Below are 288,358 nucleotides of genomic sequence, written 5' to 3'. Positions count from 1 at the left end.
GTACGGTACATGGCCCCATCCATTCTCCCATTGATGCGGTGAAGTAGTCCTGTGCCCTTAGCAGAGAAACACCCCCAAAACATAACATTTCCACCTCCATGCTTGACAGTGGGGACGGTGTTCTTTGGGTCATAGGCAGCATTTCTCTTCCTCCAAACACGGCGAGTTGAGTTCATGCCAAAGAGCTCAATTTTTGTCTCATCTGACCACAGCACCTTCTCCCAATCACTCTCGGCATCATCCAGGTGTTCACTGGCAAACTTCAGACGGGCCGTCACATGTGCCTTCCGGAGCAGGGGGACCTTGCGGGCACTGCAGGATTGCAATCCGTTATGTCGTAATGTGTTACCAATGGTTTTCGTGGTGACAGTGGTCCCAGCTGCCTTGAGATCATTGACAAGTTCCCCCCTTGTAGTTGTAGGCTGATTTCTAACCTTCCTCATGATCAAGGATACCCCACGAGGTGAGATTTTGCGTGGAGCCCCAGATCTTTGTCGATTGACAGTCATTTTGTACTTCTTCCATTTTCTTACTATGGCACCAACAGTTGTCTCCTTCTCGCCCAGCGTCTTACTGATGGTTTTGTAGCCCATTCCAGCCTTGTGCAGGTGTATGATCTTGTCCCTGACATCCTTAGACAGCTCCTTGCTCTTGGCCATTTTGTAGAGGTTAGAGTCTGACTGATTCACTGAGTCTGTGGACAGGTGTCTTTCATACAGGTGACCATTGCCGACAGCTGTCTGTCATGCAGGTAACGAGTTGATTTGGAGCATCTACCTGGTCTGTAGGGGCCAGATCTCTTACTGGTTGGTGGGGGATCAAATACTTATTTCCCTCTGCAGAATGCAAATAAATTCATATACTTTCCACAATGTGATTTTCCGGATTTAATTTGTGATGTGCTATCTCTCACTGTTACCAATAACCTACCCTTCAATTATGGGCTGCTCATGTCTTTGTCAGTGGGCAAACTTACAAAATCAGCAAGGGATCAAATACTTATTTCCCCCACTGTACATATGGGAAGTTTTCAAATAAATTAAAAAACTGTCCAATAAGTAAAAAAAAAAAAAAAAAAACCTTTGACCTCCACCTTTTAATGCACTGCCTATCCAATTGAAACAGCTTTAGACTTGTAACAGATGGGCCAACAATAAAAAAAAAAGCCAACAATGTGGATGCAGCAGCTCATAGGTTTGCTCGCTTTGTTTTGAATAAACTGGGATGACAGCTGCGCTGGGAAGGGGAAAGTCAAACTGTCCTAATTGCCTTCATTGCTTACATTGGACCAGATAGGCTCACTTCCACTCCTGTTTATTAAACCTCCTTGGGAAGGACACCACCAGCAGGCTGCAGCTAGCTTCCATATGATGCAGGAACTTCTCTCTCATGAGGCCTGCCTCCCTTCAGAGGTAACCTTCTTCCTCTGCAAGGGTGGGTCGCAGCAGAGGGAAGTTAAGTTCCAGCGTCAGTTGGACCTCAGGTGACATTACCTCTCCACACCAGGCGCCAAGCAGGCTTCGTTGACGACGGAGTCGGCAGTGTGTTCGGGTTTCATCCTCTACTAGCCTTGAAACCTTCTAAGAAGTAAACTAAGCACCCGCCACCTTGTGGAAAATTAAGGCAAGCCACCCCCCCCTTAAAGAAAGCTCAGCCCGCCCCAGAGCTTCTATTAAAAGCAGCAGCAGTGGTGATGCTCTTTCTGTGTGAGTTGGCTGCACTTGCAAAGTTGCAAGTTACACAGCTCCTGACCTGAGGCTGCTTCCTATCCTTGGACTTTTAAAAAACAATTTTCTTTTTTTTTTTTTTTTATTGGCAGGTAGTGGTACCAGAGAGCTGCAGCCTAACACAGCAATTTCTCTTAAACTAAAAAGGGGAATCTTGATGATTTTGTTTCATTCTGCTAAGCTGAATGTAACAAAATCATCAAGATTCTCCTTAGTTTAGCAGAAATTGCTGTGTTAGGCTGCAGTGCCCCCCCCCCCCCCCCACCAATAAAAAAAAAGAAATTTGTTTCAAAAAGTCCAGGAAATGGAATTATGATATTAGTATTTGTTCAGGCTCAGCTCAGTCAGCTTGCCTGGCACCTATTCTAAAACATAGGGTGTTTCCTCAGGGAAGGGAATCCTTTATTATTCTAAGGGAGGAGGGGGTGCGGGACGTTGTTTAAATAAGAGAAAAGAGAGTTCACTCACTGGGTTCATTAATTTAATAAAAACTAGGGGAACTGGCTTGCTTTTACTTGCATAAAATGGTACAGTAAAATGAGTGAGATTATTAATATGAGAACACCTTACAATTAGAATTCAACTGGAGCTAGCAGATACAGTAACTAAGTAAATAATGCAGGCCATACTGTGCGTGTACATTTCCAGTGCTGCCTTTTCCTAGGAAGGTCCTTGTTGCTGTTATGGAAGGGTAGATTTGTGTCATACAGGTCCCGAGTGACTTTTGTAGGGTTTTGTATAAGTTCATAATATGCCTGCTGCTGGAAAGAGGTTATGTTGTTGTGTTCCTTAGATTAATGTTTGGTTTTCTCTTTTTCTCCTCCTGATCCAACAAGGTGGGAGGGAGGCAGCACAACGGGGATGGGGCACTGGTGGTGGCGGCAGCAGCAGCAGCATGGCGAGGGGGCAGCAGAATGGTGTGGAGGGGGCACCAGCAGCATGGCGGGGGGGGGCCCAAAGTACTCTCAATGCCCGGGGGCCCAGAGTACTCTGTCCGCACCTGTGACATGGTCACATTAGTGAAGTAACATCTGGAGACTAGACCGCATCTTTGGTGTCAATGATCTGCTCAGGGTTAATATCTCCAACAAGTTCACTTTCAAAGTTCAGTAAACATAAAGCTGTCAGTCTTTCCTCCTGACCCATTGTGGATCTCAGCCAGTTTCATACAGATCTCATATGAAGGCAAAATACTGAACCAGAAAGTTACCTCAATAAGTCAGACTCAGCGTGCAGCAGTACTAGAAAAATTAAAACGCAAAATATCACAGATGTTAAATAATGCCGATTGCATATTCACTTTATGTGGTGATATATTGGAAAATTTAAATAAATAAATAAATAAAATATCACAGATGCACATTTCCAAAAGCTGGCATATTCCAATTAATAAATTCTAAATAAAATACTTTTTTCTACCTTTGTTGTCTGAGCATTTAGTTTTTCTATTCGCTTTGGTCCCAGTGTCTTCTGTTTTATGCAATGTCTTCTTTCCATTTGATATTTTTTCTTCTTATTATTATTATTTATTGCATTTGTATCCCACTCTTTGCAGGCTCAATGTGGCTTACAATACATCAATGAATAGTGGAAATAAGAAGAGGAAAGACATTTGGTATTACAGAAGGATTTGGGGTTACATGACAGTGAAAGAAACATGATTGTAATATAACAGAAAAACATTATAAGACAGTTCAGGATACATGTGGGGAATTCACATGTGTTGATCTTTGTGATATGTCTTGTTAAAGAGATGGGTCTTCAGTAGTTTGCAGAAGTTGGTTAGTTCATAGATCATTTTTAGGTTGCGCAGCAGCGCGTTCCATAGTTGTGTGCTCATATAGGAAAAGGTTGATGCATGCGTTAATTTGTATTTTAGACCTTTACAGTTGGGGAAATGAAGGTTAAGGAATGTGTGAGATGATTTCTTGGCATTCCTGGGTGGTAAGTTTATCAGGTCTGACATGTAGGCTCTCACCATGTCCACCATCCTCCTGTGTCCTTATGCATCCTGTCTACCATCTGTAGCCCTGTCCCTATCCTTCAGTGTTCCGATCCAGCTCTTAAATTCAGCAGTTTTCCCTCCATCCATATCTAGCATTTCTCCTCACTCCCCTCCATCCATGTGCATCTACTTCCTTCTCCTCCATCCATGTTCACCATTTCTCCTCTCTTCCCTGCCCTCCACTCCATCCATGTCTAGATTTTTCCTCTCTTCCCTCCCCTCCATCCATGTGCATCTCCTTCCAGTCTTCCCTCCCCTCCATCCATCCATGTCCAGCAACTCTCCTCTCTCCCCTGCCCTCTTCTCCATCCATATCTAGCAAATCTCCTCTCTCCCCTGCCCCCTCCAGCCATCCATATCCAGCAATTCTGCTCTCACCTGCCCTCCCCTCTATGTCCAGCGATTTCTCTTCTCTCCCCCCTGTCCTCCCCTCCATGTCCAGTGATTTCTCTTCTGTCCCTGTCCTCCCCTCCATGTCCAGTGATTTCTCCTCTCTCCCCTGCACTCCCATCCCATCCATGTCCGATTCTCCTTTGCCCCCTGTTGTCCTCCCCTCCCATCCATGTCCAGTGACTTGCCCCAGCCCCGAGTTTGAGGTGCTACCCAGCCCCACCTGCCTGCCCTCAGCTCCCCGACAGCCCTCCTCTCTGTAAGACTCTCTGGCCACAATGTCTTCAAACAGCTCCCCACCAGTGACCAGGTCAAAGATGAGGTAGTGGAAACCTTCCTCAGAAATACTGTCATGAAGGTGCACAATGTTTAGGTGTTTCAAAAGTCGTCAAATCCGGGCTTCACATTCCAATTTCTGATAGTCTCTGGTGGACAGCTTTTTGGTATTGATAATTTTTGCAGCATATTCCTGGGATGTGCTTTTCTTCACACATCTGCGCACTACAGAGAAGACCCCCTTGCCGAGCTCCTCATAGAGCTGGCAGTCGTCGGTAAAGCGGGTGCACGTTGCGGTGGTGGCCATGTTAGGACTGTGAGATCTGCTCAGGCATGGGGCAGGGAGGAGGAGGAGGAGGCTGTGGCGGTTCTGCTCTGGGCAGGGTGGCTGCTGCTGTTCCTGCTCTTCCCTCCCTCTCTCAGCTCTCTCTCTCTCATCTCTGTGTACTGCAGTCACCGCGAGCCAGGGTGAGGAGGGACTAAACCTTTTTATTTTAAGTTGCAGCGACGGCTCACTTCTAGCCTTTCCCTTCTCACTCAGAATATGGTAAAATAAGCTAGAATATGGTATATTTAAAACAAATAGGAGACGTTTTTCTTTACTCAGCGTGTAGTTGGACTCTGGAACTCGTTGCCAGAGAATGTAGTGACAGCAGCTGGCCATAGGGAATTTAAGGGGGGGTTGGACAGATTCCTGAAGGAAAAGTCCATTGAACATTATTAAATATATATATATTTTTTTTTATTTTTGAGGGGGGAGGGGTTGCCGGGTTCTTGAAGCCTGGATTGGCCGCTGTCGGAAACAGGATGCTGGGCTTGATGGACCCTTGGTCTTTTCCCAGTATGGCGGTGCTTATGTGCTTATGCCCCGCCCTCGTGGAAACAGGAAATACCTCATCAGAGGAAAGCAGGATATTGAGCGGGAAGGGAAAGGCTGGAGGTGAGCCATTGCTGCAACTTAAAATAAAGAGGTGTAAATGCTGGGCGGCCACGGCAGAAATGGAAAGGAGGGCTGTCAGGGAGCTGAGGGCGGGCTCAGCGGGGGGTGGGCAGCGATGACAGAAGATACAATTTTGTTTTGGCATATTGGGACTACATTTGGAGGAAGAGGCAGGCGGGGAAGGTCACTGCTGAGCTGGGGAGGCTTAGCCTCCCCAATCCTCTTATATGGGGCACCTATGTGTACATATTTACAGCTCCTCCAGTTTATACCCATCCCTTTTGGGTGTAATAACCTAAGGCTGTGCCTGCAACACTTGTGCAACAAGTAGATCTTCCACTGGACAAGATATCTCTGTCCGTCCACACTCCTCTCCTCCAAAGGAGTACCTCTCTAGGCTACCTCCTTTGGTTCTATAAAGCTCTTCACTGTTCTTGCTCCCAGGCTGGGATCCTCTACTTCACACCTGGAACACTCCTCATTTTCATGGTTAATGTTTTACTGGGAGAAACCTTCCTAGTTTCTTGAACCCATCCAGGACACCCCCCCCCCCCTCTCCTCAAGGGTCCCGGATGGGGTAGACGCAAGCAAGGATCTTGTGCAAATCCCAACACTAACATTTATTAACTCCTAACTCCTCCCCTAATGTCATTCAGCAACCAAAAATATTTGTCTCTGCAACTTACCCAGGAACCTACCTACCCCCTTGGGCTGGATCCTTTACCCACAACCTCAGAAGCCTCTCCTCAGTAACGCTGGAGAGTTTTCTCATGTTCTTCAGTAATCCCCATTATAATGGGGGATTACATAAATAAAATTAATTTATTTATTTATTTTTGTTACATTTGTACCCCGCGCTTTCCCACTCATGGCAGGCTCAATGCGGCAGGCGATGGAGGGTTAAGTGACTTGCCCAGAGTCACAAGGAGCTATAAATAGAAGTGGCAGCAATTAAGGAGTGAAGCACTAAAAGATGATTTTTTAATGATAAAATAAACTCCCAGAGGTGAAGCACAATTACCTCCTTTATCACTTGTTTCAAGCCATGGCCAAAATGAGCACTTTGATGAAATCTATGTGACATGGAGCTGGTGCAAAAGCCAGCAGGAAAATTTATTTAAATATGTTTATTTCCATTGTAAAATGATAATTGCAGGTATATATTTTTGGATGATCTAAACCATGCCCATTTGAAATTTCTAAATCCCGAGGATCTACTGCACATGTGCAAGCAGTGGCTTTTTGAAGTTGACATTTACACATATATTATGTAATTTATGTGAATAAAAACTGATAATTCAATATGTAGATGTTTCTAAATGAGCTCCTTATTTTAGATTATTTAAATTGTAACAATCCATTTACCAGCAATGATTGAAAAAGAATATGTGATAGCTGTTTTTTTGTTTGTTTATTTATTTATTTATTGCATTTCTTTTTTTTGGTCATGCTCCACAAGATATAAATTTGTAGAATAAATACTACAGGGTACCAATATACAAACTATCATATCCTCATGGATCTTCAGTAAATAGACACCATAAATTCTGACAGTAGAAACACTTAGAAAAGCAAGTCTATATTTTGTTTCCATTAAATCATATTCACTTTCTGAAAGGAAAGATTGATAGCTCTGTTAAATCAACGAGAATGTTTTATATGTTTTCCTTCCTAGCTAATATTCACTTAAATCATGCCAGGCCTTCAATTCTGACTAAGGCAAAAATGACAATTACATGGTCCCAAACCTTTATACTGCAGTGAGGAATACATATATTCTTTCCTGAGATCTTTTCTGATTGCATTAGCTTCCTGTTTTAAGACTTCCTTTAGCCACACTTATGATGTGTTTCATAACAATTGTGGATGGAGATACACTCAACAACTGATACTAATCTATTTGGGGCTTTTATTCAATAAATTCTGCTCAACATCTGGAAGAAAATAGCAAGAAATAATTAGGTTTTAACAAATAATAACTTTCATATGAAGAATATTCATGAGACATTGGTAAACAAAGTAAATGTGTGTCTTTGCTAGAAGAAGATGATTGCAATATCCAGGACATGGAGATATCATATTTGCTGCATTTGTGAGCTTTTTAAATTTAGCTGAGAAATATGCCCACAAAAACTGTGTCACTAAAATCTATATGAATCTCCCATTTGCCTTCAGGAGCACTCAGACCCAAATATTTCTCCTGCAACTCCAGATGACAGCACATTGCAACCACGCAGCTCCAATTACTTTCTATGGGGGTCCTTTTACTAAGGTGCGCCAAAAAATGGCCTGCGCTGGTATAGATGCGTGTATTGCGCAAATCCATTTTTCAGCACGCCTGTAAAAAAGGCATTTTTAAAATTTTTGCCGAAAATGGACGTGCGGCAAAATAAAAATTGGTGCGTGTCCATTTTGGATCTGAGACCTTACTGCCACCCATTGACTTAGCAGTAAGGTCTCACACGGTAACCATGCGGTAATCGTCTATGCGCATTGAATGACAATTACCACCTGGTTTCTGCCACACACAGGAAAATAAAAATTGTTTTCCTGTGCGCATAGCGGACGCACGTAAAAAATGAAATTACCACCCAGGCCACTCAGTAGCCGGGCGCTAACTCCAAATTGATGTGCGTAGGATGTGTGTACTTGCCTTAGTAAAAGGGCCCCTAAGAATGCAAATTTGACACATGGGGAGAACAATTTTCAGAGATAGTTAGGCCCCTGTTTACTAAATGGTGTTAAGATTTGACAGGTAGTATGTTAACTGTAAAGATTAACCTGAGATAGCTGCAAAAATCTCCGTAGTAATTGTTGGGGGCATTCCCAGCACTTCGATAAATGTAAAGGCAATGGTTGCTTCTGTATGTTAACAGCATGGACACTCATTAAAAATGCAGTTATCTACACCTCTGGAAGGTGTCAATTGTTATTATGCATTATCTGGTGCATTAGAAGTTAATGTGATGTAATGACACCTGTGCTAACTGCCAGATACACTCCCTGCCCAATCTCCACCCATCCCTCATCTCCTAATAAGACTTTCCATGTGCAGTATTCCACATAACACTAGGAGGAATTCTTTTACAAGGCACCTATGCTTAGGCACTAGGATCACTGTTCCTTCTAAGCTGAGTGGGAGTCCTCCATGTACAGTCCTGCCAGTGGGAGCTGGCAGGACTGTTATGCCATTACCCCCGAGACCTACAGACTAAAGTTCTGGACTTTGCAAAAGGGGGTGGATGATACTCACCGCAAGTTTGTGATACAGCTAAGATACCAGCATCAGTGGTGGCTCAGTGGAGCTGAAGTTAAAACCCTGGAGGACTGCCAAAACCTGATGGTCCTGGAGCAGTTTCTTCAGCGTTGTCGTTCAGAAGTGAGGGAACATGTTCAAGACCACCAGCCCCATACTCCAGAGAAAGCGACTGAGTTGGCTAACATCTTTATGTCTAACCATCCCTGGCTGGCAAAGAGAAGCCATCCTTATCCACAGCAGCCAGGATCTAAGGGCTACCAGGGCCCTAAGCCAAATATCCCTGCAACCTCAGAGACTGTCAGCAAACCCTCAAGTGGTCCCCAAAAACCTAAAGACTTTAGGCATGAACATCCTTGTTTCCAGTGTGGACATACAGGATATTTCAAAGCGGATTGCCCAGATAATCCCAAGCCTGCACTAAAGAGCATTCCAGTTCCTCCACCTAAGCTGGCGGCTTTCGTGGGTGGCTCCAGTACCACAGAGACCTACACAGTTGCTGCAGCACAAAACGTTACTGGCCATTCATCAAGCAAGGAATCAGATGTATTTCCACAGCATTACAGTAGTCCAGTAACTGTGAGTCAGACCCAGGTGGCTGAGCTTGTGGACATTGGCTCTAGCATGACTTTATTATGACCAGAGCTAGTGCTGGAAGAAGCTATTCGTCCAGAATCTGTGGGCACACTGTGGAGTGAAATCTGTACATACCACACCATATCACCCTGGTTGGTGGAGAGATTTAATGGGACATTGAAGCATATGTTAAAGACTTTCATAGAAACAGGAGACCATTACTGAGAAAAATACTTACCCTACCTACTGTTTGCATACAGAGAAGTACCTCAGGGTTCTCTCCATTTGAGTTGCTTTATGGCTGAAGGGTAAGAGGGCCCCTTGACCTAATAAGAGAACATTGGGAGGGGAAAGTTGATACCTCTGACACCCTTGTAATTGAATATGTAGTTAATAAGTGGCAGAAATTAGAAGAACTTATCAGACTTTGTCAGAGATAACTTGCAGGCAGCCCAGACTAAGCAAAAGATCTGGTATGATTGTAAGGCCCGTAATAGAGAGTTTTAGGATTGGATTCGGGAACAACATCGATTGGATGATTTGTGTTTCTTGGTTGTAGTACAAGAGAAGACCAAGTGGGAAGAAGATATTCCAAGGAAGTTATTTTTCAAAGAGCAAAAGTTTAAATTTTCATGGAATATAGTAATACTTAGTGGTCTCAACAAAGAAGTTGATTGGAGTCTTGTCATCTTGGGCTAACCAATAAGAGTGGTTCACGCAGTTTGAGAATATTATTTAGAGCAGAGTAGTTAAAGCGCTTTGTGCATGTCTAGGCGTCTTTTGATCTGGGAAACCTGGAGTCTCATCTGGATATAGCGGTCGGTATATTTTTTGTGAGTGAAAATTTATATTATAGATAATACAGTTTTTAAGGAACTAGTACTATCATGCTTTTCACACTTTGGTCTCCTAAGAGCACTAGTGATGCAGTACTGGACTAAGCAGCAAGTTGAATAGCGCAATAAAGCATTTGGACTATTTTAAAGGAGTTGGAACGGACAATTCTTGCTGGGGAATGTCAGTGGAGAAGGATTGATTTTTGTATTTTTAGGGTACTTGTTTTTCTGTTTTTCTATTTTTTGTGGACTTGAAAGACTGAGATTTATTAGTTGAAATTTTGAAATACCTTCAGGATACAAGCCAGCTCATGTGGAGTTTGGAGTTTTTCCCTGGACAAGTATCGAGTCAGCACAGACAGCATACATAGCAATTGAATTACCATCATTCTTTAAGATAAGTGATTTTTTATTTTTATTTTACCTGACAATACATAGTAGCTGTAGCTGGTAGTGTGATTTTCATCTATTTACCATCATGTTCCAGAGCTGAAATAATGAGGATGCACTGAGCACTAATTACACACATTTTAGAATGAGGTATTAGTTTACGTGGAGGGGCATAATGGAACGGAAACGCCTATCTCCATGGGCGTTTATCTCCGAGAATGGGTCCGTGAAGGGGCGGGCCGAACCGTATTTTTGAAAAAATGGACGTTTTTGAGCTGGGCGTTTTTAGTTTCCATTATCGCTAAAAACGTCCTAATCCGAGCCATTTGGTCGTGGGAGGGGCCACAATTCGTAGTACACTCACCCCCCTGACATGCCAGGACACCAACTGGGCACCCTAGAGGTCAGTGCGGTGGACTTCAGACAACGCTTCCACATGCATAGCTCCCTTACCACGGATGTTGAGCTCCCAACCCCAACCCCCTCCCCCAAAACCCACTACCCACAAATGTACAACACTACCATAGCTCTTAGGGGTGAAGGGGGCACCTACATGTGGGTACAGTGGGTTTTGGAGGCCTCCCATTTACCAGCACAAGTGTTACAGGTGGGGGGGATGGGCCTGGGGCCACCTGGCTGAAGTGCACTGCGGTACCCACTAAAAGTGCTCCAGGGACCTGCATACATGCAGGCCTATAGGACTGGTTGCTGCTATATAACATTGGCACACCAGTTGACACCTGAAGACTAATCTCTCCGAAAACGTCCTTTATTGGAATAACCGCCTTACTCACAGTTAACTGCAGATCAGAGGTTGTGCCCCACTGGCAACGAGTCTCCCTGGTACTTAGATGAGCAGTAGGTCAGAGCTGGCAGAATGCTGTACAATGCCCTCTTTCAGCCACATTCAAGGGAAGAACTAAGTTGTCTAACGTGGCTAACACAGGAAAGAGAACTAAAACTGGCTTACAAAAATGGCCACTACCGCATGGACTACAACAGGAAACACAACAGGGCACACTCTGACCCAGTAGGCAGGGGGAAAAGCACCATGGGAGAAGAGCCTACCAACATCGTGAGACTGTAACACAAGCTAATGAAATCACGGAGCCCAATACCCTACACCCACCACAATGCAATGCGGATGTGACACTGTAGTGCACCTGAGAGCCACATCTGACCCAGGGAAAGGCTGTGACAGGATCGAACACATTCTGCTGTCATGGAGGTGGGTACGGCATTTGAGGCTGGCATACAAGCTGGAAAAAAAGTTTTTAAAGTGGGGGTTTTTTGGTGGGAGGGGGTTAGTGACCACTGGGGGAGTCCGGGGAGGTCATCCCCGATTCCCTCCAGTGGTCATCTGGGCAGTTGGAGCACTTTTTTGGGACTTGTTCGTGAAAAAAAAGGGTCCAAAAAATGTGACCCAAAATCGCAGTAAAAATGCCTTTTTTTTTTTCGATTATCAGCTAAAGACGCCCATCTCTCCTCAGCTGATAACCACGCCCCAGTTCCGCCTCCACCATGCCTCCGACATGCCCCCATCAACTTTATTCATTTCCGCAATGGAGTGCAGTTGGAAACACCCAAAATCGGCTTTCGATTATACCGATTTGGGTGCCTTTGCGAAACAAACGTCTATCTCCCGATTTAAGTCGCACTATAGGCGTTTTTCTCTTTCGAAAATAAGCTGGATAGTAGTACTAACGTTAAAAGCAATATTATTTATATAATTAACAAGGTATTTGAGATTGTAAGGCTTCATGAAAGAAAGAAAGCGCCACCAGAAGTGGTATGAATACCCCAAAGCACCAGAAGAAGAAAAAGAAGATTTCTGATGTTGGGATGAACCCCAATATCCTCCCCAGTAAAGACTGGAAAAATTAAATTGTTTAGTATTTCTGCTACTACCTGAACACTTCTTTTATGCTGAATCTCTATTATCATCATTTGTGGACACTATTAGAGACAGGTTTCATTTTTTCCTTGTGAGCTTAGATATTTCAGCAGCATTCGATACTATCAATCATAAAATTTTGTTGAATTGATTGCAATCTCTGGAACTACTTTAAAATGGCTTACTTTTTTTTTAACAGACAAAAGGTTCTGTGTGAATGTAGGCCAATGTCAATCTGAGTTCCTTGAATGTAGTATTGGGGTACCTCAGGGTTCTACACTGTCAGCAGTATTGTTTAATATTTTCTTATTACCATTGTGTAAGTTGTTGAGAAGCTTAGACGTCTCTTTTAGAATTTACACCGACAATATTCAATTCTTACTAAGATTAGAGAATCCTGTGAGTAGGACATTTAAAAATTTGTGCTTATCTTTGAGTATGATTAATCATGGGTTAAAAGGAAATCATTTGAAGCTTAACATGCAAAAAAAAAACAGATTTAATTACTGTCTAATTATGTTAGTACAGATATTTCTTCTTTTTTTTGTGATTGATGAGATGAAAATTGAGAGTTCACAAGATGCACAATTTAGGGGTCATTTTGGATACCAAATTAACAATGAAACTTCAAGTAGCTAAATTGATTAACCTGATTTTTTCCAAATTGAGTCTTGTAAGACAACTAAGATCTTTTATACTGTATTCTTTTAATTTCAGAATGATAATGCAGACCCTGTTATTTCATTGCTTTGACTATTGTAATAGTCTTTTATTAGGATTTCCAAAAATCTCTCTGAAAGCATTGCAATCAGCACAGAATGCTACTGCTAGAATTTTGGCGGGTGTACCTAGGTAAACCCAAATTACTCCTATCCTTAAATATTTCATTGTTTACCTATAGAGCAACGAATAAAGTTTAAGATTGTTTGCTTAGTTTACAAAGCACTTCATCAAATGATTTCTCTTAGTCTTGCCTCATGTTTACAACTCTATCAACCTTTTAGAACTCTTCATTCTTATAGCCGGGACCTACATGAGGTCCCTTCCTTTCATCTTATCAGGCTCAAGGCCAATAGGAAACCTATATTTAGAGTTATGGGCCCTAAACTCTGGAATGAACTTCCTCTATCTTTTCATACTAATCTCTTTTGCTCAGTTTAAGAAGGAACTCAACACATGGTTATTTCAAGAGGCATATGGTAATGTGATTCATTAATCAGTATATCAATTGTGATTAGTATGCTATTTTAAAATCTATGTTCGTCTTATTATGCTGTCATTGTGTGTAATGTTACTTCTAACTATTGTGTATGTTCCTTTTGTAACCCACCCAGAACTATGGATGGAGCAGGATATAAATCTGCTAAGTAAATAAAATGCCTTGATTCTCTAGCAATCTAACCAACTCCCCCATGGGCTTTTTGCTTCACTGTGAAGGGGTAAGCTGATGAGGCAGGCTTTAGACACCCTTAAACTTCTGTGCCTAAAGCTAGTACCACACTGGCTCACCCTTGTTAGCCCTATATTGAAGACTTAAGGAAAGCATAATTCCTTTGAGGTAGTCCTTCTTTCCAGAGGTTATGCAGCACTGAATTAACACTGTTTCAATATAGTAACACTATACAGCTCTTTCAATTGGTTAGTGGTTTCCTCCCTCCCCCCCCCCCCCCCCCCCCCCGAGTGCTAGGCAAACCTATGTCTCTTCAACTGAGTTTTACAAAGGCTTTTTCCTTCTACTATCAGATCCTCTTTAATACACACTCTCTCCACAAGAGAATTTCCCATGGAATACCTTTTCGCCTTTACTTAAGCTCTGATTTGGTGCTTTCTCCCACTTTTATTCCTCTAATATTTATACTCCAAGCTGTTGAATTCAATCACTGTTTTTTAGTCAGGCTAAAGGGAGGACAAAACTCTGATTTCTTACATGCACTTCATGAAGGACAATAACTTAAAACCTAAGGGAGGCTTCTTCACAAGGCATAAATTAGAGGTCTAAAACAAAACATAAAAGAAATGTACTACTTCTCTCACCAGTTAAAAAAGAAATCTACCCTGCCAACTAGGAGTCTATGGTTTACATGATTTAAATAGAACTACTGCAGCTATGCCAGAAGAAGACTTTATAGCAAAATAGTACTCACTAGCCCAGTATGCACCTGGCAACATGATCTTCATCCTTCTCCTTTATAAGCTCAAATTTATGGAATTCTTTACGAAAAAAAACTATAAAAATCATCCACAACCATCTGAGTTTCAGGAAATCTCTTAAGACTATATTATTCAGAAAAGCCTAATCCAAGGACTCAACATATGTCTCCACTGCCTGTTACACTTCAATCTACTGACAACTTTGTACATACCATCCCTCCCCCTTCTCCCCTGGTTCCCCTGTTCTTTTCATTCCTTCCCCTTCCTCCCTATTATTTCAATTGTAGATTTATTATTGTATTAGATTAATTTACTGCATTGGCGTTCGCCTCTGCGGTGTGATGTAAGCCACATTGAGCCTGATACAGTTGGGAAAATGTGGAGTATAAATAAGATAATAAATAAATAAATCTTACCACCTTGGTTTAGTGAGGAGGTATAGAGTACACCAAATTGATCCTTACAAACATATCCATGAAAAAAAATATAATGAAAGTAGAGTTTATCCTTGAAAAAATTTCAACATCCCTCCCCAAACCAGGCATTCCTTATTACAAGATAGTTAAGTAGTTATAGGAAAATTATAATTTGAGAAACAAAGACAAAGGAGCTGTACAAACTATGGTCTGTCTACAAATTCCAGACATATGGTATAGTGTCATGTGTTTAACAGTATGTCATATAATAGTTGAAAGGAAGAATTAAATATAACTTTTTTAAAGCATCGTATTTTAAGATGTTTTGTTACTCTTTGTATGCCTATGAAGTCACACCCATATATGACAAGATGCCAAACTCCAGGATTTTATAAATTATAGGCTCAAAATGTCATGCTATAATTAAGAATAGTTCTGGCATAAAAGAACATAATATTCCATATAGTTATGCTTTCACTCCTATAAACAAAAGAGAATGTATTTTAGTTTTCCAGCTTTTCATTTTACTGTATGGCCTTAGTTTTAATATCATCAAACTGACAGTGCATCTTTAAAATGAGAGCAGCTCTGCAACTTAAAAGGTAGAGTCACACACTCATGCTCAGAAAAATGTATATTTGACTTCTGGTGATACCATCACTCAAGATGGAGGATTAAATCCAGAGCTCCACTGGCACCCTGATAAAAGTGCTTACCTCACAGGTGTGTGCACTTGATCTCAATCCCCTAAAGACTGAACAACAGGTAGAACCTGTGGTAGACCAATGGCAGTGTGGAATAAAGTCAAGCATCAGAGACTTTGTATGCCCAATGGTGGGATGCACATTCCAGAGCAAAGTTTAAAATGGTGGCAACAGAAACCAGCAAGCCTGGAACATTGGATCCAGCATGCAAGCAGACATCGGAGCATGACTTGGAAGCAGAGCCATATCCAAGCAAGTAGGAATTGAAATGCTGGTTTGGTGAGCTGAATGCAGAAATGGCCACTATGTGAGGGGATCTACACGTGGTCCTGGAGGAATTGCCTACTGATGTGAATTGCTTGGAAAACCAGTGGAGGCAGAATAATTTGATATTCCGTGTTCAGTTCCAGAAGCAGTAGATGGTCAGTCTTGCATGGATAAAGTAAAAGCTATTTGCATGGATGCAATAGAGGCAGGGGGAGTAATTGAAGAACTAGAACCCCTAGAACTGGAAAGGGTGCAACACTGTTTGGACCCTAAGGAGGCTAACAGGCCTCAAGACATTATTGCCTGCCTTACGAGGTACCTGAATAAGGAACAAGTCCTATGAGAAAGAGGCACACAATAAGATAGAAATCTTTGTGGACATATTTACTTCAATTTTAGCAAATGGCTCCTTAATGCAGAAACTATTCAGGGTGTGCCTAGCATGTCCTTTGCAGGTCCCGCATTAAAATGTCCATTAGCACGCAGTACCCTGGTTGCAATTAGCTCAAATTTACTTAGTGCCTATTGAAATAATGCAAAATCACTTACCACACTTGTCAAAAGGTCCCCAAAACTTTTATCATAAATTTATAGAGAACAACTAATTATCAAAAGAAAACTGAACACTCACAAGTGACATCAACACAACAATATTACAATTAAAACCTCCTGTCTTAAAACTCAACCAAGGCTTAAAAAGCCAAGTTATACAGTTTAAAACCACCCATTCATAGAACTCAATCAAAGACTTTATTGAAAAACCATACTTTATACATTTTATGAAAATTCAGATAAAAATCTAACATATGTCTTTAAAAATTAGATTCCACAATTAAGGAACAGCAATAGCAAAGGCCCTTTTTTATCTATATGCATTTGACCATCTTTGCAAATGGAGTGCATAAAAGGGCACCCTGACTCGAACACTGCATATGATCCCTTAAGTGACCTGCCACATGCAACTACCGTATCTTAAAAACTACAGACATTAACTTAAATGCCGCTGACATCCAATGTAATGACTTCAAGACTGGTGTAGTTTGGTCCCAGTTCTTCACTCCCTACAGCAAACAAGCTGCTATATTCTGGATTATTTGCAGACGAATTATATCTTGGCCAATTCAATATACAATATTACAGTAATCTAACATTACCACAGTTAACAAATTTTCCCTAGCCAGGTAAGAGTGTATGTTATGTAAAATTCACAGTTGGAAAAAGTAGATTGTATGGCATTAGAAACCTTATTTAAATGAAATTAGAAACCTTGCTTTGCACATTAAGTTCATTATGAAATATTATCCCTAAAATACACATTTCAGGGCTAATCTAACATTAACTCTGCAGATTTATCATCTTAGGTCACTCTTGGGGTATCCCTATTGCATGGCAATCCTGGATTCTCTACAGGGGGAACTTTCAAATAATATAAGTTCAATAAAACTAAAGGCATAAACACCTTGATACCTTCATGGGTAACCTAAGGTACAGGAGAATATAGTAATCCAATCTGGTAGTCACTACTAAATAAACAACAGCTACAAAGCTAGATTCTGAAAATAAAGGTTAAATACAATATGTGCACAAAAGAAAATAAAGCATTATAAAACTGATACTATTCATAGTTTGCTTAGTCAGGATTATTTTGAATTGCTAGATAGAGAAGAGGGTTGTGGAACTTGGCAGAATGACATGTTTACCCATGATTGTGATATTAAAGATTGTTGCTGGTCAGTACTGAGGTTCATTAAAGCTACTTTGGAGGTCCATAATTCTCTTTGACTACCAAACAGCTCTTCACATTTATTTTAAAATAAATTTTATTCCTTAAATAAAGATTGTTACTGTGGTTGATGACTCACTGTCGAAGCAGGGAATCATTACCTAACCCAAAATGTCCTTAAGCAACATACCAATATGGCAATCTCCTAATAAGTGGGCACATTGGTTAATATATTTCATAGACTTCAGGACTCAGGGGTAATATATTTCATATAAAATATTGTTAAAATTTAAATTAAGTCAAGCTATTAGGCAACTAGGTGACATTTAACAAATTAGATGTTGCAAGTGAATTAAATATTAATAAACTATTCATATTTTGTTAATTAATATTTAACAACCTTCTTGTTTAACTAACCTGCAGTAGTTCAAATTTAAAGTTTTAATAAGTACTTAATTGACATTTCAGATGGTAACTATTGAAAGTTAAATACCAGGAGACTGTTAATTGTAGTTTCTAATAGATTAAGTCTCTTGATATTTAATTGCCTCCTACCAGTTTGTTAAATGCCAATTAAATTGCTTACCACAAGCCCTTAAGTTTAAATATCAAGATAGCTGAAACAATATGTACATAAAAATTACTCACATTTGACCTTTGAAAAGACCACTTAAAGCACAAAGCAGTCGTATGCTGTAACTCAGAAGTGTCCCTGTGAGAGTTGAGTTCAGATCTTTACATTGATACATACAAAGTTTCATGAATTTATTTAATTTTCTAAATACTTCTATAATGGGAATTCCCTATTTTTTTAATTAGGTGCACAGTGCTACCAACTGGTTGTCATATACCATGGGGCTCATTTTCAAAAGAGACAAACATCCAAAAAGTGGCATAAATCTGCATTTGTAAGTTTTTTTCACAGAAAAGTCCAAATTGGTATTTTTGAAAGCAATTTTTAGATAGCATTCAAATCATAAGGGTGTGTGTCAGGGGCATGTTAAGGATGGGGATCTGGGTGTTCCTAACATTTTTCTGCCATAATGGAACAAAACAAAAACACCCAGGGCTATAAGTTGGATGTTTTGGTCTAGACCTGTTTTATTAATGAATAAGCCACAAAAAAGTGCCCTAAATGACCAGATGACCACTAGATGGCCTCTCCTTACTCTTCCAGTGGTCACTGTCCCCCTTCCACCCTCCAAAAATGTGAATAAAAATAGTACTCACCAGCCTGTATGCCAGCCTCAGATGTTATACTCAGGTCCATTAAAGCAGCATGCAGGGCCCTGGAGTAGTCTAATGGTGGGTGCCATGCACTGCAGACAGGTGGACCCAGGCACATGCCCCCCCCCCCTACCTGTTACACTTGTGGTGAAAACTGAGACCTCCAAAACTCACCAGAAACCCACTATACCCACATATAGGTGCACCTTCACCCATAAGGGCTAGTATAGTGGTGTACATTTGGGGGTACTGGGTTTTGGAGGGGTTGGGGGGGTTGGGGGCCTCAGCAGACAAGATAAGGTAGCAATGATGAGATGTGTACCTGGGAGTATTTATTGAAGCCCACTTCAGTGCCCTCTAGGGTGCCCCATTGCTCTCCTGGGATGTCTGTGTGGCCTGCCTACTAAGAATGCAGGCTCCTCTTATTTCCCAATGGCTTGATTTTGTGCATTTTTCACTTGGACTTTTTTTTCCAAAAAGATAAACACATAGAACACAAAAACATCTAGGAAATAGCCATTTTGGGGGAAAAAAAGGTAGACCTCTTCTGTTTTGAAAATGGCTATATTCCCCACTTGAATTTTGGACGTTTTTAGCAAAACGTCCAAAGTTGGACTAGACATCATAGCAAAAATGTCCCTCCGTTGTCAGCTCTATCATAGTAAGGGTTTTTCTTTGTAACAGTGATTACATACAAATTTGACCACAGTATTTATTCTAACATATATTTCAGAGATTCTAATGAAGAATACATTTTATATGGATCAGAAACTTAGGAAAGAATTGATGGTATCAGGTCCTGATGGCAAATCACTTTTTATGGACCTTAGATGTATGCTTATATACACACACACACACACACACACATTTAAATCATAATTCAAGAGTATACACACTTGGTCAAGAAAAGTGTTATAAAAATCAAATTAATAAAAAGTAATAATATATTAAAGCATATATAATAACACTCAAGTCCCCGTTATAGTTGGAATCCAAGATCGCTAAATTAGGAGGATTTAAGGGAAACAATTTAAAGAAAAAAAATACCACCTAGTAAAGAACAGAGAATTTAAACAAATAAACTCCTTCAACTCTTTTAGAGGCCACGAATGTTAAATGGGAAGGTTCCGTAAACACATATTTTACCATATTGTATCGTACTATACATTTGCAAGGAAATCTAAGATAGAATGAGCCTCCTAGCTGCAAAACGGCAGGTTTCAATAATAAAAATTGCTTGCGCCTTCTCTGTGTGTCTCTCGAGACGTCTGGGAACAAGAGTATTTTAAAGCCCAAAAATAATTTGTCTTTGTTCTGAAAAAACATTCGAAAAAGCCATTGCTTGTCGGGCAGTAAAGCCACTGTGGCTACCAAAGTTGCAGCCGTGGCCAATTCAGCTTCAGATGTTTCCAGGAGAGCTGTAACATCTAGGGGATTCTGTTGCTCTTGTTGTCCCTGTTCTCTTTGAGGTATATAATATACCTGAGTAAAAGGAGGTAAAGTTGTTTCTAGAATTTGTAATATTTCTTGAAGATATGTTTTTAACATATCCAATGGCTTCACCATTTTTATCTTTGGGAAATTTATAAATCTAAGATTACAATTTCACACGTGATTCTCATACATTTCTGTTTTATTTTTCAGGATTGAGATATCTTTTAACATTGCTGTTTGTAAGTTTCCCATATTTGAAATATTTTTCCACTATCTCAAATCGTTCAAAAGAAGACTTTATATCATTTTTATTTTTTTTCACTCTTTGTTCAACCGCAGCAACATGTTGCAACACTAAACTAGTCTGCTGTGAGAAAGTTTATGCCAATTGAGAAATTAAGTTCCACAGGGAATCCAAAGTTACCTCTGCCGTTTTTTTTCAGTATCCCAGGAGGCATATTCTCCAATGGTTCTGGAATCTTCCCATGTTCATTTCCTCGTTGACCCGCTCCTGTTGTAACTGGGCTGCTCACCCCGGGGGATTCCATCTCTCCATCCATTCCCCTCACAAGATAGTTTGCCTGAGCTTCACTCAGTTCAGGGTCTGCTCCACTCAAAGGTGGGAGCCCCGTCGATCCCTTGAAGGGAGAGCTAGTCAGCTGTGGTTGTGGGGGTGGAGTTCTCAGGTCGGGGCTCATTGTAACATCATGCCCTGAAAATGCCAATACTTCCTCCAAATCGCCGGTGTTTCCTAAGGGACCGCTCCAGATCTCACTGCCCTGTTCTGGAGTCCTCACAAAACGGTCCATTGGACCGACAAGTAATGTGGTAGGCAGCAGGGAAGCCCGGGCTGCTGCCTTACCTCTTCTTTTTCAGCATTTTAGATATCGAAGGAAATGAGGTCCGCAGCGTACTAGATGTGTGCGGCCATCTTGGATCCTTCTGAGTGATCAGATGTATGCTTTTTAAAGGATTAATCTGACATTTTATTAATTTCAACACATGCAAGTTGGCTAGCTATAACAGATCAACTAGTCATACAAACAAGTGGGTCATATGACTGTTGCTTTCACCAAAAAGAATGTCTTCCAGAACTTGTTGGGATTAAATGGGTTAAAAGTGTCATCGTACATTAGATTAGATTATTATATTAGGCCATTTTTTTTTTTTACTTAAGTAAAATTTTAAATGTGTTCTTCACTATACTTGTACTTTTACTTAAGTTCTAAAATATACATTTATTTTTACTTTTTCGTAAATGCTTTGACCTAGTACTTTGAACAATACTGCCAAAAAAGTACAGGAGTGTGGATACTCCAAACTTATCTCCATAGGTTGCCATGTTTAATTGCTATTATGAAGTGACTTAGTGAAGTGAATTACATGTCACAGCCTTGGAAATCTGTTTGAAGGAGATAGACCTTAAATTAGATACTATGATCATCATGGTTCTAACCAAGGGGGTTCTCAACACAGACCTCAGGACACACCTAGCCAGTCAGGTTTTCAGGATACCCACAATGAATATGCATGAGATAAATTTGCATACCATGGAAGTAGGGCATGTAATGTGGGTATCCTGAAATCCTGATTGGCTAGGTGTGTCCCGAGGACCAAGTTAAGAACCCATGCTCGAACCATATGAACTTTGACATACTGTTTTAAGATCAAACTTGCCAGGGCACAAAAAAAAAATTGGAGATGCACCCTGCTACCCATTTAGAAATGGTGGATTTTGTCAATGCATACCCTGGCGTTTTAGTGTCAAAAGAAACAAAAAGTTTGAACTTAGTCCAAGCTAAATAGAAGACAACAGTTTTTTTTGGGGGGGGGGGGGTTTAATCCAGTAAGAACCAATTGACCCTTGTGGGCATATCATCTAGGGACTCGGTTGGTAGGATTGACTAATTATGACAGAAATCTGATACTACAATAGCAGGAAAAGCACTGTGGATCATCTGTAACAGATGTTTTCTATGGAAGGCAGGATTGATAGCACAAAGGTGGGTGGTGTTATCAACCATCACTGGGACAGAACAGCTCTCCTAGATCTAACAACTGTGTGTAAAGTTCTGAAAATGTATACCTCTTCCCATGCAAGCAGCAGTTTCCTTAGTTCCTCAGGTTCAAAGCTCAAAAATTAGGGTAGGTAGCGCTCAGGGAAGTGGGAAGTATATTTTTCTTGATCAATTCTATCTACATAAAACAGCTTTTACAGATGAGCAACAATGCTTTTTTCTGTTGAGAAGCAGGACAGAGTCAAGATCACAAGTAAGTAACTCCCAAGCTCAAGGCTACTCACATTTTTATTTATTCTCTCATGTTTAGGAGCAGCCCACACTGAAAAACAATGAGAATTGCCATAACCCAGAGAGAGAATGGCCAGCACAGCTTTACAAAAGTCACTGCCCTTTATTGTGGCTTGGTCCAAATAGTACTGCGATGCATGGTTTATTTTATTTAATCTCCTACCAACCTTCTTACCCTCCATGCTCTTCACATCTTCTCTTTAATCGCTCCACCGCCTTACCTATCCCTATCCTTTTTCTCAAACCTCTTCAATCCCATTTACTCCTTGTTCATTTGTCCTATCACATACCCCCTTTGTTGATTCTGTTACTATTGACTGTATTCTCTTGTTACTATGTAAGCTGCATTGAGCCTGCGATGAGCAGGAAAGCGCAGGGTATAAACGTAATTAATTAATTAATTAATATACTGCCTTTCCTAATAATAGAACAAGGCATGAAGCAAACACCAATTCACTGCTTTACAAATTGTATCTAATGAAGCATGTTTTAGGATAGCCACTAGTTCAGTGGCTCTGATTCAATGAGACTTTGCTTTAGTGTTTACATAGAAACACAGGAACATAGAAAATTACATCAGAAAGACCTTATGGCCTATTTAGTATGTCGAGCTAAATGAACTACTAAGCTCTACATCTTTCCTCTCCCCCAGATCTCTTCTGTACTCTATGGCTGGTGTAAATGCTCATGCCTAACCACATATTCACCTATATGTATACCTGGTTATGCTAGTATTCTATAAAGGTGAGTAGGCACCTACTTTCCTTTATAGAATAGGGTACATAGGTGCCCTTTTATAGAATTGCCCTCCACAAGGGCTAGAGGAGAATATGCATTACAGTATGAGGGGAAGAGGAGCTGCGAAAGGAAACATGGGCTATGAGATGGAAAAAGTAGCTCAGAGAGGGATATAAGCTGGGATAGAGTTTTATAAAACTAAGAAAGAGAACAAGGCCTGTGATAAAAGGAAGAATTAATGTGAGGGAATGAGCAAAGGAGATTTAAGAGGGAGCAAGCAGAGCTGAAATAGGTAAAAGAAGAGCGGGAAAGGAGCTGTGTGAGACAGAAGAGGGGGGTTGATAACAGTGGCGTATCTACAGGTGGGCCTGGGTGGGCACAGGCCCACCCATTCTTGGCTCAGGCCCACCCAGTGGCAGCGCCATACTGCTCTCTTCCCCCCTCTCCTCCATGGTGTCCCAGCATCTGTGTTCCATTCTCTGAACCTCTTCCCTCCCTGGTGTCGGTACAGGCGTCCCCGGTGCCTGTAGTGATTCATTCTCACTGCATGCACTGGCCACACAGACTTCCATCAGCTGTGTTCCGTCAGACTGGAAACAGACAATGATGTCAGCGAGGATGGGATGCAGCAGATGGAAGCCTGCGGGGCCGGCACAAGCAGTGAGAATGACTCGCTGCAGGCACTGAGGATGTCTGTACCCACACCGGGGAGAGACGGGGTTCAGAGACAGGGGCACAGATCCCAGGATGCTGCGGAGGAGAGGGAGGAGATGTGGGGTAGGTGAAAAAAATCTGTGTTCTTGAAAAATATCTCTGGGAAGATATTTGTGGTGTGGGGTGAGGTGGCATGTGTGCGTAGAAGAGCCCATCCAGTTTACCTCTGGGCCCATCCAAAATACCAAGTCTGGCTATGCCTCTGGTTGATAAGAGAAATAAGATTAGCAGAGAAGTAGTCTAATGGTTAGAACAGCTGGCTAAGAACTGGGGAAGCCAGTTTTCAAATCCCACTGCTACTCCTTGTGATCTTGGGCAAGTGGCTTAACTCTCCTTTGCCTCAGGTACAAACTTAGAGGTCCTTTTACTAAGGCACGCTAACAGATTTAGCATTCACTAATGATTAGAGCATGCTAAATGATAAGATGCCCATAGGAATATAATGGGCATCTTATCATTTAGCAGACGCTAAATCAGTTAGGGTGTGCCTTAGAAATAGGACCCCTTCAACTATAAGTCCTCCAGGGACAGGAAAATACCTACTGCACCTGAATGTAACTCATCTTGAGCTAAATTGAAATAAGATGGAAAAAAAGGTTCTAGAAAGACAGAGTTGAAGGAGGACGACAGGGAAAGAAGTAACAGGAAGGATGAGAGAAAACAAATCATGGAAAAACAGCTTGCATATAGAAAGAGATACACAATTGGAAGAAAAATAAAAGACATGCTAAATAAAAACAGGAAAATAAGTTTTAAAGGAGAAGGAATGAGGAGCAAGATTGGAAACAAACAGCAAGCAGAGTAACAAGGTAGATTCCAATTACAGATACCAAGATCCAAAAATTGTTTAAGCTTGGTCAGTATTTCTGTACTAATTGAGCTTGATCATTTGTGGAAGCAACTGGTATCTGTTTTTTAGCCCTGTAGTCAGTCAATTAAATACAGCATTGTAAGGATCCTTGTTCAGGACTATATCAAGTTACAATAGAGAGGAGGTGTATACCATCTGGTTACAGCATCCCTCTTCTGGGATGGCTGCAGTGCTACTGCCTGTCCTATATAGGTCAAAGACCCTAGAGCAGTGATGGCAAACCTTTCAGAGACCGAGTGCCCAAACAGCAACCCAAAATCTAATTACTTATCACAGGTGCCGGTACTCATTATGGGTGGGGTCACCACATATGACTCCACCCCTATGATAGCCACACCCCTTATACCAGCCATGGCGCATATAAACAGACATCATTGAAACTATTATACTAGTATAGGAGAAAAAATAACATGATTTTTTTCATTATAAATCATTTCTGTAAGCTGTTACAGCTCCAGTATACCCAGTACAAAATAAGACAACAGATGTAAATTCTCAAATTGGACATATTCCAAACACTAAAATGAAAGTAAAATGATTTTTTTTCTACCTTTGTTGTCTGGTGATTTTGTTTTTCTATCCATATTGGTCCTAGTCTCTGATTCTGCTGCTCTCTATCTGTTCTCTTAACTCCGTTTCCAGGTCTTCCTTTCCATTTATTTCTTTACTTTCCTCCTTTCTTCTTCATTTCTTGCCCTCCATCCATGTCCAGCAACCCTCCTCTCCCCTCCAGCCACCCATGTCCAGCCACCTTCCTGTCCCCTCCAGCCACCCATGTCCAGCCACCTCCTTTCCCCCTGCCCTCCCCTCCAGCCACCCTCCTCTCCCCCCTGCCCTCTCAGCACCAGGCCTCCCGCCCACCCAGCACCAAGCACCAGGCCTCCCTCTCACCCAGCACCAGGCCTCCCTCCCACCCACCCAGCACCCAGCATCAGGCAGGCCTCCCTCCCTCTCTCCCTCCCACCCAGCATCCAGCACCGGGCAGGCCTCCCTCCCACCCAGCACCCAGCACCAGGCAGGCCTCCCTCCCTCCTTCCGAGCACCAGGGCGCCCCTCCTCTGAAATTTAAAAGGCATACCTGGTCGGGGTTAAGGCGGTGTCATCAGCGAAAACTGCATTGTTTGCTCGGTGCACCTTCGGCCTTCCCTTCTGTCTCTCAAGCTCTGGTCCTGCCCTTGCAAGGGCGGGACCAGAGCTTGAGAGACAGAAGGGAAGGCCGAAGGCGCGCCAAGCAAACAACATACTTTTTGCTGCCGCTGCCGACACCGCCTTAACCCTGACCAGGTATGTCTTTTAAATTTCGGAGAAGGGGGGGCCCTGATGCTCGGAGGGACGGTGGGCGGACGGCCTGGTGCTTGGTGGGAGGGCGGGTGGACAGATGGATGTGCAGGACGTCAGAAACAGAACGAAGCCTTCGCGGGAAGAAGAGGACCTCCTCGGCTGGCTGGGATTGGGGTCCCCCACCAGCAAAGGTAGGTGACGGCGATGGCGGGGGAGGGTTGGCGGCGGGAGGGGGGGTCGAGAGGGTCACCGTCAGGGGTCATCAAAGTTGGTTGGCGGCGGGGGGGGGGTCGATATTGGCTGGGGGGGTTGCGGAGCCGAGGGGGGCTAAAATGTGCCCCCTCAGCTCGGGCTCTGGACCCCCCTCCTGCTGAAGTCTGGCTACGCCCCTGCTGTTAATAGATTTTAGCAAATATAAGACACAGGCCTGGACACTAGCCTCATTCATAGCCACAAACTAGTAACAAAATGCATTCTGCATCTGTGTTATGGAAAACCATTAACACACACACAGCAGTTTGCTTGTTTCAATTATCTCTGGGTTTTGGAATTTTACCAAAAGGGCAAAATTCTGCACATGCAGTCTAATATTCTATTCATCATATTCAAACTCACTTGTTATGTCTAGTCTGATTTAAGGCCACTGAAATTTCTTCCATATTTAAGAAAAAAAATATATGTGTATGGTGCCAGTATTCTAGCACAGGAAGATGTCAGGGTTAGAGTCCTCCTTTAGGTCACAGAAGCTGCTATTTAAAGGATAGAAAATAAGAGGTGGAAGAAAAGAGAAGGAGAGAAAGAGAGAGAACAAAATTCCGCCTGATCAGCAAGGTTTTCGAAACAATCGCTCGCTGGCTGATGTGGGCGCAGTATCTATAAGTCATTTTGTTTTATAGGCCATTAGGATCTCCCAAGAAAGGCAGCGTGGAGAGCGCTGCTTTTTTGTTGAAATTAAAATGTCAGAGAAAAAGAAATAGAACAAAACAGGGGATCTGCAATTAATTACAAGGCCATAAAAATTCAATAATCAAGAGGCAAAGCTGCTGTAGGCACAGCGGTATCTGATCCAGGCTAACAGGAATGGAATACATTAATCTTTTCAAATTAGTTTTTTAATCTGACAGGGATATATTGTGACGTGTTCTTTTTACTGGCTGAGCAGAACTGCTGTCTAATGTATAATGCTAAGTGTCTGGAATTAGGACATCTACAGAGCCATTCTGTGACTCTAACATTTTAGCTGCATTTATTAAATGCTGCCTGTGCACCTCTACTACAGCAAATTGTGCTTTGAACTTGCAATGTGGGGATGCTACATGCAGAGAATAAAGAGAAAGCAGGTTTAACATAAAACCCCACAGCTGCTCCCCATATCAGTCTTTAAAAATGGAATCTTTATACTTCACTTTGTCCACTTTCGCTAGGGGTATTGGTGTAAGCTCAGCCCGCCCAGCATTTCTGATGACACTCACTGCACGTTTATTGCTCTTCATCTTCAGGTTGATTTTAAGAGCATTATTCTTGCAGGCCCACTGGTGGTAGCTAGCCTGGATTTCGCCTTTGTGACCACTGAATTTTTTTTTTTTGTTACATTTGTACCCTGCGCTTTCCCACTCATGGCAGGCTCAATGTGGCTTAAATATTATATGCAGGTACTTATTTGTACCTGGGGCAATGGAGGGTTAAGTGACTTGCCCAGAGCTGCCTGTGCCTGAAGTGGGAATCAAACTCAGTTCCTCAGGACCAGAGTCCACCACCCTAACCACTAGGCCACTCGTGGAAGAAACAAATACTTATCTCATCATCACGCCCTCTGTGTGTGTATGGGGTTGGGGGGGGGTTGAAATTGATTGAATTACAGGACCAGGTAGTCTCTTATGTCTGGATATAAAACAGAAAGCTTCATGACATGATGTCTTTTTTATGGAGCGATGTCAAGAGTGGTAGGCATGCAAAATCAGATCATAGCATCAAAGATTAACACTAGACATTGCAATAGATATCATTTTAGAAAGTGTAGGCCATAGGCTGGTATTATAGCACAATGGGTAAGACAGAAAGCTGTGACTCTAACCACCCCCATTTTGTTTCCCTGCTCACTACTCAGTTTTGACCTTGAGCAAGTCTCTTTGAGGTCTGTCTACTAGACCACATTAGCACTAGCATGAATGTTAACACACGTTAAACACCTGTATTAGCAAACAAGCAATTAAACAGGTGCTTTGCATTAAATCAGAATTAATGTGCTTACTTTACCTCAATGCTAATGTGCATGATCAAGAGGTAATGAGATGCAAACTATGCACATCAGCACATTATACATTAGCACAGAAATTCATATTGGCCCTTATTTATAAATGCTTATGTACTGCCCATCCAACTTAAGTCTCTCCTCAGTGGACAGAGCAACATACACAGATCAAAACACATAACATTACATAAATAAAATACAAATTAATAAACCTTACTCACAAAAAAACAGACAAAGCTTGCTAACTAGTGAGCCCTATCAGTATCCCACTTCTAATATCTAAATCACCTCTTATTCCTTCTTTCAAACCTTTGATAAACATATAAGTTTTAAGTGCCTTGCAAAATGACAACAGATTCTAGTCCTCATGCAGATATGGCTTCAACACATTCCACAGTACAGGCACAGTAACTGAAATCACTAGCTCCATCAAATGGACCATTTTAGCAGGTTGAATTGACAACAACAGTTGGTCTAATAATGTGTTAAAGTTTTGCAGTTACTGCACAGTAATTGCCAAATTAATATATTATAACAGCAAACACCTTTACATTAACTGTTAGGCATTCCAAAATGTTTCCCAGTCAGTTAAGACAGATAATAGAAAAATTGTGGCAGATAAAGGCTATCCAGCCAATATTCAGCTAGCAAGAGTCAGCCCCCTTGCTCGGGCCCACCACAAGGGACAGGAGCAACAGGGCTTCGCTCCTGCACCCAATGACCCCACAGACCACCAGGGAATTCAGGTAGGCCAAGGAGGGCCTACCTAGATCTCAAGAGTGTTGGGGTGGGGGGCCTCATTCTTGGGGGAGGAGAGGAGGGGCTCTAGGTATGTGGGCTCGGTGGGGTAAGAGGGAGGGGAGGCTCTTTAGGAGGCAGGGAAAGGGATCAGGTAAGCTTTCAGGCCCAACAATAGTTAGGCAGGTCCCGGCCAATATTCAGTGCCAGGACTCCATAGCTAAGCAGGTTAGTTTAGGACAGTTTTTGAGCATATGGCATATCCAGTCTGCCCATCTGCACCAATTACTAAGTTCTACAATCCCTTCCTCTCCCTCTGAGATTCACTATCTACCCTTTTTCACACTCATGACCCCTTATTCCACAGCGTCCTTTCAACTGAAGGAGGCCCACCTCTTGTGCATTTGTATCATGAAAATATTTAAAATTTCCTACCATATCTCCCCTCTCTCCCCTTTCTTCCTTAGTATGCATATTTAGAACTTTAAGGCTCTCCATTAGAACATAAGAGTAGCCATACTGGGTCAGACCAGTGGTCCATCAAGCCCAGTATCCAACAGTGGCCAAGCCAGGTCACAAGTACCTGGCAGAAACCCAAACTGTTGCAACATTCCAGGCTACAAATCCCAGGGCAAGCAGTTGCTTCCCCACGTCTGTCTCAATAGCAGACTATGGACTTTTCCTCCAGGAACTTGTCCAAACCTTTTTTAAACCCAGATACGCTAACCGCTGTTACCACCTCCTCCAGCAGTGAATTCCAGAGCTTAACTATTCGTTGAGTGAATAAAAATTTCCTCCAATCTGTTTTAAAAATATTTCCATGTAACTTCATTGAGTGTCCCCCAGTCTTTGTATTTGGAACGAGTAAAAAATCGATTTACTTCTACTCGTTCTACACCCCTCAGTATTTTGTAGACCTCAATCACATCTCCTCTCATCCACCTCTTTTCCAAGCTGAAGAGCCCTAACCTCTTTCGCCTTTCCTCATACAAGAGGAGTTCCATCCCCTTTATCATTTTGGTCAATGTTCTTTGAACCTTTTCTAATTCCACTATATCTTTTCTGAGATACGGCGACCAGAAATGAAAAAAATGCTCAAGGTGCGATCGCACCATGGAGCGATACAGCATCATATGCTTTATGATAGGGACCAAGGATCATTTTAGTAGCTGCCCTCTGAACCTACTCTGTTCTGTTTAGATACTTTTCAAGGTGCAGCCTCCAGAACTGCACACAATACTCCAAATGATGTCTTACCAGTGATCCATACAGAGTCTCTTTACCTTTTTTTTTTCCTGCTGGCCTTTTCTCTCCTGTTGCACACAATCATCCTTCTGGCTTTGCTATCTAGAGTACTCATTTGGCTTCTTTAATATCATCATCTGATCATCCCCCAGTCCCACTTTTTTTTTTATCTGACTGCATGAAATAGGAATTACAGAAACAATATATGAATGGTTCTCTTTGTACCTTAAAAATTGGACCAATACAGTCATATGGCAAGATTCACAGTCCCAGACATACACTCTTCCATGTGGGGTACCACGGGGCACCATACTTGCCCCTACACTTTTCAACATATGTATGTCAGCCCTACTTACTCTTGCACAATCAGTAGATTTGACCTCTTATGTATACATGGACGACATATAGATTCTTAGCTCACCCCAAGAAATTTCTGCAATAGATACTAAATTAGATCTCATTTTTCATTGATTAATGTCCTATAAGTTAAAACTAAACCCTGATAAAGCCCAAGGTGTCCTGTTTTCATGGAAGAGTGACCCTAAACCTATCATCCCTATCTGTATAACCAGATCTGCTATGGTACTTCAGCCCACTGTCAAAGTTTTTCGTGTTACTTTAGATCAATACCTCACTTTCAGGCCACAAATTTCTGCTATCATACACTCCTGTTTTTGTAAGCTATGTATGTTATACTTTGTCAGACATCTAGTCTCACAAGGAGCTCTTTGGGTGCTAATGCATGCCTTTGTCATTAGTAAGCTTGATTATTGCAACACTCTCGCTGATCTGATATTTTACGTCTACAAATTGTACAAAACTTGGAAGCTAAACTCCTCACTAATTCCTGGAAATATGATCATGTAAGCCCAATATTATGCCAGGAACACTGGCTTCCAGTTCCCTACTGAGTAACGTATAAAATTCTGGTTCTCACTCATAAAATTCATCACTTTGAGCAAACAATGTACCTCTCCTGCCTTCTTGTGTCCCCCCCCCCCCCCCCCCCCCCGATCTCTCCAGTAGTCAGAACAACATCACTTTGTAATTCCTTCTTTCTGGTTCATTAGACCAGACACTATTTGCACTCGAATCTTTAGTGTGACAGCTCCCATCCTATGGAACTCATTGCCACTGCACCTAAGGTTAGAACCATCACACCCACCTTCAAATCAGAATTTAAAACTTTTTTATTTTGAGATGCTTTCTCTTCTGATTAAACTGGTTTACCAAATGTACTCACTTGCCTTGGGCTCCCTCCTTCCACCCTCCTGAAAGTGGGGCATCAACCACCAGTAGTCTGCTTTTATTGAATTTATGTCTCTATTTGTATTGTCTATTCTCTGTCACTTTACTATCTACATTTGTAGTTCTTTTCATTTTTCTTAACATTATATTGTTGCTGTGAACTGCAGTATATCAAGACTATATAAAATTTGAAACTTAATTGAACACCTACTCTGTACCACTCAGTAATACAAAAACATAGTAAATGACATCAGATAAAGACCTGCACAGTCCATCCAATCTGCCCAATAATGCAGCCACAGCCACACCAGTCAAGTTATAGTCATTCATGCTTAAGCACTGGTTGGCAATTTGCCATCATACCAACTACATATAGAAAGTTAAATATGATGCAGTCATGGGACAATATGGGGCTCATTTGCGAAAGAGAAAAATGTCCAAAAAGTGTCATGAAGCCCCATTTGGACGGATTTCTTCTCAAAATGTCCAAATCGGTATTTTTGAAACCTATTTTGCAGAGTTTACCTATGCATTTCATCTGCAGTGCATCCAAATCACAAGGGGACGTGTCGGGGGCATTGTGGAGGCGGGATTAGGGTAGGCTTAGGCAGTGCCTAACAGCTGTACGTTTTACAGCCATAATGGAACAAAACAAAAACATTTAGGGTAAAAACTTCAATGTTTTTAGAATGAATGAGGCACAAAAAGGTGCCCTAAATGACCAGATAACCACTGGAGGGAATCAGAGATGACACCCCTTATTCCTCAGTAGTCACTGGCCCCCTCCCACCCCCAAAGAAATATGACAGCCTCAGATGTTATAGGCAGGTCCATTTGAGCAGCATGCAGCTCCCTGGAGTAGTCTAGTGGTCAGTGCAGTGCACTGTAGACATGTGGACCCAGGCCCATACCTCCCCCTAACTGTTACACTTGTAGTAGAAACTGAGCCCTCCAAAACTCACCAGAAACCCACTGTACCCACATATAGGCGTCCCCTTCACCTATAAGGGCTATTGTAGTAGTGTACATTTGGGGGTAGTAGGTTTTAGGTGAGTTTTGGAGGGCTCAGCAGACAAGATAAGGGAGCAATGGTGAGACGTGTAGCTGGGAGAATTTATAAGTCAATAGCTGTGCCCTCAAGGATGCCTCATTGCTCTCCTGGGATGTCTGGGGGACCAGTCTGGCCCCTCCTATATCCCAATGGTTTGATTTTCTCCATTTTTCATTGTACTTTTCTTTTTTCCGAAAATGGCCTGAAAAAATAAATGCATAGAGCACAAAACCTTTTCGATTTCGAAAATGGCCATATTCCTATTTGGATTTTAGACTTATAGCACAAAATGTCCAAAGTCCGACTTAGATGTCATATCAAAAATGCCCCTCCACATTCATAACCAAAGTATTGCTAACAGTATTTAACTTGCTATTTAAGATGCCTTCCCCTTTCCCTTTGGTTGTATAGCACCCTCACTCGCAGCATATGATAATAAAGTGATATATAATACTGGAGTTTCCAAATCTTCACTTATAGAACAGCACTTTGATTCTGGGGCTTCATATTCAAATGTTGATCAAGCATTACCAAGAAACATGCCATTTTACATATTGATATCATATCTGCTACTGTTATATCCTTGGGCAGCACAGTGAACAAATCCTTAGTTACAAGAGTCTCTGGCTTCTCCAAATTAAATGCCTACCTGTTCCTATCTGAGATAAATCATTCAGCATACCCTTATCCACCGTAATGGCAAGACTCAATGTCATCAGCTATTGAGAAATTAGCATATCATGCACATACATTCTATATTTCTCAACTAGTCAAAACATTACATAATAGATGTTAATAAAGATCAAATATAAAAGATGATAGGGCTGAGCACTGTGAACATCAGAGGGTGTATTAAACCATGTGGACTTGTTAAAAAAGAAGAAAGATAACCACATATATGGGAATCAAACCCAACAGATGACAAATGTGCAGTCAGAATCTGATGATCTACTATATCAAATACCTAAGAGATGTCCAGGAAAAGTATCAAATAATTATTCCCTTTTGTAGCTTGATCAACCAATATTTCATTAATTATGGAAAGTAAAAACATTTTAGTATTATAACTCTTGCAAAAGCTATATTGATGGTGATCCGTGTTGAAAAGAATTGGGCTAAGGCCAGTCCCTATGGCATATCACTAGTAATATCCCTATCCTCAGAGTGAACTCCATTGATCACTACATTTTGTCACCTCACACTCAACCAGTTTCTGACCCAGTCAGTTATTTTAGGGCCCATACCAAAGGTGCTCAATTTTTTAAATAAGAAACCTAGGCCCTATCTACTAAGCCATGCTAGAGGTGCATTGATGTTTTTAGCATACACTAAGCATTAGCACATGCTAACCATGTAGACGTCCATAATATTCCTATGAGCGTCAACACAGCTAACATGCACTGAAAACGTGAGCGCACCTAAACACGACCCTTATTGTGAAACCATGTCAAAGGCCTTGCTGAAATTTAATTACACCACATTAGCATACCTAACCTCTATTCTATAATTATGTGATAAAATGGTTTCACATGTAATTGTTAGGGGGGGTCTTCACAGGGAAGGAGCATGGGTGAAACTGACATTTACATGTGTAACATAAAACATTATAAGTTATATGTGTAACTGACGCATTTAGGCATGCCTATTAATGCCAACTACACTGTACTCCAAGTTTAATTTAATACAAACTCAGCTTTACTGAACTTTCTGCAATGGCAGCCAAACAGTTTCTCTTTGGTCCATTTGGGACGCTATATCATAATTTCCAACCACACTTTTCTCAACTGGATCCTTTGAGTAAACTTCCTTAGTATCTACACATTTACAAGAGCTCTTGTCCTTTACCCATCCTAGGGGCTGGTAATAAAACAATGCTGTTATCAACTCTCCTGATTCCAATCTGCTTCCCTCAGGCACACAGACCCTTTAGGTTGTCCTCCTTCCAGCGCACGTCTGGCCTTGAACAGGCTTCTTCTACTCTAATCCTGCTCTTGGGCTGGGTTCCCCTTACCCACCCAGAGTTTCTCACACAATCCCAGCTGCCATTTGTATGGGCAGCAACTGCTCTTCAATTCAACCTGAGTTTATTTAGCCACTTTGGGATCCCCCTCTCCACCAAGGGTCCCAGCAGGGGTAAAGGCAACCAAAGACCACTTCTCCCCCTAAAACAGAAGCCTTTATCACCTTCAGTTCCACCTCCCCTATCAGTCAACCCATAAACCCACTTTCTTTCTGCAACTTATTTCAACACCACTCCCCTTTGGGCTGAGCCTTCATCCTACCCAGGGGCATCCCAGCTCTCCTCCCAGTAATATCCAGAGAGCTGACACCACTCAGTAATGGGGGATTACACTAACAAACATGATAAGGAATAAGAATAAATAACATCTCATATTAATATAAAAATTAATATGTCTTATAGCCCACGTCAAGGACAACACCCTACAAAATAGTCAGAGTAATATTCAAACAATAAAAAAAATCATAGCTAATAGCAAGCACTAAATACATTTAGAACTTATATTACCCTAATCAAATTCCACCAGCCTACACATATTAAGAAAAATGGGTCCTTTAGAAGATAACATGTGCTAATCTTTAGTAAAACACCCCCTAAGTGTTTCTCTGTCCCCTCAGTCTCAATATCTAAGGGCTTTTTTTATCAAGCCATGCTAGCGGTTCTGGGTGTGATAATGTTAACAAAGCCCATTCACTTTGAATGGGCTCCTTCGGCATTGCCGCATGGGAACCACTAGTATGGCTTGATAAAAGAGGCCCTAAGTTTGTATCTGAGGCAATGGAGGACTGGGCAACTTGCCCAGAATTACGAGGAACATCAATCAGATTTGAACCCTGACGTCCCTGGTTCTCAGGCTGCTGTTCTATTAGGCTACTCCTCCACTCAGAAGTGTACCCAAAGATATAAAACATTTTGAAAATGGTTCTCTAGCTAATCTTGAGTATCTCATGTTCTTTCAATAGACCTAGTTGATAAGAAAATCTGGTGCTGGTAGAATACATTTCTGAAATACTTATAGACTATAGCTATGGAATCTTCCATACCCCTGTTTTATACATTGGAAAATTAAACTCATATTAACTTGGGTAATACCAAGTGCTACAAAGCCCATATGTAAATTCATGAAAAGAATATTCAAAAATTAAAAACAAATCATTTTATTATTTTGTTTTCACATCTTAAGAAAAAATGATTTCAAAATACATAAATGTTATTTTAATAACAGAACACAGAAACTGAATTGAAAGAATTATAGTTTATGCATTTCTATTTGGCGTATTAATGTATTTCTCAATGTGTGAAAATGAATAGTGGAAACATGTATCAGATCTGTTTTACGTTCATTCACTACATATCCTCTTTAGAAATTCTTATGTATCTACAATGTATGTTGTTAAAAAGATGTATTTATTGAAATATAAATAAATCTCATATTGTTATTTAACTGGAAGCAAAACAATATAACTTTAAAAATGCTTGAGCATGGATTTTTTGCAGTTTATCATTTTAGTCCATTATTTTCTACTCCCTGGAAACAACAAAGTTATGAATGAGAATTTTATGCTGTGCAATAGTAGGTCTTGGGATTCTATCATTATTATGGAAAGCCAGCAATCCTGAGAAATGTAGCAGGGTTTGTGTTCAATCCCTCATGAAATGTGAGAACTCTCTAACATCATTTATTTTATTCTATTAAAAGTTAATAGAAAATGTACGGCAAGTCATGGCAAAGGCTCAGGATGTACTAGACACTGTGTTCACTGATGTTAAATAAAGGCATTAAACTATCAATAATACACTGAAATAACAGATGGCATTTGAAGTAGAAACCAAACAATATAAACGCTATTTACCTTTGTTTACAGTGCTGAATTTCTAGAAGTAACGATGTTCTTGAAATCATTTATAAAAATTCACTATGACCAATATCACAGTACTCTCAGCAAACCATCAATATGTTGCTTAGCTGTATTTCACTACCTTAATCTTCTTTCCATTTTTATCCACACAAATTTTACATAGCTTCACAATTTTTATATACAAAACTCAGTGTATTGCATGTATGTATTCTATATATACATGCAATCATTTTGCATGTATGTATAGAATGCATACATACAAAATGATTGATTTTACTTGTTTTAGCATACAAAGCTTCTATTGAACATTTCTTTTTGAAATATATTTTATATCTAGTTTATGACTCAGCAGTTTTTTTTCCTGTGTCACCGGATGTTCAGCTCAATCAGAACCAGGCTCCAGGTTGAGTTACAGCACCATGATCCTTGAAGTACGAATAACTAGGAGGTCCTTTTACAAAGCCACGATAAAAAGCGGCCTACAGTAGTATGGGTGCAATCTTTGGGGTGCGTGCTGGGCCACTTTTTCCATGGCTGAGAAAAAGGCCATTTTTAATGGGCCGGGAAATGGGCGTGTGCAATAATTAAAACTAGCGTGCACCTATTTATAGCCTGTGCCCTTACCCTCAGCTATTGACATAGCGGTAAGGGCTCATGCACTACCATGAAGCATGCGCCAACGTAGCCGCACTGCCAATTACTGCTGGGAATGCCCCTGAAGTAGAAAATAGAAAAATATTTTCTACCATGGAATTCGGCACGCACCAAACTCTGAATTACTGCCGGATGCACATGCTACCCTGGAGCTAGTGCCAATTTGGCGTGAGCTACCCACACATTAGCCCTCCCGCAGCTTTGTAAAAAGGCCCCTATGACTTTTGCCTCCATTTTGTATACTCTCCCACTTTCTACAGTTCAACCATTATAGGGACAATCTTGGTTGGTGACCATATACTGCATCTCTCTCCATAGCAAGTAATTGTGGACCATCAAACAATCTGAAGCTGGCACTGAAGAGTAGAGTCCTGACCCAGTAATCAAGTGCAAGTCCTCTGGCAGTGAGAGGGAAAGGATGACCATGTTTTTCCAAATCCATCAATAAAAGGTTACCCTGTTATAGATCAACCTTACCATTTATTGCTTACATACTGCACATGCCTTTTACAGCTCAGGGTGGAATCACAATAAGAACATCCAGACACACATGGGAATTACATTCTCCCATAATTGTTACACAAATTTAAAACTAAAAAGTACATATTTTAAAGCCTAAGAAGTACATATTTCTTGAATAAATACTGTTTGATCAATTTCGAAAAATCTTATAATTATGAAGAGATCAAGCCCCCCTCCCCCGTTTACTAAGTTGTGCTAGCAGCTGTCGTGCGTTAGTGTCGACACAGCCCATTCACTTCGAATGGGCTGTGTCGGCATTGCCACACGGCTTAGTAAACAAGAGAGCTAATTTCTCCCAAAAATATATTCCACATTTTGGCAGCTTGATACACAAAAGTTTCAGACAGCATTAATTTATATTTCACCACTTTTGGTTCGGAAAATAAAACCTTTTACTAAGGTACACTAGCGTTTTTAGCTCATGCTAAAAATCAGCTGGCACTAAATGCTGAGGCACCCCTAGGAATATAATGGGCATCTCAGTGTTTAGTGCCAGCTAAAAATGCTTTAGCACCTTAGTAAAAGACACCCATAATTTGTTGTGTCAGCAATGATGTATGATACACAGTTGGGAGATCAACATGATCAAACAAATATAATGAACCTTGGCCATGTAATATAGCAAAAGCATTGTACATAATTAGAAAAAAAAACTGTGACCTCTACCGTTTGTCAATGTGATTTAATAAAATAGGGCATAATCCTATCTAATTTATGAACTGAATACATCAAAGCATTGCTGTATTCTAAAGAGTCTGCAGTTTTCTATGTACATTTTCTTGACAGTCAATTTATATAACATTGCAATAATCAAATTCAGATAATATTTGGACTACCAATCTAAACTGATCATATTCAAGAAATGTTTTGATTTGTCTAAATTTACACAATAACCAAAAGATCATCCTAGATACAGAGGGGTCCTTTTACTAAGCAGCTTAGGCGACTATGCACGGCCAACGTGCGTCAATTCAGAGTTACCGTCCAGCTACCGCGTGGCCCAGGCATAATTTCAATTTTTATGTGCATCTGCTATACACGCTGGAGAACAATTTTTATTTTATGGAGTGCAGCGGAAACCAGACAGTAATTGTCATTCTACACGCGTAGACCATTATTGCCCGGTTAATGCTGAGACCTTACCTCTAAGTGAATAGGTGTTGGTAAGATCTCAGGCCCAAAATGGACAAAGCCAATTTTTATTTTGCCGCACGGCCATTTTCGGCCAAAAAAAGAGGCCTTTTTTGCAGGTGCACTGAAAATTGAACCTGCATGCGTCCACTACGTGTGTACGCCAGTGCAGGTCATTTTTCAGTTCAGCTTAGTACAAGGACCCCAGAGTGTACCTAAGCCTCTAATGACAATATACTACCCACAATTACTCTTAAAACCTTTAGGGGCCCTTTTACTAAGCTGCAGTAAAAGGGGCCCTGTGGTGTTCTTGTCATGTGGATTTGCCGCACGCCGAGGCCCTTTTTACTGCAGCAGGGTTTTTGTGACAAAAAAGAAATGGCTGTGTGGTAAGTATATACTTGCAGTGCGACCGTTCCTGAGGAAGCCCTTACTGCCTCCTATTTAGGAAGCGGTAGGGGCTTCTGTGCTAACCAAGCATCATGCAGCGCTGCCCAATTACTGCCAGGTAAGCCCCCAGCAGAAAAAATTAAAAATAATTTCCAGCACACCAGAAATGGCATGTAGTGGGGGCAGCACTACCGCCGGCTCCCATGGTGAGCCGGCAAGTAGTGCTAAATTGGGGCAATACAAAGCAAAGGTAGCTCTACTTCCACTTTGTAAAAGGTCCCTTTAAGGAGGGGTACAACTTAAACAAAGTGCTTCTGATTCTCAGGGGTCCTTTTACAATGGCACACTGAAAAATGTCTTGCGGTAGGTAGTGTAGGTGTGGGTTTTGGGCACGCGTTGATCCATTTTTTAGCGCAACTGTAAAAAAGGCCTTTTTAAAAATTTTTGCCGAAAATGGACGTGCAACAAAATGAAAATTGCTGCGCATCCATTTTGGGTCTAAGACCTTATCACCAGTCATTGACCTAGCGGTAAAGAGTCATGCAGTAACCGGGCGGTAATGACTAAGATTTAGGTGCTCGCACTTATATCAGCCATAGAGCTGGTGTAAGTGTAAGGGCCTAAGGGGTCCTTTTACCCACTGTGGTAAAAAGGGCCCTGGCGCTTAGCAAAAATAGCCCCCACCGCTACCGCAGGGCCCTTTTTACCACAGCTTGGTAAAAGGACCCCTTAGGCCCTTACACTTACACCAGCTCTATGGCTGATATAAGTGCGAGCACCTAAATCTTAGGCATGTTTAAATCAGGTTATGTTAGTATTGTTTAAAGGAAAGCAGTTCCCTACTTTCCTTTATGGTAGTTATCATAAAGATTTTGGCAGAGCTCACAGGTTCCATCCTTTGATTATAATGGTGATATGCTAGTAATGGGAAAACAAGCCCAGAATAGAACAGTAAGAATGAAATTCAAAAAGGATGCTATCAAGAATACCACACATTGATCCAGTGTTTCCTTCTGGTAAACATTTGAAGGCAACTATTTATTCCTTTTAGCACTTTTCATTCATACATATGACTTGCACCAGAAAACATATGTTGTTGAAAGATATGAAGAGACTTACAAGTATCCATGTGGTGGCAGCAATGCCTTAAGATATAGTAAAATAGGGAGCAAAAAAAAACTTTACTTGTTATATAAAGATCAAGGTTTTATTAAACTCTTCAAGTTTTGCAACATACAAGCTGCTGAATGTTGCCATTTAGGAGCATATGCATTACAGTAAGGCCATATAGCATGCTAAAAGCATTGTAATGTGCACTAACCCCTAGATTCTTGTGCACACAACTTAATTGTTTAATAAGCCAATCAGCACCAATAATAAGCAACTATAGGCACTAATTGGCTCTAATTAAAATTAACATGGTCAACTTTCTAAGTTTATTCTGTAAAGTGGCGCACGTGAATTCTAATGTGCTGATCTCAAAAAGGGGCATGGCCATGAGAGGAGCATGGACAGGTCATGAGCATTCCTAGAAACTACATACACTGTTATATAATCTACCCGATCCATGCCTAAGTGAGGTGCAGGCATTTAAACCAGGTTTCAGTTGGCATAAAGCCCAGTATCCTGCCTCCATCATTGGCCAATCCAACTTTACAGGGTTCATGCTAAATAGTGTCATATGTTCTCTCCCACATACAATTTAATATGAGCTTGCTGATGTCTAATTTTTAACCCCTCCCTTAGATTATGTGTTAACATTTTAGCTCACATGCTATTGAAGGAGCTCAGCTAACAGGGTGCATTGCACTTGAATAATAGAAAAGATGCTGTTGCTGCAACAGTAAGAGCTATAGGAGAGATGGAATATAGCACAGGAAAGATAAGGAGGGGAAGACACCAACAGAGGAAAAGGAGAAAGTGACAGAGAAAAGACACCAAAAATTAACAAATAATTCTGCATTTATTTAAAAGGAAAATGACTATACAAACAGAAGATTCGCAGATGACTTTTTTTTTTTGGTCTGGCATCGTTGTACACTTTGGAATGAGTAAGGTACAGTGTTTTTGTGAATATGTTAGAAACTGGTTGAGAGGAAAGTGACAAAGGGTAGTTGTAAATAGAGTTCACTCTGAGGATTGGAATATTACAATGGCGTGCTGCAAGGATCGGTTCATGGTTTGGAACTTTTTAACATTTTGTCTATGTGATTTTGTGGAAGAGCTGTCAAGTAGGGTTTGTTACTTGACATATGATACCAAAGTCTGCAATAGGATAGATACTCCAAATGGTGTAGATAACATGAGGGATCTAGTGAAGCTTGAACAATGGTCTAGAATTTGGCCGCTAAGATTTAATGCTAAAAAATGGAGGGCCGTGCAATTGAGCTGCAAAAACCCAAGGAAAAGGTACATTATTGGGGGGAGGGGCAGTAGGGAAAGTCCTTCTGTACATTAAGAAAAGAGGGGGACTTGCGGGTAATTGATTATCTTAAGATGACCAAACGCAGCAAAAGACAGAAAAATGCTTTGGTGCATAGGAAGAGGAATAGTTAGCAGGAAAAAGGAGAGTGATAGTGTCTCTGTAAAAGTCTCTGGTAAGACCTCTTTTAGAGTACTATGAGCATTTCTGGAGGCCGCACTTTCACAAAGAAAATAAACAGGATGGAGGCAGTAGTAAGTGGTATTCGTTATAAAGATTATGAGAATAGACTTAAAGATCTCAATATGTATACTATGGAAGAAAGGCGGGAAGGAAAGATGACATTCAAATACCTCCATGGCATAAATGTACGGGAGGCGAGTCTCTTTCAATAGAAACGAAGCTCTGGAACAAGAGGGCATAAAATGAAGGTGATAAAAGGATAGACTTAGGAAATATTTCTTTACAGAAAGGATGGTAGTTGCCTGGAACGACCTTCTGGGGGAGGTGGTGGAAATGAACATGGTGTCTGATTTCAAATAAGTATGGGACAAGCATGTAGGATCTCTAAGTAAGATGAAGGGATAGTAGATAGTATGGTTGGATAGACTTGAAGGGCCATGTGGTCTTTATTTGCTATTATTTTCTCTGTGTCTTTATTAAAGGACCATGCCATCATTTTTTGTATTGCTCGGGGTAAACACAAATGTTTTAGTGCATATGTTCTATGTCTTCAAGAACAGAAAAACAGCATATGGGCCAGAGTGCTCCTCTCAAGTTTATAAGACCAATATAGATGGTCCTTCTTTAAGCCTTCTTTATATAATTTCAGAGGAGTCCATACCGCCCTATGCACATTCAGAAAGTTGGGTTTAGTTACACTGGCGGAAGCACAGGCCTGAGTCATTTTGTACCAGAAATGCTCCCATAGGGCCTCAGTGAAAGAACACAGTAGCTCAACAGCCCAAACTTTAGTCATCTCTATCATACTGAAGGATTGGTGTGATAACTGTATAACCTTCAAAAGATTAGGGAGAAATGTTTGGAGGCAAGAGAGGTATACTAAAACATCATCCCCCAGATTCAATAAAGGTCACTCAAATTTGCGTGCCAGAATTTGGGCGTGATCCTATTCTCCTCACAATTATGTGCACAACTTAATTGGTTAATGAGACAAGTAACAATAATTGGGTACTATCAACTATTGATGTTAAATGGCAACAATTAGGATTTGCAGGCACATCTGGCTGCATGCTATTTTATAACACTGGGTGCCCAAATCCCATAGCGCACAATCCAACAGGGTTCATGGCCATGGGAGAGGCATGGTTAGATCATGGGTTGTGAAGAAACAGTGTGTTTTAAGCCTGTAAAATGTATTGGATATTTTTCTGCATTATGTTCTAAAGTTTATTTATCCTATTTGGCCAGCAGGTGGTGTTTCTTTGCAATAAAACTGTTACAGAGAACTAAGGGGTTCTTTTACTAAAGCTTAGCTCGAGTTATCTGCAGCAGAGCCCCTTTTTATTTTATGTGGGTCCTGGCTGAATATCAGCTGGGACTCACATAGGCACCAGCGGCCACTGCATGCTCAGTAAGAACCAGATATTCAGTGTCATGCCCAGAATATACAGGGCTAATTCTGCCCATGGTGGTCAGTGTTTTGAAAAACACTGATCACTGCAGGCTGAATATCAACTGGCTCAGAGTTTTAAGGACAACAGATGATGGATATATCTGCTTTTGGTAGATGAAATGGTACCCAATGCGCCTGCTCTGTATCAAGTGGCTTCTGAGGGATCCACAGACCCATTGTTCCACCTATTTCTATTTGCAAAGTCCTTAAGGTCTCGCTGAGAACCCACCCCTTTTAAATGTGTGTCCCCACAACATCTACATCCATAAATAGATATTATAAAATAATCATTTACACATATGTGGAGTTTACATATATAAATGCCTCCATTTGCACATATGAACGCCATGCGACCCTTCCAAAATGACCCTCAGTAATTGCATACTGTAATGTATTTCATACAACTGTTTATATGATACTTTGAGCTCCAGGGAAAGGGAGATTACACGTATGAAAAGTAAAATAAAGAAAATATTAAAACTGGGGCAAACTCAAAAGGCAGTGAATATGTTGATTCATGCTTATTCTGAAGGGAAACTCTGGATCTGTCAGTTTAATACTACAGATCATCATAATGAGACTAAATAGGATATCCGGCTTCTAAGCAAAATCCAAGGCATTTCCTGTTTTTTAGCTTGTAATGTTGGCATAGAACGATATACAGACATCAGTGGAAGTACTCTAATGAACTGCCAAAACTTAATGACTATATTGTAAGACAAATTTAGAGCATTGTTCTGTCAAACTTCAAAAGCAGAGGTATCTGAATATATATATGGCCATCATAAAGTGTGTGAAGCAGACAAGTGTTTGGCAAAAGAAATGAAATACAATCTTGTAAAAAATTTCTTGCTTAAGCTTTTTGTTGAAAGTTAGATACTGCAGCTGGAATTTTTTTTGAAAAGGATAAAGAACTAGTTCTTTTTCAAGAGGGGGGAAATCATTTTAAATTATGGGAGAGAAATTTATGGCAGTATGACTGTGCTGTGAGCAGCAAAGGAAAGGTCAGCCAGCACTAGCTCCAAGCCTTTCTCTCACCAAATGGAAGAAAAGCTAAGGACATGTCCCCTTACACATATTATCACATTAAGTGCCCTGTTTACTAAGGTGCGTTAGTGTTTTAGCGCACGCTAATGCTAGAGACACCTATAGGAATATATGGGTGTCTCTAGCATTAGCACGCACTAAAAACGCTAGTGCGCCTACAGCATGGCTTACTAAACAGGGCCCTAAAACTAATAGCCCCATTTTATGTAAGACACTGTATTTGTGACTGGAATATGCCAGTAAGAATTTTAAGATAAGGGCTGGTTTTTCACAAAAAGCTGATGGAATGTACAGCCATCCCTCCAACATCAAGTCAAAGTAAAACAAACAAAAACACCATGCTGGGAATACAAAGTCAAGCAAATAGCACCATTTGCATGTTTACATGGCAGGCCCAGGAAGTGGTGCTTGACTTGCAATAGGTAATGGGCACCTCATGCATATGTAACTGATGGCTTATTGCCACCTGGAAATTGAGGCACCATATCCTTGTGGCCACCACATACATGGGTGCTTGGCTCTATTTTATGCAATTTATACATGTTGGTATGTATGTGTAAGTGATGGAATTTACAGACAGTTATATTTCCTTTCCTATTCTCCTCACACACATAGCACTAACTGCCAAGTGGGGGCTGAATGACAGGTTTTCAGTCCTTATGGCTAACAGCATCCTTTAGTGATCATCTAGCTCATTTTTGAAAGTGATCGCCGGCCATCTTCCAACAAATCGGGAGATGGCCGGCGATCTCCTGAACCCGGCGAAATCGGTATAATCAAAAGCCGATTTTGGCCAGGTTCAACTGCTTTCCGTTGCGGAGCCAGCGAAACATCAAGGGGGTGTGTCAGTAGATTAGTGAAGGTGGGATGGGGGTGGGATGGGGGTGTGCTCACAAGATGGCCGGCTTCGCCTGATAATGGAAAAAATAAAGCCAGGCTTGACGAGCATTTCTCCGGCTTTACTTGGTCCCTTTTTTTTTCACGACCAAGCTTCAAAAAGTGCCCCAACTGACCAAATGACCACCGGGGGGAATCGGGGATCACCTCCCCTTACTCCCCCAGTGGTCACCAACCCCCTCCCACCCAAAAAAAACTTTTTTGCCAGCCTCTATGCCAGCCTCAAATGTCATACCCAGCTCCCTGACAGCAGTATACAAGTCCCTGGAGCAGTTTCTAGTGGGTGCAGTGCACTTCAGGCAGGTGGACCCAGGCCCATCCCCCCCCCCCCCCGACCTGTTCCACTTGTGGTGGTAAATGGGAGCCCTCCAAAACCCACCCAAAACTCACTGTACCCACATGTAGGTGCCCCCCTTCACCCCTTAGGGCTGTGGTAATGGTATAGAGTTGTGGGGAGTGGCCGGCCATCTTTTTTGAAAATACGGTTGGCTCCGTCCGCTTGCGGCGCCGGAGATGGCCGGCCAGCTATTTGGCCGGCGCCTTTCGATTATGCCCCTCCACATCATTTGGGCATCAAGATAGCTACCAGGAGAGAGTGCAATGTTTCTGAGAAGAGCTTCCTCCTGGTACGTGCATGAAAGCCTCCTTAAAAGAGATGGGGGCCAGTGCCCCAGTCATGCAGAACCTAGAATGGTTAGGGAGAGCAACAGAGACACCTTTGCATACTTAGCACTTAGAAATAGCTGATAGAAATTTCAGATGGTATGACAGAATATTTACATGTGGCTTACCTTTTTAGAGTAAAGCAATTAGGGGGTCTTTTACTAAGGCACGTTAGTATTTTTAGCGTGCACTAAAAATAGGCACGTGCTAAACGCTAGAGACGCCCATATGAATACATCGGCATCTCTAGCATTTAGTGCACGCCTATTTTTAGCGCACGCTAAAAACGATGGCGCACCTTAGTAAAAGAGCCCCTCAATGAGCTCATGGATGGAAGTGTTTTATGATGTTTGATAAAGGATGACAAAATATTTACCCAGGTATGTCCTGCTGACCATGTGTTTTTGGAAGAAGCTGAAAATTTGTGCTTTGTCCTGTTTGTCTCCCTCCCTCCCCTTTCCCCTCCAAATAGGAGTTGTCTCTCTTTCCCTCCCCATCCACCTGTAGCAGAGGTGTAGTTAGGTGGGGTGCAAGGGGAGCAGCCACCCCCCACAAATGAATTTTGAATGAAATGGCACCTATGCAAATTGGGCCTGCAGCCTAACACCAGCATCTGTTTTACAAAAGGTCTGATCCCTGCAAGTAATGCAGTTATGTTCTTGCACAGTAGATTATATGGTAAATAGAGTGCTCCAAATAAATGCTTTTGATACAAAAGTTTAGCAGGAATTTAAGTCTGTAATGGGTCATTTTATTAAGCTGCATTAAAAGGGGGCCTGAACTAGTATCAGAGTGTGTTTTTGATGCGCCCTGAGTCCCCCTTTTACCATAGTGGGTAAAAGTCTGTCCTTTTTCTCAAAAAGAAATGGCCGTGTGGTAAGTGAACCACTTGCCACGCGGCCATTTCAGGGAAGAGCACTTACCGCCACCCATTGAGGTAGTGGTAAGCACTCCTGCACTAACTTAGGTGGTAATTGGGCTGCATGCCTGATTACAGCCAGGTAAGCATCAGCACTACAAAAATAGAAAATATTTTTGTAGGGCCGGAAATAGCATACACTAGGGGTGGGAACTACTGCCAGGCTCCAGCAGTAGGTCTGGATTGGCACACAGCAAGCCTGTTGCTATGCACAATCCTTTAGTAAAAGGGCCCCAAAAATTGGGATGATAAGCTCCTTAGGAATTAGCCTCTCTGTGGAGATATGACATCAGCTGTCACTCCAAATATGGTGCAAATTCAGCCATTGTAAACGCACTATGGCTTTTAGTTTCCATTTTCATTAGCTGAGGTCCATGTGTGTGGAGGCTATTTATGTTATATATGTTCTGTCTTGACTACTATTTGGGTGATTCTAAACAATTTCCAGACTTTATTGGATATGATGAAGATGCAGTGTTTTAATCAAACTTGTGGCATACAGAAGCTAGGTTCTATAAGAAAAGAAACTGAAGTGATTGTTTTCAAGCACAAGTACCAGTGAGCTTATATTTAACATAAGAACATAGCATAAGAATAGCTATACTGGGACAGACCAATGGTCCATCTAGCCCAGTTTCCTGCTTCCAACATTGGCCAATCCAGGTCACAAATGCCTGGCAGAAACCGAAAAAGTAGCAACATTCCATGCTACAAATATCAGGGCAAGCAGTAGCTTCCCCATGTCCATCTAAATAGCAGACTATGGACTTTTCCTCCAGGAACTTGTCCAAACCTTTTTTAAACCCAGATACGCTAACCTCTATTACCACATCATCTGGCATCAAGTTCCAGAGCTTACCTAGTCATTGAGTAAAAAATATTTACTCTGATTTGTTTTAGCAGGAAAATGATATTACAATGAAATAAAGTTTATATATTAGAAAATAATTTGAGCAACGTATTGTTCTTGACTGCAATTTTTCAGAGGATATAGGGCCAAACTCTATAAATAGCACTGAAAAGTCATGCTGAAAAAATAACGCACTAAGTGCTATTCTAACAGGGCTTAAGGCTAGTTTCTATATATGGAGCCTTAAAAATCTGTGCTGAAAAAAATACGCCTAGGCGTACTCTATAAACTACATCTAAAGTTAGACACAGTTTACAGAATACACCTAGGGCCCATCCATGTGACTAAATCTAGTCACAGGAATTTATGCCAATTAAAACTTGGTGTAAATGCCAGCAACTAAGTTAGGTGAAGAGCGGGTGTATTCTATAACAATATGTATAATTTATAGAACGCCCATAATCCCCACATTCCATGCCTATGACCATGCCTTCTTTTCAGCAGCACGTATTAGAATTTATACGCATCACTTGCGTGTAAATTCTAATACGTGCTGCTGAAAAGAGAGCATGGCCATATGCTTATAGAATATGCTTAGCAAGTTCTGTGCATAAATTCTAATTAAAGCCAATTAGTGTCAATATTTGCTTGTTAATTGGCAATCATTGGCACTGATTGGCTTGTTAAGATAATTAAGATGTGTGTGCAATACAGAATATGACCTGAATTGCGCATGCAACTCAGGTCACACTATATAGAATTTGGAGGTTAGCACCTAACTTTAAGTATGAGAATTTACACCAAGTAAATCCTGGTGTAAATCCTAGCATCTAAATTAGGTGTGGATCCCTCTTATTCTATAACAGCACATATAAATTCTAGGAACGCCTCTGATCCACCCATGACCCTCCCATGGTCATGCCCTCTTTTCAGAGCCGTGCGTAAAATTTACTCACGGATCCTTGCAAGTAAAAATGCATGTCTAAATTTTAATTAAGACCAATTAGTGCTGATAATTATTAGCACCCAATTATCAGCATTAATCAGCTCATTAATTAAATTGCACACGCAAATTGGTGTGTGCCTAAATTTGCACTCAGTTTTATGCACCATTTATAGAATTTCAGGCATAGTCCTCACATTCAGTAATATCAATGAACTTTTTAATTCTGGATTATGCATCGGGCTGGTATAATGTCCGCAGTGTAGACCAGTGTCTGGACTCCATTACCCTATTTTAGTAAGAATCTATACCATGCTTGTCATGAACCAGATTTATAACTAAATACAAAACAGGAAACATCTCAGTGCAACTTTCTTTTGTTATCTGTGCACAGTTTGGGTAAGCATAAAAGCTGGTAATTTATAATTTTTTTTACCCATTCTCACAAAGTTCCTCTCTCTTTTTTACACATCCTCACAAAGTTCCTCTCTCAAAGGATATTTAACTACATCTGCTTTGACTTGGGAATCTAAATGTGCCAGTCTTGTTGAGAAGTCCTTGATAAAATGGCTCTCCCAGTTGTCAGCCTATGTTTGCAGTTCCTGGGACTGGATGCTAATAATCTCCTGTGGGTTTAGCAGACAGCTGCTGACTACGAGCTCTGACAAACCCCAATGGACTTCATTGGTTCACATTAACACAACCAAACTTTAGGTTTCTGATTCGGCTGAAATCAGGTGAAAAGTTTCGGTAGCAGTTTTCAGTCAAAACTGAAAAAAGCAGCTTTGGTCAGCTTCTAATCAATTGTACAAACTGCTTTCTTGTCCTATAAAGCACTGAATCAAATACCTCTTATTTACAGTGCAACTGACATTTTACAGCATCATACATTCTTATAATGCTCCCAAGCTAGGGAAAACTCAAACAGATGCTGAAGGCAGCAGACAAGCAGACAGCCACTAATGCCTACGTTGGTCAGTGTTTCACTTCACTAGCAAAACTGTTTCAGGGTCCATTATTTATCCTCGAATAACGAGAATTCAAAATCAATCTTAGCTTGGATAGTTTGAAATTTTAATTTAATAATTACTCTGTGTATGCAGGGCTTCATGGCTGCAGCTATAGTGTCTGTGAAGATATATAGTAAATTAGTAGATGACCACAGATATAGACCAGTATGGTCCATCCAGTCTGCCCACCAAGATAAATTCATAGCATATAGTATGATGCAATATTATATAAACATACTTGATCTTGATCTGTCCTTGCAGTAATCAGGATACAGATCGTGTCTTCCTGGCACTGGCCTTTACATATGCTGGCAAGCTGAATAATACAAAAATCACATGCCTCATCAAAGCAGAGAGAGAGAGAGAGAGTATGGGTCTGTCAGGTTCTCAGGTTCAGAGCCCACGGGGCCGGGCTCTGGAGCAAACGTGAGCCCTTGGGCTGCTGATGAGGAGCGACAGCAGCAGGCAAAACCCACCAACCAACACTGGGCAAACACACCGGCACTGGCAGGGACTGCAGGCACTGCACAGCGAGCCGGAACACACGGACTGGAATTCCCCGGACTGGAGGACACAGGACTGGAACACACACCGGACCGGCACACACTGGACTGGAGCGCACCAGACTGGAACACACACCAGACCGGAACACACTGGACTGGAGCACACAGGACTGGTCTGTACAGCGTCTTCACCTGCGCTTGGCCACTACCCCCCACAAGGGTTGAGCCCTTGGGTTCGAGTGGCCGGCAGGACTTACCGGATACCGGATGACACAGGAACCAGGACTGGAAACAGAAGAGACAGCAGTGCTCCAAGGAACTGGACTAACCAGGGCACTCCTAGGCCTACACTAACAAAAGGACTTCCTAAGCCCTATACTAACAAGCTAAACACAAAACTAACAAGCTTCCTAAGCACTACTCTAGCAAGCTAGATACAAAACTAACAAGGTGCTTCCTAAGCACTACCCTAGCAAGCTAGACACAAAACTATCAAGGTGCTTCCTAAGCACTACTCTAGCAAGCTAGACACAAAACTATCAAGGTGCTTCCTAAGCACTACTCTAGCAAGCTAGATACAAAACTAACAAGGTGCTTCCAAAACCAAGAGGGAAAAGCAGGAAAGCTAAACACACAGACACCAGTGCACACTGCAATAACACTAACCTGGACCTTAGCAAAAGCAAGCAGGGAAACTAGACACAAAGTCAGACGTGCACACTGCACCACCCTACCTAAAGCAAACACCACCGTTGCAAAGGCTCTGAAGGAAAGAACACCACTTCCTTATCAAGGCCCTCCCTGATGATGTCACACTCCCTAGACCCAGGCAGCAACCTGAAACACAGAGAGCACACTGAAACCCATAGAGGCCCAACCCACACCAATGCAGCACCGTGAAGCACTTGAAGCCAGTACACCCAAAGAGAGGTAGAGCAACTCAGTCCACACACACAGCTGTAGTAAAGTGAGACAATTAGAGTCAAGCTGCTGGAAGCTGCCGGCACAGAGAGAGAGAGCCAGCTCAGACAGGATAGACAAACGAAGCAGAAGCCAGCTAAGCTGACCACCAGGAAAAAGGTAAGTTTGAGAGGGGTTATGACCACAATCATAACAGGGTCCTTACAAAATGTGTGTGTGTGTGTCTGTGTTAAACTAATGCTGAAACCTTTAGCAGGGAGAAAATTATACTACTAGAACTGTAAAAATGCAGTGTTAATTTTTGGTTCTGGGCAGATGTACTGAGCAAAGCAGTAGCCCCCTGCACAACACTGAGGTTAGTCAGAGCGTACTTTGATTGACTGTTTGCAAAGGAAGGAAGCTGGCATGAGGAAATGGTCTCAGAAGAGCATTTTATGCCATGTACGAGACATTTTTGTCAGTTTGGTAGAGAGCTGAGAAAATTTGGGAAAGGAAAGTGCTATATGTCTGAAAGTCCCTCGGATAGGATTTCTGAAATGAAATACAGATTTCTAGGAGTTAAAAGTGTACCTGAAAGTAACATAGTAACAATGTAACATAGTAGCTGATGACAGAAAAAGATCTGCATGGTCCATCCAGTCTGCCCAACAAGATAAACTCATATGTGCTCCTTTTTGTGTATACCTTACCTTGATTTGTATCTGCCATTTTCAGGGCACAGACCGTAGAAGTCTGCCCAGCACTAACCCCACCTCCCAACCACCAGCCCCACCTCCCACCACCGGCTCTGCCACCCAATCTCAGCTAAGCTTCTGAGGATCCATTCTTTCTGAACAGGATTCCTTTATGTTTATCCCACGCACTTTTGAATTCCATTACCGTTTTCATCTCCACCACCCTCCTGTGTGAGGGCATTCTAAGTATCCACCATTCTCTCCATGAAAAAATACTTCCTGGCATTTTTCTTCAGTCTGCCCCCCTTCAATCTCATTTCATGTCCTCTAGTTCTACCGCCTTACCATCTGTATCATATCAATCCTGTTTCTCCTTTCCTCCAGGGTATACATGTTCAGGTCAGTAAGTCTCTCCTCATACATCTTGCAATGCAAATCCCATACCATTCTCGTAGCTTTTCTTTGCACCGCTTCAATTCTTTTTACATCCTTAGCAAGATACGGCCTCCAAAACTGAACACAATACTCCAGGTGGGGCCTCACCAATGACTTATACAGGGGCATTAAAACCTCTTTTCTTCTGCTGGTCACACCTCTCTCTGTACAGCCTAACAACCTTCTAGCTACGGCCACTGCCTTGTCACACTGTTTCGTGTGCCCTTCCTAGGAGAAATGGGAACATGTTTGCTGATGTGACGGCTGGAGAGAGAAATACATTTGATATCTATGGTTGCTTTCCCTTGATAGCACCTGTGAAAGAGGGAAACAGAGGAATCATCTTATAATTGGAATTAAAATTAAGAGAGAAAGACTGCCTCTGGAAAGTGTGCCTTGTATTGTACAGAGTCCATAAAGTATCTGGTCTACTCCAGAGGGAAAAAATCCCTAATGGCTGGATTTGCTTAACCCTGGAAAAGTTTACATTCTATCCTTTGCCTGTGATATAAGCTGGCATTGTACTAAACTGAGAGAATGATTTAAGGCTGAGTAAGTATAATTCAGAAGCAACTTGTATGTGACTAGCAAACTTTGAGACTTCCATCTAAAGTCGTATGAACTATTTAAAAATAAATATAAAGGCAGAAGGGATCAGATACAAGTACTATTAGTCTGAATATATTTGGCAGAGGAATTCAGTTCACTGAACAACAATTTTGCTGTAATGAGAAGAAACCCAGAAAGACTTTATTAACTAGCTGAGAAGTGCTTTGTGCTCGATTCTCCAGGGCTGGAGAGTGACTGCAAGGAAATATTGTGCTGCATTCTCTGTGCTGCAGTGAGACTGAATATGAAGGATTTCCTAATTGATGAGCATTTAAAAGAGTGATTAGAGGAAGCACTGATCAGGAGAAGGCATACAGTGGTGGAAATAAGTATTTGATCCCTTGCTGATTTTGTAAGTTTGCCCACTGACAAAGACATGAACAGCCCATAATTGAAGGGTAGGTTATTGGTAACAGTGAGAGATAGCACATCACAAATTAAATCCGGAAAATCACATTGTGGAAAGTATATGAATTTATTTGCATTCTGCAGAGGGAAATAAGTATTTGATCCCCCACCAACCAGTAAGAGATCTGGCCCCTACAGACCAGGTAGATGCTCCAAATCAACTCGTTACCTGCATGACAGACAGCTGTCGGCAATGGTCACCTGTATGAAAGACACCTGTCCACAGACTCAGTGAATCAGTCAGACTCTAACCTCTACAAAATGGCCAAGAGCAAGGAGCTGTCTAAGGATGTCAGGGACAAGATCATACACCTGCACAAGGCTGGAATGGGCTACAAAACCATCAGTAAGACGCTGGGCGAGAAGGAGACAACTGTTGGTGCCATAGTAAGAAAATGGAAGAAGTACAAAATGACTGTCAATCGACAAAGATCTGGGGCTCCACGCAAAATCTCACCTCGTGGGGTATCCTTGATCATGAGGAAGGTTAGAAATCAGCCTACAACTACAAGGGGGGAACTTGTCAATGATCTCAAGGCAGCTGGGACCACTGTCACCACGAAAACCATTGGTAACACATTACGACATAACGGATTGCAATCCTGCAGTGCCCGCAAGGTCCCCCTGCTCCGGAAGGCACATGTGACGGCCCGTCTGAAGTTTGCCAGTGAACACCTGGATGATGCCGAGAGTGATTGGGAGAAGGTGCTGTGGTCAGATGAGACAAAAATTGAGCTCTTTGGCATGAACTCAACTCGCCGTGTTTGGAGGAAGAGAAATGCTGCCTATGACCCAAAGAACACCGTCCCCACTGTCAAGCATGGAGGTGGAAATGTTATGTTTTGGGGGTGTTTCTCTGCTAAGGGCACAGGACTACTTCACCGCATCAATGGGAGAATGGATGGGGCCATGTACCGTACAATTCTGAGTGACAACCTCCTTCCCTCCGCCAGGGCCTTAAAAATGGGTCGTGGCTGGGTCTTCCAGCACGACAATGACCCAAAACATACAGCCAAGGCAACAAAGGAGTGGCTCAGGAAGAAGCACATTAGGGTCATGGAGTGGCCTAGCCAGTCACCAGACCTTAATCCCATTGAAAACTTATGGAGGGAGCTGAAGCTGCGAGTTGCCAAGCGACAGCCCAGAACTCTTAATGATTTAGAGATGATCTGCAAAGAGGAGTGGACCAAAATTCCTCCTGACATGTGTGCAAACCTCATCATCAACTACAGAAGACGTCTGACCGCTGTGCTTGCCAACAAGGGTTTTGCCACCAAGTATTAGGTCTTGTTTGCCAGAGGGATTAAATACTTATTTCCCTCTGCAGAATGCAAATAAATTCATATACTTTCCACAATGTGATTTTCCGGATTTAATTTGTGATGTGCTATCTCTCACTGTTACCAATAACCTACCCTTCAATTATGGGCTGCTCATGTCTTTGTCAGTGGGCAAACTTACAAAATCAGCAAGGGATCAAATACTTATTTCCAGCACTGTATAAAATAATGGAAAGAACCAAAACAGGATTAAATTGGAATTTGACCCAAGGTTCTAGAAGTCATATTTTACTTAAACTAAAGTGACTGTTAGGAGACAGTGGGTCAGATGTGGTGCTGCTCTTATCTCCACTGTTGTTCCAGCAGTTATCACCTGTAAATAGAGAAGACAGATATACAGTCACATATAAATATAACTTAACAAGCATTTTACAGTGAGGAGGCCTGCGTGGGAGAGGGAACTAAGGAAGTGTAACAGAGAAATAAAAAGAAAAGGGCTAGTCAGGGTATCTTAATTATCTTTTTGTTTGTTGGATAGCATGGCAACACAAAGTCTAGGTCCAAAAGTAGGGAGGAATACTAGGAATACATCAACACATAAGATAGGAAGAAAGGATTTGTCTTTTTGGTTGGAAACATAGGAACAAGAACAAAGAGAGAAAAAGAAGAGAAGGCCATACCCATCAGAGTTCAAGATCCAGAAGCCAGTCCTTCAAGCTGGCCAACTCAAGAAAGTGCTTAAAAGATAAAGGAAAGAAAAGTACATAAGTACATAAGTAATGCCATACTGGGAAAAGACCAAGGGTCCATCGAGCCCAGCATCCCGTCCACGACAGCAGCCAATCCAGGCCAAGGGCACCTGGCAAGCTTCCCAAACATACAAACATTCTATACATGTTATTCCTGGAATTGTGGATTTTTCCCAAGTCCATTTAGTAGCGGTTTATGGACTTATCCTTTAGGAAACCGTCCAACCCCTTTTTAAACTCTGCTAAGCTAACCGCCTTCACCACTTTCTCCGGCAACGAATTCCAGAGTTTAATTATACGTTGGGTGAAGAAACATTTTTTCCGATTTGTTTTAAATTTACTACACTGTAGCAGGGGCGTATCTGCGTGGGGCCACAGGGGCCTGGGCCCCCGCAGATTTTGCCCTGGCCCCCCTCCCCGCCGTCAACCCTCCCCCGCTGCTTACTTTTGCTGGCGGGGGGCCCCAACCCCCGCCAGCCGAGGTCCGACCCGCAATCTCCATATTTCGTCTTCCTCCGTGGCCATGTGCTTCAAGGAAGTAACGCTGCAGTGCTGATTGGTTGAATCCAGTTCGGCGTCTGACGTCGCTGCGACGTCAGACGCCGAACTGGATTCAACCAATCAGCACTGCAGCGTTACTTCCTTGAAGCACATGGCCACGGAGGAAGACGAAATATGGAGATTGCGGGTCGGACCTCGGCTGGCGGGGGTTGGGGCCCCCCGCCAGCAAAAGTAAGCAACGGGGGAGGGTTGACGCGGGGAGGGGGTGGAGAGAGGCGGCGGCGGCGGCGGGGGGGGAGGGAGGCAAAAATGTGCCCCCCCTCTCTGGCTCTGGCCCCCCTACCGCCGGATTCCAGATACGCCCCTGCACTGTAGTTTCATCGCATGCCCCCTAGTCCTAGTATTTTTGGAAAGCGTGAACAGACGCTTCACATCCACTTGTTCCACTGCACTCATTATTTTATATACCTCTATCATGTCTCCCCTCAGCCGTCTCTTCTCCAAGCTGAATAGCCCTAGCCTACTTAATCTTTCTTCATAGGGAAGTCGTCCCATCCCCGCTATCATTTTAGTCGCCCTTCTCTGCACCTTTTCCAATTCTACTATATCTTTCTTGAGATGCGGCGACCAGAATTGAACACAATACTCAAGGTGCGGTCGCACCATGGAGCGATACAACGGCATTATAACATCCTCACACCTGTTTTCCATACCTTTCCTAATAATACCCAACATTCTATTCGCTTTCCTAGCCGCAGCAGCACACTGAGCAGAAGGTTTCAGTGTATTATCGACGATGACACCCAGATCCCTTTCTTGGTCCGTAACTCCTAACGTGGAACCTTGCATGACGTAGCTATAATTCGGGTTCTTTTCTCCCACATGCATCACCTTGCACTTGCTCACATTAAACGTCATCTGCCATTTAGCCGCCCAGTCTCCCAGTCTCGTAAGGTCCTCTTATAATTTTTCACAATCCTGTCATGATTTAACAACTTTGAATAACTTTGTGTCATCAGCAAATATTAATTACCTCGCTAGTTACTCCCATCTCTAAATCATTTATAAATATATTAAAAAGCAGCAGTCCTAGCACAGAAACCTGAGGAACCCCACAAACTACCCTTGTCCATTGTAAATACTGCCCATTTAACCCCACTCTCTGTTTCCTATCCTTCAACCAGTTTTTAATCCACAATAGGACATTTCCTCCTATCCCATGACCCTCCAATTTCCTCTGTAGCTTTTCATGAGGTACCTTGTCAAACGCCTTTTGGAAATCCAGATACACAATATCAACCGGTTCCCCTTTGTCCACATGTTTGTTTACTCCTTCAAAGAATTGAAGTAAATTGGTCAGGCAAGATTTCCCCACACAAAAGCCGTGCTGACTCGGTCTCAGTAATCCATGTCCTCGGATGTGCTCTGTAATTTTGTTTTTAATAATAGCCTCTACCATTTTCCCCGGCACTGACGTCAGACTCACCGGTCTATAATTTCCCGGATCTCCCCTGGAGCCTTTTTTAAAAATCGGTGTTACATTGGCCACCCTCCAATCTTCCGGTATCACACTCGATTTTAAGGATAAGTTGCATATCACTAGCAATAGCTGACTTGCATATTAAAGGAAAAGAATCACATTCAAGAAAAGAGTGTTTCTCATATAATATAGCAGGTTATATAGGCATATTTTCAAAGCACTTAGACTTACCAAATTACATGAGTAACCTGAAGGCCCACCTTTTTGATGCTGCTTTTGACTCCTGGCCATTACTCACTTAAGAGATGGGCGTCCTCGGACGATAATGGAAAAAAGAAGGGCGTCACTGACGAGCACTTGGCCGACTTTACTTGGTCCATTTTTTCTTGCGACCAAGCATCAAAAAGGTGCCCAAACTGACCAAATGACCACCGGAGGGAATCGGGGATGACCTCCCCTTACTCCCCCAGTGGTCACCAACCCCCCTCCCACCCTAAAAAAAACTTTTAAAAAGTTTTTTGCCAGCCTATATGCCAGCCTCAAATGTCATACCCAGCTCCATGACAGTAGTATGCAAGTCCCTGGAGCAGTTTTAGTGGGTACACTGCACTTCAGCCAGGCGGACCAAGGTCCCCCCCCCCCCACCTGTTACACTTGTGGTGGTAAATGTGAGCCCTCCAAAACCTACCCGAAACCCACTGTACCCACATATAGGTGCCCCTCTTCACCCCTTAGGGCTATGGTAGTGGTGTACAGTTGTGGGGAGTAGCTTTTGGGGGGTTCAGCACTCAAGGTAAGGGAGCTATGCACCTGGGAGCAATTTCTGAAGTCCACTGCAGTGCCCCCTAGGGTGCCCAGTTGGTGTCCTGGCATGTGAGGGGGACCAGTGCACTACGAATTCTGGCTCCTCCCACGACCAAAGGGCTTGGATTTGATCGTTTTTGAGATGGGCATCCTCGGTTTCCATTATGGCCGAAAACCAGGGACGACCATCTCTAAGGTCGACCATCTCAACATTTAGGTCGACCATCTCTAAGGTCGACCTAAATGTTGAGATTTGGGCATCCCCAACCATATTATGCCCTCCTGCTTCTTTTGTTTATCAAGCAGTCAAATGTTGGAACTCTTTTACCTCTAGAATTAAGAACAGAACTCTCTTACCTTAGACTTAGGAAATTATTGAAATCCTATCTTTTTAGGAAATATATTAAGACTTCTGTTTCATAGGATAATTCTGCATATTTTTATTAATGTATAATCAGGGATGTTTTTTGTCCTTTTTAATAATTTTTGTAATCCGCACTAAGCTAATTGACAAGTAGAGGAATAGAAGTTCCCATATTGAATTGTATTGAACTCTTTTGAACGTAGGCCCCTATCAGTTATCCAGCCTACTTTTTCGCATTTGAATTTACATTTTGATATTGGTATTTTCAGCTATTAATTTAATAAGGATCTGGATGCACTCAAGATAACTGAAGCAAAAAAAATATATAGCACCAGCAATTTTTGGAGGTTTTTAAGACAGGTAAAGTTCACTAAGTGCAGATGAAATTATCTCCTGCTGTAGGTTTGAGCTGAGGACTTTTTCCTCTTTTAGAGATCTCCTTCTTTTAAGTAGACCACTATAGAGTTTATGTGGATAAAGGTGAGCCAGTTGATATTGTGTACCTGGATTTTCAAAAGGCATTTGACAAAGTACCTCATGAAAGACTCCAGAGGAAATTGCAGCGTCATGGGATAGGAGGTAGTGTCCTATTGTGGATTAAAAACTGGTTAAAAGATAGAACACAGAGAGTAGAGTTAAATGGTCAGTATTCTCAATGGAAAAGGGTAGTTAGTGGGGTTCCCCAGGGGTCTGTGCCAGGGGCATACCCAGACTTCGGTGAGAGGGGGTCCAGAGCCCAAGGTGAGGGGGCACATATTAGACCCCCCTCCCCCAGAGCCAATTCTGTTTCTGTGAGTCTGACGTCCTGCACGTAGGAACGTAAGAACATGCAGGACGTCAGACTCACAGAAACAGAATCCTTGCACTACAAATCAGCAACGTGGCCGCGCCGGAGATCGGAGCTGAAGAGGACTTCAGCTGGCGGGGGTTGAGGACCCCCGCTAGCAAAGGTACCCGGCGATGGGGGGGGGGGGCTAGGCCCAAAGCTATGGGGGTCCATGCCCCCGTGGCCCCACGTAGCTACGCCCCTGATCTGTGCTGGGACTGCTGCTTTTTAACATATTTATACATGACCTAGAGATGGGAGTAACTAAATTTGCTGACGACACAAAGTTATTCAAAGTTGTTAAATCACGAGAGGATTGTGAAAAATTACAAGAGGACATTACGAGACTGGAAGACTGGGTATCTAAATGGCAGGTGACGTTTAATGTTAGCAAGTGCAAAGTGATGCATATGGGAAAGAGGAACCCGAATTACAGCTATGTAATGCAAGGTTCCACATTAGGAGTCACCGACCAAGAAAGGGATCTAGGTGTCATCATTGATGATACGTTGAAACCTTCTGCTCAGTGTGCTGTGGCGGCTAAGAAAGCAAATAGAATGTTAGGTATTATTAGGAAAGGAATGGAAAACAAAAATGAGGACATTATAATGCCTTTGTATCGCTCCATGGTGCGACAACACCTCGAATATTGTGTTCAATTCTGGTCACCGAACCTCAAAAAAGATATAGTGGAATTAGAAAAGGTGCAGAGAAGGGCAACAAAAATGATAAAGGGGATGGGACGACTTCCCTATGAGAAAAGGCTAAAGCGGCTAGGGCTCTATGATAGAGGTCTATAAAATGATGAGTGGAGTGGAAAGGGTAGACGTGAAGTGTCTGTTTACTCTTTCCAACAATACTAGGACTAGTGGGCATTCGATGAAGCTACAAAGTAGTACATTTAAAACAAATTAGAAAAAATCTTTCTTCACTCAATGTGTAATTAAACTCTGGAATTCATAGCAGTTAGCTTAGCAGGGTTTAAAAAAGGTTTGCCCAGCTTCCTAAAGGAAAAGTCCATAGACCATTATTAAAATGGACTTGGGGAACTCCACTGCTTAATTCTGGGATAAGCAGCATAAAATGTTTTGTACTTTTTGGGATCTTGCCAGGTACTTGTGACCTGGATTGGCCACAATTGGAAACAGGATGCTGGGCTTGATGGACCTTTGGTCTGTCCCAGTATGGCATTACTTATGTACCCTGCAGAAAGACAGGGTAGAATAAATATAAAGGAGTCATTTAAATACCTTGAAGATATAAATGCACAGGAGGTAGGCTTCTTTCGATGGAAAGAAGGCCCTGAATTAAGGGGTCACAGGATGAGGGTGAAAGTGGATTCTGAGGTGCAACCTAAAGAAGTTTACTTAACTGAAAGGATGGTGGATGCATGGAACAGTCTCCTAGTAGTGATGGAAGAAATAAAGACAGTGTCTGAATCCAAAAAAATATGGGAGAAGAACAGTGGATCTCTGAGGAAGAGAAACAGATTATAAAACTGGGCAGTTGATTTGGATGTTGAGACTAGATAGGCTGTATGTTTTTTTTTTTTGGGGGGGGGGTTCTGTTATCATGTTCTATGGGGGTAACGGTTTTTAAGCCACTGACAGCACAGGCGGAACTGAACCCAGATATGTTTGTGCAGCGCTGCGTACGCCTTGTAGCGCTATAGAAATGCTAAATAGTAGTAGTAGTAGTAATATTCAATGCCAGGCCAAATCTGTGCTCCGGCATTGAAAATCCAACTACAGTGCCCAACTGGAAGTTAGCCACATACCAGCTGATATTCAGACTGGTGCATTGTTAGCTTGGCAGATAAAGTTAAGACAGCCTCTTTGCTGTGCTAACTTTACCCACTGAATATTACTACTAACTGATTAAGTACTGGCTCTGCCCATACTCCACCAACAGATCACCCCAGTGGCAGTTAGTGCTGATATTCATAGGCACTGCTCGGTTAAGTGCCCCTGAATATCAGCAGATAGGCAACTTCAAAGGATTTAACCAGGTAGGAGTCTCTCCAGCCCAGTTACATTGCTTTGAATATTGACCCCCTCAATTTCTCTGTTTCATTCTTTCTAACACCCAGTCTCCCTTCATGTAAAATCTGCTCTCATGATTAGGGCAGTTGTTAAACATACTGGAGCCCAAGGCATTCATTTGGAAAGGGGTCCAAAAGCTACCATCAGACTGTACTTCCTTCGGATTTGGGCAGGCTTGGAGTCCCCTGTGGTATGAGGGCCCAGGCAATTGCTGTGGTTGACCCTGCTCCCCAGGTCATTGAAGTTTTGGTTTAATCCAGCCTTCTTGGAGGCTCATGTAATTGTTACCACTTTGATTTAGGACTGGTGCCAGTGCTATATGCAGTCTAAATGTGTTTTAATTCAACTAATCCAAAAATTGTGTTGTGTAAAAATAAATAAATAAATACATCTTTAATTGGGTGTAGTTTCTTGAGAAAGAAAAATAAATATCTTTTAAATGCTTCCAAAAGGTTTTAAAACTCACTTTTCTTTCTTTCTTTTGTTTTCTTTGAAATAACAGAATCCATTTGTTATAGCCAATTTATCATCAAAACAGGTTTGACATTAATTGCATTCTGTTTTTACAAGCGGAGGTCATGTGTGCTTTTCTTAATAGAGTCTGCAGTTTCTTACTTTTATAGATATTCCACGTGGGCTAAATAACATTAAAGAAAACTGAGGTTAAAGCCAGAGTCATTTAGGTGAAATAAAAAGAAAGATTTACAAGACATCTGGTGAAAACACTTTATAGGGCCATGCAGAGCTTTCTGCAGATTACACCAATAGAAATCTAAATTGGGCCTTGATTCCCAAAGGAGGGCCCGCATCCTTTGTAAATCAACAACATTTCAACAATGCTGATCTGACCCTACATTCTTAAACTGCTGATAGCTGTTCATATATAAAACAAGGTATATTATATTCAGTGGCGTTCCTACGGGGGCTGACACCCGGGGCGGATCGCTGATGCGCCCCCCCCCGGGTGCAGCGCCCCCCCCCGGAACAGCGCGACGCCCCCCCCCCCCCGGCGAAAAAAACCCTGATCCAACGGCGAACCCCTCCCGGGTGCACGCCGCTGGGGGGGGGTGCCACGCGCCTGCCGGCTCTTCATTTTCATGCTCCCTCTGCCCCGGAACAGGAAGTAACCTGTTCTGGGGCAGAGGGAGCATGAAAACGAAGAGCCCTCAGGCGCACGGCACCCCCCCAGCAGCGTGCACCCGGGGCGGACCGCCCCCACTGCCCCCCCCCTTGGTACGCCACTGATTATATTCAGTATACGGTGCAGAAGTTCAGGAAGGTGTGTGTTTCATAAAGCATGTTCATTCCCCTCTTGTGACAGATTTAACTAACAGTACTGTGTAACCTTTGGTCATGCATTCTATCTACCACATAACAAAGCAAAAGTCAATCTTATTACTCTAGCATTTTTTCCTTGGCTTCTATTATGTGCATTTTGCAATATATAATTCCAAGAGAAACGAATGAAGCCCAAATTAACAATAAACAAAGAAAACAACAGTTTCCTTGCAAATAACACAAACTTCCTATTTATTTATTTGTTACATTTGTATCCCACATTTTCCCACCTATTTGCAGGCTCAATGTGGCTTACATGGTACCGTAAAGGCGATTGCCAATTCCGGTATGAACAAATACAAAGTGATGTAGTGGTAGTGGTAGGATAAAGTTCATATGTAGCAGATACATTAGGGAATCATAGAGGGGGAGAGTTAATTTGCGTCTGGTACTAGCTTTGGTTTCATTGTGTTGCAGTTGTTCAAGCATTTAAGTTGAGTCGGTGGAGTATGCCTTTTTGAACAAGCTGGTTTTTAGTAATCTCCGGAAGTTTAGGTGGTCATATGTTGTTTTCACGGCATTAGGTAATGCGTTCCATAGTTGTGTGCTTATGTAAGAGAAGCTGGATGCATAAGTTGATTTGTATTTGAGTCCATTGGAGATTTAGGTAAGTTCCTGTTGATCTAGTTGTGTTTCTAGGTGGTAGGTCTATGAGGTCTGTCATGTATCCTGGGGCTGTTCCGAAGATAATTTTATGAACCACAGTGCAGATTTTGAACACGATTCATTCTTTGATTGGGAGCCATTGCAGTTGTTCTCGGAGGGGTTTGGTGCTTTCGAACCGCGTTTTTCCAAATATAAGCCTAGCTGCCGTGTTTTGGGCAGTTTGAAGTTTCTTTATGATTTGTTCTTTGCATCCCGCATAGATTCCATTGCAGTAGTCTACTTGGCTTAGTACCATAGCTTGTATCAGATTATGAAATGTTTCCCTCATTTAAGTTTCCACATTGAGTGGAACATTTTCTTTGTTGTAGATTTCACTTGGCTCTCTAGTGTGAGGTTTCGGTCGATTGTAACTCTGAGAATTTTCAAGATGTCTGAGATTGGGAGGGTGTAATCTGGGATATTTAAGTTGGTGGGTTTGTATGTATTGTATTGGGATGACAGGATGAGACAGTATGTTTTTTCTGTGTTGAGTTTTAGTTGAAATGCATTCGCCCATGAGTTCATGATGTTCAGGCCGAGTTTGAAAGGGATGTATATTGTAACATCGTCTGCGTAAATAAATGGGTTAAGGCCTTTGTTGGTTAAGGACTTGGCTAGTGGAGTCATCATTAGGTTGAAAAGGGTCGGTGATAATGGTGATCCTTGAGGGACTCCGCAGTCTGCTTTCCATGGTAGTAATATATTCGAGTTTGATTTCACTTGTTATATAAGTACATAAGTACATAAGTAATGCCATACTGGGAAAAGACCAAGGGTCCATCGAGCCCAGCATCTTGACCACGACAGCGGCCAATCCAGGCCAAGGGCACCTGGCAAGCTTCCCAAACGTACAAACATTCTATACATGTTATTCCTGGGATTTTGGATTTTTCCAAGTCCATTTAGTAGCGGTTTATGGACTTGTCCTTTAGGAAACCGTCCAACCCCTTTTTAAACTCTGCTTCACCACATTTTCCGGCAATGAATTCCAGAGTTTATTTACACGTTGGGTGAAGAAAACTTTTCTCCGATTTGTTTTAAATTTACTACACTGTAGTTTAATCGCATGCCCCCTAGTCCTAATATTTTTGGAAAGCGTGAACAGACGCTTCACATCCACCTGTTCCACTCCACTCATTATTTTATATACCTCTATCATGTCTCCCCTCAGCCGTCTCTTCTCCAAGCTAAATAGCCCTAGCCTCCTTAGTCTTTCTTCATAGGGAAGTCGTCCCATCCCCGCTATCATGTTAGTCACCCTTCGCTGCACCTTTTCCAATTCTACTATATCTTTCTTGAGATGCAGCGACCAGAATTGAACACAATACTCAAGGTGCGGTCGCACCATGGAGCGATACAACGGCATTATAACATCCTCACACCTGTTTTCCATACCTTTCCTAATAATACCCAACACTGAGCAGAAGGTTTCAGCGTGTTATCGACGACGACACCCAGATCCCTTTCTTGGTCCGTAACTCCTAACGTGGAACCTTGCATGACGTAGCTATAATTCGGGTTCTTTTTTCCCACATGCATCACCTTGCACTTGCTCACATTAAACGTCATCTGCCATTTAGCCGCCCAGTCTCGTAAGGTCCTCTTGTAATTTTTCACAATCCTGTCGCGAGTTAACGACTTTGAATAACTTGTGTCATCAGCAAATTTAATTACCTCGCTAGTTACTCCCATCTCTAAATCATTTATAAATATATTAAAAAGCAGCAGTCCTAGCACAGACCCCTGAGGAACCCCACTAACTACCCTTCTCCATTGTGAATACTGCCCATTTAACCCCACTCTCTGTTTCCTATCCTTCAACCAGTTTTTAATCCACAATAGGACATTTCCTCCTATCCCATGACCCTCCAATTTCCTCTGTAGCCTTTCATGAGGTACCTTGTCAAACGCCTTTTGAAAATCCATATACACAATATCAACCGGCTCCCCTTTGTCCACATGTTTGTTTACTCCTTCAAAGAATTGAAGTAAATTGGTCAGGCAAGATTTCCCCACACAAAAGCCTTGCTGACTCGGTCTCAGTAATCCATGTCCTCGGATGTGCTCTGTAATTTTGTTTTAATAATAGCCTCTACCATTTTCCCCGGCACCGACGTCAGACTCACCGGTCTATAATTTCCCGGATCTCCCCTGGAGCCTTTTTTAAAAATGGGCGTTACATTGGCCACCCTCCAATCTTCTGGTACCACGCTCGATTTTAAGGATAAGTTGCATATCACTAGCAGTAGCTCCGCAAGCTCATTTTTCAGTTCTATCAGTACTCTAGGATGAATACCATCCGGTCCAGGAGATTTGCTACTCTTCAGTTTGCCGAACTGCCCCATTACGTCCTCCAGGTTTACCGTGAAGTCAGTAAGTTTCTCCGACTCGTCCGCTTGAAATACCATTTCCGACACCGGTATCCCACCCAAATCTTCCTCGGTGAAGACTGAAGCAAAGAATTCATTCAGTCTCTCCGCTACGTCTTTGTCTTCCTTGATCGCCCCTTTTACCCCTCGGTCATCCAGCGGCCCAACCGATTCTTTTGCCGGCTTCCTGCTTTTAATATACCGAAAAAAAAATTTTACTATGTTTTTTTGCCTCTAATGCTATCTTTTTTTCGTAATCCCTCTTGGCCTTCTTTATCTGCGCCTTGCATTTGCTTTGACACTCCTTATGCTGCTTCTTGTTATTTTCAGACGGTTCCTTCTTCCATTTTCTGAAGGCGTTTCTTTTAGCCCTAATAGCTTCCTTCACCTCACTTTTCAACCAGGCCGGCTGTCTTTTGGATTTCCGTCTTTCTTTTCTAATTCGCGGAATATGTATGGCCTGGGCCTCCAGGATGGTATTTTTGAACAGAGTCCACGCCTGTTGTACAGTTTTTACTCTCTCAGTTGCCCCCCTAAGTTTTTTTTTACCGTTCTTCTCATTTTATCATAGTCTCCTTTTTTAAAGTTAAACGCTAACGTATTTGACTTTCTGTGTACAGTTACTTCAAGGTCGATATCAAAACTGATCATATTATGGTCACTGTTATCAAGCGGCCCCAGTACCATAACGTCCCTCACCAGATCATGCGCTCCACTAAGGACCAAGTCTAGAATTTTTCCTTCTTTCGTTGGCTCCTGCACCAGTTGCTCCATAAAGCTGTCCTTGATTTCATCAAGGAATTGTATCTCTGTAGCGTGTCCCGATGTTACATTTACCCAGTCTATATTTGGATAATTGAAGTCACCCATTAGTATCACATTGCCCATTTTGTTCGCGCCTCTGGTTTCTTTTATCATTTCTGTGTCTACCTGCTCATCCTGGCGAGGCGGACGGTAGTACACTCCTATCACCGTTTTTTTCCCTTTTATACATGGAATTTCAACCCACAATGATTCAAAGGTGTGATTTGTGTCCTGCTGAATTTGTAATCTATCTGAGTCAAGGCTCTCGTTAATATACAATGCTACCCCTCCACCAGTCCAGTCCACCCTATCACTACGATATACTTTGTACCCCGGTATGACAGTGTCCCACTGGTTATCCTCCTTCCACCAGGTCTCAGTAATGCCTATTATATCCAATTTTTCGTTTAGTGCAATATATTCCAACTCTCCCATCTTATTTCTTAGACTCCTAGCATTTGCATATAGACATTTCAGAGTATGTTTGTTGTTCTTATTTGCATGATGCTTAGTACCTGACACTATTGATTTGATCTTTAGTTGTATTTAAGGGCACCTGGTCTACCACGGTCTGATGTGCAACCTCACTATCCAGAAACCCTATCTTCCCTGTTTGTGAGGTATCTTTGCAAGATACCTTTTCCCGAACCATGCGCTTTTGAGCGACTGTCGGCCTTCCCCCCATTTCTAGTTTAAAAGCTGCTCTATCTCCTTTTTAAATGCCGACGCCAGCAGCCTGGTCCCACCCTGCTTAAGGTGGAGCCCATCCTTTCTGAATAGGCTCCCCCTTCCCCAGAATGTTATCCAGTTCCTAACAAATCTAAAACCCTCCTCCCTGCACCATCGTCTCATCCACGCATTGAGACTCTGGAGCTCTGCCTGTCTCTTGGGCCCTGCACGTGGAACAGGTAGCATTTCAGAAAATGCTACCCTAGAGGATCTGGATTTGAGCTTTCTACCTAAGAGCCTAAATTTGGCTTCCAGAACCTCTCTCCCACATTTTCCTATGTCATTGGTACCCACATGTACCAAGACAGCGGACTCCTCCCCAGCACTATCTAAAATCCTATCTAGGTGACACGTGAGGTCCGCTAACTTTGCACCAGGCAGGCAAGTCACCAGGCGATCCTCACGTCCACCAGCCACCCAGCTATCTATATGCCTAATGATCGAATCACCAACTACAACAGCTGTCCTAACCTTTCCCTCCCGGGCAGCACTTGGAGACATATCCTCGGTGCGAGAGGATAGTACATCCCCTGGTGGGCAGGTCCTGGCTACAGGAGTACTTCCTACTTCACCAGGGTGATGCTCTCCTTCTAGGAGACCTCCCTCCTCCAAGGTAGCACAAGGGCTACTAGACTGGAGGTGGGACTTCTCTACAACATCCCTGTAGGTCTCCTCTATGTACCTCTCTGTCTCCCTCAGCTCCACCAAGTCTGCTACTCTAGCCTCAAGAGGACGGACACGTTCTCTAAGAGCTAGGAGCTCTTTGCATCGGGCGCAAACATATGACATCTCACCAACTGGGAGATAATCATACATGTGACACTCAATGCAAAAGACTGGATAGCACCCCTCTCGCTGCTGGACTGCTGACTCCATCTTAGTGTTTTTGATCCAACTAAGTACACTTCCTCCGATCCCGAAGTAGTCTAGGAGTCTTAGTAGTATTTTGTGGTTTACCATGTCGAATGCACTAGACATGTCGAACTGGAGGAGTAGTATACTTTTACCTGTTGCTATTTCCTGTTTGAATTTGGCTAGGAGAGTGATTAGTACTGTTTCTGTGCTGTGGATGGGGTGAAATCCTGATTGTGATTCATGTAGTATTGAAAATTTGTTTATGTACTCAGTAAGTTGTTTGGTTACCATGCTTTCCATCAGTTTGACTACCAGTGGGATAGATGCTACTGGGCGGTAGTTGGTGATTTCGTCTGTTTTTTCTTGGTGTCTTTTGGTATTGGGGTAAGTAGGATGTTGCCATTTTCCTTGTTGAAGCAAGTAATTTAGGTGGGATGTGAGGTCTAATATGAAGCAGTGAGGAGCGGATTTTATTAGGTAGCTGGGGCAGGTATCCAATTTACAGTGAGTACTGGAGAACCTATTGATCGCCTGGGTAACTGTTTCAACGCTGAGGGGAGCGAAGTTTGACTAGATTCGGTCCGCTGGGTATTCTCCGTGGGTTGGGTCCATACCATCGATGAAATATTCGATATCGGTGGTGTTCTGAGGTAGCGTGTTGCGTAGGTTTGCAATTTTTTCATTGAAGTATTTAGCAAGTTTGTCTGCAGATGGGATGTCTGTATTAGTCGTGGTAACCGAGGTGGTGTCTCGTAGTTTGTTCACGAGTTGGTATAATTTTTTCGTGTCTTTGTAGTCTGGTCCTATTTTGGTTTTGTAATATGACCTTTTGGCTTGTCTTATTACATATTTGTATTTTCTTTGCCGTTGTTTCCAGGCTTTGAGTGTGTTTGTATCTTTTAGTTTTTTCCATGCTCGTTCGAGTTTCCTGGATTGTGTTTTTAATTTTTTCAGTTCTTCGTTGTACCACGGTATCGAGTTGTGCCTACTTGAGGTTCTTGTTAATATGGGTGCTATTTCGTCTAGTATGGTTCTGCATCTTTTATCCCAATATAAGAAGTAGTGAATGGAATCCATTAAAAGAGTCCTATTTAACACTCAGCAAAGAAGAGGGAATTCCCAAGGAGAGAAGCAAATACCATGCTGAAAATAAACTCTGAGGCTTATATATGCAAAAGATTTGCTTGCGTAACTATGGGAGTTAACCAGACAAATCTTATTTTGGAAAATCATAGCTCCCACACCTGCAGACTGGAATAATTTTCTCCAGCCAGCAAGTTTGCTTGGGGCCTTCTGGAGCAGTGGCGTAGCCAGACTGCCAATTTTGGGTGGGCCTGAACCCAAAGTGGGTGGGCACAAAATTTTCTCTCTACCCCCCCCCCCCCCCTCCAGCAAAATGTAGTCACACTCAGATGCATTTGTCACACAGGGTAAAGTGCTGCTTTTCAGTGCATCAGATTTCAGACAATTTATTTAATAGCCTAATCCTTTTCAGTGAGCTTTCAGAGGCCAAAACCTCCTGCCTCAGGTCAGTATAATGCTGTTACGGTATCCTCTCCTGACATAAGGAAGGAAGTATTGGTCTCTGAAACTTTATTAACACCATATTACTTTATCCTAAATTAAAAATAAAATTATTTTCTTTACCTTTGTTGTATGGCCATTTACTTTTTCTCATTGTGTTGCTCCCAGTCTCTAGATTCTGCTTTCCTTCGTTTTCGCTTAACTCTTCTGCCAGGGTTTCCTGGCCATTTGTCATTTTTCTCTCCTTTTTCTTTGCTTTCTTCAATATTTTTCTGCCTCTCTCTGTGTCCAGATTTAATTCATTCTTACTATCCATTCTTTAATTTCCTTCATCTACTTATGGCTTTTCATCTTTTTCTCACCCTTGTTCTCCCCATGCCCCTTCCTCTTACTCTCCAATCTTTCACTACTCCCCCTTTCCATGCAGCAGCTCTCCTCTTTCTCTCCCCATCCTTCCGTTTCCCCTCTTTCTCTGCCATCCTCCCATCTGTTTTCCCTCTTTCTCTCCCCATCCTTCCGTTTTCCCTCTTTCTCTCGCCATCCTTCCATTTTCCCTCTTTCTCCCCATCCTGCCATCTGTTTTCCCTCTTTCTCGCCATCCTTCCATTTTCCCTCTTTCTCTGCCATCCTCCCATCTGTTTTCCCTCTTTCTCTCCCCATCCTTCTGTTTTCCCTCTTTCTCTGCCATCCTCCCATCTGTTTTCCCTCTTTCTCTCCCCATCCTTCCATTTTCCCTCTTTCTCCCCCCATCCTGCCATCCATTTTCCCTCTCCCATTCAGGCCCACCAGCCCCAGCTCCCATTGCCGGCCACTGCTGCTTTTCCTGATGAGCAGCAGTGGCCGGCGCTACAAAAAGAAGAAGCGCTCAGCTGACTGAGCTGAGCGCCAACGGGTCGCTAAGGAAGAAAAAAAAATGTTTTTTAAAAAACGCGGCACTGCACGCAGCCTCGAAGCATTGGCTGCTGGCTCTGCAGGCTCCTTCCGTCTCTTACGTCACTGCCCCTGCTTCGCTTTTTGTAGCGCCGGCCACTGCTGCTCATCAGGAAAAGCAGCAGTGGCTGGCAATGGGAGCTGGCGCTGGGCGGGCCTGGACTGAAATTGGGTGGGCCTGGGCCCACCCAGGCCCACCCGTAGCTACGCCCCTGTCTGGAGATGCAATTCTAGTTCAACTGTAGTTACTAGACAATGCTGATATTCAGAGCTATACAGTTAAATTTAACTAATTGGATACACAGATTGTAGGCCCAAAGTAATACAGCTATGTTTATCCTGATAGTATTAAATGGTTATATTTAGTGGTGGAAATTAACTAATTAACTCTGCTGAATATCTGATTATAGTTATCCAGATACACTTATCTGGATTAGTTCAATACAGGCAGCCATGCTAAATATTGGCTGGATTAATAACTGTTATAATGAAAAAGTAACAACATTCTCTCAATGCATTAAACAGACTACCAAGTAAACAGCCACTGCACCGCCCACAAAGAAAAAAAAAACAGCCTGCACAGTCAAAACTAAACAGCAATGATTTTGCTGCATACTTTGCCTACTAGGATTCATAGGCAGTCTCCCATGTTTCCTCTCAGTTAACTAGGATCACACAAACTTGCTCTCTCCTCAAAACAGACATATGGAACTCTTTTAACCCAATAACAGAGGAGGACCTTCAAACTACTACCTGCTACCTTGACCCCTGCCCATCAAAGATAGTGCAGCAGGCAAGCAGGGGCCTTAAAAGAAAAGGTCACAAAAATTGTAAACTTTCTGTCTAATGAACAACTATGAACAACTGAAGAAAAATAACTTGACCAGGACAAGCTTTAAAGTTACTAGCAAATATATAACATCACATTTCCAGGAAAATTTATAGAACAAACAGTCTATGTTCAACTCAGTAATTGGCTAAAAGAGATAAACTGGCTAGATCCATGTCAATCTGGATTCAGACCTAGTTATAGAACAGAGATGGTCCTCTTATCTCTACTAAATAATCTTCACAGAAACTGAGACACAGGGCCGCGAGAGCCGGGGCCGGGACAAGATCGCCCCCGGGCCCCCCCCCCCCCCCCCCCGAGATTGTGTCGCGCCCCCCCCACCCGAAGTCGCCGGGCCCCCCTCCACCCGCTGCCAGGCCCTCTCTGAACTAACCTAAAGCGCTTTCACCTTCGGAGCAACCAGCAGCAGCAGCAGCGCAGACCTCTCTTTCCTTCCGTGCCCCGCCCTCGCGGACGTTACGTCAGGCGAGGGCGGGACACGGAAGGAAGGAGAGATCTCTGCCTTGCTGCTGCTGGTTGCTCCAAAGGTGAAAGCGCTTCAGGTTAATTCCGGGAGCGACAGCGGGCGGGCCGGACTGCAGCGGCGCCGGGCCCCCCGAAGGCCCGGGCCCAGGGACTTTTGTCCCTCCTGTCCCCCCCTCTCGGCGGCCCTGCTGAGACAGGGGATTTACCTCAGTGTTAGTACTGCTGGAGTTTTCTGCAGCTTTTGACACTGTGGACCATGATATCATGCTAGCCCAACTGGCAGAAATAGGTATCAGTGGCACAGTATTGTCTGGTTCAGATCCAGTGGCGTAGCTAGGTGGGGTGCCAGGGGAGCAGCCGCTCCCCCAAATGGAGTTCTGCTGGCACCAGCGCCTATTTTTTTCTCATCGTGTTGCATTGAAAATGTGCGCCGGCGCCAGCAGAAGTCCACTCTTGCGCCACTTTTGCTCCCCTTGCGCCGTCAACCTGGCTCCACTTCTGTTCAGATCATGTCTGTCTGTACTGTTTGGCAGTGCCTCATTGCCACCATGGGCACTGACCAAAGGAGTACCACAAGGATAGATACTGTCACCAATTCTATTTAATATCTAGCCCAGTTGATTCAGTCGAATCCTCGATCTATACAGATTACATGCAGCTACTTATACCCGTTGAATTAGACAGTTTCCTAAAGGACAAGTCCATAAACCACTACTAAATGGACTTGGGAAAAATCCACAATTCCAGGAAGAACATGTATAGAATGTTTGTACGTTTGGGAAGCTTACCAGGTGCCCTTAGCCTGGATTGGCCGCTGTCATGGACAGAATGCTGGGCTCGATGGACCCTTGGTCTTTTCCCAGTGTGGCATTACTTATGTACTTAGTTATGTACTTATAATGCATCATAATAGTGCTCTGGGTAAATATCAGCAGGATATCTTTCAACAATCCTGACTCTCTCAAAACTTTGGGTAAAAAAATATTTGTTCATATTCTCTCTGTGCTTTGTACCCTCTAACTTCATACCATGACCTTTTTGTCTTTGAATTTCTATTTTTAGTGGAAAATACTTCCTTCCACTTTACTGAAACCCACTAAATAATTGATTGTTTCTATTATTTTCTTCCTTTCCCTTTTGTGCTCTACTGAATCTATGTTGGCCTTTGGGAAAAGAGTTAGCCTTCTTGGTACAGGCTCTGAAATCTGCTAAATTTGTATATGTTGTGCATTTTTTAATTTAATAAAGGGTTTCTATATTTTCTGAGATGACACATATTGTAATCGAAACAATGGTTAATTGACCACTTTCACTCAAATGGTCAAATAAAGATGGACCTGTATTATAGAGCTCTTGAAGGTGGTTGAGATCAGTTCTTATGTTTTTGATGTGCTGGTTTTTCTTACATTAATCATATATGCTATTTCTCCTTTTATGATTAAGTAAAGCCACTTTTATTGTATAATCTAAAGTGCAGTATATATATGCAGTGGTGATTTTCTGGAGTTCATACCAGGTTGCCCACCTAGAACCATTTTGAATTTGCTTCATTTTTTTTCATTTTAGTTGGGGTGGAAGGTAGAGGTTGCTGCTGGTACAAACATGATCTCATTTTGATTTTAGAAATTACTTCTGGCTACACAATCTACAAGAAAAATCATGAAATTCTTCTCTGCCTGCCACTTACGTTATTGCAACCGATAAAAAAATGATGCAGTAAAAACGTCAGAAAAGTAAAATAAAAGGAGGACAAACAACCCCTACATGCGTGCTAAAGCAAAACAGGAGAGAGAGTAGGGGTGGACCAATGAGTTCCAAAATCAAGAAATAGGATACATAAAAACAGTTTATGGTGAACCGTTCCACCAGGAAATAAATAACAAAGGCTGTGTAAGTGTAGCCAAACACAAATGTAGCCAGACTCGACACAGATCTGTGTTCCGGTGAACAAACACCTACTTCAGTAGTCACAAAATCATAGCAGCTTATGCTTAGCTAACATCACCTGGGTGAATCTATGAGGTCTAGTACATATAGATAAAACATGGCCAACTAGCGCTTCCGAGAATGCCAAGTAGATAAAACACAACCAACTAGCGCTTCCAAACACACCAACAGCATAGATTCATCACAGTGCTGTCTCTACAAATGTTAGCTAAGCATAAGCTGTTTTGATCTTGTGATTTCTTAGGCAGGTGTTTATTCGCCAAAACACATATCTGTGTTCAGTCTGGCTACATTTGTGTTTGGCTAAACTTGTATACCTTTTACTGTTCGGCTACACTTGCAACCTTCATTATATTTCCTGGTGGGACTGTTTGCAATAAACTGTTTTTATTTATCATTATCTTCTTTTGATTTTGGAACTCATTGGTCTACCCCCTACTCTCCCTCCTGTTTTGCAGTAAAAATGTGGCATTTCAGCAAATGCATTGGGGGGTCATTTATTAATAGCATACATTAATGCTGTTAATGCACCTTCTCTACTACAAGACCTATTTTATGCAATGAGTACTGCAGTAAAGCACATTCATGCCATTAATGTGTGCTGTTAGTAAATGACCCCCATAGTAAAAAACATTTCAGAGAAGAAATTTCCAAAAAAAGGGGGAAAAAAATCACAATATTTCAAAAAGCAGCATTCATATGATATACAGAAATCATATGCTTCCCACAAGAACCGTATAAGATTTATTACAACAATCGAGCCGTTCACTCTTATGGGGTATTTTCTCTAGTAAAGTACATTTGAAGCTAATAAAACTTGTAAATGTTCTTGTACTAGAGTACCACAGCGTCCTTTCATTTGATCCAGAATAGTTAATATTGTGCTTCAACTAGCTGATTTCCTTTGAGATTCCAGGCCCTCTTCCCCACTAGATTTCATCTTGTTGTTTGGTACAAGAACATTTTGCCTGCATTATATAGTAATCTGACTTACAAGATCTGCTCTAAAGAGATGGGAAGATGCAATATATACTATATACATGTCATTCCTGTTGGGGAGACGTCTTTCAGATTTTCAGCAAAATTTGTTGTAACAATGTTGAGTAATACAACAAAGTAGACAATCACAGCTGAATGAGCACTACGCCAATAAAAAAGGAAGAAATTAATTAAGATCATTGCAACACATTTCTGTACTATTAAATTCCACTCCATCAGTCCATGATTTAATTATATACATTATGGGGTCCCTGCAATACAGCTCACACTAAACATTTTTTATGTGTGCAAATCAATAAAAATTTAATATGCATGATAAAACGCCACATGGTATGCAATAAGTTTTATCAATGGCATGTTAAATTTTCTACAAACTAGCATGGCAATAGTAGTATTGTGCATGGTCACAAAAAAAGCTGTACTGTGCCTCCCCCATGTTTATCTTAGCTTGAAACTCCTCACTACTCCCAGCATAATGTGCCAAGGGCTTCTGCGACTTAATGTACTCTCACCCCTTACTCCAGCATCAAAGGAAAGGGTCTCCAAGTCCCAATCCCCCCATTGCTCCCAGACTGATGAAGATGGGGCCTCTGTGTTCCAATATGCTGACATCTCCTTCCAACCCTACCTTTACTCCCTGATCCATGAAGAAGGGAACACCAGGCCATAATGTGCCTCTCTTCTCTTGGACGGTATCCCACATTCTATCCCATCTGATATCAACCAGATGAAGACTTGGACAGAAGACAGCTGCTGTGCTGTTTTGATTCCTGTGCCAGAGGTCAACTTGTGCTATTTTTTAAATAACCAGCAGCAGAGCTGGAGTGAACCGAGCTCCCTCCTGTACTAACTACAGTATTAATCTGGCCAACATGGGATGGAGTAGGAAAGAAAGAGGGAAAAGGGGATATTAGAGACCCCCTTTTCATACGTCTGAGGTGGTGGGGAAGGTTAGGGCAGTTGCTGCTGTTCAGAGCAAGGGTTGCTTTCAGAGCCCTTTTTCCTATTGGGTTATTTGCTTGCAGCCTTATAACCTAACTCAGAAAGGTAGATTGGTAGCTGCCCTACAGCTTGGTGCCCAGGGTGGCCTTCCTACTTGTCCAACCCCTACTGACAGCTCTGGTGGATGTCTGGGCAGACCTTCATGGATCCAAGGAGGTGAAAGAGATTGAGGATTGTTCACATCCTTAGTATTAGAGCCAGTGAAGTGGAAGGGAATCCGAGATCAAAGGCACCTTACATTTTAAGAAAAATGGTGGTGACATAGATCCTCAGATCTTTCTAACCTACACCTCCTTACTGCATACCCAAAATGATAAGTCGTAGTCCAAGTGGTCAATATCTCAGGCATTGCTTTGGTGGAGCAGAGAACAGGCCAGACTTTCCAGAAAAATCTTGGGATGGATGTTATAATAAGAAGAATCACAAGGTGTTACAAGATTCTCGAAGAAACAGGTTAAAAAATTTACGAACCAGAGTCTTTTAGAGAAATCATGTTCAAAGCTTTTGACTTTTTGGATATCTGTCAATATTCTCTTTATAACAGATTTACTGGAACCACAAGACAGACTTGATATGTCTTTGAACATGCCCTCCAAGTGTTTCAGTATGTTTATTCCTGGCACCTTCTCTTCTTGTGTGTTATTTCCTTCCAAATTGTCTTTTACAATAATTATACATCTATCTGGGACTTGTTGGCCAAGACATTGCATATCAACCTCAATGAACCCCAGCACCAGCAAAGCTATACCATTGGCCATTGTCAGTTTCACCCAGCCTGCATCCTTTAATATATTGGTATTTTCAAACTTTTTGTAGAAATGGCTTGCTGAAATGGTGGAGACATCAGCCTGTGTCATGCATTTCATTTCTACACCTCCTATGCTTAGAGTCAAAATTGGACTTTTCCCTATCGCTTTCTCCTTGAGCAGATCCCACTTTTCCTCTGCAGTGTGATGTTCAGAGGTCTGAACTTGGACTTGTTTTTGTGGAATATTCTTGTCTATAACACCTAGATCCTTTTGTTTCATTCCATTGCTTCAGCACTGGTACTAGGCCTGGCTGGTGACTCAGTTTGGTTTTCCCTTCCATATGGAGGGTCTATCTTCTGACCAATTTATGGCCACTTGCATCAAATCTGAAAATACCAAAATAGGATGATCTTCCATGTGCCTATTCATCTCTCTTCTCAGCATTTTGTTTCTTAAACTGAGGACAAATTGTTCTTTTAGAACTTCATCTGGATCGCCTATATGATTAGGATCATGATCAAGAACAACCCACAATTTTTCTTGCAATCGATAAGCAAATGTTCTGATGGTTTCATCAGCTTCTTGCTTGCAAGTATACTAATTCCTACTGGGATTTTTGTTTCCTCCATAGACTTGTCAAACCCTTTCTAGGTGCTGAATATTTCACAGTACCTATGGCTTGACCCTTGACATGGTCCTTCACCATTTCAACTTGGTCTTCTGGAACATGTAGACTTTTTCAATGCTGTTTAGTACACTCAATCCATTTTTCAACAAAACCCACAGAAGTCAAGAATACGTTTGTCCTTCTGAATTAACACAGTATTGGTAACTGCTTGTACAGGCTGTTGTGGAGCTGCTGATGGTTTCAGCCATCTTTTGTAGCTCAGCAATTTGACGCTATAACTTCTCCATTCTCTGTGCTTCAGCCATCGGGTTCTTGGGTTCTTACAAGGAAACAAGGCTCCTATGCCCCCTAAAATAAGGCCCCCACAATTTAAAGAACTGTATTCAGATATGTCTACTATAACCTTTGTTATCTTTAAGTAATTCTCACCAAAGTTTTCACAAATGTGCTTAAGGTTTCTGGGTATTTAACCAACTAAAATCCAATTATGCTCATATTTTGGGTGAAAAGCCATCAAATTCCTACCAACTATACCATCAGCACCCCAGCCTGTCACCAACAGCACCCCCTACTGCATACCCAGAATGATAAGTCATAGTCCAAGTGGCCGATTACCTCAGGTGATGCTTTGGCAGATAGAGGGGGGGGGGGGGTAGAGAACAGGACAGACTTTCTAGGAAAATCTGGGGATGGATCTTGTAATAAGGAGAATGACAAGGTGTTACAAGATTCTCAAAGAAAGTTTAAGTAAAAATGTGCAAATGTTTTTTATTGCACAGCTTTATATTCAGACCTTTGTAGTATTAAGTGTGAGATAGTCAATTCAGTAAAACTATTAACATTGAACAGATTGATAATGGGAGAAAATAGTTGGAATATTTACAAAACTGTATATGAAATGTAAGACAGCTTATGACCATAGTACTGGATCCAGTTTCAGTACCTATAACCTTCTTGGAATCTTTAACAGTCAACCAAAAATTCTTTGCTTTTAGACCTGTTTCTGTCTCTCAGGTTCCGAAAGAAACCCAGTAGGGTAAGTATTACTGAGTTCAGTTTATGTATGTTTGCTTTTGTAAAAATAATAATAATAATAATAAATGTCCATACGTGCTCTGGGATCCTCGTCTTCCAGATCTCTTGCTAATCTGTCTTGACACGGCAATTTTTCTTTCCTCCAGCTTTGCCTTTGATACTGTGCTCTGTGCCCTGAAAAAGACAGATACAAATCAAGGGGCTGGTGGTTTGGAGGCGGGGCTAGTGCTGGGCAGACTTATATGGTCTGTGCCCTGAAAAAGACAGATACAAATCAAGGTAAGGTATACACAAAAAGTAGCACATATGAGTTATCTTGTTAGGCAGACTGGATGGACCGTGCAGGTCTTTTTATGCTGTCATCTACTATGTTACTATGTAATCAAATAAAAGGGAAAATATCCTCCCTCAGTGTGTGCAGTTCTTTGAGTTCCTGCCTATAGACTTTTTAATGACTGTGGAATAGCTAAACGAGGAAATCAACAGATGATTCAAGATCCCTTTCTATAAAAGCCTATCAGTCTTGATTGTTTTTCCTGCTCTAACTACTAGGGAGAGCTTCTAGCAGGGTCTACAACATTCAAGCTTCACTCTCATGCAAATGAGTTGCTTATAGGAAATGCTCCTGGTTTAATTCCTCTCAGAGCAGGATCTGGTCCTCTTTCACAGTGAAACAGCTATGATTGGAGGCTGTATAACTGCCTCTTAATTGCACACAATTAAGGTCACAGTGACTAAGTTACAGGCTTAAGATCTGCTTTCTGAATCTTCCCTACAAGGGTACAATTTTCTTTCTGTCAGAATAGATTTTCTTCTTGATATAACATCAAGTCCTTTGACATAAAACCAGCAATTGTTCTGAAGCAGACTATAACTCCTGATGGAGCAATAAATCCTTTTGTTATCCAAAAACCAGTCTTTCAATGTGTTCAATGTACTAAACACCCCTCAGCCTTTGAATCAGGTCTGAGAAGTCAAATCTTTTGTTTATATTTTCCTCAAAATACTTTCAAGCACGTTAACATAGTTCTCTTACTCAAAGAAATACAGCTTCTGAACAACAGTCAAGCAAATATTGAGGGTATTTTATTTATTTTATTTGTGGCATGTATACCCCGCTCTTTCCCGCTCAATAGCAGGTTCAGTGCGGCTTACATGTATGGTACAAAGTACAACAGAGATAATACAAAGTATGGGACAGAGTGTCACATAGATGATAGAGTTACATAGAGTAGGACAAAAGTGATAGATGTGGGGAGAGAATTGGAGTGTGGGTGGTGCTAGTGGTGGTGTGACTTAGGATCAGGGTTTAGGATTTTATTAAAACTTAGCTTGAGTTATCTGCAACAGGGCCCATTTTATTCATATGGGCCCTGCTGCAGATAACTCGGGCTAAGCTTTAGTAAAAGACACCCTTTGTCTCTTAATAGCAGTAAAGTAAAGCTTCTACCTCTCACATAGCTCACTCACAGATAGCACTTCCTGCTTGTTCAGCTTCTCAGCTCCTTCTCTTTCTCATCTGACCTTGTGACCTTGCTACAAAAAAGTTCTATGACTCAGGTTCTCTCTGGGAGTGGTGCAGCCAATCAGCATCCAGCTCTAATGACCTCAGGCGCAGCTACACATCCCAATTTCAATACAGGTTTAAAATAATATTAAACAACTTCATTTTGAAATTAAACTTCAGTTATACATGTCAGTAGTTACTAAACTTTTATGCAAAAAAATTCTCACAATTTAAGCTCTTTAGAATTTTATAATTGATTCTGAATTAGTTTGATCAAATGCAAGCCCTAGCAGTGCTAAGCAAACAGCACTGCTCAGGAGCCACCCACCACTCTCCCAGGAACGCCAGGAGGCTGATTAAAGCCCTGGGATCAACAGGTTAAAAAAAAAATTAACCTCTGGTTATATCTTGCATGTAGCATGAAGGGGAAATCCCTTACACTAACTGCCTCTTTCATTTTGAGCTCGTTAGCATGGGTATTTCTAAGCACTTAATATGCTAGAAATGTCACACCTCATCCGAAGCAGCTGTTACTTTTTTTTGTGTTAAGGAACCCGTGACAAAGAACATGAGAGGAGAGCACGCCGTAGTATGTAGTATGCACATGTTACAGCCTCATTTGCATGTGACTCGCCTTCAGATTTTCATTTTGAAATCATGGTGTGTGGTTTATGACACTGAATTCATGCCTTCTATGAAACAGAGGGAAATACGGAAAGAGTGCTGTAAGCAGTAAATTGTGCTTCTAGTTTCCTGTACTCTTTCGCTCTCTATTGTCTGTTGTCTTCTTTGTTTATGATGGCTATTGTTTGTCTGTTGGTCTCTCAGACTAATTGTATTAACAGGTTGCCTACCTAAGGCACTGCCTATTTTAAGCATACTTCTTTTTGTAGAATACTAGCGCAAGTTGCTTGAAAAAGCACATATATTTAAGACATGAGCACTTATACCAGCCCTATAGCTGGTATACTTGCCTGTGCCTACTTATGTGTTAGAACGCATGTAAATTATAGTATTCTATCCTTTATCCATGTACTTGTGTACTCCACCCATATGCACACCCAGTGTATTTTTTCTAGCAAAAAAGATGCCAGTACTCAAATGCTAGACAGAATTGGTGTGTAAAGCTCTATCATTAAAACTTGGGCCCATGAGTCAATTTTAGCAGACAATGGAAAAGGTGCCGATACTCAGTACCCCCAAGTAACCCCTCAATAAAAGCCCAGTGCATACCCATTGGCAAAGTACATACTGCAAAATTTCCCACTAGTCAGTATTCTAGAAGAGGCCAGTTACGCATATAAGGAGCCATTTACATATGTAAATTTCTAAAATTTACATATGTAAATTTGCTGCCTATAATTAGATGACACCTTGTAGCATTACCCCCTGTCTGTGTACAGCTTTATTAATCTCTTTGTTAGGGTTTTCAAGAGAAGAGAATGATGCAAAGCAAAAGACATTCAACTATCTGCATTCATGAGTATGACAGAAGAATGAATGCTGACTGACAGTGTGCTTGGAAGGATGAAAGTTGAACTGAGAAAGAGAGATGGGATAGGGATGTACATTTGTTAACATGCATTGTTTTTGTTTGCCATAAATTAGTGTGCACATAGTAAATTTAACATGTTAATCTATGAATTAATGCACATAAAATTGATTTACATGCATTATGAAGTTCTAACCAAAACTTCAAGATGATCCAAAAAAGTGGAAAGATTACGAAACAGTATGAAAACCACCCAGAACACACTGAAAACTTTCTCCCTTAACATCACTAAGATGAGATGAGCATGAGAGGGGAACTCGTGATTGTGAAGAAAAGCTACAGAATGCAAGTTATGCTGGACAAGGAAGGTGGAAGATGAGGGAACAGTCCTGTGTTAACATCCAACAGGCACAGAGAAGAGCAGAACAGGACAGAAGAAGGAGAACAGGAGGGGAGAAGAAAATGGGCAAAGATAGCAAGGAAATAAGGAGGTTCTACATTGCAGACCAGCAGTGCTGAGGCCGGAAGAACAGGAAGAGGTAGGTTCAAGCACCAGTGGTGCCGAGACAATGCATGGCTGGAAAGATCACATTTAAAATGGCTACAGTGTCTTGTTGTTTGGTAAAGGTTTGACACTGAAGTTTCAGCCTTTGAAGGAGCACAACCAGAAAGCAATTACAGCAGACGTCTATAGCTTAGAAGTAGTAACCAGGCCATCAGAAACATTAACAATTGATGCCAGGTCTGCAAGTCCATTGTATTAAGAAGGCATTCAGGATATAGTCACGGCAGTGCAAGACAGAATGTGAGAGTCCTTAGCTGAATGGAAAATGTTTCTGTAGGGATGTAAATTCATTTGAAACAACATTTTCTAATTCATTCCATGGCATTGGCAAATGAAAATGACACCAAAAAAAAAACACATTTTTTTTGTGGTTTTCATGTGCTGTCAATACTTCACATGTATCTGAAGGAGCGCACACTCTTTCAAAAAAGTGCACAATATTCACAAAGAATGCATACTGTTTCAAGTTTGCACACAAGGTATGTACTCTTAGGGAGCAAGTTATCAATGTGGGCTATTAAGAAGGGTTATTGTACTGTTAACTCAGGTTAAAAGTAACTAGGTGTCTTTGCTCTGAGTCCTGTGCTAAAATAGCATGAACTGTAGCAGTGGTGTTCCCAGGGGGGCTGATGTGCTCCACACCCCCCCCCCCCCCCCCCGGGTGCAGCGCCCCCCACGGATGCAGCGCGACCCCCCTGGCGAAAGGACACACCCCCCTGCGAAAGAACCCCCCGCAGAGGGAGCATGGAACGAATGAAGGACAGGCGCGCACGGCACCCCCCCAGGCGTGCACCCAGGGCGGACCGCACCCACCGCCCCCCCTAGGAACACCACTGAACTGTAGTAAAATAACCCATCTTAACGGTAGTCCACGTTGATAATTTCCTCCCTTAATGACCTTGCTCCTGTGATGATAATAAGAAAATAAAGTCCAAACAAAATGAACATTCCCAGAAATTATATGGAAAAACACAAAATGAAAATTTCCTAGCTGCACACCTTTATTTTTGTGGCATCAGGGAACCAGCAATCTGGCCTTTTGGAGGATCTGGATACTGCTGCACAACTGCACGAAAAGGCATACCTCTGCCCCCATATTCATGGAGTCAGGGTATATTGTGATGTATATTTAATATGGGTATAATTTGCATTTAATGCATTGTTTGTGTAATAGATAGCACTGTGTATTAGGATTGCTTTTACTGTAGTTTGCAGTTCCTGTGACTTCACTCTTTGTGAGCTTTCCCTGTTGACTGTTAGCTCTGAGCTAGGACAGCCCTCCCTCTCTGCCCCTGTGTGAGAGAGCCCAGTCTTCTAAGCATGCCTTTGTGATCAGCAGCTGTTCTAGGAACTGATCCCTCCTTAATCTACTGTAATTCCATGAAGATTTTTCACCATCGCTTCAAATCATCTCCCAAGCCGTCTCCTCAAGACATCACCCCAAGGTATCTCCCAAGCCATCTACTGGTGAAGCTTCTGCTTGAGGATGGTTTATGCTGGCTGTTTAAGCTATATTTTACTTTGCCTAGAACAGTACAAGCACCAAGTCAATAACTTATTAACTCAAAATAAGTCCAATGTCTAGGGGAGTTCCCATCTCCAAATAAGGAAGTTAGGTGGTCTTTTACTAAAGATTACCTCGAGTTATCTACAGCAGGGTCCATTTTATTCCTATGAGCTCTGCTGCAGATAACTCGAGCTGATCTTTAGTAAAAGACCTCCTTAGTCTTGGATGCTTATTGTGAACATCTTGAAAACCTGACTGCCATCAGGGGTCCTAAGGACAAGTTAGAAAATTCATTCACTACAACTCAAGTGAAGTGAATCAGCTCCAGTGAGTATGGTACAATAGTTTTTCTGATTTTTCATATCAACAGCCAACCATTGCAAGATAAACCATAATCATCCAACAGTGAAGTACTCTCACACATCAGTCACATTCACTTTCTACAGAAAAATCATAGCTGACTATAGGCCTGAGTTACTAAGCTTTTCTCCTATAGAAATAGACAGGGCCGCCAAGAGACTGAGCTGGGCAAGGAACAGGGCCGCTGCTGCTCCCCCCCCCCCCCCCCCCCCCGATGCCCCCCCCCCAGATCGTCACCGCTCCAGCCCCCATCCCCCAGGATTGCCGCTGCCACAACTGAGGTACCTTGGGGCTCGCGGGGATCCCAAGGCCCCGCCAGCGGAAGAATCCAGTGCTTCTCTTCACTCCATGCCTGCACTGCCCCTGCAGCTGCATTTTTCTCCATTGCACATGCTCGGTTTCAAAACCGAGCATGCACCTGAAGCGGAAAAGCAGCTGCTCGGCACGTCAGTAAAAGCGAGTGAAGAGCAGCACTGGAGGGGGGCCCGGCGCTGTAGTTTTCTCTCTCCTGCTCCTGTTGGAACCCAATCACTTGGGGCCCGTCAGGAGCAGGAGACAGAGAGAGACCCCAGCGCCGGGCCTCCCCCTTGGAGGCTGGGCCAGGGGAATTTTGCCCCCCCGTCCCCCCCCTCTCAGTGGCCCTGGAAATAGACTGGGAGACAGCAGGAATCAAGTCAAATTTAGCTATACAGTTCATAACATGCACAGTTTAACAATAGCTGTCATCTGAATAATGGCATTCATTCCCCTAATCTGTGAATATGTTATATGTAAAAAACATTTTGTCTTAATTTGCATTTGTTTGGATGGTTTCATAGGAGACATATGGGGAGACCTGGTATGGTGCTCATATATTTTGTCAGAGCCCTCTCTGAGCATATGTAGATGGGATCCTTGAGCAGGAATCATCCTTGGTAGATGTAAGAGTAATGTAATCCTATGATGCAAGTATGAAGTTGGCATTATGGGGTTTCTAGTTTTTCCCTTTGTTACTTCACCTTTTCCAGCCCTTTTCTTATTCAGTTTATAATGTGGCCATGGAAATTTTACAATAGAAATTGCCTTCATGCGTTCACATGAGAAACAGTGACTGGCAGTAGATGTCAAGCTGTCTTGTAGTTAGAAGTTGGCATTCTCTCTGCTGGCAAATCTTACAGATGAACTGACATTCTGTTGAATAGGTTTTTCCTTTAAATATATATATGTATGACATGTCAAAGCCTTGACACAAAAATCTTTCCACCTTGTAAGTCATTCACTCAGTGCCAGTTCCAATGTATGTCAGTCCCAAATGGCTCCGATCTACTCTGGCACCGGAGAAGCACTGTAGTGAGGGATGCTGCTGAATTTTAGAGGTGAAAATGAAAGTGTGCAAAATGCCCATTTGTTAGAAGCTACTCACACAATATGTCTCTATATGCTAATGTAACTTCTGCAGCTCATGGGAATTCAGCCATCAATTAGCTACAAAGGAAAAGCTTTGCAGCAAACCAAGACAATTAAAAGGAGTCTGTTTATAATTAGACAACCCATATGTATGTAGACCCAAGGGGAGCAATGCAGCACCTAAAGTGCACGTCTGTGCACTTCATGAAAATACTCCCTAGTGCACATCTCACCTTTGCTCCCTTATCTTGTCCCCTTAGCCCAGAAAAGCCCACCCAAAACATACTGTCCCCCACTGTACACCTCTACAATAGACCTTATGGGTGAAGGGGGCATCTATATGTGGGTACAGTAGGTTTTGGTGATTTTGGGAGGGGTCACATTTGCCAACACAAGTGTAATAGATAGAGGGAGATAGGGACCTGAATCCCCCACACCATAGTGCATTGCAGCGACCACTACACTACTCTAGGGATCTGCAAGCTGTTTTAATAGACCTGAGTTTAACAACTGAGGCTGTCATAGAGGCTGGTAAGTCATATTTTTATTCACATTTTTGGGGGTTGGGAGGGGGTCAATGATTGCTCGGGGGATATTAGAGATCACCCCTAATTCCCTCCAGTGGTCATCTGGTCATTTAGGGCACCATTTTGTGCCTTATTCATTCTGAAAACAGGTCTAGACCAAACCTTCTTAGATCAAGTCCCACTGTGGTCTCTTGTGATCCTGGACAAATCTCTTAACCCTCTATTTCCCCAGGTACAAAACTTAGATTGTGAGCCCCTTGTATGGCCTAGCTAACCATCAGGAGCACAGTCCCCCAGGCTATACCTGATCCCCTCTTCAGCTCCTGCAGCTTCTCCTTCTCTCTTGGATTCCTGTGAAGGAAGATCGCAGGCCACTAAGATAAAAGGTTTTAAGTACTAGAGGAGACGTCCCCTGACCACTGACTGGTGGGCAAGCCCCTCCTATACTACCTCATGTGGCAGTCAGGACCACATCAGGAACATTGACTCCAGAATGTTTCCCTGTATGAAAACGGAAGATACACTGTGGCCTAAGACGCATACATTTCCTCAGATTCTGTATAGGTCACCTAAGGTTGGGTGCCCCAATTTGAAAGTGGAGCCCAAATGTGAGCTGAAATCAATTGGGTGCTAATAACCAATTATTGACATTCATTGTAGTTGATTGGCACCTAATTGGCATTAATTTGGATTTGCACACACATTTGCCTACACATTATTCCACAACACTGAACTCCCAAAATGTCTCCTGTGCAACCCAAAAGGGTGCATGGCCATGGGAGAGTCATGAGTGGGTCAGAGACATTCCCAATATTTAGATGCAGTGTTACAGAATATCAGGGTTGAAGTAATAGCTGCAAGATCATTACAGGTTGGAATATTTCCAGGCAAATTGCGTCAGGCTATAATTATCCATCAGCTTAAGAAGCATGAGTTAGATCCTAGGTCTTGTTTTAATTAGACACCAGTGTCCAACTTCCCTTTTTTGGCAAAGTTATTGAGTGCTCATGTAGAGGATATTGGGGGAGGGGGGCTATCAGACACAGTTGGGGGTTTCATGCTGCACACAGCATTGAAACAGTGCTAATTATGGTCCAAGATGAGACCCTGCATTGTGTGGATGGGGAAACAGGCCATTCTGGTTTCATCCCAGACAGTGACTAGGCAGCTGCCTAGCTCACATATACAAACAAGGGGCTTACACCTTTGTCTGCAAATTCCTTCTTCTGCTATATTAGAAGCTTCTAGGGGTTGTGCATTTTATTACACTTCACCATCACTATGGAATGTTCTTCCTTCCAATATTCAGCTTGAACTTTCATATCCCAAGTTTCCCATTGCATTGAAAACTTTCAGAAAGCATTTGGAGATGCAGTGGCGAATGATGATGGTGCTTTGTGGATTCACTGACCTGACTGGACTGGATGGATACATTTAATTTGACTGTTTGTTCTGGGTTCTTTTTTCTCTTTGTTATTTGTTGTATGATTGGCTCCTTATTCTTTTAATAATTGATGTTCTTTTCCTTTATGTGATTTTATTGTAAACTGCCCTGTGATGTTCTCAGGAAGGGCGTTATATGAAATTTTAAATAAACCATAAACATGTGACTTGATAAACAGGACATCCTATGCAACAGAAAACACAGGAACACCACTTCCTCTGGATTAAACTTTCCAGGCTTTTCAACTTTTCACTTTTGAATACAGCTCTATCCCAGTTTCATTTATGAATACCAAAGTTCTTTAAAGCAGAGTGAGTCAGAAAATGTCACATTAGGCAAATACGCAGTGCCTATTGATTGACTTAAGAGCATTTGCAGGACTAACATTCCAAATCTGTATTAGAAAAGAGATTTAGGGCCCAGGAGAAAAAGCTGAAACAATTCTGGCATCTCATGATTTATAATGCTCCTTCTGTACCAATAATTTGTAGACAATAAAACACAACCTATGCATTAGGGTACTAAAAAAGCCCAACACATACCAAGTCTAAGGTATATAGTACTTTATGCAACAGTCTCTTAATCGATATATTATTTGTCAGCTAGCACCACAATCTTAGGACATTAATGGGTTGGTTGGCTTTGATTTGAAAGCAATAATAATTTAACATTTATAAAAGCACCTTTCATCTGAACAGGAGGATCTTAAAATCCTTCATAATTGCAGTAGCACAAATGTATGCTATTCAATTGGAAAATATACCTAGCAATAGTACCTGTACCAGGAAATCACCAATAAACATTGATTTTTGTGTACCCTCAAAACACCCTCCCAGTTAACTAAAAAATAAATGCTTTAAATTAAAAATTTATCAGCACACCCACAAAGATCGCTTATACAATAACACTCTCTCAGAATGCTGGACCCCTCCCTGTGGTGTTCCGCAGGGATCCCTGTTATCTCCTATTTTGTTCAACATTTATATGTTTCTTTGACTTAGGATTCTCTGCTCTAGATGTAAGATTTTATTCATATGCGGATGACATGCTATTGCTGATTCCTGTGAATGAAAACCAAGCTATTACAATGTCTACTGTGGCTATCTGCATCACCAGGATTGACTATTATAGCTCTATCCGTGGTTTTAAATTAAACAGAGAAAAGAAACAAGCCACTTTGGCTCGACTTTGCTGCCAGTTCAATCTCTTCTGAATTATCAGTTACTTCAGATTTTTCTGTTAAAGTCAATCGTACATCTAAAGTTTTGGGGATTACCTTGGATACTAAACTTTCTTTAGAACCACACATTAACCATATTGTCCAGACTGTATTTTTCAAGCTCCAGCAACTATCCACCTTATAATTGAAAGAGAAAAATGCCTAGATTTCGACCCAAATCGGGAGATAGACGTTTATCTCACAAAAACGAATAAATCGGTATAATGGAAAGCCGATTTTGGACGTTTTCAACTGCACTCCATCGCGGAAGCGTACAAAGTTGACGGGGGCATGTCGGAGGCGTGGCGAAGGTGGAACTGGGGCATGGTTATCGGCCAAGGAGAGATGGGCGCCTTTCGCCGATAATGGACAAAAAGTATGCGTTTGTAGCTAGAATTTAGGGCACTTTTCCTGGACCCTGTTTTTTCACGAATAAAGCCCCAAAAAGTGCCCTAAATGACCAGATTACCACCAGAGGGAATTGGGGATGACCTCCCCTGACTCCCCCAGTGGTCACTAACCCCCTCCCACCACAAAAAATGATGTTTCACAACTTTTTATTTTCACCCTCAAATGTCATACCCACCTCCCTGGCAGCAGTATGCAGGTCCCTAGAGCAGTTGTTAGCGGGTGCAGTGGACTTCAGGCAGGTGGACCCAGGCCCATCCCCCCCTACCTGTTACAATTGTGCTGCTTAATGCTTAGTCGTCCAACCCCCCCAAACCCACTGTACCCACATGTAGGTGCCCCATTTCACCCCTTAGGGTTATAGTAATGGTGTAGACTTTTGGGCAGTGGGTTTTGAGGGGAATTTGGGGGGCTCAACACACAAGGGAAGGGTGCTATGCACCTGGGAGCTCTTTTACCTTTTTTTTTGTTTTTGTAAAAGTGCCCCCTAGGGTGCCCGGTTGGTGTCCTGGCATGTGAGGGGGACCAGTGCACTACGACTCCTGGCCCCTCCCACAAACAAATGCCTTGGATTTATTCGTCTTTGAGCTGGGCGCTTTCATTTTCCATTATCACTGAAAAACAAAAACGCTCAGCTCACAAATTGTCGAATAAAACATGGACGTCTATTTTTTTTCGAAAATACGGTTCGGTCCGCCCCTTCACGGACCCGTTCTCGGAGATAAACGCCCATGGAGATAGACGTTTTCGTTCAATTATGCCCCTCTATGTAATGTTAGGCATTACTTAAATGAAAGACACTTTACTTTATTGGTCCAGGCCCTCATTCTATCTCACCTAGACTAATGTAACAGGATTTTTTCTTCCCTTTCAGTCAAATTAAGCTTCAGTAAGCTTCAGTTACTGCAAAATATGGCTGCAAAGTTTATTTTTCATTTGAAAAAATTCAACAGTGTGACTCTTGTTGTTTACTCTTCACTGGCTCCCAGTTCAAGACTGTATATTTTTAAAATGGACTTGTCTGGTGTTTAAGATGTTTGGTCTATTTTCATTCCTGCTAACAATTACATTACTAAACATAGACACCCTTACCTTTTGTTTTATCCGTTCTTTTCTGGTATGAGGTTTAAGAAAATCTTGGAGGGTTTGTTTTGTTACCAGGTGGTTCATACCTGGCTTTCTTTATCCCTGTATGTACACACTTCCTCTTCGTATCAGTGTTTCCATAAAAATCTGAAAACTTATCTTTTCAAAACATTTTTTTAACTTGGATTAATCTACTATCTTTGCTTTTCTACTTTATACCTATCTTTTGTTACCCGCTCTGAACTGCTAATTTAGCAGGATATAAGAGCCTTATTACATTACATAAACTTCAAGTAGTTCAACAGAATGGGCCAGATTCAGTAAATGGCTTTCAAATTTAGGTGCTGGGGAAAAATCGTGCTAAGCACTATTCTATAAAGGAAGCTCCAGGCTGAGTATACTGTATAAAATAACACATAGAGTGGATTCCTATGCCCAACTTTGGGTGCGAGGACTTACGCCAAACCTGGCGAGCAGTCAATTCCTTAAGCAGATCTGAATGGCAAGGATCCAATATGCAGAACATGGATTTTACTCCATTCATAACATTCACAAACTGGGACTCCAAGGGGGAACAGATTGCTCCAATAACAACTACCTGCCCTCCCTATTCTCACTCTTAGTTTCAACCATTATTCCACCCTTCAACTGACCCTTAATATCCTGTAATGATATAATCTTCTCCTCAAACAACTGTGCCAACTCCATGCTATTCAGAAAACAAACTATCTTGTTCTGAGACCTACTTTTCCTTAATAATCAATCTTCTTCAGATAAAAGCTCTTTAGTTCAATTTCTTTAACAGTGGCTTTTGTAAATTATGCTTAACAATCTCTACATTGTATTTATTGGTTGCCTTCTGCCAGAATGCCCTATTGGCAGCTATTGGGCATTTTTCCCAATTTTCATTCTAATTTCTATACCTTTTTTTCAATCCACCCTAAATGGCCAGCAAACCAGGGTAGCCTCCTTCTCTGCCTAACCTCTCTCCCCTAGGCACTGAAACATTTAAAATCCCAACTGAATCATCAGTAAATAAATCCCAAACTCCCCACTCCAAATTAAGCATAGTCTCATAAAATTGCTGAGAATCAATTTGTCGCTTCACACTCTTTAGTACTCACCCTTCCTCTACTTTAACCAACCTACCTACCCTCAAGGCAAATTGAATACAAGCATGATCAAACAAGGAAGCCTTCTAAAGCTACAGTATTTTCAACAAGTCTTCCCTGTCAAAGGCATGGACCCTGGGGGGGGGGGGGGTGCTCAAGCGCTGAAAGAAATGGCTGCTTAAGAGTTGAGCTCTGTGAGCACTTCATCACGAATAACTTACTCAAATCAGGCGCGTGTAATTTTCTTGTATAAGCACGTCTTTCGATATCGGAAAATGTCCCCGCAAAGACATTCAGCTTTTCAAGTAGATTCAGTCTCCAAATGCTGGAAATCAGATCCGCCCTCGCCCAGCAAGAACGTGACCATTAAGAAAAGTGTGTCAACTGCTGGAGATGTGGTTACACAGATGGATCGTATCCTGTCACTACTTATTGAAAATAACACTCGGCTGTGAAAATTATTCAACAGGATATATCTCAAGGATTGCATTACTCAGTTTGAAAAACGCTTAGATGAAGCAGAGAGTAGAATCAGTAGTCTTGAAGACAGCTGCATGCTGTCCCGCGAGGCCCACAAAATGGCATCAGATCTAAAGACAGCGCTGAAAGAGGCTAATAGCAGGAACCGATGGAATAATAGCCGCATAATGGGTGTTCCGGAAAGTAATGAGGGTACCGATCTTGTTAAGTTTATTGAACATCTCATTCCATCCATTTTTAACATCGGGTTTGAGAAACCTTTTGAATTGGAGAGAGAGCATATCATCATGTTCCTTCACACAGGCCTCAGAAAATGACTGGTCCAAGATCCATTATTGTTAAGATCCTCAGATTTCTACAAGTACAGATGATCTTAAAAGCCACAAAAACTATTCATCCTCTTAAGTGGCAAGAAAACTGTATTGCAGTAAGTGCTGATTTTACCATAGATACTGCTAAATTAATGAAAGCATTCTTAAACTTACGTCCCAAGCTAAAGGCTTTGGATGCCAGATTTGGGCTTTTTGCCCCTGCTGTCATGACAGTAACGCATACGAATAAAACTAAATCTTACACCAACCCAGTTGAATTGGAAAAATATATTTCAGAACTAGAATCAATATCAAGATGAATCTTCTGCATTATTTACATATTTATATTTGATCTGCATACCATGGTGGCCGGTTCAAATCCCACTGCTGCTACTTGTGATCTTGGGCAAATCACTTAACCTTCCATTGCCTCAGATACAAACTTAGATTGTGAGCCCTCCTGGGACAGAGAAATATCCAGTGTACCTGAATGTAACTCACCTTGAGCTACCACTGAAAAAGGTGTGAGCAAAATCTAAATAAATAAATATGCTCTCCTTTAAGCTCCTCCTAAGCACCATTTCACACTCGACCTCACTTGTTCCTCATTAGTGCATATTCACTATGGATGTCCTTTAAATCTATATGTCTCAATTTCTCATGGCTTTCAATGTCCTCTCTCTTAATGTAAAAGTCATACAGAACTCCATCAAGAGAAAGAAACTTTTGCTCTATTTTAAAAATCTTTCTCCTTCTATAGTATTTCTTCAGGAGTCTTATCTTTCAGCTCAGGAAGCTGTCAAACTAAAACAAGAATAGGTACAAGACTGGTTTTTATTCACCAGCATTTGGCAAAAAAAAAAGATGGTGTGATCATTCTCCTTGCTAAAATCTTAAAGTATTCTATTATATCTCATACTCATGATACGGAAGGCAGATGGGTATCAGTGAAAATTAAGTATTTAGGCCATCTTATATCTCTCCTAAATGTGTATGCACCATGTGGATAATCCATCTTTTTTCCACAACTTAAATATAAAATTGGCTCTAACAGGCTCTGAGTTTATTATCATGGCTGGAGATATGAATCTTCCTTTGGCTATGACTCTTGACAGGAGATAAGCCCAGGATTTTAAAATTGACCTCTGCTCTACAACATCCAATGCATTCTTGGCACTTAATGGACTCATAGTGGTTAATGCACCCCACTGATATAGATTTCACTTTCTACTCATCACCTCACGATTCTTACTCCCGCCTGGACTATATCTTCATATCTCAACCAATGATTCCATATATGGTCAAATCTACGATTGAACCAATAACGATATCAGACCATGTTTGTGTTACACTTTACATGCAAATTTGTCAACCTGAACATTCTTCCCCCTCTTGGAGATTTAGTTCCATATTATTGCGTGACAATGACTTCTGTGACACACTGTTACAATGGTCACGGGAATATTTCTCATTAAACGAAACAGAGGATTTGGAATATCATATGATCTGGGATGCATATAAAGCATATATAAGAGGGGAAATCATTACATTTCCTTCTTATCAATACAAAAAGCAGAAAGCAGAACTTCTTATTTTGGATAATCAAATTAAACAATTAGAACTTCAATACTGTCACAATAAATCTGATACTCTTATGGAATTACAAAAATTGAAATTTCAATATAACTGCATTCTAAGTCTTACAGCTGTTGTTATCATTACTTCTGAACAATATTCTTATTATTCTGGAATGTACAGAGCTGGCAAAGTACTTGCTAACTTTCTACGAGCCAAACAAAAATCATCTTTTATATCCGCAATTGATGATGGGAAGTCTACGCAAACCAATCCAGCCAAGATAGCTGATTTTTTTCTTGAACTTCTACTCCAAAATATACACTTCCCAAAAGGCTTTTTTCAAAAAATTGATAAAATCCTATCTGCATTTCTGTGGCATAATAAAACACCAAGAATAGCATTATTGCAAATTGAAACTACCTAAACAATTTGGTGAAGTAAATTTTCCTAATTTTGAACTCTATAATTATGCCTTTTTCGCATGCACTGCAGCATGGTGGGCAGCAGGGTTTTCACTTAATTCATACCCTGCCTGGTTACCAATAGAAGTTACTATGTCCAACCCTATTCCATTGCAAAAGAGATTTACACCTGTGTTTACAAAGGCACTCTCTAAGCGCGTTAGCATTTTTAACTCAAGTTAAACACACATCAAACGGTAGTGCACCTATAGGAATGTATTGGTGCATTAGCGTTTAACGTGCCTTAACTTTAAAGGTGTGTTAAAAACACACCATTTAGTTCTCTATCTAAACCCCTGCCACCATTTAGCCATGATATTTATCATGGTACCCAACTTGCAATTCTGAAATTAGATGCTATCATGAAAATTTCAGTTCAAAATTCTCTTACTCTTCCTTTATGGAATAGCCCTTTTATACATATTGACAACCAACCCAGTTTTTGGTCAGTTTGGGTAAAAAAAAAGGCATATATGTTTTGCAAGGTTTACTTAATGACAATCAAGTAGTTTCTTTCCAATATTTGCAAAACAGATATGACCTTCCTTCTTTGCAATTCTTTCAATATTTCCAATTGAAATTTTGTCTTATATCAGCAAAGATTTCTTTTTCCTCTTTACACAGTACTCCTAGTATTTTTCAGAGTTTATTGGAAAAGTGAATATTGGCTAAAACTGCATCCAAGTTTTATAAAGAGCTTATTCTTTCTCAATGTATGCCTTTAACAGCATTACAATCTTATGGAATATTGATACTAATGTAACTTTATCTGAAAAACAATGGACAATTTTCCGGATGAATGTGAATGGACCTCTTGCTTCTGCAGCCGTTTCTCAGCCTTTGTTTTTCCTCATGCATAAAGCATTGTGGACTCCAGTACAACAGCATAGGGTTGATGCTAAATCATCTAATAAATGCTTGTCTTGTGAAGAGAATTTTGGGACGCTTGAGCATCTCCTTTTTTCCTGTCCTCAACTCAAACCTTTTTTGGGAGGCGGTATGGGACCGTATAAAGGAGATTTTGGACCATTCAATACAAACTCATATTTCTTATAATATTATCATATTTCGGCCACTGGGTTTTAGCCATACTGTCTCTACCAACCAGGCCAAATTACTTAATATATTGCTAGCTATTGCTATAAAGACAGTATTAGGAGAATGGAAAACTAATACTAAGGTAAATGTTAATTTTTGGTGGAATTATGTATGTCTAATATATAAATATGAATTGGTAATGGCTGAACATTCCAAAGCTCAACACAGTCACAGGAAATTGTGGGATCCTCTTAACAGATTTTGTTCTAGTTGACTCAATGGTAACCATTATAGGAGTCGGCCATCTTATAGCGAAATATTACTTAAGTGACGTCTGTTTGTGGTGTGAGGACTACTGGTTTGTTAGTTATTGTTTATGTGATCTTAATGCTTGTAATTTAAAACTTTTTCAATAAAAATTATATGATCAAAAAAAAAGCCTTGGACCCTGCACTAACCAAACTAAGGGCTATGTTTACTAAGCAGCACTATGGGCGTGTTAGTGTTTTTAACACACATAGTGTATGCGCATTAAACGCTAACGCGCCCATAGAAATATATAGGTGCGTTAGCATTTAACGTGCCTTAAATTTACAGGTACATTAAAAACACTAACGCACCTTAGTAAACATACTCCTAAATCATAATCTAAAAGACTCTGAATAAAAGTTGGAGAAAAGACTTCAGACTAGCTTGAAAGTCAGGCCCACACCACCAACAATTAGCAGCAAAAGGAAAGGAGAAATAATAATGTTAAAAGGAAATAATAATGTTTAATGTGGAGTTTTTTTGACCGCTGATGTTTCCTTTGGGTAGCCTTTCCTTTTGCCGCTAATTGTTAGTGGTATTGGCTTTACCTTCAAGGTAGACTGAGGTCCTTTCTCCGCTTTTTTTCCTGCCTCTGTTGTATGTGTCTTTTATCTGAATGTGTTTTTGAGTGAAAAAGCATTTCAACCTAGCCAGCCTTTTCAGTTGATTAGGTAAAAATGGCTCTTTAAAATATTTTCCTCTTGTGTCTGAAATATTTCCCACCTTATGGCATTTCAATTGTTGGCATTTAAACACATCCATTCAGTCAGATTCCCATGCTGCTGATGGAGGTAAGAGCCACAAAACAACAAATGTAAAAGGAGAGAAAAAGTACCCCCATATGCCAAAAGCAAGAGTAAACTACATGCCAAAATGCTGTGCTGGGAAACAGTAGAGAGCTGGACAACGATTTGACAGATTAGAACTAGATGGGTAATCTCTACTGCAGCCCATATATCCGGCATATAATAGGTAACTGTACTCAGCTGTTAATTCCACCTGATGAGATATTCAGAGAGGTGGGAGGTGAGTGCTGGACTGCAGTGCTACCTCCACTTGCCAAATGGTACATTTGGTTGCTTGTCAGCATAGCAGGTGTGCAATGAACACATCCTTTCTTTCTGGTGACCTCCTGAAGGACGATGGAAGCAAAATAATCAGCAGGAAATGTGAGTCTTGTTAATGATGAAACAGGATATGAAGTTTGGATTCCTTTTGCTAAAGGCAACAAAAAAATGTTATTAAACAGTTTCATTTTTCCTGCCAACCTTTATCCTGCATGCCTCAAAATAAGCATATTTTTGAGTAATAAAATGTAAGAAATCACTTTCATGGTGTACTTCACTTAGGACTCCTTTTACCAAGTGGCAGTAAAAGGGGCCCAGTGGTGGCATCGGTGCGTAGATTTGCCGCACGCCGAAGCCCCCTTTTACTGCCACCAGTAAAATGCTTTATTAAAAAATTTTTAAAAGAAGGAAATGGTTGTGCGGTAAATTAAACACTTGCCATGCGGCCATTTCCTGGGGTATCCTGTGGTAGCCTGGCAGTAACCAGGCAGCATGCGGCACTGCTCGATTACCACCGAGCACACACCTGGCACTAGAAAATATAAATATATAAAAATATATACATAATATATATATAAATATATAATAATATTTTCTAGCACCAGGAATGGCCTGTGGTGGGGGTTAGAGCTACCACCAGGCTCCCTCACGAGCCCAGCAGTAAAGCCAAATTGCCACACGGCAAACCCGCGGTAAGCTTGCCATACGTTCATAAAAGGGCCCCTGACTGTGAAAATAAAATGGTAAAGAACAGCTATACAATAAAAAGAAGAAGTTTTAGATATGGAGTGTTAATTAGTGGATTTTAAATATAGAAATACATAAAAGAGGTAACATAGAGGCATGCTGAACAGCAGATTTGTTTTGCAGACAGGGCCTACATGAGTTAAAACACACAACAGACCAAAAAGCACAAAAATGCTGGCATTTCAGAATTTTCTGTTTTAACACACATATAGCCTGTTTGCAAAATACTTTTGCATCCTTTGCCCCTCCATTTAGTAAACCTTTGCACACAGTACTACTACTACTACTACTTATCATTTATATAGCACTACTAGATGTACGCAGCGCTGTACACTTCAACATAAAGAGACAGTCCCTGCTCAACAGAGCTTACAATCTAATTAGGACAAACAAGAGATAAGGGAATATTAAAGTGAGGATGATAAAATAAGGGTTCTGAATAAGTCTATTGAAATATACAACACTAATACTCAATATGATATAAATTATACATATTTGATCTTGACTCATCTTTGCCATATTCGGGGTACAAACTGTAGACGTTTGCCCAGTACTGGCCTTACTTCTCAACTACTGAAGTTGACGTCAAAGCCCACTCCAGTCCATTCTAATCTATCTTTGCCATTTCCAGGGTACAGTCCATAGAAATCTGCCCAGCACTGGCTTAAATTCCCAAGTACAGGAGTTGCTATCTAAGCACCAACGCACTCAGTTTTAATTCCATCCTCTTTCTATATAGGGATCTTTTGTGTTTATCCCATGTATTCCTGAAAGTCCATCACTGTTTTTGTCTCCAACACCTCCAATAGGAGGTCATTCTAGGCATCCACCATTTTCTCAGTGAAAAATTATTTTCGGATGTTGAACTTGTCGATCTGGCTTATTACATCCTACAGGTTCACAGAGATTTCTTTCAGTTCGTCTATTTCGTCACTCTTAAAAACCAATTCTGAAACAGGTAGCTCCCTTACATCTTCCTCAGTAAAGACTGAAGCAAAGAATTAATTCTCTCTGCTATGGCCTTGTGCTCCCTGAGTGCTCCTTTTACTCCTTGATGGTCTAACAGTCCAACTGATTCCCTTAACTGCAAAGGTTTTTGCTATGTATTTTTGCCTATGTTTTTCTTTTCAAATTCCCTTTTAGCCTTCTTTTTTTTTTTATTTCACCAACTTTTATAAAAGTAAATAAAAACAAAACCCCAGGCGGTAATTCCAAATTTGGTGTATGCCGAAAACATGCAGTAGAAAATAATTTTCTTTTTTTCTACTGCAGGGGTGTTCCCGGCGGTAATCAGCAGTTGGCGCGCATGGGACAGTTACCGCGTGGGTAACTTGTGAGCCCTTAAGTCAATGGGTGGTGTTAAGTGCTCAGGCCATAAATAGACGTGTGCTGGTTTTCATTTTGCTGCACATCGCTTCCTTCATGCAAATTCTTAAATAATGAACAACTGCAATAAAAATGCATGCAAAACAGCTCTCACTATTTATGATTTTTTTTAATTAGGGGGAAAAATATTCTTGTATACCAGATTTTATCCAAAATAGAGCCATACCAGTGAGGTGTAGTTTTCTTTTTATATCAGTTGCCCCATAACTTATTTTAACACAAAAGTTTGTTATAAAGCTAATTTCTATAGCAAGCTTTCCAATGAAAAGTGTGCTAGAACAGCCTTCTTGTCTACTGGTTTAAGGTGGTTCAAAGTATCAGCTTCCCTGTTGTTGCTTCTATTCACTCTTCTGCCAATCTTATTACATAAGAATTGCCATACTAGATCAGATCAAAGATCCATCTAGCCCAGTATCCTGCTTCTAACAGTGGCCAATCTAGATTACAAGTACTTTGAAGTATTCCAAAAAGTAGCAGGATTCCATGCTACCTGCCCTCATGGATAATCAGTGGTTTCTCCCAGATCTACTTTAATAACGATTTATGGACTTTAGCTCCAGGAATTTATCCAAACTTTTTTTTAAACCCATAAGGGGAGTTTGTTTTAAATGTATATTGGACAGTTGTTTCTTGTACCAGGAAGCAAGAATCTGGAATGGCCTACCTTTGAATATTTAATCTAGCCATAGAACTGTAAAATCTATATTATAAGAATTCAGGGGTCCTTTTACTAAGCCGCGGTAAAAACTGCCCTGGCGCATGCCCAAAACACACATCTACACTACCGCAGGCCACTTTTTACCGCGTCTGCAAAAAAAAGGCTTTTTTTTTATGGGACAGGAAAAGGGCCTGCGGTAAAACTGAAACCAGTGTGCACCCAAAACCAGCCTGAGCTCTTAACACCACCCATTGATATAGCGATAAGGGCTCACGCACTACATGCACAGTGACTGGTCAGCACGCACCAAGTACTGATTGCCACCAGAAACATTGCACATGGGAGGAAATAAATAAATAATCATCCAGGCAGTATGGGCATGCACCAAATCTGAAATTACCGCTGGGGGGGGGGCACGGTAGCCTGGTGGTAGCCTCTACTACTACTAGTAATCATTTCTATAGCACTACTGGACGTACCAGCTCTGTACACATTATATGCATGAACTTTCTCTGTCCCTAGAGGGCTCACAATCTAAGTTTTTAATTGAACCCAGATCTCCAGGATCAAAGCCCGCTGCACTAACCATTAGGCTACTCCTTATCCTCCTTAGCCTGCCTTTCCAGGAAACTCCTTCTCCTCCTACGATCCTGGCAGGGGTAAAGGCAACCAAAGACCATTAGCTTAAACAAACCAGAACTTTTATTACCTTCAAACTCCACACACATTGTCAATCATTTAAAAATGCCTTATTCTGTCTGCAAGTTATTTCACAACACACCCCTTGGGCTGAGCTCTTCTCCCACCCAGGGACATCCCACACCCCCCCCCCCCCCCCCCAGGGAAAGATCAATACCCATACAATGGGGGATTACAGATGTTTAGTCTTCCAGTCTCATAAGAACCTTTTGCAATTTCTCACAGTCCATAGGCAATTTAACAACTTGAAGTAGTTTAGTGTCATCTGCAAATCTGATAACCTCACTCATCACTCCCATTTCCAGTCACTTATAAATAAGTAAAAATGAGAAGTCAGTTACTCAATTTGTGTATCTTTTTCTATCATGTGAGTCTTGGTGCAGGAGCTGGTTTCAGGGGGGTGAAGTGGGAGGTTTGGGGAAGGGCGAAGGGATGGTTGCTTTAGTGGAGTTTTTTTGGGAGGGATGGCAAGGGTAAATGGTGGGGAATAGGTTTTCCTTACCTAAAAACTACAAAGATTGCAGTGTTCCTTCCATAGTTTATTCTAAGTGCTGAGAACCTGGTTTTGTTGCTTCTGTATGCTTTATGAAGTTAATGAAGATTATTTAAACATAAATATATAAAAAGCACTGGTTCAAGTATAGAACCCAGTGGCACTTCACTGTTCACTTTCCTCCATTTAAAAAACTGGCCATTTAACCCTACTTTCCTATCTTTTAACCAGTTCCCAAGCCATAACAGAGCTTTGCCTCCTATTCCATGGCATTTTAATTTTCTCAGGATTCTCTCGTGAGACACTGTCAAAAGCTTTCTGAAAATCCAGATACACTATCTCTTTTTTTTTAGTTCAAATATTTTTATTGAAACTTTTCAAGTTGCAGTACAAAATGCATAATATACAAACATTGATGGAAGAAACAATGTACAAAGAAAAAATAAGTAATAATGATAGCATCCTTTCTTAAGTTCAGTAGTTCTACGTTGCAATCAGAGTGAGTGAAGACATTAAGATTAATTTTCTGGTATAAAATAATTAAGGTGAGGAAAAAAAGTGACATTGCAACATCTAATCCAGAATGTTAAGATGAACGTTTAAACTATAGAGGCGTATTTTCAAAGCACTTAGACTTACAAAGTTCCACCTGGTGAAACCGTGATCTCATTAATGCGGCAAGGGCATGTATAACTTGTTGTGTAAGTGGCAGCCTTATTCATGCCCTTCTCATGCTGCACCTATGTGAACGCTTCCTTGCATTTAAGCGCTACGCCTCTTACCTGAGCCATTACAGAATAGCGCTTAGTTGCTTTGCTGCCACTTACAAGCATAAGTTTACACTTAACCATTCTGTGCATTTACACACTCAAGTGGTGTATAAATGTAGACACTGTGTTATAGGAAATCGCTAAAAACTCACCTGTTTAAAAAGGCATACCCTACCGATCCAATATAAATGCCTGATCTCCGCTACACAACAACACTAAAATTCGTAATGGATATTACACAACTATTCCATTGGACGATTCCTTTATGTGGTCCTACCACATGAACCTTATCCTACCACAGCATCACTTTGTATTTCTTTACTCTGAAGTCTGCAAACACCTCTCCGGTACTATGTAAGCCACATTGGGCCTACAAATAGGTGGGGAAATGTGAGATACAAATGTAACAAATAAATAAATAGGGCTGCCTTTTGAATATCTATCAGCAGCAGTAAGAGACTCCGTCCTTCAGCTGGTCTTCTCAGACCAATATTGAGATGTGTGCTACAGCAATCATTTTACTGTCCCTTTATAAGCACCAAGCAGTGACTTCAACACAGGCCTGTTTCAAATCTGTTTCCTGACCTTTTAATACTTATTCCATGCCAATGGATTCATATTGATTACAAGGCAATAGTGTGGCATAAATATTTTCCGTGGGGGTCAGTGGTCACTCCAAAGTTAAACAGATAAATTATCCACTTAAGTTTCTGGGGATTTTCAGTGACATTCTCCTTTGAATCCACAGATGAAGTGAAATGAATAAGATGTCCATTTAAGTCTGCGCTGCTTAAACAGTTAAGTTATCCTTTCAGAGTGGACTTTTAGAAAGGACATGCAGCTCAGAATATGGATGTCCAAGTCCGTACATCACATATGGACGTCCATTTCTCATGTGTTTTAGAACAGGATCTCCTTACATGCAGCCTGTTCTAAAATACATGAGAAATGGCTGTTCAAGTGCTGGTGATTTCCATTTTACCAACTGAAACGTCCAAACTGTGACTGGGGCAAAATATGGGACGTGGACGTCTTTGTGGCAGCAGAGAAGCATTCATATAATATGGCCACACAGACATCCATGTGCAGGAGTAATCTAATGGTTAGAGCAGCCTGTTGAGAACTGAGGCAGAGAACCAGAGGTTGCTGGTTCAAGTTCCCCTGCAGCTTTGTGTAGCTTTTCTTTTTTTACATAGTGAGCCCTCCAGGGACAGGAAAATACCTACTGTGACTTCCTTTACTCAATTCAGTGGAGAACTACTCAATCAGAGCACTTTTCTGTATCCTGGATGTGCCAAGTACCAGGTGTATAAACAGACAGCCATCTTTTTTGACATGGATGTCCCTTCCCCTTCTGCAATCAGAGCTGGACATCCATCTTTTGACTCCTCCTTAGCCATGGCTAAATTGATGCCCAGACCACGCCCCCTTGCCTGGCTTTATAAAATCAGGATCTGGACATCCATGCAATATGGACATCTAAATGGCTGGTTTCAGATTTTGAAAACATGAGTAGAGCTTTTAAAATAAGCACCTCAGGGCTTCTTTTACAAAGCCGCACTATCAATTCCTGAGTGGCAAATAAGAGGAAACCCATTGGAACTGAATGGGCTTCCTCTCATTTGCCACACTGAGAATCGGTAACGCAACTTTGTAAAAGAGAATCTGCTGCAGATAACTCAAGCTAAGCTTTAGTAAAATACCCCCTTAGTGACTTAAACAGCCAAAGTTATCTGTACAAGTGGCAAAGGCTTAAAAATAACATTTTGGGGCATGTTTACTAAAGTGTGCTAAGCAATTAATACATGAATTATCAAGCTCTGTTGGCACACTAGCGTGGTAAAGTACCATGCAGGCACAACATCATGCAGTAATTCACACGCTAATTGCATGGTTTGTTAGGAAGCAGGAATTGGGTGGGTTATGGGTGGAGAGTGGGCATGGTCTGCATTTTGCAGTTAGCATATGATACTTACCATGCACTGCCATCTGTGCAGTTAGCTTGGATCCGTTTATTGCTTCCTCCACAGGAAGTGTTTAGTGCATCTGTGCTAATTGAGAATACAAACTCACAATATTCATTACAGCACTTTTCTTTGAGGTAAAATGCATGGGAGCATTATGGGCATGCTCCCAACTGCACACAGCCTTTGCACATACCACACATTAATTTTTGCATTTAACATGCATAAGTGCAAAAACTTACCATACTTCAGTAAACATACCCTTTTATACAATTAGTTTAGTTAGATTTTGCTTACACCCTTTTCAGTAGTAGCTCAAGGGAAGTTACATTTAGGTACACTCCAGGGGCATAGCCAGACCTCGCAGTGGGAGGGGCCAGAGCCCAAGGTGGGGGGCACATTTTAGTCTGCCGCCCTGCCACCTCGCCCCCCCCCCCCCCCCCCCGCCACCTCGCCACTCCCCCTCACCTCCTCAACTCCTCGCCACTTCCTCTCACCGCCTCGTCACTCCCCCTGAAAATGCAAATACCTTTGTGTAACCAGGGTTAAAAGAGAAAAAAAGTTTAAATGTTCTTACCTGGGTCTCTGGGGGCTCAGGGGAGCCGCAGGGTCCGGGTGCGATTTTGGGAGGCAGCGTTGCGTTTTTGAGTGGCCCGGGGACGATTGGGCACGTCCCCGGGAGAAAAGAGGGAAATGGGGCCTGGAGAGTGGGTGGTCGGGACCGGAGCGCTGGAGGAGTTCACATCGGGGTTCCTTTTTGTTTTTGGGCCGGGTCACTCTGGCGTTCGTTGGGGGCCGGCGCTATAGCTGCAGAGGCGGCAGGGAAGTTTTTGTGGTCCGGGGATGTTTGGCGTATCCCCGGATGATCCAGCGTGTTCGGGGCCGATGTGGGGCCCATTTTTGGAGCCTCTGCAGCGACAAGTTTTTTTTAGCTCCCGAGTACAATTTGGTATGTCCCCGGGAGTGAAGAGGAGGATCGGCAGCCCGAATCGGGAGCAGCGAGGTTGCAGAGTAGCAGGAGGAGCTAGGAGGTAGGGCGGAGGACGTCGGAGGGTGCGCGCATGTGCACATACTGTTTTTTTTTTTCGGGAGCTCCGGTGAGGCCTAGGAGCCGGGGCCTTGATTTTTAAACCGGAGCTCTGCGAAAATGGCGATTTTAGGGCGATTTTTGTTTCCTGCTCCGATTTTGGATGGAGATTCATTCGTAGGACCAAAACAGATAACAGTCTACATGTGTGGAGAAAATCAGGAACAAGGTAAGGGGTCGTTTGGCCCAAAATTCTAATTGGTTGATTTTTAAATTGTATAAATAGCGTTTTTTATTTTTAAAAAAATCAGGGGTTTATTGGATTTAAATTCTTTTTGCATATTTGGGGTCAGGGTATTTTTGTTTATTTTTGTGGTGGGTTGAATTTTAAATTTAAATATTTTTAGGGGTCCTTTGGGGGGGAGTTCATTTTAGAGGGGTTCTGATAGGGTTAAATTAATTTATTCGATGGGTTAAGTTAAGGAAAAGTTAATTTAATTTTTGAATTGGTTTTTAAGAAATTTGGGGGTTTGAGAGGGGTTTAGGAGTGTTAATTGCGGGTGGACTGTAAAAATTGGAATTTTTAAATTTTAAAAGCATGATTTGATAGGGGATGGGAAGTTTAATTAGTTTGGAAATTTTAGAGTGATTCAGAAAAAGTTTTATAGGGTTTTTATTTAATTTTATTATTTTCCATTATTTTCTATGGGGCTAAAATGGGGATTTTGCACTGCTGGCCAGAATTCCGCTGGTCAGCAGTGGAATTTGGAATTTTGAAAATGGACAGGGATTGGCTACAGGGGTCTTGGAATGCAAGCCAAGGCTGATTTGGAAGGCAAGCCGAGGCTGGTAACCAAGGCAACCAGGGAGTGGGCAGTTGGTCAGAGTGAGATTGATGGTTGGAGAGAGTGGAGGTGCTGCTGGCAGAGTGGGAAGTGTTTTAAGGGTATAAGCTGAGATTTTGAGGAAAGTTTGAGGTGATTGATGGTGGATGAATGAAAGGAGGGGAAAGGAAGTGTGATTGATAGAATAAGTTTTAAAATTTTGTTAGGTTTGTATGAACTGGGGTATAAGGTAGGAGTTAAGTGGAATTTGTTAAGAGAGGGTTATTAGGGTAATTGTAGTAATAGCTTAAGGAGTATTAGGGTAAGGGTTTGGGAATAAATTTAAAGATTAATTCAAGGGAAGTAGAGTCATAGCTTAAGGAAAATTGAGAAGAAATGGGAGTTTGAATAAGAGTGATTAAGAATTGTGAGAGAGTAATCGTGTGAAAGGGACGGTCAATCTCTCTCAACACAAGTTCAGGGAAGAAAAACTAGAGTATAGGCCTGGAAGATAGGGTACATCTGATTAATTTTATTTTAAAAGAATAGTTGGCCACAGTTTTTGATATACAACCCCTTAGTTAAACTGGTTCCAGTTCAACCCAGGAAGAGAGGGTTTTGCCTCCATTTCATTTTTGTTAAGGAAAGGTTTAGAAGGAAGACCTCACAGAAACAAAGAATCTGTTGACAACGGGCCCCCACGCAAGAAAGACGGCGACAAGAACGGAGAGTGAACCAACGTCAGCTAAGTGACATTCTGGGACATAAAAAGTGATTAGAAGTAAAGAGAGAAAGACTAATAGGGAAGAGAGAAAAAAAACAATACTTACCTTATTTCCTTGGTGAAAGGGGTGGGCTGCTTACGGAGACCTGAGAAGAGAAAAGAAAACACCAAAGAATCAAATTCAGGGAAATACTCTCAGAGAGAGAAAATACAGAGAATAATTGGGTTTGCTAAGGTTATTTTATACTTATCTGATTTTGGGGTATGTCCTGACGAGAGTGTACCTAGAAGGGAAAAGAGGTACAAAGATAAGTAAGGTATCACAGCAAAAGAGTTAATCTGCACATTGTCTTACAGCTAATATTTACTTTAATTGTTATAAATATTGTTATAGTAATTTCTAAAATTAAAGTTTGTCTTAATGTTTAAAATTTTAACAGTGTGGTGGTTCTGATTAATTTAGATAAGTATCCAATTTAGTTTATTTTTTCCTCCCACATCTTTTTGAAAGGGTGGGACGAGGTTAGTATTCCTGCATCATCCCCTGAGCTCCGTGAGGTACCCAACATTAGCCATGACTACTAACAACAGGTGTTGGGTAAACCACCTCAGATACAATGGAGCGCAGGAGGGTGGTGACATTTGCTCTCTGGACAACGTTCGCCTTCTCCTGGATTCATGTACTGCAGGCAGCACTATGAGGACAGGTCGAGAGTGTACTTCTTGGTGCACTGTTGGCAGGCAGGTGACAACGACAATCTGCTTCATCTGGTGCATTGCTGTTCTGGCACTGGCACCATGTGCAAGTGGGAAGGTGGCGGCGCATGCGCATAGGAGCTGTTTTTTGACAAATCTATTTAGGAGAGTGACTGCTCCCCATGCGCCCCCCCTAGCTATGCCACTGGAGCCTGGGACCCTGTAGCTCGGGGGGGGGGAGAGAGCCGGCTCACCCTGCCAGAACAACTGGCTTGCAAAAAACTGAAAAATTTAACTGGTTCCAGCACACCACTGGGTACACTGTCCCAGGAGGGCTCACAGTCTAAGTTTGTACCTGAGGCAATGGAGGTTTAAGTGACTTGCCCAAGATCACAAAGAGCAACAGTGAGATTTGAACTGGCCACCTCTGGATATCACAATGGGTGCTGTAACCACTTGGCTACTCCTCCACTCCAATCACACTCCTGCTGACTGAATGAGGGTTTCTGAAGAGTGACCTCTACAGTTTTCTTTCCTTAGGAAATAAGGGAGCTATGCTAAAAATGGGGGGGGGGGGGGGGGTAATATTCAGCTGGCAGCAGAGAGTGTTTTGCTGACTGCCGCTGGCATTATTCCCAGATATTCAATGTCGTGTCGTGTCTGGGCTTCGGCATTGAATATCTGGTTTATACAGAGTCAACTAATGCATAGCCACTTAAGTTGATATTCAGAACTTAAGTGGCTATGGGTTACCATATAAAGATAGGACTGTGTTTATTGCGGTTACCCTGGCCGGTTAAATGCTAAATATCGGCACTTAAACAGCCAAGTGCTGACCCCAGAACACCCCAAAAATAGCCAGTTTTCACTCAGTTGTTATAAAAGTTACCAAAAATTGCACATACAAATTTGGGCAGGCACCTAATTTGTGCATGCTATTTAATTGAATAATGAGCTAAATAGCACCAATAATAGGCTTTTTAACAAGTGATTAGTGGCACTAATTAGATTTAATTGGAATTTATGCACATAAATTTAGGTGTGGGATCCTCGCCTAAATTTTACACGCAAAAAATGGGGGGGACATTGGAGAGTCATGGGTGGACTGGGGGCATTCCTAGCATGCATGCATTGTTATAGAATAAGGGGGGACACACACCCAGTTTAGGTGTGTACATTTGCACCACATTTTAGTTGGTGAAAATGGCCGTGCCTAATATTAGATGTGATTCCTGGGAGTATGCGCTATTCTATAAACCTTGTCTAACTGTAAGTGTGACTTATAGAATACTAGTAAAAAAGCCCCGTTTCTGATGCAAATGAAACGGGGGCTAGCAATGTTTTCTTCTGTGTGCATGTGGGAGTGTGTGTGTCCCTGCCCTCTGGCCTCTCTCCCCTCCCCCCTCTGAGTCCTTCACTGTTACAGAGCCAGCGATTTGATTTCGTGCTCTGCTGTTTTCCTTCACTGACTGTGTTACAGAGAGGGCGGGGCAGACACTCATAGGGAAACCGGATATCTCGCCCCCTTCACACTTCCGGCTGGAGGCTTCATAGAACGTTGGTGTTGCCTTTTATATAGAGAGATCTCTTTTTTCAGTGCCATATATAGAATTCACCCCTAAACGCTAATTTTAAGCAGTGCTAACCAGTGAAGTGCCACTGAAAATTATTGGATAGCCTCAAACAAGTGATTTAACCAGTCAGCAGCCAGTTAAATCATTATGAATATCAGCCAGAAGGAGGCCAGGCAAACGTATTCCATCTTCAAGCAGGAGCAAATCTGTTCAGGATAGAGTCTTGTAGATATTCAGGAAAAAGTGATGATTAGCTGCTATTCTTTTCATGCTGAGTCAGACCAATGCTCCATTGAGTTAAATGAATTCTTTGCTTCGGTCTTCACTGAGGAGGATTTGGGGGGGACACCGGTGCCGGAAAGAATATTTGAAGCGGGGGAGTCGGAGAAACTAAACAAATTCTCTGTAACCTTGGAGGATGTAATGGGTCAGTTCAGCAAGCTGAAGAGTAGTAAATCACCGGGACCTGATGGTATTCATCCCAGAGTATTAATAGAACTAAAAAATGAACTTGCGGAGCTACTGTTAGAAATATGCAATCTGTCCCTAAAATCGAGTGTAGTACCGGAAGACTGGAGGGTAGCCAATGTTACTCCGATTTTAAGAAGGGTTCCAGAGGAGATCCGGGAAATTATAGACCGGTGAGTCTGACGTCGGTGCCGGGCAAGATGGTGGAGGCTATTATTAAGAATAAAATTGCAGAGCATATACAAAAACATGGACTGATGAGACAAAGTCAGCACGGATTTAGTGAAGGGAAGTCTTGCCTCACCAATCTAATGCATTTTTTTGAGGGGGTAAGCAAACATGTGGACAATGGGGAGCCGGTTGATATTGTATATCTGGATTTTCAGAAGGCGTTTGACAAAGTGCCGCACGAAAGACTCCTGAAGAAATTGCAGAGTCATGGAATCGGAGGTAGGGTATTATTATGGATTAAGAACTGGTTGAAAGATAGGAAGCAGAGAGTAGGATTGCGTGGCCAGTATTCTCAGTGGAGGAGGGTAGTTAGTGGGGTCCCGCAGGGGTCTGTGCTGGGTCCGTTGCTTTTTAATGTATTTATAAATGACCTAGAGATGGGAATAACTAGTGAGGTAATTAAATTCGCCGATGACACAAAATTATTCAGGGTCGTCAAGTCGCAGGAGGAATGTGAACGATTACAGGAGGACCTTGCGAGACTGGGAGAATGGGCGTGCAAGTGGCAGATGAAGTTCAATGTTGACAAGTGCAAAGTGATGCATGTGGGTAAGAGGAACCCGAATTATAGCTACGTCTTGCAAGGTTCCGCGTTAGGAGTTACGGATCAAGAAAGGGATCTGGGTGTCGTCGTCGATGATACGCTGAAACCTTCTGCTCAGTGTGCTGCTGCGGCTAGGAAAGCGAATAGAATGTTGGGTGTTATTAGGAAGGGTATGGAGTCCAGGTGTGCGGATGTTATAATGCCGTTGTATCGCTCCATGGTGCGACCGCACCTGGAGTATCGTGTTCAGTACTGGTCTCCGTATCTCAAAAAATATATAGTAGAATTGGAAAAGGTACAGCGAAGGGCGACGAAAATGATAGTGGGGATGGGACGACTTTCCTATGAAGAGAGGCTGAGAAGGCTAGGGCTTTTCAGCTTGGAGAAGAGACGGCTGAGGGGAGATATGATAGAAGTGTATAAAATAATGAGTGGAATGGATCGGGTGGATGTGAAGCGACTGTTCACGCTATCCAAAAATACTAGGACTAGAGGGCATGAGTTGAAGCTACAGTGTGGTAAATTTAAAACGAATCGGAGAAAATTTTTCTTCACCCAACGTGTAATTAGACTCTGGAATTCGTTGCCGGAGAACGTGGTACGGGCGGTTAGCTTGACGGAGTTTAAAAAGGGGTTAGATAGATTCCTAAAGGACAAGTCCATAGACCGCTATTAAATGGACTTGGAAAAATTCCGCATTTTTAGGTATAACTTGTCTGGAATGTTTTTACGTTTGGAGAGCATGCCAGGTGCCCTTGACCTGGATTGGCCACTGTCGGTGACAGGATGCTGGGCTAGATGGACCTTTGGTCTTTCCCAGTATGGGACTACTTATGTACTTATGTACTTATAACACTGGCCAGTTGGCAGATCTGTAAGAAGATCCCCTTTCCTCCTGCTCATTCCCAGATGTACAATATGGTGGTCTCCACGCCTGCCTGAAAGTTGTTGATTGATCTGTTCTCCAGGAACTTATCCAACTTATTCTATGAAAATTATGTTGAATTAAATTATTTGCCAGCTGAATTTAGGGTGTCAGGAAGTGATACCCAGCTCTGACAAACTGTGCCATCTGATGCTGAATGTGATGAAAAATATCTGATTATACAAATGAAAACTAATTCTTTTTACCTGGCAGTTTCTTCCTACTCTTATGTACTTCCAGATCAGTTGGAGTAAAAGCTGGGATCTACTGTCAGGAGCCCTTATTTGCAGCTACCTGGGAACCGATTCCTCTATTTTACATCCCCTTTCCCTCAAGGTACTTGGTCTCCTGCATTCATTGCCTTTGAATAAAGGTTGCTTAAAGTTAGGAGCTAAAATACAAGGTGCAAAGTATGATATCTATACCAGCAATTACATGTGTGTCATGCTGCCGCCCACCCGTAGGCATGGGCTGAGTGACCGTGAAGACTTCTGGTAATCTGCCGCCCACCAGTTTCCTCATCTTTAACCCAGCTCTCCCAGCATGGGCCGGGTCCTTCCAGAGGATCTGTGGGTCCAAAGTCTATCATTTCCTTTCTTCTCTTCAACACTTCAGCATTATTCAAAACATTGTAGTTGAGAAAACAAACAAAAACATTATATTCCGATAAAGACAGTTTCCTTTCCAAGTATCCACTTGAATAGCTGTAAGGATTTTCTTATATGTCCAGGATGAGGCGTAACACCAGAGCCTGCCCTCTTCCCTTGTAGCTTATTTCCCTTAGCTACATCCACCCACAGGCTGGATTCCAACAATCCAAAAAATAAGAATCACAAGGAACACTAATAGCAGTTCAGTACCTCCTTTCTTGGAGTGCTGTCCTCAGAGTGAGGTCCAGCATCCTCCCGCTCAATCTTTAAACTGGAAGACTGTCCTCCAAACTCCACCCCATTATTGGATTGGATAGAAATTCTGGTCCCCTGCTTTGATTGGAGGAACTAAGTTGGCGGTCTTTTATATTCAGATTTCCCTTCACTACACTTATTCCCAGGGATTGATCTCGCGATTCAGCAGAGACCTCATATCATTTCCTGTGGGGGCAGAGCCTAATTCTGGGCTGATTGTCCCCATTTCCACTTTTTCCCTATCCCTGGGTTCTTCCTAAGTGACAGGACATTGACACCCCCCTCCCCCTCCCCCCACACACACACACAGCATGTAAGTCTGCATTTAATGCCTAACTTTAATAATGAGCACTTAATGCTATACCAAATGCTGATGTAACAGCTCGCACGTAACTGACCATATGCTATAACCTTAGTGTGTACATGCTAGGCATACTCCTGACCCTGCTATACCCTTCCTGGGATCAAACCCCCTAACAGTTGTGTGGTAAAGTAATTATGTGCTAAGGTTATAGAATTATGACTAAGGGCAGTTATGCTTGTAAGTGCAAATAAGGGCCAGTTAGTGCCAATTAACTCCAATTATTGCCAATTATTGGTTGTTAATGCCAATCAACACCTAATTTAACAATTATGTTATATGCATTACTGCCAACATTTCATAACCTGTGCATGCAATTTTGCATGCTAGTGTGAAAATGTGTGCACAAGCACCCCTAAGTAATGACTACAATTCCCTTGTCCTGGAGAGCTGTGAAATCTTTCTGTACAGTATCTCCAGTCCAGTCCCAGCCTCAGCTGACCCAGGGAGTGCAAGGTCTGACTCAGGACCTCCTTCATGGAATTACACACACTTACTACTGAAGCTACCAGGCTGGCCCAAAATGAAAGTCAGGTTTATATGATTGGATAACATTTTTCTAAGGGTGTATGCTTTGTATGAACCTCACCTCCAAAAAAATCCTATCCAGGGTAAATTTTGCTATCACAGACAGTCCACATCTCCCATGTGTTCCTTTTTGCTCTCAGGCTGTCTGTTTCACCTCTTAGTTTCTTCATTGGCTCTCCTGGCTGACTTTTGGCAGGAGAGCTACACACAGAGTTCATGAGCTTGTGCCTGCTTCCTCTCATCATGGCAAATAACATAGTAACATAGTAGATGACGGCAGAAAAAGACCTGCACGGTCCATCCAGTTTGCCCAACAAGACAACTCATATGTGCTACTTTTTGTGTATACCCTACTTTGATTTGTACCTGTGCTCTTCAGGGCACAGACCGTATAAGTCTGCCCAGCACTATCCCCGCCTCCCAACCACCAGCCCCGCCTCCCAACCACCGGCTCTGTCACAGACCGTATAAGTCTGCCCAGTACTATCCCCGACTCCCAATCACCAGCCCCGCCTCCCACCACCAGCTCTGGCACAGACCGTATAAGTCTGCCCAGCACTATCCCTGCCTCTCACCACTGGCTCTGGCATAGACCGTATAAGTCTGCCCAGCACTATCCCTGCCTCCCAACCACCAGTCCCACCTCTCACCACCGGCTCTGGTACAGACTGTATAAGTCTGCCCAGCACTATCCCCGCCTCCCGATCTCGACTAAGCTCCTGAGGATCCATTCCTTCTGCACAGGATTCCTTTATGCTTATCCCATGCATGTTTGAATTCCGTTACCGTTTTCATTTCCACCACCTCCCGCGGGAGGGCATTCCAAGCATCCACTACTCTCTCCGTGAAAAAATACTTCCTGACATTTTTCTTGAGTCTGCCCCCCTTCAATCTCATTTCATGTCCTCTCGTTCTACCGCCTTCGCATCTCCGGAAAAGGTTCATTTGCGGATTAATACCTTTCAAATATTTGAATGTCTGTATCATATCACCCCTGTTTCTCCTTTCCTCCAGAGTATACATGTTTAGTTCAGCAAGTCTCTCCTCATACGTCTTGTAACGCAAATCCCATACTATTCTCATAGCTTTTCTTTGCACCACTTCAATTCTTTTTACATCCTTAGCAAGATACGGCCTCCAAAACTGAACATAATACTCCAGGTGGGGCCTCACCAATGACTTATACAGGGGCATCAACACCCCCTTTTATTCTGCTGGTCACACCTCTCTCTATACAGCCTAACAACCTTCTAGCTACGGCCACCGCCTTGTCACACTGTTTTGTCGCCTTCAAATCCTCAGATACTATCACCCCAAGATCCCTCTCCCCGTCCATACCTATCAGACTCTCCCCGCCTAACACATACGTCTCCTGTGGATTTCTATTCCCTAAGTGCACCACTTTGCATTTCTTCGCATTGAAATAGCTTGGAAAGAAGTCATAACCATCAAAAGATCATGATTGGGTCGCCAGTGGCTTTCCATCACTGTAGTAGCTATCGATCATTTTTAATTGTTCCTTATTTTTTTCCGTGCTCTGGCACTGTGACTGCTGCTTTTGATATTATAATTTCCCTGATGTAAATTCTTAAAACTTGTAGTAATTTCAAACCTAACAAATGTTTAGCTAATCATATGTTCTGACGAAGTTCACAAACAAATTAGAATTCTCCAAGCTGTCACCCAAATAGATGCAGAACTATGCAATCATCTTTGTTTATGATTATTCATTTGGGCTGCTACAATTTTTGTCACCTTTCCTGCAGTTGTTGACTGTAACCACTAGATGGTGTGTGATAACCAGAAATCCAATTCATGACTTCATTTAAGGATGGAAAAAAGGTCCTAAACTCAAGCAGATATTATTACAGGGAGGTTATTAGACAATAAAAGTCCTGAGAAAGCAACAGAAGCTGTTTCATCAAGGCAAAGAGTAAGAAAAACAGACCTCACTGTTACTAATCTGAAAGAGTAGAGGAGGAAACTAGAAGATTCAAAGAAACAGGCAGATGACTGCCTGTTTAAGTGTTTATAAATTTCAACATTAAAAAAACTGAAGGCAGATAAATTCCATGTGGCCTATCCAGTCTGCCCATCCATGCCATCTACTCTCTCTTTCACTCCCTTAGAGATCCTATGCACTTGTTCTAACTTTCTTGAATTCAATACAGTTTTCATCTCCACCACCTCTACCGAGAAGCAGTTTCATAAATTTACCCCCTTTCCATAAAGAAGTATTTCCTCGGGTTACTTCTGAGTCTATCCCCTTTCACCTTCATCCTATGCCCCCTCATACCAGAGCTTTCTTTCAATTGAGCGACTTGCCTCCTGCGCACTAATGCCACATAGGTATTTAAACATTTCTATCATATCCCCCCTCTCTTACCTTCCAAAGCATATATAGAGAGATCTTTAAGTATGTCCTCATACGCTTTATGATGAAGACCACAGACCATTTTAGTAGCCATCCTCTGAACTGCCTCCATCCTTCTAGCTTTCACTGTTGACTTTTCTACCTGTCTGGCCATCTTAAGATCATCAAATGTGATCACAACCATTAAATAATAACAAGCACTTATATCACTGTTAGTGATACATAGAAGATATTAAAAATTCACATAAAATATCTGGTCATTCAGTTATTAACATAAAAATATTGTGGCTTTCTAAGTTATTTATATGTAGTTATGATTTATATGTCTCTTACTCTTTGTGACAGTTTCTAGTGTCCCTGATGCAGCCCTTGTGAGGGCAAAACATGACCGGATCAGGCAGTGGTTTGTAATCTTTTAATAAATTCATCAAATAGACCTGCTTTGCTTGGACTGCTCTTTTATCTTCAACTTTCAATTGTACATTTTTACAGGAACATTCTGGAAGGAGTGAAGTTAAGGTGATCAAGGTCATTGAGCATAATTGTCAAAATCTTCACAGGTGCTAGATGCCAATATCCTTGCACCAGCCCTGGAAGAAGAAAGAGGGGAGATACCAATAATGAACAGTGGAACAAAGACCCCAAAGAGAGAAATTTCCTGGCTACTTTTCCTGAGGATGAAAGAAGTCAGGAATAGATTAAACATTCAGTATATCTTCTTCACCAACTAGAGGGGGAAAAAAACAGAGAACTGAGTGGCCAGGAGGAGCAGTTACCACCAAATGGGGCATCTGAGGTTATTATGACTATCACTACCCTGGGGACAGCAGCAGAATAAGATGCTTGTGTTTTGGACAGAATCTGGAAATGGAACCACAACTACCATGTCCCAGGACTGACTGGTGTGTCACTGGGAGGGGGAACACTGTATGAAAGATCCCATGTTGTACATGGTTGTGAGGCAGGGGAGAGGGAACTACATTAGCACACCACCAGCTTGGATAGACAAACCTATACAATGCTACAGTTGTGTTTTACCACCACATAAGATGCCTCTATAGGTCAGTCTTCTATTTCTACTGCTATGAAGGCAATTTGTACCAGTATCAGTTTGACAGTGAGGAACAGGTGGGAAGCACAGGTTTCTGTATATAAAGTTACTCTTCAGGAAGGAGACTTTGGTGCCAGCCTTGGTTTTGCACCTACATCCCAAAAGCAATGTGATATGTGTAATCCTCAATTCTACCCATTGAAATTAATGTTCTGAGTCCTATAATACATCAGGATAGAGTTGCTTAAAACCCAGGACTGACCTAAAATCTCCCTGTTGGAACTGGTAACTTGGCAGCTCTGTAACGAAGCCTATAAAGGAGAGCAGATCACTCTGCAATCATTAACAGCAAAAAGAAGAGTGAAAGGGTTGCAAAATGCAGAAACAAAAATTAATAATTAATAAATATAAATTAAGTACATATACTATTTGAATAGAGAGGACCTTTTCATGGCTGTGTTTCAGCAAATTGCCTGTATCAGGAGTAAGACATTAAAACGTTTTTACAGTGAAAGTAGGGCCCCGAATACATTATTCGTATTCGACAGAATAGTGATTTAAATTCAAAAATGAATAATCTGGGGCTCTACTGTGCAAAATCATACTAAAATAAACACTTGATCTCTGATATCACATTGCTTCTTCTATTACTTATGTTAAAGCTCATTGCCCATTATTCGTATGTAGCCAAATAATACTTTTATTCGCATTCAGCAGAATAGTAAAATATGCTAAATGGTATAGCTCTACTGATAAGTCTAAACAATCAAAGCAACAAACTCGCATGTAGAGCAAAACCTTTTATAAAAACATATAAGAGCACTAGTATCCTTCAGTGGAACTGCAGTCTTCACTTTATACATTGATATGAGAATGTGTGAGTCCTGCCAACACACGTTCTGGGTAGAAGTTGACAGACTTTTAGCTGTATTTTCAAAAATTGTAGCTAGTATTAGAAAACACTTTTGGATAAGAAAGGAGACTTTTGGACAGTGCCTCATAGAAACATATGGTGAACCATTTTGTAGCTTTGTTAACTTATAAGATTCAAAGCTAAATGTGTATTGCGGCCGCTATGCACTTGTGACTAGCTGCACGCTCAGATTCCTCTTACTAACCATGCCTAAACGGAGAGGGAAGTGTACTGCCCGAACTACCCCATTACCTCCTTCTACTCCTGGACCAATGGATCAGTTCGTGAGCCTGCAGGGGACTGCAGTACGGGTCGGGAGCGGACCCTTGACGGGCGCTGCTATTTTGGAGGAGTCGACGGCGTCCCTCGGGTTGGATACAACTCTGAGCCCCGACCATAGAGCTCCGCCCCCGCAACCGCCGATCACAAGCTCGCCGCTTCAGGGAGAGCAGGGGCCGGCGCAGGGACGCGCTACGACCCCAATTGCTCTGGAGAATCGATTCCACCTTGATGAGAAGGGACGAGCTGGACCGACTGAAGTAATGGGGGAAAGAGACGACGGAGGAGAGCAAGAGGAGGAACAGGAGGACATAATCCCAGCAGAGTTAACCAACAAGCCAACAGAGGTAACTCTAGATTCCCTTTGGGAATTAATGTCCCAATTGGGGAAATTATTTATTGCCCAAATAACTAAAGGGGCTCAGAAATTAAAATCTTTAGAGCAAAAAGTGGAACAAACTGAAAAATCTCAGCAAGCTTTGGTAACTCGTATGGATAAAGTAGAACAAGAATCAAAAAAGATAGAAAATCTTCAAATGACTATGGTAAAAGATATTACTAATTTAAGATTAAAAGTTGAAACGTATGAGAACCATATGAGAAACCTCAACTTGCGATTTCTAAATTTCCCAAGAGTTCAAATGATCCAACCGCATGAAATGTTGAAAAGATATTTGCGGGAAAACTTGGGAATTCCGCAGGAGAATATTCCACCTTTTACTAAAGTTTACTACCTACCCAACAAACAAGTTATTCAGCAAAATCAACAGGAACAGAGACTTGAAAATTTGTCACAATTTCTAGAGACATCAGATACTGAATTAGCCACAGCGGCCACTTTGGTGGCAACTGTGGCTTTACCACATGATAAACAGTGGTTGTTCTCAATGTTTTTTAAGCATAGAGAAACTCTGTTTTTGGGTTTAAAAATTTCCTTGTTTCCTGATCTCTCTAGAGAAACCCAACGTAAACGAAAACAGTTCCTTATTATGAGACCAGCAATTCAACAGTTGGGAGGTGTTTTCTTTCTGAGATATCCATGCAAATGTATTGTTAGGATTGACTCTGTTAAGTATGTCTTTCTAGATCCTTCTCAGCTCTCGGCCTTTATCGCGTCTAAAAGAACTTCTAGTAGCTTTAAAGAAAGTTAGCATTCTCTTCATAAGTGCATGATTTCTTATTTTGTATTTTCCTGAATCTCCTCATAAATTAGAATCTTGGATCCTCTTTATTGTTAGGACTTGAGTATTATATCAGAAATATTCCAGTTGGAAATAATGATCATACCTATTTTTGTATAATACTATCCTTCAAGTTGTATCTTGAATAAATGTTTGTAAAATTCATAAATAAAAAAAAAAAAAATGTGTATTGCGTACATGCCAGGCCTAGGTACATATCAGCGTTATGCTGGTGTAATTGATGTTATAAGCTGTTTGGTTTTATGTGCACTTATTTCATGTTTGGATTCTTACCACTGTAGGAAATTTTTGTCTTATATTCCTGATGCAGGCTTTTGCCGAAATATGGCCATGTGAGAAAGCCCATTTATGTAGTTAGTGATGTTATTAGTTATAAATAATAATGTTTTTATTAAAATCTAGATTTTTAATTTATTTTCTATGTTAAATAAAAATATTAACACGAATAACTACTTAATTTTTGTACACGACAAAGGAAATGTTTTTCAACTAGCCTGGCTCAATGTCTCAACAGTAGTTCTACACTGCAGTGCAGAAAACCCATATATCATTCTTGTGATTAGTTTATGATCTGTATGCCAGGGAGTGTTTGGGGGCAGCATGTACTAGATAGATGAAGATATATAGTGTGATTTGGAGACATTTGAAACCTGTCACTACAATGGCTACATTGTTTATAGAACGAGGGTAAAACCTTGAGTGTAGTCTGCAGCTCTGTGTGGTCCCCCAAAAGATGACATGCCAGAACTGATGATATAAAGTAGATGAATTGCAGTAGGATGGTTGTCTATAACCACTTGCTTGCTTTGGCCCATTGGCAAACATATCTCTACAGCAGGGGTTAGGGGTTTGGAACCTAGTCCTCCATTGTATACAAATCTATTTTATGTATATTCATTGTGGATATTTTGGCAACCATACTGGCTTGTCATGTCCCGATGACTGGGATGAGATCCCCACTCTACAGGAAGTTCCAGATGAAGGCTAATGCAACTGTACAAGAAGTACAAAAAAAAAAAAAGAAGGGGAACTACCGTGCTCTAAAACTCATCTATGTCCTAGAATAACACTAGTTTGTTAGAAATTAATCCACAGATATTATCACTGTCTTTGAGTGTAGCCTGTTGAGAATAGGCTCTCTGTATCTCAAAAAATACAATTCGTTTTAGCAGAAAAGTAAAATAGGCAAGTAGCAGAAACTGGATACATTCTTCTAAATGTTCTGTTTATAGTACAGAGTACTTAAGTTAGTTCTGTATTCTAAGTTAGGGACCATTATATAAGTGTATGCAATGGTCTCGCGAGATGTGCTGAAGCAAGCGGTCGCAGATCCGCTGCTCTCCCTGCCTTCTCCCCGAAACGGCCCGAATTTTAACACCAAAACGCTGGCTGACCAGAGAAAAAAGATACACAGACACCAGGCACCAGTATATGGATAAATATATGACAAGAAGTGCGGAGGCTATGCCCGGAAAATCTTCAAAGAAAGAACCTGAAAAACAACGAAGCGGACAGGAGAACAAAATGGCGGCGAGCCCGGAACCTACAACAAAACTCCTTACGGAGGCCCAGATACAGCAGCTTATGGAGGCGGTAAAAACAGCACTGGCCCCACAATTTGCGCTGCTAACTGGACAATTCGCTGCATTCGAACAAGGCCTGGCGGAAACGAATCATAAGACGGAGGAGCTTGAGAAACGGATGTCCACAATAGAAGATGGCGAAAGAGGCCACATGGAGATCATGGCGCAGCTAAAAAAAACAGTGGCAGATCAGGCCCAACAGATCGACGATCTTGAAAATAGATCAAGACGCTCTAATTTGAGAATAGTGGGCATACCAGAAACAGTACCGGACTCTTTGTTGGGCTCGCTGCTGGAGAAATGGCTTCAATCTGAGTTCGCACTGACAGATAGCTCAGGGAAGCTATGCCTGGAGAGAGCGCATCGAATAGGCAGACGGGTGCGCGCAGGTGAAAGGCCCAGAGTAGTGATAATTAAAGTACATAACTATATACACAAGATGGAGATCCTAAACGGAGCGAGACGGAAATGGCAATCCCTAAAATATGATGAGACACCAGTTAAAATATTCCAAGACTATTCAGCATCTCTGCAGGCGAGACGGAAAGCTTTTGGGCCCGCATGCAAGCACCTATCAGAAACTGGGACTCGTTTTATGCTAGTATACCCTGCATTGCTTAAAATACACCACAACGGAGCGTGGATTACAATGGCTACCCCGGTAGCGGCGTCAAAATTTTTGGAAGAACAACTTAGAACGGACACTAAAGACTGAGAAGACTAAACCTGAGTCAAAGCAAGGCAGAGAAAGATTTAACATATGGTGACGTATTAAAAGGACCCATGGGAGGGAGAATAATTGCCTAGAAATGTGTATACCAATTGATATTGTTGTTACAAAAGTTTTGTAATTTTGATCACACTATTGCGTTTATGGTTCAGCCAAGATAATGAGGAATGTAGATTGACATGGGGGCTGTTTTGGGGGGAGGGCTGGGAACAGCACAACGAGATCCAGGCGGGGCTCCTCACGGGTGAGGAGTTCTTGGGAGAGAATGGGGATCAGGAGGAGGGGGGTCACACATGGGAGGGCCTATGGAGGGGTGGGCGGGAGGGGGGGGACCGGGGTCACAACACTTCAGGAACTAAGGCTGAAGGGTAGGACAAGCTGGCTAGTTGATATAGGGTCACCACATTGGAAAGGCCTTGGAGGGAGGCTGGGCTTCCGAGGCCAGGAGAAAAAAAAAAGATATCTGAAGCTGTACAAATTAATATACAAGGATGCCGGGTAAAAAGGCAAGATTCATTACATGGAACGTAGGTGGGATCACTTCACAAGTAAAAAGGGCCAAAATCCTTGCAGCTCTAAAACGCCATGAGGCGGACGTTGCATGTTTACAGGAAACTCGATTAACTGAGCAAGAACATGCAAAGCTAAAGCGAGCGTGGGTGGGCGAGGTTTACTCCACTTCTGCAGAGGGTAGAAAGAGGGGAGTTGCATTGCTAATAAGGAAAGGTTTGGCAGCCAAAGCAGAAGTTGTAGCCAAGGATCCACAGGGCCGATATATAGGCATTCGCCTATGGCTATACGGTCAATAATACATGATACTGGGATTGTATGGGCCAAATGTATATGAACCAAAATTTTACCAGAAGATAATAAACCTCTGCTCGGGGGTACCCAATAAAAATCTTATACTTCTAGGAGATTTCAATTTAGTAGCAGAGCCAGAGAGAGATTGCACTCACCCAAAGGAAGCAAAGCAAGGGGGGCCACGGGCAAGGGCGCTAAGTATATTCATGCGGACCCTGGGAGTAGTGGATGTTTGGCGAGCAATGCACCCAAATGAGAAAGACTTTACACATCAGTCTAGAGCCCATGGCACACATTCGAGAATTGATTACATATTAATGGCGGTAAACCTATTCCCAGGGGTCACACAATCAGAGATTGGTCCTGAAGAGATTTCTGACCATTCAATGGTATGGGTAGAAGTAGAGGCGCCGTCGCATTTCCAAAAAGGAACGGGATGGCGTTTCCCGGGGTACATGTTCACAGACAGAGAGTTCAGGGAATATCTAGTTCAGAAATGGGAAGAATACGCCAGCTTCAATGTGGAACACAAAGAGAACCCGAAGTTGTTCTGGATGGCTGCCAAGGCAGTGCTGAGGGGTGAAGTCATAGCCTTTGTTCAGAAACAGAATAAGAAAAATGCTAGAGCGCTATTGAATTTAGAATCACAACTTGCAAGGGCTAAAAGAGCTCATCTCCGTATGCAAACGGCAGGCACCAGGGAACATTTGAGGTCCATTCAGATAGCAGTTAACTCCCACATACATGAGAAAACAACTAGGTCTAGACTATACCAGAAGTACAGACTGCAAAAATATGGGAATAGAACAGGCCCCATGCTGGGCAGATTAATGCGCACATGGGAATCTAATCGAGTCATAACAACTATGCAGGGAGCTCAAGGGAAGATAGAAACCAGTTGTGAGGGAATTGAAAAAATCATAGTACAACACTTTTCTACCCTGTATAGAAAGCATGCAACCCCAACTACTAAAGAGCTTAAGGAATACTTGAACACCCTGCAGTTACCTAAGCTGCTTCCTGATGAGCTAGAATTATTAAATAGACCTATCCAAGGGAGAGAAATTCAAGAGGTAATTAGGGGTCTCCCACTGCATTCGGCCCCGGGTCCGGATGGATTCTCAGGGGAATTCTATAGGCTCCTCCCGGAACCGGTGGTTGGGGCACTGCAGGAATATTATAATCAGACTGTCAGCCAGGGTGCATTGCCGCAGGGAGAAAATTTGGCTTTGATCTCCTTGATCCAAAAGCCCGGGAAGCCAGGTGACCGTGCAGACTCTTATAGGCCCATATCTCTAATAAATGTGGATCAAAAAATCCTTGCTAAAGTATTAGCGAATCGGTTGGCCCCGGTACTGCCCAGAATCATAGGCGAGGAGCAGGTAGGCTTTGTCCGTCAGAGACAAGCAGGGGTAAACACTAGAAGGCTATTACTGGCAATGGCGCAATGCACTATGGCCAACACCCCTGCACTGATTTTAAGTCTTGATGCCGAAAAGGCTTTTGATAAAGTTGATTGGGACTTCATGTTTGGGGTGTTGGATCACATGGGGATTTCTGGTTGGTTTCAGGAAGCCATCAGGGCTTTATACAAAGGGGTAGGAGCATCCGTGATTATTAATGGGACCCGCAGCACAGAATTCAGAATCCACAGAGGCACACGGCAGGGCTGCCCTCTCTCCCCCTTGTTGTTCATTCTGACCCTGGAGCCGCTACTCAGGGAGTTGAAGTGCGAAGATCAGATAAGGGGAGTGAATATGGGAGATTATGCGGTAAAGGCACTGGCTTTTGCCGATGACCTCCTGGTGATACTTCGGGACCCGGGTCAATCAGTCCCAGTGCTGTTGAGAACTATTACACGGTATGGGGACCACTCGGGATTTACTCTAAACTTACACAAGTCCACAGGATTGTCAGTGCTACAGGAAGATAGGGGAAGATGGGAAGGTAGCCTAAACATCAGTTGGGAAAAGGAAGAATTTAAATATTTGGGGGTACTGATCACAAATGATCTTACAAAAATATACACGAGGAATGTAGCCACCTTATTGGGGGTTACACAGACGAAGCTGCAGATGTGGCAGGGGTACCCGCTCTCACTCCTAGGTAGAATAGCTGTGATCAACATGAAGATTGTGCCAAAATGGGTATATTTGTTTCAGGTGCTACCATTGTATTTGACTCGCAAGGATGAAAAAAAGTTAAATAAAGCTCTGCAAAGATTCCTGTGGAATGGAAGGCGGGCCAGGATACCACTGGCAGTACTACAGACACCGAAAGAATACGGAGGCATGGGCCTCCTTAACATTCGATATCTAACAGTGGCCAGTGGCATGCGCCACATTAACGATTGGTACAGAGGGACATCAGATTTTTCAGCCACAGCAATAGAGAGCCATATGGCGCAGGGTTTACATCTGGGTTATGTGGTGCAAACACCGAGGGCAAAAATGGCACGGGAACTGAGAGATACTGGAATCTATAGCTCAGCCCAAGCGGTATGGAAGTGGATTTGTCGTATCTATCATTTCAAGCCTACAGTAACACCATACTTACCAGTACAGGGTAACCCAGAATTCGCTCCAGGAATGTTGCATAAGACTTTCCAAGATTGGAAGACAAAAGGCATTACATATTTATTACATGTGATTACAGAGGAAGGTCGCATAAAAGCATTTGAGGAGCTGAAGCGCACATATAATCTGAAACAAGCAGACCAGTTTTACTATGCTCAATTACATCATTATATTAAAAGTCTGCCGTGGGAGTCCCTGACAGAAGACGTACAGGAGGAGCTAGCAGAGGCTTACTCTTTCCGGGCACAACAGAAAGTTCCACTATCATATCATCATCGATACATTAAGGACAATTTCTCAGAGTTGGATTATGTACAATTGGCAGTAACCTGGAGTGAGGACTTGGGAGTCATAATAAAGCAGGAAACGATTAAGGAACATGTCTTGGGGATGAGACACTACACGACAATTGTGGGACATTGGGAGCTGCAGTATAAAGTAGTGCTGAGAGCGCATGTTCCACCACGGCGTGCTTTCCACATGGGTCTCTCCCCAGATGGTGCTTGCCCCAAGTGTGGGTTGGAGGGCGCAGAGCTGGGACACATGTTTTGGACATGCCCCCACATCCGGAACTTTTGGAGATTATTACTGCAAGAGATTTCAAAAATTTGGAATGTGACGTGGAGACCACAACCTGGAATATTGTTTGGCGACCTGAGGCTACCACGGCCTACTCCAAGAGGAATGCAGCAATTTGCTTTACGAACTATAATTTTTGGGAAAAAAGCTATTCTACAGCATTGGTTAGTTCCGAAGAGGCCCTCAGTACAGCACTGGCGGGGAGGTATGATAGAGCTCATGCGATTTGAAAGATTGGAAATGAACAAGCAACCACAGGGGTACAAAAAAGCATTCACACAGCGCTGGAGCCCGCTGTGGAATACATTAACGCCAGCAGCAAGGAGTTATTTGTTAAACATGTAAACATAGGACATTGGAAAGAAATTTGGAGTGAGAGCGACCCTGGTAGGGATGGGATAAGGGGGGAGGGCGGAAGAAGGGGGGGGGGGAATGGGGAGATAGAGTAGGATGTTCACAAATAAAAGTTGTAATCAGGTTGATATATTTGATGTACATGTAAGTGACGGAGGCGGAAATGTCTGAGTTGAGAAACTGGAACATGTACAATATTTACTGAATCTGTTAATAAAAACGAATTAAAACATAAGTGTATGCAATTACTTGTAAATTTTGTATGGAAGTTTGAACATGCACTGTATTTTTATCCAACATAAATGCCTGATCTTTGCAACACAACAAAACTAAAGAACGTAATGGACATAACACAACTCTTCCGCTGTACGATTCCCTAGTGTGGCTATGCCACATGAACTTTATCTTACCACAACATCACTTTGTATTTGTTTACACCGGAGTCTGTAAGGCCTCTCTGGTACTATGTAAGCCACATTGAGCCTACAAATAGGTGGGGAAATGTTGGATATAAATGTAACAAATAAATAAATATATTGTTCAGGAGCTTGCTGAATCCCTTTGAACATACCAGCGGCGATCCTAGCCGGCATGACACCCGGGGCAGATCGCCGATGCACCCCCCCCCCCCCCCGGCAAAATGACACCCCCCGGGTGCACGCCGCTGGGGGGGTGCCGTGGCGCACGCCTGTCAGCTGAGTTCGCTGACTTCGCTGCAGCTCCCTCTGCCCCGGCCGGAACAGGAAGTAACCTGTTCCGGGGCAGAGGAAGCTGCAGCAAAGTTAGCGAAGTCAGTGAACTCAGCTGACAGGCGTGCGCCACGGCACCCCCCCCAGCGGTGTGCACCCGGGGCGGACCGCCCCCCCCCCCCCCCCCCCCCCTTGGTACGCCACTGGATACCTTCCTACTTATGTGGTGTAGGTGAAAGGTAAGATCTCAAAGGGGTGTGTTGCAGATCTGCCCTATTATTTCATCCCCACCAGTCAACAAGCTGGAACAAGCCACTAGATGATAAATGATTTGTCAGTGGCATGAAAGAGAATCTCAGCCTCTCAGTGAAACACACCAAGGTGTTAGGTGAAAGGGATTAGAAAAATAGCAGTTCTTTGGCACAGAAATGTTATTTGAGCTAAAGAGAGAGATTTGGCTTCTGCACTCCAATATACAAAACAAAATTGCAACCAAGTGCGAACAGTGTATCCTCTTATGACTTTCCAACACTTATTATGCTGGAATTTAACACTAGTTACAAAATGCTCTGGAATTTAGAAGTCTGAATCAGAAGAAATCCATAGCTTAACAGCAGGTGTGAACCCTGAATTCTTTCTGCCACTAGATGTCACCAGATACTCATGATATGATCAGCTGTAGAGAAAGGAATCAAATAATACTCTTATTTGATTGGTTCTCTGGTCACATGGTTTCAGAAAGGACAACTTGTTGCAAACATGTGACTTTTTAGATAAGGAAATCATCATGTGCTGTGTAGACATTTTAGTGCAGCTGAAAAATTATTAAACCGATTTGAACAGTCCTTGGTCATTGTTTTTCTTGCCCCAACATTGCACTGCAATGCCTGTTTTCAGACTATCAAAGGAGGTGCTGGCTGGCACTGCTGTCCTAGGAGCTTTTGCTGCTGGAGTCATCATCGGTAAGTTCCCTAACCACACTGTTGGTTATACTCATACATATCACTGATGCTGCCTGCAGGTAAACAGGGCAGATTGCAGATCAAAGTTCAGAGTTTTGTTTCTGACTGTACACTCAGCTCATGCTGTGATCCAACTTGTATAGCACATGTGCACATACCTACATACTCATGGACGTGAATTAATCAGTACAGTGAATGGTGTGACACAATAGTAATCGGGATATATTTTCTTTATGATAATTAATAAGCAGGGAAAATTGATATACACTGTGTTTCAAAAAAAGCTATACAAAGCTTGTTTTCTATATAACTGTCAAAACCTGACCAGTTTCAATAAAAATTTGGGATATATTATCCTGAATAAATTTGCAATAAGCCTACACTCACACCGGCCACTTTACCTAAATAACGTCACCACCACCTGGCAATTATCATCATAATACGCACAGATGCCATTTTGCTTTAAACATAAACAGTTACCATGGTATTCAGTCAGGAGAATCCGATCCTTATTAAAAATTTGTATTTGCAGAAAGGTTATGGTTCTCATAGACTGGTGCAAGAGTTTCCAGAATTGAGGTGGACAAGGGTAAGCACAGAATATCTTTTGAAGAAATTGTGAGAAATGGGCTCAACTGATCACCAGTCAGGCAGCGGCAGGACCCAATCAGTTCACAATGAAGAAAACATCATAACAGTTGAAGAACCAGGTAGTGAACTGATGTTATTTAGGTGAGGTGGCCAGCGTGAATGTAGGCTTATTGCAAATTTATTCAGGATAATACATCAAATTTTATTGAAATTGGTCAAGTTTGACACAGTTATGCAGAAAACAACTTTGTATAGATTTTTTTTTAAACACTTTGGGCCTGATTCAGTAAAGGGTATTGAAAACTGTGCGCCAAAACATTCAATGCTGAACATTCCAGTGGCAGTCTCATCTTCTGTCTAGTTTTTTGTTTAGTCTCACTTTTTGCTGTGTTGGTAAGAAGTGATTTGCTAACATTGCTTCCTGTTTCATTCTGTTAGCAGTTTAAAATGCCTACCTTAGCTTACAAGGTTCAATATACAGGTATTCTGCTCTGCCTTTCCACACTGATTGCCCCTTATGTTCCTTCTCGCCCATTGCGCTCTTCTGCCGCTTCCCTTCTGTTACTGCCTTGAGTCTACCCTCATGTGGCTTTCTTCTACATGGTTCTCTCTCCCTCTGGAATGTCCTTCTCCTGGACCTACATTCTGAACAGCCCACACCCCAGTCCCGCCTTCACCACGCCTCCGACACGCCCTCGTCAACTTTGTACGCTTCCACGATGGAGTGCAGTTGAAAACGTCCAAGTTCGGCTTTCGATTATACCGCGTTATTCGTTTTTGTGAGATAAACGTCCATCTCCCGATTTAGATCAGAACTTGGGCGTTTTTCTCGTTCGATTATAAGGTGGATGGTGACCCTAAAGTGGCTTACAAAAGAATTTATAAACTGGCACCTGCCCTTTTAAATCATGAAGAACTGCAAAAAAAAACCAAAACACTGCACACAAAGGACTCAATTCTGTAAAAAGCGTCTAAATTTGGGTGGCAAAAAAATGCACGCTAAGCACTATTCTATAAATGGTGCTCCAAGTTGGGTGCTGTTTATAGAATAGCGCTTAGCATCGGGATCCACGCCCAGTTTTGGGCACGAGGATTTACACCAACTAAACCCTGGTGTAAATCCCTGCGCCTAAATTAGACGCAGATCCCCCGAATTCTGTAACACTGTGCGCAAATCCTAGAACCACCCCTGATCTGCCCGTGCCCCTCCCATGGCCATGCCCCCTTTTCAGATGTGCCCAGAAAAAGTTACACACACATTTTTATAAAATAGTGACTATAAAGATGAGCACATAAATTCCAATTATTGCAAATTAGCATTCGCTCAATAAGTAATTAAGTTGCGCACACAAATTGGGCGTGCCCCCAAATTTATGTGCGCAATTTTGAGCGCTATATATAGAATTAGGGGGAAATAGCTGAAGGACTAAACTGGAGTGAAAAAGAACTCAAGGCACAAAGCAAAAGAGTGCAAAAGGGAGTTCATATAGAACACCTTTAATCTGGTGACCCTAAAACTCAGGTATTTAACAGTCTATCAAAATCACAAAAAAGCAATACTAAAGCACAAGTACAAACCAAGGAAAAATAGCATCAAAAGGAAAACAGTTCACAGGTCTTGAATTCTGCATTCTCCTTCCTGGCACTCCTCCTTCTTTTTAGTGGCTCCCTAGCTGAGAAATCCCTCCACACGCTTGGAGGAGTAGCCTAATGGTTAGTGTATTACCCCCAAATTTGCACACACAATTTATAGCAGCTTTTATAGAATTAGGGAGATAGTGTAGAGGCAGCCTCTAAATTTCCCGGTCAGCCACCCTCAGGGGCATAGCTACGTGGGGCACAGGGGCCTGGGCCCCTGTAGATTTGGCCCTGGACCCCCCGCCGCCGACCCTCTCGACCCCCCCTCCAGCCGCCAATCCGCCGTTTACCCACTGTCGCCTACCTTTGCTGGCGGGGGACCCCAACCCCCGCCAGCTGACGTCCTCTTCTTCCTTCGTTCTCTGAGTCTGATGTCCTGCACGTACAACATGCAGAACATCAGACTCAGAAACAGAACGAAGGAAGAAGAGGACCTCGACTGGTGGGGGTTGGGGTCCCCCGCCAGCAAAGGTAGGCGATGGCAGGGGAGGGTTGGCGGCGGGAGGGGGGATCGAGAGGATCGTCAGCAGGGGGGGTCAGTGGTGGTGGTGGTGGTGGCGGCAGCAGCGGCGGGGGGGGGGTCAGCAATGGCAGGGGGGTCAGTGGCACTGGGGGGGGGCTAAAATGTGTCCCCTTACCTCGGGCTCTGGACCCCCCTCCCGCCAAAGTCTGGCTACATCCCTGGCCACCCTTATCTGGATAGCAAGTACAGTTATTCATATATATGCTTATGAATATTGACCTGTATATATATTTCTGTGGCAAAATGGGTAATACATCTATAGTTTATGGACCACCCAAACCAGCTCCAGAACATGCCCCCTTCAAATTTATGTGTCCCGCAACTTCTACACATTTAAATAGTGGCACTGCAAAATGAGCATGTGTGCATGCGCAGCACTAGAGATATCAATGCACCTGTGTCTCCTACAACTTGCCTTCCACATGGGAATCAGGAGGGAGCAGGGCTCCTATTTGGCCTGGAAGTGCAATATGTGCTGGTAGTATCCCGTACCCTGAGCACCTTGTTAACCTGATTCTTCTATCATCACCTAGGATTGGCAGCTGGATCCAGATTCTCCTGAAAGGGTTGATCTAGTCCTGGGTTTACCCCATTGCATGCAGGGGCTTGTAGTCTTGCTTATCTTAGGGAATGCAGTGGGGGAATCAGAACTACAAGTCCCTGCATGCAGTGGGGTAAACTCAGGACTGGATCTACCACTGCAATTAGGCTTTAGAATGACCCCTCATTAAAAAGTAAAAGGTTTATATGGCTGAGGAAAGAGACGGAGGTAGACAGTTGTCAGAAAACCAGCATGTACAGTGACCTCTTTTCTGATCATTCTGGCCATCAGTCTCCCTTGAAGAAAACCTATCAGATTGACAGAGCTTCCAAGTTACCCATTCCAGGAGGGAGACTTTTTGGCCAGTCCTGGTTTTAAACTTATATCCCCAAGCAGTGTAGTATTTGTAGTCCATGATTCTACCCATTGAGATCAATGCTGCAGGACCCATAGAGGGGCATAATCGAATGCGAACGACCATCTCCATGGGCGTCTATGTCTGAGAACGGGTACGTGAAGGGGCGGGACAGACCGTATTTTCGAAAAAAATGGGCGCCCACCTTTTTTTTCGATACAACGGTTTGTGCCGGGCAAATGCATCGGATGTGTGCGGATTTGAGCTGGGCGGTTTCGTTTTTCAGCGATAATGGAAACCGAAGGCGCCCAGCTCAAAAACGAACAAATCCAAGGCATTTGGTTGTGGGAGGGGCCAGGATTCTTAGTGCACTGGTCCCCCTCACATGCCAGGACACCAACTGAGCACCCTAGGGGGCACTTGTAACAATTAAAAAAAAAGTCAAATACCTCCCAAGTCCATAGCTCCCTTCCTTTGGGTGCTGAGCCCCTCAAATCCCCCCTAAAACCCACTGCCCACAACTCTACACCATTACCATAGCCCTTATGGCTGAAGGGGGGCACCTAGATATGGGTACAGTGGGTTTTGGGGGCGGTTTGGAGCGCTCCCATTTACCACCACAAGTGTAACAGGTGGGGGGGATGGGCCTGGGTCCACCTGGGTGAAGTCCACTGCACCCACTAACAACTGCTCCAGGGACCTGCATACTGCTGTGATGGAGCTGGGTATGACATTTCAGGCTGGCAAAAAAGGTTTTTAAAGTTCTTTTTTTTTTTTTGGTGGGAGGGGGTTAGTGACCACTGGGGGAGTCAGGGGAGGTCATCTCCGATTCCCTCCGGTGGTCATCTGGGCAGTTGGAGCACTTTTTGGGGACTTGTTCGTGAGAAAAAAGGGTCCAGAAAAAGTGACCCAACTTCTCGCTAAAAACGCCTTTCTTTTTTCCATTATCAGCCGAGGGCGCCCATCTCTGCTCGGCCGATAAACACGCCCCAGTCCCGCCTTCACCACGCCTCTGACACGCCCCCGTCAACTTTTTTCGTTCCCGCGACAGATTGCAGTTGGAGGCGCCCAAAGTCGGCTTTCGATTATACTGATTTGGGCGCCCACCAGAGAAAGGCACCCATCTCCCGATTTGGGTCGAAATATGGGCGCCCATCACTTTTGAAAATAAGGCCGATAGTGCCCCAGGATGAGGTTGGCAGAAGTCTAGGACTAGTCAAAAAGTCTCCCTCCTGGAATGGGTAACTTGGCAGCTCTGGGTTGACCAAGTACCAGTTGATTCGCAACCTTTTTTAGGACTATCTGCTGGGTGCCTGAGCCACTAGATTAGCTTCTCACTGAATTTACAGATGTTAGGCCCTAAAATTTCCACCTGCTGCTTAAGAGACTGCAGTGGCGTACCAAGGGGGGGGCGGTGGGGGCGGTCCGCCCCAGGTGCACGCTGCTGGGGGGGTGCCGTGCGCCGGTCAGCGTCATTGGTTTCCATGCTCCCTCTGCCCCGGAACAGAACCTGTTCCGGGGCAGAGGGAGCATGGAAACCAACGACGCTGACCGGCGCGCAGCACCCCCCCCCCCCAGCGGCGTGCACCCAGGGGGGTTCTTTCGCCGGGTTGGGGGGTGTCCCTTTGACGGGGGGGCGGGGCAGGGCACATTGGTAATCCGCCCCGGGTGTCAGCGCCCCTCAGAACGCCACTGAGAGACTGTTCTTCCAGTGTTTCTTCAGCAAGAGAATTTGTATCATCCTGGAATGCAGTCTGGGAAACAAAGAGTTAAAGTGGGTGAAGAGCATGGGAGAAATGAATGTTGCCAAACTGTTTCCTGAAACAGATGTATCCCTGTTGTATATAGATCCATCTCTGGCTGCTTGTTAACAAGATTTTGCTTATACTGGTTGCTGAAGTTAAAAACAGTAATAGTACAGCCCAACTACCACACCCTGTAAAACCAACAGTTCCAGCTATGGGAATCTATCTGAAGGGTGTGTACAGCACAGCTGGATAATGCACTCGGCATTACTGTTTGAGGTGTTACATGTTCAGCAAGAATGACTCAACTATCCCTTTTTGCTCTGTACCCTGAATTTTGAGTCACGGCTTCTCCTCCTTCAGTGGTAGAGACATTATAAAGAACAAAATTACTGAGCATGTATATAGACATGGATTAATGGGACAAAGCCAACATGGTTTTAGCCAAAGGAAATCTTGACTCACCAATCTACTACATTTCTTTGAAGGGCTGAATAAATATGTGGATTAAAGTCAGCCTGTTGATATTGTATATTTGGATTTTTAGAAGGCATTTGACAAAATACTTAATGAAAGACTCCTGAGGAAATTAGAAAGTCGTGGGATAGGAGGCAATGTCCTGTTATGGATTAAGAACTAGTTAAAAAATAAAAAAAAAACCAGAGAGCAGGGTTATAAGAACATAAGCGGTGCTATACTGGGACAGACCAAAGGTCCATCAAGCCCAGTATCCTGTTTCCAACGATGGTCAATCCAGGTTACAAGTACCTTGCAAGATCCCAAAACAGTACATTTTATGCTGCTTATCCTAGAAATAAGCAGTGGATTTTTCCAAGTCCATCTTAATAATGGCTTATGGACTTTTCTTTTAGGAAGATATCCAAACCTTTTTTAAACCCCACTAAGCTAATCGCTTTTACCACATTCTCTGGCAACGAATTCCAGAGTTTAATTACACGTCAATATTCTCAATGGAGGAGGGTAAAAAGGGGTTCCCCGGGGATCTGTGCTGGGACCACTGCTTTTTAACATATTTATAAATTGATACGGAAATGATTAAATTTGCTGATGGCACAAAGTTATTCAAAATTGTTAAATCACAAGAGGATGTGAAAAATTGCAAGAGGACCTTACCAGACTGGGCATCCAAATGGCAGATGGCATTTAATGTGAGCAAGTGGAACCCAAACTATAGATACATGATACAGGGTTCCACACTAGGAGTCACCGCCCAGGGAAAGGATCTAGGTGTCATCGTTGATATGTTCAAACCCTCTGCTCAGTGTGCAGCAACAGCCAAGAAAGTAAATAGAATGTTAGGAATTATTAGAAAAGGAATGGAGAACAAAACTGAAAATATTATAATGCCTGTGTATCACTTCATGGTGTGCCCGCACCTCGAATATTGTGTGCAATTCTGGTCACCACATCTCAAAAAAGATATAGTGGAATTAAAAAAGGTTGAGGGGAGCATAGGGTCAGGGACACAGAGAAGGTGCTGGACAGGGAAGTACAGGGACACGGATAAGGGAGATGCTGAATATGGGGAAAGATAGGGACATAGAGATAGAAGTTGGATGGTGAGCATGGGGAGAGAAGAAATGTCAAATGGACAGGAGAACCTGGCAAGTAAATTAAGAGAAGATGGAGGGAAACAGAAACCAGAGCCTGGGACCAACGTGATTTGAAAAATAAAATGTCCAGATAACAAAATGTAGAAACAATCATTTTATTTTCTATTTTGTGATTAAAATATGTCAGATTTGAAATGTGTATCCTGCCAAAGCTGGTGTTAAGACGTGGCTTTGGCTCCTGTTCTGGCTCCTGCTCTGAATAGAGCCCTTGGGGGTGGCTTCTGTCCAGTCAGGAGTTGAAGGGAAAGAAGTCACCTCAGGCAGGACTTCTGCTTCTCTCAGTCAGTCAGTAGTAGTAGTCTGAATAAATTCAGAGAACTGAGTAAGCGTTGCAGCAAGGCCAGCCTAAATAGTGAGGAACTGGACCTGACAGGAGCCTGCATGCTAAACAACTGAGTGCTAACTTCATTGGCTAGCTTGTGTCGCTATTGGAGGGAGCAACAATGAGTCTTGAATTTGAAATGCAGCAATGCTTTCTGAGTCAGGAAGTTTCAAATTCAAGCCTCATTCTGGCTCCCTCCAATAGCGACGCGAGGTGGCCAGTGATATCACTCACTATATAGTGGTAGTGGCGAGCACTGTTCAGCGGAATTGGATTCCTTGTGGGGGGGGGGCGGTGGAATCAGAGGAGAACAGGACTCACACAGAGTGGGACAGGTGGCAGTGGCACTGGCAGTGGAGACTAGAGTGGGATGGCTGCAGGCAGAGGCGGCCATGGGCCGCCCAACATCAGCATAGCAGCCCAAAAAAGCTTGACCCGCTACTGACATTTTTTTCAAGCAGGGGGAAGGGGAAGAAAAAAAACTGCCCAACTCTGGGGAAAAGTGTGGAACTGGCAACACTTAGGTGGGATGCGTATGCCTTGTAGCGCTATAGAAATGCTAAATAGTAGTAGTAGTAGTAGGGATGCACCAGTGAGAACACCAAGGAGGTTTTTTTTTGTGTGTTACATTTGTACCCAAGCTTTCCCACTCATGGCAGGCTCAATGTGGCTTACATGGGGCAATAGAGGGTTAAGTGACTTGCACAGAGTCACAAGGAGCTGCCTGTGCCTGAAGTGGGAATTGAACTCAGTTCCTCAGAACCAAACTCCACCACCCTAACCACTAGGCCACTCCTCCAACTGAGGTTGAATTACAAACATCTCTTTGGAGAATACCAATGGTTTTAATTTTAGTTTACATATATTTACCACCTTTATTCCTGTCAATCAATATATGGAAACTAAAATTAAAACAAATTGAACTACCAAACTAGAAGTAGTAGTAGTAGTATCTGTATTTTAATTTGGATTTATTATTTGTTTTTTTAAATCGGTAACATTCCTAACCAAGTCTAGCAGGCTTCCGTTTGCTCTCCTGCTGTTTCTCACTCTTAGGTTGCTTAACAGATGGTAAAAGTGGCATTTCTGCATTGTTTATCAGAGTCATTGTATATATCACAGCTCTACAGTAATCCCAAATATGATATTTTTGTTTTATATGTCTCAGGAAAGAAATGGGCAATTTTGCATTTTGGGACTAGAAATATGCATAACACCTTGCCAAAAAGGGACGATCCACTGATAGATTATGTGCTCAGGCATTCCCTGCGGGAGCACCCCCTTCTGAAGAAGCTGAGACTGGTTAGTATTTGTCTAAATTAAAGAAACATCTGTGCTATTATTCATGTTATATCATGATCTTGATGTGACTATATATGATATTGTTATGATATCTAGGGCCAGATATATGGCTCTGCTGTCTAAAAATACATTTTCTCAAATGTATTAAAGTAGGGGTTTGTTTTACTGATATACACAGGGCTTTTTTGAGGGGGTACTGAGTACTGGCACCTTTTCCTTTGTCTGCTAAAATTGACCCATGGTCCCCAAATTTTAATGAAAGAGCTCAGGCTCTACAAACCAATTCTGCCTTGTCATAGATTCTGTGACTGGTTGCAGGGGGCCTGGCTATTGTGGAGTGGGTCCCTCAGTGATCACCCCAACCCTGAAGGGTGGCCTGGCATTTGAGGACTGGCACCTTTTTCACTAGAAAAAAATACACTGGATATACAAAACATAGGGGCCTACTTACTAAAATTCAGTAAGATTTTGCAGCTATCACAAGATAACGGCCAGATTTAACAGGCAGTAACAGCAAAATTGCTGTATTAACTATATTCCAAACAATTTGCCATGTAGTTAATGCACAGAAATGTTCTTGACTACATGTTAACTGAATGGCAGAAAATCCAACACAGCTATACCTGTTCGGGTAGAGTTAACTGCACCGTATTATCTTGATCAATAACAAGTGGTAACTATCTCTGTGTTAACTGTAACGCATATACCCCACCCATTCCCCATCTCCTACTGCATTAGGAAGTTAATGAGAAAATTACTATGCTAACGGCCTGTGGCTTTCAGACTTGAAAGATCACATTTTTGTAATATAGGATTAATTTCATTTTTACTGGTTAGGAGATCCATCTATAAACATATTTTCAAAAGACAATAACTTTTGTCAAACATATCTGGGCAAAATATTCTGTAGCAAGACCTTTTAATGGTGTCAAATTTGTTTAGGTATCAGGCCACATGGAGGGGCATTTTCGAAAGAACATCCAAGTCAGAATTGGGACGTCCTGCTCATAACATCCAAAAAAAAAAAACCCCATCCATCTCAGTCATTTTCAAACAGGAAAAACGTAAGGATTTCCTGTTCAAAAACACGTGAGAAGTACTTTCTTGCACTGAAAATATCCGAAATGAACAGCCCGTTAGCCACGGGTGGGTACAGGTCCACCAAACAGCGGCGCGCTGCTGCAGTAGCCGGTGGGGATCCCCAATCCCTGCCAACTGAAGATCTTCCCAAAGGCGCCAAGAAACTCCTGTGCACAGCTGGGCAGTCGGCAGCTGCTTCCTGAGCCGCCAACGCCAGTACTCTGCACATATGCATGTTTATGCTAGGCCTGGCGGTTTAGTGGAAGTCCGCCCACCCCTCCAGAGCTTGCTTCTGCTTTCTCGGGCACCATCTGCAAAATGATGGTGCCCTGCCCCACACTGTGCATCCTGGTGGAACCTGCTACACTTAATCTGAGAACTGAATCCTCGCTCTCCAAAATCAAGATGGGGTTGCAGATCTGGTGATTCCAGCAGGCCTTTAGCATTTGATCCCTGTGGGTGGCTCCGTCCAGAGTGGGTGACGCCTTTTATCTTTCTCACTTTCTCCTCCCTGGCGTCTCTCTTTGTTCCCTCTCTGGTTGTAGTTTTATTTCTAGTCTCTACACTGCCTTGATGTTTCCTTTCAAAAGACAGTTTTGATAATTCTGTACATTAAACTGAAAAGTTTACAGATTTGTTGGATTTCTTTTAACAAATTGTTTTCACAGTGGATATTAGTGGGTTAGAGCCAATAGTCATGAAGATAACCGTGACTCCCCCTCATTTCCTGCCAGGAGCACAGTGCTTGAACAGGAACATATTTTCTTGTTTGTTAGAAAAAGGTGACCAAGAAGCGTGAAAGCAGAAGAGAGAGGGTAAAAGGGTACAGGGTAAAAAAAACAGATCAGTTTTCAGTGACAAGCAGATTAACTTAAACACTGGTGCTGAATATACATCTTATGTAGTCACCTCTGCTGTCACCATCATGTCTCACAAGAAACAGGAAGTACCTGTTCTTACATTTAAAATATACCTTTGTGTAGGCGTTAGCACCAGCAGAATGCAAAACAGAACAGCACAGTAGCAGGAGCAAAGGAACAATGCCATTTTCAGCTTTTAGTAGGTAATAAATAGAAATAAAACAAACCAAAAAATAAAATAAGATGATACCTTTTCTATGGAACTAACTTAATGTATTTTTTGATTAGCTTTTGAAGGCAATACCTTCAGAAATAAGCAAATGATGACAAGTATCAAAATATATACATGCTGAGAAGGCTGGCCACCAATATTCAGCTCCACTTAACCAGATAGTGTCACTTAATATTGGCTGTAAGCACCCATCCCCAAAACATAGTAACATAGTAAATGACGGCAGATAAAAACCTGTACTGTCCATCCAGTCTGCCCAACAAGATAAAATCATTTTACTTGGTATGCAATACTCCAAGGGGAGGTGGAAGGGACTGTGAGAATATAAAGCCTGCTGTCCTCGGAGAATACCTGCTACAGGTAAGTATCTTCGTTTTTTCCAAGTTACATAGTAACATAGTAAATGATGGCAGATAAAGACCTGTACGGTCCATCCAGTCTGCCCAACAAGATAAACTCATTTTTTGTGGTATGTGATACTTTATATGTATACCCAAGTTAGATTTGTCCTTGCCATTCTCAGGGCACAGACCGTAGAAGTCTGCCCAGCAGTGTTTTTGTACTAAATGTTCTGAAGCTAACATCGAAGCCCCTTAAAATTTACACTCCAGCCCATCCATATCTATTCAGCCACCATCAGGGCGTAGACCGTAGAAGTCTGCCTAGCACTGGTTTTGCTTCTCAATTACCAGTGTTGTCACCCAATCTCTGCTAAGATTCTGTGGATCCATTCCTTCTAAACAGGATTCCTTTGTGTTTATCCCACGCATGTTTGAATTCCATTACGATTTTCATCTCCACCACCTCCCACGGGAGGGCATTCCATGTATCCACCACCCCGCTATGAAAAAAGACTTCCTGACATTACTCCTGAGTCTGACCCCCTTTAACCTCAATTCTTGTCCTCTAGTTCTACCGCCTTCCCGTCTCCGGAAAAGGTTTGTTTGCAGATTAATACCTTTCAAATATTTGAACGTCTGTATCATGTCACCCCTGTTTCTCCTTTCCTCCAAGGTATACATGTTCAGGTCAGCAAGTCTCTCCTCATGTGGTTTGCAATGCAAATCCCGGGCATTATGGGGCAGTCTGGGGGTATAGTTAGGGAGGAGATGGCACTTAATAGAGCACAGGCCATATTCAGTGCCAGCATTCGCATAGCTAAGCAGTCAGATAGGACTGCACTAAAGGCTGTGCTGTCTTTGGCCAGTCAGCTATGTGGGTGCCTGCACTGGATATTGTAACAGGAGTAAGCACAAATGAACATCTTACGAAATAGAGAAGAGATCTGCCACGTGGATGATAAAAAGATCTGGGAGCACCCCTTCTCTATTTCATATGATGTTCATGTGTGCTTACTCCTGTTACAATATCCAGTGCAGGCACCCATTTAGCTGAGTGGCCAAAGATGGCACAGCCTTTTGTGCAGTCCTCCCCTTTCACCATTTAGCGGTCATTATATTGGTCCACCATGTGAGTGATAAAAAAGATCTGAGGGCACCCCTTCCCATAAGTACATAAGTACATAAGTAGTGCCATACTGGGAAAGACCAAAGGTCCATCTAGCCCAGCATCCTGTCACCGACAGTGGCCAATCCAGGTCAAGGGCACCTGGCACGCTCCCCAAACGTAAAAACATTCCAGACAAGTTATACCTAAAAATGCGGAATTTTTCCAAGTCCATTTAATAGCGGTCTATGGACTTGTCCTTTAGGAATCTATCTAACCCCTTTTTAAACTCCGTCAAGCTAACCGCCCGTACCACGTTCTCCGGCAACGAATTCCAGAGTCTAATTACACGTTGGGTGAAGAAAAATTTTCTCTGATTCGTTTTAAATTTACCACACTGTAGCTTCAACTCATGCCCTCTAGTCCTAGTATTTTTGGATAGCGTGAACAGTCGCTTCACATCCACCCGATCCATTCCACTCATTATTTTATACACTTCTATCATATCTCCCCTCAGCCGTCTCTTCTCCAAGCTGAAAAGCCCTAGCCTTCTCAGCCTCTCTTCATAGGAAAGTCGTCCCATCCCCACTATCATTTTCGTCGCCCTTCGCTGTACCTTTTCCAATTCTACTATATCTTTTTTGAGATACGGAGACCAGTACTGAACACAATACTCCAGGTGCGGTCGCACCATGGAGCGATTACAACGGCATTATAACATCCGCACACCTGGACTCCATACCCTTCCTAATAACACCCAACATTCTATTCGCTTTCCTAGCCGCAGCAGCACACTGAGCAGAAGGTTTCAGCGTATCATCGACGACGACACCCAGATCCCTTTCTTGATCCGTAACTCCTAACGTGGAACCTTGCAAGACGTAGCTATAATTCGGGTTCCTCTTACCCACATGCATCACTTTGCACTTGTCAACATTGAACTTCATCTGCCACTTGCACGCCCATTCTCCCAGTCTCGCAAGGTCCTCCTGTAATCGTTCACATTCCTCCTGCGACTTGACGACCCTGAATAATTTTGTGTCATCGGCGAATTTAATTACCTCACTAGTTATTCCCATCTCTAGGTCATTTATAAATACATTAAAAAGCAACGGACCCAGCACAGACCCCTGCGGGACCCCACTAACTACCCTCCTCCACTGAGAATACTGGCCACGCAATCCTACTCTCTGCTTCCTATCTTTCAACCAGTTCTTAATCCATAATAATACCCTACCTCCGATTCCATGACTCTGCAATTTCTTCAGGAGTCTTTCGTGCGGCACTTTGTCAAACGCCTTCTGAAAATCCAGATATACAATATCAACCGGCTCCCCATTGTCCACATGTTTGCTTACCCCCTCAAAAAAATGCATTAGATTGGTGAGGCAAGACTTCCCTTCACTAAATCCGTGCTGACTTTGTCTCATCAGTCCATGTTTTTGTATATGCTCTGCAATTTTATTCTTAATAATAGCCTCCACCATCTTGCCCGGCACCGACGTCAGACTCACCGGTCTATAATTTCCCGGATCTCCTCTGGAACCCTTCTTAAAAATCGGAGTAACATTGGCTACCCTCCAGTCTTCCGGTATTACACTCGATTTTAGGGACAGATTGCATATTTCTAACAGTAGCTCCGCAAGTTCATTTTTTAGTTCTATTAATACTCTGGGATGAATACCATCAGGTCCCGGTGATTTACTACTCTTCAGCTTGCTGAACTGACCCATTACATCCTCCAAGGTTACAGAGAATTTGTTTAGTTTCTCCGACTCCCCCGCTTCAAATATTCTTTCCGGCACCGGTGTCCCCCCCAAATCCTCCTCGGTGAAGACCGAAGCAAAGAATTCATTTAATTTCTCCGCTACGGCTTTGTCCTCCTTGATCGCCCCTTTAACACCATTTTCGTCCAGCGGCCCAACCGACTCTTTGGCCGGTTTCCTGCTTTTTATGTATCTAAAAAAATTTTTACTATGTATTTTTGCTTCCAACGCTAATTTCTTCTCAAAGTCCTTTTTTGCCCTCCTTATCTCCGCTTTGCATTTGGCTTGGCATTCCTTATGATCTATCCTGTTACTTTCAGTTGGTTCTCTTCTCCACTTTCTGAAGGATTGTTTTTTGGCTCTAATGATTTCCTTTATCTTACTGTTTAGCACGCCGGCTGACGTTAGTCTTTTTTCCTTTTTTCTAATACGTGGAATATATTTGTCCTGAACCTCCAGGATGGTGTTTTTAAACAGCATCCACGCCTGATGCAAGTTTTTTACTCTGCGAGCTGCTCCTTTCAGTCTTTTTTTCACCATTTTTCTCATTTTGTCGTAATCACCTTTTCTATAGTTAAACGCTAGCGTACTTGATTTCCTAGTTTCACTTCCTTCAATGCCAATATCAAAACCGATCATATTATGATCACTGTTATCAAGCGGCCCTCGTATCGTTACCCCTGCATTAGATCATGAGCACCACTAAGGACTAAGTCTAGTATTTTTCCTTCTCTTGTCGGCTCCTGAACTAGCTGTTCCATGAAGCTGTCCTTGATTTCATCAAGAAATCTTATGTCCCTTGCGTGTACAGATGTTACATTAACCCAGTCTATATGCGGGTAATTGAAATCCCCCATTATTATTGTGTTGCCCAGTTTGTTTGCGTCCCTGATTTCCTTTAACATTTCCGCATCCGTCTGTTCGTCCTGGCCAGGCGGACGGTAGTACATTCCTATCACTATCCTTTTCCCCTTTGCACATGGAATTTCAATCCACAGTGATTCCAAGGAGTGTTTTGTTTCCTGCAGAATTTTCAATCTATTTGATTCAAGGCTCTCGTTAATATACAATGCTACCCCTCCACCAATCCGATTCACCCTATCACTACGATATAATTTGTACCCCGGTATGACAGTGTCCCACTGGTTATCCTCCTTCCACCAGGTCTCAGAGATGCCTATTATATCTAATTTTTCATTTAGTGCAATATATTCTAACTCCCCCATCTTATTTCTTAGGCTCCTGGCATTCGCATATAGACATTTCAAACTATGTTTGTTGTTCCTAAGTACATCATGCTTAGTACTTGACAGTATTAATTGGCAATCTTTTGTCTGATTTTTATTGTTATTTAAAGATACCCGATCTACTACAATCTCTTTTGCAACCTCACTATCAGGATACTCTATCTTCCCTGTTATGGTGATATCTTTGAAAGATACCTTATCCCGAACCATGCTCTTTTGAGCGACTGTCGGCCTTCCCCCCATTTCTAGTTTAAAAGCTGCTCTATCTCCTTCTTAAACGCCGATGCCAGCAGCCTGGTCCCACTCTGGTTAAGATAGAGCCCATCCTTTCGGAATAGGCTCCCCCTTCCCCAGAATGTTGCCCAGTTCCTAACAAATCTAAAGCCCTCCTCCCTGCACCATCGTCTCATCCACGCATTGAGACTCTGGAGCTCTGCCTGTCTCTTGGGCCCTGCGCGTGGCACAGGTAGCATTTCAGAAAATGCTACCCTGGAGGATCTGGATTTCAGCTTTCTACCTAAGAGCCTAAATTTTGCTTCCAGAACCTCTCTCCCACATTTTCCTATGTCATTAGTACCCACATGTACCAAGACAGCCGTCTCCTCCCCAGCACTATATAAAATCCTATCTAGGTGACGCGTGAGGTCCGCCACCTTCGCACCAGGCAGGCAAGTCACCAGGCGATCCTCACGTCCACCAGCCACCCAGCTATCTATATGCCTAATGATCGAATCACCAAGTACAACAGCTGTCCTAACCTTTCCCTCCCGGGCAACATTTGGAGATATATCCTCGGTGCGAAAGGATAATACATCCCCTGGTGGGCAGGTCCTGGCTACAGGAGTACTTCCTACTTCACCAGGGTGATGCTCTCCTGTTTTGTATGATGTTCGTTAGTGCTTACTTCTGGTTCGTTTGGATATTTATCATTTATACCAGTGAGATTTGGGTTTTCTGTTCTGAGTACACTGGATATTGGCCAGCATCCACATAACTTCCGGGTATGGCTGCTGGGTGCCGATTCAATCCCCCCACCCAACTTAGCACATCCCTGATGCTCCCCCTTCCCATGTAGTGTGAGGGAGTAGAAGACATCCCCTTCTGCTCCATTCCCATGTAGTTCTAGGTGCAAAATAGCACCCAAAGACCCCTGGTTGTAGGGTCAGCCCTCCATATTAAAAACATGCCCTTGTATGGAAGGGCTCAGCTGGTACCATTTTGCACCCAGAACCAAACAGGGCAGGAGTGGACAGCTCCTGCCCCCTCCATTACACCACCAGCAATGACTTCTGGGTAAATTCCAATGGTTCTCAGGGAGGTGGGGGTGGGTGGAGGGAGCATCAGAGGCTGCTGTTTGGGAGAATATTCAGGGGGCTGCTGTGTGGGGGTAGAGCATCTGGAGACTACTGAATTGGGGGGGACATCAGGGGGTTGCTAAGTTCAGGGGAAGCATCTGGGGTGGCTGCTGTGTTGAGGGGAACATTGGGGCAGTGCTACATTGGAGGAGCATCAGAGGGTGTGGAGGGCATTGGGAGGGCACTATGGTTGGGAAGTATCAAGGGCAGTATCGGGGGCTACTGAATAGGGGGGAACATCAGGGATTTGGAAGAGCATTGGTGTGTGCTGTACTCAGGGTTGTATAGGAAGCTATTATGTTTGGGGGAACCTCAGGGGGCTGCTGAGTTAGGAGAAGCTTCAGGGAGCTTCTGAGTTTGGGGGAATACTGAGTTTGGCAGGGAATCAGTTCGGGGAGGGGGTTGTAGGATATGACAGATCCCCTTATGCAGGTCCCACCAGCCAGGACCTGCATAAGTACCGGTGGCGAGCAGAAGACTGATCATTCAATGCTGGTGCCTGGGCATAGCCTGGCATTGAATATCTGGATCTAATTTACCCGCTGAATATTGACCATTATATATTCATTTTTGCAGAAGACACGAACAGATAGTCCAGATTCTCTTTTACCTTTTCCATAGACATAAAGTGAGCTCTTTGTTTGCATGTTGCTAACTGATCTGTGAGTTTTGTGTATTGCATTGAATCCTTTAATATTAAAAAAATGTTAATTATAAAATGTATTATGCATGGTCTTCTCACTATGATTTTCATCGGTGAAGATTCATTTAGAGAGCCATATCCCCCTACTTCTTAGAAAAGTTCATTGCAAAAATTGATTTCCAGCTTTTGTCATCATTCTACAAGCTCATAAAATCTGCATCTGGTTTTCTTTTCAAGCGTACCATGGAAGAACCTGAAGGGATGATAATGGTGTGTTGTGACCAAGCTCAGTTTATGGCCAACCTAGCAAAACTCATCTGTGCCAAGAAAGTGCTTGAGATAGGTGAGAGCATATCCTTCATATTAATCAAAATATGAAGTAGAGAAGAGCAGCACTGCTCACTGTGCACAGTTGGTATAGAATGCACTTTGCAAATGGATGTTATATTCATTCTGAGGACAATTTTCAATAGGGCAACTTCCCTAGTGAAAATTACCTGCAAATACGCGTCCATGCAATTGGCATATGTATTTTGCATCTACTGTATTTGCGCTTGGACAATCAGGCCCTACATGCATGCATTGTTTTCCTTCCGCTCGCTGTTTGCTAGAATTCTCACCTGAAACCACCAACTAAAAAGAGTCTTCATGGGCCTGTTTACTATGCAGCGTAAGGGTTTTGCCATTAATGTGTGTTAATGGCAAAACATTTCCACAGTACTATTAGGGGTGGGGGTCAGCATGTGGGAGGAAGTATGGGTATTGGGATTTGATATACTGCCTTTCTGTGGCACAATTAAAGCAGTTTACATTTGTTATATACACGTACTTTCTCTGTCCCTAGTGGGCTCACAATCATTTTTGTATCTGAGGCAATGGAGGGTTAAATGACTTGACCGGAGTCACCAGGAACAGCAGTGGGAATCTAACCCAGTTCCCCAGGTTTTTAGCCCACTGCACTAACATTAGGCTACTGCTCCACATTGCTACTATGGAAGCAATTACCTTATATATTCGACTACAAATCAATGTCATTTATAAGTCGAGGGCAGTTTTAAAACTAAAAAGAGACAAAAATGCTATAAAAGTCGATCCAGAGGGCAGCTACAAAATTAGTAAGCGGTTTCTGTCGTAAAACATATAGGGACAGGCTTAGGAACCTCAACATGTATATGCTGGAAGAGAGACGAGAGAGTGGGGATATGATAGAGAGGTTTCAATACCTCAGTGGTGTCAATATACAGGAGATGAGCCTTTTTCAAATTAAGGAAAGCTCTGGATTGAGGAGGCATACGATAAAAGCAAATAGACTTAGGAGGAATCTAAGAAAATACTCTTTCACTGAAAGGATGGTGAATGCGTGTAATGGCCTCCCAGTGCAGGTTGTAGAGATGAGGACTGTGTCAGAACACCTGACCTTGCTGAGAAAGCTTTATCTTATCTCGGCGCATAAGACGGAGTAGCTCCCATTTAGACTCATCGCTTTGAGACTAATATTACAAGTGGATGTATCTAATGAACAAAAAAGACTTCTGATGCAGGCCTCATAGGCCGAAACACAGCTGTGTCAAGTCTTGTTCATCCTTCAGTAAACAGTTATTTTTATCTGCAACGTCGTCCACTTTTTGAGTCATCTTCGCTGTTTTGTCTGACGCTACATATTTCTGCGGAGATTTGTTTCTTCTGTTGAACATCGGAATTTAAGAAAGCATGGGGCATGCGTGTGGGATCCCTTAGGAAATGAAGAGTCAATGGTTACTGAGGATGGGCAGACTGGATGGGCCTTTTGGCCCTTATCTGCCATCATGTTTCTGTGTTTCTAAGTTGAGGCTTCCTCTCTCACCAGAGCCAGCACCTCTCTTTCCCTCCCTCCCTTCCAGCTCCAAAGTCCAGAATTGCTCTCTTACTCCTCCCTGCGCCAGCCCATGGGTTCAGTATCTCAATCCCCACGCTCCTTGCTGTGCACCTTCAAAAGTAGTATCTTCTATAGAGCCATGGTGGTGCAGCGATCCTCCTAGGCTGCCTGCAGCCTGCTACAGAACATTCTCTCTGATTCATCCTAGCCCCATAAAAACAGGAAGTTGAGTCAGAGGGAGCGAGATGAATCAGAGAGAGTGCTCCAGAGCAGGCCACAGGCAGCCTAGAAGGATCGCTACACTGCTACAGCTCTATAGAAATACTTTTGAAGGTACACGGCAAGGGGGTGGGAATTGAGACGCTGAACCCGTGGGCTGGTGGAGAAGAGATGCAGGATTATGCTGCCGACGGGGTTTGGAGGTGCTTAATTTTTTCAGCCTCATAGATAAGATGATCCTGTTATTTTATTTTAAAGTCATTTTTTAGTCAAAATTTCTTGACATACTCAAGTATATATGGTAACACCTCTGGAGGTGACATTATAGTAACCAAGACCAATGCAGGAGTATTAGGCACCCTAGGTGAACCTTCAGCCTTGTGGTCCCTCTCAATTAACTTTTACACTCCTAGCAACCCCCCAAGATTTTCATACTTAAACTGAAGAACCATGATTATCCCAACACCATCACTCCCAGAACAATCCTGTAAAAACATACAATTGGACATTATCCCCAAAATTTTATAAATGTCACCCAAAGTCAATCATGCAATTGAGTGCATGATTATAGGATAGGGTCAGTTAAGCGCATAACTTAATTGGTGCTAAATTGGCACTTAATTGGCAATAGGTATCAATAATTGGCCTTAACAAGAACTAATTAACAGTAATTTGCAGTTATGTGCATAACTGACTTATGCCTCTATTCTATAAACTGAGCACCTAATGTGTAACTCCAAAGGGGGCATGGGCAGGGGCGGGTCAGGGGTATGCCAAGCAATTAGGTTTGATGTTATAGAATACTGTCATTTAGGCACCTAACTGCCAGTACTTAGGCATGAGCATTTACAACAGCCTTTGAGCAGGCAGAAATGCTCGCAGCTAAAGTTAAGCACAAAAATTCACTTATGCTAGTATTTTGTAACAGCAGTTCTACGCAGAACTGCTGTTATAGAATTTGTGCTTAGTGTGCAACGTCCCGGCACCTAATTTTGACAAGCTATAGAGAATTACCCTCAAAACATTTTGTAAATATATTTATTTAGATTTTGCTCACACCTTTTTTCAGTAGTAGCTCAAGGTGAGTTACGTTCAGGTACACTGGATATTTCTCTGTCCCAGGAGGGCTCACAATCTAAGTTTGTACCTGAGGCAATGGAGAGTTAAGTGACTTGCCCAAGATCACAAGGAGCAGCAGTGGGATTTGAACTGGCAACCTCTGGATTACAAGACTAGTGCTCTAACCACTAGGCCACTCATATACATAATAAGGGCAATTTCCAAAAGCCATTTTAGAAGGGCAAATGGCTATTTGAAATGATAGCTCATTCTTCCTGCAGGTGAAAGCACACACTGATGAGTCTGAATTTATGCAGCTGTAAAAACCTATTATTTTACTTTGACTGCAGCTGCTCTTCCCTCCCCCTCCACCCCAGAAGCTAGTGTTCTAGGTGACCGATTAGTTTGCTTAATGGTTGGGCCGGCCCTGATAGTAACATTTATTAGCGTCTGTGCCATCCTTCCCACTCCTTTCCTACTCCTTTTCCACCTCTTCCTGCCATAGTTCATATTTGCAAAGGGACTCACACATGGGAGCAGTATGGATGAAAATTAGGCAGGGCTCCCACTTAAATGAGCAACTTACAGAATACTGTAAGTTATGCACATCTCTGCCACCTTTTGGTACCTGCACTTATGCCAGCTCCATGGCTGGTGCAACTGTGGGAGCTTAATTAGGAATGCCAATACTGGGTTACACCAGTGGCGTAGCTACATGGGGCCTGGGGGGCCTGGGCCCCCATAGATTTGGGCCTGGGCCCCCCTGCTGACGACCCGCCCGACGCCCCCCCCTCCCGCCGTGAACCCGCTGTCGCCTGCCTTTGCTGGCGGGGGACCCCAACCCCCGCCAGCCAAGGTCCTCTTCTCGCAAAAGGCTTCCTTCTGTTTCTGGCAGGAGTTGGGGTCCCCCGCCAGCAAAGGTAGGTGACGACGGGTTGGCGGCAGGAGGGGGGTCGAGAGGGTCGATGGCAGGGGGGGAGGGGGGCAAAGTCGGCAATGGCGGGGGGGGTCGGCGGAGGGGGGCAAAGCTGGCAATGGTGGGGGGGGCTAAAATGTGCCCCCTCACCTTGGGCTCTGGAACCCCCTCCCGCCGAAGTCTGGCTACGCCCCTGGGTTACACTAGTATTCTATAACAGAACCTTGGCCTCCACTCACCCTCACAAGTCACGGCACATAAATGGAGACACCCAGTTATAGGATTGCCCCCTTAGTGTCACAAGGAAGTTCAATTTTTGTAATTAATGGAACTGTTCAAAATAATGGTGTGAGGTTTGACTCAGAATTCATTGATCCCCATACTGATAGGTTTGATTGTAAAGGAAGCTAGACTCCTTGTTCCACAAAAGTAAATACAGACAGGTATACATGCACAAAGATGGGTCATTTGGTTTATGGGAGATCAATAAGCTTTTATTTGAAGACGCTTGTGAAATCATTACTGAAGTGATAGGGTATTCTGGTCTGTTCATGATTGACTTATTTCCTGCTGTTTCCATGGCCTTTTACTTTTTCTGTTTCTTGAATATATGTGTAAGAAGCAGTCCTGTTGGGTAAGCAGATCAGCTGTTTTGTTCATTTCTGCTGAGTATAGAATTAAGCAGCCAATATATCACTACACAGTTCCCTGATCTGAGCTAATTTTAGGATTTTTCACTTGTAAACCCTCTGATAAATTTACTCCAAAGGTTACATGCATAAAAGTACAAACAGTGACAAGAAGGTATGTATCTTTATACAACTTACCCCAATTCTATAAAAGTCGCTAACAATTGCACACACAAATTTGTGTGTTTACCCAATTTGCATGCACAATTTAATAGAATAATGGGTCAATTAGCACCGATAACTGACATTTTAACAAGCAATTATTGGTGCTAATTGGATTTAATTAAAATTTACACATAAAATTTTGGCGCGGATTATATGCGGGTCCAAAAAGGAGGCATGGCCATGATAGGTCCATGGGTGGGTTGGTGGGGGCGTTCCTTTAATTTATGTGCATTGTTATAAACGGGATCCATGCCTATTTTAGGCACTGGGATTTACACCAAGGTTTCATTGGTGTAAAGAGTCGTACCTAAATGTAGTCGAGGTTCCTGGCGCTTAGCGCTATGCTATAAATTGTGCCTGATTTTAAGCACCTTTTATAAAATAGTGCTATTTTTGCAGTTCTTATTTTGTAGGTGCCATTTGTAGAATTTAGTCCCTTGTGTATACGTGTATTCATGGGCATAGTTTGGGCAGAATGTGGGTTGAACCACAAAGTACACATGTGATTTATAAAATACATACCTATGCATGTACCTGTGCAGTTTTTGTGAGGCTATTTTATAAAAACACATCAGCACCTATGTGTCTTTATTAAACAGCCTCAAAATAGATGTCTACTTGGATTTCCAAAGTAGGCAACCTATTATAACATGACCCTTAATGGGTACAGGAAACTAAATGCAACAAAGTGCATGTTCCCCCTAGGGCTGGCAGTCCATAGGTGACTACTTCAGTCGTAACACCATTTCTGTGATTAACCACAACAGTAAAAAAAAAAAAAAAAAAGTTTATAATTATTGCGTGCAATTGTGTTTTCTGTTTTGTAGGTGTATTTACAGGTTACAAAGCATTGAACATGGCCCTGGCTTTGCCAGATGATGGCAAAGTTGTTGGCTGTGAGGTGAATAATGACTACATCAATATTGGGAAACCATTTTGGAAAAAGGTACCTATAAAAAGATTTTCTACCATATCTGAATGATTTTGTACTTACTGTGCTTTGGATATATTCCGTTAAAATATATAAAGGCAGACCCATACAGTCTTTAGTCCTCATATGGCTCTACAACTTCCTTTGAGAAATGAACTCACGATGTTAGTAACCCTAATTCACCTGATATTCAAAACAATTTAACCAAGCAAGACAAGCAGTGTCGCTGACTATCACTACCGACCATCCCTGCACTATCTGGTTAGTACCAAGGCAGTCCGTGGGTGGAGCCTGGGAGAAGCCGGTACTTAGTTAGCAGTAATGTTTACACTGCCTAAGTAAGTTGCCTAAAGTTATCACCGTGAGGCTTTCAGTAGGGATCTCAGTGGCCGTAATAGAAAAGGAGCCGCAAAGAGCAGGAATGAGTGGGTATCGCTCCTGCCACATGGATCCCATGCTAGACCACGAGGACATTACAAGATAGGCCAGGGAGAGAGGTTGGAGTGGGTTAGAAGGGCCTGGTCTCTACCTATTTGCTTCAGGGAAGGAGGAACATGGGATCATGATCAGGGGATGAAGAAGATTAGAGGTGGCCGGTGAACCTGTGTTTACTTGTGTGGGTCCCGGCCGATATTCAGCTCTGGCTCTCATAGGTGTGTTATGTGGGTCCCTTCTTTATATCAGCCGGGACCCACATAATCCTCAGCAGCTTCTATATCATGAATTAGTCTCAGATATTGAATGCTGGTGTCCGGACATGGGCTGGCACTGAGTATCAGGGCTAATTCTGCTCGCAGCGGTCAACATTTCAAAAATATATCAAAACTATATACAGCTGACTGCCGTTAGCTGGATATCAAGCAGAATGTTCTTTTACCGCATGGTGGTAAAAAGATCCCTGGCGTGCAGGAAAAACAGTCCCCACCGCTAGCACAGGGCCCTTTTTCCCCGCAGCTTGGTAAAAGGACCCCTTAATGTCCATGGGGCAGTATTCAGTGGGACATTCAAGTAGGAGAGGTTTCTACCAGCTGAACTAGATTGTGCCACAGGTTATCCAGGCAGGCCAGGTTTGGGGTCAGAGTCGAGGCAGAGCCAGGAGTTACCCAGGCACCACTGATACTCAGTACAGGTAACTGAATAACTATTTTGACAAACAGGACTGCATAAAAAGCAGTCCTAACAATCCTGGTTAGTTATCCGGGCCCTGGCATTGAATATTGGCAGTACCCAGATAAGTTCTGGGACCTGCCGAACACCAACATATTCAGCACTGGTAACCAGGTAAGGGTTGGCACTGAATATCAGGGTCTAATTCAGCCTGCACTGGGTGACATTTACAAAAAAATACTGCCCGCTGTAGGCTGAATATCGACAGGCATATTTATAAGTATGGAGACAGACCTTTAATACTGACTTATGATTTTTTTATGTATTTATGTTTATATTGTCATAATGATGGCCTTCAGGAATCTCCAAGCTGTCGACCCCCCTATCCTATCCTCTCACATCTCCAATCTCTTCCCTTCCATCTCGTCTTCTGAATCTGTCGACACGGCTGTCTCTACCTACAATGAAATTCTCTCCACTGCTCTGGATACCCTAGCACCATCTGTCTCTCGCCCCACTAAGCGCATTAATCCTCAGCCCTGGTTAACCCCTTGCATCCGTTACCTTCGCTCCTGCACCCGATCTGCTGAACAACTCTGGAGGAAATCTCGCACCCTGTCAGACTTCACCCATTACAAATTCATGCTATCCTCCTTCCAGTCCTCCCTATTCTACTACTACTACTACTATTTAGCATTTCTATAGCGCTACAAGGCATACGCAGCGCTGCACAAACATAGAAGAAAGACAGTCCCTGCTCAAAGAGCTTATAATCTAATAGCCAAAAATAAATAAAGTAAGCAAATCAAATCAATTAATGTGAACGGGAAGGAAGAGAGGAGGGTAGGTGGAGGCGAGTGGTTACAAGTGGTTACGAGTCAAAAGCAATGTTAAAGAGGTGGGCTTTCAGTCTAGATTTAAAGGTGGCCAAGGATGGGGCAAGACGTAGGGGCTCAGGAAGTTTATTCCAGGCGTAGGGTGCAGCGAGACAGAAGGCGCGAAGTCTGGAGTTGGCAGTAGTGGAGAAGGGAACAGATAAGAAGGATTTATCCATGGAGCGGAGTGCACGGGAAGGGGTGTAGGGAAGGACGAGTGTGGAGAGATACTGGGGAGCAGCAGAGTGAGTACATTTATAGGTTAGTAGAAGAAGTTTGAACAGGATGCGAAAACGGATAGGGAGCCAGTGAAGGGTCTTGAGGAGAGGGGTAGTATGAGTAAAGCGACCCTGGCGGAAGATGAGACGGACAGCAGAGTTTTGAACCGACTGGAGAGGGGAGAGGTGACTAAGTGGGAGGCCATCAAAAAGCAGATTGCAGTAGTCTAAACGAGAGGTGACAAGGGTGTGGATGAGGGTTTTGGTAGAGTGCTCGGAAAGAAAGGGGCGGATTTTACGGATGTTGTAAAGAAAGAAACGACAGGTCTTGGCAATCTGCTGGATATGAGCAGAGAAGGAGAGAGAAGAGTCAAAGATGACCCCAAGGTTTCGAGCTGAGGAGACAGGGAGAATGAGAGAGCCATCAACAGAAATAGAAAACGGGGGGAGCGGGGAGGTGGGTTTGGGGGGGGAAAATGAGAAGCTCGGTTTTGGTCATATTTAATTTCAGGTGGCATTGAGACATCCAGACAGCAATGTCAGACAAGCACGCTGAAACTTTGGTTTGGATGCAAGGTGAGATATCAGGGGTAGAAAGGTAGATTTGGGAGTCATCAGCATAGAGATGGTAGGAAAAGCCATGGGATGAGATTAATGAACCAAGGGAAGAAGTGTAGATAGAAAAGAGGAGGGGACCAAGAACAGAACCCTGAGGTACGCCGACAGGCAGAGGGATAGAAGTAGAAGAGGATCCACCAGAGTGAACACTAAAGGTGCGGAGAGAGAGGTAGGAAGAGAACCAGGAAAGGACAGAGCCCTGGAATCCAAGTCAGGACAGGATATCGAGAAGTATGCTGTGATCGACAGTGTCAAAAGCAGCGGAAAGATCAAGAAGAATGAGCATGGAATATTGACCTCTGGATTTAGCCAGTAATAGGTCATTGGAGACTTTAGTAAGCGCAGTTTCGGTTGAGTGGAGAGGGCGAAAACCAGATTGTAGTGGGTCAAGAATAGCATGTGAGGAGAGAAAATCAAGGCAGCGGTGGTGAACAGCACGCTCAAGTAATTTGGAGAGAAAAGGAAGGAGGGAGATGGGTCGGTAATTAGAGGGACAAGTAGGGTCGAGTGAAGGTTTCTTAAGGAGAGGTGTGACCACAGCATGTTTAAAGGCAGCAGGGACAGTCGCAGTGGAAAGTGAGAGGTTGAGAATGTGACAGATAAAAGGAATAAGAGCAGGAGAGATGGCATTAAGAAGGTGGGTGGGAATGGGATCAGAGGAACAGGTGGTACATTTTGAGGAAGAAAGGAGAAGTGTAGTTTCCTCAATAGTAACTTCAGGAAAGGAGGAAAGGGAATGAGGAGGAGGAGAGAGAGGGGAACGGACTAGTGGAGGGAGAGGTGGTGAGGTAGAGAAAGCAAGGTTTATCTTTTGAACCTTTTTGTGAAAGAATTCAGCAAGGGTCTGAGGAGATAATGAAGGGGGAGTTGGGGGAGGGTGCACCTTGAGGAGAGAATTCAATGTGGTGAAGAGAAGTCGAGGATTAGAGCCAAGAGAGTTGGTCAGTTGGATATAATAATCCTGTTTGGCACGTGAAAGAGCAGATTGGAAGGAGGTCAGCATGAACTTAAAGTGTAAGAAATCAGCAAGGGCCCGAGATTTCCGCCAGAGGCGTTCGGCGGAGCAGGTACAGGAACGTAGGTAGCGGATATTAGAAGTCAGCCAAGGTTGGGGTTTTGTACGCCTTACAGGGCGGGTCATCAAAGGTGCAAGAGTGTCTGAGGCAGAGGATAGAGTATTGTTGTAAGAAGAAACAGCCTCGTTGACAGATGTGGATGGTGCCACAGTAGAGAGGAGGTTTGAAACATGGGAGGATAGAGATGAAGGGTCAATATCGTGAAGATTCCTAGATAAATTAGATAAGATAGGATGGGACTGGGAGGGAGGAGATTTAAGTGTGAAAGTTATAAGATGGTGATCAGAGGAGGGAAGATCAGAGGCAAGGAAACTAGAGGGTGAACAGTTGGAGGAGAAGATGAGATCAAGACAGTGACCATTTTGATGAGTGGGGGAGGTGGAGCATATTTGGAGATTAAAGGAGGACGTTAAAGCGAGTAACTTGGAAATATAAGAGTTGGAAGGATCATTAGCAGGAATATTAAAGTCACCAAGGATGAGAGAGGGGGAGGAAGGATCATGGAAGAAGGCAAGCCAGGCATCAAAGTCACTGAGAAAGGATGACAGGGACTTATCAGGGGGACGATAAATGACCGCTATTCAAAGAGGCAGAGGAGAGAAAAGGCGGATAGAGTGGACTTCAAAGGAGGAAAAACAGTGAAATTGGGTGGAAGAAGGGGTTGAAATCTGGAGGAGGGAGAGAGAAGTAGTCCAACACCGCCCCCACGCCCAGCAGGGCGAGGAGTATGTGAAAATAGATAACCGCCATGGCACAGGGCTGCGACTGAAGCAGAGTCATCAGGGCAGAGCCAGGTTTCTGTTATGGCGAGCAGATGGAGGTGACGTGAGATAAAGAGGTCATGGATATAGGCGAGTTTGTTACAGATAGAGCGGGCATTCCATAGGGCGCAAGAGAAGAGCAGAGAAGAGGAGGGGAGTAGAGAAATAGAGATGAGGTTAGAGAGGTCGCGGTGAGATCTGTAGAGTTGGGATAATAGTTGGTGAGGGGGGCCAGGATTGGGATTGATGTCACCGGCTGAGAGTAAGAGAAGGAGTAAAAGAGAGCGGAGGAGAGTAGGAGAGGTGTGGCCACGAAGGCATCGAAGGCGAGAGGTATTTAGGTGGAATGGGGAAGGCAAAATGGACGGAAGAAAGAGGCGGAGATTAAAAGCCAAGAGGGAGGAAGAGGGTAGGAGAGAAGGTGAGGTGATGAAGTCGATGGATGGGCAGTGAGTTCCTGTAGCGGAGAGAGGTAGGGGGTGAGGGAAAAGATTAGGAAGGCTCAGGGCTAGGAAGAGAATATGAATAGGGGCCATAAATGACTGAAGTACTTTAGCAAGATTAGATGTAAAGAGAAAAATGCCCAGCGCCGTTAGGCGCGCGGCACCTAGAGCGGAGGCCCTGAGTGGATCAGAGTGGACCTGGGTGTCACCCCGGAGAAGGCTGTAAGGATATGCAGATGAGCTGCAAGTCCTCCACAGCACCTGAAAGGCAGCCGGTGGTAGAGCTGGGCACCTCTCAGCTGAGGAAAGGCTTACCAGGGGATAGGCCGAAGCCAGCGCTCCTCCCCCTGAGGGTCGCCTGATCCTAGCCAAAAAGCACCTTGCCAAACAGGAATATTATTCTCAATTAACCAATTCTCTTGGCTCCAACCCTCATCGCCTCTTCGCCACCCTCAACTCCCTACTTAAAGTGCCCTCCGCTCCCACCCCCCCCCCCCCCTCACTCTCTCCTCAAACACTTGCCGACTACTTCCGCGACAAAGTGCAGAAGATAAACCTTGAATTCACTTCCAGGCTTTCTCCTCCCTGTGACTTCTTAACCCACTCCCTCAACCAACCTAACCTGGCCTCCTTCTCCTCCTTCCCTGAGATCACCGAAGAGGAAACTGCTCGCCTTCTTTCTTCCTCTAAGTGCACCACCTGTTCCTCTGATCCCATTCCCACCAATCTGCTTACCAGCATCTCTCCTACAGTTAACCCCTCAATCTGTCACATCCTCAATCTCTCTCTCTCCACTGCTACGGTCCCTGACACCTTCAAGCACGCTGTAGTCACACCACTTCTCAAAAAACCATCACTTGACCCCACCTGTCCCTCTAACTACCGCCCCATCTCTCTCCTACCCTTCCTCTCCAAATTACTTGAACGCGCTGTCCACAGCCGCTGCCTTGATTTCCTCTCCTCTCAGGCCGTCCTTGATCCGCTTCAATCGGGCTTTCGCCCACTACACTCGACAGAAACAGCACTCTCTAAAGTCTACAATGACCTGTTCCTTGCCAAATCCAAAGGTCACTATTTCATCCTCATCCTCCTCGACCTATCCGCCGCCTTTGACACCGTCAATCAAAATTTACTTCTCGACACACTGTCCTCATTCGGGTTCCAGGGCTCCGTCCTCTCCTGGTTCTCTTTGTATCTTTCCCAACGCACCTTCAGAGTATTTTCTAATGGCTCTTCTTCCACCCCGTCCCGCTCTCTGTTGGGGTTCCTCAAGGATCTGTCCTTGGACCATTTCTTTTCTCGATATACACCTCTTCCCTGGGCTCGCTGATCTCATCACATGGTTTCCAGTACCATCTCTATGCTGATGACACCCAGCTTTATCTCTGCACTCCCGACATCACAGTCGAAACCCAGGCCAAAGTTTCGGCCTGCCTTTCAGACATCGCTGCCTGGATGTCCAACCGGCATCTGAAACTGAACATGGCAAAGACTGAGCTCCTTGTCTTTCCACCCAAACCCTCTTCTCCTCTTCCCCCACTTTCCGTCTCTGTTGACAACGCCCTCATCCTCCCCGTCTCTTCAGCCCGCAATCTCGGAGTCATTTTTGACTCCTCCCTCTCCTTCTCTGCCCATATCCAGCAGACAGCTAAGACCTGTCGCTTCTTCCTCTATAATATTAGCAAATCTCGCCCATTCCTCTCTGAACAGACCACCCAAACCCTCGTCCACTCACTCATTACCTCTCGTCTTGACTATTGCAACCTTCTCCTCGCTGGCCTCCCGCTTAGCCACCTATCCCCCCTTCAATCTGTCCAAAATTCCGCCGCAAGTCTTATCTACCGCGTGAACCGATACTCTCATATCACCCCTCTCCTCGAGTCACTTCACTGGCTCCCGATCCGCTACCGTATACAGTTCAAGCTTCTCCTATTGACCTTCAAGTGCACTCAATCTGCAGCCCCCCATTACCTCTCTACCCTCCTCTCCCCGTATGTTCCCACCCATAACCTCCGCTCTCAGAACAAATCACTCCTATCTGTACCCTTCTCCACCACCGCTAACTCCAGACTCCGCCCCTTCTGCCTCGCATCACCTTATGCCTGGAACAGACTTCCCGAGCCCATACGCCATGCGCCCTCCCTGACCATTTTCAAGTCCTTACTCAAAGCCCATCTCTTCTCCCTTGCTTTTGGCGCCTAACCACCTTCCCCATTCATGATACCTACACTTACTACATAGTTTGTTACCTTTAGATTGTAAGCTCTCTTGAGCAGGGACTGTCCTTCCCCATGTTTAAACTTGTACAGCGCTGCGTAACCCTGGCAGCACTGTAGAAATGCTAAGTAGTAGTAGTAGTTTTTAATTACAGTGTATGTTTGTGTCTTGAGTTGTTAATTAATTGTATTTTTTACTATAAACCACCTAGAACCTGGTCTAATAGCCTTTTAAACAAAATTTTAAAAATAAACAAACAATGACTTTTCCATTTTAACCAGTTACTGTATTCAGACTCCTTTGTTTCATAATTTTAGGCTGGAGTGGAGCATAAAATTGATGTGCGCATTAAACCAGCAATTGAAACACTTGGTAAGCCAATATATGTGGATGACCAAACACCTTGCAGAGGTTTCTTTCTTCCTCTATCTTTTTCTGACCATTATACTAAATGGTGTCCTGAATGTTGACACTAAAACCTTACCAGCTGATATTTAGTCAGCGATGGTCAGCTGGCTAAATTAGCCCTGAATATTCATAACTGGGTTTTTTGGCATTAAAAAAAAACACCCCTCCCAGTCCACCAACAATGCCCCCCTCCTTCCCTCCCCCCCCCCCCCCCCCCCCCGCCACAGCTATAGTCAAAGCCCCCTCCACTTGAGCTGCTGTGAGAGGTTGCGGTAGCCATTTTTTCAGTGATATCAGGTAGGCCCAAGGGGGGGAGCCTACCTAGACAGGGGAGGCATTCCAGGGGGAGTGGAGGGGCCTTGATCATGGCTCTAGGCTGGGGGGTGAGGTGAAGGAGGGGGCTTTGTTTGGAGTCTGAGAGGGCAATCGGGGTTTTTTTAATGCAAAAATATTTATGTGAGTGCAGGCCAATATTCAGTGTCAGCTCCTGCATAGCTAAGCGGCCTAATATATTAGGACAGCTTTTGAGCTTTCCTAAATTAAGCCACTTAGCAATGCAGGTACTGGCACTAAATATTGCTGGCACCCGCATAACCCTGGGCTCCTCCCTAATACTGCCCCCTATACTGCCCTTGACCTGCCCCTTTTTTTTGTTGTGGTGGACAGAAGCGATATTCAGCGGCATTGCCTGCTTTAGTGCCACTGAATTGGGGGTTAGATGGCAAAAGACAATTTAAGCAGATAGGAACCTCTCCTGCCCGCTTAAATTACTTTGAATATCGGCCAGCTGCTTTTTATCCACCCTTCTAGTGTCATAACATTTTGTGATTAATCCTGAAATTAGTCATTGAGAACAATGATGTTTGCTCAGAAGCCAAACTGATCAATATTTAAACAGCATGATCGACGTTTCTTTCAAACACCAGCCACAGTATTTAAACATATACACAAGGAAGAGGGTGGTGGGGGGAATGAAATGGGGTAAAAATTAGCATGCTGTATTGTTATATCTCATTTTACGAATATTATTGTTCTTGACATTGTGTGGTTCTAATAAAAATACATATTAAAAAAGAAAATAAATTTTCAGTGCTGGCTGATACTAGGTTATCGGCACTATTCAGGTATCGCCCAGATAATGGCGATACTTAGCGCCATTAACCAGATAGCAGTCTGTATATCCTAGGGCAGCCTTTGTGGTGTCCTAAGTTATCTGGATAGTTTTCCATTAACGGTGCTGAACAGTTCTCCTTCTAAGGTGAGCGTGTGAGCAATCACTCATACAAATCAGGTTGCTAGGATGAAAGCCCACTGCATTAACCATTAGGCTACTCCTTCACTGTATCTGATGTGGTCTCATTCTGTTCAGAGGAGCCATCGTTGAAGGAGCCATTAGAGGAGGGAGAGCTCCCTCTTGAGGAAGGGGATGATCTGAAAGTACTAAGGTGGTTGCATAAAGACGAGTTCAGAACTCTTATTTCTGAGGCATTGGTGGTGCTTTCCATTGAGGAGCCTTCTGCATTGGCAACAGGAGTTCCATCTAAGGCCTTCCTGATGCATCCAAACATTCAGGATCTGATTACAGCAGAATGGGTCTCACCAGACATGGGGCTGAGAGTGGGAAGAGCCATGACTAACCTCTGCCCATTGGTTCTGGAGGATAAATTGCAGCTTCCCAGGATGGACTCCCTTGTTTCTACAGTGACTAAGAAGACCACATTGCCAATGGAAGGGGACATTGCCCTAAAAGACCTACAGGATAGGAAGCTAGAAGGCTAACAAACCTTTGAAGTAGCCTCTTTTGGGCCTTCAAGTGACAGTGTGCAGCTCGTTCATGGCAAGAGCATGCCCAAAGTGGCATCAGCAGTCTGCAACACAAGAAGGGCGCCATAATGCCCAGCTGGAAGTGGGGTTGGGCTACTTGGTGGATGCTATTTGTGACATTATGGGTTACCACCCGTAGTATGTCTTTGGCAGTCACGGCACAGCAGCTCTGGTTGCGGCATTGGGCAGCAGATGCAACATCAAAGTCACTTCTAGTCAAACTGCCGTTTCAGGGCAAGTTGCTGTTTGGAGAAGATAGCAGTAACTTGCTGAAAGAACTGGGGGGAAACTAAGCCACAGCGGTTGCCAGTCTGGTCGTCCATCTTTAGGAGGCTCTTGATCTCGATTTCAAGACAGATGGTACCGGCCTGATCATCAGCAATATGGTCAGAAGTCCCGAGTTCAGGCACGCCAATCTTCCTTTCATGCAGACAGGTAGTCCTCCTTGCAGTCAGCTAATGTTACCACCCTTCTCGGCTGGACTGTAGTGATGTGCTCCCAGATACCTGATGGTTGTAGTCGTGGCGAATATCCAGGGAACACACACTCACAGCCGAGGGAGTGGAACAAATAAACTAACCTCGTCCTTTACTCTCAAAGAATAAAGGAGGAAAAGAAGCTTAATTTAGGATTTGTTCCTGAACTGGAAGAACCGCACCTTCAGATTTACAAATTATCTTTTTCTTTATTGAATACAAATGCAAGCAAATTTTCATTCAAATAAACTCAGATTCACAATTAGTGTGAGGCTTAATAGAACTGCAATAACATATTCAACATTCAAATGTAGTTTTACATGTATACCCTTAACTTTTTCTGTTTCTTTCAACAGAATCACCTAAAAAGGCAGAAAAGAACCTTTTCAAATAAATATTTAAATTGTCTTTTTGTCAAAATCAGATATTGGTTTTAATACTCTTTCCTTGCTATTGATGTCAGAATTTGAGTCTTTATGGGTATTATAGATGTTTGTGCAAGGATCTCACTTGAACCCAGAACACTTAGCAAGTCAGGAAAACATGGATTTTTTTATATTTGATGTTGTTCTGTTCTTTAGTTTTCCCTTAAAATGTTGTGAAAAAATAATATATTTCTTTCAACACCCTTGGCAATGTCACTTAGCTGTAGTTGAATTTATTTAGGTGATGTCTATCTTGCTTTGGAGCTCATCTGGAACCCTTCAGAGGATGATTCCCCCACATTTCTTCTCCTAAACCTCACTTATAAAGAAAATAAATGGAGGCAAGACCCTTGAACTCCCTCTGTTCTTGTTCCGGCTCTGGTGACTATTAACCAATTCTCAATACTGTGGCCAAACTTTCTAATTGAAATAAAATAAGTTAAAGGTTTTCTCACTACAAAACCTATTTCTCACTGTTGATTCCCTGTTCTAAAATCCAGCAGGCTTCACACTGCATTCAGAGATCTCACACAGTAACCCATTCCATATTCAAATGGTGATTCAACATTGCATCTCACAGACTTCACATATAAACATAACAGTTCCCTGCACAGCTATCAGATCAATCTGGAGATTACAGCATACTCATACAAAAATAGTGCTGGATTTTCTTTAATCTGCAGTCTGATTGCAAACCCTGTACTGAACTCAGAACTCTCACCAACAACACACCTTTCCCACAGACACCGCTTAATGGCTTCTTTTTCCAAATATCAACTTCACTTCTCAGTCCTTCCCCTGTGTCATACTTAAAATCCTTACACACTTTTTTAGTTTTAAACAATTTTATTGATGACCTCTCACAGACAATACAATATTCATACGCTATGTTCAAGATACATCAGGAAACAAATGAACAACTTGTAATCATAACATAGAGGTAGCCATCACTTTTCTCTTTAGCTTCCTCCCTCCCTACTCCCAGCTATTTCTCTTTTATCCATACCTCTATATCCCTCCCCGCAACCCCCCTTCTGCCCTTCCTTACCCCTCTAATATTCCTCCCCCCTGTAACCTCCCTCCCCCCTTTGTCCACCCCCCTTCCAGGCAGCTACATATCTCCAATAGCCCAGGGAAATTGACCTATTCACTATCTAAAACCTGTAGCTAACTGCGCTGGGTCCAAGCTCAGTCGATTAAGGATGGAACTTCGGGCCCTAGGGGCTAAAGCATTAATATATGATTCCCATATTAAGTAGAATTTACGCTGTGTTTTGGGTTTATAATATGAATCTCGCAGCTCCATTAGTAGCAACGCATGCCACCTGTTGCGCCATTGCCAAAACGAAGGTGCCTCTAAATGTATCCAGTTAACTAAAATGCATTTTTTTCCCACGAGACATGCTTTAAAGATTAGCAGGTTATGACTAACGGTACCTTTCCCCTTCAGTAAGTCGACCCCCAAAAGGGCCGTTTCCGGTGTCAATGTCACCCTCCGCCCCAGGATTTCGCCTAAGAACTTCGCTATTTGTTCCCAGTAAGCAGATATCGCTGCACAAGCCCACATAGCATGATAATAGTTATGATTGGGATCTCCACACCTACCATAAGCTGATGATTCCGCCCTACCCATTTGATATAATCTTGACAATGAAGTGTATGCCCTGTAAATACTTCTTCCTTGGCATTCCCTCAATTCCGCGCTACTAATCCGTCCCCTGATCTGCCTCAAGCTGCTCCTTAATACGTCTATACTAATCTGTTTCTGTATATCTGCCGTCCACTTCCTGGCCAACTTTTCGAGATTCTTTGGTGGTCTACTCATTAATAACCTTTTGTGCAACATTGAGATAGAAGCTGGATCAGTTGTTGGCGTATCAAAAAGTTCGTCAAATTTGGAGGTCACATCAACTTCCAAAAAGTGTGTAGGCAGCGTGAGAATGTAATGAGAAACCTGTTTAAAGGCGTATGTATCTGCCCATGTATTAGAATTGAGATTCAAGGAGTCCATGGATTTAAGGCGCCCATCCTTGTCTACAAAGTCCTCCACCATGTGAAGTCCTTTATCTCCCCAGCTCCGGATACGTTTATTCTCTAACCCTGGTTTAAAGTTTCCGTTACCTCTAATGGGTAGCAATCTACTAATATGTGCATCAAAGGACCAGAACCTTGCCATCTCCCCCCATATCGTCCGCAATGGCTTCACCAACATACTTCTACGAACATAAATAGGCAGATCTAAAGCTTCAGCCTGCAGTACATAATTAAATTGCAGAGGTCGCAACCAATCCGCTTCCATCTGCAATGGGGTACAACGTGATTCTCCCTTTAGCCAGTCTCTCAGGTGTCGGATCATACAGGCTCTATTATACCACCATAGGTTCAATATGCCAAATCCCCCTCTATGCCATCCATCCATCAGATTTTCCATACTAATCTGTGGCCTTTTCCTATGCCAGAAAAATTTTGAAAGCATACCAAGCAGTTTATTCCAATCGCTTTTGGTGAGGCATAGTGGTAAGGTTTGAAAGTAATAAAGCCACTTGGGAAAGATGATCATATTGAACAATGAAATTCGGCCTAGCAGTGACACCGGCAGCTCTCTCCATCTCTCCAGAAGCATACTGGTAGCTGAGAACAACTGGGTAATATTCAATTTATACAGCCTCCGCGGATCCCCCGGCAATTGAATACCTAAATATTTAAAGACTTCTTCCGTTCGTTTCAGAGGGCAATTGAGCTGAGACCACTCTGTATCAGACATATATAAAGTCTGAGCTTCAGATTTATCTAGGTTGAGATGAAAACCTGAGTAATCTCCAAATTCTTCGAATATCTCCAAAAGTGCTGCTAGGGAAGTCCGAGGTTCCTGCAAAATCACCGACAAGTCATCCGCGAAAGCTGCCAATTTAAATTGTTCCTGACCCACCTGTACCCCCTCACCTCTGGCATGTGCACTATGTCTCTAATCAGTGAATCCATGACCAATACAAACAAGAGAGGTGAGAGTGGGCAACCCTGCCGTGTGCCCCTCTCTATCGGAAAGACATCCAAAACTATTCCATTGATCAATACTTCTGCCACTGGCTCCTGGTACAAAGCCTTAATGGCTTCAACAAAATAACCATTTATCCCATAAGCCTCCAATGCCGCATACATAAAGGACCAGTTAACACGGTCAAACGCTTTTTCAGCGTCGAAACTCACTAACAACGATGGTACGGAGTCTCTATGGATTGTCTCTAGTGCTAATATTATCTTCCGCAAATTACGTGCTACTGACCTCTCGCGGACAAACCCCACTTGCTGCTCTGCGATCAATGATGGCAAAACTCTAGCTAAACGATTTGCCAAGATTTTAGCAATCAGCTTTGCTTCAAACGGCAATAAAGAAATAGGTCGATAAGAGCCCGTTCTATCTGGGTCTCGACCTGGTTTGAGCAGCACAATGATCTGTGCTTTTCGCAATGTTTCCGGCAATTGCCCTTTCCGCACTATGGCATTAAACACCTCCGTCAAGCATGATACTATGTCATTTACCATTAATTTGTAGAATTCAGATGTATAGCCATCTACCCCCGGTGACTTGCAAAAAGGACTAGTTCTAATACACCATCTCACTTCTTCCTCATTAATCTCCGCGTTAAGCATCTCTCGTTGTGCCTCTTGTATCTGAGGAAGCTCCTGACCCTTCAGGTACGAAGCTGCCTCGAGCCCTATATCAGTCGGCGACGAATATAGGTCAGCATAGAAATTTCTGAACACCTTATTGATATCTGCATTTGTATGAGAATAAAAACCCTGCTCGTTCAGAATTCTAACTACACATCTACGCCCTCCCACTTGGTTAACCATCCGCGCCAACAGTTTACCTTGTTTATTAGCATGCTTGTACAGCTGGAAGCGAAAATAGGTCAGTGACTTTTGCGTTTTTGTCTGGATCAATTGATTTAATTCCACTTGCGAGGACAGGAGTTTAGTCTTATTCTCTATTGTCGGCTTGCGCCCATACTGTTGTCTATCTCTTCTCACTTGAAGCTCAAGCCGTACCAACTCAGCCTCCTTCGCTTTCTTTTGATACACCGAGTATGAAATAATATGTCCCCGCAAGACCGCCTTTGCTGCTTCCCAGAAAAGGATCGGATCTCTAATGTAGCTTTCTTGGTTGCAGTCTACATACTCTTCCCATTTCTCCTTCATAAACAAAAGAAATTTAGGATCATGATATAAGGCCCTGGGGAATTTCCACTGAAACCCTATCTTCTCTTCTCTGTTCCAATCCAACACCACCCAGATCATTGCGTGATCAGACACTTCAGTAGCACCAATTTCTGCTTGTTGTAATTTAGGCGAAATCGTCCCTGATAGTAATAGATAATCTATGCGGGACTGCGTCCCGTGTGCTCTTGATAAATGAGTAAAGTCTCGCGTGCTAGGGTGCAGCAAGCGCCATGAATCCACTAAGTCCAGTTCAGAACAAACCCAAGGGATTCCTCTAGTAAGGTTCAACGGAGAGGCCCTTACGGAACCAGTACTATTCATCAGAGGATCCGATACCAAATTAAAGTCCCCTCCGATAATGATTGGGATCTGATCAAAGGTTTGTATATGTTTAATAATTGTCTGAAAATTTTTTTTATCGTATTGGTTAGGCGCATACAGGTTGACCAGCAGCAGCGGTTTATTGTTCAAAGTAATATGTTGAATTATATACCGTCCCTTGGGGTCTACAACTCTCTCATTTAAAACATATTGTGTCCCTTTTCTAATCAATATAGCTACCCCTGCTTTCTTATTATGCGCAGGACTATCCACCAATTCCTGCACCCACCACTTACATAATTTCTTATGTTCAATTGCAGTTAAATGGGTTTCTTGCAACATGACAATATGGGCTTTTTGTCTATTTAATGCCTGTAGCAGCTTGGCACGTTTAATTGGCGATGATATGCCGCCAACATTCCACGATATTACTTTAATCATTGCATCAAGCCACTATTGGTCATGTCACAATGCAGATATATTTGATCTTTTGGAGAAGTGTCCCAGCTCACCTCCCCCTTTACATCCTGCCCTAATATCGGTTTAGTGTCCCCAGGTCCTTCCTGTCCGAATAACCAGCTGCCTGGAAGAATTCCCTCCCCCCTCCCCCGTCCCCCCCTAAGCCCCCCCCCCCATCAGCTCCCTCCCAACCTTCCATAGGAACTCCTATGCGAGTTCGTCACGCTTTGGCACCACATTTCCTCCCTCCATACGTCTATGGGGATCTCCCCAACATGACAAAATATTTTTAGTGCTTAATCCCCATGATATCATGCATCAGCTCCAGACTCTCTATTCATGACATTAGCATTCCTGCCGATCACGGGTTTCCTCTGAGAAAGAGGTAAGCACTAGTTATACCAGATAGCTTATACAGCAGGTACCCATTAATCAAGATGATGGTCCTGTTCTATCGTCCGCTGATAATATGTAGGCTTGAAAAAACTGTCATTTTATGATATCAGATACATATTGCTTTGACCATTGCAATAACAAACATATTAACATGAACAATATATTTATTTTCTCAAAACCACAAAACCTTATATTGAACTCCCTTCTATTTTTAAACATAACTGACAAATCGAAAGTGAAGACAGACAGTGTAGAGGCTCACTCCATGCCTGCAAAACAAGGGCTGACACAAAACAAATGCAGGTCCCCCCTGCTGTGGGCGAAGATTTAGCTCAGCAACAATAATAAAACAGTTCTGTGTGATCAGAGTCTTTGTTAGTAGTTCGCACCCATTCGTTACCTGCTATAAAACCAAGTAGTGAAACATTCAGTACAAAGGTTAAATTTAAGAGTATATGTGAACAATAAGCCTTCAGCTCTTTATATTACAGCATTCACTGTCAAATCGGGAAATCTGAGCACTGATCAGCAGATAATTCACTGCTATGCGATCTCCTTCGGGTATTTCGGGGGAACAGCAAAGTAGAAAAATCCATAGGCGTAGTTTGACTGTTTCATTTGGGGGGGCAAAAAATGGGCGGAGCATATTAGCATATCATTTGCATATATACATATGCAAATGAATATGCTAATATGGAGGAAGGAAATGAAATTTACAGGCAAAATATCACAGATGCACATTTCAAAAAGCTGACATTTCAATTAATAAATTATGAATAAAATAAACTATTATTTACCTTTGTTGTCTGATCATGTAGTTTTTCTATTCGCTTTGATCCCAGTGTCTTCTGTTTTATGCAGTGTCTTCTTTCCAGTAGGCTTCCCTCTGCTCCCCACCCTCCCAGTCCCATCCATCTCTTGCTCCTTCCCTCTGCTCCCCACCCTTCCCAGTCCCATCCATCTTCTGTTCCTTCCCTCTGCTCACCATCCCTCCGTCCCATCCATCTCTTGCTCCTTCCCTCTGCTGTGCCTGACCTCTCCAAATCCCATCCATCTCCTGGTCCATCCCTCTGCTCCCCACCCCTCGCAGTCCCATCCATCTCTTGCTCCTTCCCTCTGCTCCCCACCCCTCCCAGTCCCAACCATCTCTTGCTCCTTCCCGCTGCTCCCCACCCCTCCCAGTCCCATCCATCTTCTGCTCCTTCCCTCTGCTCACCTCCTTTCCCAGTCCAATCCAATTCCTGGTCCTTCCCTCTGCTCCCCACCCACCCCTCCCAGTCCCATCCATCTCTTGCTCCTTCCCACCCCTCCCAGTCCCATCCATCTCCTGCTCCTTCCCACTGCTTCCCACCCTCCCAGTCCCATCCATCTCCTGCTCCTTCCCACCCTCCCAGTCCCATCCATCTCCTTCCCACTGCTTCCCACCCTCCCAGTCCCATCCATCTCTTGCTCCTTCCCTCTGCTCCCCACCCCTCCCAGTACTATCCATCTCCCCACCCCTCCTCCCCCCGCGCGAGGTCCAAGATGGTGACTCCGTTTACCCCCTCTCTTCCTCCCTCCGGCGCAGGCAGCAGTCTTTTCCAGCGTTCCTGGCAGCTGTAGCGATATACACGCTGCCTTCGGTCTGCCCCGGAAGCCTTCTCTTCAAGTTCCTGTTCCCACCTATGCGGGAACAGGAACTTGAAGAGAAGGCTTCGGGGCAGAGCCAAAGGCAGCGTGTACAACGCTACCGCTGCCAGGAACGCTGGAAAAGACTGCTGCCTGCGCCGGAGGGAGGGAGGAAGAGAGAGGAGTAGACGGAGACGCTCCTCTCCGTCCGCTTGGCTTCCCTGCCCTCTCTGTCTGCGTCCCGCCCGAAAGGAAATGACGTCAGAGGAAGGCGGGACGCAGATAGAGAGGGCAGGGAAGCCAATCGGACGGAGAGGAGCGCGTGCCTGCATGTGTTTTTTTTTTTTTTTTAAACTTTTTTTTTTTTTTAAACTAATGGCGCGGCAGCGCCTCGCGTCGTTTGGGGGGGCCCTGCCCCCCCTCGCCCCCCCCAGTCTACGCCTATGGAAAAATCGCTGTCAAATTAACCCTCCTGTAAGATATCTGCTATCGGGGCACATTATTCAGTAAAGCACTGTTAAACTGTGGTCTGCCTGAAATCTGCCCAGTTCGTCCAACTTTCACATCCTGTGATCAAATGTCTAGCATACCTGCCAGCTCTTCACTCCGTTGCAGTAGATATGGTCTTGAGAAACTCTTTTGCTGCTTCCACTGTCTCCAGGGTTTTTTCTGCTCCGTCTTGAAATATTTTCAGCGTGGCTGGATAGATCAAAGCAAATTTAATCTTCTAAGTGTGAAGTGCTGTGCACATGGGCGCGAAAGCTCGTCTTGCTGCTGCCACTTTGGAGGAGTAATCTTGGAAGCACAAAATGCGCTTTCCTTCGTGATGCAATTGTATACCTGATCTCAGCGCCCTTACAATCGCTTGTTTATGACCATAGTGCAGGACTCGCAGTATCACAGCTCTCGGTCTGTCCCCCGCTGCTCTTCGAGGCCCAACTCAATCCTCAGCGGTTCCTTTAGGTTGTTGAGCTGCAGCTCTTTCGGAAGCCAGCACTCCAGATATTCTATAAGCTCTGAATCCTTAAGGTGTTCCGGGAGACCAATAAGCCTGAGATTATTTCGTCTCGACCTATTTTCTAGGTCGTCAAGTTTTTGTTCCAAGCAGTGCTTTTTTTGTGCCGGTACACAACGGTACGGCGTACCGGCACCTTTTTATTTTGCTCCCCCCCCCCCGCCCCGTGAGTCCATGTCCCGCACGCAGTGCCAACCCCCATTTCCGGCCGCTGCTGCTTCTCCTGTTGAGCAGCAGCGGCCGCTACACAAAGAAAAAGATTTTAAAATAAACTTCAAACCTGGCTGAAACGCAACACCCCGGCACTGTAGACAGCCATTAGGCATTGGCTGTTGCCCTGCAGCCGCTCCTCCTCTTGCCTCTACGTCACTGCGCTCCTCTGGGGTCTTCCTCCAGGGGCAGTGACGTAGAGGCAAGAGGAGGAGCGGCTGCGGGGCAACAGCCAATGCCTAATGGCTGTCTACAGTGCCGGGGTGCCGCGTTTCAGCCAGGTTTCAAATTTTTTTTTTTTAATCTTCTTTTCTTTGTGTAGCGGCCGCTGCTGCTCAACAGGAGTAGCAGCAGCGACCGGAAATAGGGGCTGGTGCCGCATGCGTTGCGACTTCGCGCCGTTCGCGGGAAACTTGGCAGGGAGAGGGAAACCAACAGAGGGAAGGATTGGGGGGGGGAGAGAGAAAGAGGGAACCCAACAGAGGGAAGGATTGGGGAGAGAGAGAAAAAGGGTAACCAACAGAGGGAAGGATTGGGGAGAGAGAGGGAAAACAACAGAAGGAAGGATTGGGGAGAGAGAGAAAGAGGGAAAACAACAGCTGGAAGGATTGGGGAGAGAGAGAGAGAGGGAAAACAACAGAGGGAAGGATTGGGGAGAGAGAGAAAGAGAGAAAACAACAGGGAAGGATTGGGGAGAGAGAGAGAGAGAGGGAAAACAACAGAGGGAAGGATTGGGGAGAGAGAGAAAGAGGGAAAACAACAGAGGGAAGGATTGGGGAGAGAGAGAGAGAGAGAGAGGGAAAACAACAGAGGGAAGGATTGGGGAGAGAGAGAGAGGGAAAACAACAGGGAAGGATTGGGGAGAGAGAGAGGGAAAACAACAGAGGGAAGGATTGGGGAGAGAGAGAAAGGGAAAACAACAGGGAAGGATTGGGGAGAGAGGGGAAAAAACAGATGGAAGGATTGGGGAGAGGGGAAAAACAGATGGAAGGATGGGGAGAGAGAGAGAGAGAGGGAAAACAACAGGGAAGGATTGGGGAGAGAAAGAAAGGGAAAACAACAGAGGGAAGGATTGGGGAGAGAGAGGAGAAAACAAATGGAAGGATGGGGAGAGAGAGGGAAAAACACAGATGGAAGGATTGGGGAGAGAGGGGAAAACAGCTGGAAGGATGGGGAGAGAGAGGGAAAAACACAGATGGAAGGATTGGGGAGAGAGGGAAAAACAGATGGAAGGATGGGGAAAGAGAAAGGGAAAACAGATGGAAGGATGGGGAGAGAGAGAGAGGGAAAAACAGATAGAAGGATGGGGAGAGAGAGAGGGAAAAAGAGATGGAAGGATGGGGAGAGAGAGAGGGAAAACGGAAGGATAGGGAGAGAAAGAGGGAAGACGCTGGATGGAAGAATGCAGAAAGAAATAGGGGAGACACTGGAAGGATGGGGAGAGAAAGCAGAGCTGCTGGATGGAAAAGGGGAATAGAGAAAGACTGGAGAATAAGAGGAAGGGGCCTGGGGAGAACAAGGGTGAGGAAAAGATGAAAAGCCACAGGTAGATGAAGGAAATTAAAGGATGGATAGTAAGAATGAATTAAATCTGGACAGAGAGAGAGCCTGAAAAATATTGAAGAAAGCAAAGAAAAAGGAGACAAAAATGACAAATGGCACAGAAGAGTTAAGCGAAAACAAAGGAAAGGAGAATCACAGACTGGGACCAATATGGAAAGAAAAACAGTCACCAGACAACAAAGGTAGAAAGAAATCATTTTATTTTCATTTTAGTGTTTGTAATATGTCCAATTTGAGAATTTACATTGGCTGTCTTATTTTGCACTGGGTATACTGGAGCTGTAAGAGCTTACAGAGATTATTTATAATGAAAAAAAATCACGTTATTTTTTTCTCCTATAGTACTGTAATATTTTCAATGATGTCTGTTTATATGCGCCATGGCTGGTGTAGGGGGTGTGGTTAATGTGGGTGTGACTATCAGGGGTGGAGCCATATGTGGTGAGCCCGCCCATAATGAGTACCGGCACCTTTTTTTGTACAAAAAAAGCACTGGTTCCAAGTCAGTCACTTTAGATCTCATGGCCTCCGTTGGTCCCGCTGCCTCTGTTACGCGGTCCTCAAGATCACTAAGCCGCTGCTACATATGATCAAGATCTAAGTGAAACCCATCGAGTCGTTCGTGAGCAGCTTCAGCTCTATCGAACAGAGCCTGTAATTTTTTATCCAAGGCGGCTTCTACTGCTGCTGTGACTTCTGCAGTTATTTCAGCCGTCCATGCTGAACACACCGTACTAATCAGCTGTCCCGATGTCTCCGCCATTTTGGATTCAGGTACTTTAAGCTTTTCTTTCTCTTTTTTCTGTGTTTTCGCGGCCATCTCAACGTACTCTGAAATATTATTTTGTTCTGCTTTCCTACCGGATGTTCTCCCTCGAGCAGCTGGTAAAAAGCCTTCTGTTTGAGCTGATTATAGCCAGGTTTTAGGGAAGAAATGTGGGAGCTCCGCTTTTCAGCGTCTTCACTCCACCATGGCACCACGTGACCTCCCTCCTTACACACTTTTTCCTGACACCCTTATAGGCTTTCTCATGTAGTACAATTCCCGCCACAAATCAAAGCCTCTCTCACCCTAAAATGGTAAATCACTTATCTCTGGAAATTCAGTGCTATACTGGAACATTCACACTCGCCTCAGCTCACTTTCAATATCAAAGTACCCTTTTTCAATGTCACATTTCACTTTAAACTCATAAAATATACTTTTATTTCTTACATTTCACACACGCAGCCTTTCTCTCCATGCTCACAGCCCTGGTCTTCAGTTCACCACAGTCCCCCTGGCAACCCACTCCCTCCTAGAGGATCTGACATCACTCAACCAATCAGCTTGTCAGAGAAAGACAGTTTTTTTTCTCTGATCTGTTTAGAATCTCCCTCCCCCATATAAGTTACTGCAAAACTTACTACACAGAGAATTTAAAACTTAATTTTAACCTGACGTGTACCCAAAACAGCAAGAAAACTTTTATAGTACAATCCCCACTTAATCATGGTTTATTTCTTGAAAAATAAAACCATATTTAAGAAACATCTCACACTTTCTTCAGCTAACTCTATTAACAATTCCCAAACTAAACTTTAAACCTTTTCCAGCCAGCAACATTCACCATATATTACACTAGACCACCCAATGACTCCAAATTTTCGCAGTGATGTGAGGCTGGTCCATTCTTCTCTTCCTCCAGTGGAAGGATGTCTTCAGGAATTTGGGGAGGAGTGGGCCAAAATCACATCACATCATACCAGTGGGTTCTGGATATTCATAGAGAAGGTTACAAGTCAGAGTTCTCCTGCCCAGTCGCTCCTCTCTTCTAGCAGTCTCCTTGTTGATAGGGAACCAAGGCAATTGAGGTTCAGGCCACCATAAATTCCTTGCTGGCACTCTAGGCCATTGTTCCAGTTCCCCAGGCTGAACATGGACAAAGCATATACTCCATCTGCTTCACTGTCCCAAAGAAGGAAGACACCATTCATCCGGTCTTAGATCTCAAAGGTCTAAATCACTGCCTCCAAGTGTCCTGCTTTCACATGGAAAAACTAAGAGCAGTCATAGCCTTGGTTCAAGCAGGAGAATTTCTCACCACCCTCAGTCTGAAGGAGCAATAATTGCATATACCCATATGGCCGCCACATCAGAGGTTTCTACGTTTTGTGGTGCTAGACCGTCACTTCCAGTTCAGGGCTTTGCCCTTGGGTCTCGCCATGGCACTAAAAACATTTACTAAGTTTATAGTGGTGGTAGTGATCTTCCTTCAGTGCCAGGGAATCAGAGTTTACCTTCATCTCGACAACTGGCATCATCCTATTCAGACAGTGTGGTGGCAATTGACAGAGTTGTCTATCTTCTGCAGTCATTGGGTTGGGTGATCAATTTTGAGAAGAGTAGACTAACTCCATCACAGACACTGGACTATCTGGGTGTTCTGTTGAACACAGCAAGGGAGAGGATCTTCCTCACAGAATGCAGGAGGTCAAAGCTGGTTCAACAGATTCATCTTCTCCTCAGTAAAGCAGGGCCAAGGTCTGGGACTACGTCCAGGTTCTGGGGTCAATGACAGCGGCGATGGAAATGCTACTATGGGCAAGGGCTTATATGTGGCCATTACAAGAGTCTCTTCTCAATCACTGGTCTCCAGTGTCACAGAAGTATGACCTTCATCTTCCTTGGATGCTGATTGCCAGATGGAGTATGCAGTGGTGGTTTGACCGTTGGAGCTCCCTTTCCGATAACACAATGGAAGGTAGTGACAACAGATGCCAGCTCATTACAGGTTCCATCTGGCACAGGGCACCTGGACAGAACAGGTGTCTCGGTGGTTGATAAATCGCTTGGAGCTCAGTGCGGAGCGGAATGCCTTATGTGACTTTGCTCCCTTTCTGGTGGAGGCTCTGGTCCAAGTTTTCTCTGACAATGCGATGGCAGTGGCTTATATCACAATCAAAGCGAGACCCGCAGCTGTCTGATGCTGGTGGAGGCGGTCTTCCTCATTAATTGGGCGGAGAAAAACCTTCTCTACTTGTCAGCAGCTCACATAACAGGGTCCTGGAATGTGGAGGCAGACTTTCTCAGGAGGCACTCCTTGGGCCCGGGAGAATAGGAACTATCCAGCCAGGGTTTTCAACTGATAGTGGACCAATGGGGTTCTCTGTTTCTGGACTTGATGGAAACAAAAGGGAATGCCAAAGTGTCAAGTTCTTCAGCCATTGGAAAGTACTGGGCTTGATGGGGATCAATGCCCTACTGCAGCCCTGGCTGGAGACACTTCGACTGTATGTCTTCCATCCTTGGGCCATAGTAGGCCGCATGTTGAAAAGGGTCACATTGCACCGGAGTCGAATAATTCTCATAGCCCCAGATTGGCCGCGGAGACTGTGGTACATGGATCTGATTCGACTGCTGGACAGGGATCCTCTCTGTTTTCCACAGGTACATGGCATACTGAAGGATCCTTGAAAGATCTTACACTAAAGACAGCATTCTTGGTGGCTGATGCTTCGGCACGTAGGGTTTTGGAGCTTCAGGCTTTCTCCTGTCGGGATCCCTTTCTCTGCTTTTCAGAGGCAGGGATCTTCCTGTGCACAGTTCCTTCCTTTCTTCCAAATGTATTAGCATTTTATTTCAACCAACCAATCTGTGGAGCATCTGTCCTTTCACTGAGAGGATGAGGAGGCTCAGTATTCTTCCTTGAGGCTTCTTGATATGTGTAGAATCCTCATTAGACATCTGGAAGTCATGAAAATCAGACAGTTTGTGCTTTTTGGTAAACAGAGGCTTGGCCTCATGGCTTCCAAGCCCACAATTTCTAGATGGCTAAAAGAAACTATCGCATTAGCTTATTTGCTTATGGGGAAGCAGGCTTCTCGGGCCTTACAGGCTCATTCAATGAGGCATACAGTGACATCCTGGGTGGAGACTATCTTACTGTCTCCGGTCGATATTTGCAAGGCAGCGATCAACGCTACATACCTTTGCCAAGCACTACAGGGTGGTCGTTGCAGCTTGCTTAGAAGCTAGTTTTGGGGCTTTGGTCCTCAGGGCTGCAGCACCAAGATCCCACCCACTCTAGGGATTGCTTTTAAGCGTCCCACTTATTCTGGAATTATGGGAAGCTACATAATAGAAGGAGAAATTAGATCTTACCTGATAATATTTTTCCATTAATCCTTCCCACTATTCCAGAGGCCCATCCAAGGTTTCTGAGATGTTTAGTCGATGTGAAGTGGATCAAATAACCACTGTCACCTTGCATGGTGCTTCCTGCATATCTCTTGTCCTCTACAAGTTGTCCAGAGATGAGAGAAGTCTGCACACATTTACTCATCTGGTTAGTGTTAGGTTAGCGAGTTGTTTAAGGTTGTTGTGTTTTTTCTGAGTTTATCCTTACTGCTTGTCTATTTAGCGGACTGGATGCCAAGAGAGATGTGTCTCAGCTCAGGTTTCAGTTCCATATCTCCACCTATTGGTTGATGGACACAACTATCCCACAGGTTCTGGAATAGTGAGAGGACTAATGGAAAGAAAATTATCAGGTAAGACATTATTTCTCTTTGAATAATGTGTACAATAGACTAATTTTTCTGTATTAATCCAAAGACCATACATTTCTGTAAATTATAACAACTTCTGGCTTTATAGCATTGGAATGCGAGTGTAAGTATTAGCTTTTGTCACTGAGGGGTTAATTTGAAACTTCAGGAGATTAATAGCTTAATTTCATACGCAGATGAGTTGCTGGTAGCTGGTGAAGCTGGGACCTATGACTTTGCATTTATAGATGCCGACAAACAGAGTTACAATGAGTACTATGAAAAATGTCTTCGCCTCGTAAGAAAAGGGGGAATTATAGCTATTGATAATGTAAGTATAAGAAACGTGAGTAACTCTTCTTTGTCAGTAATCAAGTGTCCATAGCCCAGCCTCAGATATTACAGCCCGTTGAAACTTCCTTAATCATTTCTTATTGATAATGGAAACCATAATGGGAAGCAAATAGAATTTATGCATATTAAATTATCTGTTTGGGCTACAGGCTTTTAAAATATTCCTATATTTCGTTCTTTCATACATACATAGAGGGAGAGAGAGTGCCTTAACTCAAAAACTATTTACTGAAAAATGAAAAAGAAAAATACACAATGTTAGACTGGTTGTGAGCCCTTGGGCCCCGGCCGAGGCCTAGTATAGGGGTTAGGCCAAGGCCGAGGGTGGGCCGAGCAGGCACTACACACTACCCCAGCTACCAAGCCCTGTACACACACGAAGCAACCAACTTGCACCTCCAGAAAAGGGAAGATAGGGCAATCAGGCGGGCCTCACTGCCTATCGGGAACCGATTCACTCAGAATTCAAGCATGCGAACCTCACGACCTAACTGGAACCGACTCATACTTAGGGAGGGGAGAAAGAGACTAAACGAGGGGTCCCCTATGGGGACTGGAGCACCAGCAACACCCTTGGTGCTGGTAATCAAGGAGAAATGGAAGCATACACAGAAACACGTCAAGCCGTTGCCCACCACACACAAAGGTGAGGGACTGGAATATAAGATTCTGTAGGCAGAGACCCTCAGCAGACAGGGAAGGGAAAAGTCCGCAAAACGGAGTGCAGAGCCTAACACACACACACCGCACAGAAAGGGGCAGTGCTCTGTAATACAGGAGATAGTACAGCAAAGAAAGGATTGAAACAGTCACAAAGGGAAGACTGCAGTAAACAGACAAGTGCTAGAAGCAGAGAAGCTCTGCAGACAAAGGGTTAAACCAAGCTCAGCTCACACACAGCAAACAGAGGCAGGGAAGACTGCAGACAACCGGTTAATCGGGAGAACAATGAAAGAGCAAACAAACAACCCCCACGGAGAGAAACAAAAGGGTCCCGAGTCTGTTACCAGGGCAGGACCTGCCAAGCAGAAAACAAACAGGACACAAAGGGAACTCCAAAGGAAGGGGAAGCAAAACAAACAAACTGGAACAGAATGAGGTAGGAACTCACCACACAGCACTACAGCCAAACAGAGAAACCCAGGTGCAGTGAGAGAGGTAATTAGACACACACAGGCAGCAGCCGGCAGATAGAGACAGAGCAACAGAAACTGCAAGCAAAGGAAAGGAGTAATAACTCCATGCAAGGACAGAGCTAATAGCTCAGACAGAGTAAAGGTAAGGCTTCAGCAGAATTGAAGTAACGCCAAAGCAGGGGTTGTAGGGACAGGTGAGCTTAAGTAGATCAGACTGACATCAGCTCAGCCCCTGACGGACCAATCAGGAGTGGTTCCAAGCATTCCCCTGTCTGACTAGCAGAATTCTAACAGAATCATAACACACAACAAGGAAAATAGGAGAGCTACAAAACTCTACTAGCATAAATAGAGTTGTTAGACCCATGTACACACAGCTATCTGTGCTCAAGCCCTTAGCGGTGGTGTGTTATAGAGATCAGAACATTTAGGGTTCTTTTTACTAAGGCGCACTCATAGATTTACGTTTGCTAAATTATAAGACTTCCATTATATTCCTATGGGTGTCTTATCATTTACCCCCCTGTTTACTAAGCTGCATGGCAATGCTGACACAGCCCATTCAAAGTGAATGGGATATGTTGGCATTAGCGCACGGTGTCTGCTAGCGTGGCTTTGTAAACAAGAGGGATTAGCACGTACTAACGATTAGCGAGTGCTAAATCTGTTAGCGCACCTTAGTAAATGGACCCCTTAATTACCTCCAGAAGAAGTCCTGGGTTTTAATTCAAGACTCCTCTCTCTCCATGAGTTCCTGTGACTTTGGCCACCATATCATTCTTTGCCTCTGATACCCAAAGGAAAACAAGGTATTTACCTCAATCTACCTTTCCCAGTTAACAAATTCTTCTGCAGAGGCCTGAGAACCTGAAGGACTAGGTTCAGTTCCCACTGCAGCTCCTTCTGACTCTGGGCAAGTCATTTAACCCTCCATTGCCCTAGGAACAAAACAAGTACTTGTATGGAATATGTAAACCGCTTTGACTGTAACCACAGAAAGGCGGTATATCAAGTCCCATCCCCTTTCCCTTTTCAGACAGTCACATCTGCTCTCTTTTATTCAGTGGCGTTCCGAGGGGCGCTGACACCCAGAGCGGATCACCGATGCTCCCCGCCCCCAGGGTGCAGTGCCCCCCCGTGCAGCACGACCCCCCCCAGCGAAGGCACACCCCCCCACCCCGGCGAAAGAACCCCCCCCCCCCCGGGTGCACGCCGCTGGGGGGTGCCGCACGCTGGTCAGCGTCGTTGGTTTCCATGCTCCTTCTGCCCCGGAACAGGTTACTTGCATTTATATGTTATGCCACTTCTGTGCGCCCTTACAGAATAGTGCTGAGGTGTTTTGCTGCCACTTAAACATGGAAACATGCAGTTACCCACAAAAGTGCCAGTATTCCATATCTATCTGCACTCAAGAGGCATGTAAATATGGCCACCCTGTTATAGAATGTCACTTCACATCTCTGTTGGGTATGGTAGTTTGGAAGCTCCATTTTAGCAACAACAAGAAAAAAAAAGTTTTATTTGAATTTTAAAATGTGCTCCATTCAATGTGCATGTGCTTCAAGAATTGTCAGCATCTTAAGGTACTTTGGGCCAGTGGCGTAGCTACGGGTGGGCCTGGATGGGCACAGGCCCACCCATTCTTGACTCAGGCCCACCCAGCTGCAGCGCTACACTGTTGTCTACCCCCCTCTTCTCCACGACATCCCGGCATCTGCACTCCTGTCTCTGAACCCCTTCCCTCCCCGGTGTCAGTACAGACATCCCCAGTGCCTACAGCGATTCATTCTTGCTGCTTGCGCCAGCCCCGCAGGCTTAAATCTACCGCATTCTGCCACACAGGAAACAGACAATGATGTCAGCGAGAGCGGGACACCAGCAGATGTAAACCTGTGGGGCCGGTGCAAGCAGCAAGAATAAATCGCTGGGAACGCCTGCAGTGACACAGGGGAGGGATGGGGTTCAGAGACAGGAGCACAGATACCAGGACGCCGCGGAGAGGAAGAAGATGTGGGGTAGGTGGTGGTGGGGGCGGCGGTAGCAGCACTTTCGCATGGAAGGGCACATCCAGCTTACTTTTGGGCTCATCCAAAATACCAAGTCTGGCTAAGCTTCTGTTTGGGACCGCGTGGGAGGCAGCCCAGCTAACTCCTGCGGTCGGCAGTGAGACCAGATATTCAATGCTGGGCCATTTCCAGTGACTGGCGTTGAATATCCAGTTTATTTTTAGCCAGTTTAAACTTAACTGGCCAAGCCAATATTCACACTGGCCGATTAAGTTTAAACTGGCCAAAGATAGGCCTGCTATTTTGGCAACCCGATTTGGCTGCCAAACTTAGCCAGCGATGAGCTGAATATTAACAGATAGCCGGTTATATCGCGCAATATAACGGGTTATCTATTAAGCTCTGACCGCAAATATTCAGCGGGAGATAACCGGCTATCTCTTGCTGAATATTCATGGATAGCCGGTTAAGCACTATTTAACTGGCCAGGAGCTGTTCCTGGCCATTTAAATAGTGTTGAATATCTAGGGGGGGGGGGTTCTTCTATTTTAGACAAAGTTCGTTTATCTGGTGTTATTGGCCCTTAGACTTTCCAGTAGGTTAGTATTTCTTAATAGGTCAAAGCAACCTTGTGAGTAACTATGCTGGCAAGATAAAGCATCATAATTAGGGCTTCTATTCTTAGGTATTTATGTATTTTAAATGTAGGTATTTATTTTCCAGCTGATTAGGGATTATAAGGGTACCAAAAATTGGTGATTAGTGATGTGTTTGCATCACAAGTACCAGGACATTTGTGTCACTTAGGAAAAGGTACAAAAATTAAGTTGAGGAGGCAAGATAAGGGAAGGGGAAAGGGAATGGGCCTTGACATACCACCTTTCTGTGATTTTTGCAACTACATTCAAAGCGGTCTACAAAGTATATACAGGTACTTATTTGTACCTGGGGCAATGGACGGTTAAGTGACTTGCCCAGAGTCACAAGGAACTGCAGTGGAAATTGAACCCAGTTCTCCAGGATCAAAATCTGCTGCATTAACCATTAAACTATTCCTCCACTTCAGGTGAGGGGTGAGAGAATGTGCAGGGCAGTTCTATAACCAGGTATGCATCTTGTGGTGTGTAAGTGACAAGAAAATTGGCATTTGTGCATGTAAGTGCACTACACATTATTCTATGATAGCATGTTAGTCCTTTACCCCCGGATTCTATATAGCGCACCTAGAGATCCGCGCCAAAATCCAAGATATTCTGTAAGAACACGTGTAAGTTAATTGGTTTAACTAGCCAATCAGCATTGTTAACATCACTTAAAAAGCAGTAATGAGCACTAATTGACAATAATTAGAATTTATACGCACAACTCCCTAAGCATATTCTGTAATGCACTGCACCTAAATTTGAATGCACACAGGCAAAAAAGGGCGGAGAAATGGGCATTTTGTGTGCACTGACCCGTTATTCTGTAACAACATGCACAACTTTTCGGAATGCCCAACATGCCCATGCCCCCACCCCTTTTGAGTTGCGCACTATGGGATTTGGGTGCCAAGCGTTATCTTATCATCTAGTATTTCTAATCTCCTCCCCTCCATCATGTCCTCCGAGTCTGTCGACGAGGCTGTCTCCGCTTACAATGCCACTCTCTCCTCTGCTCTGGACACCCTTGCACCATCCACCTCCCGTCCCACAAGGTGTACTAATCCCCAGCCCTGGCTGACCCCTTGCATCCGTTACCTTCACTCCTGCGCCCAATCTGCTGAACGCCTCTGGAGGAAATCTCGTACCATTCAGATTTCCTTCACTACAAATTCATGCCATCCTCCTTCCGGTCCTCACTATTCCTTGCCAAACAGGACTATTACACCCAATTGACTAATTCTCTCAGCTCTAACCCTCATCGTCTCTTCGCCACCCTTAACTCCCTCCTCAAAGCGCCCTCCGCTCCCACCCCCCCTCGCTCTCTCCTCAATCACTGGCTGACTACTTCCGCGACAAGGTGCAAAAGATCAACCTTGAGTTCACTACCAAGCCACCTCCTCCTCTTCACCCTTCAACCCTCTCCCTCAACCAACCAACCCAGACCTCCTTCTCCTCCTTTCCTGATATCTCCGAGGAGGAAACCGCCCGCCTTCTTTCCTCCTCAAAATGCACCACTTGTTCCTCTGATCCCTTCCCCACCAACTTACTTAACACCATCTCTCCTACTATCACCCCCTCCATCTGTCAAATCCTCAACCTCTCTCTCTCCACTGCAACTGTCCCCGACACCTTCAAGCATGCCGTAGTCACGCCACTCCTCAAAAAACCATCACTAGACCCTACCTGTCCCTCCAACTACCGCCCCATCTCCCTCCTACCCTTCCTCTCCAAGATACTTGAGCGCGCAGTCCACAGCCGCTGCCTAGATTTTCTCTCCTCTCATGCCATCCTCGATCCACTTCAATCCGGTTTTCGCCCTCTTCACTCGACAGAAACAGCACTCTCTAAAGTCTGTAATGACCTGTTCCTTGCCAAATCCAGAGGCCACTACTCCATCCTCATCCTCCTCGATCTATCCGCCGCTTTTGACACTGTCAATCATGACTTACTTCTTGCCACACTGTCCTCATTTGGGTTCCAGGGCTTTGTCCTCTCCTGGTTCTCCTCCTATCTCTCCTACCGCACCTTCAAAGTTCACTCTCATGGATCTTCCCCCACCCCCATCCCCATCCCCTTATCTGTTGGTGTTCCCCAGGGATCTGTCCTTGGACCCCTTCTCTTCTCAATCTACACCTCTTCCCTGGGCTCCCTGATCTCATCTCATGGTTTCCAGTATCATCTCTATGCTGATGACACCCAACTGTATCTCTCCACACCAGACATCACCACGGAGACCCAGGCAAAGGTATCGGCCTGCTTATCCAACATTGCTGCCTGGATGTCCAACCGCCACCTGAAACTGAACATGTCCAAGACCGAGCTTATCGTCTTTCCACCAAAACCCACTTCTCCTCTTCCTCCACTTTCTATCTCAGTTGATAACACCCTCATCCTCCCCGTCTCATCTGCCCGCAACCTCGGAGTCATCTTTGACTCCTCTCTCTCCTTCTCTGCGCATATCCAGCAGATAGCCAAGACCTGTCGCTTCTTCCTCTTTAACATCAGCAAAATTCGCCCTTTCCTCTCTGAACACACCACCTGAACTCTCGTCCACATTCTCATTACCTCTCGCCTGGACTACTGCAACTTACTCCTCACCGGCCTCCCACTTAGCCATCTATCCCCCCTTCAATCTGTTCAGAACTCTGCTGCACGTCTCATATTCCGCCAGAACCGATATACTCATATCACCCCCTCTTCAGGTCACTTCACTGGCTTCCGATCAGATACCGCATTCAATTCAAGCTTCTCCTTCTTACCTACAAATGCACTCAGTCTGCTGCCCCTCACTATCTTTCTACCCTCATCTCCCCTTACGTTCCCGCCCGTAACCTCCGTTCACAGGATAAATCCCTCCTCTCAGTACCCTTCTCCACCACTGCCAACTCCAGGCTCCGCTCATTCTGCCTCGCCTCACCCTATGCTTGGAACAACCTTCCTGAGCCCTTACGCCAAGCCCCCTCCCTGCCCGTCTTCATGTCTTTGCTTAAAGCCCACCTCGTCAATGCTGCGTTCGGCACCTAACCCTTACCATTCAGTGAATCCAGACTGCCCCAATTTGACTGCCCCTATCGGACCGACCGTTCACTTGTCTATTAGATTGTAAGCTCTTTGAGCAGGGACTGTCTCTCTTTGTTAAATTGTACAGCGCTGCGTAACCCTAGTAGCGCTCTAGAAATGTTAAGTAGTAGTAGTAGAATTGTGTACAGCCAGATGCATGCAAATCTTAATTGGGACCAATTAATGTCAATAATTGGTTGTTAGCATTCAATTATTGCTCATTAACAGATTGTTAGCCAATTAAGTTGCGTGCGTATCTTCAGAATCATGCCCAAATTTGGCCACCATATATAAAATCTGGGGAAGTGTCTTGCCCTTTGCACCTCCTATTCTTGTGGAAAGTGGAGAGAGAAAAATAGCACTGATATTTCTGAAATGTCTAATGTATTATTCCCCCACCTAAATGGACCTTTAGGAATGCCTCTTTTTATCCCGGACATGAGTGTACCAGGGGCGTAGCCAGACTTCGGTGGGAGGGGGGGTCCAGAGCCCGAGGTGAGGGGGCACAGTGTGCATCAGTCGCTTCTAGCTGCCGGCGAAGGGGTAGTATTTAAAAGGTACGTGGAAGGGGAGTTGAGAGCCCGGATCACATGCTGAGGTGGGGGGAGAGGTGTCAGGCATAGAGTGGAGGGGTGGAGTTCCTGTGCCAACCTACCTTGAGTCCAGGCCCACCCAAAATTGGATGTCTGCCTATGCCACTGGTAAAAACCAGGCCAAGGAGGGCAATGTTCAGTCAAGCCATTTTACCCAGGCAAATGGCCTAGAACATTACTTACATCAATTACATACCACAAGGACCCATTTGGAGTTGAATGCAACATTTTATACACAACAACATGGTCAGAAAATGCTGATAAGCCATTTCCTGATTCATTCTTCCACAGGTTTTCTGGCATAGAAAAGTTCTGAAGCCAGATAAAAATGACACAGCATGTCAAGCGATCCAGCATCTGAATGAGAAGATCCTCCGAGATGTTAGAGTGAATATAAGCATGATCACTATGGCAGATGGGGTCACACTTGCATTTAAATTATAAGTTCAGTTCAAAGACATAAAAAAATGGACATCTGAGATTAGACTGTTCATGGGAAGGAAGGAAGGTTTTGCCACTATTCTAAACCATAATCCTTGATACAAAAAAAGCACAGTAATTATACAGGTATGTAAATTCATGTAAAATCATGACTACAGTAATGCATGTATAGGGAAAAAGGTTTGGACTGGGAAATGGCCTATAATTTTGCAATAAAATTTAATGCTTGAAAATACAGGGTCATGCACTTGGACTCTAAAAATTCAAGGGAGCTGTACATTATGAAGCAGAGAAAATGATGACAGATAACTGATCATATGGTTATCAATGCCAATCCATATCAAATACTAAGCTGTACAACCCCTTTCTCTTCCTTAAAGATCCTATATACTTGTCGTATGCTATCTTAAACTTAGATACAATCCACATTCCATTAATCCACTACCTATCCCTTTTCACCTTCATCCTATGCCTTTTCATTCAAGTCTCCATTCAACTGAAAAAGATTCCCCCTCTTAGACATGTACATACCTCTGTGGCATAAATGTATATCATATCTCCCCTCTCACATCTTTCCTCCAAAGTATGCAAATTGAGGAGTCCTTTTGCAAAGGCACGCTAAAAATAAATGTGTGCCAAGCGCTAGAGACGCCCATATATTCCTATGGGCATCTCTAGTGTTTAATGAGTGCTAATCACTAGCACATACTAAAATACTAGTGCGCCCTTGTAAAAGACCACCTGAGATCTTTAAGTCTGTCCCATGTGCTTTATGATGAAGACTGCTGATCATTTTAGTAGTAGTCCAAATGAGGTCTGACCAAATATATACACATACAGTATCACCTTTTGCCTGCTGGCCATTCCTCTCCCTACATACTCAAGCATCCTTCTGGCTTTTACCATCATCTTTTCTACCTGTTTGGCTGCGTTACCTTCATCACATAAGATCAGCCCCAGATCCTGCTCTTCATTTGTGGACAGAAGTACTTCACCCCCTGTACTATACCATTACCTTGGTTTTTTGCATCCCAAATATATGACCTTGTATTTTTTTAGCATTAAATCTTGGCTGTCAGACTCTAGACTGTTCTTCAAAATTTACTACATCCAGTGCATTTTTTCTAGCAAAAAAGGTGCCGGTACTCAAATGCCAGGCCACCCTTCAGGGATGGGGTGATCACTGAGGGACCACTCCACAATAGCCAGACCCCCTGCAACCAGTCACAGAATCTATGACAAGGCACAATTGGTGTGTAGAGCCTGAGCTCTTTCATTAAAACTTGGGGTCCATGGGTCAATTTTAACAGACAATGGAAAAGGTGCAGGTACTCAGTATCCCCAAGTACCCCACAAAAAAAGCCCTGACTACATCACTCCTCATGTTACCCACACCTTTCATGAAAAGAGGCAAACCTTACCCAAGATCATTTTCACAATATCACTTTACAAAACATGTTACAAAGACCCTGACCAAGGACCAATCCCTGAAACACGCCACTAGTAATGCCCTTATCCTCAGAGTGACTGCCATCTACCACTACCTTTCTTGCCTCCCATGTCAACCAGTTTCTAATTTAGTCATTTAATTTAGGACCCATACTAAGGGTACTCAATTAATTTATAAGCCATCTATGCAGAATTTTGTCAAAGCTTTGCTGAAATCTACATACACCACATCCAGTTCTCTCCCTCAACCTAGCTCTCTGGACACTCAAAGATTCACCTGACAAGTCCTTCCTCTAGTAAAACCATATTGCCTGGGATCCTTTAATCCATTGTATTCTAGAAGCTGCACAAACCTGTTTTAGCAGTGTTTCCATTAATTTACTTACCAAGGAGGTCAGACCAACCATCCCGCAGTTGCTAACCGCCTCCTCAATTGTTGTTTTTGTGGAGAAACCACTCCACCCTTCCCCCATTCCCCAGTGGAGGAGTAGCCTAGAGGTTAGTGCAGCAGACTTTGATCCTGGGGAACTGGGCTTGATTCTCACTGCAGCTGTCTGCGACTCTAGACAAGTCACTTAACCCTCCATTGTCCCTGGTACAAATAAGTACCTGTATATACTACGTAAACTGCTTTGAATGTAGTTGCAAAATCCCCCCAAAAAACAGTATATCAAGTCCCATTTCCCTTTCCTCCAGGACCAATCTAGACTCTAAAGAAGCACTGAAAATTTCAGACAGCAGAGCTTCCAGAAACTCCTAAGTTCCTCCAACATTCTTTAGATGTATTACATTACAAATCACATTTATCAATCACCAATACTCAGTTCATGTTGGCTCACAATAAGAAACAACTGAGCATTCGCAGGAATTGATACATCGATTAGTTAAAAGACTCTAAAACTTAGTTAATACAAATTTACAAAATAAAAAAAGCTTTCAGAGATTTTCGGAACTATTTGTAGTCCATCATATGTCTCAGCGGTACAGACAGTTCATTCCAAGTCCTCACTGCCAAGAAATAAAAATGATGTGGCAAATAGCCTCTTATACCTGATCTTTGCACTACTAGGGTACTGCAGCATTAAGGGGTCCTTTTACTAAGGTGTGGCAAAAAGCGGCCTGCACTGGTGTGGGCGCATGTTTTTGATACGTGCCAGGCCAGTTTTTACCACATCTGGGGAAAAGGGCTTTTTTTCAATGGGCCAGTAAAAGGGTCTGCAGTAAAATCGAAACCAGCACATGCCTATTAACAGCCTGCGCCCTTAACACCACCTGTTGATCAAGCGGTAAGGGCTCACACGCTATGCGCGCAGTGACTGGTCGGCACATGCCAACTGCCAATTAATGCCGGAAATGCCGCATGCGGTAGGAAATAAAAATAATAATTTGTCTCGGTGTTATGGACGTGTGCCATATCTGAAATTACCACCAGAAGGGGGTGCTAGCCTGGCAATAGTCTTGTTTTGGCACACACTGCACGCGCATAAAGCCTACTTCACCTTTGTAAAAGGGCCCCTAAGTAATGTTCAGAAGAAAATCATAATTTTTTGCTAAAATAGTAACCATACAACATATATTCAGGAGCTTGACCAATAAAATCAGAAGCAGTAGTACAAATTTTAAATATTACCCTAGCCTCTATTGGTAGCCAATCAGCCTTATTTTCGAAAGTGATGGGCACCCAGATTTCAACCCAAATCAGGAGATAGGCGCCCATCTCGCAAAGGCGCCCAAATCGGTATAATCGAAAGCCAATTTTGGGCATCTTCAACTGCACTCCGTCACAGGAACTAGCAAAGTTGACGGGGGGGGGGGGGGGGGGGGTGTCGGAAGCGTGGTGAAGGCGGGACTGGGGTGTGTTTATTGGCCAAGCAGAGATGGGCGCCTTCGGCCGATAATAAAAAAAACAAAGGCGTTTTTAGCGTGAATTTAGGTCACTTTTTTGGACCCTTTTTTATCATGAACAAGTCCCAAAAAAGTGCCCTAAATGACCAGATGACCACCGGAGGGAATCGGGGATGACCACCCCTGACTCCCCCAGTGGTCACTAACCCCCTCCCACCAAAAAAAATAACTTTAAAAACCTTTTTTGCCAGCCTCAAATGTCATACCCAGCTCCATCACAGCAGTATGCAGGTCCTTGGAGCAGTTGTTAGTGGGTGCAGTGGACTTCACCCAGGTGGACCCAGGCCCATCCCCCCTACCTATTACACTTGTGGTGGTAAATGGGAGCCCTCCAAACCGCCCCCAAAACCCACTGTACCCACATGTAGGTGCCCCCTTCAGCCATAAGGGCTATGGTAATGGTGTAGAGTTGTGGGCAGTGGGTTTTGGGGGGGATTTGAGGGGCTCAGCACCCAAAGGAAGGGAGCTATGGACTTGGGAGGTATTTGACTTTTTTTTGTTACAAGTGCCCCCTAGGGTGCCCGGTTGGTGTCCTGGCATGTGAGGGGGACCAGTGCACTATGAATCCTGGCCCCTCCCACAACCAAATGCCTTGGATTTGTTCGTTTTTGAGCTGGGCACCTTCGGTTTCCATTATCGCTGAAAAACAAAACCGCCCAGCTCAAATCTGCACAAATCTGATGCATTTCCCGGGCACAAACCGTATTATCGAAACAAAAGATGGACGTCCATCTTTTTCGAAAATACGGTCTGTCCCACCCCTTCACATACCCGTTCTTGGACATAGACGCCCATGGAGATGGGCGTTCGCGTTTGATTATGCCCCTCAACGTAACTTTGCCAAGAGTGGCAAAGCAGTATCTCACCTGGCTCCATAGTTTTGTTTACATTTAAGTCCGAATACTGGCACTTAACCAGCCAAGTGCCAACTCTACTCCCAGAAATCCTCCACAATAACCGGTTTTGCTTTAGGCACTAACCAGACATTTTCAGCAGCACTAACCGGTTAAGTGACACTGAAAATGACCAGTTAACCCCAAACAAGCAACTTAACCAGCCAGGAGCTATTTCTGGCTGGTTACATTCCTTTGAATATTGACCTCTTACTGTTTTATTTACTCAAGGGTTTTGTTCACCAATCCCTACCACTCATAATTTAAAATCCTCTTTAATATAGGTTAGTCTGCTGTAGAAGATACTTCACATCTCCTTTGATAGGTAAATGGCACCTCTGCTCAGCAGTCCTTAGAAAATAATTTCAAAGTCCACAAAGTCAAAATGCTGTTGATGACACCATCCACACAGCCATACATTCACCTCCAGGATGCGAGCTTATCAGCCCAGACTTTACCCTCAACAAGGCGGATCAATGGGTCTACCATCTGTGCACCCATTCACTTTACCCTCTCTTGGAGTCATGAAGTCACTTCTGATATACATTCAAAGCAATACTTAGAAGTATCATCAGTGCTAGCATGGATGAGCAGCATCGGGTAAGTCACTCAGTACATTTGATAAGTCTCTGCACAGTTCATAATGTCTCAGATCTTGGCATCAGGCAGCAACACACCTCCCCGGACATCACGTCTGGCAGATAGGCACCTTTGTATCCCTCAGCAGGACATCACCAACCACCACTATTCTCTTCCTAGCAGTTACTGATCCAGTAACTTATAGGGTTTTGAGCTCCAATTCCTTTAGCTCCTGGGATGTTCTTGTGTCCTCCACTTCCAAGACTGCATATTGGTTGTTTAGCTTGCAGGGAGGTGGTACTAGGGTGTCAGTTCTGCAGGTGGGTGATCTGCATTCAAATGTTCTCTTTAAGTACAATTTAATCTTTTCCTCTGCTAGAGATACTTGATGCCTTGAAAACATTTCATTAATGTATTTCTGATTGTTATGGATGCTTCTCAGTCTCTCCTCTTAGTTCCTCCCCTTTTGCAGGCATTTTGCTTAGAGAAGTAGTCCCTCACCTCAGATCATACACTCTGTCTAAACAGAGGCAGAAGCTATTACAGAGGCAACAGATTTGGTAGCTCTGTCTTGGTTTTTTTTTTGTTTTTAACTAATGCGCCTTACAGTGCCTCTGAGTTATTTGTCTGCAGCCACATTTGGCAGCACCATAAATTACCTACTACGGAAAAAATTTTGATTGGTTTATGGAAACTGTGTAACCTAACAGCATAACCAGCCACACCCATAACTATAAGGAATTTATGCCCAAGGCCAACATGCTGTTAAATTAATTGCAGAGAATCCATGTGGGCATTTCCCCCCTTAAAAAAGGTGCTCCGATTGTGAAATATATTATAAGCTATTTACATCTGGCCTCACCATCAATCAAAGCAGGGCTGTCCTTGGCTTGCGGTGAGGGGGGGGGGGCAAGAGAGGAGGAGAACAAACATGAGCCTGCATTGTTATGATAGATGGGGGTTGAGATGTATCCTCATCCTGCTGCAGCCCATGCATAAAGAAATGTGCTCTGGGCCAGAAAGCATAGCTCTGTTCTCACGCTTCAGCAGTTACTGTAGTATGGAGGACCAGAGAAGTCAGGGTTCAAATCTTCCTTCCCCCCCCCCCCCCCCCAACATGCTTGACCTTAGGCAAGTCATTCACCCTCCATTTCAGGTACAACATAAGACTGTAGGCCGATTTGGATAGGGAAATAAAAATGCAGGTACACAAGCTAAATCACCATAAGTTTGGATTTAGAAAAAAAACAGTAATTATATCTAAAATCTAAATCCATGATCATTGGCACCTGGCTACAGTTCCAATCCAGAACTAAAATTGTAGATTATATTTAAAAAAAACAAACTTACATAAACTGTTAAGACAGATATTTTTCCCTCAATAGACAGGAATAAGAAATGTTGAGGAAAGCCATTGAGATTGGATGAGTTGACAGACTATCAGATGGAAAAGTTGATGAGTTAGTTATTTCTCACTCAATTTTGGGCTAGACCAGTTGGAGGATTGGAGGAGTGGCCTAGTGGTTAGGGTGGTGACTCTGGGCAAGTCACTTAACCCTCCATTGCCCCATGTAAGCTGCATTGAGCCTGCCATGAGTGGGAAAGCAAGGGGTACAAACGTAACAAAAAAAAAAGTTTTCATATAAAACTATTTTAGCCAGAGCCAACCCTGCCACTTGCCTTCCACTCTGTCCTGTATGTTGGAGCAGCATAAGCAGAAACATTGAAACAGCCATTGAGGAGTTGGAGAGACAGAGCAATGGTGATAGGCGTTTGATTGCAGCAGAGTCTATGGTTCATAGACTTGAAGGAGATTTTGCTAGCCAAGTGAGCAACATACAGGGCAGAATGGAAGGAGAGTGACGAACAATTGAGTAACAGACAATTTGATATTGAGGAAAACAGGACATATATTTAAGAACTGAGGATAACAGCATTTGCACTATGAAATTCTTGAGTTAAGGAATGAAGGTTACTCATAGGATGGAAACATTGTTTGTAGAGTGATAGACAATCATTTCCTGCATAAACTCGAAGCAGAAGAATTTATGTTAGGATTTTATGTTTATTATTTGGTAGAATGTGTGGGAAGAATGGAGTAGGATTAAGTAAGAGGTAGCACATAGGGTGAAATTTCATCCTAACAATATTATAAAAATAAAATACAGCATATTTGTACTAAAATAAAAGTTGTTACATAGATTCATTATGGATATCCTGAAAAGGGTGTGGCCCAAAGTTGAGAATCCCTGACCTAGGGGATCAGACACATTTCAGCCAGTCCTGGTTTATTTTCTAGCGTTACCTGGATAAGCTGTCTTTAGGAAACAGTCAAAAGCTTGAAAGAAAATCAATCAACTGTCATCTTTAGGTTCAGGAAAGAATTTACTTGTTACAGCTGCAGTGTTTTATTATTTTTAAAATTTAGCCCTAGATTACTGATTAAAGTTGGAGCTATTATTTAAATAATCAAGAAGTTATATATCTGCAATGTGAAATAAAGCCAGCATTCAAATACAGAGCACAGATTTTAAATATCTTTTGGTATTTGCACTTGAGCAGGGCCCCTTTGCTTTTTTCCCAGCAGTCAGCGAAACAAATGCCTGAGTCTCATTAGATAGGGTTGTTGTGTACAACTGCAATTGCCTCTCTCTGAAATACCTTCACTCTGTCTTTCCAGCTGCCTTTGCTCTAAAGTGGATTCAGTCCTCGTCTGACTTGTAATTAATTAATTGATTCTCTTTTTCTATTAATTACTAGTAAAAAAAGGCCCGTTTCTGGCTGAAATGAAACGGGCACTAGCAAGGTTTTGCACGGAGTTTGTATGTTTGAGAGAGTGTCTGTGAGAGTGACTGTGTGAGAGTGAGAATGTGCAAGTGTGTGTGTGACAGAGAGTAGGTGTGAGTGTGTCTGTGAGAGAGCGTGTGTGTATGTGAGAATGAGTGTGTGCGAGTGTGTCTGTGAGAGAGCGTGTGTGTATGTGAGAATGAGTGTGTGCGAGTGTGTATGTGAGACAGTGAGTGTCCTTCCCTGGCCCCCCTGTCAGGTGTCAGGATGGGGGGGGGGGGACAGTCATGAAGGCAGCCCCTACCAAAATAATGAAAGCAAGACCATTTGTATAATAATCACTGCATTCCAGAGAACAAAATGGAGCAAGTTCCCACATGCTATCTTTGCTTTCTGTATTCAGTAGCTGACAGGCTTGCTAGACTTACCTAAGTGGCTGCAGCTGCAATACACTGAAAAGAAAGCAAGGAAACCTATGAAACATAGATACCGCTGTCCCCTTGGCCTCTGACGCTCCTCCCTTCTTCTATTTGACTTCCCTGATAGGTCCGTCATTCGGTGTGACGCTCCTCCCTTTTCCTGTTTCAGTTCCCTTTGATAGGTCAGAGTGGTGCAGCTGTGACACTCCTCCCTTCTCTGATAGGTCAGGGCGGGGCAGAGATGTAGTGTGCTTAAAAATGGTTACAGAGCTTCGAACATACGAACTGTTGAAGCCTCAGAGTGTGCTTTAGAACGTTGAGGGTGCTTTTTATGTGCAGATGGGGCGTGACCTACGGCCCAGATGGGCGTGGCTGAGACTGAAGGTGAGTAGTCCAATAGCCTAGCCTACCAGGAGGACAGGAGTTCAGGACAGATGGAGTGAACTTCAGAACTCTGAGGGGGGGTTTTATTATATAGATGCCTCTCCCTATATAGACTAGCATCTTTCCAGCTCTAGATATATCACTCTATTCCAAAGTATGTCAATATAATTAAAATGATCCTCACCTGCTTTGCAGCACTTGTTTGGCATACGGTATAGAAACACATGGACAACTCTTACTGCTTGAAGCTTACAATATAGTCAAGGCCCATAGGTCATATAATGAAAAACATCTGGAGGCTTTGAGTTAAGACAAAGCTATGGATATGACAATTTAAGATACATAGGATTAAAGTGAGAAGAAACTTCAAATTCTGTATCAGATGATATTCGGAAATGTTTTAAGGAGAATTTTATTACATAAAGCTGCTACTGATCAGCCCCTAGCCTCAAACTGTGGGTAAACAGATAAGGTTCAACAGAGGACAGGATCACTTTACTGGGTAAATTAGAGACGACAGGATTCTGCTGTACATATAATCTTTAAAAGAAAAACTGGTACTGCAGTGAGGACAGGCTAAACTGGTACGGATTATGACAGACAGCAGAAAATTCACACTTAAATTAAAAAAAAAAAAAAAAGCAGGAAAAGGACAAAAGGGAGACACTGAAAACCTTGAGGGTGAACTAGCATAATGTGGTAAAATAACTTGATATTTTAGCGTAGGGTCCCATTTTATGCAATGAGCCCCTGTGGTAAAATAGCACAACTTGTGGTAAACCATTTTATTGATAATTCCACCACCCCTCAGTTAGATAGAAACTAATGCCTATAAGAAAATTTTTTTTTAAAAACCCTAGGATAGATAATTCCCTGTGTCTAAAGCTTAGCAAGTGCTAATGTTCATTAGAACATGCTAAATGCCAAGAAGTCCATTTTATACCTATGACCTTTTTAACATTTAGCATACACTAAGAGCCAGATGCACAAAACCTAATGAGCCCACAACTTGCGTTTTAAACTGGTTCCAGGCAGTTTAAAACAAGTAGTTTACCGGAGGCATGCACCAAGGGCATTTTTCCTGTCACGGTAGCAGGCAACGAAAACGGTGTGCAAATTATCCAAAGGCTATTATAATGAGCTGCAGTACCCTTGCAGCTCATTATAATGAGATGCACTACCGTTTTTCCGATTCCCTTACCGTGGAAACCCTAACGTGAGGTCTGCACCTCTCGTTAGGGCTCCTGTGAGGGAATCAGAAAGGAAAAGGGCCCCAAAAAAAGGTAAAAAAAAGGGAAAAAAAAAGCAGCGAGCGCACGTGAGGGGCGTCCTTTATGGACGTACTCTGCCTGCGCTTGTGAGGGACATATTTTCGCCGTTTTTTTTTTAGTTTTGTCTCCCCGGCGCTGCTCACCTTCTGTAGCAGCAAGGAGAAGGGAATCGGGGACCTGCGAGTCGATCCGGAGTTCGGGACGTCCCTTTCCATTATGCTCCTCCTCCAGGTCTCTTCAGCCAGAGTGCGTGTAGCTGACACCAGCAAGCTAGATGCACTTTGATTAGCTGAAGAGACCCAAGAAGAGGAGCATATCCGAATGGGACGTCCCCATTCTCCGACTGGCTACCAAGGTAATGGTGAATGCAATGGAGCTACAACGAGTAGCTCATTTGCATTCCCTTTCCTTAGTGAATTCCCGTTCCCTACCAATTCGCTATGGAATCGGTAGGGAACGGGAATTACCGACGACTTTAGTGCATCTTCCTCTAAGTCTGAGTAAAAGGGCCCTTAAATTCAACTGCCTAAAGCAAACTAAACAGTTGTATTTATGCCACAAACCAATCATTGAGCACATACTAGGCAGACGTCCATGTGGTTGTCGAGTGTCCATTGATTGGTGCTTTCTGTGGATTAAGAAAATATGTTCTATCCCAGGGCTTGTTGCTAATCTATTTACACTTAATAGCCTACAAAAAAGTAAAACTATCAAATTTTATCTAAATTCAATCTACAACAAACAAAAGGCTCCTTTTACAAACTGGTGCTACCAATAAGCAGCACACTGAACGTAATAAAGCCCCCTCAATTCCCATGAGCTTCTTTGCATTCTGTGCCGCTAATCGTTAGTGCCACATGGAAATAACTGTATTAGTATTTCTCCCTGAAGATCCTAGGTTACAGCAAAACATGGACCTACGGTGGAGAATGCAATGCTACATTTATGCCTTTGTGGAGAACTGCCATATTGGGATTGGATTTTTTTTTTAATCTAAAGACTATTAAATTAGTATATTTTTGTTCCTAAATTTTTTTTTGAGATTTTCATTATATATGTGCAATTAGATAATTAGCATATTTTATCATTTGATTGCTGATCTGAACCATTTAAAAAATTTGCTAGGAAGCAGTATTTTTTAAATATTTTATGCTAATGAGGTATTCCCAAGTCAAAGCTGTTTGAGAATGATTAATTTTCTTTTCAGCTATAGGTAGAAAGCAAAGATACTTACTTGTAGCAGGCATTCTCAGCAGACAGAAGGCTTTATATGCTCATGGTTGGGTAACACAGTCTCACGTTACCTGGTGCAAAGCTTTGTGGAGCACGAGACACTCCACCATGTATGCGCAAGTGCCCAAGAGTGGGGTTACCACAGTTAAATACTACAGTATGAAAAAAATAGGAACGGGGAGGTGGGAGAGTTTGTAAGAATACAAGGCTTGCTATCCTTGGAAAATACCTGCTACAGATAAGTATCTTCACTTTCTCCGAGGACAAACAGGCCATTAATTCTCACAATTGGGGTAGCGCTAGCATCCTGGCTCAACGAAACAATGCACACTGGACAATTGGGCCTCACAAGAGCGAGGAAATAATACAGATTAACCTGAAACTATATACAAACTGAGTGAGGGTGCAGCCTGGAACAGAATAAAATGGGCCTATGGGGGTGGAGGTGGCTTCTAGACTCCAGATTCTGCAACACTGTCTCCCTGAACTGACTGTGCATCAGGTACCCTGCTCAAAGCAGTAATTAGATATGAATGTGTGGAGTGAAGACAACATTGCAACCTTGCAAATGTCTTCAATGGGGGCTGACCGCAAGTGGGCTACCAACGCAGCCATGGCTCTGACATTGTAAGCCTTGACATGACCCTCCAGTGTCAGCCCAGCCTGTGCATAAATGAAAGAAATACAATCTGCCAGCCAATTAGAGATTTGCATTTCCCAATGGTAACCCTAATCCTGTTGGGATCTAACGAAACAAAAAAAGTTGGGCAAACAGCCCGTGGGGTCATCACTCCATGTAATAGGCCAATGCTTGTTTGCAGTCCAAGGTGTGTGCAAGGTGCTCTCACCATGAGGTCAGGGAAAGAATGTTGACAACGGACTGGTTCAGACTGAACTCTTGACATGACCTTAGGTAGGAACTTAGGATGCATACAGAGGACTACGCTGTTGCGATGAAACTTGGTATAAGGTGCATCCACTACTAGAGCCTGAAGCTCACCAACTCTATAGCTAAAGTAACAACCACCAAGAAAATGACCTTCCAGGTCAAGTACTTCAGATAGCAGAAATTCAGTGGCTCAAAAGGAGCTTTCATCAGCTATGTGATAGCAACATTGAGATCCCATGACACAGGCGGAGGTTTAACAGGGGGCTCTGACAAAAACAAACCTCTCAAGAAGCAAACAACTAAAGGCTGTCCAGAGATGAGCTTACCCTCTACATGGTGATATGCACTAATTGCACCAAGGTGAACCCTTATGGAGTTGGTCTTCAGACCAGACTCAGAGAGATGTAGAAGGTATGCAAGTAGGAGCTATGTAGGTCAGGAAACAGGATCTAGGGCCTTGCCCTCACACCTGATGGCAAACCTACTCCATTTGAAAGAATAACACTTCTTAGTGGAATCTTTCCTGGAAGGCAGCAAGACCAGGGATACACCTTCTGACAGACCTAAGGAAGCAAATTCTAGGCTTTCAACATTGAGGCTGTGAGAGCCAAAGACTGAAAGTTGGTATGCAGAAGAGATCCCTTGTTCTGTGTGATGAGGTTAGGAAAGTAGTCAAATTCTCCATGGTTCTCCGAAGGATAGCTCCACAAGAAGAGGGAACAAGATCTGCCGTGGCCAGTAAGGTGCATCAAGATCACAGTCCCGTGGTCTTGCTTGAGTTCCAGCAAAGTCTTACCCACAAGAGAAATGGGAAGATACAAATACAGAAGACTCGCCCCCCCAATGCAAGAGGACAATATCCAATGCTAGACTGTTCTGAGCCTGAAGTCTGGAACAGAACTGAGGGACTTTGTGATTCCGTTGAGTGGCAAAGAGATCCACCGAGAGGGTGCCCCACACTTGGAAGATCTCATGGGCAATGCCCATGCTGAGACAACTCATGCGGTTGCATAACCCTGCTCAGCCTGTCAGCCAGACTGCTGTTTTTGCCTGCCAGATAAGTGGCCCAAAGGAACATGCCATGTCAGTGAGCCCAGTGCCACATCCAGACAGCTTCCTGTTACAGAGGGTGTGATCCGGTTCCTTCCTGCTTGTTGGTGTAATACATTGCAACTTGGTTGTCTTTTTGAATGAGCAAAATTTGGTCAGACAGCCGGATCTCTGAAAGCCTTGAGCGTTCCAGATCGACTGGCACTCCAGAACATTGATCTAAAAACCTGTTTCCTGGACAGACCAGGCTCCTTGAGTGTGAAGCCCATCCACATGAGCTCCCCAAGCAGGAGAGATGTATCCATCATCAGAACTTTTTGAGGCTGAGGAATTTGTAATGGGAGTCCCAGAGTCAATTGGATCAAATGGTCCACCACATCATTGTCACCAGAGAGTGAACAAGCGATCTCCCATACAGTTTGGAACCACTGGGAGGTTAGAGTCTATTGGGCTTATCTCATCTAAAGGTGGGTCACAAACTGTGGAAGCCATGTGGACTAACAGCCTCAACAGCTGCCAAGCTGTGACTAGCTGGGAGGATTGAACCTGAGAAACCAGAGCAACTAGAATGTCCGCTCAGTTCTGAAAGTTTCGAACCTTCTATGAGTTGAGCAAGGCTCCAATGAATTCCAATTGCTGGGCAGGGTAAAAATGGAACTTGGGGTAGTTTAAAACAAACCTTAGTAGCTCTAGCACCCAAACAGTGCTCTACATGGACTCCCAAGCACAATCCTCCAACGTGCTCTTCACTTGCCAGTCGAGGTAAGGGAACACATGCACACCTAGCCTGAATAGCGACGCTGTGTCTATTGCTAGGCATTTAGTAAAGACCCTGGGTACTGACACGAGGCCAAAAGGCAACACGCAGTACTGGAAGTGGTGTATTCCCTGCCAAAACCAAAGATACTTCCAATGGGATGGAAGTATCAGGATGTGCATATGCATCCTTTAAGTCCAGAGAGCATAGCCAATCGTGTTTTTGAATCATGGGAAGAAAGGTGCTCAGAGAAACCATCCTGAACTTTTGTTGGGTGCCCAGGGAAACCATCCTGAACTTTTCTTTGACCAGGAATTTGTTCAGGGCCCTTAGGTCTAAGATGGGATGCATCCCCCATCTTCTTTTGCATGAGGAAGTACCTGGAATAGAATCCCTACCCTTCTTTCTCTGGTGGAAAGGACTCGACCACATAGCTTTCAGAAGGGTAGAGAGTTCCTCTGCAAGTACCTGCTTGTGCTGAGAGCTGAAGTAATGAGCTCTCGGTGGGCAATTCGGAGGTATTCCAATTTAGGGCGTATCCAAGGCAGACTATTTGGAGAGCCCAGCAGTCAGAGGTTATAAGGAGCCACCTTTCATAGAAAATCATCAGCCTCCCTCTGACCGGTAGGTCATCCGGTACAGACACTGACAGTGGCTGTGCTCTGCTGGAGCCAGTCAAAAAGCTCATCCCTTGCTTTGACTGGGTAGCAGCAGAGGCCTTAGGCGCACGATGTTGACAAGAATGAGCACTCTGGGGTTGAGACTAAGCAGGTTGGAGATAGGCGGTGGCCTACTTATGTCTCTGGGAGTATTAGGCACCCCTCAACTTGCCAAAAGACCTCCTAGCTGAGGAGGCTGATGCAGAAGGCGCCCGGAGGGAGAGAGAAGAAATGGTAGCAGTGCTTCTTGACTTGGTCAGCGACCTCCTCAACCTTCTCTCCAAAAAGGTTATCCCCCAGCATAAGACACCCGCTAACCTCTGCTGAACCGACTGTTCCAAGTCAGAAATATACAGCCATGAGAGAGTCTGCACATTGCTGTAGTCTGAGAAAAGTCCCTGGATACCACATCAAAAGTGTCATAGGTGCCCCTGGTCAAGCACTTAGGACGCACATTCTGCTACTTGGCCAACTAGAGTACTGACTCAGCCTGCTGCAGAGAGACAGAATCTGCCAAGTCCAACAGCTAGCGCACCAAGTCCCGCAAGTACATGCTCATAAAGAGCTGGTAAGATTGCATACAGGACACCAGCATTGAGGCTTGAAACATCTTCCTCCCCAAAAAAAAAAAAAAAGAGTCCAAGGTCCAGGCGGCAGGGAAGGCGCAAGCACCCCCAATACCACTGTGCAATGTTGCAGAAGGCCATCCAGCTCAGGAAGCAAGGCCCGGATACATTTGAGGGCTGACATCGGGAAAGATTGGGGTGCCTACTCTGAGACAGGCCGCAGAACTGATGGGGCCGAGACAGAAGTCAGGTCCTAACAGACTACTACTAAACATTTCTAGAGCGCTACTAGGGTTACACAGCGCTGTACAAAATAAACAGATGCATCAGTACCTCCTGAATAGAGGGGGAGTGATCCTCCCAGTGCTGACACTTCTCAGATGCCAAATCCCCAAAAGCCCCGGAGCTCCCATCACCATGCGTCGATGACCGATGCTGATGATTCTTGGCCTTCGCCCGGTATTGAGACTCCTCTGTGCCAAGAATGATGTTGAATCCTCACATTCCCTCGGGCTGGTCCCAGAGGCCCTGCCCAGCAGTCAGGATCAAGACAGGTGGAGACACACTCGACACAATACTGTTCCCAGCGTCCACGGGTCTCAAACCAGCCATGTGGACTGATGCTCCCGATGCAGTCTTCGACTTAGATGCCGATGCCCTCAATGCAGATGTCTTGGACTCCGATCTGGCTCCAAAAATCTTTTCACGTTGAGCTTGGATACCTGAGTCCTCTTATTCATCTGAAGACAAAGGACAGTTAGCAGGGCTATGGTCAGGCCCTAAAACGCTGAAGACACAAAGAATGGGTTTCTTTACTAGATATGGTCCGATTGCATTGGGTACAGCGTTTAAGGCCACTGGGAACTTTAGTGGACATGGACGGAAAAACTTCCACAGCCAACTCAAAAGACGCGATGGTGCCTGAAAAAAAAGGACAAGGCACTAGTAAAGAGGCAAGGGAATAACCTGGCTAAGTCAGGGCCTAAACGCGGCCTAAGACACAAATAAAGAAAACCTAAAACTGGGTAAAAAGGAACAGAGGAACAGAGATCTGAGAATAGGCAGCACACAAAAAAAAAAAAAAAAAGGCACAAAAAGCTCTTCTAGACCAGGATTGAAGAAAAAAACAAGATGTAGTTTCTCCTCACCACAGTAGAAAAACTGCAGCAACCACTCTTGTGATGGGCAGGACGGCACTCGCACATGTGTAGTGGAGCATGTCTCGCACTCCACAAAGCTGTTAAGCTTGTCAAACTTTGGACCAGGAAAAGCAGGACCGCGTTACCAGTTGTGAGAATTTCTTCCCCATTTACGTTTGGTGCTATTCAAATTTCCCCTTTTAGGGCTAGAACTATATTAACAGGCATTTCTATGCATCAGATCATTATGGGCTAAAATAGCTACTTCCAAAAACTGTCCAGGGTAGATATGCTTACATTTATGCTGCAAGTTCTTCTGACCTGGTTGGAAGAATTTGAATTCATGCATTATTTTAATACATGAATAAGTAAAAATGAATATGCATATGCCTCAAAATAGGTGTGAAATGTGCATCTTCGGGATCATTTTTTTTTTTTTTAATATTTTTATTGAAGTTTTTACATATTTATCACAAATGCTGATAATCACAACTTAACCATACTTCTATTACATTGCCCCCCTCCCCCTAATGTGGCTAATAACCGGTATAGGTTCATGATATATCTTTACTCTATAACCAAGTCATGGAGCTGTCATTAGTCTGGGCGCATCCAAGTCCACTCCATCCTTCAACCTCCAAGCTGTATATTTGTCCCATTGTTTGTAGAATTGTGTAATCCTTCCTGTCTTTATTGCTGTCAACTTAGTCATTTGGTAGACATAGTCCATTTTATGTACCACCCTTATCACCGGCGGCAAAAGAGGTTGTTTCCATGCTGAGGCTAATACGATTTTTCCTGCTACTAGCCACATCGACGCCAAGCGATGTGCTATTGAGTTTATGCCTGCCGGTTGGAATTGCAATAGACATGTCTCCATCCTCAGTGGATAATGGCTCCCCAAGAATTTCTCTAATGTCTTAATTATTTCTAGCCAGTATGCCTGCGCTTTAGGGCATATCCACCAAATATGTGCCATGTCTCCAGTCTCTTTACATCCTCTCCAGCACCAGCTACTTTCTTTCTTATACATTCTTGCTACCTTATTGGGTGTCAGGTACCACTGGTACAACATCTTATAACCATTCTCAATTAAAGAGCTAGAAATAGATATTTTAAGCAGGTAACTCAGTGCTTTTTCCCAACTGTTACTGTCATACTTCTGTTGCATAACCTTTTCCCATCTCTGAGTGTAACGTTCTAGTGGGTTTAAATGGGATCCCAACGCTCTATATAGACGGGAAATACATCCCCTCTGACTTCCCCCTCCTATAGCCTTTTCTAGGGCTGTTTCCTCAAGGGCGAGCTCTCTTTTAGCTTTTCGTTGTATGTAATCCCTAATCCTCTGGTAGTGATATAGGTGGGACACAGGGAGTTCGAATTCCTCTTGGAGGTCTGCAAATGGTACCATGTTCCCCTCTTCCCAAACTTGATGTATTGCTACCAGCCCTTTCTGCTTCCAGATTCGGAACACATTGTCTGTTGCTCCTATGGGACATCCATAGCTGTCTGTATTTTCATTCGTCTAAAGTGTTTCCTGCCCGGAAGGAGTTTCTGTCGCAACGTATTCCAAGTCTGAAGGGGAAACCGTATTGCGGGGGGCGCCCGTCGAATGCATGTTAGCAATTGATTCTGTGGAGCCCATAATATGGCATCTGGTCTCTCTATCTTCAACCAGTATTTCTCAATTTGTATCCAAGGAGTTGAGAGATTGGAACCCCACCCCGCTAATACCCTCAGCTGAGCTGCTTGATAATATTGTTTAAAGTTAGGTACCCCCATGCCCCCTTTATCCTTTGGCTGAAACATGATGTCTGCCCTCACCCTAGGCGGTTTGTGTTGCCAAATATATGCGAATACTTTGCGCTGCAGGTGACGAAAGAAGTGGTTTGGAATCGGTAGGGGCAATGCTATAAATAGATATAAAATCTTTGGTAGGAGCATCATTTTTATTGCCGAAATCCTTCCTATCCATGATAGTTCTAGCCCTTCCCATCTCTCCAATTCCCTTAACAATTCCCTGATTTTTTGTGGGAAATTAGCCTCATACAAATCTACTAATTTAGCTGTAAGGTTAACCCCTAAATATCGCAAATATCGATTGACCCATCGAAAGGGATACTTTTGGCTTAACGCCAGTGTCATCTCATTGGAGAGGCCTATCCCCATGATCTCTGACTTATCCATGTTCACCCGGAATCCTGCCATCGTCCCATATTGTTGTAAACACTGCATTACCCGTGGCAGTGATTCCTTTGGAGATGTCAGTGTAAGCAAGATGTCGTCTGCAAACATAATCTTGTGTGTCTCCTCCCCTATGGTCAGGCCATGTATATCTACGTGCTGTCTAATATGTTGAGCCAGCGGTTCCATTGTAAGTGCGAATAATAATGGAGACAACGCACATCCCTGACGAGTACCCCTCTCAAGGTGGATTAAATCAGATCTGGATCCATTAATTCGTAGAAAAGCTATAGGGTTCAAATATAGTAATGTCAGCCATGAGATGAATCTTCCTGTAATACCTATCTTTTCCAATACTGAAAACATGAATTGCCACTGAACCCGATCAAACGCCTTTTCGGCGTCGAGAGATAATACCAACATCGGCTGTTCTGTATCTCCTGCCTCATAGATCAAGTGTATGGCTCTACGAATATTATCGAAAGTCTGTCTCCCACTTATGAAACCCGTTTGGTCCCCATGCACCAATTTCGGCATAACCCGTTGCAGTCGGTGGGCTAGGATTTTTGTGAAAATTTTATAGTCCGTCCCCAGGAGAGAAATCGGACGGTATGACTCACATCTATGGGGATCTTTGCCTGGCTTCAGAATGAGTGTTATGCCTGCTAGCCGCCATGAATATGGCAACTCCAAATGGGGCTCCATTTCATTAAATACTCGGACTAATAGCGGGGCCAGAATTTTACTATATTTTTTATAAAACTTATTTGTGTAGCCATCGGGCCCCGGGGCTTTCCCATTCGGTAGGTCCTGGATAGCCCATTGTACCTCTTCTAAGGTGATTGCATCAGATAAAGCCTCTGCCTCCCCAGTTGTCAATCTTGGAAGTATCACCTGTGCTAAATATTCCTGGGTGGCTTGTGGGGTTGCTATTTCTTCAGCTTGATATAACCGCTGATAATATTTGTGAAAAGTATCCTTTATGTCCTCCAGTTTAGTGCCCATTGTGCCCTCTTCTGTTTGAATCGTATGTATATATGAACTTAGGCTACGTTTTTTAAGTTTATATGCTAACAGTCTCGAGGGCCTATTACCAAATTCAAAATAGGCTTGCCTAGCTTGCTGTAGATGTTCTGCCACTTCTGCTAACTGTAGCTCTCTAAGCGCTAGTCGAATAGTATGTATCCTATCTTGTGATTGTTGTGGTAAAGGGTGCTGTTGAGCTTGTATGGTTAGCCCTAACAGTTCCGCATGTAGTGTTTGTGCGTGAGCCTTTGCTTTCTTTTTCACATGTATCTGTATTGTTATTATTTTCCCCCTAACCACTGCTTTCAGACCCTCCCAAAGTATCTGTGAAGTTACCTCTCCATTATCATTATGATCTAAGTACTCTTTTATCTCCCCTTCCAACTGCAGAAGCATCTTAGGGTTAGCCAGCAACTCATCCGGGAACCGCCAGGGTGGAATCTCTGGAGGTCTGACTGCCCATTCTATTTCTAACAAAACAGGTGCATGGTCCGACCACGTCCTTGGAAGTATCTGTATCTCCACTACTTTAGAGAATATATCTGGTGGTCCCAACCACATATCTATACGGGAATGGGAGTCGTGAACCGCCGAATAATAGGTATAGCCTCTGGATTTCGGATGCATCTGTCTCCAGATGTCCATTACTTGCCAGGTATCTATAAATGTATGTAGTCGCGCTCTTTCGGATTGGGCATATCGTATCCCTCCTGTCGTGTTATCTAATACTGGGTGTAGTGTCAGGTTGAAGTCTCCTCCTATTAATAGAGTGCCTTTAATATGTTTGCTCAAGGTCTTAGATATTTCCTTATAGAAGGTACCTTGCTGAGCATTAGGTGCATATATGTTTAATAGGGACAGTATTTTGCTGGACTATTAACAATAGATATCGTCCTTCTCTATCTCTTATTATCTCCTGTACCTGCCATGGTTGCCTGTTGGTCAGTATTATGAGGACTCCCTTTTTCTTTTTCTCTTTATGGTTTGATGCAAAGTATATAGAGTTGTTTTTCCCCCCCCCCCCCCTGGCATGTGTTCTTTGGTTGGCAGCAGATGTGTTTCCTGTATGAGACACATCCGCTTTTAGGCGCCGCATCTCTTTAAATAACAACTGTCTCTTCATGGGGGAGTTTAATCCCTTAACATTAAGGGTCATGCAGATCATGTTATGCATTGTTTTTTGTTGAATAAACAGCCATGTCCCAAATTTATATGTGGATAGCTCCCGATTATCCCAATCTTTCTTCCTCCCATTCCGGTCATCAATATTTTCTGCTTTTCCCTTCTATTACCCACCCCTTCCTCCCTCCCCCCCTCCTCCCTCCCTACTATTAGGCACATCTGTTATTATTGCACAGGTGTGTTTTCGGGGAAGGGACCTCACCCCCCTGTTTATTCTTGCAAGCCATTAGTATATTTCCGCCGCTAACTGGCAACTTATAAATACCTTCATAAAACCTTCCATACTTTACTCTTTTCATAGAATAACAATATATAACTTTCTATAACTTTTAACATGTTAATTCTGCTAAACATTTCCTAAACAGAAAGTCTCACTCTGCAGTTGACCCTCTCGTTTCAGTTTCGGATCTTCTTTTAATTCTGATGCTGTCTTTCCAAGTCCTTGTTCAAGATCCGCTAGCATCCAAATCATGCCGGAGCCGGGAGTCTGACTGCTGTCGAAGGAGTCGTCCCTTGCCCCTAGTTACTCTTTGCCAACGTGGCTTTGGTAGATTGGTCTTAGCAGATTGATGCGCTGTATTATCAAAAGCTTTTGGTAATTGCTCTTTTGCGTCTTCAAGATGTCGTATTTGATGGCGTTTCCCCTCCTTATAAAAGCGCAGAGCAAAAGGATAGCTCCATCGGTAGCGAATACCTTCTGCCTGTAAAAATTGAGTTAAAGGCTTTAGCTCCGCTCTTCTTTTCAAGGTGGCGGCCGCTAGATCTTGATAGTAAGCAATATTGTAGGACTCCCATTGAAAGTCCGGAGATTCCCTAGCTGCCTGCATAATCTGTTCCTTTATTTTAAAGACACCAAAACAAGCAATGAGGTCTCGCGGTTTATTAGCTCTTGGCGCTCCCAACGGCCGGTGGGCCCGCACTATTTGAATATCTGAGGGGTCTTTATTGACTTTTATTGTTGCCAGCCATGCACTTGCTATTTTTTGCACTACTGCCTCACATTCTGAGTATAATGGCACTTCTGGCAATCCTCTGAATCTCAAGTTATTTCTTCTATTGCGATTCTCAAGATCCTCTAACTTGTCCCACACTTGTTGGAACTCTTGTTTGGATTTGATTGCCTGTTCGTTTAGGCTCTGTATGGCCTCCGCTTGTTCTTCTATCTTGTCTTCATTCTCTGCCACGCGGACTCCCAGGGCCCCGATCTCACCTCTCAGATCCGCCCCCAGTATCGTGAGATCAGATCGCATGGCTTTAAGATCTGCCTGAATCTCCTTTATCCAGGATCCGATATCTTGTAGAGTAGTCTCCTCAGGCTCCGGGACGTCTCCCGTTTCAAATAAAGGTGGGGAGTTATGCAGTTGCTGTTCTGCTGAGAGATTGGGCCGCTGTTCCGCCGGAGCGCCGCCATGTTTTTTCGCCGATGCGTTCTCGAACGCGAACACTGATAAATCTATCACGGCTGTTTGTGATGACATTGTCATTCTCCCGGTTGCTGCTTTAACTCGCTAATCCGTGTTTTCTGCTTCCAATTAAGCCTCTTTAGCGGGGTCAATATGCTTTATTTGCTCGGGGTGCGACGGAGCTCTTAGCTCACGCTGCCATCTCCGTCGATGACGTCACTTCCTCCTTCGGGATCATTTAAAAGAGAAAGTATGCACTTACTTTTTCTTCTAAAATTCATGCAACTTAACTCACATATCTACTGACAACCTGTTATGACAATGTTCTTCACTGCAAGGCCCAGGGGCCATGGTGGCCACTAATGATGTCAAGTGTAGCTCCCTAACTTCTCTCAGCACCACATACTACTCCTCTCACCTTGTCCATAGACTTTCTGCTGGCATGGTCTCAGAACTACTACTTTGCTTTTCTTCAGGACTCTGTACATTGTATAACGCAAGTTCACTGAGAGCCACACAGGCCCATGCTATTCTTGCAAGACCGTGTGAACAGTGAAGTCTGGACACCACACAGATCAAGTTTACTGAAAGCCACATGGTGGAAAGAAAATGGAACAGCTGCCGCAGAGGCAGTACCTGTGGCAAGACTCTGGGAAAAGTCAGGGGCATTAAACCAGGAGATGCAGTTTAAAAAGACTGAGGACAAGATGATGGTGGCTGATTTGAAGGAGAGGCAGGTGGGCGTTGAGACTGATTGGGAAAGGGTTTAGGAAGAGTGTGCATTGGGAGAAAGGAGTGTTGGGGGATGCAAGATGGGCTGAGGGATAGACCAAGCCCGAAGAATCAATCTTGTTTACAAATACTGCTCTTGCTGTGCCTGAGCAGCTGCACTGCGTACATCATAATCAGCGAGAGGGTAGATGTTATTAATGGAATTCAGTTCAGCACAAGATCACATCTACTTTTTTCCAGTTCAACGAAGACTGGGTAAAGGAAAATAAAGGCAAAACACTAGGAATAAGTCTACTGTAAGCAAAAATTGCTGTTACAAGAGACTACATAAATTTTACCTAAAAATCAAAACTTTGTAAATCTGCAGCCATTGTCTTACATAATCCACGTGAGTGAAGTCAAGTGCAGAGTTTCCAGGATTCTTCAAGTCTCTTTTCCCTTCAGATTTACTTAATAATAGTTCAGACACTATTCTTAGCTTGTTATACAAATGCATAAAGTGATATGAACAGGTAGAGATTTTGTTAGCAAAACAAAACCCTAGTTAAACCCTCCCCCCCCCCCCCCCCCCCCCCCCCACCACAACATACACAAATCAGAGCACTACTCGATTATGGAGCTTGTGACTTTATCAACCTAGTCACCAAGTACATTTTAACACATTTCCACTTACAAGGTGTACTGAACAAGGATTCTGTGAAAACCTTATGAAATTAAACTGATCAAGCACCAATAAGCATTAAATATTATGAGGCAAAGCATCAGTATGTGTATTTGTTTTATTCATAATTTTGTATTTTTGGGATACCAAAAATTTCACTAAGGTGGTTTCAACAAAATGGCTGCATCTCATTTCAAAACATTCAGTGATCCATTTCATTCCATGGCAATAACATGTTCAAATGAACATTTAAAAAAAAAAAAAAAAAAAAAAAAAGCAAAAAACATGCACGCAGTTTGTACATTTGATAAAAGATAAAAAGGTCTATTTCATTATTGGCGATTTGTTTAAACAGTTAAATACATTTAAATAATGTATAAATGACTGCTGTACAGCAGTAGTATGGTAACAGATGGGTAACCAATTTAAACTAGGAACCAGCTAACAAGTAACTGTCTAAATACTTAAAAATACAGTTCTGATTCTAGATCATCCCTCATGGGGGGAAAGCCTGCTGGTCACACTGGGAAAAACATTGTTAAGGCCAAATTCTTCTGATATCCCTTTTCTACAGGAGGTCTATTAGGCAAGCCATGGGATTTAAGCCTCTAATTCCAATCCAAGGCCAGCTTTGTGACCTCCAGCGTTGATGCACTTTCCGTCTATCAGAGCAGATAGTGTCAGCTTCACACCTATATGAAACATGAGACATTGATATGTACTTACTTCTAAAGCCTTATACATCATTCAGAAGTAAAATAAGCATGTATTCAATCCCATCTCATTCTGCATATTAAATCATGCATCACAATATGGTTTAGCTACCACTGGGTCAAAATAACTCCCAAGTACTATTTGGTTGTACTAACTGTACAGGAATTGAAAAGCAATTGTTGAAAAAAGTGTTTCAGGCCCATGGTTAAAATGGTCAGTAAAAGGCCATGGTCAGTAAAAGGCTGCTTTGGAATCTGATACACCTTATATTGGGCCAAGAGAAAATAGCTTAAATAACACGAGCTTTTGAGACCTTATAAGCCCTTTCTGAGGTTTCCACATTACACACCTCACCTTCCCCTCATCTCCAATTGGATTTATTCAAGCAGAGCTTTTGGCTTTCTTCTTGTACATTTCATTGTTTAGGAATGGGAGTGAGGGGAAAAGAAAAACCTTGGCATTAGAAAAAGTTTGATTTTGTCTTAGACCAGAGATCTTCACAGGGGCCAGTGTGTCAAAAACATCTATGTGAGAGTCAAGACCATTAATGGACAAAGCAACAAACACCCTGTCAACCTCCACCATCCTGTCTCCACCACATCCTATTCAAGCAGGTTTCATCCCCCCCCCCCCCCCCCTTCCAGTTTTTAATCTTCCCTTATACTTTCTCTGGATGCTTGTTTGTTTGTGCCATATTTTGAACAGCTATTCTGTTTTCTTCCAGCACCACATAGCTTGCAGTACATTTGAACTACATGGTGCTCTTTGTCTTGTGAGAACAGAACTGGATTTTGACTGGTTCTGTTGGTTGACTACAGTGTGGCAAAGGGCTGAGGTATAGGCATTGCAGAGCCCACATATCTGTCCTTAGCTCAGATACACCTACATGAAGTGGTCTAAAGAGTACTGTGGCTCTTTTTTTTTTTAACATCTCAGAGTGAAGAGCTGCTAGCCATCTTTTTTTTCCTCTCGTTTCTCACCTCCTGTAGAGGATCTTGTGTATTATGGTGAGCTGTTGAAAAGCCACTGGTCAAAAAAGTAAAACATTCACTGACAAAATCTGCTCAGTGAGGGGAGGGGGAGGGCTGTGTCCAGACTGACTGGCAGATTGAGTAAACTGAATCCTCTAGGTCTTGAGGGGAATGAAGGAATCCCCACACAGACTCAGTCATTTTTTTTTTTTTAATTAAAAAGGAGCTCAAGCTGAGGAGAGCCACTTCAGGCACCCTAGCTTCATCAGATGACATCACCAGAAAGTTTAACTGCATTTGCCCTGCTTGTCAATGAAGATGGAAACTGTTGTTAGTTCTCCAAAAAAAGGCAGTGGTTGAAGAATTGGCTGCATCACTGGAGGACTCCCTTCTATATAAAAATAGGACGCCCCTTTCCCTCAACTGACTACAGCACTATTCAGTCCTGCTTTTATCTATTTCCAAGACCTCCCTTTTCCCTAACACTTTTCAGTGTTTCTCACCCCTCTCTTTACCACTGTTCATGCTGAATTCATATTAACAGTTACATCTTCAACCCTTGAACATTTAAGCTATAGTTCAATTGTTTGCATTGCACCTTCCCATCTAAAGGCCCAATCATGGACCCTATAATCAGACCACTGGCTTTCAAGTGATGGTAGACACAGTGGCGTACCAAGGGGGGGGCAGTGGGGGCGGGTGGGGGGGGGGGTGCTCCGTCGTCTCCTGCTACCATCCTGCGGTTTTTTTTTAAATCCATGCAGCGACGCAGGCAGCGCCTCGTATCTGCCCTGCAGTGTGCTGTCAAAAAAGAAAATCGCTTTGCCGGCGTCTCGGGCCTTCTCTGGCTATGTCCCGCCCACTTTTGAGGTAACTTCCTATTTCCTCGAGGGCGGGACATAGCCAGAGAAGGCCCGACGCCGGCAAAGCGATTTTCTTTTTTGACAGCACACTGCAGGGCAGACACGAGGCACTGCCTGCATCGCTGCATGGATTTAAAAAAAAAAAACGCAGGATGGTGGCAGGAGAAGAGGGCTCTGTCGCTCTCCACGGAGGGGGGGGTGGGCTCAGATGGGAGAAGGAGGTGGGGGAGCTCAGAGGGGTTCACAGAGGGTTGAAGGGAATTGGGGAGGGGTGGGGAAGCTCAGAGGGATCCGCAGAGGGGAGAAGGGAACTGGGGAGGGGTGGGGGAGCTCAGAGGGGTTCGCAGAGGGGAGAAGGGAACTGGGGAGGGGTGGGGGAGCTCAGAGGGGTTCGCAGAGGGCAGAAGGGAACTGGGGAGGGGTGGGGGAGCTCAGAGGGGTCCGCAGAAGGGAGAAGGGAACTGGGGAGGGGTGGGGTAGCTCAGAGGAGTTCACAGAGGGTTGAAGGGAACTGGGGAGGGGTGGGGGTGCTCAGAGGGGAGAAGGGGTCTGAAGCTGGAACTGGGGTCCGACAAGGGGGCAGGAGGGAGAATGGGTCCATGCCTGGGGCAGGTGGGAGAATGGGTCTGGGGCTGAAAAGGGGGGTTGCAAAGCATGTGGTGGATGAAGGGGGCTAGTGCTAGAACTGTGGACTGAAACGGGGCAGGGGCTGAAACTGTGGGCTTTAAAGGGGACAGGGAGAACTGGCTGGGGCTGAAGCTCAGGACTGGTGAGAGAAAAGGGCTGGGGTTGAAACTAGGGGCTGAAAAGGGGACAGGGAGAAATGGCTGGGGGCTGAAGCTCAGGACTGATGGGAGAAAAGGGCTGGGGACTGGTGGGATAGTGGGGCTGAAAAGGGGGGCCGGTGGGAGATGTGGGCTGGGGCTGGAACTAGGGGCAGGTGGAACTGGGGGCAACAGACCCTGGAAGGAAGTGGGGAGCATGAGGGAGGGCAGACCCTGGATGGATGGGAGAGGGAGGGCAGACGGATTGAAGGGGCAGAGAGAAAGGTCAGATGGTGGGTGGAAGGGGGAGAGAGAAAGAAGGCAGACTGGGGCAAATGGTAGATGGAAGGGAGAGAGAGGGCTACAGTGGATGGAAGGGGCAGAGAGAGAGAGGGCAGACAGTGGATGGAAGGGACAGAGAGAGAGAGGGCAGACAGTGGATGGAAGGGACATTAGAGAGGGCAGACACTGGATGGCAGAGAGAGAGCAAAGACAGATCCTGGATGGAAGGAAGACAGTGAAAAGAAGATGAAAGCAGAAACCAGAGACAACAAACTGTAAATATGTATTTTTATTATTTTGCTTTAGGATATAGTATTGTACCTGTGTTGTTTATAAATAGAACATGTAAATAAGGTAATCTTTTTATTGGACTAATTTTAATACATTTTGACTTAACTTTCAGAGAACAAAACCCCCTTCCTCAGGTCAGGATAAGATACTGTAACAGCACTATACTGTACTGACCTGAGGAAGGAGATTTTGGCCTCTGGAAGCTAAATGTATTAGTCCAGTAAAATGGTATTATTTTATTTTCTGTATTTGTTTTATTTCTATTTGTTAATTTGTAAAGTGGTGATTGGTATTTGTTAGTTTTTTCAAATTTACATCTGCTGTCTTTATATTTTGCACAGTACTAGAGGACATTTTCTGTTTCTGTGGTGTTGCATTGTATACAGAGTCTGGCATCGGGGGGTTCAGTTTAATTTTTGTCTAAATAGAAAGTTTGTGATTACTTATCCTATAGTGGATTAGGGTGTATCTGTGTTTGTGAAAAAGACATGGCTTTCAGTTGGCATTGACTGTGCAGGATCTACGATCTGTACTGTTCTGTCTGGTTTCGTTTTACAATAGGTGAATTGATGTTCTAGTGCTCACTGTAGTGTTTAAGATGCTTTCCTTTTCCTTGTGTGACTCGTAGAAATGACTGCTTATGGTATGGTAGAATTGCTCTATAGGTCCTGAGTGTTTTGTATTCTCGGTATGCCTAGTACTGGATTTGGGGGGGGGGGGTGTTAAAAAATGACCGGCCCTGGGTGTCAACTACCCTAGGTATGCCACTGGGTAGACACTCCCTTCCACTAGGGGCTGCCTCCACAGGCAGCCATCAAAAACAAGGTACTCTAATATGCCACTAAGCTGGTCTTCAGTTTATTTTTTTATTGTTCTGAAGTATACACAGTTAGTGATGTTTAAGCATATACCAAAAACAATGTAGAATACACACATATATGCTTTTCCTTCATGGTAATTTTTAGTTCTAACTCAGCTACATATTACTATAAGGAGAGTGATGATGCCTTAAAACTACTCACCTGGCCTCAGGGTCTGTGTGTAGCCTATTCCAACTAGGCTAGAATTGTTCACTTTAGCCTGAAAGGATAACACATACATTTCAAAATGTTAAGAAAAATACCAGAAATAGATGGTAGAAACAAATTTTAGGCCAGAGGTTCTCAACCCAGACTTCAGGACACACCTAACCAGTCAGGTTTTCAGCATACCTACAAAGAATATGCATGAGATAAATTTGCATGCACATCTCTCTCATGCATATTCATTGTAGATATTCTGAAAACCTGATTGGCTAGGTGAGTCCCAAGGAATTGGGCTAATAACCCCAGCTTTAGGCTAATATTTAAAACATGTGGAAGTTCTGATTCAGTTTCTAAAGGCAGAATAGCTACCTGTAATTTAAAGCTAGTTTTTTCAGATTCCTAACAGATCTTGACATTCCATACACTGAGCAATTTTCCAAATGTAACCCTCGTCTCACCACAAAGTTCTGGGCACCAGCTAGATCTTTGGGTCAGTACCCAAACCAAGACCACAAACAAATTGAGCTGGGCTCGGGATAAATCCGGTAGGCCATAAGGTTTTAAGCTACACTTGTACTTTATTTCTTTTCTCAGTCTGAGAACAAACTAACTACACTCACACTCCAAGATTTGTATTTTATGCAAAACAACTTTACTGAACACTGCAACAGGTTGTTATCCAAGCTTCATACTTTAATATCAAATAGTTTCTTTTGTATCCAAACAATTTACTTGGCTGAAAGAGGTTTTTTATGCCAGTATACGACTCTTGGTGCTAATCTTATCTACTTAATAGTTTCTTTATAAATCCTAAGGAATTTACATATTTACAGCACCACCAGTCCTCCAATACTCATCCTTTCTGGCAGAACAATCCAAGGCTGTGCTTAACACGCTTCTGCAGTAAGCCATCCCACTAGGCTTTATGCAGCTGCTGGTCCCAATCAGGACCAGATCTCCTGTCTGTCTTTTCTCCAGAGGTGCATTTATTTGAGCTGCTGCCTCTGGCACCGAACAGGCTGGGTTAACCCTTTATAACCACCTGGAAAACTCACACGCCAGGTAATGCTTTTGTTGGCAAAAACCTCCTCTTTAGTCAGCCTTAGGTTATTGGGCCTATCCAGGACACCCCCCCCCCTCATGGTTCTTGGCAGGGGTGAAGGCAACCAAAGACCATGTAATCACTAATCCCAACACTATCCAACTCCACCCCATTATAACACCTACTGTCAGTTACTCTTTACTAATCCTCCCTCTCTGGTCTGGGCTCTCCCATCCATGTTTTCTTCCTTCCCTCCCTCCCGTGACTCTGGAGAGTTCTACAGCAGGTTCAGTAATCCTCTGAGAAATTTTCCAAACTCAAATTTACCATAGGATTACACAAGCTTAAGTTTTCTTAGGATTTCTACCTAGGAAATGTCCATTTGTTTTACCTATGAGGAAAGGTGGGGGGTTGCAGGAACCCATGAAAATACTATCAGAGAACAGGAGAGTAAAGTAATCACTCTTTCTATGGATTCAAACTGAGGATTAGCAGCCTAATACAATGTTTGCAAGAAAGGGTTAAAAAACATCAAAAGGATAATGGAATGCTGCAAATGAGTCTGGGAGGGTATGAATACCACATTTCAAACATTTAAAGAAGAACTCAGAACATCCTTCAGATGAAACCAAGAGAGTTCAGGCATGTGACAGTCCTACATAATCAACTGTTGTAAAAGCTTGTAATCCTAGAAGAAATCTTGAGAACAGATTCCACCAAAGGGTTTCCAAAAGCAAAAGTAGAAGAACAAGTTTACACTTAAATATGTCCTCTTAGGGGAGTGTGAAATATCTGTGTTAACTTAGCCGAACACAACAAGACGATAAGGAAATTTACAGACAAGAATATACACATTCAAAAAAAACACTTATTCCACAAAAGAAAAAGTCAAATAGAAACACAAATGAAACATTGCCAATTCCCGATAGGAACTCTTCAAACTCACATCAAAGGTATAGGGAGACCTATAAAAAGAAACAGTAATCTATAACAAAACAAGCACTATTTCTTAATCCATAATAAATGTAGAAACATTACAGACAAACTTCAATATGAAGAGAAATGTGAAGCATTTCAAAACTCAGAAAATCTCCTTCAGAATCTTCTGGGTTCTAGGTACATAACAGGCATTACAAAGCGCAAAACGATGGAAGGGGATATGAAAAACAAAAATCCTTAACATGTGACTAAACTAGAAGGAACCAGGAAATCTACCATGACCCTTAAATCTGGATTACTCTGGAGTAATGTCTTTAATAAGAGCTGATAATCAGATAAAATATGCAATACCACAACACAAAGGAAAACAAAGCCCCTTTTGCCCAAAATGTGTTTTAGAAATAAAATGTGTTATTACATGCATACCTGAATATAGCGTGTGTATTTAAAGATATTTAGAAGGGAAAGGGAGGGGGATAATATTTGATATACTGCCTTTCAGTAGTTACTATCAAAGTGGTGTACATACTGTATTATATACAGGTACTTATTTTGTACCTGGGGCAAATGGAGGGTAAAGTGACTTGCCCAGAGTTACAAGGAGCTACCATGGGAGAATACAAAGTATACCAGACAACTGGGTGAAAAAAATGCTGAACCACAAGCTAGACAGCAATTTTTGAAAACAGACTGTATACATGACTGCATAGATAGCAGTGCTGCTCACCTATAAACTGGTGTTTTCTATAGATAGCAGGATTGATAAGGTATACAAGTAGGGAAACACCAGTGTGTGATGAATTACTCTCCTAGGGCTCAAAACTCAGTATAATGCTCCAAGCATACACGGCCCTTCTTGCACATAATGGTCTTTTCAGCTCCTCAGTTGGCTCAAAGCTCAGTGAAATAACTTGTGGGAAAAATTGTTTGCCTCAATCCTAACATTTACAGGAAAGACCACACATCACTTGTTCTATCAATATGCTGGACCAAGTCAGGCACACAAGTGGGTGACTTCCAAGTTTACAGCTGCTCAGCAATGCATTACAGTAGTCTTTCTGAACAGCATGCTCAGTAAAATGCAAGAGTTGTTAGTTCGTAAGTACGGACTGGTTAGCACTGCTCAACCATAGGCACTGTCTTGTATTGAAGCCCTGCCCCAAAAAAGTAGTGTGAAATGAACATATATGACAAGTATTCTTTAAGAGGGCTATCGATGTTGCAGTAACTCTGATCTGATGAGACCTTGACTTTGGAGCTGAGAGGAATGACTGCTTGTTCATAGCAGAACTATATGCAAAAGGCTAGTAAGTTTGCCAGAATTATTTTTACAACTGGCTTAACAGTTCTATTTAGATCATGAAAGTTTGGATGGACTTCCGCAAAGATTCAGTTCTGCAACAAGCCAGAACCTGTTTATAATCCAGCACACAAAGGGCTCTTAGTCAAGAATTCAAAATGAGGCTTCAATAGAAGGCAGAAGGAGTGCATAAAGGGCTCTTAGTCAAGAATTCAAAATGAGGCTTCAATAGAAGGCAGAAGGACTAAACAGAAAGGCTTGCAACCTTCAGCAAAAGCTTGAGATGTGTTTGAATGATGCACTTGTGATGACAAAATGGCATACCATGCTCCAGTTAACTTCAAGCACTGGCAAACAATACACCTGAATGCATTCTAATAGAAGATGTTTGCAGACCAAGAAGATATAAGTGGTATAGATACTGTCAATTGTTGTAGGGGGACTTGTAACAGGATCATGGCCATTAAGGCACTAGATTGAGAGTCCCTTCCACTTGAAAAAAATAAATACATTGCCAAGTGAGAGGGTAAGTGAAATGACCAAGTTGATGGAATTGCTAGTGCATCTACTGCAAGACAATGGGGAAGGAAGAACAGAAAAGTAGACAAGAATCTCTGCATTCTCTTCCCCAACAAACAGGCTGATTTGAGGCGTTTCTAACTCTTAGAAAGAAAACAAACACACAAAAGAAGCATCCTGAGCTTGTCAGCTGATTTTAAGATCCAGGTATGTAGATGGCATGTATCTGGATGCAGCTGGCAACAGCAAGAAGTCCAAGTTTCTGCCTGCTTCCTCAGAGTTGAAACAGCATGAGTCTCCATACTTTTCTTCTATTAAAAAAAAAAATTGCTACTTTACCATCTGAATCAGGACAGAAGTATTTTGAAGGCAGCGAAGGATAACTCACAGAGCATAGATTGCTCTGAGTTCCAAGTAGTTGATGTGAAGAGGAGTTTTGCTATTCCACCACATTATCTGAGAATGGAGGCTGTTGAGACAGGCACCCCACCCTTGGTTGGAGGCACCTGTAGCAAGGACTAAGTGATGCTGATAGGGTGTAAACAGGATGCCTATTGTGAGGATGGGTTTGTACATCCACCACCATAACTGCAGGTGAAGACAAGAACACAGGTACAGGAGAGTGGAGGGAAGTTGAGTACATCGATTCAACTGAAGAAGTTTGAGATCCCACTGATGATGCTGCGTTATCAGGTGAGCTAGGGGAACCAAATGCACAGCTGCCACCATTGCCAGCTGTCCATGCATCTGTAAATAAACTCTGGCAGGTTCCTGGTTGCTCATTCTACAACTTGAAAATAAGCCATGAACACCCGGTCATCCAGGACAGAAGCTATGGATTGGATGATGTCCAAAACTCCTCCCATATAGGAAACATTGGCTGGACAAAGAATAGACTTGTGAAAGTTGATAAGATGTTGTCCCTCGATTATAACTATATTACTGCTTATCCTATATAATAATTTGCACCTCCAACATTCTACGTCTGGATGCCTGGGTTCGTAACACTTCCCCTGGTCCGGCCTCGCGATGACATCAGAGAGCGGATCAGTGAAAGGGAAGGGAAGCCAGCACCAGCCAGCCACAGAACGTTGGAGGTGAGGTGAGGAGAAAATTGTGGGAGAATCGCCCCCCTCCCTCCCCCCCTGTCCAAAGAGCAGATACCCAGGGAAAGGTTGCATTACAGGTGGGGCGAAGAGCTTAAAAAAAGGCAGTAGCAAGGTCTCTGCCCCCCCCCGCCTTCGCGAACAAACATCGGCCAAGCGCTGTCCTCACTGATCCGTTAATTGCTATTTCCTCCCCCGCAGCCAACTCCATCCGCCACAAAATGCCAAACTTTCCTTTAAGCGCCATGTCGGCAAATTTCAGGGGACAAAAAAAAAAAAGTTCCCAGCCACCACCCCCTCCTTCCTGGAACTACTTCACTGGGCAAATAAGTTTGCTGAAAGAGTGGGGGGAATGGTGAAAAGAAGCTTGAGATGCCGTGACTCTTCGGGAACAGTAAAAGCAAGAGACGAGACACACTTTACCTTTCTGGAGGACGCTCTCGGCCCCGGGGCTCTTTTCACATGCACAGCTGCAGCGCACGTAACAAATCAGCAAATGTGCGGAGGCCGGATGGACGTGTTGTGTATCCCTCCGCCAGATGAGGTGGCTGCTGTGGCAGTAACCTTTTTCCAGAATGAAGGGGCGGGCACAGCGCGGTGGCAGCTGAAACGTCATGACGCACGCCGTCGAATGGGTAGGTTTAAAAAGTGTGGTTTCTTTTAGCACAGCATAAACAAATATAAATAAAAACATAAACAAAGAACAAACACCTCACATAACAGAGAGCTGCACCAGTAAGCTATTCCCAGAACCAGGCGGACAGGTCGTGCTTGCACTCGGAGGCAAGAGAGGGAGGGCGGTCCTGGAACTCGAAGGGGAGGGGGGCATGGAACTCGGAAGAGAGAGAGGGAGGTAGGGAGGGGTGGTGTGGAACCTTGCTAGCGCCCGTTTCATTTCTGTCAGAAACGGGCCTCTTTTACTAGTATTTTTATATTGTACACCGCTTTGATGGTCTGACCCTAAGCGGATAATCAAATAAAGTGCAAATTGAACCTTAGTACTGGAAATGACTGGACTGAAAGGTAAATCTGATGTACTTATTTGTAAGAAGGATTGACTGGGATATGTATATATGCATCTTTCAGATCTAGGGTACACATCAAGTCCCCTTTGCTGAGTGGAGGAAGGATGGAGAATATAGTGGTCTTTTTGAACCCTCTGAAAAAGGTAGTGGTTGATGTCTTGGGTCAAGAATAGAGTGCAAGCCTTTTTTTTTTTTTTTAACACATTAGAAACTTGCAGACAGCATAGCTGAGGAACTGAGGAGACTGTTGCAGGCAGGAAAGGTTGCAAAGGTTGCACATGTTCAGAATTTTACATCGATTTGTCTGAGTTCTAGCAGAGAAGTTCTGTCCTGGTGCTGCTAGATGGCGACATCACTTCACTTGTATGCCCGATTCAATCCTGCTTGCTGATGAAAAATACAAGCTCAGCATTAATAGCAAAGTTTCAAAATGCTCCAATTACATGACATACATTTTTAAAGTCCTTTTTCAACTGAATAATGCCAAATGAATTCAGTGTGCAGAGCATAATCAAATGACAGAACTGCCACAGAAACACTGTTGAACTTGAACGCCCCAAGTGCCACGCCTTAAGATGTATCAAGTGAAGGAAGACTGCTCAACTAACACTTCAACCAAAACCTGCATTATGAACTTTCATAACACAAGAAGAGCTATGTGACAGGTGGAAGGACAAGTTCTGACTGAACCAGAACTTTGTAGTCTATCTAGATTTTCAGAAAGCTTTTGATAAAGTTCCTCATGAGAGACTCCTGAGAAAATTAAAGAGTCATGGGATAGGAGGCAAGGTTCTGGTGTGGATTAAGAACTGGTTATTGGACAGAAAACAGAGGGTAGGGTTAAATGGTCATTTCTCTTAATGGAAGAGAGTGAAAAGGTGTGCTGCAGGGATCTGTACTGGGCCCGCTACTATTTAACATTTATAAATGATATGGAGATTGGGACGATGAGTGAGGTGATCAAATTTGCAGATGATACAAAACCATTCAAGGTTGTTAAAACACAAGCAGACTGTGAAATACTGCAGGAAGACCATAGGAAATTGGAAACTGGGCATCCAAATGGCAGATGAAATTTAATGTGGACAATGCACATTGGCAAGAATAATCTGAATCATAGTTACCTGATGCTAGGATCCACCTTGGGGGGGGGGGGGGGGGGGGGGGGAAGCACTCAAGAAAAAGATCTGGGTGTTGTTGTAGATAATACGCTGAAATCTTGTGCTCGATGTGTGGCGGTGGCCAAAAAGCAAACAGGATGCTAGGAATTATTAGGAAAGGGATGGTGAATAAAACAAAAATGCCTTTGTATCGCTCCATGGTGCGTCCGCACCTTGAGTATTGAGTTCAGTTCTGGTCACTGTATCTCAAAAAAAGATAGCGGAATTAGAAAAGGTTCAAAAGAGCAACTAAAATGATAAAGGGGATGAAACTCCTCTTGTATGAGGAAAGGCTAACGAGGTTAGGGCTCTTCAGCTTGGAAAAGAGATGGACGAGGGGAGATATGATTGAGGTCTACAAAATCCTGAATGGTATAGAAGAAGTAGAAGTAAATCAATTTTTTACTTGTTCCAAATGTACAAAGACTAGGGGACACTCAAGTTACATGGAAATACTTTTAAAACAAATAGGAGGAAATATTTTTTCACCCCACGAATATTTAAGCTCTGAAACTTTGCCAGAGGTGGTAACAGTGGTTAACATCTCTGGGTAAAAAAAAAAAAAAAAAAAAAAAAAAGGTTTGGACAAATTCCTGGAGGAAAAGTCCATAGTCTGATATTGAAACAGACACGGGAAGCAACTGTTTGCCCTGGGATTTGTAGTATGGAGCGTTGCCACGATTTGAGTTTCTGCCAGGTACTTGTGACCTGGCTTGGTCACTGCTTGGAAAACAGGATACTGGGCTAGATGGACCATTGGTCTGACTCTGTTCTTATGCTCCTGAGAAGGCAGCTGCATATGGATTTCCTCAAACACCCATAAAACAAGCATGGGAAATACTGGCTTTTTACAAGGTACATGAGAAGTAGAGGATAAAAGATTAAAAATGTATTTTATGGGAGAATGGGGAGTGGCCAAGATGGTGGTGTGATTGAAGAGCTACATTGTTGATATTCATGTTTGAACAGGATTTGAACTTTTTAATGAGACTATTTCAGGTATTCAAATGCTTAGTTTTATGGAAAGAAGATCTGGATATACCCTGCTGTTACCAAGCAGACTTAAGATCATAGGAGTCTTTCTGGCTTTAAGGCAGGATGTTTTGACATTGGGTGCTTCATTTTAACTTGTATATCCTTGTAAATGTGTTAAGTATCTGGGAACCAAGTACGTTTTATTTGCTCCTGAGCAGTTAAGATGTTTTTGGATTTCAAGAAAGTAGTAGGTGGTGGTGTGACTTCGCTATTAAGGTTATATTTTTGTAAATGATGGGATAATCATTTTATTGATCTTTCCTGTTGCATTTGATTTACCTTCTATTCTCCTTATATTTCATTGACCACTCCCCCATATTTTGTGGTCTAAGGAAGAGCAGTTTATTTCTTGTTTCTGTTTTTCTGATAGGTTTCCTGCACTGTATTGCTTTAACAAGTGTTACTTGTGAGATGCTTCTTAAAAGAATAAAGAATAAAATATAAAAATAAAATTTTTTAATATTTTTTTTAAAGAGCATAAAAGAGGAGAGACAGCATGAAAATTCCTCAGTGATCTGTAAACAATACAGACTCAGAATGATTAGATGACAGCAATTGTGAAGCACAGCTCTAGGATTTTTAAACAAGCCCTTTGGGAAGATTCTCTAAGTATTATGTAATGGCATGGGATGTCACAATCTACGGAAAATCTATGAAGAATCTATATATATGTGACCATCTCTAGGAAAAGGTGACTAAAGTAACCAGAAGCAAAAAATGAAGTTTTAATGAACTCTGTTAGAGCAAACAGTTTGTAACAACTATCCAAACCCCATCCTTTTATATGAAAAAAAACCTTTCAGACTTGAGAATGGCAAGCAGATATGGAATGCACTACCGAAGTCCATAAAAACAACGCAAGACCTAGCCATCTTCCGAAAACTACTGAAAACAGATCTTTTCAAGAAGGCATACAATAAACATCCATCTTAAGTACTAAAAAACAACACTATACACGATCTATACAAAACCGAAATCTTACCACACGACTGTATAACCTCTCTACTATTAATGATCAAGCACTACCACCTTAAACCTTATGTTGAATAGGGTCTCTCTATAGTCGATGACTTAATGTATGTTACAATCCAAGTTACTCAGGAACCTTCATGCAATACCATAATGTAATATGCTTTACCATGTATGTATGCACATGGTATATATATATATATATATATATATACCATGATCTCTTCCATATATGTTATGTTCCACATATCTTACCATGTATGTCTGCACCTTAACGCAATACCATTTGTAATTCTGTTACCCAGTAATGGCAACCGCAAGCCACATTGAGCCTGCAAATCGGTGGGAAAATGTGGGATACAAATGCTACAACTAAATAAATAAATAAATTTCTCATGTCATGGGTCCATAAGCATACTTTGGATCTGTTACTTTAGTCACCTTTTCCCAGAGATGGTCACATATTTCTGTGCTGAATAGGAGTCAAATTGAAAAGGTGAGCTGCCTTAAAATGCTAAAACAAGAAGAGCTACAGTCTAATATTTTTGTGAAATTGTTTACTCCTAAAGGTAGCAACAAAAGTATTCTACAGTAAAACACCTCTTTCATTCAATGATATAAGTATTTTAAAATACTGAAAAGCACTTACAGAGATAGAAGCAGAAGGGTCCAGTTGGTATTTAGTCGCAATGCCAAAACGAGTACTGTTGTTGCCAGCTGACCAAGCCAGATTTACAGCTGTTTCAAGCTTATCGCTCACCTTCTGATAAATGGAGCCACCAAATTCTGACCCGTCATTGCTGTAAAATATTAAAACTTAAAACATTTGCGCTACGGAAACTGAAGTCTAGAATCTTAGATTTTTTTTTAGAAGCCCACATTACTTTTCATACAACAGGCATTAAAATGAAAGAAGAATGAAAGAACCACCCCCATACATGTATTTTTGAAATATTTCTCCATGATACCTTCACACACCGTTATGTAGCTATGATACTGGACACTAATGTTGGACAACACATTTGAACAGTTCAATTCAGAATTGGCATCTATGCTCCAATACATGGCATACTGTTCTGTAATGACCAATAGGAAGATGAGGCGTACTACAAAATCAGACCAGGACATATCAGCAAACCTCAGTCCATAAAGATGAAGCTTTTATGGAATTTTTGCAATTTTAAAACTTTTAAACATACTTTGGAGTACCAAGATCCCTAGTATTTTGGATACTAAACATGTGACCTTTTATTAACACAAACTGCTTCAATTTGCTTTGCAACTTTAGCAATATATCAAGTTTAATAAACAAACGATCACCAAGCTATCAAGATTACACTTTCAATTTCCCTATCAACTAGTATTTGACAATCTTTTGATGAGCTGTACAGCACAATTTTGACAGTATCCATGGCATAGGATTTTGATTCCTTAATGCAGATTAAGGCCCAATATTCAGCAGAAACTGAATATCAACCCCATCAGTGTTACAAACTGAACTTCAAACGGGAATAAAAGAGTACTCCAAGAGAATAGATTTAAAAAAAACATAATAAGGGAGCAGAAACATAGGGACAAGCCTCTTCCTTTAACTTGGCTTGTCTGGTAATTTCAAAAACGTCAAGTATTCTCATTTTGAACATACATACTCACATACTCTTCTAAGGTAGTAAACAACCAGCACCTCCAATACTGACCCACTGGGGGTCTTCCCACCATCAGTTTTGGATCAGAATCCCCGGACTGCATATTAGTATTACAGCAAGATTGGAACTTTGCTCCACTCCCCACCTGTGCACATCCCTATTTATTCTTGCATCCCCCCCCCCCCCCCGCCCCCACATCCAGCTTTTTTCTTTTTTTGCTCATTTCAGACATTCCTTTTAATGAAAATTTCACACACTTTAGATATTTTTAATGCACAGAAATCAACTGTACACATCAATTTTATACAAACGTAATCCCCCCCCCCCCGTTTACTAAGCTGCATGACAATGCTGACACAGTCCATTCAAATGGGCTGTGTCAGCATTAGAACGCTGTAGCCACTAGCACAGCTTAGTAAACAGGGGGGGGGGGGGGAGGAAGTGTGCTAACAAAATATACATGCCTACCCCACCCCAATTTAAAATGCACAATTAGCTAAATTTTGCAACTAAAATAAATTTCATAAATTATTCTAGTATGCATTACAAGCATAGGCATTAGTGGGGGGGGGGGGGGGGGTTGTTGTTTTTAAAGTAAAACAGCGGAACTTGAAATTTCTTTTAAATATTTTAGGTCATTTTAAAATTGATATTTGCATTTTTTCTGATAAATTGAGGAAAACTTTTTTTTAAGGCTCGATTATGCTGACCATTATGAACACAAATCTATATTGCTGTGATGCAGATTCATATTGGCCCACCAAGAGAAAGTTGCACACAGCAACAACAAGAATGCTATAATGGAAGGGGGGTAGAAGAGAAAACACAGACTCAAGAATTAAATTTGAATCTGAAGAAATGAGCTTGTATTACTCATAAACAGCAGAATAGAGTGGGCCACAGGGACCATGATCCCACCAATATTTTACCCGATACAACAGCAGCTAGAGAGACTGGGGCCAGGGCTGGAGATGGTTTTTGGACCCACCTATCAAAAAGATGTTCCACTGCCCTAATACAAGCTGTACAGACACATATTTAAAACATTTAAGGACACTATTTCCTCCATTTATAACATGTTCCTTTTAGGAATGCATGCAACATCTACTAGTTTTGGTACATTTTTAAAACATTTGGGATGATGTGAACTGCTTCTTTGGACTGGAGTGATCTGAATTTATATATTCCTTACAACTATAGATTTAGAGATGACCATAAACTACAAATACTTAGGGCCCTGTTTACTAAGGTGCACTAGCATTTTTAGTGCGCGCTAACGCTAGAGACACCAGTAGGAATATATGGGTGTCTAGCATTAGCGTGCACTAAAAATGCTAGCACACCTTAGTAAACAGGGCCTTTAATCTACAATATATAAGCACATTGTATAACTACCAGGTTAGCCTAACATGGGCACAATAAAGCTCCAATGGCCATGCATGTACAGCAGCATAAAGGCTACAAAGAAGCCAAATGCACAGACATTTTTTTGTTCAGGTTTAGCATACTAAACAGGTAATAGGTAGAATGGCTAATGTAGGGGAAACTCTGGAGGTAGGCACTCAGCATTAGGATGGAGAATTAGACTTTACCTTTCCTTGAGTCCCTCCAGATTCTTTGGGTTTGCCTTTTCCTGCTAGCAAATGGAGACCGAGAACCACTCAACTAGTGACATCTTTAAATATCCTGTACAGGCACTCACAGAAAAAAAAAAAGTATACAAAAAAAAAACCCCCCCAAAATCCCAGGGAACACCCCCCCCCTCCACACACACACACAATAATGCAACACAAAGCTCTACATTGCAGAGCCTGTAGTGCCAGAACACTTGGAAAGTATACAGAAATCCTTATTAAATGCCACTCATCCCCCAATAAAAGGTGGGTTCTGGACTAGTCTAGAGGAACTCAAGGAAAGAAAATTAGTAGGTAAATGTCCAGTTTCTCCTCCTCATCCCACCAGGCCAGTATAAAAGCTTGGAGAGTACCAAAGTAGTATACATCGCAGGTGATAAGTCCAACCTCAAAATCTTAGATGCAAACGCTGCATCCTGCTCCACTTCCACATCTAATTTAATGCCGTACAAAGAAACTGAGTGATGACAAAGCAGATTTCCTGTGTAACCAGGCTATGTTTCGCCCAAGGGGATGCTTGTCTTCAGGTAGAGTGAGCCTTCAGCACTGCAGGGACCTAGTAGCCTTTGAAAATACACGCAGAAGCTACTGCCTCTTTAATTCAGTGCGCTACTGAGGCCAGGACTCCTTTTCTACTACTACAAGGCATACACAGTCCTATTCTGACCCCAAACAAATAGCCTGACTGCTAAAATTCTTCTGTCCTCTTCAAAGAGTGCAGTCTTTTTCACATCAACTGAAAAAGCAGATTCCCATCACCTTCCCCACTGACTTTATGAATACTGGGCACCAAATAGATTGATTCACGTGAAAAGATTACATCATGTTAGATAAGATTACACCATGTTAGGGGGGAACTGGCCATAGCCCTACTTGACAAAACCAGGAATGGTTCTCAACAAGACAAGGCCTGCAGTTCCGATATCCTCCTCGCTGAACAAATAGCCACTAAGTTGACTCTACTAGATAGATATCAGTTTCAGATCCTAGGGAGGCACAACAGGGTGCCTAGGGGGCCCTCTGCTTAACACCTCTGAGAAATCTCACATCATCACCTAAAGATCAGTCACAAACCAAGTCCCTACATCAAGACATGGTCACTATCTGTACTCTTAGGGAAGTTAGTGTCAATCCAACAGTCCTACAAGAGATCCTTATTTTTTTTAAGAACAGATAATTTCAAGGGCATCATCTGCTGGTCACAGCACTACTGCTCAAATTTACCATATTCTCACATATGCCACAGAGACTGATGTTCTCCTGGACCTCAAACGGGTAGCTATGACCCGGGCTGAATAACCTCTGTACTACAGCCTCGTCCTCTCAAGAGCCAAGTCGTAAGACCATAAAAAATAACATGCCCAGCATCTGGACTGGCCTTTGCACCAACAGGCCCACCACACTGGACAGCACTAGAGGACTTCCCACTCAGCTGTATGAGATCCACGTGCCAGGATCTCCTCAGCCAATCAGATGAAAATGAGCACAACAGCACCCCCCCCCCCCCCCCCCATGGCTACCTATCCTCCAATTTGACCATACAGTGGCCATGATGAGAATGCATACAGCAACCCTTCCTGAGGCCATGGTTGAATCATGTCTATACTTGCCAACCAACGATGCTTTCCTCAACTGAAAAGCTTGAAAACCTTTGCATTGTCGCTCAATGTCATGAGATTCACTACTGGAGTTTCCCAATACTCGACAATTCTGGCAAAAACATTGTCTGCTAGATTCCACTCCTCTGCATCCAGAGTGTGTTTGCTCAAGTAATCTGCCTGGATATTCTCCACTAAGGCCAAATGAGTCACTGACAAATCCAGGCCATTAGCATCTTCATCTCCTTCACTACTCCTTGTCTCTTATCCAATTCACATACCCTACCGCCAAGGCATTGTCCAATAACAGGAGCATTGCCTTGTGTTGCTCAATCAGGCTGAAGGCCTGCAGAGCTAACCACATAGCCTTGGTCTCCAAGCAGCTAATGGGCCATGAGACCTCCAACACTGATCACTGACCTTGGGATATCTGGTCTTGACAACAGGAACCCCATCCTTCAAGGCTGGCATCCATCAACACCGTCCAAATCCAATCCTCGTCTCAGGTTTGAAGCCTGAAGCTACAAAGACCTCAATAGGTGGATCTAATACCGCCTGAGCCTCCAACCTTCCTGACCGTTCCCTCCAAACATCCCAAAAGGGCTTATTGCATGAGGAAAACCTATCATGCTGAGAATCACTTAATCTACCCAGTCTATCTTCTAGCATCCCTGAAATGGCCCCTAACCAAGTGAATAAAAGGTGTCTGAGAATGGTCCTCTAGGAGCCTAGGCACCTTGGTTTCTGCCAAACTCTTGGACCAATTTGTCCAAGTCTTCTTCAAAGAGTAACATCCCCTTAAATGTGAGCTTAATCGTCAACCCTTTTGAGGCTACATTCACCGCCCAGTTCCAGAGTCACAAAAATAGCATGCGGCCACTTTTAAAAAAGGGCCATACTTTTGGCAGACATCTAAATCAAATCTTTAGTGTAAGTTTGAAAAGCCACAGCCATCTCCACCCGCGCCACTCCCGAGTCTCCTCCTGAACCCTCCAGGATAGGTTCCTCACATAGCTGCTGGTTTGGTAACTGCTGAGGTGAAAACATCCACATTTAGGAGACATAAAGCCTTCTGTTCCACCACTTGGTTGGGAATATCCTGGATGCAGGACTGAAAAGTGAGAATGATCAATGGCAAGGTTGATGTAATATCCTCAGTGGCCCTATGCACCAAGAAAGCCCAGGCTGGTTTAATTCCCTTGAGCAGCAGCCTTTGGTCCTCTCACTTTCTGCTGGCTGTAGGTCCTTAATTTCAGAGAGGACAGCTCATCCCTATAAGAAAATTCTGACTACTTTAGTGTCTTCCCTCTTCTAGCTTTCCTGTTCACAGAACTAGGTTCTGGGCATACCTTTGCCCAGGTTCACAGACTCAACCGATCCCAGAAAATTCCTCTCCAGACATTCTTCATCCAATCAGCAACCTTTGTTTCTTGGCCTCTGAGGGTCCCTCTTTAGGGGAATATCCCCCACTTACTGCTTCCAATTAACCCTCAGAGTGAAAGCTTTTCTTGAAAAGGTCTTATGCCTTAGGAAAACTAACTCAAGGGAAAATCCCCAAATCTTTTTCTTCCTTCAAGCACTATAATTACCTTAGCTCGGCTCATACACTTTCCTCCACTCCTGTAGTACCCCAAATGGCAGCATTTCCCACAAAAATAGGGATTCCCCTCTGTGCAAGGACACTCTTTGGCCAAAACTGCCTCCATTGAATTTGGCTCCCTTCCAGTGACCTGCACCAGTGCACTGAATTGAACAGTGTGGCAGCTGCTGCAAATTGCACAGGGACAGCTGAACTTGCCAATAAAGGCCATGTGTGCCGTGGTTCATGTTGCCCTGCCAACCACCAACTGTTATGACTAGTCGTGCTGCACAGTCTCCCCCAGCATTTCCCTCCCTTTGTTTGCCCTTCCCGGTGCCTTCAACTTTCCCCACCCTGCCCACAGTTGGGCAGCTTTTTCCATTCCCTCCCCTGCCCCCCCCCCCCCCCCCAGGTGTACTTTAAAAATCAAGTCTCCTCTCCATCCACAGCAGCAGCAATACTCACATGCTGCCTGGGGCCTGCACCAAGGCTTTCCTTCTGACCCATCTCATCCCTTCTGATGCAAATGAATTCTCTGCAGGGGCAAGATGGGCCAGAGGGAAAGCCCAGGTGCAGGCTACATATGTGTATTGCTGCCACAGATGTGGATGGAGAGAAGGCTTGATTTTAAAGGTACACCGGGAGAGGGGAAGAGCTGCCCAACAACAGGTAGAGAGAGATGTTGGATTCAGAGAAAGGGAAGATAGATAATGGACTTGGGGGTGGCAAGAGTTGGGGAGGAAGGAAGATTTAAAAAAAAAAAAAAAAAACCGAGAGGTATTGGACCTGGGGGTGGGGAGACACTTGGAGCCACGGGCTGAAGAGAGGGAGATATCAGTCCTTTAATCAGTGGCACAGAGCAATGGGGGGGGGGGGGGGGGGGGGGGGGAGAGAGACCCCCTTCCCTTTGGCTCAGGTCCCCTCCAGATCTGCAGCAATCCTTCAATGGCTCTACTGCCCGAGCTACCCTCTCCCCTTCATGACGCTTCAAGAATAAGGAAGTCGGCAGCATGCCCCAGCTGCTGATGCCTGCATTCCCCAATCATGCTCAGTTTATGCGTGAACTGGGCATGCCAGTGACTTTCACTCCTGCAGGCAGCATGAGGAGGAAGGGGGCAGCTCGCGCAGTGGACTTCTTCAGCTGGCAGGTGCAATACCCAACATGGGGGGGGGGGGGGGGGGGGGAGAGGAAATGTACAGCTTCTTGGTCCACTCCCAGGCCCCTCCGAAAATGGACTACTGGCTACACCTCTGCCTTTAATCATGTGATTAATCACAATTAAAATGCAGCCCTAGTTACGATCTCTTGTTGCCCACCCTAACAATCTCACCTTCCCCCCCCCCAGCCAAATCCACTGCAGGCATTGCTGCAGCCAAAAAAATATCCTTGGTTGCAGAGGAGAACCATGTCTTTTCTCCCTGTCACCAACAGTATTCCATTCTCACTTTTACTACTTTAATTGTTACAGCTGCTCTCTTGCTCCCACGGGCCCTTTCCAACAGGTAGCCACATATTGTCAAATAACCCTGAAAGGGTCTCTATGGTGGGAGCAATTTATGTTTCTTATTAGATTCTTGTGGCATAAAGAAGTTACATTTAGTGATCTGGGAACAAAATAACCAAAATTGATAGCCTAGGTTAAGCCACCAAGAATTGGGCTATTAAACCAGGCATCCACTGCACAGAACGCCTCACCTACCGTCTGCTGGAGACTGAGAAACATTGTCTGCTGAACGACTGCACAGGATACTTACTGGATGATGTCACTAGTTCTCAGTCTCCATCAGTTGGCAGAAGGCAACAAACCCAAGCATCTGTATTGATCTGGTAGGACAATAAGATAGAATTCAGGATACAAAACTCTCAATAAGGACCCACTATATAAAGTAAAGATAAGAGGGAGAGAAACTAAAGATGATAACCGACTTTTTTCCAGAAAGGACCAATACATATGAAATTAGTATTATACCTGGCATTCTAAAATGAAAATGCTTTGCATCATTTAAAAGATATTTTCCAGCAACAGAAATACGCATGCAAATATTCAATTCATTAAAAAGGTCCTGAAAAACCCTCATTATAGGGGTTTACAAGAACTCTCAACTATTATAGTTTCTAGTCTCCCACCAAAGTTTATTTCTATTAACCTCTAATACTTACACATTAGTATGTAGTTGGAAATCTCCTGTTTTGTAGCCCACTGAGAAATTATTCCTTGTCAGTCTGGATTTGGCACTGTCAAATGTCATCTGATAACCAGCCAGCCACCCTTCATAAGTAACAACACCAGACCCATGGATGGCTGGACCAGCAAAGTCAAAGTCAACATCACAACCAAGATGTACATAATCACGTTTGTAAGCAGTCTTGATCTTGCCACTCTTCTTGCTGAGGGGGAGGAGAGAGGAATAAGGAGGAGAATAAAAACAAACAAACCAAAAACAGCAGAGTCAAGAATATGCTTAAGACACTGTAGTACAAACACTAATGCTAAAGTTAATGCTAAAGCAAATGAGGCAGGTTCTGAATGCAACTGCTTCTCTCTAAACAGCCATTCTCCGAAGGCAAGTGTCACATGCATGGATCACAGGACTGTGCAGGGCACCAAACTGATTAATTTTTCCAAGTTTCTGGAAAAGCCTACAACCCTCTTCAGTTCCATAACAGATTTTACTTTATTTTTTTGTGGAGTGGGGGAGAAAAGGAGGCAATAAAGTGTTTATCACTGATTAACTATAGTCTTCAAATAACGTATGTTACAAATAACTTTGCTTTCTCTGAAGATGAGCAGTTCCTCAGTTAACACAAGACTCCTAATTAAAAGGTGAACCTTAAAAGGGTCCTCTCTGGGATGATAGGGCTTGTAAGTGGCATGGATGCAATATATAGTTTTTTTGGGGGGTTTGCTTTGGGGTTTTTTTTTTTATGTATTTGGAAGCCAATTTTATTTTGCATTTATTATACTGCAATCTGCTTTACTGTTTAGTGAGCGGAGGAGATTAAGATTGGGTTTGTACGATGTAAACAATTGTACACTTTTGTATTTTTATCCCATGTAATATTACACTTATCATGTTACCTGTTTTGGGTCATATCTTTGGGGGGGGGGGGGGGAAGGTGGCTGTGACTAGAGACAAAAGGAACAGAATGTGTGGACTATATTTCATATTGCAGATCCCCTCAATGAAGGTAGACCATAGGGGAGTGTGACCGACACTCATGCCCCTCTAAAGGCAGACTTGCCTCTGCATAACATGCTGCCATCTAATTAGCAATGGTGTAGAACTTCCAGAAAAATATGAACGTTTTGCTTATAAAGAAGGGGTGCACAACAATTAGTCTATAAGGCTTGCATACTGGGCAAAAGACTTAAGAGTACAAGGAAGAGCGAATCTCCACCAGATTATTGGCATTGGCAGAACAGGTTCCATGAACTCCAGCTGATGGTTGGGTCCTTTCCCCGGAGGCGAAAGCAATTTCTTGCAACCTGGGAACCATATATACAGGCTTTGCAATCAAGAGCTCGTAGCTTTGTAGTAAATTCCCTTTAGGAGAGCGCCTTTTCTCCACCCCCCAGGAGTATAGGATATGCAGTGCTAGGAGTGGGGCTACAACAAACCAACCCCCTCACAAGTATAATTGGAATCACTTGATTCAGTAGGCATCAGGGGTGTTTTTTTTTTTTTTTTTTTTTAATGACGACTTGGTAGACAGAGAAAGGATCAACAAAGTACGGGGAAGGGTTGTAAGGGAGGTGGGAAACACATGGGGATTAATACTTTTGGGAAAGTTTTTGATATTTCAATACTGCTTATACTGTATTTGTTCATTGGCTGCATATCATCAATAAAAATGATTTAAACATAATTAGCAATGGTGTGCAGAGCCACTCCTCTAGCTCAATGGCAATGATGTATGCTTTATTTTCAAAAATATATATCCCACTTTATATTCAAAGTGGGTTACAACACAGAACATTTATAATAAAAAAATAAACAAATCACATAAAATCATAGATCTTATTCAATATTAAACATACAGAGCAAAACACAGAAAATCTGCCAAAGAAAAGCTTAATCCATAAAAGCTTGAATAAAATAAAAAGTTTTCAGCAATTTCTTAAAAATTGTTTATAATAATATAAAAAAAAAAAAAAATCGGCATAGCCTTACATAACCAGGCAAGGAATTCCACAACTTCCCTATTGAAAAAACACAGTTCCTTGTTTCTGCAAAACACGTTGAAACAGCTGTTTCATTGACATAGACCGTAAATCATGCTGTGGCTCATAAACATGAATACAATTCAAATAATACTGTGGAATCTCACTGTATACACAATGTATCAAAGTTAAAATTTTAAACAGTACATGAAACTTTACAGGCAACCAGTGTAAACATTTATGTGGCAGGACCTGGTTTGATTTCCAGCTCAGTTCTCCTGCGCCCTAGATCAACCAGAGATGCTGTGGAGTCAGTGTCCCCCCCCCCCCCCCCCCCCCCACCACACACACACACACACACACACACACACACACACACAAAAGAAAGGAGAAAGGAGGGAGATGAGTGTATTAGCCATGATTGTATTGCATGGTGCACTGCTCCTGCTTAAGAACCATCACTATAATGGCCTGGAATAAAGTAAATAGGAGGAGGATACAAAACAGGAGAACAACATCCCTAGGTGGTTGCGGATGAAGGTTTATATCCCTAGATTGCAACTCTGGTTCTAACTGAGCTGGAAAGAAGCTAGAGTAAACTGCCAGGTCAAAAGAAAAACAATGTGATTTGTGACTGCACTCCCAGGCCTATTAGCGTAAATAAAAAAAAAACTTGAGCTTTGGTCCACTCTAGATTCTTGTAAAGAAATCTTTATATACTCAGGAAAATGTTGGAAGACAACTGATTAAAGTGGAAATGCAGAAACTTGAATACATGCAAAGAATTGCCTTTATAATGAAATTGAGGGTAAGCTGGATAAGTCACAAGGCCCTGAAGCTCACCGACACTGTGAGCTAAAGAGTAACCAAAAATTAAATCTTCCAGACCATGTACTCAAATTCACCAGTCTAGAAGCTCAAAATGGGCTTTATCACTGGTTGATAACTACATTTATGCCCCATGAGACTACAGGATGTTTCAACTGAAACACAGCCCACAGGAATCTTAAGTAGAAGAAGTTGTACAGAAATAGGGTTTCCTTCTACATGGCGACACCAACTTCTCTCAGCCGAACCTCAACAGTAGTGTCTTTTAGGCCAGTCTCTATAAAAAGCAGATGGTGGTATTGAGTAGTTTTTGGACTTGGACAAATGAAGGGATCTATGGCCTAGCCCTTACACCAGAAAGAAGATAATCTCAGTTCAAAGCCATAAAAACCCTTGGTGGATTCCATTCTAGAGAAGAATTTTAGATATCCTTTTTGGAGAAAAACATTGCATTCCTTTCATAATATCAAGCTGTGAAAGCCAGAAGCTGGATGGTGCATGCCTCTTAAGGATGGAAGACCGTACCCAGTTTTCACATCATGGAACAATTCTCCATATTTGTTCAAATGATCACTGCCATCTGGTTGTGTTTTGAATTAAAAACAATTCCACTGACCACTGATTTTTGAAAGCTTTTGGCATACTCAGAACTGCCCATAAAGCCAGGTTTGTGTACAATCGGTTCCAGCAGAGATGGGACACTGGGTGTGAATTCCTTGCAAATATGTTCTCTGACTGAGGCTGGTTGCATCTATATTTAAAAGATAGTTTGGTGAGGAGGAAAAGGTAAACCTCAGGCCAACCAAAGTTTTAAGTCCTCTGACACAGGTATTCTCCTGGAGTCTAAGTGGCTTAGTTCCACTGAAGGTTTATGGTCGATTGGTTTTGTTTCACTTGGAGACATGTGTTAATATATGGCCTGGTTTTAGATCTACCACTGGAATTGTGATGGACAAAGCCACAGAGCCAAAAACATCTGAAAAAGTACAGATTAGGCCAAACAAGTAACAAATGAATTAATATTTGAGAATCTGCAGAAAGCAGGTCTGAACAATGAGTCTTAACACAAACAGGTACAATATTCAAATAAAATGTAGCACCTGTAATGAAAGAATGATGGATAAAATGGAAAAAAATGTGGCTTTCAAAATGGGGCTTATGTTTTTTATATTAATGTATAAAATGATACAGAGATCAGAAGATGTGATGAGAGGTGTTGCAAAAACATTATGTGAAACTGGTATCTCAACAGAAAAATATGTTAGTAACCGCAAAAACTGTTTGTTCCAAAAACATGTTGACATAACCGGAAAATGTGGCAACCTGTTGAAATAGATGAAACGGAAGGAGCTGGGTACAAATGCACAGATGGCAGGACGCGAAAGTATAACCGCAGAAATTGAGAAATAACTGACAAAATTGTACCTCACCATAGACTTCTATGGAGAGGTAAGTGTATAAAAGAAGAGAGATTTTGGCTTAATTTGAGGAGTCGTCCTCAGCACTTCTCAGACGGCGGAGCACTGTGCTATTGAACCCAGAATCTGTCCGATGTCTGTACTGATTTGAAACTTTGGTAAGAATAAATATCTTTCTATCTGAAATCTATTTCTGTCTTTATTTTCAAGTATTCCTTATTTTACTAACTAAGCAAAACTAAACGCACACCAGACACTCATTTGGTGCATAAAATACTGATAGATTCTAATAGCATATATGTGGGAACATAAATGGCCCAGAATATACCTAGATCCAGAAAGACAGAAAGCAGTAGTTATGGGAATTAGTTTCGAATTGCGGCTGTTGATGCCTGCCCAGACCAGACCCCCATGGGACTGGGTGACAGTGGAAGTAAGAAAACTATTCAGAATCTTCTGGATGAACTTAATACGTTCAATCCTCCATGTGGAATAGCTCAAGGAGGACTAAACGAGGTCAAACAAAACAAGTAAAAACAGTGGTGAGCCCCGGTCGCTGAGCGTTCTCGCTGTCCTTCCTCCCCCCCATTTGAACGCAAGAGGGGATGTTTAATCTGTGCGTTCAATGTCCTATGTTTTCTTTCTGTCACCTTCATTTTCTTTCTATTTCTCTCTCCTACTTTTCTGACCTCTCTCCCCGTGGCCATTATCTCTATCGTGTCCCTCCTCTGTCATTCCTTTATTTTTTCCCTCTTCCTCTCTCTCCTTCTGCCTCTTACGGACATTGCCCTATTGCGGGGTAATGGGCACTATGTTCTGTCCGTTTCTTTTTCTCACCCCTGCATTAAATACTCTCCTATTTTTCTGCCTTCTTCCTTTGTCTCCTGCATTTCTTATTCTCCTGCACTGGATTAACACACCTGTTTCTTTGTCTTTTTATGATTCTGTCCACCTGACTGTCCTTATATTCCTCACCTATATACTGTTCCTTTTGAGTGTTTGCTGTATGAAAGAATATGAATGCCATCTCGATTCTAAGTTTTGGGAGACCATACTTAGCAGCTGGTGACTGTATTTTCTCTTTCACCACGATTGTCAGTGTGCGGTCTAATGCAGGCTATTCTTTGCCTAACGCCTTGACATTTCGTGTCTTTAGTCTCTGTCCCACATTTGTTTTTCTAGCCTATATTCCTTATTTTTGCCTGAACCCCTGTGTATTTTATTTTCCTGATAACCTTATTAGTCTGCCTTCAAATCATTCTGTTCTCTCTATCTTCTGTCATTCTAACCGCCCATGGCCCCCCCCCCTTCTTCCTGCCCAAACACTTCTATTTCACTACTCTTTGTCGCCTTTGCCTGCCATCTAAAAACACTTCGGCTTCGCTGAAACCTGTGATTTGGGTTTTCCCCTTCTTTCAAACTGTATTGCAGCATTTCTGTGAGAATTAACTTTATGATTCTTTGCTATCTTTTCTGCTGATACGCACATTTCCTGGTCTTTACTTTCTGTTCTCATTTTATCGTTTGTGGGCGTGCGCCCTCCCGTTTGCATTCTTTTTATATGTTCCATGTCTCTCTCGTCCGTCTAATCTAATTTTCTTGTCCCCTATTCTGTAAGTCTACGGTTCCTCCTATGTTTTTAATTTCTCATCTCGGTCTCACTATATTGTTTTTTTCCCTCAGTACACAGCTCATTTCCGGTATTTTTACGGCAGCTATTTGCCAGTTACAGAAAAACATATTCTGCTTTCCCTTATACTTCACTTTATAGGATGCCAGTACTTGTTCTTGGTACACTGATACCGTGCTCACATTTTATAAAAAAAATTACTGGATGGCATTGTTTCCTGTGGTATCGCATTTACCGCTTTACACATGTTTAATCTGCCCCATCTGAATGTTAGTTCAGTGCATGTGCACTTCTGTGCATGTATCAACGTACGGATGTATTTTTTGCTTTCACTTTTAGGATTACGGCACAGCCTTTTAGGGTTTTAAAATTATAATATAACACTAATCTATAGCCTATTTCCTTTCTTCTTTTCTGCATTTCTTATTTCTCATCTCAGTACGCCGTAACTGCATGACTGTAGGAAACACCTGCTTCCTCTTAAGCTAGTACAGTCTGTATTGTATAGTGAACGTATCTTATCCGAAGAGCTTACATATGCTTACTTTGCTTTAAAATTTTTTTCTCTCTCTCTCTTTGTCTAACATCGGACATTTCTACATATTGTACATTCTTTCAGTATGGAACCTTGTCCTTATAAGTCCTTATAAGTCCCGTCTTTCTGTTTTTCTCTCCTTTTTCCTTTCACATTAAAAGTGCGTAGATGCTCCACTTCTCCTTTTAGGGCGGTGCCCACTTCCTTCTTCTTCTCAATATTCTCTCCCTCTTGACTCTGCTAATCTTTAGCTTGGGCATCTCTTGTAACATTTTGTTTAAAAATAATTTCTGTTATAACGTCTTGCCCTGCACTTGGTACCGCTTCCGGTGTTTCCCGCATTGGAATCTACTTTTTCTCTTGCCTATATTCCCTGCCCTTATGTCAGCAAGGTTACGTTCTTATCTCTGTCCGTGATTTCTTTGCTATATCATTTTGTTAATTATCGCTTTAACTATACATATACCCGGTGACAGGTCTGTTGCAAGTTTAAGTATTGTCAGCCCGTATTTTTATTTTGTCTTTGAGAGCTTATTGTCAGGTCATACGTTGTAGAGATTGTGTGTCATCACTTTTGACAGACTGCTACCGTCTTCCGTGCTGTTAATTATTTTTCTTTTTCTGCTAAAACTCCCATTAGGAGTATTGCCTGCCACCTGGCTATTATTGTATTTGAAATGGACAATGCTATTCTCTAATTGCTATCGTACGCCACAGTTTGCATACTAAGATTTTTAGAGCTACATCTGTTTGACCTTGGAGCCTAACTTAAACATATTTAGTAATCAACCTTTTTCTACGGTCCTTTTCAAACACTTGCTTTGTTTTTATTGGCCACTGCTGCATGAGCTTTGGGGACTGAGCTTCTGCCATGATTTCTGCTTGGCATGATTAATATGCACTCATTTCCTGTAAAACTGCTTGCCCGTAACTTTCCTGCATACAAGTGGTTTAAGCTTACGATACTGTGCCTGCGTTCTATAAATAGATAGTGTACGGCAATGTTCTTAGTCCAATCATATATTTACTTCTCTGCAAGTTTAACCCTGTTTTATGATACATAGTCTCAGTATATGACAAACAGCAGTGTTTGAATGCTTTCGGTTTCAATTTTAGCGATCGTAGCGCTACATCTTTGCTTGTCTAGAATGGGTTTTGTTTTTGCAGTATAATATTATGCGAGCTCCATTATAATGATTTATAGTTTGTTTTTACTAGGGGATTTTTTGTTTCATTACTTGAAAATCCAATTTTGTTGTACAGTTTTTTCCTCCTCTGATATGGGGAACAGACGAAGGTTGTTGTTCATTGGTTTGCTCAGCTTGTCCATCAAATTCATTTTTTTTTCCTCTTTCTCTCCAAGTCCCACCTACTCTCCTACTTTGCTTCTGTCACTCTTGTGTTTAACTTTTATGCATGTTTATGCTGTGCAACAGTGTGAATGATTTTATTTTGTATTGTGTTGTCCTGGTTTTGCGGGCCTCTTCACTGTCGGCTGTCTTATTTTAATGCTTTTGAGTTCCTTTTTATGAATTATTTAATAAGCAAATCTTTTGTCTTGTTACTCTTTCGTGGTACCATCCCCCATGAGCTTACATACGTTAAGTGTTACAAATCTTTCTTTTAAGTTCCTTTTTTTTTATTATATCTATTTTATCTTTATTATCTTTGTAGTTTGTTTCAGGGACTCTTCCCTGGGATAGGCTATATTTTTATTCTGCTTTTTATTTTCTTGTATATCAGTGTCACGCTACAACTATTGGGTTTGATACCGATGTCCGGGACTTACATCCATTTGAGGGCCACAAATCCTTCAATGGATGACGGTATCTCAATTATTAGATTTAAAGCAGACTTCCATTCCATTTTCAGAGTGGCCTGCGGATTCGACATTATTGCCCACATATGTGTTACCTAGTACAGATGAGCGTGGGTGCTATATAGAGACGTCTGACGCATTTCATTGCGAGTTTGGACTAGGTGACGAGGGCTTTTCCATATTTTTGGACGGTTAGGTTATGTGGATGCTGCCTCGCCATAAATTCTTTTTAGGACGGTTGGGTTATGTGAGATGCTGTATGTGGATGCTGTATGTGAGATGCTGCCTAGCCATAAAATTTTTCCATGCTTTGTTGATGAGTGGATGCCGCCAAAGTTTAAAAGGCCCATTGGGGTGGTTAGTTGCGTGGATCCCCTAATCAGCGGAAACCCATTGGACCGCTGCTCTTCGATTCATGACACCTTATTCGCTGGTCTTTTTTTTTTTTGAAAATCTTTTTATTAAGTTAACAATTTTCAGAACAAATAGTAACGCATATTGACCATAGGCTCCATCTTTTCTGCATTACAAACCCCCTGGTCCCTACCCTCCCCCCCCTCTCAGGATAACATAGCCCAAAAGATACACATTGTTTTGTCACGTATGTCACCAAATACAAATATCAGCCTGTAAGCCCCCGCCACTCTACATACGTAGACCAGGTTTTGAGAAATCTCAGCATTCCTCCTCTTCGCAGAGCAGTTAGTTTGTCCATCATACAACAGTAATCTACCTTGGTGAGTACTTGGTCCACAGTGGGCAATATTTGTTGTTTCCAGTATTTTGCAATTAAAGTCCTGGCTGCTGTAACAATATAACGCAAAAGTGCAGAGCAGGAGTCTTTACTCTCTTTTACAACTACGTTCAGCAGGCACAAGCCAGGGTCCAACTTTATCCCCAGCCCCATCCCGCTCTGCAGTCTGGACTGTACGTCCTGCCAGAACTGCTGTATCTTTGGACATTCCCACCAGATATGCCAAAGAGTACCTTCTGCCCCGCACTTACGCCAACAAGCTGCCGATCCCTTTTTAAAAATATGGACCAGTCGGCTAGGGGTCATATACCATTGATACAGCATTTTATACCCGTTCTCCAATAAAGGAGTCGCCACTGAAAATGCCAATAAGCGTTTAAATATTCTTTTCCAGATCAGTGGATCATAAGTGGTACCCAGTAAAGTCTCCCATTTCTTAATGTATTTGCCCATTGGTTGTGTCTTATGCAGCAAAGCTCTGTAAATGCGGGATATCCCCCCTTTACCTTCCCCTGATCTTATGGCCAACTCAAGTTCTGTGTCTGCAAGGGATAAGTCCTCTCTCGCTCTTCTCTGTATAAAATCTCTAATCTGCATATAGGCGAAGTAGTCTTTGTCCCCTAATCCAAATTCCTCCTGGAGTGTGTGAAATGAATGGCACTTCCCATCTTCCCATATTTGCCCCAACAAACGCAGCGAGGCAGCTGACCATTGTCTATATACCCCGTCTGCCCGACCTGGAGTAAAGTCGGATGCAAAAATGATAGGGGTCATCACATGGTATTTACGTCCAGGAAACCAGGCCGCTCTACATCTAACCCACTCCCCCAGGACCACCCCCATTGGGCCTCGCATTCCAGAAATAAGGCTTCGCAGGAGCGGCAAGGGGAGCCATGCCACCGCCCATAATGGCACCCCCCTCAAGCCCCATTGCGCCTCATAGGTCCATAGTTTAGTTGGGCCTCTCTGTACCGTGGACAGCATCTGAAAGAGTGCAGCTTTATAATATAAGGTAAAATTAGGGACTCCCATACCCCCATCTTTCCGTACTTGAAAGAGAACACTACGCGCCACTCGGGGTGGTCTTCTACGCCAGACAAAAGAAAACACCTTCTTTTGCAGATCGTGAAAGAATGTATATGGTATATGAACTGTCACCGCCATGAACAGGTACAAAAGTTTGGGGAGTAGTGTCATCTTAACCGCAGCTATTCTGCCCATCCATGACATATGTAGCCCTCCCCACCTGTCCAGTTCTTGCAAAAGTTCGCGTAGTTTAGGTATAAAGTTTTCCCGAAATAGGTCCCCCGTGTCTGGCGTTAAGTTAACCCCCAGATATCTAATATACTGAGGTGACCAAAGGAAATGGAAGGAGGCTTGTAACTGCTCCTGCAACTCATTCGGGCATTGTATGGGCATGATCTCAGACTTTTGCATATTAATTTTGAGACCAGCCACCTGACCATATCCCTGGATTATCTGCAACACAGCTTGCAGCGATTTCTCAGGCTGCAACAGTGTCAGCAATATATCATCTGCATAAAGCAGTAGCTTGGTTTCATGCCTCCCTATTCTAATACCTTGTACTGTAGCGTCTGCTCGGATCAAAATTGCCAGTGGCTCCATGGCTAGTGCAAACAGCAATGGGGAGAGGGCACAGCCCTGTCTTGTACCTCTAAACAATTCAAAAGGCTCCGTTGTCGTGTCATTAATTCGCAGCTGACTCATCGGCTGTTGATAGAGCGCAGTGACCCAGCTTAAATATTGCCCATCTATTCCAACCTTCCGCAACAGCTCAAACAGAAAGGGCCACAGCACCCTATCGAACGCCTTTTCTGCGTCCAATGACACAAACACTGCCGGGTGTCCCAATTGTTTAATTCTATCCAGTAGGTACTGCGCCCGCCTAGTATTATCAAAGGTCTGTCTATTGGCTATGAACCCGGCCTGGTCTTCATGAACCAAGTACGGGAGCACTTTCTGCAGTCGGGCGGCCAAAATGGTGGTCAGAATTTTATAGTCAGTCCCCAACAGGGAGATTGGCCGATACGAACCGCAACTTTGCGGGTCTTTATGTGGTTTTAATAATAAGACCACCTCTGCCAGGCGCCAAGATCTTGGGAGCCCGGTGTCAGCCTGTATAGCATTAAATACTCTAAGTAAAATTGGTGCCAATAGCGAGCTAAAATATTTGTAGAAGCGGTTATTATACCCATCTGCTCTTGGGGCTTTTCCACTAGGCAGACCCTTGATTGCTGATATCACCTCCTCTAGCTCTATAGGGGCAGATAGCATCTCAGAATCATTCCCCCTCAGGCTCGGCATATCTATGTTATTTAAGTAGGTCCGAGGGGCCCCCTCCGCCCCCCCCCCCCCCTCCGCTCTATAGAGCCTCTGATAGTACTCCACAAACAGTCTCTTAACATCTGCCGGCTGATCCCACATCCGCCCATCCTCCGTTCTCACTCTACTAATGACATTCCTTTGCCTTAGCTGTCGCAATTTATATGCTAATATTTTACTAGCTTTGTTATTGAATTCATAAAATTCTTGTTGTGTCCTCTGCATCTGCTCTTTAATAATCTTGAGATCTAGGTCCAGCAATTGCACCCTAGTGCTATGTAGTTTCGCTTGCTGGCTCGGGGAAGCCTGATTCTGTTTGGCTAATGGTTCTAACTGTTGTAATGTTTGTCTCAGAGCTGTTTCTTTTTCCCTGTGCTCTTTCTGTAAAAAGGCTTGCATTGAGATCAAAGACCCCCTAATCACAACCTTCAGGCTCTCCCATAGAATCTCTGGCGATGTACCCGGTATGTCATTGAATTGCAGAAACTCCCTGATCTCTCCTGCGAGCTTCTGAACATTTTTTGGATCATCTAACACTCTGTCCGGGAACTGCCATTTCCTATGCCTATCTTTTACTGGGAATCCCCGGAGGGTTATAGAAAGAGGGGCGTGATCCGACCATGCTCTCGTGTGTATTTCTGAGGATTCCACCTGCATTGCCAAGCCCGCACTTCCCATCCACATATCTATTCTCGAATAAGAGTCATGAGGGGCGGAGAAGCACGTATAGTCCCTCTCTCCCCCATGTAACACCCTCCAAATATCCACCAGGCCCCACTGATTTAAGAATTTAAGCAGATTATCCCGGTCTGATTGCGCATAGTTCGCTGTCCCGCTCGAATTGTCTAAGGAGGGATCCATCGTCAAATTAAAGTCCCCTCCGAGCAGAAGCTCCCCTTGCACACAACGCGACAGTTGAGCCCCCAGTGTATCAAAGAAGGCTCCCTGCGCTTGATTCGGGGCATAAATGTTAACTAATGTATAGGTATGACCCCCGAGAGTCCCTACCACGATCACAAACCTGCCCCCTATATCTTTCTTAACCGTTTGTATTTCCCATTGTTGCCCTTGTTTAAATAGTATCCCCACACCCGCTGTCTTTGCCGGTTGCCTATTAGATGCCAAGTATTGATGAGGGTATCTAGGATGCTGTAGTAAATGTTCATGTCGGGGTAGTAGGTGTGTCTCCTGTATAAATAAAACCTCAGCCTTCACCCTCAGCGCCTCTCGAAAGAGCCTCCTACGTTTTAAAGGAGAATTAAGACCTCGTACATTGAGAGATAAGCATATCAACCCAGTCATGGTGGATCCTTATCAGCAACTCTATCATCCTTCCTCATAGTCCCTTCCAGCTTATCAGAACAATGTGTAATGCTATCAGTTTCCTGAGAAATCCCCGTGTCCCCCCCCCCCTCCCTCCTCCTTTCCCCTATCCATCTTTAACCGATGGGAAAAACTGTATCCCACCTCCAAAATTAGGAGAACGGTGACTATCCCCACGCCAGTAGATGCCCAATTATCCCCTGTACCTGTATATAACCACATTATTATTGCCCTTACTTTCCCCTTATATATCAGCCCGTGAGCACACAAATCACATCAACCAAACCTGGAGCTTCAATGTTCATAGTGCAACAGTCAAGTTATATGAGAGCGTGATGCTATCAATTGCTTATCAGATTGTTGTCTAGTGAGGCGCCCTTTGCCTCTCGCCACTCGAGTCCAGCGTTGTCTTTTCGGGCGTGCATCCCCCTCTGCTCTGATCTGCTCGTCCGGGGCCCTCCGGGGTGCCTCTACTTCTGGCCATCTTTCCCGAGCTTCCTCCGCAGTGGCCACTCGATGCCACGTTCCCTCCTGGTTGTATGTCAATGCAAACGGATGCTGCCATCTGTATGGTATTCCTTTATCTCGCAAGTATCTAGTGAAGTTCCGCAGCTCCGCCCGTCGTTTTAATGTAGAGGGGGCAAGATCCTGATAAATTTCAATCGGGAAGGATTCCCAGTGCACCACTTCCAATTTCCGTGCCTTACGCAGAATTGCTTCCTTCGTTTTGTACTCCGAGAAGCATGCGATAATGTCCCGAGGCACATTAGCTTTCGTGCGTGCCAGTACTCTATGCGCTCTGTCAATTTTAATCATGGAGGTGGTCACTTCTTGCCCCTCTTCCGATAGTAACATACTCGCTATTTGCTGTGTGACCTGTTCGCAGTTCACATACTCAGCTTGCTCCGGTATGCCTCTAATACGGAGATTAGATCTCCTCCCCCGATTTTCTAGGTCTTCCACCTTCTCATTCAGCGACCTGCACATGGCCTGTTGCGCCTCTAGCATAAGCTCAACGGAGCTCAGGGCCTCCTGCTGACTTTCCATCTGCTCATCTAGCTCCTCCACGCGGTGTCCCATCTCTGAGACCTCGCCGCGAAGATCTGCTGCTAAGGTCGCGAAGTCTTCGCGAACTCCTTTGATGTCCGCTCGGATCACCTCTAGCAATGCCCAGAAATCTTTTGCAGATAGTTCCCCCTCCCCCGCTAAGTTCTCTGGGGAACTATCACTTCGGGCCTTGTCAGCTTTCCCGCGCTCTTCAGCGGGCGCCATCTTGTCCGCCATCTGCAGCGGCCGGTAAGAGAAATCTTTTAGCGATTTTCGGGGTCCAGATGCCTCTTTGCCTGCCATCTCCGTGCTCCGCTGCTCCTCTACTGTTTGCTATATCTGTCCGTGTGCTCCGCGCTCGCCGTCTTCGGCTATATATTATCGAACTTTGCTACTGGCATGCGGAGCTGTTCTCTCACACCGCCATAGCTCAGCGTGACGTCACCGCTCCCTCTATTCGCTGGTCTTTTGAGTCCTTTTTGGGAGTGTTTGCAATGTCCCTTTTTGGGGGCTCTATCATGGGCTGGAGCTCATGGCCAAGTAACTTGGATAGCTCTTGGCAGGCAGGGAAACGGGGTTTCCTTATGTCTTTAGAAGCACACTTTGGGGAGTAGTTTTTATTAATTAAGGGTAGAGTAGTATACACGTTGACACTATTCTCTTAAACACTTTGATCACCTTTATGGCTTTCATTTGCTTGTTCATTTAACCTGCGGCAAAAGCATTGGGCTTTCCGCCAATTAGTAATCTCTGTTCTAGGTTCCACCACCGGGACGCTCTTGAAGACGCGTGAGTATAACAGTGTTTTGTATATGCATGATGCATGTTTTTGTTTAGATAATTTTCCCTTGCACGTTATTGTTTGTATATGCCCCTGCTATACATCTTAGAAATTTGACTTGAACCTCCTCTCTTATACATATTGCGTTATATTGAATACGCTCTTCTATGAGTTCCTATGTGGATTGTCTTCCCCCTATTTCAGATCCCACTATGTCCCCCTCCTCATCCCCTAGTCCCCTGGAAAGAGTCCTTAATTTCTTTCCCGCTGATAGAAAAGAACTTACCCGCTTATGTCAAACCTGGCATACCGGTTGGTCTGCCAAGGATCAAGGACTGGAATGGCCATCAAAGGGCTCATTTGATCAGGGCAAACTCCAAGCTTTGGTCTGCTACAATGAGTCCCACAAAACAGGAAAATCTAGGGATAAACATTTAGCTGCCATTAATAAATTCATACTTATTGCACAAAACCAGAACGATAGGAGTCTGGGTAAGTCCGATTGCGACCAAGCCCCCTACCAGGAGGCAGTAATACCTACTGCCCCACCACCTTATGATGCTGCTACCGCTGCAGGTACGACAAAGCTTCTACCATGTGCAGTGGGATATACCCCGATACCCCCAGGATATTGTGATAAACCGGTCACAAGTCCTCTGCTGCAGAATTCTCAAGGATCTCAGACAATGACACCCCCGCCGCCTGCGGTATCTCCCGCTCCTATGATATTTGACCCACCCACTACCGTGCACATCGCCGGTGTTGTTGATCTATCCCTACCCTCATCACAAAAAGATATCCCTATATCTCATGGGTCTGCACAAACTCAAACACCCTTAACTCCTTCAACAATCCCAGTGGCCCCGACTACCGCCCAGTCGCCCACGGTCACGACTGCTCCAACGATGCAAGTACCTACCCAGACCCAGACTCTTGCTCCACAGACACGTCATGTCTATCGTACTATTGGAGGTTATGAGATTGAGATACCCCCTCCCATTATTGAGCAGTATCCTTGTGTACCGAATCCATCGGATCCGGTCTCCATTCACCACCCAACTATCATTCAGACTGATGCGGCTGCCCAGACCTCCACCTGTCCTGTGCCAGGATCAGGATTGACCTCACACATGACTACTCAAACGGCTACCTACCCATACATGGGACATTCAACTCAGACATCACCTCCACCGCCACATTTGGACTCCTCTGTCCAAACTGGTTCCTTGCCTCCCGCATCCCTGCATTACCCTATCCTGTCTCAGTTACGACAGATGGGCTTCATTCCATGTAGTCCTGCTACACAGACACGGGCTATTTGTCAGGAACTCTATGATCGGGGTTTTATTAAAGCGCCCCCTGTTCCAGTGAACCCTTCCATGCCGACTCTAGAACCTGAGTGTTCTACGCCTCCTAGATGGGATCAATTGGGTGCACGCCCCAAGGGTAAAATTCCCCAATTAGCAGAGGAACTGGCTCTTCTCCGCCGTCCTCTCATACTTCCAGCCAAACCAGGTACTGGGGATCTACCAAAAATAATATCCTCCCCATTAGAAGAAGCATGGGGAGTTTTACAACAACAACTCCCAGCTAAATCTGACCTGGAGGATATTCGAAATGAACCTCCCCCAGTGCTAAATTTCTCCTCCTCGGTGGAAGGAGATTCATCTCACCTTGAACTACCCAAGACCCGTCCCCCTGACACTCACATTCCTTCAGGGGCATGTTGTATGCCACAACATGGCACCACATTGGCCAGTATGGGAGATGACCTCGCATTCGTTTCAGAAGGACTTCGTTCCTTACGTAAGTCCATGTCAGCACTCCCGGATACTATTGCATCTGCTGCATCAAAATCCAAAATGCCCCAACAACATGATGTTATTTCACATCATACCAGACAGCGCCACCCTCAAAGTTATATTACTGATGAGGGATCTAGTCGCTGCCTTGCAGTCATTGACGGTCCCCATCACCCTACAGGTCTGAACATTGATACAGAACCTGGCTTATCTGGTCCACCTAGCACACCCGCCCAATATGTAGCATTACATGAAAATTCATGGTATTATGTTCAACCATGGATTGATAATCTTGCAGGATGGTCTGAGGCGCTTCAACCCCAGTCCGCCCTCTTCCCACGTGAAGGATCCTTGCGGTCTGACAAACTCTCACTAGTGAGAGATCTTATTTATGACCACCCTGACCCCCATTGGGATCAGAAAACAACCCTCTACCTAATCCAAGGTCTCCAGGTTTGGAAAAAGTACGAGAATCAATTTCCCCCAACCGCATCAATCGATCTCCTTACATCTTCATTGATTAAACCCTTTGAAAAAGTAAAACTTTTTCCCTTGTTAAATAAAATGTCAGGTGGTGTTCCGCATACGGAATACACTCCACTTTCAGCTGTTGAATTAAATAGCCTCATACTGCAACTCCCGGATATTGCAATGGGAGGCAACCGATGGTTAAAGAAATTACAGGACATCACACTAGGTACCACTCTGTCAGTTGGAGACATGAAAGCGTTATTGGGCAGAACCCCACACGCCAGTGTCACTGACATATTCACCCAATCAGGATATGCCAAATTTGTAACAGATACTCAGTACGATGGCAATCCTTTAACAGAGATTCAGACCAAAGTATTCCAGGAAATCCGGACCATGTATCCGACCCTTAAAGATTTCTCAGTTATCACTTCCCAAAGATGGGAAATGGATTCAGAGCCTATTGAGGCTTATTTACTCAGACTCCAAGAACTCTATAAAGAAGAGACAGAGGAGACATTTGACTCCGATAATGCTCTTCCAGTGTTCTATCATTTACTTAAGGGAACCCTACCTTCACAGATCAAAAACAAACTTGAAGACACAGTTGGTCTCCAACTAGAAAAATGGCCAAAGATTCGTGAACACATCCTTCATCATTGTAGAAAGCTTATAAAAAGCAAGCAAGATGAAGTTCAACATCGTAAGACAGTACACACTAACTTAGAAGTGCTGCAGACTGAAGATCTCAAAGAAAAAAGAGCCTCCAAGAGCTTTGACACAGATCCCAATACCCCGGAGACCTCTCCCCCTGTTATTGTTATGTATGCTGACCAACGCTATGACAATAACGGTCGAAATCAGGGCCCACGGCCCTATCGCCCAGATCGTAGAACAGATTATCCTGAAGAACGCGGTCGCCGCTCTCTACCTCAGCGAGGTCCCCCACGGGGGCCCCCTGATTCCAATAGACGACCCAGAGACTACCGTTCCCGGCCTAGTCCTGATCGCTTTCCTGATGTCATGTGCTACCGCTGTCAACAATACGGCCATTATGCACGCGATTGTTCACAACCACCACACTATATACCCAGAAATCAGCTCCGCCAGAATCCTCCAGAACGGCAGTCCTTCCCCTTATGGAACCCAGACCAACGCCGCCCGCAATGACTAGGCGTAGTTCACACTAAAGCAGGCATAGATGATCCTATGATCACCCTGCTTATCTGTGACGTCCCTGTCCCCTTTTTAATTGACACAGGCGCCTCTCGCTCTGTGCTGGCCCATGTCCCGCACAAATTGCAGAAACTTCTTAAAGTTTCCCCTAACCATATTACCACCACAGGATTTGATGGTGTCCCTACAGACACACCCCTGCTTGAGCCCTTGCCAATTACATATGCGGATCAACAACTATCTGCTCCCTTTTTATATGCTCCATTATGCCCTGTCAATTTACTGGGGAGAGATCTGTTGACATTGTTTCACTTTGAAATTCATTTTGATCCTTCCCCTAATGAAAGCACCTCACTCATGATGGCTGTCACCTCTATGGTTGAGAAACAAATAGAGGTTGCATTGAATGACCTACCAGGTTTTCTTTGGGCCACACCTGAGAAACCCTATGGTGAGGTTAAAGGCCCTCCCCATCGTATTCAGCTGCTACCGGGTTGCAAAGGCCCTAAAATTGCCCAGTATCCACTAAAACCTGAAGTTATTGCTGGTGCTCTGGAACAAATTGATTCCTTATTACAGCAAGGCATCATTGAAAAGTGTAATTCACCATACAATACTCCATTATTCCCAGTGCCAAAGAAAGAGCCTGGCGCCTTCCGTATAGTACAAGACTTACGCGCGCTAAATGACCTCACTTACGCGGTATTTCCAAACGTGGAAAACCCAACTACACTCCTCAATAGTATCTCCTTGCAGACATACCATTCCACCATTGACCTGTCCAACGCCTTCTTTTCGATCACCCTTGACCCTGTAAGCCGCCCGTTAACGGCTTTCCAATTCAATAACACAACATATCAGTGGACCCGTCTCCCCCAGGGATTTACAGACAGTCCAACAGTCTTTTCTCAAACTTTAGCAGGACACATACAGGAATTTAAACAGCACAGATACGATCTCCCACCACAAACCTCTATTGTACAATATGTAGACGACATGCTCATTACCTGCCCTGACTTTGACACATGCGTTCAGGTCACCTGTGACTTTCTTGGCTTTCTTGCTACGAAAGGCTATAAAGTTAACAGAAAGAAATTAAAAGTAGCTCAGACACATGTCACCTTCCTTGGACACCACATAGGCCCCCGTCAGAAGGGCCTAGGTCCCGATACTCTCCAACATGTATCCTCCTTGCGAATGCCCACTACCGTTTCCGATCTTAGAGGTGTCCTTGGCATGTTGAATTTTTGTCGCCTTTGGATACCCAATTATTCAGCTCGAACACAGCCATTTTATATGAAACTACAGGGTAAACAGAAAATTAAACGAGAACCCATTAACTTCACGGCTCAGGAAACATCAGATCTTATGGCTCTTGTGAAAGATGTTATGCTTTCCTCACCATTAGCAACTATTGATGTTTCTCAGGATGTGCACCTTTGGGTCGTGCATACTGAAACTACTTGGTCTTGCCTAATCACTCAAGAACATGATGATCTTGCCTGTGGTTATCTTTCAGGAACTTTTTCACCTGTTGAAAGAGCCTTTGCCACTTGTGAGAAAGGCCTTGTTGCCGCCAGCACAGCTGTCACAAAATTATACAGCTACATTCCTCACCTTCCGGTGATTCTTCACACGTCCCATGATGTAAAATATCTGTTGGACAAACAGATTAGTCACATGACTGTCTGCCGATTACAAAAGTATCAAGTACTTTTGTTCAGTGTAGTGCACTCTATTCACCCATTAACTTTAACTGACCTTCAACGCCTAGATCCATTACTCACGGTAACAGAGACAGCACAGAATGCTATCTTTCCCCATGAGTGCACTACCCAATTGTCTGTTCCCGAATCCCTCCATCTGCATTCAGAAATCTTGCAGAGTGGCGAGGTTTGGTTTACAGATGGTTCTCAGCAAAATGGGGTTGCTGGTTTTGCCGCCCTCCATTATACACCGGAAGAACACATACTGGACCCTATACAATTCAGGTTACCAGATGCCTTTACAGCCCAAACCGCAGAACTTGCAGCGGTTTTATACGTCCTACTGTATAAAGCACTACACTCTGATTTGAGCATTGTCACCGACTCAGACTATGTTTTTGCTTCCTTGCATTCCCATGTTCGCAAATGGAACCAGAGGGGTATGATTTCCTCTACGGGACAACCTCTCAGTCACTTACCTTTGTGGACTGCACTTTTTGGTGCGTTGGAGAAGCGCCATCAAAAAGGCCTCCGCACCAGTATCTCTTGGATTAAAGCTCATCAGGAGACAGTTTTTTCTTTCGCCATTAATGGTAACCATGCTGCTGATGAACTAGCCCGTGAGGTCACTTCCTTTTCCAGCCTTCCTTCCGAGTCCCCTACTGATGTGGCGCTTCCTGTAATTGCAACCGAAGTGCCTCCCTTTGACACACCTCCTTCTACCCCTTCGGACTCCACACACTCTGAATCCTCCTCTCCAAACACCCCACCTAATTTCCCTGTACCTCCTGTCATAACCTCCTTACTATCTCCTGAATCAGAGCCCCCTGTTACGTCCCCTCCCTCTGAATCCCTAACCTCAGACTTCTCTACTACCCTCACTTCCTCACTTTCACAAGCAGAAATCAGTTTATGGAAGCACGCTGGATGTTTTCTTAATCCAAATGGTATTTGGATCCATCCTAATGGTCAATTATGCGTTTCACAGCATGTTCTATCCCTTCTTTTGCATGCCCTCCATTATCCTTTACATTTAAATGCTAATACACTGTATGATCAATTGTCTTCCAAGTTATGGGCTCCCCAAATGATGCCCATGTGTCACACTGTAGTTCATAATTGCTACAAATGTTTTCTGTATACACCTAAACGAGGACCTGTCATCCCTTCCGGTCATTTGCCTGTTGTCCAGGGACCTGGCCAACATTGGTATATTGATTTCACAGATATGCAGACACCTGTTCGTGGTAAACGGTATCTGCTTGTCTGCGTGGACAGTTTCTCTAAGTGGGTGGAAGCTTTCCCTTGCACTAGAGAAACCGCACAAACCATGGCACAGTCACTGTGTAATGAAATTATTCCTCGATTTGGTATTCCTGGCAAAATTACCACAGATAATGGTACACACTTTGTGAATGAACTCTTGCAGAACCTCCTTCCAGCACTTGGCATTACACATAGAACTGTCTGTGTTTACAAACCCACCAGTAATGGTTTGGTTGAAAGATACAATGGGTTGCTCAAAACAAAAATGCGTCAGCTTATGGCAAATGGGATAAAGAATTGGCTTGATGCCCTCCCTTTGGCACTGTTATCTCTCCGTGCCACTCCATCCTCTTCCCTTAAACTGACGCCGTTCCAATTATGTACAGGTCGCCAGATGCGACTCCTACCTGGCAATCCAGACACTCAAGTACCCGATCAATACTCAGTATATTGGGATATCTTGCAGACTATTGTAAGTTCTCTGTCCTCAATTCCACAGGCCATTTCGGACAGAAGAGGGGATTGTGATGCCAATAGATCCCCCCCTTATAAAGTGGGCGATCTAGTGCACCGGCGTTATTACACGCACAAGACCTGGCGAGATCCCATCTACGTTGGGCCCTTCAAGATAGAAGCTCTGTCAGCCACAGCTGCCAAGCTTGAGGACCACACATCCTGGGTCCATCTGAAAGATATCCGCGCCTATCCGAATACCCAATCAGGCCTCCTGGATGTTTCCATTGATGTTTCCAGCACAGCAGCCACTGGAGAGACCTGTCCCACCACAAACCCCATCTCCACCGCCACTGAGCCCAAGACCACCGACCCCGCACCCAACACTTTTGAATCATCTTGACCAACTCGACCAAAGACTTAACCACTTAATCAACTTAGACCATCCATCACCCGAATCACACCTCCTTGATCTGGCTGACATAGTCATCCAAGCCTTCGCTGATTCTCCAGAGTCACCAGCAGAACAACCACCTGTATTGGAACCTGTGTTTGAGTTGCCATCCTCACCTCTACCTCCCACTGTTCCTGCCCTCCCACTTACATACGTTGATCTTCGCATCCGTCTAATCCGAATCCGTAATCTTACGGAAGATCTCAGCCAAGTCCGCAACTTAGCAGGACAGTTGAATCTGCCAGAACAAGAGTCCGTTGCCTGTTCAACAGTACAGAGTTTGCACAGCAACATCTGTGAGCTGCTCGACATTCTACATTTGTATTTCCCGAATCAAGCCAGATAAATGCCACAGCAATTTCCGCCGCTGTTCACTCCAGAAGAACTCATTCCCTTACAGACTATTTCTCTACATAAAGTTCCTATTCCAATACCACCTTTTCCAACCACTCCTGTGAAAGTGTTGATACCACCACCCTCCCCCGCTGGTAAGAGTCTCCGCAGGGAACCAACTGCTGAGAACCTTGCTGCCCTCGACAATATCAAGGAACCTGATCCACCAGACCCACTGGACATTGGACTTTACCCTGTTGATAAGTGTCATTCTGAGCAGGTATCTGAAACCAATTCCCATTGGTCGAACGACTTCGACGACACTTATTTGGAAGGCGACACCAATCCTGACGACACGGACGGAACCAGCACCCGTCCGAGCGTTGTCTCAGCAGCAGTGACGGTGTTACATCAATACACCCTCTTCTTCTGCTTTCCATCTGCTCGATTGTTTGCTGTTGGACTCGTGTGCATCATCCTACTTTGTATAGGTTTGGTTTTGTTTTTCACTACCCTGTTTACCTATACTGCTGACAGTAACCTCCTTGATCTTTGGATCACACTTACTGCCTTTCCCACTGGCAACGTTACCTTGCCAGCCGGAAACGTCACGGTACTTGCAACTACTTCTGTACTTGCAACTACTCCAGCAGTACTTGTAACTACTTCGGTACTTACATCTACTCCTGCTCCACCACTTACTACAGCAGCCTACAGAGAGCCCCAACAATACACCGCATTTACACGCCTGTTTGGATACAGATCCCCCCAGACGACCTCGAAGATAGGTCCCATTGTCACCAGTCACCCCACCCCCTGGGCAGACACATCTGCCACGACAGACTTTTCAACTGGCAATCCTCCAGAGCCTATTGCAACCTCTGCGACTACTCCTATCCTCACTGATTCTCCTGTTTTGCATTCTACAACTGTTCCCAATAATATCAGTAGCTCGGTCCATATTGTCCCCAATCTTACAACTACTTTTGAGGATAATATTACCTTGCTTGAATTACGACCCACCCCTCCTCCTTATTCTCTGGTTCCTCCTAGTGACGCTCCTCCTCCCACGAATACTACTTTAGCCACTCCAAACACCACCGTCCCAGCCACTCGACCTCCCAGATAGCTCATCATCCTTAAGTAACCATCAATATATGTCCCAGAATTTACCAGATAACCCGCCCTCTCCACCTGATTCTCCCCCACCATCGCCTTTTAGTATAGGTGTACACTTAATCCCTGAACCCCCAGAGTACCTTTTTGATCTAAGAGAGTTAATACATCCTCATTGGGACCCTGCCCCAGAAGACGATCCCAATTGGGACCCCTTCACCCGATATCTGACATTGTGTGAACCTTTGTTTGAGAATTGGACACTAGGTCCTAGCCGAACGGTTACAGACACTGTGATCCTGTTTGGAGGAACTTTAGGTTTACAAATAGAACAAACCGACGACCTCCTAATAAGACCAGAAACTGGTGACGTTGTAGATTTTTGGATTATCACATACGCCGTACTGGGCACTGGTTGGATACCCTTTGTGTTCATTAGAGAGGTTGGATTGGGACCTTTGGAAGTATACAGTATTTTCGATATCCCCGACCCTCCTGAAAGAGGAGCTGTTAGAATTTACCCACCCTACCCAGTTATTAGAATTTACCAACCCAACCCAAATTCTTCCTAATGATATATCAAGCTTTGGTATACCTTGGAATATTAATTATAGCAATTACAGTTCTGGTTAAGACCCTAGGATTTATTGTGTTACTCATTTTCATTAACCGCCAATTACCTTTGGTACAACCCAGATCTTACATTTAACCATGAAAACTACCAACATGAAGTCCTTAGTCTTCCTCCTGTTGTGTGTGCTCACCATGCCCATGATACAAGGAACACAGCATCTAGAAAGTTTTCTAAAACAATTCATTACCACCTACGAAATAGCATTACCCACCACCACGGACACAACCACAATAACCCTTGATGTCTGTGCTTACACAATGTGTGGGGCACATCCTGTACAGCAATACTTGTCAGCTTTTGAGGTATACCTGTGTCCCTTCTCCAATTGCGGAAGTTGGGCACAAGTATGGTGGTATACAGGTTCGTGGGTCCCCTACTCAGGTAGTGAGATTCCAGATCTCAAAAAGAGCATTTCTATCATGAAATTGCGAGTGACTGGCCTTTGTCCAATGACCAAATGTAATCAAGTGGCTATCACGTTCACAGGAGTAACGGCCACTACATACAGAACTTATTCCATAGGAATTGATGCCACAGGTAGAGATCCGGTTGGAACGTTCAAGATTATTCCACCCCCAGCCCAACCTACAGCGACCAATCCTTTGGTGCCAACAAAGATCCCAGAAATAAAAATTCCTTACCAGATTGTTCAAATTAATAATTCCAAAGATTTAATAGCATTAGAAACAGGATTTGGAGAAACAAACCTATGGCTCGAATGGGCACATTATACTACAAAGAGCTTGAATGTCTCTAATTGTTATTTTTGTTCCCATGCAAGAGCAGAACCAACGGTAGTTCCTTTCCCTTTAGATCTCCACAATGATCCAGATGGTTTTTGGTGTATGTTAGAATTATTGCAGGTAAAAGAAAAAGTCAATCAGTCTTGTCAGCATCTTGACAAGCATCACCCCTACTTGCCCCCTCGGATGAGGGTTCCACCTGCATTCAGGATTCCAGATCCTGCTACCAGATATCATACATGTATAGAACGATATGAGGGGAAAAATACACGGTTTTTAGGAAATTTGACTAATTGTAACACAACCTTAGGAAAAGGGAGTCTGCGAAATCTTAATCTCACAAACTTTTCACAAGCTAGAGCAGACATATGGTGGTACTGTGGAGCCCATACTATCCACCATACACTTCACAGAAGTTGGAAAGGCAGATGTGCCTTAGTAAAATTGGTAATTCCAATCATAATAGCATCCTTACTCTCTCCTCACAGCAGCTCTTCCTCACGAGTGAAGAGAAATGCAATGCCTGGATCTTTTGATGATCGGGTCTATATAGATGCTATTGGTGTTCCAAGAGGGGTCCCTGATGAGTTCAAAGCCAGAAACCAAATAGCTGCAGGATTCGAATCTACCTTCTTTTGGTGGGCTACTATCAATAAGAACGTAGACTGGATTAATTATATATATTACAACCAGCAGAGATTTGTGAACTACACTAGGGACGCAGTTAAAGGAATTGCAACACAATTAGACGCCACCAGCAGGATGACGTTGGAAAATAGATTAGTTCTTGACCAACTTCTAGCAGCGGATGGCGGGGTGTGCCAAAAGATAGGTACACAGTGTTGCACCTTTATCCCCAACAATACAGCTCCAGATGGATCAATCACCAGAGCTTTGGAAGGCTTAACCTCACTGTCACAAGAATTGGCAGAAAACTCTGGCGTTGATACATCCTGGACTGGTTGGATGGATAAAGCTTTTGGTAAATGGAAGACATTTATCATTTCAGCAGCCACAACTATAATCATAGTGGTAGCAATTTTTGTGCTAGTAGGGTGTTGCATAATCCCTTGTGCTAGAGGCTTAGTAGAACGCTTAATTGAAACCGCAATCACGAAAAAGACAACAGCAGGACAATATGCCGTGTACGAAAATCTCCTTCCCAACACCACAGGAGATGACACATTGGACTATCTCCCTCTAAGAAGGACCAATCGCTATGCAACTGCTAGAGACACTAGAGAGATGTCTGCATCTGTATAATCAGGTAATAGCACACACAGGGATACAATATAACCATATAAAGCTTTATAAGATAAGATATAATCGGTATATAACCAAAGAATTAATGATAAAATAGGTAAGAATAAGATAGAATCTGCATATTAAAGGGTAGAAGTATAGTAACTATAAGTTTTTGTATAACCATAGATATAGATAAGTAGGAAAGATAGAAATAATTGAAGTGGTGCCAGGATGGTAATCTGAAACCAAATAATTCAGACTGTACCGGTTTGCATTGAGACACAGAAAATTTGATGGCCTTGTAGGAAACCTTCTGGAATGGATGGTACCATGGTACATTAACCCTGGTGTCACCCTATGGGATAGGGTGAAGAGGGGAATGTTAATATATGGCCTGGTTTTAGATCTACCACTGGAATTGTGATGGACAAAGCCACAGAGCCAAAAACATCTGAAAAAGTACAGATTAGGCCAAACAAGTAACAAATGAATTAATATTTGAGAATCTGCAGAAAGCAGGTCTGAACAATGAGTCTTAACACAAACAGGTACAATATTCAAATAAAATGTAGCACCTGTAATGAAAGAATGATGGATAAAATGGAAAAAAATGTGGCTTTCAAAATGGGGCTTATGTTTTTTATATTAATGTATAAAATGATACAGAGATCAGAAGATGTGATGAGAGGTGTTGCAAAAACATTATGTGAAACTGGTATCTCAACAGAAAAATATGTTAGTAACCGCAAAAACTGTTTGTTCCAAAAACATGTTGACATAACCGGAAAATGTGGCAACCTGTTGAAATAGATGAAACGGAAGGAGCTGGGTACAAATGCACAGATGGCAGGACGCGAAAGTATAACCGCAGAAATTGAGAAATAACTGACAAAATTGTACCTCACCATAGACTTCTATGGAGAGGTAAGTGTATAAAAGAAGAGAGATTTTGGCTTAATTTGAGGAGTCGTCCTCAGCACTTCTCAGACGGCGGAGCACTGTGCTATTGAACCCAGAATCTGTCCGATGTCTGTACTGATTTGAAACTTTGGTAAGAATAAATATCTTTCTATCTGAAATCTATTTCTGTCTTTATTTTCAAGTATTCCTTATTTTACTAACTAAGCAAAACTAAACGCACACCAGACACTCATTTGGTGCATAAAATACTGATAGATTCTAATAGCATATATGTGGGAACATAAATGGCCCAGAATATACCTAGATCCAGAAAGACAGAAAGCAGTAGTTATGGGAATTAGTTTCGAATTGCGGCTGTTGATGCCTGCCCAGACCAGACCCCCATGGGACTGGGTGACAGTGGAAGTAAGAAAAACTATTCAGAATCTTCTGGATGAACTTAATACGTTCAATCCTCCATGTGGAATAGCTCAAGGAGGACTAAAACGAGGTCAAACAAAACAAGTAAAAACACATGCAATAAGGCTCGGCATTCTCAAAATAGACCAAATATATCCAAATTATTACTTTCATTATGGCCTTCTTAGTAGGTAGATAAGCCCAAGGCTTGAGTCAAGATTATCAAAGTTCCTATGAATACAAATTAAGATGTTCAAGCTTAGATTGGATCCAATGATGAACTCTAGTGATTATGGCACTTCCACAGTTTTTTCAAGGACTTCTGCGTGCTTGAATGATCAGCTTGTCAGTAGTGCATCAAGTGTGGGGGGGGTGGGGGGGGGGGACAAACTAACTCCTAGCTTGCATAGAAATGCCACGATACTTGCAACACATTTTGTGAAACCCTATAATACTGAGACTAGTCCAGAAAAGCAGAACATGGGGCTGAAATGCTATTAACCTACAAATCCAATACGTCTATATGGGTGCATGCCACCTTCAGATCCAAAGAATACAGCCTGTCTCCTTTGTTTACAAAATGAATCATGACACCCAGGTAACCATCTTGATAATTTCCTTGTCCACAACAATTTTCTTAAGGCCCTTAGGATTAGGATTGGAAAGAATCCTTTTGCTTTATGGAGGGCCAGAACATACCTGGAGAAGAAAAAAAAAAACAACAAAATCTACTGCAGTAGGGTAAATTTGACACTTCTGGCTTGCAAAAAGGGTGAAATTTGACCCAAAGTTTTGATTAACCCTTAACCCAGTGGTCCCCAAACCTGCTCCTGGAGGTATCCCATCCAGTCAGGTTATCAGGATACCCACAACAAATATTCATGAGAGATCTACATGCACTACCTACGCTGCATGTCAATCTCTCATATGAATATTCATTGTGGATATCCTGAAAAACTTACTGGCTGGGGTGCCTCCAGAACCAGGTTTGGGAACAACTGCCTTAGCCTGTTTTGCGCAAGCGATAAGCATATTGGAAATATCTAAACTTACAACCCAGACAGCCGACTCCCCAGTGATCTACCAGTTTACAAGAAACTTCAACAACAGACTTGTCAGTACGGAGACAGAGACTGCCTGTCTTCTCTGAATTCAGTCAAAGGCCCATCTCCCATTTTATTGGGTGGCCATATGGAACTTGAGTTCCTCTAGTCCCAAAGGCAAGGCATGAAGCCCTGTTGTCCGAAACAATTAGGTGTTGACAACTGTTTTTGAAAGAAAAACTGCTTTCAAGGTGCTTCAAAGTCAGGACTGCAATGCATTTTGCATACTGAACAAACAACACTTCAGCACTTATGCTATTCAGCTCTATCTGGAACTGACCCCATGGATACCTGGTTCAGACAGCCTCAACGGATATAGATGTCCTCCACAGCTCTATGAAAACGTCAAGTAGACCTCTGGAACTAAAGCAGCCATCATGAATACCTGGAAGGCATAACTAGCCACTCTGGATGATGTGAAGTCTCCTGTCCCTCTTTGCTCTTTGAGCTATGCAGTGAAGATATATGTTCATGTTTTGAAGTTGCCACTTAGACTTTTTCCTCTTCTGTGCTTGGGTGTTCATAGTTCTTGCTTTGGCTCAAAACAAAAACTTCTGATTAAGGAGAGGAGTAGGTTATGGATTGCTTTGTGGATGAGTGGTTATCAACTGGTATGGCTCCCTCATCCTCATATCAATCTTTCACAATACCAGTTTTGACGTGGACCTTTGGTCACTAGCAAAGAGAAATAAGCCACCTAATCTTCTAAGCTCAAACCACTGTCTACTACAGCAACAGATGCCAGCCCAAGTAGTCAAATAGTCATGACCTTACACCAAACGCCAGCAGTAAACTCCTTGATGATCAGTGACTGACATCTTTTGTTTTACTACTGATCATTTCTATAGCACTACTAGACATACAAAGTGCTGTACACTTGGTTTACATTTGAGACAACTTGAAGCCACCAGCCTTCTCAGATATGAACAAATTTAACAAACCAAAATAAATAAGTATCCTCCAAAAGTCTGAAAAGGACAAATGTTTCATTAAAAAAAAAAAAAACACTTTAAAAAGTGGCCAAAAATCAAAGAAAAGGAGTAAACCCACTAATGAAAAGAAAACACATGTCTAAAGACCCAAAGAAACTCAGGAAACTCATAGCAGCACAGGAGCTACTGTGCATAGTCAGTGAAAGAAAGCATGAAAGAATCTCTCTTTAGTACTAAGCACAGTCATGTAACCCATGTGTAAATATGATTAGTTGCTGTTTTTCAGTAAATGTCAGTGCACTCTCAACATTAATAAGACATTACAAAACTGAATACTCCTCCATATACCCAGGAATCCCCATTCGTTATGGCTATCACCATGCTTACTTCCCAACAGGGTACTCCCACTGTATTACTGGATTTTCACACTAAGATGCATCTTTCATAAAGAGTCACATTCATTCTGATCACTCCTTTCAGTTTCATCACAAAATCTGCTTCCATGGATGTAGTCTGTGTAGGAAGAGGGGGCAAGAACCTCCCCAAATTTTTCAGGCCAACCTTAGATGGGCTAAGGCCCATGTGGTCCTCTCTTTTCTAAATTTTGCTATTGCTGCCCTGCTTTCTATTCCCCACAGCCCAATTTCTCTCTCTTTCAACCCCCTATCCTGCCAGTGTAGCGATAAGTTTAAAATGCAGTAATGACTATGGCAGAGCCTTCGCACTCCCTCTGCTCCATACAACAGAAGTACATGTCAGAGGGGGCAGGATGACAAGGCCTTCAGCAACACGGGAGTATGAAGGCTACACAAGGACCATTATTGTTTTTAAAATTGCTGTTGCTATGCCAGCAGGAAGGAGGTGCTGAAAGAGGAAGATGCTGGTCTGTGAGGCAGAAGGAAAGATGCTGGATGAAAAAAAAGGAGAAATGCAGGACTTGTGTAGGGTGAAAGAGGAGAGATACTGGACCTTTTGGAGGGGTGGGGGGAGTGAGTATGTGAGAATGGAAAGATGAGGGGAGGGGGTTTGAGGAAGGAAGATACGGTACAGGTGAGAAAACAAGAGAAGATGAGGAATGGGAATCTTACCAGGTACTTGTGACCAGGATTGGCCACTGTTGGAAAAAGGATGCTGGGCTTGATGGACCTTTGGTCTGTCCCAGTATGGCAACACTTAAGTACTTAAGTAAGGGAGAAGGAGAGAGTGAGGATGAAGATGTGACTGAGAAGGGGCAAAGGTGAAGACAGAAGGAAGGGGGAACTGTGCAAAAGGTAGGGAGGCAAGAGGTGTGAGACACCAGGACGGGAGGGGGAAGGAGAATATAGGTAGGACAGAGAAAAAAGACAAACAAAAAAGCAGCCATCTTATGATCAAAAGATAAACAGGATGGAAAAATCTAGAAATGAAACTGATCCAGTGTCACCACTTTTGCTGAGTCACTACCTCTCACTGCTTCAAGAACTCACTCAGAAAACACTCATGTTGGATTCCGAGTCAAGCACTCACTCAGAATGCACTCTTCTTGTATAGAATCCTTTCAGCATCCCAGTTTTTGGTGCTATATAAGAATGTCTAAATCACTGCTAAAGAAATCCAACTTTTAGGAACAGAGCAGTGTGAAAAAAAATCACTTACCCCGTGTTGGGTGAAAATGTAGTGTCAAATGTGAGCTTCAAACCTTTGGCAACCTAGTTAAGTTGGAAAGAGAAAAAAAAATAACACTAAATTAAATCTTTTTTTAAACTAGTTTATATGAAACACACTTTAAAACAAGTTGCCTGAGCCAGTCCCTAAGAGGCACTGGTTTAAATTTCAGTATTAGCACTTGCTTTTCTGGACAGAAGGGGATGGGATGCTGTAGAAACAGAGCCCATGACTCCCATTAGAGAACAAATCACTGCCATCATGCAACAAGTGACACTTACTGATGACTGGCCTAAGAACCAGACAGGCAAGGTACTGTGGTGGCAATTCAGAGAAAAAATTTTTGGGAAATCTGCAAGTGAAAATTTGTGGCACCAGTTCAGATTGTTACCAATTTTCAAAAAGCAAGAAGAGAGGATGGGGAGGAACAAAGAAGTTACCTGGTCTTCAATGGTGATTTCTGTCCCCAGAGTGTTATCAGTGTTCCATTTTTCTGTGAAGGTCAGACCATATTCTGCCCATTTATATTTTGTCTCCAAACTACCATTCACTTTGCCAGTATCTGTGTTTGATGAACCAGATGTTGTGAATTCCTTTAAAGAAAAGTCATACAGCATTACACACTTACGCAGCATTCAAGAACCAAGTCTTATAAAAATAAAAACCTCTGATGGCCAAAGAGAGTGGTTGTGATACATATGGCTGTTTTTACCTATGGGAAAAAGGGCCAACACCCCTGGGTCCTGCAGAACAGGGGGGCCCATAAATAAAAAGCATTACTTTCCCAGCTCTGCCTACCTGAAGGTGTCATTCTAAACAGAGCAGTGAGAGCAGCACAGCTGCCTCCTTCCTCAATTCAGTCACATCGTGCTCAGAGATGAGCTCTAGGGAGAGGAAACACTACAAATAGACATCTTGCACTTTCCGCTATTGCTTAAGTTCAGAACTGAAGAAAAATATCAGGGAATGAAAAAAGGGGTGGGATGGTGGAAGAGAACAGACGAGGGGAGAGACTATGAAGCTAGGAAACACAGATACTGGCTGTTCAGAACTGAAGAAAAACAATCAGGGAATGAAAGAAAGGGGTGGGGAGGTAGAAGAAAACAGACAAGGGGACAGATTATGAAGCTAGAAAAGAGATACTGGAGGGAGAGGAAAATAATTGAAAAGCAAGACAGGAAGTGAAAGATGTAAGAGATGAAAGGTGAGAGAAAGTGTAAGGGTGTATACTTGTGCGAGACCACTAGAGAGATGTGCGACAGCAAAAAGGGAAAGGGAAGCATGGCACAACACACCAACGTGAAGATAAAGAACATAATATAGAGAAAAGAAATAGGGCATGAAAATGAGGTCAGTAAAAAAAAGAAACAGGACCGAAACATTTAAAGTTACGGAACAGAATGAGCATAAGAAAATTTTTTTTTTTTTTAAATAGGGGCGGGGGGAGGGAGATGTACAAAAATGAAGATGAATACATGAAGTATGATTTGAAGTACAATGAAAACAGATGAAAAAAAAAAACTTGGTAGAAATCATATGATTAGAACAAAGGGTGATGACTGTAGCCTGCAAGCATAGAACCACCACCTCAACTGACAGTTTAAAGGACATCCTTGATGGCCTTGCCACCCTCCAGAGGCAAGGTCGTACTCTTCGAAACCACGGTAATCAAAGAGTACCCTCTAGACAATCATAAAAACTCCCAATTTCTTCGTAGGTAGCGGGTATAACCTAGTCATTGCCCATGCCGCTCGCAGTCCCGCCTCAGGGGTGTCCCACCGAGGTAGAAATAGAGACTTTCATGGCAACATGAATATGAAAGGTCTCGAGAGGTCTCTTGGTTCCTAGAATCATGGGATGAGCCGTAACCTCAGAAGAGAGGGGTCCAATGACCTGGCTATCAGCCAGGACAATTCTTCCTTCCTGAACAGCCAAGCTGCAGTGGAATCATCCCACTCATCAGGGGAGAGCTCCCCCTGCTTCAATGGGTCTGAAAGGGAGCAGCCAGAGGCCCTTTGAGAGAGGACTCTCTAACCCCTGAGCCAACGGCAAAAGATAGCTCATCAACCTCCTTGGGGAGGCCCAAAAGTGCCCTCTTAGGCTGCTTTAGAGGCCCCCCCGAGTGGGCAGAGGGAGCTAGAGCCGCCTGAGGTCTCTTAAGGAGGTAGGCTTTGTGTTTCAAAAGCATAATCAGGAGAAAATGGACTAGCAAACGAATCCACCTCCAAAATCAATGCTGCCCTCCTCAAATCACAGCCCTTGCAGGAGAAACCTCCTCTTCCAGCAGCAAAACCACCAACAGATCTGGCTGAGCAGTGAGTCAGCTCTTCAAAGATGGCATCCACCGAGCTACGAAATGCTGGAATTCCTGCAGAGCCCGCTAAGATGTCCACCGATGACGTGCCCAGGTGCGACAGCATCAGAACTCTGGCTGGAGAACAGTTTGTGCAGTGAAGCATGATCACAAGCGTCACAACTCCTGAAGCTGCTTGCCGGCCCCCACATCGGTAGCAGCATTTAACAGTTTCAGCAGGGCAGCCATCACACAAGAAAGGTTGTACTCAGTTATGCTGGCAGAGGCAGAGCAGAAAATAAACCAGTTGCTTAGAAATTGTGCATCTCCATCCTCAATGGACACTGCTGTCTTTCAATTTTATATCAGCCTCTGAAGCCCCCTTTTCTTTTTCTTAAGAGGCAGGAGATTTCCAACTTACAGAGGCAAACCAGCACAGCAAAAAGGGAGAAAGGGGAAGGGGGAGGGATCTGGCGCCACCAGATGTATCCCGAAGCCCATGCAGGAACTCTCAACCTTTATGCTCAACTGCACCTAAGAAAGGGGCCAGGAGCCAGCACCAATATACAGCTGCACAGAGTATATGTCTGTCCACTTGCTAGACAGAGGGAATACTGAAAAATGAGGCTGCTGCACAGGGTCCTATACGGCAGAGCTGTAGCATTTTCTCCATCTCCACCTACTGGTAGATGGACTGATCTGTGGGACGCTATGGAAGTAGGAGTTTCATACAGAAGATTTTTTTTTTTTTTTTTACAATGTGAAAAATGTGTATTGTCATGTTGGTCATGCTATTACAAACATTCAATAATTTAACTACTTTCTAAATTAACTTTTGTTATGCTCAAATCTGAGCACCATCCCAGGTATCCAGATATCCTGGAAACCAAAACTGGATGGGTGTGCCCAGAGGACAGGGTTGAAAATCCCTGGTCTGATCATTCTGTATAACTGAGCTATCTCAAGGACATCTGTTTTACCATTTATATAGCACCTTAACAAGACACTGAATAAGTTAGCTATAATAGCTACAATGAATTCAACTATCTTTGAACGAATAGTCTTTCTTAAAAAGAGAAAAAAAAAAATGAGGAATTCTGAACCAATATAGCCAAGAGGAGATAAATGATTGTACACCAAACCTTTGACTTCAACTCCATTTTTCTACTGTCTAAACCAACTCCTACTACGTATAGTAAATACAAGAGAAATTTGAATAATTACAGAAATATAGGATATTTCCTTATACACAAAATTAAAACTAAAATCACAAAATATATTTGTTTGAAGAACCTGAAAACTATAAAACGATAAATTTGCCATGTACAAGTTTTTATTTTGAAGCTGGAGTTGAGTAATTTTACCTACTGACTCCACAGCCATGGACAATATAATCTTTACTCCTTCCTCCTCCAATACAGGGCATTTTGTATTCACAGGAAGATCAAAAGTTTTTTAAAAAATGCAATTCAACAAACTATAATCTTGGTCACTTTAGCACATGCCCAGCAAAATCTGGATGCAACTCCCATGAAAAGGACAGAAAAAAAAACACCTTAGTGCCAGCCAGGGAGTTTAACTTTGCACTACAAGATTAGATTAATGTTAATTATGAGCTCAATTCCCATCAGGAGTACTTCCCACTCCATCCAACATCAGGCTTAAGGCTAGAAAACTGGATATAGCAATAAAGGAGAAAAATCATAAGCACAGCATTGTTAATGTACTGTATCAGTACCAAACTAATTTGTACTATACAAGATGTGACAGCAAAGAGTACCAAGAGAGTCATAAACCAATAAAATGTGGCAAAAGACATACGAATAGGCCCATTTCTTGGATGCTACAGGCTGAATTCAAAAGAACTTCCAAGAATAACTTGATATACTGACTCTCTCTCTCATCTTCAGAATGCTACTATTAAGAGAACTAGCGGTAAATTAAGAGACCTCCTACCTAACATACCCTGTCTTGAATGTGACTAATTCCTGCCCTCATATACTAACAAATTTATTTCCATGTGGAACCTGACAAAGAATTAAACAGTAGTGTACGTGGAGAATCAAAGAGGGTTACTTCCATTCACAGAAGAGAGGCCGCACAATACAGAGACCAGAACGAAGAGGAAGAGGAGGTGGTATATGTTTAAGTTGATGCCCCTGCAAACCAGACCAGATGTCCAAATACATGTACCACCTGCAAGGAGCCCCAATCTGAGCCAGTGGAAAGGATGCAAACACTTATCAAGCCCTCTGACCACACCACCACTGGTGTTTCATCATCATCTTATTGACCACTAGTATTAACAACAAGGCTTTGGTTTATCAAATCATAACAAGGTGTTCTGAGTAGAAATAAGAACCTTGCTATTCCTTCTAAGGTGCTTGGTTGCTTACTCGCAGAGACCCAAGACTACTGAGAAGGTCTTTAGAACCAGGTTCATCAGAGGGTGATGACAAAAACCGAAGGATAAGTAGAAGAGAATTTCCACGACAGCATTCTGGTTACCAACTTTCACGTGCCTTATTTTTTTTTTTCCACACTTTATTTTGAATGCATGGGGGTAGGGGGAGGAGGGTGTTAGTCACTTCTGTCCTAGTTTGCTTTTTTTTCCCCCCTGCAGGTGTCTGCTTCAATACAGTGCAGTGAAGGCGGACTGTCACAGGTCAGTCAGGACACCACCATGGCCTGCCCATTAAAACCTGCTTAGTATGGTAGCGACTGAGGGGGGGTGGGGGTGGAGGGAGCAGGAAGGACAGAAAGAGGAACAGCGTACCGCTCCATAGCCAGGATCTGACTGACTAACAAGGCACATGTTCATTCCTGGGGCAGCACAAGCTGATTCATTTTAAGTGCCTCGGTACCAGACATTTTTCCAGCCCGTTAGGGATGAATCCAAAGGCCAAATATTTTGGACTAGGAAAGAGTAGCAATCACACAGTAAGACCGCTTGTAGTTCATCTGATGAACCAGTTGATAACAGCATTCTATACAGTCTAAACATTTTAGTAGCAGAAAGGAATGCCTACCTCTTTACAGATATCTGGTCAGACTGCACTTCTGTACGATTATGGAGACAATAAGGTGGAGGCAATTCAAACAAGGGCCATAAAAAGGGTGGAAAGCCCGCACTATAAGCCATACATAGAGACAGAAGCACAAGATTTACTCTCAAGAAGAAAGGGGGGGGAGAAATGAAGAGATGACAAAGAACACTGAACTATTCAGTAGGATTTAATGGAAATCTAGAAAGTAAATTTTCCACAGAATAAAAAGCTCAAGGGAGAAGGTGGTCAACATACAAATCTGAAAGGAATAAATCTCAAAGGCAATGTGAAGAGACATCTAAAGAGTTCCAGTGAAGGCTAAGACCTAAAATATAGGCAAAGTGATCAACAAAGATTTTCAGTGACAAGGTGGGTAAGATTGTCAAGTGAACAAATGAGGCAGGTACAAATAAGCAGATCAGATAGCGGAAAAGATCCTAATCTGCTGACATTTGTCTATATTGCTATAAAAGAAAAAAGTTTTAGGTTTGTACTCTGAGCAGTTTGCCAGGAAGAATTCATAAACCATCCTTACCACTCCACTTGCAGACTTCGTTTTCACATCCAGCTTCACCAACCCAAAACCTTAAGTAAAATAAAGTAAGTTATTAATACACACTGGTTGCACTAGAAAATGAAGAATAACTTCAATTGCACAGCATGGGTAGTAGTCAGGTATGGAACTTCAAACACAGCCACACAATGTTTTGTAACTAAAAAGAAAACACTAGCTATTCCAAAACAGAAAGCAAAACCCATTTTCTTCACAAAGCAAAAATAGCTTTATAGATCCTAGTTTCTTGATAACTTAAAATATATCTTCATAGAGCCTCTCTGGACAGCATTTTTAGGCTGCTTGTATCCCCTCCCAAATGAGCATAAACCAGCCACTCTCAACTGGGAGGAGTAAAAGAAACCAAAACTACAAGATGAGAAAAAAAAAAAAATTGCCTATTATTTATCAAGAGTAATTTACAATTACAAATGCTAGTTTCTCATGGGGTGGGGGGTGGGGGTGCAGGGAACCCAAACATGTGGTCTACCTCTGCTTCTCCCCAACTTAATGCTCCGATACAGCTGTTTATATACCTTTTGTGTTAAGGCTTTAGCACATATCTTCCTGAGAAATCATTCTGTCTTCTATTCACACCATCTACCCCACGTCACTAAATCTCACATTCTTCTGTTCATCCATAATTGCACCTTTCCCAGGCCCATTTGCACATAGGAATGTCTTATCAGATCATAAGTTCCTGGGCCTCACGATTTATAGCCTTTGCCTCTTTTGACTCTGCTCTAGGGTGGACAACTAAGTTTATAGTGTTTTACTTAGGTGCTATCAGACCATGAGCTCTGATTCAGTAAAGAGGTCAACTAAGAGACAGGCTTGTCAGCCTATATGCTCTGTTGAGCCTTAGCTTTTACAGGTCTTAATCATGGTTCATATTTCGTAACTAGCACTATAGAAATAATAAGTAGTAATAGTAGTATCCATAATATACAACAGGCTGTAGCATCTCAGTATACACAAGTAACCAAAATCAAGCCTGGGTCTAACAAGGCCTCAAAGATTGGTGCTTATCAAGGTCCAAGGTAAGCCCAGCCTACCTAAAAGAGGCTTCTGATGCTTAGACCTGTGCCGTGAAGAGATATATGCTGGAGGGCTTCTCTTGTCTTCTCTGGGCTTAGAGATTTTATCCCACTGCCTGCACCATACCCTCCCTGCTCTGTCTTGCCTAGGCCCCAATCTTAACACTGCCTTGCAGAGCTGCCTTTAAAGAGTTACTGGTAACCTTTTATGGACTCCTTTACAAGCAGGTAAAGCTTTTTCAGATTTGACTAAGAATTTACCTCCCTGTCGGAGGTAAAACACAGATATATGAGCACTAGGTAAAAAGCCGGGGAACATGCAAATGAAGGCCTTTCCACAGCTGCAATGCAAACAATATGCTATTTCAAAAATGGAACTACACTAAGTAGCAACTCATTCAAGTGGGAAAATTAGGTTCTTACCATGATAATTTTCTTTCCTTTAGTCATAGCAGATGAAACCATTACGTATGGGTTGTGTCCATCAACCAGCAGGGGGAGATAGAGAGCACTCAACTTTTCACAGTGCCTCATAGCCAGCTAGCTCCACTGCCTCTTCAGTATTTGAAGCTTCCAAAGCAGTATGGCAAACCGCAATGGGAATAACATGAACTTTCCTCACAGCGAACGATGGCCCCTTAACAAGGGCATGAACTCACAAAAGGAGGGAATGAACTCATCCTCCACTTTGTATAAACGGAGGGAATACTTGCATCCTCCTGGAGGGAATAAACATGAACTGGAGGGAATGAACTCATCCTCCTATAACTGTAACAAGAATCATGAAGACTGTTTTCCGACTCCCCAAGGAAGGAATATAACTTCAGGAAACAAGAACAGCACCTAAAATCAGAATCACTGCAATACAGACAATCATACAGGGAGGGCTCATGGCTTCATCTGCTATGACTAAAGGAAAGAAAATTATCATGGTAAGAACCCAATTTTCCCTTCCTTGTCATCAAGCAGATGAAGCCATTACGTATGGGATGTAACAAAGCAATCCCTAAATAGGGTGGGAACAAGCCACACCACGCGCTAGCACCTGTGCTCCAAAACGCGCATCCCTCCTGGCAGCCACATCCAGCCTGTAATGTCGGGCGAAAGAGAGCTTAGAAGCCCATGCTGCAGCACTGCAAATCTCATGAAGAGATAGTGCTCCAGTTTCCGCCCAGGAAGAGGAAATCGCTCTTGTGGAATGTGCCTTAAAGGCTTCAGGCGGAGCCCGGCCAGACAGCAGATATGCTGAAAAGATAGCTTCTTTGAGCCAACGGGCAATAGTGGCTTTAGACGCTGAAGACCCTCTGCGAGGACCTGCAAACAGCACAAAAAGATGATCAGAGATCCTGAAAGAATTTGTAATTTGTAGATACTGCAACAGAGTCCTGCGCACATCCAAAAGGTGCAACTGCTCAAATGAATCTGAAAACTCCTCCTCAACAAAAGGAGGGAAGAAAAACAGGCTGGTTTAGGTGAAACGCTGAAACCACCTTAGGCATGAAGGAAGGCACGGTCCGAACTGTGACCCCTGACAGAGTTGCAGAAAAGGGTCTCAACAGGACAGCGCCTGGAGCTCTGACACCCGTCTCGCCGAGGTAATGGCCACTAAAAAGACGGCCTTCAGTGTCAAATCTTTCTCTGAAGCACACCGAAGCGGTTCAAAGGGAGCCCCCTGAAGGGCCTTCAATACTAACCCCAGGTTCCAAGCTGGACAAGGTGCCCGCACGGGAGGACGGAGCCGAAGCACCCCTCTAAGAAACCGTGCCACATCTGGATGAGCAGCTAAGGACACGCCTTCAACCTTGCCACGCAGGGAGGCCAATGCTGACACTTGCACCCGCAGGGAATTATAGGCCAAGCCTTTGTGTACACCATCCTGCAAAAAGTCCAGAATCGGCGACACAGGAGCCCGCAACGGAGAAAGCGCTCTTGAAACACACCAGACTTGAAACTGGCGCCAAATCCTGGCATAAGCCACGGAAGTGTAGCGCTTACGGGCCTGCAGGAGAGTGGAAATTGCCTTATTTCAGTAGCCTCTCTCAATTGCGCCCTCTCAAACGCCATGTCATAAGACCAAAGCGGCAGGCGTCCTCCATGGCCACCGGACCCTGTGACAACAGATGCGGAACCAGAGGTAACGGAAAGGGAGCCTCCAACAGCATCTGTCGGAGGTCTGCATACCAAGGCATCCTGGGCCAATCCGGGGCGATGAGCACCACTTCTCCTGGATGCAGCTGAATCCACAAGAGCACTCGCCCTATCAAGGGCCACAGAGAGAAGACATACAGCAAGCCCAGGGGCCAGGGTTGAGCCAAGGCATCCAACCCGGCAGAGCGAGGATCCCTCCGTCTGCTGAAGAAGCACGGGACTTTTGCATTGGAACTGGTCGCCATAAGATCCATCACTGGCTTGCCCCATTTGGCACATATCTGCAGGAATACATCGTCTGCTAGTTCCCACTCCGCTGGATCGATCTGATACCTGCTTAGATAGTCGGCTTGCACGTTGCTCTGACCTGCAATGTGAGCTGCTGACAGGGACTTTAGATGCAGCTCGGCCCAGTGGCAAATTTGTTCGGCCTGCGCAGCTAGAGCTCTGCACGGAGTGCCGCCTTGTTGATTTATGTAGGCCACTGCTGTCATGTTGTCCGACAACACTCGGACAGCCAATCCTTCCAGGGTCACTTGAAAGGCCAGAAGAGCCAGAAATACCGCTTTCAACTCCAGGCGGTTGATAGACCACTCCGACTCGTCGGGCATCCACAGACCCTGGGCATGCTTCCCTTGGCAATGAGTGCCCCAGCCCATCAGGCTGGCATCTGTCACCACTATGCACCAATCGGGGAGCGCCAGCGGCATTCCCCGCCGCAACATGCTGTCCGAGAGCCACCACTCCATACTGAGGCGGGCCGCAGGGAGCCAAGAAAGTCTGCACTGATAATCCTGAGATACTGGAGACCATCGTTGAAGTAGAGAATACTGTAGAGGTCTCAGGTGCGCTCTCACCCATGGCACCACTTCCAAGGTGGCCGACATCGATCCCAACAGCTGGACAATGTCCCACGCTCGCGGGCGGGGCATCCTCAGGAGCAGACTGACCTGATTCTGAAGCTTGCACCGCCTTTGCTCGTGTAGAAACACATAGCCCGAGGCTGTGTCGAACCTGGCCCCCAAATATTCTAGAGATTGCGAGGGGGGTCAGGTAACTTTTGGCCATATTGACGACCCAGCCCAGAGATTGAAGGACTGAAACCACTCTGGCTGTAGCTAGATGACTCTCTTTTTCTGAATCTGCTCTGATGAGCCAGTCGTCTAGGTACGGGTGAACCCGGATACCCTCTCGCCTGAGAAAGGCAGCTACTACCACCATTACCTTGGAGAAGGTTCGGGGAGCTGTGGCGAGGCCAAAAGGCAAGGCCCGAAACTGGAAATGTTTTCCCAACCCCGCAAACCGCAGAAACTTCTGGTGCGGGGGCCAAATTGGTATGTGCAAGTAAGATTCTTTCAGGTCCAGAGACATGAGAAACTCTCCTGGCTGTACCGCCACAATGACGGAGCGCAGGGTTTCCATGTGAAAATGCCGCACTCTTAAGGACTTGTTTAGCTCTTTTAAGTCCAGGATCGGGCGAAAAGACCCACCTTTTCGTGGCACCACAAAGTAAATGGAGTAGCGGCCTAGACCTTGTTCAGCGGGAGGCACCGGGGTCACAGCCCCTATCTGGCACAGACTGTGCAAAGTCTCCTCTACCGCCGCCCGTTTGGCGGCAGAACCGCATCGGGACTCCACGAACACGTCTCTCACCGGGGCATCGAATTGTATTCAGTATCCATCTCTGATCAGGTCCAAGACCCACTGATCTGCGGAGATTTTGGCCCACTCCTCGAAAAAGAGGGAACGTCTTCCTCCAATGACAGGAAACGAGGAGGGGGCCGGCGCACCATCATTGAGAGGATCGCCCCTGAACTCCAGGCCTTGAACCGGCAGCTGCGGAACGTTTGCCCGAGCGGAAGGAGTTTCTCTGCTGAAAGCGGGCATGAGAAGTGAACCCAGCAGCACGCCCCGGGTGGTACTTTCTAACTTCACGGAAGTGAGGTCTGTAAGAGGAGCGGACCGCCTGACCCTTAGAGGAAGGCTTCGGCCTATCTTCGGGCAAGCGCTGAGGTTTGGAATCCCCCAGGCCTTTAACAATGTTTTCCAGCTCCTCACCAAACAGGAGAAGGCCTTGAAAGGGCAACTTCACCAACCTTTGCTTAGAGGCCATGTCTGCCGCCCAATGTTGTAGCCAAAGAGTGCGGCGAGCCACCACTGCTACAGCCATTTGTTTAGCCGAAGCTCTGACCGTATCATAAAGGGCGTCAGCCAAAAAGGACAAGGCCGACTCCATCCGCGGAGCCACTTCAGATAAGGTCTCCGCTCCATCACCGGGCTGTTCCACTGCCTGCTGTAACCAAGCCAGGCAGGCTCTAGCAGCATAACAACTGCATGCAGATGCCCAAACATCGAGACCTGCCAAATCAAAGGACCGCTTCAGAGCTGAATCAAGCCTGTGGTCTTGAATATCCTTCAGGGCAACACCTCCTTCAACAGGGAGGGTAGTTCTCTTTGTCACAGCCGTGACCAGGGCATCCACTTTAGGCATTGCAAAGCGAGCCAAATGTTCCTCACTCAGAGGGTATAATTGCCCCATAGCCCTGGCAACCTTCAAAGGTCCCTCGGGGTCAGCCCATTGAGCCAAAATAAGCTCTTGGATGGAGTCATGCAAAGGAAAGGCTCGAGCAGGCTTTCTGGTACTAGCCATCCTTGGATTAACAGAGGAGGCTGTGCCACTCCCAGGATCTTCAAATCGAGAGGGCTTGTAAGGCATCTGAAATAAGCGCTGGCAGCTCCTCGCAGTGGAAAATCCTCACCGCAGACGGATCATCAAGCTCCTGTAGCAATTCTGCACCCGACTCTGGCTCCTCAGCCCAAGAAGTTCTGCCAGACCCCTCAGAATCCTCATAGCCCGACCACGGGGGGGAAAATGGGGGTGCGCCACACTCAGAAGGGGAATTAGCCCTTCTGCGTTTATCAGGAGGATAAGAAACTGGCAAAGCCAACTCCAAAAGGCCAGGATCCACCGGGGGGGGGGGGGGGGGGGGGGGGGGGGGGGCAGGCAGAGGGTCCGAAGATCCCTGTGGAAGAGCTCTTTTAAGCATGTATGCCCTATGCAGCATTAAAACAAAATCAGGGGAGAAACCCGCTCCCTGACCGCCCGGATCCTGCCCAGGGCTATCAGCTCTATTATTAGCCTCACTCAGAGGACCCCCCCCCCCCCCCCCCCCCCCCCCCCGGATTCAGGGCTCTCCGTCGAAACGGAGGCCGCGCCATGTGGAAAATCCAAAATGGCGTCCACTGCTACCTCAGAGCGCGAAAGATCGCCGCTCGCCATGCTCTACCGTCTGTACAGCACGAATTAGAGCCCCGCTGCTGATTTGCGCTTGCCACATTTAGAACAGCGCTTTACAGTCTCCACAGCCATCGCCAAAAACGGCGGTAAAATTCAAAAATGGTGGTTCGCACCAAAAACGTCCCGATCGCGGGCCCACCCCGGAGGAGTCAGAAAACACTCTTACCTCACTAGACCGAGTATCACAGCTCTGGTCCTGCAGAAGAATCTCAAGAAAAAAAAACCTCTTTTCCAAAATCGCTTCGCTAAAGCGCGACGCGATTTTTTTTTTTTTTTTAACGCTGTGAGGAAAGCAGAGGCAAAAGAGGTAAATAAAATCACTCCAGAGGCTCAGATAAGTGGGAAAGGGCAGGGAAAGGCGAACCAATGTGCCTGCATCCACTGAGTGGGAAAGGACAGGGAAAAGCAAGCTAATATGTCCACATCCATGGGGGCATGGGTAAGGCATGGAAAGGGCTGACCTATGTGCCTTCAAAGTGAAGCTGCTATACCCTCTAACACCCTGGCTAACAACTGGCAAGCCAGGAGCCACCCCCAGGCAGATTTTTGATGGAGCTCGAAGAAGCTGCAGCCACCCTGCTTGGGGAGATAGAGAATACTGAAGAGGCAGTGGAGCTAGCTGGCCATGAGGCACTGTGAAAAGTTGAGTGCTCTCTATCTCCCCCTGCTGGTTGATGGACAACCCATACGTAATGGCTTCATCTGCTTGATGACAAGGAAAAATTGTTCTACTGGCAGGTTTTTCCTTTTTGGTTTATACGCTAAGAGGGAGCTGCTCAGCTTTAAAACTGACCCCACAGAAGCACGAGAACAGTTAGACAAGAACAGCAAAATAAAAATAGTAGGAAAACTCTCTCAATATATACAGATGTCAACAGACTGAAGGCCTATCCTTTTTAGGGCTAGTTTTATTAAAATGTTACACCATGCATCATTAGTAAACAGATCACATTGCTTAAATCGGGATCTGTGGTAATAATGCATGCTAGAACCTTTCAGTAAATCTAACCCTTATAGATCCAGATGTGCCCTCAAGTTAATGAGCAACCCCCCCCCCCCCCCCCCCCCATGGTTTTCTTGAAATGATAGAGGAGTGGTGTGCCATTGCCTTCTCCTGAAGAGACTTGATAGAGGGCACAGGGAGGAGTCCCAGCCTGCTACTCCTCTGCTCCACATCTAACCCTTACTGCATAATAATTCTGTATTACAGCTGCTTTCTGCACTACTAGGAAATGGGCCTTATGTCAGCCAGAGACATCACAGGACGTGTTCACTAAGTGCGATCAAGTTCTGCAGTTTCTGTGCATTAGCTGCAAATATTAAATATGGTCAAGTGCTGGGGGTGTGCCTAGGACCGGCCAATGCAGTTACTGAACAGGGCATAAGTTTACTACATTACCGACTGCACACACCTCAACTGGCAATCGCTCTGACTCCTCACTAGAAACCAGGGAGACCCCAATAATATCGGCCGGTGGGGGTCATGGTAACTGCACTGCTCATAGTGCACCAGTGACAGCAGACAGTAACTTATCATGAACAGACTACAAGGCACTCTCCATGCTCACAACCTACCCATTCTCAAACTGCATCCAAACCTCTTCCACATAGGACAATTACTGCTTGAATTAGCAGGTGCTAATTCAGATACTAAGTGCTTATTGCACTTTAGTAAATACCCCCTTAAGCCCAATACATAATATACAAATCTTGTGAATCTCAAAGCCCATGGAAATGAATAATTCTAGCTTTTTAGCAAATTTCTCATGGAAGACCCCAAGAGGCAGCCACTGCCATGTTCAAAGAGGAGATTTGCACCTTATAATGCTGATTTTCAAAGAGATCCTCTATTTTATGTATGTTTAGATATCAATAAAATAAACTGCAATTTTCTGGGCACACGATTATATCATGCATAATATCTACTTACTAGCAGCACAGTTTTATAGATGTGAAAGCATGTTTTCAAAGCACTTAAGGTTTACTAAGGCACATTAGCATTTTTAACATGCCTACAATTAGCGAGCGCGCACTGGCCATGTAGGCACCTATAAGGATATTGTAGGCGCGTACATGGTTAATGTGCATTAAAGATGCTAACTCGCCTATAACACTGCTTACTAAACGGGGCCCTTAGTAACCTGTGGAACTTTGTAAGTCTAAGTGCTTTGAAAATGAGTCCCACAGGCTATCAAACTTAAATACACAAATTTATGTTTGTTTATTTTTTAGAAAATAGGTATGTCTTTACCCATTTTCATTTCACTAATCAAAACACGCACAATAAATTAAAGATCAGTTCTTACCAAATCCCTTGTTAAAAACATCTCTGGCAGATTTGCCAAGGTCAGGGTATGCTGGAGGGACAGACATATCTGAAAAGAAAAAAAAATTCACCATGAAGCTGGATTTTTTTTTAATGTACTTCAAGGTTTATGAATGCTTCAAATGAGCTACTCATACACAGTTACACAATGATTTATGGGTCCATTCACATTAAATACAGCAATGCCTTCCTCTGCTTTATGGCCCATCACACCCACTTCTTTTCACAAGCTGTCATGCAGCAGCCCCAACTGCCATTCCTGTTCTTCTTAACCCAAGTCACAGTGTGTCAAACTGTAGGTGACCCAGTATTTCCCAGCCCTTCCATTACCAGGATAATAATTTGAGGTTGAATGTCCTGTTTTGTGCCTGTTTGATTTTATCTTAGCAAGCAGCAGGATTTTTAGTTGCTAGCTCACCACTGGCAATTCAAACAAAAAACAAAAAAAAAAAAAATCAATGGCACCTTTAACAATTAGTGCATGTTATCGGCAGCAGTGCCTACAAGAATAAAACGGGCCATGTGGCAGATAACATGTACTAATCATTAGTAAAAGACCCCTTGCCCACCCCCAGAGTTTGCCAGTGCAAGCAGCCTTGTGACACTCCAACAGGTAAAATACACGCTTGTCAGATACTCCTGCTCCCAGACCTCCCCAAAAAGGGCCACTTTTGCACAAATATGTCATATATAACACGGTAGTATCTGTCCCTTGTTTCATCTCACCCTGATGGCAATGAGCTGCCAGTGCAGTCCTGATCAAGTCTGTAGTTTAAAAAGATAAATCAAAGAAGTCTTGCTGGTACAGAGCAGGGTTACCAATATTTATTACCAACCAAAAAATATGAGAAGGGAAAATTTTTTGCTTCATTTTTATTTTCTCACAAGTTTTCTTCTCACCCTCTTCCTCGCTAGCTCCTCCCCATCTCTTGAAAGCCACTGCTTGCCTCTTTGTATAAACCAGCGGCATAGCCTATGTGCAACGTGACTTTTCCAGATGTGGCAGGGTCACAAAACGCCTAGCCACCCACCTGGGGTTACCCCACAGCCACTTAGAGGGTCTATCCCTAGCACAGATCAGGTCCACCTGCACCTGCTGCTTGTGCTCTACACTAGCACCCTGCTCCCACTGACTGGGTAATAACCCGTTCTGGGCGAGTCTCCCACTCTCAAATTATCCCCAGTGATTTCTAGGTTACTAGAGCCACACTCCCAGTGGTCCCACAGCTCTCAGAAAGCACTCACAGACCCAACACACAAACTACCAGGATTCTTTATCAGTCCAGACAGGCAGAATGAACAAACAAATGTGTTTCTTCTCAGAACTTGGAACAGTGGACAAAAAAAAAATGTGCATTTAGTAAATAGTAACAACTGAAAATGGATCAATTAGAAAACTAAACAAACATCTGCATACTTCCTAGAAAGTACTTGGGGAGATCAGGGCATATATCAGACCGAATTACATTCAAAATCTGCATCCTGGCTCATAAAATCATCCACGGAAAGGCCCCGATCTATATGTCAGACCTTATAGATCTACCAGCAAGAAACACAAAAAGTTCCTCACGTACTTTTCTAAACCTCCATTACCCTAACTGTAAGGGATTTAAATACAAATCATTATATGCAGCCAGCTTCTCCTACATCTGCACACAACATTGGAATGCACTGCCAAATGCCTTAAAAACAACACGCGATCTGGCAGCCTTTCGGAGGTTACTGAAAACCAACTTATGCCCCATGTAAGCCGCATTGAGCCTGCCATGAGTGGGAAAGTGCAGGGTACAAATGTAACAAAAACAAAAACAAAAACAAACAAAAAAAAAAAAAAGACATAAGAATCCTTCATAAAAGACTCACTACCCTATCTGTATTAGAACCAATCAACATTGAACTCCTTAATTTGGTTACTTTATTTGATTATTATTTAACGCTATACTTTCCTACATTTTGCATACCTGATATGTATTAGCTACCTCTAATTTTCTTGATATTTTATGTACCTTTAATTGTAACAATACTCTGTTCCTCTCATTCCGTTAATGCCAATTGTCACTGCGGCATAATGTAAGCCACATTGAGCCTGCAAAGAGGTGGGAAAATGTGGGATACAAATGCAGCAAAATAAATAAAATAAATATCTACTCAGAGCTTCAGCAAAGAGCTCTCTCTCTCTCCTTCTCCCAGGCTGAAACTGAAGCAACAGCTAGCATCTGTTGAGTAATTTCAAAACTCCAGGCCAATCAGAGCCCAGAACAGTCAAGTTTCAAATAAAAACTGGTTACATAAGTGCAAGTATTCTAGACATTTATACACACAAGGGGCACTTAAATGCAGGTACCTAGATTATGGAATTGCCCTTTAAAAGCTCAATAAGTGAAAAAAAAAGGCCTTTATAAGCTTGAATAGGACAGTAGGTAGGCTAACCAATATTGTAGTTCCTTTCTGTTTTTCCTTGTTTTTAAAATTGTGCACTTCTGTGATCTGCCAGTTAGCAAATGGTGGTATAGCAAACCCAAATAAACTATAATACTAGGACTGTTTTATTTGAGATTCTTCTGATCTTTGTTTCCTTACAAACTGATGGTGTTTCCCCTTCCCCCCTTAGGATATGTTTTATAGTATTTGCTAGAAAACAGTTTCAAAGACTTCATTTAAGACAGAGTATCTGTGATATTAAATAAGTTGGGTTTATGGATTTAAAGGAAAAGTTAACATTTGCAATCACTGGGAATTTCTGGTACTGTCTATAACTGTTTCTCCTCCTTTTTGAAAAGTCATTCATACAAAGTAGTACAGAATTCATCTATTTTGAAAGTTCATAATATTTCCTGTAGTGTTCCACAAGGTTCAGTTTTGTCACCGTTATTGCTCAATTTGTCAGTCCACTGGCATTGCTTATTCAAACATTGGGTATTAGTTCATATTCTTATGCTGATGATTTCTTATTGATCCATTAAATATAGATTTGAAGCCTATATAAGAATGTCTCAGCAAGGTTGCCAGCTGGCTTTTTGAGCATGAACTACTACTAAATCCTGAAAAGACAATAGCTTGTTGGATAACAGGTCATAGTTCAATACAGACTAATTCCTACTTTGTTTGACATGAAAATTGTACCGGTTCAATATGTCAAATACTTAGGTGTGATCATAGATTCAGCTCTATCGTTTAATGATCAGATATCAGAGGTAGTAAAAAAATATCTAACTCAATTACGTTCCATTAAAAATACAACAGATAATAACATTGCGTACTTTGGCCTATGCGTACATTATGACACGCCTTGATTACTGTAACATCTCTTATGAGGGCATTAAAACTTGAAACGCTTACAAACTATTCAAAACACAGCTGCTCGTATAATTTGTAGAGCTTCAAGATATAAGGCTACGTCTTTATTATGTCAACTACAATGGATTCAGATCCATTTGAGAATTTCTTTTAAGATTCTCATCCTCACATATAAAGCACTATATTTATCTACACCATCATATCTTGCAAATTTATTCCATACACACCGTCACAAACTTTACGTTCACTTACTGATAATAGGTTGGTAATCTCACCGCCTTCAAAAGCGAGGTGGGAAACAACGCGAGCTTCAGCTTTCTTTGTTTTTTTGGTTTTTATCACAATCATTGTGGAATTCTCTCCCAAACTATGTTAGGGTAGAAGGTAAAATTATGTATCATACCTGATAATTTTCTTTCCATTAATCATAGCTGATCAATCCATAGACTGGTGGGTTGTGTCCATCTACCAGCAGGTGGAGATAGAGAGCAAACTTTTGCCTCCCTATATGTGGTCATGTGCTGCCGGAAACTCCTCAGTATGTCGATATCAAAGCTCCATCCGCAGGACTCAGCACTTAGAGAATTACACCCACGAAGGGACACTCTGCCCAGCTCACCACCGCCGAAACGGGGGAGGGGAATTAACCCAGCTCATCCCCACACAAGTGGGGGAGGGGAATCCGTCCAGCTCATCCCCGCGGAGCGGGGGAGGGACACCACACCCGCCGATGCGGGGGGATCTGGCTTATCCTGCAACCGCAACCGCGGGAGGAGCTGACTGACCCTAACACCGCCGAAGCGGGAGGGGTACAAAGCTGCCCTACAGCCGCACGAAGCGGGAGGGAGTGCCGGCAGAATTTAAATCTCAATCCAGCCCCGTAAAACGGAGGGGAGAGGAATGCAGCAGCTCACTGTAACACAAACTCGTCTCAACTCTTGAAGAATCCAGGTGAAAGAAGAACTTGAACACGAAGTCCTCCTGAAGTAACTGAAGGCTAAACTTGAACCTAAAATTCAACCAGAATATAAACAGTACAGATATCTGGGAGGGGCTATGGATTGATCAGCTATGATTAATGGAAAGAAAATTATCAGGTATGATACATAATTTTACCTTCCATATCATCAAGCTGATCAATCCATAGACTGGTGGGATGTACCGAAGCAGTACTCACCCAGGGCGGGACATAGAAATCCCTGACCGCAACACTGAAGCTCCAAACCGGGCCTCCGCCCGAGCAGCCACAGTCAAGCGGTAATGCCTGGCAAAGGTATGGGCCTTCCCCGCGGCCACCTAAGCCGCTGCAATGGCTTCCTTGACCCATCTTGCCACTGTAGGCTTAGAAGCCTGCAGACCCTTACGAGGACCTGTAAACAGGACAAACAGAAGATCCGATTTCCGGAAATCATTGGTCACTTCCAAGCATCTGATGATGACTCGTCTCACATCCAGAAACTGAGAGCAGAGTATTCCTCTGGGTAGACCTCCCTACGAAAGGAAGGGAGACAGAGCTGCTGATTCACATGGAAGCGAAAAACAATCTTGGGCAGGAAGGAAGGCACTGTGCGAATAAACACTCCTGCCTCAGTGAACTGCAGAAAAGGCTCTCGACCTGAGAGTGCCTGGAGCTCGGAAACTCTTCTGGCTGAAGTGATAGCCACCAAAAAGACTGCTTTCAACGTCAGGTCTTTCAGAGATACCCTCGACAAGGGTTCAAAAGGCGGCTTCTGCAATGCTCTTAGCACCAGGTTGAGATTCCACGCAGGCACCACTGAGTGCAGAGGAGGGCGCCGGTGATTAACTCCCTTGAGAAAGCGCACCACATCTGGCTGCGAAGCCAGGGAAGCACCCTTCAGGCGGCCCCTGAAGCAAGCCAGAGCCGCTACCTGGGCTTTAAGGGAACTGAGCGACAGGTCTTTCTCCAGACCTTCTTGCAGGAACGCCAACACTGAAGAAATTGGAGCAGTGAAGGGAGAAAGTGAGCCTGCTTCACACCACGCTGCAAAGATACGCCAAACCCTGGCGTAAGCAGTAGAAGTAGAGCGCTTCCTCGCTCTCAGCATAGTGGCGATGACCTTGTCTGAGAAACCCTTCTTTCTCAGACGCTGCCGCTCAATAGCCAGGCCGTAAGACCAAAGGGGGAGGGATCCTCCATCCCCACGGGACCCTGATGTAAACAGGTCCTGCTCCACTGGCAGCCGCAGAGGATCGGCGACTGAGAGCCTGAACAAGTCCGCATACCAGGGACGTCTGGGCCAATCCGGACCCACCAGGATTACCCTGCCGGGGATGCTTTGCCACCCGGTCTAGCACCCTGCCCAACATGGGCCAGGGCGGGAACACATAGAGAAGCTCTTGTGTCGGCCACTGTTGGAGAAGAGCATCTACTCCCAGGGATCGAGGGTCCCGTCCTCTGCTGAAAAAGCGCGGCACTTGGCAATTGGCCGATGACGCCATGAGATCTAGGCTCGGCTGGCCCCAGCGCTTCGTGATGTCCAAGAACGCCTGAGCAGATAGCTGCCACTCTCCGGGCTCCAAGGTATGGCGACTGAGAAAGTCCGCCTTGACATTCATGACTCCGGCAATGTGGGCCGCTGACAGCTGCTCCAGGTTCACTTCCGCCCACTGGCAGAGATTCATAGCCTCCTTGGCTAGAGGGGCGCTCTTGGTACCTCCCTGGCGGATGACATAGGCCACAGCCGTGGCATAGTCCGACAGGACCCGTACTGGCTTCAACGCCAGTACCGGGATGAACTCCAGCAGCGCCAACCGAATGGCTCTGAGTTCCAGGAGGTTGATAGACCACTTGCCTCTGCAGGAGACCGGAGCCCCTGCGCTGTCCTTCCCAAGCAGTGGGCTCCCCAGCCCGTCAAAGAGGCGTCTGTCGTGACGACAATCCACTCCGGGGTCACCAGAGGCATTCCTGCAGACAACTTGACTGTCTGCGTCCACCAGCTCAGCGCCTTGCGCACTGCTGGGACCAAGGGAAGGCGCACAGCATACTCCTCCGACATCGGAGTCCAGCGCTGCAGCAGAAATTGCTGTAGTGGTCTCATATGAGCCCTGGCCCAGGGCACTACTTCCATCGTGGCCGTCATAGAGCCCAACAGCTGCACATAGTCCCAAGCCCGAAGAGGAGAGGCTACTAGGAACTGGTCCACCTGAGCCTGAAGCTTGACAATCCGATTGTCTGGCAGGAGCACTCTGCCCACTTGGGTGTCGAATCGAACTCCCAGATACTCCAGGGACTGAGTCGGGCGGAGCTGGCTTTTCTCCCAGTTGATGATCCACCCAGGGAGCTCAAAAGAGCAACCACCCGGTTCACAGCTTTGCCGCACTCTGCATAAGAGGGGCTCGGATCAACCAATCGTCCAGATAAGAATGGACTTGTACTCCTTCCTTCCTCAGGAAGGCCGCGATGACCACCATTACTTTGGGGAAGGTCCGCGGAGCAGTAGCCAACCCGAACGGGAGGGCTCTGAACTGGAAGTGTCGGCCCAGTACTGCAAAACGCAGAAAGCGTTGATGAGGAGGCCAGATGGGAATATGCAAGTACGCTTCCTTGATGTCCAAGGATGCCAGGAACTCTCCTGCCTTCACTGCCGCTATAACAGAGCGGAGGGTCTCCATGCGAAAGTGCCGAACTTTCAAGGCCCGATTGACCCCTTTAAGGTTGAGGATAGGCCGTACAGAACCTCCTTTCTTTGGTACCACAAAGTAAATGGAGTAACGTCCCTTGCCAAGCTGATTTTCTGGCACCGGAACGACCGCCCCCAGGCGGATCAGATTGTTCAAGGTCTGCTGCACTACCACAGCTTTGACCGGAGACTTGCAGGGAGAGAGTACAAACCCGTCTTTTAAGGGTCAGCAGAACTCTAGCTTGTAGCCGTCTCTGATGACTTCCAGCACCCAAGCGTCTGAAGTTATTGTGGTCCACTCGCCCATAAACGAGGACAGCCGTCCTCCAATCTGCACTGGGGCGTGGACCAAGGCCCCGTCATTGGGTACGAGACCCTGGGGGAGGACCGGAGGGAGCACCTCCGGGACGGCGGTCTCTGCGAAAAGAATGCTGCTTGGGGGAGAAGTTCCTTTTGGAGGGGGCAGAGGAGCCCGACCTGCCCGGGCGGTACCGACTGGCTTCTGAAACCGTCCTCTGGAGGTACCAGGGCGAGTACTAGCCTGAGCCCTGACCTCTGGTAACTTCTTGCCCTTAGACGTGCCGAGATCGGTCACGATTTTGTCCAGCTCGACCCCAAAGAGCAGCTTGCCTTTAAAAGGCAATCTAGCCAGGCGGGATTTAGAGGCGTGGTCAGCAGACCAATGTTTCAGCCAGAGCCACCGCCGCGCAGAGATTGTCTGAGCCATGCCTTTCGCTGAGGCCCTCAAGACATCATACAGCAAGTCTGCCAAATAGGCTAAGCCCGATTCCAGGGCCGGCCAATCAGCCCTCAAGGAAAGATCCGAGGGGAAAGCCCGCTGCACCATAGTCAGGCACGCCCTGGCCACATAGGAGCCGCAAATTGAGGCCTGCAAACTTAAAGCAGCTGCCTCAAAGGACGACCTTAAGGCCGCCTCCAATCTTCTGTCTTGGGCGTCCTTTAGGGCCGTGCCACCTTCCACCGGCAACGCCGTTTTCTTAGTCACCGCAGTGATTAAAGAATCCACGGTAGGCCACAGAGAGGCCTCACGTTCGCTTTCAGTCAAAGGATAGAGGTGGGACATAGCCCTAGCCACTTTAAGGCTCGCTTCCGGGACATCCCATTGAGCCGCAATTAAGGTGTGCATGGCATCATGCACGTGGAAGGTTCTAGGCGGGCGCTTCGTCCCCAGCATAATGGCGGAGCCAACAGGGGCTGAGGGAGAGACGTCCTCCGGAGAGGAAATCTTTAAAATGCTCATGGCCTGCATTAACAGGTTGGGCAAATCCTCTGAGCGAAAGATCCGTGCTGCAGAGGGGTCATCCGCTCCATCCGAGCGGGGATCCGTCTCCTCCAAGGAATCCGCAAAGGACCGTTGGGAGACCTCAGATACGCTGCCCTCATCTACATCGGAGGAGACAAAGTCCTCCAAGGCCTGGGAATCAACCCGAGGGCGTTTACCTCTGGGAACCTCAACCTCTTTACCAAACGAGGGAGCAGGGGCAGCGTTTTGCATAAGGAAGGCCTGATGCAGCAGCAAAACAAACTCGGGGGAGAAACCCCCCAGACTGTGCACTTCCGCAGCCTGGGCAACGGCCCTAGACGCACCCTCAACCGGCGCTCGCAAGAGCGGGGGAGAGACATGCTGCGCATCCAAAATGGCGTCCGGCGCGACACTCCGCGAAGGAGCCGCGCGGGAAGAACGGCGCTTAACTTTAGCCGCTTTTGTGCCGTCGCCCAAATTAAGGGCGTTCATGGCATTAATGTCTCCAACCTCAAGGGCGGCCCAAGAAGAAGCCGTCCGAGCCGCGTGGCCGGCCAAGATGGCGGAGGCGAGGAGCGGGGGATGGGCGTTTATGGCGGGAAAAACCGCCACGCCGGAGGAAGGACCGGGACATTCATCGGTCACGAAACTGTCACCCAACAAGGGCGAATCAGGCTTTAAGACCCCCGCATCCCCTCTAGAAGCGCCCAAGCGATCCGGGGAGCGACTCTTTACGCCCTCGCCCTCCGACGCCATATGCCACGTGGAGATAAATCGGGGAACCCCCTGCCCGCTATAAAAAGGTAAAAATTACCTGCTGTCCGCTCCGAGCTGTAACGACCTGGTGTCCCAGTGAGTAGCTGCAATAAACGTTTAAATAAACGTCGAAATAAACGCCTTTAAGGACGTTCAAAATTTTTTTTTTTTTTTTTAACGGAGCCAGCGGGAGGGGGGAGAAAAGGAGGGACCTGGCACCACCAGGTTTGCACTTGCTCAAAAGAGCCCTCAACCCCAGGCACTCAACAAAACCTAAAAATTAGGCTTGGAGGCCTAGCCAGAGCTGCTGCTGTGTGTGACCACCACCTGCTGAGATAGAGAACATACTGGGGAGTTTCCGGCAGCACATGACCACATATAGGGAGGCAAAAGTTTGCTCTCTATCTCCACCTGCTGGTAGATGGACACAACCCACCAGTCTATGGATTGATCAGCTTGATGATATGGAAGAATCATTTATGCTCTTTGGTAAAGCTTTAAAAAAAAAACGTATTTCTTTCAAAAAGCTTTCAATATCTAATGCTGTTTATAAAGAGAATTCCAATGTCATTTATCAGAGAAAACCACTCAGGAAATGAAATGTGGTTTATTTGAATAGGGAATATAAACTACTTTAAGGTAGCAGCATGATGTGTTAAGTATGAGTGATACATGTAATTGGTTTTGTTTTCTTAGGTATGGAAGTTTGTTAGATCTGTCCTATTACAAATGGATTTCTTTTATGTTAGAATATTGTTGTATGTTATTTTGTATGTTAAAGATATTATACGTCATTTATATTTTAAAGATGTAAACTGTTCTGGTTTGCTATGCAAGAAGTAACGGTATTAAATAAACGATAAACGAACATGCCACAAGTTTTTAAAAGCCTAAATTTTAGTGCAGTTATCTAAATGTTAGTGCTGGAAAGATCTGCTCTTTGCAGGTGAATGTGACTTCTGAATGGTCATTTTGGTCCATCTTTCTCCTTTCATGTAGTATACATCTTGGTCAGCAGTAAAACAAATCTGACCTGGGGCAAGCCTCAACCTGATATGGATGGATCTTCTGTATTTATCCCACCCATAATTGGTATATATTGTTACACAATTACATTTATCCGAATTCTTTACAGAAAGAATGTTCAGAACTTTTGACGCAAAATATTTTAGAGAACATTCATGTGAAAATTCTGTTTATAATATGTATTGTAATTTAATATGTAGATATTAATCTCTGCCTGGTTACAGAAAAATTCATGGAAAATACAACTTTTGGCTCTAATATCCATCATTGGATGTATTACTGCAATGTGGCACATTCCTCCTCTGAAGGTACTTTTGAAACTGTAGTGTTCATCCTTTATTACTTAGCAAGCAGCACATAAAGAAAATTGGTTGATGTTTTTTCTAAGTTAAGTCTAGATGCCAACATTTTAGTTATTTGCCAGTTTAAAAAGCAGGTTTTATAAATGAGCCCTAGGTGGAAGAAGGGAGTCCTAACAGGACTTACATAGAACTTTGTAAGAAGCCAAAACAAGTACCTTAATTTTTAGCGAGTAATGTATACCTGCAGATTACACAGTTTTTATAAATGGGGAAACTCATCATATGAATTAGGCACTCACTGTTAGTACAAGCAAGGTTAACTTACCAAGCTAGCATGACAGCACATGCCAATTAGCATACAAACTGCATGTAATACTGTGGGACAGGAAGTAGGCAAGAATGTATGTGGGCTGCAACACTGTAGGTTAGCACACTGCTGTCACACAATTAGCATGGGAGCTCTGACTACCTCCTTAAGAGGAAGTGCTAAATCAGGTGTGGGCAACAGTACAAGAGCTACAACCCAGTCATGTTTTCAAGATTTCTACAATGACTATGCACAAGATTGATTAGAATGTGTATCGTTTGTATATACATATTTTATATAGACTCGTGAGGAAGGCACTTGTAGTGCCGAAACAGGGTACCTTGTAGAGTCAATAAAACCGTATTTTATACATTGGACGCCTTGGGTCTGCTTTTTGAGGAGCCTGGTTCTCTTCCCACTCCTGTACCTGACACTTGCTTCCACAGTATGCCATATTCATTATGGAAATCTTGAAAACCCCACTGGGTAATGACACTTGAGGACCATGATTGCCCACCAGTTTGTACGTACACCTACACCAATCATGAATGCAGTTGCTGCAGTTATCTACCACATCTACCCTATCCCCCATCCCAGCTCTTACCAGGTCAGTGGTGTCTAGTCAGGAGATTAAAGATCCCCAGCGACTCCTGCACCAGCTGCAGCCCACAATAATACTGTTAAGGGTCAAAGTTGCCATACTGATCCCAGACCACCAACAGGTCAGGACGGACTGGGGCTCACTCTTGCAGTATGCTAGGCACAAGGACCCCTACTAAGAGCTTGGGGAATCCAAGGCATGTGGCCAACATTCTAAAGCAAGGGTTCTCAACTGGGTTCTCAAAACACACCCAGACATTCAGGTTTTTATATTTCCACAATAAATAGGCATGGGATAGATCTGCATACAATAGAGGCAGTACTTGCAGATCTAGCAAGCTTATGTTCATTGTGGATATCCTGAAAACCTGATTGGCTGTAGCCCTTATGTTGAGAACCACTGTTCTAAAGCTGTTGGGAGTTGTTCCTGATGCACGAGATCATTAAGTACATTGCTAATAGCACCACTGCAATATAAGTAATGTACTTCAGGCGCAGTAACAGAGCACTTTGCACTTGCCATATTAGTTTTTCTAGGCCATAGTAAGTGCAAAAAAGTTTACAGTACTTTAGTAGACAGACCCTGAGCTTTCCGGTTATTAAAGAGAATGAAAGCTTAATAAAAAAAACTTAAATTTTGCAAAATTAACTATATTAGTACAGGGGTTCTCAACCCAATTCTTGGGACCAGGGCCGCCGAGAGACTGGGCTGGGCCCGGGGCAAGGCCGCCCTGCCTTCCCCCCCCCCCCCCCCCAAGGTCATCGTTGTCGCCACCCCCTCCACCACCAGGTCGGGCCCCCCTGAATTCAAATCATAGCGCCTCACCTCGACCTCGCTCCATGGGAAAGAAGCGCAGCAGCAGCAGTCTGCAGATTGCCTCCCTTCGGGCCTTCCCTCCCGGTGTCCCGCCCTCACGCAAGTTACATTAGACGAGGGCAGGTCACAGGGAGGGAAGGTCCGAAGGGAGGCAATCTGCAGACTGCCGCTGCTGCGCTTCTTTCACATGGAGCTAGGTCGAGGTGAGGCACTATGATTTGAATTCAGGGGGGCCCGGCCCGGTGGTGGACGGAGGGGGGCGGGTGGAGGGGACTGCGGCGACGGCCCCCCTTGGAGGCCCAGACCCAGGGAATTTTGTCCCCCCTGCCCCCCGCTCTCGGCAGCCCTGCTTGGGACACACCCAGTTAGTCAGGTGTTCAGGCTATCCACAATGAATACACAGGAGAGATTTATATGCACTGTCTTCATTATATGCAGATCTCTCCTGCCTATTCATTGTGGATAGCCTGAACACTTGACTGGCTGGGTGTGTCCCAAGGACTGGGTTGAGAACCCCTGCTATAGTGGAATAGATAAGCCAGTCAGGTTTTCAGGATAGCTGCAGTGAATATGCAAGAGAATTAAGATTTGCATACCATGGAGGCTGTGCATGCAAATTGGTTTTCAGGATACCTATAGTGAATATGCAAGAGAATTAAGATTTGCATACCATGGAGGCTGTGCATGCAAATTGGTTTTCAGGATACCTATAGTGAATATGCAAGAGAATGTGCATGCAGTGCCTATATGATATGTAAATCTTAATTCTGTTGCATATTCACTATAGGTATCCTGAAAACCAATTTGCATGCACTGCCTCCATGGTATGCAAATCTTAATTCTCTTGCATATTCACTATAGGTATCCTGAAAACCAATTTGCATGCACAGCCTCCATGGTATGCAAATCTTAATTCTCTTGCATATTCACTGCAGCTATCCTGAAAACCTGACCAACTGTGTGTGCCCCGAGAACTAGGTTGAGAGCTCGAGATATAGGCACATTTAGGTTGAGAACTCGAGATATAGGCACATTTAGGCTATAGCATTCAATTCTTTTAAGACAAAAAAGATACTGTACTTAGCTTATGAGATACTAGACCACTTCCTCACCTTTTTACTCCTGTTCTTAACATTTTGTTTTTATACGTGCCATAGCAAGTAGTAAAATGCCTTCAAACATTCAAATTAGTCTGAATAGGATCAGTATCCATACCAAAACATTTTGCAGTGCCAGCTATGACTGACAGCAGTGCCAGCAGTTTACTGTACATTTCAATAACCACCAGAAAAGAATATTTCTACACAAACAAAAAAGCTTGTTTGCATTAAGGACCAGAGAAACAGTGTGGCAGCACTAATAATTGTTTTACCAAATAATTACAAGATACCCACAGCCATTGAATTAAACTTTTGATTATATTCTACAAAGTTGTTCCAGTCTATATAACTGTTTGAATGAGGACCAGCAATACTGCAGAACAAATGATAGGAGGAATGAACTTCAAACCACTAGGAGACATTACATTATTGAACCTCCTTGAAGCTCAAACCAATTGTCACACCACTTACAAAAGTGACAGTACAGGAAAAATTTACAGTTAAACTTGGCTCTTTATACAGTACCTTGAACAAATAAGACAGAGGCACTATCAGCATCTTAGCTTATTGCTTTAATGGTTAAAAGACAGTTTAATTCACTAACATAACCAAGAAAACTAAAAGTGGCCGTGCATTAAGACAACCCCCCCCCCCCCCCCCCCACTAAAATTAAGGCTACAATGGTGTGAAAAACCCATGTGTTCAAAATATTACATGGATAAATGTTTACATAGAACCAAAGAGTCCTGAAGTCCCTTAAAATATTTTTTTTTTACACAATATGACTAAATATACATATCTCCAAATATGTTGTCACTTCAGTACTTTTGGAAATTTTAGACCCCTTACTCTAAAACTGTACACTGCAGTAAAAAAAAAAAAAAATAGGACCAACTAGTAGGAAATAATAAAGATTGCTGCGTATAAGACGAAGTAGACACGAGACCATCCCAAGAAGTTTAACCTATTCGGCCATCTTGACCTAACCCTGGGAAGTGGGAACATTCATCGAGTGACTTCCATGTTGAGCTAATAATACAATTACTACCAATGCTATAGAAATCTAAAGCCAGGTTTAGCCTCGACCCCCCTCCCCCACTCCTCCTATACGCTTATCGCATTGGCTCAGCAAAACTGAAAAGGAAGAGCGGCTGACTGGTACTGGGCGGAGTAGGTGGGGCAAGGAAAGCACATGTGCCGAGCCACCCACCCTGCCCTAGGTCCAGCCCGTACCAAGATAAAAGGGGACCCGTCTCCGATACTCGAGACTAGCACGCAAAACGAAGCGTAACATACCCCATCTCACTTAGCAGCGCCAGGATAAGATTGCGCCAAACGAACAGGCGTCCCCAATAAGAAAAGGAGAAAGAATATGACGATGGACAGTGGGGCTCCCAAGCGAGAAATCACTTTGCTACCTCCAACGAGCCCGGCCTTATACATTAGGCTAGACGATAGGCCTCACCCCGCCACCACACATTTTTTTAGGGACTAGAGCAAGTTTCTCCCACCCCACCAGCGGCTTTTACTTAAGCACCCCACTTTGAGCTGCAGTAGAGCCCCAGTTACCTAGAACAGAGCTTGGGTAGAGACTAAAATGGCCAAGGCGGCGCCGGTTCTTCCGGTGCGTGCAGGCTGCTGGAGGGCGAAATGAAGGAGAAGCTGCCTTCCTACCAAGAGTCTATCATAACCCTGGGACAGCTAGGACCCCTGTCAGTGAGGGGCGGGGGAGTGAAGAAATGAGGCTGCTAACCAGCGCCTGTTCAACTGTTACCCAACATAAAACAGAACTCGCATGCACCGTGAGGTTTTAAGATTCATCCCTTTCCTAGCTACAGCCACCACGGACGTAAACTGAAAGAGTAACCAAAGAAAGAAAGCTCCAGGTTTGTCCACTGGATCAGGCGTTTCCACATTACCTCGAAGTCCTAGGGGGGTGTGGCTTAATGGCGCTCGGGTTTTACAAGACTGAGGTCAGGTTTCAGTTGCTGGCCGGGACAGAATTTACTTGCAGGGGGCCGCCGCAGCCCAGTGGCGTTGACGTGTGTGATGTCATAAACAGCGAGGCACAGGAAGCGGCAGGCGAACTATTGGAAGGGGTCGAGGGTGAAGGACGTCCTCCTCTGTCAGAAGTAGTAGCGCCTTGCTGCTAAAACTATCCCACCGCGCTTTGCGTGTTTTAGTGTAATCAGAGT

The 288,358-nt window shown here is 43.6% G+C and overlaps 2 protein-coding genes and 1 long non-coding RNA gene across 3 annotated transcripts; 2 read left to right on the top strand and 1 right to left on the bottom strand.

The window, feature by feature from the left end:
- The first annotated feature begins 68,487 nt into the window (after positions 1-68,487).
- LOC115470811 lies at positions 68,488-85,688 on the top strand. The gene is made up of 3 exons (XR_003942241.1): positions 68,488-68,498; positions 85,474-85,476; positions 85,601-85,688. It is a non-coding gene; the product is annotated as an uncharacterized LOC115470811 (long non-coding RNA).
- A 39,676-nt stretch (positions 85,689-125,364) lies between these two features.
- Positions 125,365-182,274, top strand: COMTD1 (catechol-O-methyltransferase domain containing 1). The gene is made up of 7 exons (XM_030203231.1): positions 125,365-125,563; positions 134,081-134,214; positions 143,081-143,186; positions 148,574-148,692; positions 156,310-156,364; positions 173,646-173,779; positions 181,533-182,274. The coding sequence occupies exons 1-7, from the start codon at positions 125,485-125,487 to the stop codon at positions 181,683-181,685; spliced, it is 780 nt and encodes a 259-aa protein (XP_030059091.1). The 5' UTR covers positions 125,365-125,484; the 3' UTR covers positions 181,686-182,274.
- Positions 182,275-204,949: 22,675 nt separating this feature from the next.
- Positions 204,950-287,850, bottom strand: VDAC2 (voltage dependent anion channel 2). Its single transcript, XM_030203230.1, has 9 exons — positions 287,733-287,850; positions 273,034-273,102; positions 264,227-264,276; positions 258,792-258,944; positions 258,343-258,395; positions 227,474-227,701; positions 219,505-219,655; positions 209,758-209,815; positions 204,950-205,542 (listed from the first exon to the last, which is right to left on the bottom strand). Exons 2-9 carry the CDS (start codon positions 273,098-273,100, stop codon positions 205,451-205,453), a joined length of 852 nt encoding a protein of 283 aa, XP_030059090.1. The 5' UTR covers positions 273,101-273,102; positions 287,733-287,850; the 3' UTR covers positions 204,950-205,450.
- Positions 287,851-288,358: the final 508 nt, after the last annotated feature.

The sequence above is a fragment of the Microcaecilia unicolor genome, chromosome 5 (assembly GCF_901765095.1).
Source record: "Microcaecilia unicolor chromosome 5, aMicUni1.1, whole genome shotgun sequence".
Lineage (NCBI taxonomy): Eukaryota > Metazoa > Chordata > Amphibia > Gymnophiona > Siphonopidae > Microcaecilia > Microcaecilia unicolor.
Note: the sequence above shows the minus strand (reverse complement) of the source record. Positions and strands in the feature narration are given on the sequence as shown.

What these genes read in the sequence shown, in the direction of transcription:
- COMTD1 (XM_030203231.1), top strand. Translation starts at nt 125,485, where the DNA reads ATGCCTGTTTTCAGACTATCAAAGGAGGTGCTGGCTGGCACTGCTGTC. An exon ending in CAAGAAAGTGCTTGAGATAG is followed by an intron (nt 143,187 to 148,573) that starts GTGAGAGCATAT and finishes TCTGTTTTGTAG; the next exon opens with GTGTATTTACAGGTTACAAA. An exon ending in GGAAACCATTTTGGAAAAAG is followed by an intron (nt 148,693 to 156,309) that starts GTACCTATAAAA and finishes TCATAATTTTAG; the next exon opens with GCTGGAGTGGAGCATAAAAT.
- VDAC2 (XM_030203230.1), bottom strand. Translation starts at nt 273,100, where the DNA reads ATGTCTGTCCCTCCAGCATACCCTGACCTTGGCAAATCTGCCAGAGAT. An exon ending in TGTTTTTAACAAGGGATTTG is followed by an intron (nt 264,277 to 273,033) that starts GTAAGAACTGAT and finishes ATTTTACTTAAG; the next exon opens with GTTTTGGGTTGGTGAAGCTG. An exon ending in ACCCTTCTGCTTCTATCTCT is followed by an intron (nt 209,816 to 219,504) that starts GTAAGTGCTTTT and finishes TTATCCTTTCAG; the next exon opens with GCTAAAGTGAACAATTCTAG.